At 36.9% G+C, this 288,358-nt stretch overlaps 2 protein-coding genes and 1 non-coding gene across 4 annotated transcripts; 2 read left to right on the top strand and 1 right to left on the bottom strand.

Annotated features, from left to right (window-relative positions):
• The first annotated feature begins 13,481 nt into the window (after positions 1 to 13,481).
• On the top strand, positions 13,482 to 13,554 carry TRNAW-CCA (transfer RNA tryptophan (anticodon CCA)). The gene has a single exon. It is a non-coding gene; the product is annotated as a tRNA-Trp (tRNA).
• A 78,158-nt stretch (positions 13,555 to 91,712) lies between these two features.
• MTERF1 (mitochondrial transcription termination factor 1) lies at positions 91,713 to 98,877 on the bottom strand. Its single transcript, XM_065884279.1, has 2 exons — positions 98,824 to 98,877; positions 91,713 to 94,277 (listed from the first exon to the last, which is right to left on the bottom strand). The coding sequence occupies exons 1-2, from the start codon at positions 98,853 to 98,855 to the stop codon at positions 93,089 to 93,091; spliced, it is 1,221 nt and encodes a 406-aa protein (XP_065740351.1). The 5' UTR covers positions 98,856 to 98,877; the 3' UTR covers positions 91,713 to 93,088.
• A 38,360-nt stretch (positions 98,878 to 137,237) lies between these two features.
• On the top strand, positions 137,238 to 286,245 carry AKAP9 (A-kinase anchoring protein 9). 2 transcript variants are annotated; one of them, XM_065884369.1, is made up of 50 exons: positions 137,238 to 137,515; positions 159,391 to 159,645; positions 167,433 to 167,477; positions 173,347 to 173,400; positions 173,768 to 173,938; positions 174,729 to 174,884; positions 175,526 to 175,723; positions 180,571 to 182,949; positions 185,943 to 186,156; positions 188,584 to 188,663; positions 191,790 to 191,934; positions 192,664 to 192,749; positions 198,112 to 198,226; positions 198,689 to 198,887; positions 203,781 to 203,877; positions 205,118 to 205,210; positions 215,272 to 215,625; positions 217,329 to 217,553; positions 218,643 to 218,783; positions 219,281 to 219,384; positions 222,210 to 222,421; positions 230,851 to 231,077; positions 246,246 to 246,408; positions 247,206 to 247,418; positions 250,033 to 250,265; positions 251,207 to 251,326; positions 252,899 to 253,075; positions 253,947 to 254,051; positions 258,442 to 258,594; positions 258,968 to 259,147; positions 260,160 to 261,209; positions 262,999 to 263,139; positions 263,627 to 264,115; positions 264,535 to 264,598; positions 264,688 to 264,809; positions 265,394 to 265,585; positions 265,847 to 266,035; positions 269,272 to 269,416; positions 272,351 to 272,570; positions 273,719 to 273,869; positions 275,373 to 276,041; positions 276,277 to 276,482; positions 276,807 to 276,912; positions 278,359 to 278,541; positions 279,616 to 279,816; positions 280,685 to 280,917; positions 282,982 to 283,067; positions 284,245 to 284,374; positions 284,942 to 285,081; positions 286,211 to 286,245. In XM_065884369.1, exons 1-50 carry the CDS (start codon positions 137,468 to 137,470, stop codon positions 286,243 to 286,245), a joined length of 11,694 nt encoding a protein of 3,897 aa, XP_065740441.1. In that variant the 5' UTR covers positions 137,238 to 137,467. The 2 variants fall into 2 exon arrangements, with proteins under 2 accessions (XP_065740441.1, XP_065740442.1); XM_065884370.1 differs by lacking the exons at positions 137,238 to 137,515; positions 159,391 to 159,645; positions 167,433 to 167,477; ... (17 more) ...; positions 222,210 to 222,421; positions 230,851 to 231,077 and adding an exon at positions 243,242 to 243,487.
• Positions 286,246 to 288,358: the final 2,113 nt, after the last annotated feature.

Here is a 288,358-nt window from a genome sequence, read left to right as displayed (position 1 = left end):
TTCATTATTAATTAAGGATTAAGATTACTTATGACACATCATTTTGTGTTCTCCAAATGTTCTGGTGAAATCATCATAGATTTTATGAAAGATATAAAATAGATGACTGGTCCCTGGAAAACTTTCTAAGTTTAGTTTGTAAGTAGCATGTGGTTCTTTGGAGATTTGCTGTCTAAAAATCTGAAAATCATGTGCATGCAAGCATTTGCTTTTTTATGGGCATTAATTAAATGTTTATCAATGCTAACAGTTAATCCTTTTCGTTCTTTCTTTCTTAATATTGCTATTGGCGGCTTCCGGGAAGATGGCAGAAGAGTAAGACGCAGAGATCACCTTCCTCCCCACAGATACACCAGAAATACATCTACACGTGGAACAACTCCTACACAACACCTACTGAATGCTGGCAGAAGACCTCAGACCTCCCAAAAGGCAAGAAACCTCCCACGTACCTGGGTAGGGCAAAAGAAAAAAGAATAAACAGACAAAAGAATAGGGACGGGACCTGCACCAGTGGGAGGGAGCTGTGAAGGAGGAAACGTTTCCACACACTAGGAAGCCCCTTCGCGGGCGGAGACTGCGGGTGGCGGAGGGGGAAACCTTCGGGTCAACGGAGGAGAGCAGAGCAACAGGGGTGCGGAGGGCAAAGTGGAGAGATTCCCGCACGAGGATTGGTGCTGAGGCACTCACCAGGCCGAGGCTTGTCTGCTCACCCGCCGGGGTGGGCGGGGCTGGGAGTTGAGGCTAGGGCTTCGGTCGGAGCGCCGGGAGAGGACTGGGGTTGGCGGCGTGAACACAGCCTGCACGGGGTTAGTGCGCCACGGCTACCCGGGAGGGAGTCCGGGGGAAAGTCTGGACCTGCCGAAAAGGCAAGAGACTTTTTCTTCCCTCTTTGTTTCCTGGTGCGCGAGGGGAGGGGATTAAGAACGCTGCTTAAAGGAGCTCCAGAGACGGGCGCGAGCCGCGGCTAAAAGCGCGGACCCCAGAGACAGGTCATGAGACGCTAAGGCTGCTGCTGCCGCCACCAAGAAGCCTGTGTGTGAGCACAGGTCGCTATCCACACCCCCCTTCCGGGGAGCCTGTGCAGCCCGCCAGTGCCAGGGTCCCAGGATCCAGGAACAACTCTCCTGGAAGAACACATGGCGCGCCTCAGACTGGTGCAACGTCACGTCGGCCTCTGCCGCCGCAGGCTCGCCAGGCACTGCGTGCCCCTCCCTCCTCCCGGCCTGAGTGAGCCAGAGCCCCCGAATCAGCAGCTCCTTTAACCCCGTCCTGTCTGAGCGAAGAAAAAATGCCCTCCAGCGACCTACACACAGAGGCAGGGCCATATCCAAAGCTGAGCCCCTGGGAGCTGTGAGAACAAAGAAGAGAAAGGGAAATCTCTCCCAGCAGCCTCAGAAACAGCGGATTAAAGCTCCACAATCAACTTGATGTACCCTGCATCTGTGGAATACATGAATAGACAACGAATCATCTCAAATTAAGGAGGTGGACTTTGAGAGGAAGCTTTATGATTTTTTCCCCTTTTCCTCTTTTTGTGAGTGTGTATGTATATGCTTCTGTGTGAGATATTGCCTGTATAGCTTTGCTTCCAACATTTGTCCTAGGGTTCTATCCGTCCTTTTTTTTTTTCTCTTAATAATTATTTTTTATTTTAATAACTTTATTATATTTTATATTAGTTTATTTTACTTTATCTTCTTTATTTCTTTTTTTTCTTCCTTCCCTCCTTCCTTCCTCACTCTCTCCCTCCCTGCCTTCTTTCTTTCTTTCTACTTCTACTAATTCTTTCCTTCTACTTTTTCTCCCTTTTATTCTGAGCCGTGTGGATGAAAGGCTCTTGGTGCTGCAGCCAGGAGTCACTGCGGTGCCTTGGAGGTGGGAGAGCCAACTTCAGGACACTGGTCCACAAGAGACCACCCAGTTCCACATAATATCAAACAGCGAAAATCTCCCAGAGATCTCCATCTCAACACCAGCACCCAGCTTCACTCAACGACCAGCAAAATACAGTGCTGGAAATCCTATGCCAAACAACTAGCAAGACAGGAACACAACCCCAACCATTAGCAGAGAGGCTGCCTAAAATCATAATAAGGCCACAGACACCCCAAAACACACCACCAGACGTGCACCTGCCCACCAGAAAGACAAGATCCAGACTCATCCACTAGAACACAGGCACTAGTCCCCTCCACCAGGAAGCCTACACAACCAACTGAACCAACCGTAGCCACTTGGGACAGACACCAAACACAATGGGAACTACGAACCTGCAGCCTGCAAAAAGGAGACCTCAAACACAGTAAGATAAGCAAAATGAGAAGACAGAAAACACACAGCAAATGAAGGAGCAAGATAAAAACCCACCAGACGAAGCAAATGAAGAGGAAATAGGCAGTCCTCCTGAAAAAGAATTCAGAATAATGATAGTAAAGATGATCCAAAATCTTGGAAATAGAATAGACAAAATGCAAGAAACATTTAACAAGGACCTAGAAGAAATAAAGATGAAACAAACAAAAATGAACAACACAATAAATGAAGTTAAAAATACTCTACATGGAAAAAAAAAAAATACTCTACATGGGATCAATAGCAGAATGACTGAGGCAGAAGAACACATAAGTGACCTGGAAGATAAAATAGTGGAAATAACTACTGCAGAGCAGAATAAAGAAAAAAGAATGAAAAGAACTGAGGACAGTCTCAGAGACCTCTGGGACAACATTAAACGCACCAACATTCGAATTATAGGGGTTCCAGAAGAAGAAGAGAAAAGAAAGAGACTGAGAAAATATTTGAAGAGATTATAGTTGAAAACTTCCCTAATATGGGAAAGGAAATAGTTAATCAAGTCCAGGAAGCACAGAGAGTCCCATACAGGATAAATCCAAGGAGAAATATGCCAAGACACATATTAATCAAACTGTCAAAAATTAAATACAAAGAAAACATATTAAAAGCAGCAAGGGAAAATCAACAAATGACACACAAGGGAATCCCCATAAGATTAAGAGCTGATCTTTCAGCACAAACTCTGCAAGCCAGAAGGGACTGGCAGGACATATTTAAAGTGATGAAGGAGAAAACCTGCAACCAAGATTACTCTACCCAGCAAGGATCTCATTCAGATTTGATGGAGAAATTAAAACCTTTACAGACAAGCAAAAGCTGAGAGAGTTCAGCACCACCAAACCAGCTTTACAACAAATGCTAAAGGCACTTCTCTAGGCAAGAAACACAAGGAAAAGACCTACAATAATGAACCCAAAACAATTAAGAAAATGGGAATAGGAACATACATATCAATAATTACCTTAAATGTAAATGGATTAAATGCTCCCACCAAAACACACAGATTGGCTGAATGGATACAAAAACAAGACCCATATATTTGCTGTCTACAAGAGACCCACTTCAGACCTAGAGACACATACAGACTGAAAGTAAGGGAATGGAAAAAGATATTTCATGCAAATGGAAACCAAATGAAAGCTGGAGTAGCGATTTTCATATCAGACAAAATAGACTTTAAAATAAAGACTATTAGAAGAGACAAAGAAGAACACTACATAATGATCAAGGGATTGACCCAAGAAGATATAACAATTGTAAATACTTATGCACCCAACAGAGGAGCACCTCAATACATAAGGCAAATACTAACAGCCATAAAAGGGGAAATCGACAGTAATACATTCATAGTAGGAGACTTTAACACCACACTTTCACCAATGGACAGATCATCCAAAATGAAAATAAATAAGGAAACACAAGCTTTAAATGATACATTAAACAAGATGGACTTAATTGATATTTATAGGACATTCCATCCAAAAACAACAGAATACACCTTCTTCTCAAGGGCTCATGGAACATTCTCCAGGATAGATCATATCTTGGGTCACAAATCAAGCCTTGGTAAATTTAAGAAAATTGAAGTTGTATCAAGTATCTTTTCCAGCCACAATGCTATGAGACGAGATATCAATTACAGGAAAAGATCTGTAAAAAATATAAACACATGGAGGCTAAACAATACCCTATTTAATAACGAAGTGATCACTGAAGAATCAAAGAGGAAATAAAAAAATACCTAGAAACAAATGACAACAGAGACACAACGACCCAAAATCTATGGGATGCAGCAAAAGCAGTTCTACGAGGGAACTGTATAGCAATACAATCCCACCTTAAGAAACAGGAAACATCTGGAATAAACAACCTAACCTTGCACCTAAAGCAATTAGAGAAAGAAGGACAAAAAACCCCCAAAGTTAGCAGAAGGAAAGAAATCATAAAAATCAGATCAGAAATAAGTGAAAAAGAAATGAAGGAAATGATAGCAAAGATCAATAAAACCAAAAGTTGGTTCTTTGAGACGATAAACAAAATTGATAAACCATTAGTCAGACTCATCAAGAAAAAAAGGGAGAAGACTTAAATCAATAGAATTAGAAATGAAATAGGAGAAGTAACAACTGACACTGCAGAAATGTAAAAGATCATGAGAGATTACTACAAGCAACGCTATGCCAATAAAATGGACAACCTGGAAGAAATGGACAAATTCTTAGAAATGCACAACCTGCCAAGACTGAATCAGGAAGAAATAGAAAATATGAACAGACCAATCACAAGCACTGAAATTCAAACTGTGATTAAAACTCTTCCAACAAACAAAAGCCCAGGACCAGATGGCTTCACAGGTGAATTCTATCAAACATTTAGGAAGAGCAAACACCTATCCTTCTCAAACTCTTCCAAAATATAGCAGAGGGAGGAACACTCCCAAACTCATTCTATGAGGCCACCATCACCCTGATACCAAAACCAGACAACATGTCACAAAGAAAGAAAACTACAGGCCAATATCACTGATGAACATAGATGCAAAAATCCTCAACAAAGTACTAGCAAACAGAATCCAACAGCACATTAAACGGATCATACATCATGATCAAGTGGGGTTTATTCCAGGAATGCAAGGATTCTTCAATATACGCAAATCAATCAACGTGATACACCATATAAGAAATTGAAGGAGAAAAACCATATGATCATCTCAATAGATGCAGAGAAAACTTTCGACAAAATTTAACACCCATTTATTATAAAAACCCTGCAGAAAGTAGGCATAGAGGGAAGTTTCCTCAACATAATAAAGGCCATATATGACAAACCCACAGCCAACATCGTCCTCAATGGTGAAAAACTGAAAGCATTTCCACTAAGATCAGGAACAAGACAAGACTGCCCACTCTCACCACTCTTATTCAACATAGTTTTGGAAGTTTTAGCCACAGCAATCAGAGAAGAAAAGGAAATAAAATGAATCCAAATCGGAAAAGAAAAAGTAAAGCTGTCAGTTTGCAGATGACAAGATACTATACATAGAGAATCCTAAAGATGCTACCAGAAAATTACTAGAGCTAATCAATGAATTTGGTAAAGTAGCAGGATACAAAATTAATGCTCAGAAATCTCTGGCATTCCTATACACTAATGATGAAAAATCTGAAAGTGAAATCAAAACACTCTCATTTACCATTGCAACAGAAAGAATAAAATATCTAGGAATAAACCTACCTTAGGATACAAAAGACCTGTATGCAGAAAATTATAAGACACTGATGAAAGAAATTAAAGATGATACAAATAGATGGAGAGATATACCATGTTCTTGGATTGGAAGAATCAACATTGTGAAAATGACTCTACTACCCAAAGCAATTTACAGATTCAATGCAATCCCTATCAAGCTACCACTGGCATTTTTTACAGAACTAGAACAAAAAATTTCACAATTTGCATGGAAACACAAAAGACCCCGAAGAGCCAAAGCAATCTAGAGAACGAAAAACGGAGCTGGAGGAATCAGGCTCCCTGACTTCAGACAATACTACAAAGCTACAGTAATCAAGACAGTATGGTACTGGCACAAAAACAGAAAGATAGATCAATGGAACAGAATAGAAAGCCCAGAGATAAGCCCACACACATATGGTCACCTTATCTTTGATAAAGGTGGCAGGAATGTACAGTGGAGAAAGGACAGCCTCTTCAATAAGTGGTGCTGGGAAAACTGGACAGGTACATGTAAAAGTATGAAATTAGAACACCCCCTAACACCATACACAAAAATAAGCTCAAAATGGATTAATGACCTAAATATAAGGCCAGAAACTATCAAACTCTTTGAGGAAAACATAGGCAGAACACTCTATGACATAAATCACAGCAAGATCCTTTCTGACCCACCTCCTAGAGTAATGGAAATAAAAACGAAAACAAACAAATGGGACCTAATGAAACTTCAAAGCTTTTGCACAGCAAAGGAAACCATAAACAAGACCAAAAGACAACCCTCAGAATGGGAGAAAATATTTGCAAATGAAGCAGCTGACAAAGGATTAATCTCCAAAATTTACAAGCAGCTCAGCAGCTCAATAACAAAAAAACAAAGAACCCAATCCAAAAATGGGCAGAAGACCTAAACAGACATTTCTCCAAAGAAGATATACAGATTGCCAACAAACACATGAAAGAATGCTCAACATCATTAATCATTAGAGAAATGCAAATCAAAACTACAATCAGATATCATCTCACACCAGTCAGAATGGCCATCATCAAAAAATCTAGAAACAATAAATGCTGGAGAGGGTGTGGAGAAAAGGGAACACTCTTGCACTGCTGGTGGGAATGTGAATTGTTTCAGCCACTATGGAGAACAGTATGCAGGTTCCTTAAAAAACTACAAGTAGAACTACCATATGACCCAGCAATCCCACTACTGGGCATATACCCTGAGAAAACTAAAATTCAAAAAGAGTCATGTACCAAAATATTCATTGCAGCTCTATGTACAATAACCCAGAGATGGAAACAACCTAAGTGCCCATCATCGGATGAATGGATAAAGAAGATGTGGCACATATATACAATGGAATATTACTCAGCCATAAAAAGAAACGAAATTGAGCTATTTGTAATGAGGTGGATAGACCTAGAGTCTGTCATACAGAGTGAAGTAAGTCAGAAAGAAAAAGACAAATACCGTATGCTAACACATATATATGGAATTTAAGGGGAAAAAAATGTCATGAAGAACCTAGGGGTCAGACAGGAATAAAGACACAGACCTACTGGAGAACGGACTTGAGGATATGGGGAGGGGGAAGGGTGAGCTGTGACAGGGCGAGAGAGAGTCATGGACGTATACATACTAACAAACGTAAGGTAGATAGGTAGTGGGAAGCAGCCGCATGGCACAGGGATACTGGCTCGGTGCTTTGTGACCGCCTGGAGGGGTGGGATAGGGAGGGTGGGAGGGAGGGAGACGCAAGAGGGAAGAGATATGGGAACATATGTATATGTATAACTGATTCACTTTGTTATAAAGCAGAAACTAACACACCATTGTAAAGCAATTATACTCCAATAAAGATGTTAAAAATAAAAATAATTTTTATAAATTTAAAAAAACAAATTGACAAGAATTAAAGACAAAGAAAACTTGTTAAAAGCAACAATGGAAGAAAAAATATATATATTGCTAGTGATTGCAGACTGGGAATGTCATGGGTTCTATAATGACTTACAGAGTATATATTGAGACATCAAATTAAAGCAGTTATAATTTCAATTACTTAGGTAACCATCTGGGAAATGTCAGAAATCTTCAGCTGTTATAAATGTGGTTTGGTTCCCACTTGTATTTTATAGCAAGCATCTAGATCCTTCACATTTTTTATATTACCAAGTCAGAGTATAGAGAGGTACTCTTCAAAGTGTCTCCACAGATCATTTTCATTCTTACGGTGTTCAAAGCGCCAGTTCTGAGGCTTTCTCTCCAAACTGCTGAGAGACTGGCTTATTTTCAATCCAAGAATGCACGATGATAGGAGTTACATGGAACTGCCTTATCTAACATTCCTAATACATACCACAAACTATTTAGCTAAGATTTGTTGACTTGTCCCCCTGACAAGTCAACACGATTCAAAGCCCAAGTCACCAATACTGTACCAGGCCTTTGATTCAGAGCAGGACTCAACACTCCCAGGTGTAAGGTATGACCAGACCACTCTACCATATTTGATACATTCATAATTAACCTCATTTGTGGCTGCCAATCTGGAAGAGGCCAGCAGGAGCCTGGGAAGGATCTTAAGTGAACTCTTGGCCACACTCCCCATAAGTCTGCTCTTATTTAGATAGCTGTGCAGATGGACATATCACAAAATGTTCTCACGATATGAAAATATGCCAAAAGGAATAAGCAAATCCTAACTCCAGTTTAGAGTCAAAGGTAGGAATGTGGATATGATCCAGGGCAATGCAACGCTGAGCAGGCTGAGTGGAGAGACATTTAATGATTCATCTAACCAGCTGGCTTTCAGGAGGGCTCCAAATGCACTGGCCCCTGGAATATTTATTTTTGCCCCCAGCATTGCAGGCACTAAGACAAAAAGCATGGAGCAGGTAGTGGGCTAGTAAGACAGGAGGACAGTTGTAGTGTTGTTTAGGCACAACCTTATTCTGTTCCCCGGAGGTTAGAGAAATTATTTCCTTTAACTACATAAACTCATTTATTTAAATTATATCAGAGATAAGATATTGCATTCTTTTGGAGTCAAGTGCAGTTCCTTTCAACAAATCTTCATGTCAGAACTTTCTAAAGTTCTATACCAGGCCTTCAATGCTAAAATTGGGTAAAGGTCCTTTGTATGAAAATGCTTCTTAATAAATTACCTACTAATAAAAGTATTTGCCCTTTTTTCTTTTTGAGCAATTTATCACCAGTGGAAATACCAAGGAACGACTTGAGAGCTACCCCACCATAATATTCAATAGCCCATTCCAAGCCACCCCAAATAAACACACAATCCTAAGTAAACCACTGGGTTGGTTATTCAAATACTACGGGAAATTTCCCTGTTCCTCTTTCCTAACAGCCACCACAAGCATGTCCTATATGGAAATTCTAGAACCATAACATCCTCTTTCTTTTTCTTTTTCTCCTTTTTCCAGCTCCATGTTTCTTAAACTAGTTTCCTTCAAAGTCTCTGCTGTAAAGAAGTAGGCATTAGTAGAGAAAGAAAAATTTGTTTAATGGCCATATCCCAAGCCTCAGTTAACATCTTCTTTCCTTTCTCGTTTTTTCTTAGGATGTGATACAACATAACATAACATAACATATGATACAATATTTCTGTTACTATTATAATATAATGCCACATAGTGACTCTGAGGTTGTAATTAGTAGATAGGAAACAAAAATATACTTTCCAGGATGGGTCACCATGATAGGGCTAACCCTCAATCTTTCAAAGTTGAGGCTATAGTTACTGTAGTAACATACCATAGTCTGGATATGCTTCATCTGTTGTCTCCCATGGGTAGCCTTGCCAGGTACCAGTCACCCAACAGAAAGACAAGTCCCAGGCAAGAAAGGACAAAGCTCCTCTGAGTCCCTATAGCACTTTACTTGTGCTATTAATATGTCATTTTATATATTATAACAGAGTTAATTATTAATATGCCATGTCTCTCCCTAGATTATGAGCTATCTGAGGGCAAAATTCATATCATATTTATCATTATCTGATTACCTCTTCACACAAAGCTTAGCACACAGTTGTTACCAAAAAATGTGTGTTCAATGAATGAATGTCATAAATTAAGACAACCTCTTGTAGAAGGAACCTCTACACCAAATTTGATAATCATGGCAACTGGTTGTCTTTAGAAAGGAGGGTAGGTGGAATGGAGATCTGATTTAGCTGAAAAGAAAGATGAGATAACAGGAAGTCAAAAAAGAAGAAAATGGAGAAAACAAATCTAGTTTTCTTCCAAAATATCAGCTTTATGAACTATTGAAACTCATATGTGTAGGTACACACTATATGTTTAGAAGTACCCATCATGACTGTGATAAGTCTGAAAGTCCTAGCCTTCCAAGCCTTGAGCCTAGAGAAGTGGACAAAGCTACTAATTTGAGCCAACATGTGATGAACTGGAGGAATCCATAATAGTTTATCTGTCATCTTGGTTTCATATGTCAGTGGGTCCATTGAGCACAGTGAGGATCCACTGAGAGGAAATGAGAACTTAGTAGATTCCTCAAGATAAGTAGGTCTCCTGAGTGTGACGTACCTGCTCCTACTATGGCCTGTTTCTCCAGCCTCCAGCATTTGAATCCAATGAATGTCCACAAGACCAACAGTGATTTCATGACAAGAAAGAAACAAGGTGCCACCTATCACGGGAGCCACAAATTGTTAGAATCACCTCATTTAGGTGAGTGTAAAAAAAAGACCTGGACAAAGAGGTATTCCAAGAAGTGACCTTAGTCCAAGAAACAGCACCAACTAAAACAACCAGGTGTGAATTTTAAAACAGGTAGTACCCAAATAACTCATAATCTTCTTTTTATACATAAGCTCTGATTGGTGTTTTTGTTATTTGAACGTTGAATTCACCTGAAATTAGTGTGTCTTTGTTCAGACTGCTATAACAAAATACCATAGACCAGGTGGCTTAAACAATACATACTTATTTGTCACAGTTCTGGAGACTGGGAAGTCCAAGATCAAGGTGTCTGGTGAGATCCCTCTTCCTGGTTTGCAGATGGCTGCCTTCTTGCTGAATCCTCACATGGTAGAGACAGATCATCTCTCTTCTGTCTCTTCTTATAAAGGCACTAATCCCATTCATGAGAGCTCCACCCTCATGACCTAATTACTTACCAAAGCTCCATCTCTAAATGCCACCACATTGAAGAGTAGGGCTTCAACATTTGAAATGGAGTTTGAGAGGGGATGGAAAATAGACATAAACATCCAGTCCATAGCAGTGTGTGACTAAATTAAAGGATTTCCCATACTTAGTCATCAAGAGGAGAGGGCTTTAGAAAGGTCTCTTTTGAAGCCAAGGACATTAAGAACATTAAGCCTTCCTTTGGTTCCTTCCTAAGAGATCCCATTACAATTAAGAATAATTAGAAAACAATGAGAAATAATTAGAAAATGAGCTAACAGTCTGACTTTAGCCTCCTTTCTCCAGCCTCCAACATTTGGATCCCAGTGACCATTCACAAAACCAACAGAATAATAGGCAATATACCCTCTCTGAACACAATGTCTTATCATACACAGTCTCTCCTCTCCAGAATAAAACAGGAAACATATGGATCTCAATGTTTTCAATCTTTTGCTTGCCCATGTTCAATGAATTCTTAAGGGGAATTAATCTAATGAGTAGAGTTTCAAGCCATGAGCCAAATATAATCATGGTCAAGAATAACACCTATATCCCTGGCAGAGTAAAAACTTTAAATTACTAAGACAATGGTTAACAAATAAATAATTTTCTAGGAAACTCTAGAAAAGAAATGCAAAGTATATGCAAGCTTGAGCATATTTTCCTTTAACCCTTTCCCAGAAATAAATTTATGGAAAAAATAAATTTCGAGTGTTATCTAAAGTCAGAGACAACTAAACTCCAACCATGAGAATTACCATTAGTGGCAAAATCAGCCAGACAAGTTTATTTTGCATCACTTAATGCCAGCAAACAAAACATGAACACTAAAGTGTGAAAGAAAATTCTTAAGCTGATTTCAAATCACAGGCATATGTTTGGCTGGAAAAACACATTGAGGAACCAACACTTCAAAGGAAAATCCTTTAGAAATGGAATCACTGGCACTAGACCCACAGTCTGTTAAATTGTTTGACCAAAAAGACTGTTTCAAGAATCCTCAGCTCTTTACTCCTATAACCAAAGCAGGAATATTTGGAAGCAGTCCTGAAACCATAACTTCACTTGTGACACAATCCCTTTTCCATAACTCTGGCCAAACAGTCTAACTCTCTAAGGAACAAAGAATCAAGCAACCTCTTGTTCTTGATGTATCCAAGTAAAAAGGACTTCCCAAAGGTGATTAACTGTGATACAAATAGAATGCAAAACTACTTCACAGATGCACCACTACTTTTGATAGTCATAATATTATCAACTTTGAGTTGTTATTTTCTTGTAGGCTCATTTACGCCTTATCTTTCAGATTACTGTGTATTTGTGTGCGTGCGTGTGTGTGTGTGTGTGTGTGAGTACATATACCCACATATAAATAACAAAAGAACTTCAATTCAGGACTTAAAATCAATGACAATTTTTAAACCACTTGAGGGAAAGTTTGAGAAAACTTTTGTCTTTCATTTATTTTGTTCCACAAATCAAGTACACATTTAATTCTCTATGTTTATTGAATAAGCTTAGATGGAAGAAGGCATATAGTAGAGGATGAGAATAAATTCCCCATCCAGACAGTCTTAGTTGGAACATAAATTATAGTTGTGAACATAAATTATACATAGAAAAGCCATTATATACATATATGCATATTTCTGAGTGTTTACATTCCTCATAAAATGAGTATAAGAGGGGACAATTCCCATATCTCTAGGTGCCAGCAGCATTGAAAGCATTTAGTAAGAGATAAATAATTTTCAGAAGTTTTTCAAAACCAATCCTTTTCCAAGTACTTTATGTGCATTAAGTTCACCTTTCATTCAGCTACAAATTAGGAAATGTACACTACCCATATACCAAGAAAGTTCTCTGTGATGCTAAGTAGTGTGAGAGTTGGTTCTACTTCTGCCAAAAGAGTTGAAGAGCAAAGGAGAACAAGGGATTATATAAGACATTCCCAACAAAGGCTTGCTCTGATTCTCCATCTCAAGGCTGGACAATGCAAAGTGATATAAACTTCAGCTATTCTCATTACACTCCTAGGTTATCACCTTTAGGTCACCATCAGTTGCATGTCTCAGCAATTAGTTGTAAAAATGTAAACCGCTCAACTTCTGGTTTTCAGGATTCTTGAAACTAAAAAGAAACTTACTCTAGAAAGAATGAAGATAAAGACTAAGTGGCAAATGAATGAGTTATCTAGCAGATACTTTCTTCAGTTGAACAGTCATAACTTTGTCTTGTTTAGTAAACCTCAAAAGAAGATCTCACATGTCCCCTCTTCCTTGCCCTATCTCTCTCCATCACCCTACACCACCCCCGAGTTGGAATGAATCTCATCCTTCTTTATGTTCCCATAACATTTTGTTCAAATACTTAATCACATCCTGCTATAGCTATACCATAATTGCATGTATGTCTGATCTCCCCCACTGGATAGCAAATTGGTTGAGATTAGAGAATAGGTTTCATTTTACATTTTTTTTCTCTCCAGTGTGCTTTAAAATAAATGTTTGTTGGATTAAATCAAATTGAAAATAATTAAAAGTACTGCTCTTTTAATTGAATCCCTACTGCCTGTATAGGATATTTACCATGAAGTTGAAAAATGTCCACATGTGAAGTCTGTAGCAAAAATTGTGGGAGTAGCAAATGAACCGGGAGTATGACAGATTAGGAATTGCTTTTTTTTTTCTTAAGAAGGACATAATGGGACTTCCCTGGTGGTCCAGTGGTTAAGACGCCATGCTCCCAATGCAGGGGGCCTAGGTTCGATCCCTGGTCAGGGAACTAAGATCCCACATACTGCAACTAAGCCCCTGTGCCACAACTACAGAGCCCGCCCGCTCTAGAGCCTGAGTAAACTGCAACCACAGAATCCCTCGCACCGCAACAAAGACCCAGTGCAGCCAAAATTAATTAATTTAAAAAAATTTTTAAAAGGACATAGTATTATATTCAGAAGCCAAGATAAGCATCCTGTTATCCAGGCGAATGAGAATCTATTAAAACAGGATTGCATAGGGCCTTTCTGAAGTAAATGGGTACAAATACAGAGAAAGAGTTTAGAGCAGGAGTTAAGAATAAGGACTCTAAACTTAAAGGGTCTCCCAATGGCCAATTCGGGGAATATTTGAGCAACAAAATAAATAATTATAGTAACAGATATAACCCATAGAATAAAATAAGAACTGATGTCGTCTCTACTGGTATAAATAATGACAGCCCTTCCTTGCAGTAGAATTCCACTAATAACTGTAGAAGAAATGGTGGAAACAGAAAATCACCATACAGAAAACACCACCGTTAGAACTGTTTCAGGCAAGTATCGTTAATAGATGCTAAAATTCAGGGCAAGAGTATGATGAGAAGCAGGAAATTTACATTGTCTCAAAATATCATTTGACAGCAAATGAATGAGACTTCTTTAACAAATAAAACTCTACATCCAGTGAGTGGTCCTGTAATATTGTCTTGAAAGACTGTATATACTTACTCCTGTTTGGTATATTTTTTAAACTACAATTTCAAATGTAAAAGGCAAAAATGGTATATTTTCAGTGGAGAAATCTGGCAGACACCACATTAACCAAATGATCAAATTTAACATCACCAGTGATGGACAAATCAAAATTATATGCCTCTGATATGATTCACAACATCATTTCTACAGCATTTTGGCAAAAAAGGCAAAACCTGAATTTAATCATGAGGAAATATCAGACAAACCCAAATTGAAGGCCATTCAATGAAATAATCGGCCAATACTCTTAAATGGTGTCATGAGCATAAGAGACCAAAAAAAAGAAAAAATTATCAGGAACTACCTAGATTGGAAGAGACACTACAACTAAATGCTTGTGTGAGTTTGACTATGTTAGATTCCTCGTATAAGTGGTATCCTGTAGTATTTATCTTTCTGTGTCTGGCTTAATTCACTTAGCCTAATATCCTCCAGTTTCATCCATGTTTTTGCAAATGGCAGGATTTCCTTCTTTCTCATGGCTGAATAATAATTCATACATATGTACACACACACACACACACACACACACACACACACACACACCACATTCTCTTTATCTATTCATTAGTCAATAGAGTTAAGTTGCTTCCATGTCTTGGCTATTGTGAATTATGCTGCAGTGAACATGGGAACATAGATATCTCTTTGAGATATTGATTTCATTTCCTTCAGGATATATACACACAAGTGGGATTGCTGGATCAAATGGTAGTTCTATTTTTTATTTATTTATTTTTTTCGTACATGGGCCTCTCACTGTTGTGGCCTCTCCCGTTGTGGAGCACAGGCTCCGGACGCGCAGGCTCAGCAGCCGTGGCTCACGGGCCCAGCCGCTCCGTGGCATGTGGGATCTTCCCGGACCGGGCCACGAACCCGTGTCTCCTGCATCGGCAGGTGGACTCTCAACCACTGCGCCACCAGGGAAGCCCTATTTTTAATTTTTTGAGGACTCTCCATACTGTATTCCAGAGTGACTGCACCAATTTATATTCCCACCAACAGTGCACAAGGATTCCTTTTTCTCCACATCCTTGCCAACATTTGCTATCTCTTGTCTTTTTGATAAAGCCATTCTAACTAGTGCGAGGTGATATTTCATTGTGGTTTTGATTTGCATTTCCCTGATTAGTGATATCGAGCACATTTTCACCCGTAGGCCATTTGGACATCTTTGGAAAACTGTCTATTCAGTTCCTATGTCCAGTTTTTAATTGGTTTATTTGGTTTTTCGCTTAGTTGCATGAATTCCTCATAGTTTTTGGATATTAACCCCATATCAGATAGATAGTTTGCAAATACTTTTTCCCATTCAAAAGGGTACCTTTTTGTTTTGTTGACTGTTTCCTTTGCTGTGCAGAAGCATTTTAGTTTGATGTAGTCCCAACTGTCTACTTTTGTTTTTGTTGCCAATGCTTTTGGTGTCATATTCAAGAAATCATTGCCAAAACCAATGTCAAGAAACACTTTTCCCCTATGTTTTCTTTTAGGAGTTTTATGATTTCAGGTCTTATGTTTAAGTCTTTAATCCATCTTGAGTTAATGTTTGTGTATTATGTAAAATAAGGATTCAATTTCATTCTTTTGCATGTGGATATCCAGTTTTTCTAATACCATTTATTGAAGAGACTATCCTTTTTCCATTGTGTATTCTTGGCATCCTCATCTAAGATCAGTTGACATATATGCATGGGTTTATTTCTGGGCTCTCAATTCTTAATGACTTCATACTTTTCCAAAAATTCAGCCTCCCCTCAAAAGTTATTCAAAGAGATATGCTACAGATTTTAAAAAAACAATTTCCATGGCATTCCAAAAATACTTTAATAGGTGAATTGTTGAAATAAGTAGATGGTTTGCCAGGAAAAGCACTTTGAAGCAACCATATTTTAGATATATAGATTCTGAATTAAGTGTTTTAAAAATCAGATTTTAGACATATTTTATCTCTGTTATAAGCAGCAAACTATAAACCAGATGAAGAGCAGTTTCTGTCTTTTTGTACTGGCAACATACAATTGCTGTTCTTTATTTGATTTGAAGATACATACATAAAATCTACTCCTAAACATTTTCAAAGCAAGTATTTCTTTTTATGTTTCAGTACATTTAAATTAGTATTTTGTTTTTGTTTTTTGGGTTTTTTGTTTGTTTGTTTGTTTGTTTGGAGCTTTTGTTATTATTGTTTTGTCTTGTTTTGTTTTGCCTCTAAAAAGTGTGCAGTACTTCTTGGGCTCACTAGCAGGACTCCGGAATTTCACAAAACCTGAGGTGGAAATTACAATCCTGAACTAAGGACTGTAACACACAAGATTATGAAAAGTCTGGTATTATTTCAAGTCAGGATTTTCTTCCATATCCAATTTCACCCAAAGTCAAGCATTAGTCAGTCTTCACCTTTCATACAGCAGAAAGGAGATTTGATTAATATGATTTCTTTATAGAAAAATCTAAGACGATTAAGGCACAATGATATAGGGAAAGCATGCCCTTTCTCAACATGACATTCTTCAGCACTATATAGAGGTCTGAACATCTTTCTAGTCGTTAGATCGTTCACACTAGCTGCATGTGAAAGAGAAAAAAATCTATCATGGGGGAAAACTTCCATTTTTTTCACATTTTAGTTTCCACCTCACGAACGGCTCAACAAATCTGGAGGTTGGTATTGATTTCATTCTATAACTAAGCAGGAAAGTGCATCTTTCAAGCAAACATTTGCAGATCATTTCCCCTCATCCATCCCACCCCTGTTTTGGGGGTTATGTTTTGTGATGGTCTCCAAGGAAAAAATTAGAACCTTCTAGATGACTTCTGTACTCAGTGAAGCACAATGCAAAATAAATCTAATTGGGGTGATTTCCATTAATTATTTTCCATCTGTACATTCTGAAAATCCAATACTAACCAGGAGGCATGATTTTCTGCTTTTCTGATATGAGGAAATGAATTCAAGCCTGGTTAAAATATATATTTATATATATAAATTTTATATATAAACATGTATATGAATATAAAATGTCATCTCCCACTTTTACTTTATATATGTTTATGTGAATATATATATATATATATATATATATATATATGTTGAGAGAAAAAGAATAAAATTAAAATACCTTTCCCTAGACCTTCTCAACTTTCAGAATATGGGTATTATACTCCCACTGCTTTGCTCAAATGCAGACCATTTGAGAACATGATAGATGAGGGAGTAAATTACTTTCAATAGACCATTTCCAAGGTTGTTTTCTCCTTAGACTATCACATGTCAATTTGATGGATATGAATCTGAAGATTCAGTTACAATAGAAAGGGCTACAGGGTCAGAATTCACTGTGCAGCCTTCTTTGTACATCTCAGCAGCCCAGCTAAGACACTTCAGTGCTCACAACTTAAAGAACCCCTACTGTACCAGTCAGGGGCCTCTTGATCCCATGCTTCTCTTCAGAAATCTGACAAACCATGCAAGGCTACCTAAACAGACACGAAATTTACCTTAGTTCTGGGGGCGGGGTGGGGAGGAGGAAGCAGATAAACTTGGTATTTAACATCCATATGCTCAAAGGCAATTTATACTTTATATGATGACACAAACACATAACTCCTGACTTTGAAAACAAGTTTTAAAGTAGGCTTTTTACCTGTTTTAATAGTCTTTACAGCAAAGTAGAATATAATACTGTTATGTTAATTAGTCAGTTACTCCTACTACTGCTAGTTTTGACACATGAATCCTAGTATAGGTCAAATAGAAAAAAAAAACTATAATATAACTCATCCTAGAAAAAGTAATGTGCTTACTTGAATAGAAGGGACTCACTAAAACTCAGTATCTGTTCTTAAGTAAAACCTTAAGTTTTTGTTATTAATATCACAAAGAAAAGATATATAAAACCAAGAGTTAGCATATTTAATAGAGAAACAATGAGTCAAGGATACCCAATGCCCTCACAATGCTTTCCTAGTAGGTTGAACCACGTGAAACTGAAGGCCAAAAACAGTCAAATATCAACAATTTCATATGTTTCCATATAATACTTAATACTTTACTATAATACAAGTTAGATCTAGAATCTATCCACTTCTCCCTATTTCCACCACCACCCTAGTTGAAGACATCATCTTTCATCTGGAAAACTTCAACAGCCTCCTAACTGGGCTCCCTGCCTCCACCCTCTTCTAGAATTTATTTTCTCTTCTATAACTAGAGTGGTCCTTTTTTAACTTTTTATTTACTTAACACACATACATAAAAGTGCACAAATCATGAACGTACAACTTGATGGATTTTCACAAACTGAACACATTCATGCAACTAGTGCCCAGATCAATAAATAGAATATTCACATGAATGGACTCATACAATGTGTTCTTCACTGCATTTGGCTTTTTTCACTCAACACTGTACTTGGGTTGGCTTGTTGTCTCATGCTATTGTGTGTAGCAGCAAATCGTTCATTCTCCTTGCTGTAGAACATTCCATTGTATCAGTATATCACAACTTATTTATCTATTCCACTGTCGATGAACCAGAGTGACCTTTTAAAAATGTAGATAAGATCAGGTAATTTCCCTAATTAAAACTCTTTGCTTGCTTCCTATTGCATTTAAAAGATCCGTAGCCTTTACCATGGTGCTAGCCCACCTCTGCAATTCACCTTACCACACTCCCAGCTTCTCTCTCTAACCCCATGGCTCTAGCCACACAGTCCTTATTTCTATTTATTTTCTCTGTTACATACTAAGCTCTTTCCCAGCACAGAGCCTTCACACAGGCTAGTAACTTTCTGGAATGTTTTCCCTGACCACAACCATCACATCCTCTACCCACCCAAATCAAGGCCAAATTTATAGGGCTGGCTCTGACTCAGCTTATAAAGAAGTCATCTTTTCAAACATGCCTTCCTTAAACTCTTCCTTGGAATACCACCTTACTCTATTCTATACCACCCTGTTTGTTTCACTTTGACCTTTCACTTTATTTCACCTTGACTTTTCACTTTAGCTCTGAGAGGAAAATATTAAGGGTAAAATGCCTACATTATTGAGAGCAGAGAGAAATACAATTTGGTTATTTTTAAATCACAGCTCCAGTGAGGCGGTGGGGGGGGAAGGAGATTTAATATCTAGGTTACAACCAAATCTCAATTCATGAAATCAATTCAATCAATTTAATAGAAACATCATTCTAGCTGGTTATATAATCTACAGCTGTTGTTTTTTTTAATGGTTAACAATTTTTCACTTTTCAATATGTTGCTTTGGCATCATAGCCAGTTAATATCAGAATTACAGGCTCTGATGGTCCGCAACTAGAGAAATGTTGGGACCAAGGTCTTGTTATTGCAATCTCCAAATTCCTAACTAAACTTTTAAGGTGCCCTGCAACACACCTCATGGGAGTGTTCCCTGTAGGCCAAGTGGCACCAACTTCCCACAAAACCATAAACAAAGAGTTCCAAGAACAAAATCACTCCATCTGAAGAAAGGGAGGTTTTATATGGAAAGCGTTTACAATGTTTTCTACAAAGGTACAAAATGTTTCTATGAAGGAAAATGAAGCAAAATTTTGACTTAGCTTTCCAAAACTAAACTAGAATTTTCAATGAACCAACTAGAGAAAGTAAACCAGTGCATTTATGCAATTTGCAAGTCCTGGACACTTCTAATTAAGCAACGAAAAGTGGTATGTTTTTTAAAATGTAATGTATTTTTAAAGGGTAGTAGGGAAATTAAATGTGTTCAGTTGGGTTTAACTTCTTCATGAAATAAGCTTCTTATTCTGGTAAGAAATGGGTCATAGCAATAAAAGTGTGCTGTAAATTCAACTTGACAAATGAGAAAATGAATTCCTCAGGGTAAGGCCTATTAAAGGAATATTTTAATTTAATCATGCAATGAATATTTTTGAGAAGCTTCTATATATGCAAGAAACCTGCCTTATATATTTTAATGAGGTAAAACATAGTATTAGTTAATATAGTAATAGTTTATTCTATTACTAACTTCTCAGCCATAATAGAAAAAGATCAAATATAACGAAAAAAATGTTAAACCCATATATGAAGATGCCAGCTTCCAATATTTGCTTGTAAACTTCAAAATTCAACATGTTACACCCACAACTTAAAGGCATGTACAGAGCATTAGTCATTTCAGTGAACAGAAAAACAGCCTGCTTCTTTGGCATAAAATGTGATATGATGCCACCTTATGGTTGAAAATTAAAAATGATGATAAACAATCATTTTTCAGATATACCTTCTTAGATCCCTGGGGGGGGAAATGGTGTGTACTACTAAATCCTTAAAATTCACAAATCTAAATACACACAACCAATTTAATCCTGGAAAGAAAATATAAAAGGGTTACAATGGAAGTGTGCAATATCTGACACACAGGAAGACTGCATTTTGTCAAGGGGGTCTGCTCATCTGTCTGCCTATTCTAGGTATTTTCATAGCAAATGTCAGTTGGGTTCTCCTAGTTCAAATAGCTGTTCTTTACTCCCAAGTTCGAAAAACAACAAAAATATACAGTGAAACCAAGTGAAAAATTTTGGAATTAACCACTTTTAATTTACTAGATATTAGGTTAAATGATATGAAAGTCCCAGTTCTGTGGATCAAAAATGGTCAAATATTAGAAATTTCATATCATTCTTTGCATGGTAAGCTTAAGCATAAATGCAAATTTAAGGAAGTTAATAAATAAACAAATATAACTGTAATATTAGTCCAATACTAAGTGTCAGTTGCTCCCCACTGGAGAAACGGGGCTTGGTCCTTCCCATGTGCTCTTCATCAATGGCACTTCTCTGTGGCTACTGATCTTCTTGGGCCCTATGTACTTTCATATCCTCCACTGATCTATGATTCACTTCCTTGTAAGCATTGCAGACATTTCTCACTCAGTCTGCAAAAGCTCAAAGTTCCAACTTTAAAGTTGAGCATCACTATCAACCAAATTTTTCTAGTCCTAATTAATTCTGTTTTTATTTACTGTTGAACAAATCCAAGAATTTGGGGAAATGCATATCTCCTTCAATGCTTATTTAATAAAATGCTGTTTCCAAAATCCTTTGTCATTGCAACATTGCTGTAAAGCCTCAATAGTTCCTAAGAAGAAGAAGTACCTTCTGGCCTGAAAGCTACCAGAAAAGGCTCTCCTTTTATTTGAAAGTTATTTCTCCTGTTATGCTATCAAATATTCTTCTTCCTTCCCCTTTCTCCAGCAATGGTAGCTGTGGTTAAAACTCTCCAGTGGCTTTATAATAGAAATTTTCAGTGCTCAATTGTTGACTCCTTATCAGATACGTAGGTTATTCTATCTTAGCAGTAAATTTTTAGGAAATGTTATAGGAAAGTGATAGAAACAAACCCACTTGCAGACAAGGCTCTATTTAAGGGATACTCATGCATATAGAACTACTGTAAAATTCAAGAAATCAAATATAAAGTGCTAATATCAGGGGAAACTGGATAAAGATTACATGGGAACTATCTGTATTATCTCTGCAGATTTTCCATACATTTAAAATTATTCCAAAACAAAAAGTTTATTTAAAAAAAAGTGCAGGGAATCAGAATCAAAGTCACAGGTAATTTATCTTCTCTCTAACCGCTTTACCAGATTGTGGTCTCTTTTCCTCCTTTGCACATTTACTTATGTATCTCACATACACAGGATCCTTTACATCTGCTAAGAGATTGGAGCTGTCACCTTACTCCTGAGAAGAAAGGCCAGCTTGGTGGCTGCTGGTTTGAAGTTCCCTGTTCAAATGCCAATGTAGATAGAGACATGATTGCTCTGAGAGCTTAGCCAGGTCACTTCTCTCTCTGTGATTTCCTTTTGTCTTATGCCTAAAGGGACAGATAATTCTTACCTCCCACCTCTACCAGAAAAGGAAAGAAAGTTAAAATGTTTATCTGAACATATTTTTTTAAAAGTAAAAACACTTTTAAGTGCCAGTTTCATACACAATACAGAATATTAATATCTACTGGTTTTGTCAGCCTTAGATAGTAAGCACCTCAGGACAGATCCTGCTTGTTGAATCACAAGAGATACCCGAGTCCTTTCACAAATAATGATTCCAATACTTAACTCTAAGGTTTTGTTTTGTTCTATTTTTTTGCTGTACGCGGGCCTCTCACTGTTGTGGCCTCTCCCGTTGCGGAGCACAGGCTCCGGACGCGCAGGCTCAGCGGCCATGACTCACGGGCCCAGCCGCTCCGCGGCATGTGGGATCTTCCCGGACTGGGGCACGAACCCGTGTCCCCTGCATCGGCAGTTAGACTCTCAACCACTGCACCACCAGGGAAGCCCAACTCTAAGATTTTAATCCTGAAATTTAGGATTCCTATATAGTAGCTTCTGTAGTATATCAGTATTAACAATGCACCCATTCTCATGTCCTAAATATTTGTTTTACTTCTAATAGAGCACAAAGATCTCAAGACTCTGGTTTTGTAACACTGCTTACATCCTGAGAAAGGACTTGTGCCCAGAATCATATCATGCCCAGATCAAACCAGCAGCCACCAAGCTGTGCCCAGATCATTGCTACAATCATCACATAGATACCTACTCAAGAACCCACTTGGACTCTCCCATTTGGCTGCCATTTCACTCCTGCCTCTCTCTGCGTTTAACCTTTTGTCTCCTTCAGAGCAGTTAGCAGAAGCCACAGTATGAGGAATGGGGGTTCTTAGAAGCCGCTGAGGTCAAAAGGGTCCACCCTGCATGAAGAGCATTTCTCTCTTCCTGGGCAGTTTCTGCTACTGCTGGGGAAGGGCGACGGGGGAGATTTTTCTATTAATTCCAAGCTGAAATCTTCAGAGTAGGAATTTAAGTTTCACAACTAGAAGAAATGCATAACTTAATGGTTACAGGTGATGTACACAGCCTTCTGTGTTAAGAAGAGAGGCAAAGCCTAAAGATTCTTACCCCAAGTAGAGTACCACGTAAACTGTGTATGAGGAAATCTGTTGAACAAATGTAGCTGCCTACCCTCCTCTACCTTCTGACTGCAGATTTGCTTTTCTTTGGAAATGATACCTTTTCTTTCCTACAAATCCAGACAAAATATCATTGAGCCTCAAGAACTGAGAAATCCCCACTGTCACCTCCTAGAGTCCATACCAACACTTTGCATCTCCAAGGGACAAGTCACTCACCCCAGGGCAGGGGGCGCAAAGAGCAGAGAGGGCCTCCACCTTAGATGCAAGAGAAAGTCTCCGCCCACCCCTTAGTCACCTTGCTGGCTCTGCAACCTTTCCAAAAACATAGTGAGAATTATCAGTATATGGAGGGACCTGAATACAATCAGATTTTAGAGATCTGACAAAGTTCAAACATATGAAAATTTAGAGCTACACTGCCTAATACGGTAACCAGCAGCCACATATGGCTATTTAAATTTAAATTACTTTAAATTAAATAAAATTGAAAATTCTGTTCCCGAGTCACACTAGCCACTAGTGGCTATTGCGTCGGACAGCCCAAATATGAAGCATTTCCATCACTGCAGAAAGTTATATTGGACAGCACTGATATAGATGGTACAGAGAAGTACATTTGGACTCTTAAAACCCTGGTATCTCATCTTTAATTCCTTTGAGTAAACATGCACTGAGTATTTATTTCATGCAAGACATAGGAAAAAAGTGCAATGAAGCATACAAAGATGAATATGATGGTAACTGGGCACTGGGAGCTTACATTTGAGATTTAGAAATATACATATAAATAACTACCTATATTATAAGACAGAAATATGTACTATAACAGAAGAACAAGCAAATTACTGTGCTTAGACAAGCAGAGAAGGATAAAACCATTTCACACTCATCTTCAGTAGTCCCAGGATTCGAAGATAACAAGCACTGCCCTGATTTAGAAATTGCACATTTCCATGCTGTCAGCTCCATGTAAACAACATTTGAATGCATTCCATCAAAACTGACTTGAAAACTTGTCCAAAATAAAATATTCTTTGGTGAGAAGATGTAAGAAACATAAGAGGTACCACATGCTAATGGAAAGAACATAGGATTCAAAGTGAGAAGAGCTGTTTGAGAGCTAGCCCTATTTTTACAAGCTGTGTGACCTTGGGTAAGCCACTAACTTCTCTGAGCCTCAAGACCTTCATTTTCAAAGTGGGGGAAACAATTCCTACCTCATCTGTCCCATAAGCTACTACTGTAAGAATAACCATGATAATAGAAACACCTCAGAAACAGTAGAATGTTGTATTATCATTGAAAAGTGACATGAAACTTTGGAGGACATATAAATCCATTGCTGGCAAGTAACTTTGGACTGCATGTGGAGGGTTCAAATTCTGCACAAGGAATAATACCAAATTCTGAATCTGTAAATCTTTATCTAGATTTAAAAGCAAAAATACATACTCCCCGTCATCACACCTGTCTCTTCTAATGGGGTCATGGCCATGGAAAATTCACTGCATCTTAATCCCAGAGGACAATTTGCCTCATGCCAGCATGAAGGAGGCCATGGCACTGATGGTGAACTTACCTTGAATGATGAATCAAAATTTTCCTGAGTAGGACAAATCAACAAATGAATGGGAGAGGTTTGTTTGTTATGGAGAATAGAATGGTGATCAGTGGGATCATTGCTACAATGTACATATGGAAGAAAATGAGGTCTTGGAACAATTGCTAGATATGTGCTCTGTTGATTTCATGAGGAATTTTAATAAGAATTTCACACTTTGTAACCACAAGCCTTTGAGTCTGTTGATGAAAATGCTAAATGCTTCTGTAAACGTAAAATGACACCAATTTTACTTTCCTGCAACTCCTGGCAATAGCATGGGATGATTTCTTTTTCAGCAGAGTGTGTGACTACATTGGGTTTTTTACCAGATGTGTAGGGAATGGTTTCAATTACCTGGTGCCATGCCTTAATTTTTGAGCACCCCCTCGAACCTATTGGGTTTGGCAACTCCAGTAAAAGGGTGGAACCATGGAGGGGGGCTTCCAGCCATCCAAGCTATGGTTTCACCATGCTCACCATGTAGCTGGCACAGACTCACATACAATAGAATAGAAGTGCTTATACTGGGATGCAAGGCCCTGAATAGCATAAATTTTCAACAAGGAGGCCTAAGGTTAAAATAATAAACTTCAAATGATGTATGCCACATGTGACATTTTGGCTCCAGACGTAACAACCCAAACCAAGGTCTTTTGCTTGACAATTCCAAAACAATATTACTCTCCTAGGTTTCTGATTTTGATTTTGCCTCAATTGCTCACAGATTACACTTTGGCAAACTTGGAGACAACATAGTACTGTTTAAAATGCATATGCCGGGAAGCCTGCAAGATGATCTGCACTAAATCATCCCTGAATTCTTCGTTCCTGTGGTCACTTAACCATTTCCACAAATATGGCATGGACTTTTTCTTCTGGAGGAAAATTTGAAATAATCGCTCTAAGTAAGTAGTACAGTGAACTCTCCCCCTCCCCAAATAAAACTATAGACATTTGTTCTAATATAATTGGCCATTTATCCCGGATCTCAGCAATTTATAGCTCAACTGTCTGAAACTGAAATCACAACATTTTAATAGCAAATTATAGACTTATCAGTCACAGAAAAGTCCGGAAGTGGGCTCCAAAAAGGCCAAACTTTGGTATGCATTTCACAACCTAGTTGAAAGGTCCAATAGTCTTTGCATTTCTTCATTCTGAAGTTATATTTTTAAATTTTGAAGATTTTTTTTTTTAATTTTGAAGATTTTGAAGCACATATTTTATCTTGAAATGCTTCAGCCTTAATGTCCTCAAGTTCAGGAGTATAAAACAATCATGGAAATAACCATTATTTAGTTTTCTCTTCTATCACCTTATCTTTCTGAGGAAGGTAAGCTATTGATAACCTTCCCTTGTTACATTATAATGAGGCTAGTATGAGACCCAAGACCACAAAAGCGATTAGTAATGAAAACAATGGTGAGTATTTAGGGACTTGAAGGTGACCTTGTCTGAAAATACAGTGATGGATTTTTCCATACTTTAGTTGAACTACATAAGCATAGGTAAATTCGTAATAAAAGTACTATATAATACAATAGTAAAATATTAAAAGAGCAATGAGAAATTCAACCACACTGTTTCTAAATCACAGAGTAAATGCATGCTAGGTGGCTAAATGTGTTTTTTTTTTTTTTCTTTAAAGCTCTTCAGAAAAACTACTTAAAGGCAAACTAATATATCAGTGGGGCACAGACAGAAGTGGAAAAATGCAAATCAAACGTAATCCAAGTATATACAGATAAAAGCTAAAGGAAGCAATGCACTCTGGGAGAAAAGCCAAAGGGAGTCAAATGACCATAAAATTTCAGAGCTGGAGAAACCTGGGAGCTTACCTATTCTACCCCAGTATTTTACAAATGAGGAAAATAAGGCTCAGAAAAGGAATTAGCCTAAACTGAGGACAGGGATAGCATCACAGTTAAGTCCTCTCCTCCTATTCAGCCAGTGCTCATTTTACTAGACACTAGGCTTTAGTCCCATTTCTGGCCAGGACACTTAATTGTCCGTGGGTGACAATGGACAAATCACAAAATCCTTCCATACTTCTGATTTCTCCTCTGTAAAAGCAGGATAATATCAACTACTCCATCGTCTTTATTAGATGATTGTACAATATTATTATATAGACAATTAGCATAATAAAGTTACATGCTCAAAAGAATGAAAAGACAAACATCAAAGTAGTTTGTTTTTTAAAGATTATTTGAAGTTACAAATGGACAGGAAATTCTCAAAGTTCAAGGCCCTAAAGAAGGCTAGAGTCAGTATATCCACCGACCAGTCATAAAACAAAGATGTTTTATCTTCTTTCAAATGCTTTTCCAAAGTTATCCAAGTCAAAATGATCATGGAGGAGAAAAGAAAATCATGATATCTGAATTAATAGGCATTAGACACTTGAAATATGGAACTGCAATAAATGAGCAAATTTAAATTTAGGAATTTTCCTTTTGTGTTCTCCTCATAGTTATTCATGATACAGGTAAAACTATTTGCAAGCAAAGATAAACATTCTACACTGATGCCAGCAAATATTCTTTGTAGCAAAAACTTACTAATGAACATCTTCTCTCCAGTGGGTCCCTACTACCTACCAAGAAGAAAAACAAACTAATTACTTTTCTTGGATTTTTTTCAATTTTTATATTATCTCGTATATTAAGCAAAAAGATGACTGAGGGGCTTCCCTGGTGGCGCAGTGGTTGAGAGTCCGCCTGCCGATGCAGGGGACATGGGTTCCTGCCCCGGTCCAGGAAGATCCCACATGCCGCGGAGCAGCTGGGCCCGTGAGCCATGGCCGCTGAGCCTGCGCGTCCGGAGCCTGTGCTCCGCAACGGGAGAGGCCACAACAGTGAGAGGCCCACATACCACAAAAAAAAAAAAAAAAAAAAAAAAAGATGACTGAAAGCCTCTGGGCCCTTTAAATCATATTTTATTGCATTTCCCTTCACCTAGTCATATTATGGGAAGAAAGAGCCCGTTCTTGTTGATACTTCTTTATGAAAGATACCAACATGTGATTACTTCTCACCCAAATTATATGAAGAAATTGGCATAGAAATATATTATTAGCTTATTTCATTATAATTAATGTGCTTATGATGACTAAAGAAAATAAGGGTTCTTGTATGCCTGTGTCTTGAAGGTTCTTGCTCATAGGAAAACCCTGTCCTTTTCTAATACATTCAAGTCTTTCTAGCTTAAGAGCATGGAAATAAGCACAGATTCCAATTACAACAAATATAACTAATATAAACAACCAGTAAGTTGTTTTATTTTTTTTTTTAATTTATTTATTTATTTTTGGCTGCGTTGGGTCTTCGTTGCTGTGCACGGGCTTTCTCTAGTTGCAGCCAGCGGGGGCTACTTTTCATGGCAGTACGCGAGCTTCTCGTTGCGGTGGCTTCTCTTGTTGTGGAGCACAGGCTCTAGGCGCCCGGGCTTCAGTAGCTGTGGCACATGGGCTCAGTAGGTGTGGCTCACAAGCTCTAGAGCACAGGCTCAGTAGTTGTGGTGCACGGGTTTAATTGCTCCGCAGCATGTGGGATCTTCCTGGACCAGGGCTCAAACCCGTGTACCCTACATTTGGCAGATGGATTCTTAACCACTGTGCCATCAGGGAAGTCCCAATAAGTTGTTTTAAATAAAGGTTTATTAGAAAAAGTTCAGAGACTTTCCTGGTGGTCCAGTGGTTAAGACTCCATGCTCCCAATGCAGGGGGCCCCAGTTCAATCCCTGGTCAGGGAACTAGATCCCTCATGTCACAACTAAAAGATCCCACACGCTGCAACAAAGATGCCACATGCTGCAACTAAGACCTGGAGCAGCCAAATAAATAAAGATTTTTTTAAAAAATGAAAAGAGTTCAGAAATGAACCCATCACATAGGCCACCATGTTATCACCTGTATGATCTGGAATCTTAAATATATTAAGCACACAGCTACATGTACTCCTTCAGTTACTGATGAGTTAATTTTGTTCTGTTCTCTGATGACAGACCGATTCTCTGATCCATACTACCAGCTGTCCTGCTCAGACACTTAGTCATAAGAGAAACCTGGCAAGAGCGTATGGTGTAAAAGCAAATCCCTCACCACTACAGTACTGAGGTGGGATTCTTCAAGGCAGAGACCCTATGGTAAAGTAATGAGGACTAAAAATGGAAAAGGACTTCCACTTCTGGCCACAACAGAGAAACTTTTCCTCTTAAAATTATTAAACTTGACAAGACATATGAAACAATTGTTTTCAGATGTTGGACAACAAGCAAAATCTGATCCCTGAAAGAAGGGAAATGAACAAGGTGAGCCTGGAAGTACTTTACAGATCTCAGTGTGGGGTGGGAGGAAACAGATCAGAATTCAGGGCCACTGAGGCAGCTGGAATTCATGGGGCATGGTACTAGAGAGAAAGGGGCTGTGTAATTTGTTTGTACAAATACACAATTCCAAGTTGAGAAAAGTGCTATAAAAGGATAATAGGAGTTCCAGAATTCTGCACAGGGGCCCCCTTGAGACTTTGGCTGAATACTAGGCAACAGATGCACAGAACAAGACTCCACAAATCCAGGGAAAGAACAACTGTACGGAGCTATGGGCCAAACAACTACCACAGTTTCCCCAAGATCTGGAAATGTTCAAGTTTCAATCTGCCAAAGTAGAGAGACCTCACTGAACACTCTGAGCATTTGACAGAACCTAGAAACACCATGCCTTAGTAAGACTACTCTAGTGCTGGTAAAGGCACTCTATATCTGCCCTAGCAAAGCTGAAAATCAAAGCTGAAAAATCTCAAAAGATCAAACTAATGGCTGTTTTGCCAACCATACCATGTAAACCCCTTAGTAATACAAGGTGTTAACTATGCTGCTTGTCATTAAATCATGGCCAGTGTGTGTTTATGCTGCATTAGATCAGACAATCTTACTCCAGATCTACAGACAAAATCCTAAGTGATTAGGAAGTGAACTAGATGGAAACTATATGTGGACTCTGTTCTTTCTTACCTGGTATTTTTCAGTACCAAGGCAGAAGCCATGGTTTACAAATTCAGCAGTCTTACAAGGAGATCCCTTGAAACTTATCTCAGTATTTTCAAAAATCCCACACTCATCAATGGCATCAAACTCCTTTATCCTAAAAATACTAACTCACACTCACATTTACAAGTGTTTGTTGGTGTCAGGCAATGTGCTGAGCTCATTACATGCATCATCTCATCTTCACAATCCTATGAGATGGGATTAATATTACTCTTATTTACAGATGAGAAAAGAGAGGCTTGGAGTGGTTTGGTATAATGTACTAAATGTGACAGGTGGTAAGGGATGGAGGAGGGTCTCTAACCCACAGCTGTAGGATTCCAAAGCCAGGCACTTAAACACTCAAGTGATTCCCTATGTTGAAAGTGAACATATGGATTCTACTCTCAGAATTCTCACACAAAAATTTCCACAAGAACATAGCAATCAGGTAAGTAAATAAAAGCCAGACTTTCCCTTATGCCTCATGTCTGATTTCTTCCTATCCCAGGCAGCTAGGGCAAACTAAATTGTATGGCTTTTGTTTTGATCTGGGCATGGGTTAAGGGGTGTGGTAGCATTTTTAAATTTTAAATTATGGGGTCTGAATAACTTTTTCTCTGTTGTGGTATTTTTATCAAAAACGGCAATTTCCAAAGGAGGCCAAATTTCTTGATATAGTCTACTCTAAACTCTCGTCTATAATTTTCACTCTGAACATAACTTTCCCTATTGGTTCAGCTAATCATTTAAAGATGCTATAGACATTCTTAAATATTTAGACTTTCATGAAAGACCTGGCTGCTACAAAAACTCACAGAATAAACCTAGACAAGTCAGTGAATCTTCCTGGGTCACAGTTTCCCTGTCTACAACATGAGGATCTTGAAATACATTGGCATTTGCCAAATTACATCTCACAGAATACCTGTCCTAAGAGATGCTCCCCCCTCAGACCAGGTCAAATAAATAGGAGAAAAACTACAAACAGTTGCTCCCATGTAGAGACTCATGACCCATTAGCAATGGATACTCTGCTTGCAAATTAAAGCCTCAGGAAAGTTCAGCAGTAAAGAAATCTGTTTAACTGTGTTTAATTTTGAATTTCCCACAGCTATTTGACTCTAAAACCATTTCCATGAAAAAATGTCTACAAACATCCCATGGAAGTAATATCCATTTATTTACTCAAAAAACTATTTACTAAGCATCTACTATATGCCAGACAGTACATTGGGTACTGGGAATACAAAAATAAACATCGTTCCTGTTTCCCTCAGAGACTAGAGTTTAGTTGAGAAGATAGACAATAAATAAGCAAGAAGTAAACAAACATATGATTTCATGTGAAGAAAAGTACTATGAAGGAAATAGTTTTTTAAATATAAAATAATGAAAATAAATAAATAAATAAATATAAAATAATGACAAGTTGGGAGTTTTTAGATGGGATAGTGAGAAAAAGTCACTTTGGCCTCTCTAATATCATTAAATATTATTAGTATCATTTAAGATGATATTTGAAGGATGAGAATGAGACTGCATGTGAAGAGCAGAGGAAGGCATTCCAGGCAACATATGAGCATCTGTGAAAACCCCAGGGTGTGAAAATGCTTAACGAGTTCAGAGAATTGAAAAGCCAGTAAGGCGGAAGAGGAGGAGTGACTTCAGGAGGGACTGGAGAAACTGGTAGGGCCCAGGTCATGCAGGGCTGCTGGGCCACAGAAAAGAGCTTGGGTTTCATTCTAAGCACAATGGAAAGGAGTTTAAACTAGGAAATCACCCGACAACATTTAGTTTTTTTCAAAGGTCACTCTAGGGTCTTCCCTGGTGGCACAGTGGTTGAGAGTCCGCCTGCCGATGCAGGGGCTACGGGTTTGTGGCCTGGTCCGGGAAGATCCCACACACGGTGGAGCGGCTGGGCCCGTGAGCTATGGCCGCTGAGCCTGCGCGTCTGGAGCCTGTGCTCCGCCATGGGAGAGGCCACAACAGTGAGAGGCCCGCGTACCGCAAAATTTAAAAAAAAGGAAAAGTTAAAAAAGGCAACCTTCATCTTCTCAATATTTTTAGGACAGCAGTCCTAAAAGTATCCCTCAGCCAGTAGATTGCTCCCAGGAGAGGTGATTAGGAAACTAGTTATGAGGTAGAAAAGGGCAACCCAAGAAGGATTGCAAGTCAGTTTGATAATAACTCCTAAACATTATGGCAGGGAAAAAAAGGATTAAGACAAGTTATTTTAAAATATTTTTAATTCAAAATTAATTTACTGAAAATCAAGACTCAGCAGAATTAGAACAAAAATATAAGAAGAAAAGAACAACATATTTTGTAAAACATACTAGTCAGTTCTCAGCAATAACAGTGAAAAATATAATAAGCAATTGCTAACAGGTATTCCTAAAAATAGAATGCTTCCAAATTTTGCATCTTGTATGTTATCCTCCACATTGATTCTTTTAAGTAGAAATAAGGGTAAGGACAACTTTCCTGGTCTTCTCAAGAAGCATCTGTGACTATGATCATAGTCTTCCTTTTTTCCTTTCTCTTTCCATTTCTTTAACTTTAGGCTTACTTGAGTGCTGCTTTATTACACTAAAAGCCTTTAGAATTTCAATTTTGAAAAATAAATATAAGTACACAAATCTAATAATAATATACCAATATTGGTTCATTAGTTACAACAAATGTATCATACTAATGTAAGATGCTAATAATCATGCAAACTGGGTGTGGGGTATATGGAAACTTTGTTTAGTATCTTCATAATTTTTCTGTAAATATAAAATTGTTTTTAAAATAATGTTTATATTAAAAAAACACAAATCCCAAAATACATTTTGGGATTGAAAAATGAAATGGAAATGAAAAAAAAGTAGACAAAACAGAATGACTCTCTGATTTTGTTTCCTTATATTGGCAAAGACTCTTCATTGCTTTGAAATAGGTACCCAGGCTGGGACTTGATAGCACAGAGAATTCTGCTCTGGGACTTCACCTGCAGCAGGACCCTCAGTGGACAGAGTACAGACTCAGCTTCAAATATTTGAAAACACACCCTCTGTTAAAAAAAAATCAATTTAATTCCTCATTCCCTAAGCCAGCAATCTGGAATAATACCCTAGGGAAAGCTTCCTAGAAAAATACCCAAGGGATAGTAAAAACTATATGCACAGAGCTGTTGCTCCCTGTGTTATTTACAGCATTGGAAAAATTAGAATCAACTAAGTGTTCAGCAATAGGAGCATGATTAATTGTCTTATGAACAACCTACATACTGAAATATTACATAGCCATTAAATGATGATTATGAGGATTATGTTACCTGAGGGAAAGAGTTTACAATATACTTATTACATAAGATAGATTTTTTTAAATCAAAACACAAAAATGTAGGTAGTATTGAGATAGGCTGGGCCCTGGGACCTGGGACCATTTGCTGCAGTTCTTGCACCTGGACACACATCTCCTCAAGCAACAGAATACAAAGAAATGACAAGGGACTAAAAATAACTGCATGCACAGTTGGGGCAAATTATGAACAATAAGATATAAAAAGGCCAAAAACGAACTGCCACTTTTGAGATGCTGGGAGCAAAAGCAGGTACCGTGATCCCTGCACACAGCACCACCAAAGGGGTGGGCAGACCACCTAAGCCACCCCTCCACCCCGACCCATGGATCTGCCCCTACCCTCACCCCATTTAAAGAACCAGCTTGCCCCTACCTCAGGGAGCAAGCAAGAGAATCTGCTTCTTGTTTTCATTCCCTCATGCTACAGCACAAGCCTTAATAGAGCCTTGCCTGAATTCTTCAGCTGGCCTCTTATCAATTTCTATTGATTAAAGAGTACAAGAATCTGGGTTGGTATTAGTATGTAAATGTAACTTTTGTTTATCACCACCCAAAGTGTCCCGATTATTAATCTTATAAATATATTCCCCTCCTTCAGGATGTCTCTCATTTACAAATATCTACTACACACCAGGCTGTGTTATTTTCTCCACGTACCATATTTTGAAAGCAGAATCCTGACACAGAATTATAGTAAATGCTTTGAATAACAGACAGCCAACCTGACCCACATCAGATATGTGAGTCATCTGGCAGGCAAACTGGTTGGTGAAGCAAGCAGGTCCTCCGCCCCCAGAGCAACATGTGCTTCTTTTCCCGAGTCATGCTGTGGGTCTAAGGGGACAGTCTTTATTCAATCATACATTCAGCAAACATTTACTGAATATCTACCAGGTGCCAGATACTCTGTAAAATGCTGGTGATCTAATGGTAAGCAAAATGGACATGACTTTTGCCTCTATGGAATTTACAGTCTAGTGTGAAACATAAATAATCCCACCAATATGTATAGTAGAAAATTGTGTACCTACTATGAAAGAAAATACAGAGGACTATGCAAGAATATTATTAGAGGACTTAATTTATAGGGAGACCTATTTTTGCTCAAGGATATAGCACATATTAAGCACTATCTTTGTAGGCTTTTTGTTAACATGAAAATACTGGGGACAATGTGAGCCTTAAATGTCCATTCATCTCATTCACAATGATTTACAATAAAATCTTGCTCTAAATTTTCCAAGTATAGAACCATGCACTTTCCTAACGTCTCAGCTTTCCTATAAGTCCACTAAATGCTCCAAATTCTCATCAGAAACATTCTCATCTCACTTTTTCAAGAGCTGGCCTCACATTTAATCTTGGAAAAGATTTCACTGCCCACTACAGCCCTAAAATTTTTTCTTTTTTTTTACTCTAAACAAACACACACACACAAAAAAGAAAAATACAAATTAAGAAAAGGAGAAAGGTATAACAGCTGCAAAAAATGCTAGGTATGCAGAACACTTATAGCTGGTCGACCTAGCATCTATACTCTCCCTTTATGTGGAATGACCCTAAAATTCATCTGGGGATCTACCCCTTCCCCACTCTCAGCCTGGTGTGCTGAATGGGACAGTCTTCCCAGCTCCATGGGTGAAATATACAACTCGACCCAAAGTCAACCTGGCCATTGTTCAGGGCCAAGTATGTGACATAAGCCAGTCTAGTAGAAGCACATCTTAGGCCTTGTACTAAGAGTGGGATAAAGACCCTTGCTCTATTGCACTGGTTTTGAAGCTAGAAGGGGATTTACCCAGGAACTTCTGACATCCATCTTGTAATTACAAAGAGAGAGCCGATCTGAGAATACACTGAACACACAAAAAACTACCCTGAGAAATGGAGAAAGGAGAAATAGTCCCTAGTAACACTTTAAGCCCCAGACTCTAGGCCAGTTTTCCCTTGCACACCCCATATCTGGTCCATAGCAAATATTCTCAGTATTCTTTGCCCAACGTACAATGGAAAGAGAGGTCAACCAACACAGCCACCTCTCCTTTATTCCGTACCTAAAGGCTAGTCTCTGCCTTTTAGATTTTCCATGTAATCACCCTACACTAGTCCACTATGTTCCCTTAACCACAGGGGACACATATCAAGTTCTTCATGCCATCTGTTAAATCTCCTCTCTCCTGATCTGAGATGAGGAAGAAAGCACACTCCCAACCTGCCTCCTTGGAGATGGGACTCACCACAATGCTCTCCAAAGAAAGCCTGAAACAATTTCTACTCTCTCAACTTTTTCATGATCTTTATGTGGGCGAGAGATTTAAGAATCATGTAACCAGTTCTCATTTTACTCCTTTGGAAATCCTGCATAGGAATCACCTCCTCCTTTAGAGCACAGCATTAATTATATCTTTGGATCTTGGCTGAAACATCCATTTTAATATTGTTACACGTGAACATTACCCATCCATCACATATTTTGCAAGGGAAAAAAGTTGAAAACTGCTTCAATGTTTTCACATTTCCTGCAGAGCCAAAAATGAGAAGACTGGCCCAGAGATAATCATCAACAAGAACCAAGTTCATAAAAACTGAAATGAAATGAAATAAAATAAAATAAACCAAGCTCATATTTTCAGTATTCAGGTAACATCGAAGGGTTTAGAGGAAAGCAATCAAGATGATTAAAGAGTATAAAAATTAAAGATAAAGGAATTATGATCTCCTGAAACTAAATACGTAACTGTAATAATAACATACAAGAATGTCTACACTCCAGAGGAGTGTGTCAGGCTAGTTGATCTAAACTCATAACAACTTTAACTTGGCTATAACAGCACAAATGAACATAAATCCTGGCAGAAAGAATTATTAAAAAATTTAATGGGTTATGAATGGAGGTCATGGGTACTTCTTTGAAGTTTTGTTTTTTTTTTTTTCTTTGCAGTATGCGGGCCTCTCACTGTTGTGGCCTCTCCCGTTGCGGAGCACAGGCTCTGGACACACAGGCTCAGCGGCCATGGCTCACAGGCCCAGCTGCTCCGCGGCATGTGGGATCCTCCCGGACAGGGGCACGAACCCGCGTCCCCTGCATCGGCAGGTGGACCCCCAACCACTGCGCCACCAGGGAAGCCCCTGAAGTTATTTTTTAAAATAGAAAACCCTCTCTTTAAAATACCTTAGCAGGAGGGAAGACAGCAGAAGCAAGAAGAACTACAATCCTGCAGCCTGTGGAACAAAAAACACATTCACAGAAAGATAGATAAGATGAAAAAGAGGGCTATGTACCAGATGAAGGAACAGGTTAACAGCCTAGGAAAACAACTAAATGAAGTGGAGATAGGAAACCTACCAGAAAAAGAATTCAGAATAATGATAGTGAAGATGATTCAGGACCTCGGAAAAACAATGCAGAAAAAGATCAAGGAGATGCAAGAAATGTTTAACAAAGACCTAGAAGAATTAAAGAACAAACAAACAGAGATGAACAATACAATAACTGAAACGAAAAATACACTAGAAGGAATCAATAGCAGAATAACTGACGCAGAAGAATGGATAAATGACCCGGAAGACAGAATGGTGGAATTCACTGCTGCAGAACAGAATAAAGAAAAAAGAATGAAAAGAAATGAAGACAGGGGCTTCCCTGGTGGTGCATTGGTTGAGAGTCTGCCTGCCAATGCTGGGGACACGGGTTCGTGCTCTGGTCCGGGAAGATCCCACATTCTGTGGAGCGGCTGTGCCTGTGAGCCATGGCCGCTGAGCCTGCGCGTCCGGAGCCTGTTGCTCCGCAATGGGAGAGGCCACAACAGTGAGAGGCCCGCGTATAGCACAAAAAAAAAAAAAAAGAAAAGAAAAGAAATGAAGACAGCCTGAGAGATCTCTGGGAAAACATTAAATGCAACAACATTCACATTATAGGGGTCCCAGAAGGAGAAGAGAGAGAGAAAGGACCCAAGAAAATATCTGAAGAGATTATAGTCGAAAATTTCCCTAACATGGGAAAGGAAATAGCCACCCAAGTTCAGGAAGCGCAGAGAGTCCCATACAGGATAAACACAAGGAGAAACATGCCAAGACACATAGTAATCAAGTTGGCAAAAATTAAAGACAAAGAAAAATTATTGAAAGCAGCAAAGGAAAAACAACAAGTAACATACAAGGGAACTCCCATAAGGTTAAGAGCTGATTTCACAGCAGAAACTCTACAAGCCAGAGGGAGTGGCATGATATACTTAAAGTGATGAAAGGGAAGAACCTACAAACAAGATTACTCTACCCGGCAAGGATTTCATTCAGATTCGATGGAGAACTCAAAAGCTTTATAGACAAGCAAAAGCTAAGAGAATTCAGCACCACCAAACCAGCTCTACAACAAATGTTAAAGGAACTTCTCTACGCAGGAAACACAAGAGAAGGAAAAGACCTACAATAACAAAACCAAAACAATTAAGAAAATGGTCATAGGAACATACATATCAATAATTACTTAAGGGCTTCTCTGGTGGCGCAGTGGTTAAGAACCTGCCTGCCAACACAGGGGACACGGGTTCGAGCCCTGGTCTGGGAAGATCCCACATGCCATGGAGCAACTAAGCCCATGCGCCACAACTACTGAGCCTGCGCTCTAGAGCCTGCGAGCCACGACTACTGAGCCCACGTGCCATAACTACTGAAGCCCATGCACCTAGAGCCCATGCTCTGCAACAACAGAAGCCACCGCAATGAGAAGCCCACACGCTGCAACCAAGAGTAGACCCCACTCGCCGCAACTAGAGAAAGCCCGTGCAGCAACAAAGACCCAATGCAGCCAAAAATAAAATAAATTTATAAAAAAAAAAATAAATAAATAATTACTTAAACGTGAGTTAATTAAATGCTCCAACCAAAAGACACAGGCTAGCTGTATGGATACAAAAACAAGACCCATATATATGCTATCTACAAGAGACCCACTTCAGACCTAGGGACACATACAGTATGAAAGTGAGGGGATGGAAAAAGATATTCCATGGAAATCTAAAGAAGGATGGAATAGCAATACTCATATCAGATAAAATAGACTTTGAAATAAAGAATGTTACAAGAGACAAGGAACGACACTACACAGTGATCAAGGGATCAATCCAAGAAGAGGATATAAGAATTATAAATATATATGCACCCAACATAGGAGCAACTCAATACATAAGGCAACTGCTAACAGCTATAAAAGAGGAAATCGACAGTAACACAATAATAGTGGGGGACTTTAACACCTCACTTACCCAATGGACAGATCATCCAAAATGAAAATAAATAAGGAAACAGAAGCTTTAAATGGCACAATAGACCAGATAGATTTAATTGATACGTATAGGATATTCCATCCAAAAACAGTAGATTACACTTTCTTCTCAAGTGTGTTCTCTATCCTGGAACATTCTCCAGGATAGATCACATCTTGGGTCACAAATCAAGCCTCAGTAAATTTAGGAAAATTGAAATAGTATCAAGTATCTTTTCCAACCAAAATGCTATGAGATTAGATATCAATTACAGGAAAAAATCTGTAAAAAATACAAACACATGGAGCCTAAACAACACACTACTTAATAACCGAGAGATCACTGAAGAAATCAAAGGGCAAATCAAAAAATACCTAGAGACAAATGACAATGAAAACACAACGATCCAAAACCTATGGTATGCAGCACAAGCAGTTCTAAGAGGAAAGTTTATAGCTATACAAGCCTACCTCAAGAAACAAGAAAAATCTCATATAAATAATCTAACCTTAAACCTAAAGGAACTAGAGAAAGAAGAACAAACAAAACCCAAAGTTAGCAGAAGGAAAGAAATCATAAAGATCAAAGCAGAAATAAATGAAATAGAAACAAAGAAAACAAAAGCACAGATCAATAAAACTAAAACCTGGTTCTTTGAGAAGATAAACAAGATTGATAAAGCATTACCCAGACTCATCAAGAAAAAGAGGGAGAGGACTCAAATCAATAAAATTAGAAATGAAAAAGGAGAAGTTACAACAGACACCACAGAAATTCAAAGCATCCTAGGAGACGACTCCAAGCAACACTATGCCAATAAAATGGACAACCTGGAAGAAATGGAAAAATTCTTAGAAAGGTATAACCTTCCAAGACTGAACTAGGAAGAAATAGAAAATATGAACAGATCAATCACAAGTAATGAAATTGAAACTGTGATAAAAAGTCTTCCAACAAACAAAAGTCCATGACCAGATGGCTTCACTGGTGAATTCTATAAAACATTTAGAGAAGAGCTGTCACCCATCCTTCTCAAACTCTTCCAAAAAATTGCAGAGGGAGGAACACTCCCAACCTCACTCTATGAGGCCACCATCACCCTGACACCAAAACAAGAAAAAGATAATACAGAAGAAAAAAATTACAGACCAATATCACTGATGAATATAGATGCAAAAATCCTCACCAGAATACTAGCAAACAGAATCCAAAACACATTAAAAAGATCACACACAGAGCTTCCCTGGTGGCGCAGTGGTTGAGAGTCTGCCTGCCAATGCAGGGAACATGGGTTCGTGCCCTGGTATGGGAGGATCCCACATGCCATGGAGCGGCTAGGCCCGTGACACACGGCTGCTGAGCCTGCGTGTCCGGAGCCTGTGCTCCGCAACGGGAGAGGCGACAACACTGAGAGGCCCGCGTACTGCAAAAAAATAAAAAAATAAAGATCATACACAAAGGATCAAGTGAGATTTATCCCAGAGATGCAAGGATAATTCAACATATGCAAATCAATCAATGTGATACACCATTGAAACAAATTAAAGAATAAAAACAACATGATCATCTCAACAGACGCAGAAAAAGCTTTTGACAAAATTCAACATCCATTTATGATAAAAACTCTCCAGAAAGTGGGCATAGAGGGAACCTACCTCAACATAATAAAGGTTATATATGACAAACCCACAGCAAACATCATTCTCAATGGTGAAAAACTGAAAGCATTTTCTCTAAGATCAGGAACAAGACAAGGATGTCCACTCGTGCCACTATTATTCAACATAGTTTTGCCATGGCAATCAGAGAAGAAAAAGAAATAAAAGGAACACAAACTGGAAAAGAAGAAGTAAAACTGTCACTGTTTGTAGGTGACATGATACTATACATAGAGAATCCTAAAGATGCCACCAGAAAACTACTATAGCGAATCAATGAATTCGGTAAAGTTGCAGGATACAAAATTAATGCTCAGAAATCTCTTGCATTCCTATACACTAATGATGAAATATCTGAAAGAGAAATTAAGGAAACACTACCATTTACCATTGCAACAAAAAGAATAAAATACCTAGGAATAAACCTACCTAGGGAGACAAAAGACCTGTATGCAGAAAACTATAAGACACTTTTGAAAGAAAGTAAAAATGATACAATCAGATGGAGAGATATACCATGTTCTTGGACTGGAAGAATCAATATTGTGAAAATGACTATACTACCCAAAGCAATCTACAGATTCAAAGCAATCCCTACCAAATTACCAATGGCATTTTTTTACAGAACTAGAACAAATCATCTTAAAATTTGTATGGAGACACAGAGGACCCCTAATAGCCAAAGCAGTCTTCAGGGGAAAATATGGAGCTGGAGGAATCAGACTCCCTGACTTCAGACTATACTAAAAAGCTACGGTAATCAAGACAGTATGGTACTGGCACAAAAACAGAGATATAGATCAATGGAACAGGATAGAAAGTATAGAGGTAAACCCACACAGCTATGGTCAACTCATCTATGAAAAAGGAGGCAAGGATATACAATGGAGAAAAGACAGTCTCTTCAGTAAGTGGTGCTGGGAAATTTGGACAGCTACATGTAAAAGAATGAAATTAGAACACCCCCTAACACCATACACAAAAATGAACTCAAATGGATTAGAGACCTAAATGTAAGACTGGACACCATAAAACTCTTAGAGGAAAACATAGGCAGAACTCTCTTTAACATAAATCACAGCAAGATCTTTTTTGATCCACCTCCTAGAGTAATGGAAATAAAAACAAAAATAAACAAATGGGACCTAATGAAACTTAAAAGCTTTTGCACAGCAAAGGAAACTACAAACAAGACAAAAAGACAACCCTCAGAATGGGAGAAAATATTTGCAAACGAATCAACAGACAAAGGATTAATTTCCAAAATATATAAACAGTCCATGCAGCTCAATATTAAAAAAAACAAACAACCCAATCCGAAAATGTGCAGAAGATCTAAATAGACATTTCTCCAAAGAAAACATACAGGTGGCCGAGAAGTATATGAAAAGCTGCTCAAAATCACTAATTATTAGAGAAATGCAATTCAAAACTACAATGAGGGGCTTTCCTGGTGGCGCAGTGGTTGAGAGTCTGCCTGCCGATGCAGGGGATACAGGTTCGTGCCCAGGTCCAGGAAGATGCCACATGCCATGGAGCGGCTGGGCCCATGAGCCATGGCTGCTGAGCCTGTGTGTCTGGAGCCTGTGCTCTGCAACGGGAGAGGCCACAACAGTGAGAGGCCCACGTACCGCAAAAAAAAAAAACTACAGGGCTTCCCTGGTGGCGCAGTGGTTGAGAGTCCGCCTGCCAATGCAGGGGACACGGGTTCGTGCCCCGGTCTGGGAGGATCCCACGTGCCGCGGAGCGGCTGGGCCCGTGAGCCATGGCCGCTGAGCCTGCGCGTCCGGAGCCTGTCCTCCGCAACGGGAGAGGCCACGACAGTGAGAGGCCCGCGTAACGCATAAAAAAAAAAAAAAAAAAAAAAAAAAAAAAAAAAACTACAATGAGGTATCACCTCACAGCAGTTAGAATGGGCATCATCAGACAATCTACAAACAACAAATGCTGGAGAGGGTGTGGAGAAAAGGGAACCCTCTTGCACTGTTGGTGGGAATGTAAATTGATACAGCCACTATGGAGAACAGTATGGAGGTTCCTTACAAAACTAAAAATAGAATTACCATATGATCCAGCAATCCAACTACTGGGCATATACCCAGAGAAAACCATACTTCAAAAAGACACATGCACCCCAATGTTCATTGCAGTAGTATTTACAATAGCCAGGTCATGAAAGCAACCTAAATGCCCATCGACACATGAATGGATAAAGAAGATGTGGTACATATATATATCGGAATATTACTCAGCCATAAAAAGGAACGAAATTGGGTCATTTGTAGAGACTGTTATACAGAGTGAAGTAAATCAGAAATAAAAAAACAAATATTGCATATTAACGCATATATGTGGAACCTAGAAAAATGGTACAGATGAACCGGTTTGCAGGTCAGTAATTGAGAAACACATATGGACACCAAGGTGGGAAAGTTGGGGGAAGGGGGGCGGGGGCGGGGTGGTGTGATGAATTGGGAGATTGGGATTGACATGTATACACTGATGTGTATAAAATAGATGACTAATAAGAACCTGCTATATAAAAAAATAAATAAAATAAAATTCAGAAAATAAAAATGAAATAAAATAGCTTAGCAGAAGTCTTGCTCTAAAACAGGGTGTGATCTCTTTAATGTACTGTGAAGCTTTTGCATGTATGGCCATTGCTGATTCTCCTACTCTAGTTTCTTCAGGTCTCTTATTGGTGCCCTTTGCTCTAATTCCTTTTCTTTTATCTTAGGTATCTCCTGTTTCTCAACATCCTGCTCAAGGCAGTTTCTGGTTAGCTTCTGACATTGTCTCAATTTATAACAAGAAGTGAAAACAAATTCTCCATCCATAAGTGAAACATAGCACTATGCCTGATACGTGGTTTTGAAAGGCTTTGACATGTTTGCTCATCTATGTCACCACAGAATCTCCCTCTACAGTCTGAACTTGGTTTTAATATCTTGTAGAATTCTGTAGTTGGAGAGAAGACATAAAAGGTTTTGAGATTTTGCTAGTTTCTGGAAGGTTTTTATTGGCTGCAAGTTATGACTGAAATTATTTACTCGCTCTTGAGTTTAATATGTAAAAGAGACTTCTAGTCCCCTCCACCAGGAAGCCTACAGAACCCACTGAACCAACCTTACGCACTGGGGGAAGACACCAAAAACAACGGGAACTGTGAACATGCAGCTGTGAAAAGGAGACCCCAAACACAGTAAGTTAAGCAAAATGAGAAGACAGAGAAACACACAGCAGATGAAGGAGCAAGGAAAAAACCAACCAGACCAAACAAATGAAGAGGAAATAGGCAGTCTACCTGAAAAAAACGTCAGAGTAATGATAGTACAGATGATCCCAAATCTTAGAAATACATTGGAGAAAATACAAGAAACGTTTAACAAGGACCTAGAAGAAATAAAGAGCAAACAAACAGTGATGAACAACGCAATAAATGAAATTTAAAATTCTCCAGAAGCAATCAATAACAGAATAACTGAGGCAGAAGAATGGATAAGTGGTCTGGAAAATAAAAAGTGGAAATAACTACTGCAGAGCAGAAAAAAGAAAAAAGAATGAGAAGAATTGAGGAAAGTCTCAGAGATCTCTGGGACAACATTAAACATACAAACATTCGAATTATAGGGGTCCCAGAAGAAAAAGAGAAAAAGAAAGGGACTGAGAAAATATTTGAAGAGATTACAGTTGAAAATTTCCCTAACATGGGAAAGGAAATAGTCAATCAAGTCCAGGAAGTGCAAAGAGTCCCATACAGGACAAATCCAAGGAGAAACACACCAAGACACATATTAATCAAAGTATCAAAAATTAAATACAAAGAAAAAATATTAAAAGCAGCAAGGGAAAAACAACAAATAACATACAAGGGAATCCCCATAAGGTTAACAGCTGATTTTCCAGCAGAAACCTTGCAAGCCAGAAGGGAGTGGCAAGACACATTTAAAGTGATGAAAGGGAAAAACCTACAACCAACATTACTCTACCCAGCGAGGATCTCATTCACATTTGACAGAGAAATTAAAACTTTTACAGAAAAGCAAAATCTAAGAGAATTCAACACCACCAAACCATTACAACAAATGCTACAGGAACTTCTCTAGGCAGGAAACACAAGAGAAAGAAAAGACCTACAATAACAAAACCAAAACAATTAAGAAAATGGTAATAGGAACATACATATCAATAATTACCTTAAATGTAAATGGGTTAAATGCTCCAACCAAAAGACACAGACTGGCTGAATGGATACAAAAACAAGACCCATATAATATGCTGTCTATAAGAGACCCACTTCAGACCTAGGGACACATACAGACTGAAAGAGAGGGGATGGAAAAAGATATTCCATGCAAACAGAAATCAAAAGGAAGCTGGTGTAGCAATTCTCAGATCAGACAAAATAGACTTAAAATAAAGACTGCTACAAGAGACAAAGAAGGACACTATATAATGATCAAGGGATCAATCCCAGAAGAAGATATAACAATTGTAAATATATATGCACCCAACATAGGAGCACCTCAATACATAAGGCAAATGTTAACAGTTATAAAAGAGGAAATCGACAATAACACAATAATAGTGGGGTACTTTAACACCCCACTTCCACCAACGGACAGATCATCCAAAATGAAAATAAATAAGGAAACACAAGCTTTAAATGATACATTAAACAAGATGGACGTCATTGATATTTATAGGACATTCCATCCAAAAACAACAGAATACACATTCTTCTCAAGGGCTCATGGAACATTCTCCAGGATAGATCATATCTTGGGTCACAAATCAAGCCTTGGTAAATTTAAGAAAACTGAAATAGTATCAAGTATCTTTTCCGACCACAATGCTATGAGACTAGATATCAATTACAGGAAAAAATCTGTAAAAAATACAAACACATGGAGCCTAAACAACACACTACTTAATAACCGAGAGATCACTGAAGAAATCAAAGAGGAAATCAAAAAATACCTAGAGACAAATGACAATGAAAACACAATGACCCAAAACCTATGGGATCCAGCAAAAGCAGTTCTAAGAGAGAAATTTATAGCAATACAATCCTAACTCAAGAAATAAGAAACATCTCAAATAAACAACCTAACCTTACACCTAAAGCAATTAGAGAAAGAAGAACAAAGAAACACCAAAGTTAGCAGAAGGAAAGAAATCATAAATATCAGATCAGAAATAAATGAAAAAATAGCAAAGATCAATAAAACCAAAAGCTGGTTCTTTGAGAAGATAAACAAGATTGATAAACCATTAGCCAGACTCATCAAGGAAAAAAAGGAGAGCTTTACCCAGCAATCCCACTACTGGGCATATACCCTGAGAAAACCATAATTCAAAAAGAGTCATGTACCACAATGTTCATTGCAGCTCTATTTACAATAGCCAGGACATGGAGCAACCTAAGTGCCCATCGACAGATGAATGGATAAAGAAGATGTGGCACATATATACAATGGAATATTACTCAGCCATAAAAAGAAACGAAATTGAGTTATTTGTAGTGAGGTGGATGGACCTAGAGACTGTCATACAGAGTGAAGTAAGTCAGAAAGAGAAAAATAAATACTGTATGCTAACACATATATATGGAATCTAAAAAAAAAAAAAAAAAAGGTTCTCAGGAACCTAGGGGCAAGACAGGAATAAAGACGCAGATGTAGAGAATGGACTTGAGGACATGGGGAGGAGGAAGGGTAAGCTGGGGCGAAGTGAGAGAGTGGCATGGACTTATATACACTACCAAATGTAAAATAGATAGCTAGTGGGAAGCAGCCACATAGCACAGGGAGATAAGCTCGGTGTTTTGTGACCACCTAGAGGGGTGGGATAGGGAGGGTGGGAGGGAGACGCAAGAGGGAGGAGATATGGGGATATATGTATATGTATAGCTAACTCACTTTGTTATAAAGCAGAAACTAACACACTATTGTAAAGCAATTATACTCCAATAAAGACGTTAAAAAAAAAAAAGAGACTTCTAAATAGGCTGCCTTAGGCTTTTCAGTGCTATCTAGAACTATGATGTAAAAACTGTATAACAGTGTGGGAGAGAAAAGATAAGTTTAGAGGAAAATACCTCAAGTAACCCAAAGAATTTTTTAATAAATGCTTTTCTATCATACATATTCTCCCCCTGACCTTCAACCTTAATATCTATTATCCCTGCATATGGTGTTTCCAAGAGTGGGTAAAGAATTCTGGCATCCATGTGTATGTATGTGTGTATATGTGTACATATGCGTGTAACATTTGCATATATACATAACATACATAAGAGTTGGTGGCACATAAGATATATCTCATCTCCTCCGAGCCCCAATGAAGATGAAAAATATATTTTCGAGAAGAAAACTGATATTTGCATATAGACAGATAGGGATACATCCAACTCTCGGCTTACTGGTTTTTTCATCATCTTGAATCCCTACAGCAAAGGTATGCCCAGCACCACAGACTATTTTTTCTCCGTAGCAGGAATTCTGAATTTGCACATGTGAAAGCAAAGGGTATCAGGGGTTCACATGTAAAAACCTTCATGAGTAGAAAAATGCAGTATTCATCATCTTCGACAGAACCAAAAAGGTCAAATAACAGAGGATATTTAAGAAAACTAAGGTATTGACTGATTGAATGATCCAATCTGATATTTCTGCAAGATCTAATTCATAGCACCAAGACATCATTCCAGTAAATCAAGTTGAAAAGAAAAGAGGCTTATTTTTATAATCCATCTTTCCTCAGCAAGGTTGGTTTCCATAGCCACAGGCTTGTCAGCCAGGTGGTTTGGTTAATGATGACCCTAGGGAGGCAACAATATGGGTCTCCATTTCTCCATATCTATTTGCAAAGCACAGCCAAATTGGTTCTAGAAGTTGTCTGAGAAGTAGACTGTGTCCCCAAAGAGACTAATAATCTCTGATCGGCAACATCTTCAATAAAAAGGGCAGACAGCAATTCTTGGTTTGTCTACAATCCAATACTCTCTTAGGGAGCAGTAATGCTGCCATGGAATTCCCCTCAGCCTGAGGAGAAAGGCAAACAAATCCGTCGCCCTATCAAACAGCCTGGATGTTTTTTCTTTAATACTCAGAAATCCCAGGGTTTCTTTCTGAACCTCAGCTGCTTCATCTATAAACAGAGAGGTTTGCTCGGTCTCTTCTGTTCCAACATGCTGATTCTGCTCCCTGACCTAACAATTCCTGTTCCACCATAAAAAACTTCTCATGATCTTTCTGCCCCACTTCTCTTTTCCAATGCTGGCCACACAACAAAGCACTGGTACCCAGTAGGACACTCTTCTGGTTTGTTAAGCCAAAAGCCACATGATTCCTCCACCTTTGTAACTCAGTCTTTTAGCTCTAGCCTGATTTGGGGACCAAACACTCAAGATATAGAACACTAAATTTGTCAAAAGTGCATCACATTTCAAAAGCACAGCAATAAGTCTTTGTTGATCCTGCTGACCTTCCAAGCTATTATTCAGTTTCTCTCCTTTTCTTGCCAAATTTAATTATATGGTCTACAGAACACCACCTCTCCTACTGTCACCAAATTGTCACCAAATTCCTTTTTAAATAGCTGAGATAAGATTTAACTGCCAACATTCCACTGAAATATTTCTCTTGAAGGTCACAAATGACTAAATTAAGGCTAAAGCTGATGAGTTTTTCTTAGTCCTTATTATTCTTGATCTTTTCTCAGCATTTGACACAGTTAATGACCTCCTGTTTTTCAAATTATGTCCCCCCATGGATTCTGTGACACCGTCCAATCGCAGTGTCCCATTTTGTGGCTGCTCCTTCTCCATCTCCTTCTGGCTTATGTTTCACCTCCTAGTACCCAAATGTGTGTTTTCCCAAGGTCCTGACCTCTATTCTTCAATCTTTTAGTCTATGCCCAATCCCTCTGAAACTTCATCTACTTCCATGTCTTCAATTATCATTGATAACCTCCAAATAGACATCTGTGACTTTCAAGTCCACAGCTCTGAGCATTCATGGCTCTATAGATTTATTTACCAGAAATTTCCCCCTTAAACATTCTGTTCTAATTTTTAAATCAACACACTCAAAGCTGAAGGCTTTGTCTTCCCAGCTCTCAAACCAGTTAACTGTCCAAAACTTCTCTATTTGGTCAGTAGAAACACCAACCTAGAGATCTGAAAACATTCACTTTATGCTTCATGTGGTAAATATGAATTGATGGTCTCTTTTATGCCAAGCAGAATTCTAAGTACTAAGTACTAGAAACACAATGATAAGGCCCAATCCTTGTCCTCAAAGGGTTCGTCCTCTACTTCCTCTACCACATGTTTATTCCATAATCCCTTTTAATTGGGATTATAATATTTTCCCCCAAACCATCTCCTCTTTGAACTTCACTTTTTCTGCCCACGTATACCTCACTTGGCCTCCTACTTATACTCAAAGTTCTAAAGTAATCCTTCATTTCTTCTTCCTTTATACCCTATTGCTTTCTAGGTTCTATCAAATTTCCTTTGTAATATTACTCATACTCAACAGTAAACATTTACTGGGTGACTTCCAACTGCTAAGCACTGTGCTAAGCAAGGAGAACACAGTGATAAAGATGACACAAAGTCTCTGCCTTCAACAACTTCAGAGTTAGTGTAAGAAAGAGACAGGTAAATAAATAATTACAGTGCAGCAGCACAAATATTATAAATGGGCCTAAAAGAGAAGCCCCTAACCTAACTTGGATTCAAGGAAGACTTCCCAAAGAACATGACTCTTGAGTTGAGCTATAACATATTACATGGTGTTAACCTATCAGACTGGCGCATTCCAGACAGGACAACAGCAAGTGGTTCAGTAGAACTGAAGTATGTACACAGGGAGTGACAAGCAAGAGGTGAGACTGGGAACGTATAAATAGGTCACATTAAACATAAGAGTCATGGCGTTTTATAGGCTGAATTATGTCCTCCAAAAGGATGTGTTGAAATCCTCCTAGCCCCCCATACTTGTAAATGTGATGTTATTTGGAAATAGGGTTTTGGCACATGTAATCAAGTTAAGATGAGGTCATTAGGATGAGCCCTAATCCAAGATGACTGGTGTCCTTTTAAGAAGAGGAAAATTCACATGGACATAGAGAACAGGCTGGTGGTTGCCAAGGGGGAGGGGGTGGGGGGAGGGATGGACAGGGAGGTTGGGGTTAGCACATGTATAAACAACAAGGCCCTACTGTATAGCACAGAAAACTATACTCAATATCTTATGATAAACCATAATGGAAAAGAATATTTTAAAAAGAATACATATATATGCATAACCGAATCACTGTTGTACAGAAGTAATTAACACAACATTGTAAATCAACTATACTTCAATTAAAAAAAAAGAATGAAAAATAAAGAAGAGAAAATATTCCATGAGAAGACAGACACACTCAGGGAGAACACCCTGTGATGATGGAATCAGAAACAGAAGCACTGCAGCTGCAAGGCAAGGAATGCCTGAGGTTACTAGAAGAAAAGGCCAGGAAGTATCCTCGCTTAGAGGATAGCCCTACTAACAACTTGATTTCAAGCTTTTGGCCCCCAGTACTGTGAGAGAATAAATTTCTGCACAGTTGATTTTTTTTTAACCAAAGTAATAAAATTTACATTTAACACCACTAAGATTTCCCTACTTCTGTCCACCTCATTCCTACTTATCCTTCAAGCCCTAGCTCAACTCTTATTTCCATGAAGACTTCTGTCTTCAATAGAATGTTTGATTCTATTTCACCAACATTTACTAAGCACCTACCATATCCAATACATTATACTAGCTGGTACAGATAAAACAAAATTTTTTTTAAATCCAAAACTATGCTTCCTTTCACAAAATAGTTACAAACCAGCAACAGAAAACACACCACAGTATCATTCTTTCAACCAACAGACATGTATTGAGTGTATGTGTCCAGCATAGTTCTAGGTTTTGATGAAACAGTGACCAGAACTAACGAAAATGCTTGCTCTAATGGTACTTACATTAGATGGGAGGCAGGCAGGAGCAGGGAACAGACTATAAAACAGAAAAAATAGTTTAAAACGTACAGTACAACTGAACGTGATAAGTACAATAAATAAAGCAGGAAAGAGAAATAGGAAGTGTTAGAATGGGTTCTCTAATGATCCCTACTTCTCTGTATCCAAAATTTGATGGGTTGAACTTAATGGTGAAAGACTGAATAGTTTACTACTATGATAGGAATGAGACAGAATGTCCATTCTCACTACTTCTATTCAACATTGTACTGAAGGTTTTAGCCATGACAATTAGGGAAGAAAATGAAATAAAAGGCATCCATATTGGAAAGCGAGAAATAAAATTATATCTATTTGCAGATGACATGATCTTGTATATAGAAAATCCTAAGAGATCCACGAAAAAACTATTAGAACTAATAAACATGTTCAGTAAGGTTGCATAATATAAGATCAATATACAAAACTCGATTGTATTTCTATACAATAGTGATGAGAAAACCAAAAGTGAAATTAAGGAAATAATTCCATTTACAATATTAGCAAAAAATAAAATACTTCAGAATAAATTTAACAAAAGGAATGTAAAACTTCTACTCTGGAAACTATAAAATATAGCTGAAAGAAATTAAAGGAGGCCTAAATAAATGGAAATACATCAATGTTCATGGACTGGTGGACAATATTGTTAAGATGGCTTTAGTACCCACAGTGATCTACAGATTCATCAAAATCTCTATATAAATCCCAGATGGCTTCCTTGCAGAAATTGAGAAGCTGATGCTAAAATTCATATGGAAATTCAAGAAACTCAGAAGAGCCAAAAAAAATCTTGAAAAAGAAGAAGACATTGAAGGGCTCACAATTCCCGATTTCAGAGTTTACTTCAAAACTACAGCAATTAATACGGTGGGTTCTAGCATAAGAATAGACATGTAGATCAATAGAATAGAATTGAGAGTCTAGAAATAAATCCTCACATTTACAGCCAATTGATTTTCGGCAAGGGTGCCAAGACAATTTAATGTGGGAAGAAAAATCTTTTCAAAAAAATGATGCTGGGTGAAACAATTTGATAACCACATGCAAAAGAATGAACTTGGATCCCTAACTCACATCGTATACAAAAATAACTCAAATGTTCATCAACTGATCAGTAGATAAAATGTGGTGTATCCATACAATGGAGTATTATTCAACAATATAATGAAGTTCTGGTGCATGCTTCAACATGGATGAAACTTGAAAATATTATGCTAAGTGAAAGAAGGCAATTACAAAAACCACTATTATATAATTCCATTTATATGAAATGTCCAGAATAGGCAAATCTACAGAGACTAAGAGTAGAACAGAGTTGCCTAGGGCTGAGGAGGACAGAGGAATGGAAAATGGCTGCTAATGGATATGGTGTTTCTTTTTGAGGTGATGAAAATGTTTTAAAATCAGTTGTGGATTGTTATGCAACTCTGTGAATATACTAAGAACAACCTAATTATACACTTTGTGAGTGAACTGAATGATTTGTGAGTTATACCTCAATAAAGCTGTCATATTTTTTAATTGATTGGTTGAGCCTAGGTCATATGCCTACACCCTAGCTGCAAAGAAGCATGGGAAAGTGACTACTATCTGGCTTTTTCAGTCTTCCTCTTACCAAAACTCATATGATAAGAATTCTCCAAATCTAGAAGGATAACTCAGATCCTATGTAGCCCAAAAAAATTGATAAATATTTTCTAAGTCAGCTAAGAATGTAATAAGTACTATATGAGTAATACCAAGTGCAAAAAGCATTAAGTCTCCCAGGAGGAAAAAAATGTTTTGAAAGGAAAAGCATTGGTAGTGGCCCTTCCGTAAGCTCATTCATCACATGTTCTATTCTGCTGTCTTGGGTATATATTATTCTTACCTCCTCTAAGAAATTATAAGCTCCTTGAGATCACTTGAGATTATAAACTCCTTTTCTTGAAGGTCTCAACCAAATCTAGCAAGTGTCAAATGGTCAGTAATTGATTTAATTAGTTGTGGTATCATACAGCTTCACCACAACTGTCAGTTTTATTTATATTTTTTAATAACTTTTTTTAAAAATAAATTTCTTTTTGGCTGCATTGGGTCTTTGCTGATGCGTACGGGCTTTCTCTAGTTGCAGTGAGCAGGGGGACCACCCTCCGTTGCAGTGAGCGGGCCTCTCATTGCAGTGGCCTCTCTTGTTGCAGAGCATGGGCTCTAGGTACGCAGGCTTCAAGAGTTGTGGCATGCAGGCCCAGCAGCCGTGGCTCACAGGCTCAGTAATTGTGGCGCACAGGCCCAATTGCTCCATGGCATGTGGGATCTTCCCAGACCAGGGCTGGAACCCGCATCCCCTGCCCTGGCAGGCAGATTCCTAACCACTGCACCACCAGGGAAGCCCAGTTTTAGTATTTTAAGTTTAGGATTATTTTTATCCAGCTTTTAAAATTATGTATTAATTTAAAATTTTTGGAGCTTTTAAATATTAAGGGAGTTTTCATGTAACTGGTTGATTGGGTTACTGTACCCCTTTCAAAATATAGCTAAAATTGGCTTTTTAGTAACAAACCTCCTTCTTTGTGACTTTTGCTTAGAGAAATATTTTCAATTAATGGATTGGTTACTTTACTTTGTACTGAACTACTTCAGCTCTTTACAAAGCATCTCGCACTCTTAACTTGATAAAGCTCTAGACCCAAAGGTTCATATGTAGATTTAAAATGAAAATCATGTAAACCCCTCCAGTGTTAAAGTAAGGGGTCGGAGAGGGGGACCCAGAACACCATGGTTTGTAATTTTGACAAAATCCAAAAAAAATGTGGTTTTATATTACAATTTAACTTAAAAATAATATACTTTACTAATGGTAATACTTGACACTGCACTGTGACAAAGCAACAGGGCATAAAGATTCCTGATATGTCATTTTTTAATTTCTCAATTAAGCCACAGGAAATAGAAAAATCTATATTCTGTGTTAAAACATACAGACTTACAGTAGTTGTTTAAGCAAGTTTAATTTTTTCATATATTCAGTTTTATATATATATATATATATATATATATATATATATATACACACATATATATATGTTCCTATCTACATTTCATCATATAACAAAAAAAAATTTTTTTAAGTGTTTGAATTTGGGAAACTATAAAACAACAAAATCTATATTTGTTGTGGGCTTACCCTTTTTTTACAGTTTGTATTTATGTCAACTTTCAATTTATTTCTTCAAAATAATTGCATAGCTAATTATCCTGGATATTTAATCATCCTCAGAGCTTGAAGTTTCAATTTTTTTTACATTATCTATACCTAGAAAGGCTTATGGAAAGTAACAACAACAACACAAAAAGCAGATATTTTCAAATCCTCAGTCCAATTTAACTTAAGGGATCCTTACACATCCTGATACAATTTCAACTCAAGCAGCCTAACTACCACTTGTATGTTATGAAATTCCATATGATGGCATTTTAATCTGTACTTAAGAAAAAGCACTAAATAATTTATATTTACACTTCTTTCAAGTTTTATGTGCTTAGAATCTAATAGTCTCTCTTCAAAAGCCAAAGAGAAAGAGCATGATTTTGTAAATAAGATGTGTGTTCCAATGGCAAATATTTATTGGGTTTGAGTTTTTGTTTTACTGTAACCATTACTGTGCTACACCATTCACAAGTATTCTCCTAGTCTACAGCTAGTGCTTGGGACAATGGAAAATATAAATATGATTTTCATTTGTTTGTTGAATATTTCCAACTGAGCAGGGAATATTTTGTCTCCTTGATCTCGGTGCTGTTTATTTTTTGTTTGTTTTAGTTTTTTTAGCTAAGATAAAGCAAATAATCTTGGGAAGATTGATTCTGCTAGATTGTAATTTTTTTTTCTTAGTGAAATCTACAAACTGAGTATATAATTTTCTAAGTCAGCCATTATGGATATCTTCTGCTAGTGTTCTAAAAACTCAAATATTGGGGGAAAAATCTAGAAAGAATGGCATGGTTCAAACGGATCCAATTATAATGAATATTTGTCTTTGGCATTTTCATACTTCATTTGAGAAAGATAACTTTCTTACCACACCCTAAATGAAATCAGTTTTGGCCCATGAGCTAAAATTCAAGCATATCATTCTCTGATCAGCTCACTCTGTCCCATACCCAATATGATACCTTCGGTCCGCTGAAGTTACCACCTTTTCACTGTCCTTGCTCCTTGTGTACTCACTTCTCTACTTAGTCAGCCTAAACTCCAAAGTCAATCACTAAATCATTCCCTTGAGTGACATTCAACTCCCTTTCCCCACCCTTCGTGTTTTAAGTCACTTGGCAAAACCTCAACCCTCATTAAATCCTACTCTGCCTGCTCCACATGGCTGACTGATGTCACTTTAAATTCATGACCTCTAACCCTAAGTGGGCCCTCCATGCTACCTGGTATTCACACTGTATTTCCCTAATCAAATCATTGTTCCACTCTCCTAGGCTACTGTATCATAATCTCTACCACCACCCTCTCCCTTATCCTCACTCTCAGCTGATGACCTTGCTTCCTATTTCAATGAAGGAGCCATAGGGATTCTTTTAAAACAAATCAAATAGTGTTCTCTCTCTGCTCAAAACCCTCTAGTGGCTTCCCCTTATCCCTCATAGTAAACACCAAAGTCCTTACAATGACTTACAAAGCCCTACATGAACTGGCCCTATTACCTCTCTGACTTTATCCGCTATGTTCTCCCCTCCATTACTATTCCTACTTTACCAGCCTCCTTGTTGTTCAGTTAACACAATCAAGCACTCTCCTACCCCAGGGCCATGGAACTTGCCGTTTCTTCTGCCCAGAACAGTCTTCCCTCAGATATATTTACACGGCTCACTTCTTTCCTTCCATTTTCTTTGTTCTCAGTGAGGTCTTCTCTGACCATTTGATTTAAATTGGAATACTATCCTTCATCCTAGACCTCCCTCTACCCCATTCTTGCTTCATTTTTCTCCATAGCACTTATTACCATCTGCATACTATATGTTTTAATTATTTGTTTCATTTTTTGTCTATATCCACCCACTAGAATGTAAGCTTGAGCCTATGGGCCAGGATGGTGGCCTATTTTGTCCACTGTTGAAACCCCAGCATCTAGAATAGTACCTGATACATAGTGGGTACTTAATAAATATTTGTTGGAGAAATGAATGAGTGAATGAATGAATGAATATAGCATCTTTACTAAAGGAGGTATGTCTAAACCTTACCTATTGGCTTGCTAGTTTATGTCAGCTTGTTGCCTCTGTAATCATTAACAAATAACACTTAAATCCAAATTTATATTTGACTGGCAAAAAGGAAAAGTCAGAGAATCATGAAAATAATGTTACACTGCCAGGGTAGAGCAGCTATGACCAATGCTGTGTCTAGCAGGAGCATCTGTGAGCAGTTCCTTTGCCCATAAAAAAAGGAGCAGCTGTAGTCGTTTCTCAGCAGATATCTCAAATAATGACTTGTAACTCAAAGCTGCTTTTTCTCTAATCATAAGATTCACAAAAAGTATATTAAGCCCAGGAAATTTACTTAAGTCCCACTCACATTAACCAATAATACTCACTTCACTATAAAAATGCTTTTTAGGGCTTCTCTGGTGGCGCAGTGGTTGAGAGTCCGCCTGCCAATGCAGGCGATACGGGTTCGTGCCTCGGTCTGGGAAGATCCCACATGCCGCAGAGCGGCTAGGCCCGTGAGCCATGGCCGCTGAGCCTGCGCGTCCGGAGCCTGTGCTCCGCAACGGGAGAGGCCACAACAGTGAGAGGCCCGCCTACCGCAAAAAAATAAAAATAAATAAATAAATAAATTTTAAATGCTTTTTAAGTAACTAAAGATTGCCTTCATGTTAGTCAAAGTTAATGGCATGTTTAAGCAATGCAAGAAAAATAATATTTTATCAATATATAAATATAACCAAATTTTATTGTACCATAAATCACTCAAAGTGTTTTCTTATATCTATTTTTAAAGACAGCATTAGGGGCTTCCCTGGTGGCACAGTGGTTAAGAATCTGCCTGCCAATGCAGGGGACACGGGTTCGAGCCCTGGTCCAGGAAGATCCCACATGCCACGGAGCAACTAAGCCCGTGTGCCACAGCTACTGAGCCTGCATTCTAGAGCCCGCGAGCCACAACTACTGAGCCTGCGTGCCACTACTGAGGCCGTGCACCTAGAGCTCGTGCTCCACAACAAGAGAAGCCCCCACAATGAGAAGCCCGCATACCAGAACAAAGAGTAGCCCCCGCTTGACGCAGCTAGAGAAAGCCCGCGCGCAGCAACAAAAACCCAACACAGCCAAAAATAAAATAAATTAAATAAATAATTTTTTTTTAGAAGACAGCATTAAATCATGTAGATCTATATTATTAACACATTGCAATCTGGGGTGCTAGGTTTGAAATTTTGAGTAGTGGTTTGGAAATTTTTTTGAAGAAAAAAAAAGCAAGATCAATTTTCCTCTTGCAGACTTTAGTAGGTAATATGAAAGTCACATATATTACCTGCTTTAGAAATCATTTAAGTTCCCTCTTCCATCTCAGCATTCAGAACAACAACCCAGCAAAGCATTGAAAAACTCCTCAAATTTAAACCATTAAAATGAAATCTGTCTCCGAATGTTTGAAAGGATTTACTGTAAAAATATCAGTTGACATTAAGTTAATAAAGTTAATCACTCATGACCCTAAAGGAGGAAAATGGTGGAGGAGGGAGCTGGAAAACTACAGAATTTAATGTTGCTAAAGGGAAGGGACTTGGGGGATTACTATTAATTCACCATAGCTAAATTCAAATACAAGCTTTTCGTTGTGTTATTTTCTTGTGGTGTCATTTTTTTCATCAAAATTAACCAAGAAATAGCCACTAGAAATTTTTCATTTGAACTTATTACTTACATAAGCTAGTTAAAATCTATATAAAAGTTTTAAGACAAATTATTTGACTTGGATCCAACTACAGTGACAAGGTCAGCTTATTTGTTTGTTTGTTTTTCTAAAGCTGCTATTTTGCGCTTGATAACCACAGATGTGAAAAACAGCGAATCTGTCATTCCTTCTATATTAACCATTGTTTATTGATTCCAAAATGTGGAGAGCTATGTAGGGAAGTCAGGGAGTGATGAGCTGAGAGAGGCAGCTTTCTGCCCCCTTGTAGCACTTGGGATAGAGCCACCCAGTTCAGCTACCATCTGATATTATTCCCTGTTTTGTGAATGCATGTCTTATCTCCCTCAAGACTGAATCTAGAGCAGTGCTGGAAGTTTCCTATGTCCTCTATTGACCATACGTTATTCAAGGTTAGAACCATGTCTGATTCACCGTTCTAATTCTCACAAAACTAGCTTCATTAAAGTTATGGATTTATATATTCCCTATTAAACAACAAGCCCTTAAAAGAATAAAACACCCAGTCTGATTAATCTTTTATTCCCTAAAACAGTGCCTTAAACCTAGGTGGCAATACATATATATATACTATATACACACATATACATATATATACTTGATACTGAATGAATGAATAATGAATAAATAAATATCAAATACTCTACAACCCCTTGATAAGTGACCAACTTTGTGGTCCAAGCCCTCCTATACCAGCTGCCTGCTTCAGAGATAGGGAAATCAGAACTATTTATGCTGCAGTAACTTCACCATATCTTGGACCATTACCAGCAGAATTTACAATAACGTGCAACATTCATGTCCCAGAGCTAGTCCTTCAAACTGGTAAGATGAAAAATCAATTTCTCTAGGATTTTAACTAGTTTTTAACAAAAACTAGTTAAAACTAGTTTGGCCACTAGATGGCACTTGAATTAGCCACGGCTCCAGTTTGGGAAGGGGCTCTGTTCCAAAAGTCCTTTGGTAAGTATATAACCTGAAACCCTGAAAACATTCACTTTAAAAATAGATAGGCTTCCCTGGTGGCGCAGTGGTTTAGAGTCCGCCTGCCGATGCAGGGGACACGGGTTCGTGCCCCAGTCCGGGAAGATCCCACATGCCGCGGAGCGGCTGGGCCTGTGAGCCATGGCCGCTGAGCCTGCGCGTCTGGAGCCTGTGCTCCGCAACGGGAGAGGCCACAACAGTGACAGGCCCGCGTGCCAAAAAAAATAAATAATAAAAATAGATAAAACTAAAAGACCCCCAGAAAACTTATAATTCTAACTAAAAATTTATAGCATGCTTTACAGTACCAGTTACAGACCACTACAATAAAGTGAGTCACACGGTATTTCTTGGTTTCCCAGTATATGAAAGTTATGTAATACACAGTATCGTAGTCTGTTAAGTGTGCAATAGCATTATGTCTAAAAAAGTAATATACATACCTTAATTTAAAGCTCATTGATTGCCATTGTAAAGCAATTATTCTCCAATAAAGATGTTGAAATAAATAAATAAATAAAAGTAATTGATTGCTGAAAAATGCTAACCATCATCTGAGGCTTCAGTGAGTCATAATCTTCTTGCTGGTGGAGGGTCCTGCCTGGATGCTGATGGCTACTGACTGATCAGGGTGGTGGTTGCTGAAGGTTGGGGTGGCCGTGGACATTTTTTAAAATAAGACAACAGTGAAGTGTAGCACATGAATTGACTCTTCCTTTCATGAATGATTTCTCTGTAGCATGTAATGATGTTTGACAACACTTTACCCACAATAGGACTTCTTTCAAAATTGGAGTCAATCCTCCCCAACCCTGCTACTGCTTTATCAACTAAGTTTATATAATATTCCAAAGCTTTTCTTGTCATTTCAACAGTCTTCACAGCATTGTCACCAGGCGTAGATTCCATGTCAAGAAGCTACTTTCTTTACACATCCATAAAAAGCAACTTCTCATCCATTAAAATTTTATCATGAGATTGCAGCAATTCAGTCACATCTTCAGTCTCCACTTCTAATTCTAGTTCTCTCCCTATTTCCACCACATCTGCAGCTCCTTCTTCCACTGAAGTCTTGAAACCCCTAAAGTCATCCCTGAGGGTTGGATTCAACTTCTTCCAAACTCCTGTTAATGTTGAAATTTGACCTCTTCCCATGAATCACGAAGGTCCTTAATGGCACCTAGAATGGTGGATCTTTTCCAGAGGTTTTTGATTTACTTTGCCCAGACCCATCAGAAGAATCACTATCTATGGCAGCTATAGCCTTATGAAATGTATTTCTTAGTAAGAAGACTTAAAAGTTGAAATTATTCCTTGATCCATGGGCTGCAGAAGAATGTTATATTAGCAGGCATGGAAACAACATTAATCTCCTGTACATCTCCATCAGAGCTCTTGGGTGACCAGACGCGTTGTCAATGAGCAGTAATATTTTGAAAGGAATCTTTTTTCCTGAGCAGTAGGAAGGCTTAAAATATTCAGTAGGTCATGTTGTAAACAGATGCACTGTCACCTAAGCTTTGTTGTTCCATTTATTAGAGCACAGGCAGAGTAGATTGAGCATAATTCTGAAGAGCCTAAGATTTCTGGAATGATAAATGAGCATTGGCTTCAACTTCAAGTCATCATCTGCATGATCCCCCAACAAAAGAATCAGCCTGTCTCTCTTGAAGCTTTGAAGCCAGGCAAGGCATTGACTTCTCCTCTCTAGCTATGAAAATCCTAGAATGAATCTTCTTCCAACAGAAGGCTATTCCATCTACATTGAAAATCTGTTGTTTAGTGCAGTCACCTTCATTAATCATCTTAACTAGATCTTCTACATAACTTGCTGCAGCTTCTATTCAATACAACAGCTCTTGCTGCTTCACCTTGCACTTTTATGTTATGGAGATGGCTTTTTTCCTCAAACCTCGTGAACCAACCCCTGCTAACTTCCAACTTTTCTTCTGCAGCTTCCTCACCTCTCTCTCAGCCTTCATGGAATTGAAGAGAGAGTTAGGGCCCTGCTCTGGATTAGGCTTTGGCTTAAGGGAATGTTGTGGCTGGTTTGATCTTCTATCCAGACCACTAAAACTTTCTCCATATCAACAATAAGGCTGTTTCACTTTCTTTTGTGTGTTCACTGGAGTAGCACATTTAATTGCCTTCAAGAACATTTCCTTTGCATTCACTGCTTGGCTGTTTGGGGCAAGAGGCCTAACTTTCAGCCTATCTCTGTTTTTGACGAGCCTTCTCACTAGGCTTAATCATTTCTAGCCTTTGATTTAAACTGAGAGAAGTGTGACTCTTCACTTGAATACTTAGAGGCCTTTGTCGGGTTATTTATTAACTGGCCTAATTTCAATACTGTGTGTCTCAGGGAATAGGGAGGTCGGAGGAGAGGGTAAGAGAAGGGGAATCAGCTGGTCGGTGGAGCAGTCAGAACACACACAACATTTATCAATTAAGTTCACCATCTAGTAAGGGCATGGTTCATGGTGCCCCAGAACAATTACAATAGTAACATCAAAGATCACTGATGTCACATCACCATAACAAATAAAATAATAATGAAAAATTCTGAAACATTGCAAGAATTACCAAAATGAGACACAGAGTCATAAAGTGAACAAATGCTGTTGGAAAAATAACTCTGGTCGACTTGCTCAATGCACGGTTGCCACAAACTTTCAGTTTATAAAAAACCACAATAACTTCCAAGTACAATAAAGTGAAGGGCAACAGAACAATGTATGCCTGTATTTGTAAAATCTGACAACCCTCACTATAAGAGAGGAGGAAAGCACGCAAGTGATAACGGCAAGTCTTTGGGTACCCAAAGAACTGCAGTGAGAATAACCTACCTGTCAGGAAACCCAGACTCAAACTCCCCTGGACATCTCCCCTCAGTAGCAGAGATTGCTAGAGATGGAATGGAGCCTCCCAAGACTACGGATGAGCCTATTGTTGAGGCAGGCAAGACTATAGAACAGAGTAGAAAACAGTATAGAAAACACCAGAGTGCACCATATATAGTAAGGGTAATTATTGTTTCCTTAACAACAGGCATGAAATTTTTACATTTGTATATATGTACTGGTATCGAGTCATCATGTAAAGTACATTTCTTGCTGAAGTGCAGTCAAAAGCAAAGGCAGTTGTCCTCAGTGAATGACTGACTATAAAAGACATATGTAAGTTGGGAAATATCTATAGTATGTTAGCCTATTTATCTGAGCATTTCCTACTCCTTACTACGTATCTTTGATATGAGTGATCCAGAAGAATAGTCTATTGTGGCAGAGACTGGCTGTGTTCTTTTCTTTCTTGATGAAGTATCAGCTCACAGCTCTCAGATGCTTTGCAGCTCTGTGGGATCATGTGACTAGTTCTCACTAGTGGAATGTGGGGAAGATGACGTGTGTCACCTCCAATAAGGTGATTAAAAGTATGGGTAAGTTGTCCACACTCTCTCCCCACCTGGTCTGAAGGCTGAAAGGCCTTAGAAGATGTCAGAACAATTCACCGAAAAAGGCCTGGATTCCTACAGGAAGCAAAGCTCCAATCTATCCCTGACAACCTGCATTGGCTGTGACATGCATGAGAAACCATCCTTTTTTGTGTTGAGCCACATTTTGGGTTGTTTGACTAATCTGACTATCACAATTCTATTTTTATTTATACAGAAGGCAGATAATTCATAATTGCAAATATACTCAAGCCAGTATAAACGGCTACACAAATGGACTCTATAAAAGTGTACCAGCTTTGAACCAGCTGCTTCAAGAATGTTTTCCATTTTATTAGCATAATGATGGCATTTATATTTAACAATGATTTTGTAATTCTGAATGTATATTAGCAATATTACCAGTTTTATCCTAGAGATTCTTTTTCTATATGCTAATTTTTATATGAATCATAATAGGAAAATAGTGGTTGTTTGTATATATTATCATTTATAAGCAAAAAGTTTGGAACCATTAATGCCAGGATAGTGAGAAATAAATTACATACATCCGATACCCTTCCAAATAATCTTATATAAGAATACAATGCTATGTGCATTTAGCCTCACCTATCTTTCTTGATAGTGGGATTAACTCTCTAAATAAATAACTTATAAAAGTAACTCAAAAGAATCCAGTTAACTCGTGTTGCTGCCCTAGTCTTCAGTCTCCATCACCTCCAGGATAAGGGCCAAACTCCATAGCATTTCGTGCCTTTCGTGCCCCTGCTCATCTCCCTTGACACAGTCCTCATGGCCCTGTCCTCCCACACTGAAACAATACTGAATTACTTGCAGTTTGTACAAATCAGCTAAAAAGCATATTTAAAACGCAGATTTCTGGAGCCCAGTGTTAAGAGTCACATTCGTTAGATTTGGGGGAAGACCCTGGGCTCTGAATTTTAATAAATATCCCAGGTGACTTTGATGCAGGTGAATTATAAATCACCTGTTAAGAAATACTATTTCAAACAAATTATAAAAGTATTTAATATTTTAAGATGTTTTACAAAATTTTAATAAGAAATAATGCTACAAAGTGCATTTTTAATATTTTTAAAGATATAAAAGTTCCTTTTATATGAAGTTATAAAAATAACTAGGTAGTACATTTCTAAAATATCTACTGAATTTATTTCTAAAATAACTAAACAACTAAACCATTTTTCACTTAAAGAAAAGTATTAACTATTCTAACTTCAACTGCAATTTTTTAAATTTTTGAATCTATATATTAAAAAACAAAAAATTAGATCAATTTCTACACTGATTAGTCTGATTTGAAAAAACAGACAGCAGTAATATAAATAGGTAACATTACCATCTGAATCATCAGGAATAAACAACCACAGGTTAAATTCAATAGGAAAAAAAACAGCCTCCAACTGCCAGTAGAGGCTATAATCTCACAGTGAGAGTCAAAACAAAAATTCATTTTTCAAAATTACATTGTAGTCAGAAGAATAGTTCCACATATATGAACTAATCATGCCCCACTATAACCTCTTAACTGTTAGTTTAGTTCCCAGAACTAGACTACTTTTAGTGAAATTTGGAAACATAGGCCTAAATTGTCATTCCCTACTTCACCTCAATCCTACTCACTTCAGTAAGTATTTTTTCAAATCACTGCCATATTCTTTTTACATTCCTCATCTATACTATAGGACTAACATTTGCCAATAACCTTAAGAGCAAAAACAAACAGATAAACAAAAAACCTGTAATCATATCTCTGCCAAAATTTGAGATTCTAGGAAATAAATCACTGGATATAAATGCAAAATGTAATTATCCTGAAGGTTTTCCCTGTTGCAGTATTGGTAGAGCACATATTTCAAAGGCAAGAAAAAGATCATTCTCTTAACATTAATAAATATTTATTGAGGTTCTTATTGGGTATTTGGCAATGTACCAGTCAGTGATCTAGCAATGTGATCAGACGTTAAGTTTGAAATAGATTCACATTGCAAAGAAATATATAACCTAAATTAGAGTTCCAGGAATTGGAGACTGACCAGGTTCTCCTCTGGGAAAAAATTCAAACATATGAAGAGCTCACTGGGTACATAAGAACTGGACACAAATCTCAATAGCTGAGCTAAACTACTTTCTCAGATGCCAATCTGACAAACATCATTTTCAGATTTCTTCTATAAAGAGGTACAACCATAATCCCCGGAAGACCTGAAGGAGCACCTACTCTGAAGTCTAGGACTTCCTATTCTGAAATCTATGAACCACATCAGCTCTTCACAGCCCTCTAAGCAGGGTGGCCCAAAGGAATCTCAGTTTTAATAAAACCTAAAGCCTTCCCACAGAGTATCCTCTATTCAGATTTCCAGACTTGGCTTTCTAGATTAGGGGTTCTTTTTAACCAATTTGTAGAGCTTTAGTAAAGACAGGAAACAACATGCTGTACAGTAATTAAGCCAAGAACTCTGTGTCAAAGGCTCAAAAGCCCATTCTACTTTTGACTCACCCTGGGACCTATGAAGGTGACTACACTTCTCTGGAACTCTTTTTTCTCATCTAGAAAATGGAAAGATGAATACTAACCTGCTTTGATCAGAGGATTGTTACATGGGGGAAAAATGCATTTGTAAGAGTTTTTGGAAAATACAAAGAGCTATAGAAAGGTTAGATAATAAAAGTTTTGTCTAAGCAAGACTGGAATGGCTACTTCTCTTCATTTTTACCTTCTGTTGAACTCACCTTGCTTCTCAGGCTACAAAAGAAGGAACCCTATATTTCCTCCCTAAGAAAGTTTTTAAAAATAGTTTTTAAATGCCTTTTATATTCATGCTTCAACTTCTCCTGGAATTGGCTTTTTTCCTCCAGCATTATATATCCAAGATAATGAGGAATTCAGAAGAATCACTTGCTGATGAAAACACCCATAGGCTGGCCTGATGCCCAACAAAGATGAATACAATCCATGAGCAACTAGAGAAATCTGCCTCTTCTACACAAACAGTTGGGCCCTTCATCTTGTATCACAGACTTAAGGCCCAACAGCCCTTTATCAAATTCTCATGGAATAGGAATACCTCTCCCAAGGAATTTGAATTTTGAATAGGTTGAATTTCTTACCAACTTAGGAGCTTTTCCATTTCTAGTTTATTTTCTAAAATTTTCATTTCCTTCTATTATACAGTTTACAAAGCACTTCTTCATATTTTAGCACATGTACAACCATAGTATATGGTGGAGGAGTACTACTTTAATAAATTCACACATATGTATGAAATTATCTGTCTACCCACGTAATGAATGGATGTCCTCAGGACAAGGTAATGAAAAAGACAAATGTTCTACTCTACCCCAAAATTTTACAGCCATCGTATTTTGTGTTTCTGATGGCAAAAAAAAAGAGAAATAATCAAGACAAGATATTTTTAATGTCTTATTTCACCCATCCTGAAACAAACTAAAAACATAAAATATAAAAATAAGATATAACTTTGAGTTCTAGAAAAAGATATCCCCTTTAGTATTTATGGATGGCTCATCCATAAATACTAAATAAGTGATTGACAGTAATTATTTTTCACATGGGAGCACTTACTTAAAAAAGTAAAAAAAACACTACATGTATGGCTGCACATTACAGTTAGATAGAAACTTAGAATTCTTAGTTTTCACATACATTATTTAATTTAACTTCACAACAACCCTGTGATGTAGGCAGAGAAGCTGTTAGTATCCCCATTTTCCAGATGAGTAAACTGAAATTCAGAGGAGCCTAAGAACATGAACTTCTATGCTTAGTAATAAATGATAGAGCTAAAAGTCAAACCCCGGACTAGACTTTTTATACTACACAGTGCTGCTTGCCTTAGTTATTTTAGGAAGAGTAGAAAATAAGACTAAAAAGGCAAGCAGAGGCCAGATCACAGAGAATGCCAGACAATGCCAAATCATTCAAGGATCATTGCTGGTTTTTTTGGGGGGGGAGGTTTATTTTTTTGGTTTGTGTTTTAAATCAGAGTTGAGCTGTAGCAAGATTAATCTGGCAGATATATACATAATAGATTAAAGGAAAGAGAGTGTATCAGTCTGGCTACACTCAGGAGACAGAAACCACACGGTAATTTGAATAGGAGAAGCTTAGCTTTAAAAAATTATTTAACTATGATAGAGGAGTAACTATAAAGATGTAAGAGAACTCTAAAGAGAATATTATGGCTGATGAAGAGTACACAGGGAAGAAGAAATTTGGATGGACAGCCTCCTCCCCAAGGCATGGGTAAAGACCTCACTGGAGAAGGTACAGTTGCAGCCCACTAGATAGTGGAGATGTTTGCTGGGTTGGCCAGGCCAGAGTTGGTCCACAGTCACCACATAGCAAGAGATAACCCTCCAGGGAGTAGGCGAGCAGAGGCTTGTGAGTGAGCACACAGAAGGAATCAGGGCACTACTACTGGTACGAGGCCTGGTGCACATGGTATCCACGGCAGGACCATTAGAGGGAATGTTCTGGAGTGCAAGCAAGCAAGGCTGGTGGGCACATACACAGAAAAAATCAGAGTGCCACCGCCAGCAGGCAACCTGGGGCATACCAGTGTCTACCTTGGGAAGGTTGAAGCAAGGTTCAGGACAGATCTGTGACATCACCAATGGACTGCCCATTCTGGGGCACATTTCAGGTAGAGCACCAGTAGATGGCCCTCCCACACACACCACCGACAGACCCCAAAGCAGGAGCAAGGAAAAGCAAAATGTAGCACATGGACCAGGGAGAGAAGCCCTCATCTTCGGGCAATGTTCCTCCAGCAACCTCTGCTGACAACACTTAACATTGTGCTCACTGTGACAGAGAAATGCTTAAAGAGTCAATCCATTACCCCAAGCAGGCATGTGGAGCTGAAGGACAGTAAACTGATGACTGGGACAAATAGCTTGGAAGCTCTCCTCCCCTCCCACCTAAACCATAGTAACAACAAGAGAAATTGCCACTGATTGGAACTATGATTTAGTAAGGGTCATACAACTATTTTCCAGGCTGTTCTTTCTGAGTTCTTGTAAATGTAATCTTCAATTGGTTCCTTAAAAATATTCTCCTATTGCATCTTTAATGATCATTCTAAAGTAAAATTCTAGCTCTTCAAAAGCTTTCTTCATCTTCCCTTTTTGGGAAAAGGCAATTAGAAAAAAGGAAAGGGAAAGATGGCATCTAGGAGAGTGTAGACATTCATTCCCACATCCTGCCACAGAAAACTAAAGCTAACCATGGCAGTAAGATCAATTTGAAAGCAACTGGAACTTCAGTTAAAAACAACTTCTCTATACATCAGTGACTGATCCTCTTGCCCGCCTTACAAACACTTCTTGCTTAAGGTAGGGGGATCAAAAACCTTTTCCCATTGATCTCTTCAAGCTAGTCACACCCATTCAGGAATGAAAGAGACCAAAAGGAAAGGGGGAATTAAGGTGGATAGTATTTATTAAGCAAACATTGCAAAAAGTATGTTCTTGCTCATAGGTTTGTAAATAAGGGAATATTTAGTGCAAACTTCTCCACCCCATAATGTATATAAGTGGATTTCTGGAAGCTCTTTAATATTTAGTGTTTTTAAAGTCTCTAATGAAGGAGGAAAGTCCAAGCTGGGAAGAACAAAACAAAATGATAGAAAACTCTGAGTTCTTCCATCTATATAGAAAATGTGCTGCCTTTTTTACAAGATATCAGTTAACTTTCTTTTTCTTTTTAATAGTTGTATAACAATGATTCATCTTTTACTGTAAGAGCCCCTCTCAAGTATTCCACAACACATATTAATCAAGAACTTTAAAAAATCATATTCTTCAATGATGCAATTCCATTTGATATTGTTGATCATTCACCGCTTCTAGTGGCTTCCATAATACAATGCTTTCCTAATTTTCCTCCTACCTCTCCCTAGAGCACTGGAATTTCTCAGGGTTCTGCTGTAGGCCTCTTCTTTCCTCACCCTACTCATCTATCTCCTCAGTGATCAGTTGCATGGTTTCAATTACCACCTACATGGAAATGACATAAATATGTTTCTGCAGCCTAGACCTGTCTTCTAAGCAACAGACCTATACATCCAACTGCCTCTAAACACAATATGAATGCCTCCCAGGCACCTCAAAACCAGCATGTATAAAACTAAAGTCATCACCTTGCCCATAAACTTTTTCTTGCTCCTTTATTCTTTATCTCTATGAATGGCACCACCATACACCCAGTTACCCAAAGAAGCCATTCTTGATTCTTCCTTCCCCATCAATTCCCACAGGAAATTCTACTTCCCAAATATTTCTGAAATCTACCCACCTCTCTCTATTTCCTCCAGCAACTTCCCTAACTCACAGCACTATCGTCTGATGCCCTCTTAGTGAAGGTCTTTCCATCCAACCCATTCTCCACACAGCAGCCGGAGACATTCTTATACATCAGAAATCACATCACATGATAAGAAGGGCTTAAAACCCATCAGTCACTCTTAGTATAAAGTCCAAACTTAACATGACTTAAAAAGTCCTTATCTTGGGACTTCCCTGGCGATCCAGTGGTTAAGAATCTGCCTTCCAATGCAGGAGACGCAGGTTCGATCCCTAGTTGGGAAACTAAGATACCACATACCACATGCCGGGGGGCAACTAAGCCCACATGCTCTGGAGCCCGCGCACCACAAGTAGAGAAGCTCACGCACCACAACCAAAGATCCCACATGCCACCACTAAGATCCTGCGTGCTGCAACGAAGATCCGAAGCAGCCAAATAAATAAATAAATAAATTTTTTAAAGTCCTTATTTTGCCCAGCCTACCTCTCCATACTCATCTTTTCTCCCTCTTCCTTCACCAACACTTCCAAAGTCTCTTGTTTTCTCTTGCCTGTGAGCCCTTGTATATGCCCTTGACTCTGTAGACCCCTGTTCCCTTCCACCTGGCCCTGTGCTCTTGGCCTACTCCTACTCATGCTGAGATTAAATGGCTCATCCCCTGAAGCGCCTCCTCAAAATCCCCTGGATTGTGAAGCGACCCTATCTTGTACTCCCAGAGCACCCTATACTTCACTCCAATCTAAGCATTACCATGCTTCATTTTTCTTCACTTTTTTTAATATCAGCTTTGTTGAAGTATAATTGACATACAGTTCAATTAGCCAATTTAAATGTATAATTTAATACATTTTTACAAATGTATCAGTTTTGTAACAGCCGCCACAATCAAGATATAGAACTGTCCAATCAGCCCAAAAAGTTCCATTGTGCTTTTTTCCAGTCAATTAACTCCCTGCACCTCTGGCTTCAGATTAACTGCTGATCTGCTGTGTCACTATAGGTTTGCCTTTTCCAGAATATCATATAAATGGAATCATACATACATAGGCAGTTGTAAGTGGCTGGCTTCTTTCACTTAAAGCAATGCTTCTGAAATTCATCCTTCTTGTTGCATATAAGAGTAGTTCATTCCAGGACTTCCCTGGTGGCATAGTGGTTAAGAATCCACCTACCGGGCTCCCCTGGTGGCACAGTGGTTGAGAGTCCGCCTGCTGATGCAGGGGACACAGGTTCATGCCCCGGTCCGGGAAGATCCCACATGCCGCGGAGCGGCTGGGCCCGTGAGCCATGGCCACTGAGCCTGCCTGTCCGGAGCCTGTGCCCCAAAACGGGAGAGGCCACAACAGTGAGAGGCCCGCGTACCGCAACAACAACAAAAAAGAATCCGCCTGCCAATGCAGGGGACACGGGTTTCATCCCTGGTCAAGGAAGATCCCACATGCCACAGAGCAACTAAACCCGTGTACCACAACTACTGAGCCTGTGCTCTAGAGCCAATGAGCCACAACTACTGAACCCATGTGCCACAACTACTGAAGCCCATGTGCCTAGAGCCCATGCTCCACAACAAGAGAAGCCACCACAATGAGAAGCCCACACACTGCAATGAAGAGTAGCCCCCGCTTGGCACAGCTAGAGAAAGCCTGCGCGCAGCAACGAAGACCCAACGCAGCCAAAAATAAATTTTTTAAAAAAGAGAGTTCCTTTTTTTTTTCATTGCTGTGTAACATTCCATTACATAAATGTACCAGTTTGTTTTCCCATTCACTTGTTTCTAAAATGCTTGTTTCCAGTTTGGAATTATTAGGAATAAAGCTGCTATTAATATTTGCAAGTCTTTGGACATATATTTTTATTTTACCTAGGCAAAGCCCTCCAAGTAGGATTGCTGGATCATATGGTGAGTATATGTTTAACTTTATAAGAAACTGCCAAATTGCTTTCCAAAGTGCTTGTTTCATTTTGCATTTTCACCAATATACAAGAGTTCTAGTTGCTCTGTTTTCTTGACAACACTTGGTATCATCAGTCATTTTAACTTCAGCCACTCAAGTGGGTGTATAGTGGTTTCATACTGTGGTTTTGATTTGCATTACTCTAATGACTAATGATGTCAAGTGTCTTTTCATATACTTACTTGCCATTTATAAATCTTCTTTAGTAAAGTACCTGTTCATTTCTTTTGCCCACTGTTGTGTTGGGTTCTTTGACTTTTTATTATTGGGTTATAAGTTTCTCTGTATATTCTGATACAAGTCCTTTATTAAATATGTGTCTTGAAAATATTTTTTCCCAGTCCAAGTCTTTCCTTTTCATTTTCTTAATAGTGTCTTTTGAAAAGCAAAAGATTTCAATTTTAATGTCATACAATTTATCCATTTTTCTTGTATATCACACTTTATTTTAATGGCTTTGTTAACCGTCTATCTTCCTCCTACAGAATAAGCTCAATGAAGGATGACAACATGTTTCTCTTGCTTATTATTTTATTTCTTGTGCCTGATGTGTAAGATACTCAACACCAGGCACATAAAGCACACAAAAATATTTAATCAATTGATTATAATTAATAAAAATGTGGAGGTACAACTAAGTTTTCTGTACTAGACAAACCAATTACTATTACATGCTGCACTCCCAGCCCGTTAGGCTGCCATGTTTTGTGCTATGTGGTTCTCTACCTCCCTCATTCTTGGCCACATATTATGACGCTAGAGAAAAACAAGGGCCTCCTATTCTCAAGCTGACCATCTCCCTATACAGGGCTCTAATGTGGGTAAATCTGTTCAAACAGAGACAAGCTAGACCAATAAGAGTCTTGCTAATAGAAACTTGAATTGAAAAATACAGAGAGGGGCTTCCCTGGTGGCGCAGTGGTTGGGAGTCCGCCTGCCGATGCAGGGGACACGGGTTCGTGCCCCGGTCCAGGAAGATCCCACATGCCGCGGAGCTGCTGAGCCCGTGAGCCATGGCCACTGAGCCTGTGCGTTCGGAGTCTGTGCTCCGCAACGGAAGAGGCCACAACAGTAAGAGGGCCACATACTGCAAAAAAAAAAAAAGAAAAAGAAAAATACAGAGAAATAAGCAGTTAATAGAGAGATAAGAAGCTGAAATGATGTAGGAAAAAAGGCCATGAAATAGAGCAGAAGCCATGAACAAGATGACATTCTGAAGATGAATCTGTGAGGTAGATAAAAGAAACCAAGTGTACTACAGTAGTTATCAACCTGACCACACATCTAAAATAACTTGAGAAACTTATAAGTTTAGTCATCTTGGTCCCATCCCAATTTGTTATTTACTCAACAAAGTACTTACTCAACAATTTTTTTAACATCTACTAGGTACCAGACACTGCTCTAGGCACAGGATACAGTTGTGAAGAAAACAAATAAAAACTCTTAACTTTATTGAGATTTATTGAGTCAGAATATACAGTGATGTAACTAGACATGTATATATTTGCTATAGATTAAGGGTCTGTGTCTCTCCAACAATCATGTGAAATGTTAGCCCTCAAGGTAATGGTACTAGGAGGTGGGGCCATGGGGAAGTGATTTAAGTCATGAGAGTAGAGCCCTCATGAATGGGACTAGTGCCTTTATATATAAAAGAGGCCAGAAGAGAGGTCTTCACCAGAACTCAACCATGCTGGCATCCTCATCTTAGGCTTCTAGCCTCCAGAAGTATGAAAATTAATTTCTGTTGTTTACGAGCCACCCAGGTTTGTGGTGCTTTGTTACAGCAGCCCAAACTGAATAAGACAATATTTTCAAGCTCCATGGATGAGTCTAACCCAGACTCAAGAACTACTGAAGAAGAGAAGGGAGTTGGAAGTGGGAAAAGGGAGATGACACAGAAAAACAAGAGACAGAGAATTGCTGAGTTATATTAAAGGTAAAGATCTATTCTAAAGATCTGTGAACTCCTGGTACTGAGGTCCAAGGAGCCACCTGGGATTTTGTTCAGCTTCAGTAAGACTCAGTTATAGTGTGGTTTCTACTGTCCCATGAAGGTTAGCTTGTCCCAGACTCTTGTGAGGCCTGGCCACAAAGCTGAGATGCCTGTTTTATTTACCTTCCTCCTCATTATTTGAAGTAACTTGAGAGGTTCTGTTCCTTAGAACAAAAATAACTGAACTAAACCCATGTCCTAAACTCAGGTCCCTTCTTGCCCTAGATGAGAGGCAGATAACTGACAACAACATGCCTAGCTTTTTCCAGGCCTTCTAGTCTATTCCTCTAGACACTGACTGAGGACCAGTGAGAACTTAAGGCAGTTCCAAGTGGGACACTTAGGACACTACCATCTGCATATGAGTATCCCATATGAGTATGAGTAAGAGTATTATCCCACTGCCTCACAGACTTTTACTGCCTTTTCTTTATTCACCAGAGCAAACCCCTTAGACAACAGTCCAGACCGGACCTGAGTCAATCACTCTCTTTTGGATACCATATTTTGACTGTTGGCCACTAGTCTTGGGTTTTTCAAGTCTGACTTTCAGCTCTGGCCATGCCCAGACCCAGCTAAGTCCCCTCCCCCAACATGTCTCCCTCCAAGTTATTGATTAATCCAATAGATATTTGAGTCTCTAATATGTGTCAGACGCTATGTTAGTCATTAGGATCATGAATCTGGGCAGGGGAAGATCTTGAGTTTGATGTTGGAGTTTGTTTTTGATGGAAATGGTAGCAATGCTCGACAGCAGCTGGAAATGTAGACCTGGAGCTTGGTAAATAGTTGGGAGTAGATGAGCTTGTCAAGAGAGTACAAGAGGAAAAGAAAGCTGAGCCTTGGTTAAAGAAGGCTAAAGAATATAGAATATAGAACTAAAGAATATAGAAAAGATAGGTCAGTTTTAGAAAAGAAGAAGGAGGAGGAGAAGGAGGAGGGGGAGGAGGGGGATGAGGAGAAGAAGAGGAAGAAGAAGCGGAAGGAGAAGAAAAAGGGACACAAAGTAAACAAAAGAAGATCCAGAACAATGCAGTGTCATAAAAGACATTAGAGCAGAGAATTTCAAGAGGGGGGAATTCAACAATGTCAAAAGCTGGGCATGGGGGGCATTAAACAATGTCAAAAGTTGCAAATCAAAACTTGCAGCAAAATATGAAAGAAAATAAGAAATGAAAAATCCTATCTGGAGATGAGTGAATGAGAATGAATAAATATTTTAAGAATGATTCAAAATGAAAAGTATAGTAAAATAATGGCTTTAATTTACAACTTTGAAACATTTAACAAAGTTTGCAAAAGGTCACACAGACCCAGTGCCAACAGAGTGAAGTAGATGGGAAAGAAAGTGAACAGGAAGTTAACCAGCCAGCTCAAGGACCTCAAGAAGAAAGGCATGCAGCAAGAAAAAATAACCACTATTTTTCTGACATTCCCACTATTGCTTATAAAAACCACAACGTTCCTTAAAGTTTGAAAATATTTTAAATATGCTTCACTTTGCAGATTTGGAAACAGTACCCTAGAGAGAATTCAGTTTGAAGGAAAAGGAGCCAAAAAAGAAAAAAAAAAAAATTGGATTGCTTAAGTAGCCATGTGTGATCTTTCTTTGATGGCACTCACTGGGCGTTCTCTGAATTTACGATCAGGGGCTTCTAATTGATAAAGCTTTGATAGCACAAAAGGTCACCATGGATTACTCAGCCCTGCTTTGCAACATACTGTGCTCTTCACACACATTAGCAATTAACTGCAATAAATAATGGCATGAGTCACCCCTTTCAAACACAGGACAGCATCCTGAAGCTCCTTACCTGCAGTAAACAGCAGTAGGAACTGGCCTTTGTAGTAAACACTTTCCATTCCACAGTAAAATTCATCTCTGAAGCTTGTCTGATATTTTTTCCCATTTAACACACATATTTTATATGGGATATAAGTCTATTCCCCCAGATGATTAGAAACCATATTTTTAAATAAAATCTCTGTAACACAAATGATATAAGTATGAACCTACCATTTAAAAAAATCTCTTTAATTAAATTATTCCTTCTTATAACCAAGAACACTTTATTATCCTAATGATTTATTATCTTAATTCAGTCCAACTGGCAAGAAGGAACTAGGTACCATTCTGTTGTAACATGTCTCATTCCCATTCCAATTTTGTTCGCAATAAATGTGTTACAGTTCTTCCATTGGCAGTCAAGGAAACTTCATACAAAAGCAGCATTTACTTGCAGTTACAACAGAGCCAAGCAATACATATGCTATTTGACAGTCTGGAATATCTGTTTTCCAGCATTCATCTGGAGCTGTTATTGGAACCATTAAAATTATTTTTTTACAGTTTTTAAAGGCCCAAGACATATTAATTTGTCCTGATGGATGGTATAATGTGTTCATGTAAAAGAAAAATAAGTATTACATAAAACATGACTAAACTGGTCAGCCACCCCTCTTTACCTTTCTTTCGACTCCATGTGTTTAATTCATTCTCCACTGAAAATGGCAACCAGTAAAAAATAAAACCCCCAGTTTGATTCACTTTTTACTGGGTGATATTCACACTCCTTATCACACTCCTTATCACAATGAGCAATGTCACTTTTGATCCAAAATAAGATTGAAACTTTTACTTTCACACAAAACTAAACACAGATAGTCTGATAATGGTAGAGAACTTCGTACAAACTGCCTCATTTAAAAGGCCCATTTAATGCCACATTTGGCCTGACTTAAATCAGACAGGCTCTCTTACAAGGAGCCAATCTTTATCTTTATTTAAAATTGGAGTGTGTGGCTTATCTGTCACTATAAAGACCTTGCCTTCTTTGTACAGGGGTAGAAGTTAAAGCTGAGGAGCAGGGTGAGCCTCTTTGACACAGTCAGGACAATCCAATTTACAAACAGATTGTATCCAAAGGTTCTTTTGTCAGTCTATTATAGGATTTTAAAAGCATTTTATCATAGAAACAATGTTATACTTATTGGTCAGGTTCTTAGAAAAGCCTGTTTAACCCACCATATAGTTGTGCTAACAGTTTAATAGTACCAAAATGCACCTGTGCTAAATAATACCATAGAACTGTGTACAATGTTGCTATGAGAAAATTCATTGAGAGTGCCAATTTTTTATGCCTGTGACATAGCTTACCAGTAACACCCTCTTCACTTCCTCTTGCAGATTTCCCTCCCTGTTGAGCAACAGGAGTTGGACTTCCTTGCCCTGAATAAAAGCCACCAATGTTGGCCACTATTATTTGGAGCCAGCATAGTAGAAGAATCACAAATGGTAGGTGAAGACAGAGACTAAGGGCAAGGGATGAGGGTGTGGGATAGAGTCTAATAGGTTAAGGATGGATGGAAGTCTCTCGCCAGCATACACCTTGGACCACATTCCTTGGTCTAACCTGGGCATCATCATGCCTTTCTTTCTGCCTGAGGATTACTCTGTCTGATTCACCTTCAATTGCTATTACGTGTTGCTTCTGCCAAGGTTTCTCTCTTTCACCTAAGTCGACTGCACCACAAAATAGCATTCCTGGCTTTTCTCCTTTGCTCCTGTGTGTCCTTTTGAAATTTCTTAAAGATTGTTATAGCTGCTAACAAAGGAAGTCAGGGAATAAAAAAGCTCTCCGAAATTTACTTTCCACATCTTTTTTGTTAATTTAGACTAAGTTAAGAAAGACAAAGGTACACCTGGATGATAACAATAGGTTTGAGGGGGACAAAACAAGGTATGAATTTGTTCTACAACATTCAAGAGCAAGATAGATCACATTAAATGGATATATTCTATGTAGAAAAAAAATCTGGCTCAGCCTCCCACAAGCCAGAGTTGGTATCAAGATATTCCAATTCACATTTGAGAGACTGCCTTCTCCCCTTCAACTCCCCCAGTGGGACCCTGAAAACAGGGTAAATCTCTTCTTCTGACCCTCAGATCATCATGGTCACACATGATGTTCACTGCTTAAGCCCACCAGTCCATTCAAAGACAGACCACACCATTCTTCTGTGCCAGGGATCTATTAAGTCAACTTCCAAGACAGTCATAAATGCTCCCTGCCCACAGCAACAACAAGCCCCACCTCAACTCCCCATCAGAAGATCTCACTTCGAGGGTAAAGTGTACAGGTTCCATCTACTCATAAATCTGTCACCTAGATTGGCACCTCACCCCAATCTCTGAAAGCTAATCCCACTCTTGCCAGTTCTGTATCCCCTGCTCTCCTCAACAAACCCCCCTCCCCAAGCTTGATGTTCCCACTGCTACTCTCCTCCTACATCTGTATTCCCAAAACAAAAACTTGGGTGGTAGGGTTTTATTCCAGGTACCAAGAAACTCTCAGTTTTGCTCTTTTTTCAGGCCTTCTATATAAGAGCTATTTACAACACCCTGAAGCTAGGAAGCCCAGAATCAGAACATAACAACTTCTGGGGATTGTGGAAAAAAGTTTTAAATTATGTCAATAAATTATCCTGCCAAATATATTTCAGAGGAACTCCCAGACTCACATTTTCCTGTTTTTTTTTTTTTTCTTTCATGACAGGTTGGCTGTAAACCAAGCCAGAGATGTAAGTGATACAGTGAGAAGGTCTAACATCCATATAATTGGAGTTCCAGAGGGAGAGGAGAGAGTGAATAGGGCAGAACAGAAAGAAAATCTGAAGAGATAATGTGTGATTATTTTCCAAGACTGAAAAAATACAGCAAGATATAGAATTAAGAATGCCTATAAATCCTGAGAAGGATAAGAAAAAATGACTACACTTAGGCACAGCAACCTGAAATCACTAATTTTTTAGGTGTGATGGTTTTGTGATGATTCAATAGATAAATTTAATAATAAAAGTGTTAGCAATCCTTATCTTTTGGACATACATACTCAGATTTATGGATGAAATTATATTATGTCAAAATAATCAAGGAATGAAGAAGTAGGTAGAGATATAAAGAGGAATAAATTGCTAATCTTATGATGAGTTGTTAATTGTTGAAGTTGAGTGATGGATAAATCAATACAGAAACTGAAGTGGAAGAGAAGGTCACTTGGTTTTGTTTTAGTTTTAATTGCAGTAAAATAAAACATTATTTACCATCTTAACCACTTTTCAAATTTTTTTATTTTTTATTATTTTTTTGGCCACACTGCATGGCTTGTGGGATCTTAGTTCCCCAACCAGGGATTGAACCCATGCCCTCAGCAGTGAAAGCGCAGAGTCCTAACTGCTGGACTGCCAGGGAATTCCCCCATTTTAACCATTTTTAAGTGTATAGTTCAGTAGCATTGGTATAGTCACATTGTTGTGCAACAGATCTCTAGAACTTTTTCATCTTACAAACTGAACTCTATACCCATTAAACAACACTTTCCCTCCCGCAAGTCCCTGAAAACTACAATTCTTCTTTGTGTTTCTATAAATTTGACTACCTTAGATACCTCATATAAGTGGAATCATAAAATATTTGTTATTTTGTGACTGGCTTATTTCACTTATAATGTTCTCAAGGTTCATCCATGTTGTAGCATGACAGGATTTCCTTTCTTTTTAAAGTTGAATAATATTCTATTGTATATGTATGCCACATTTTGTTTATCCATTCCTTTGTCAATGGATATTTAGCTTGCTTCCCACCTCTTGGCTACTATGAATAATGCTGCTATAATTATGGGTGTGCAAGTATCTCTTCATGGTCCTGCTTTCAATTCTTTTGGATGTATATTCAGAAGTAGAATTTCTGGATCATATGGTAATTTTATTTTTAATTTTTCAAGGAATTGCCGTACTGTTTTCCATAGCAGATGCACCATTTTACATTCCCACCAATGGTGCACAAGGGTTCTAATTTCTCCACATCCTCATTATACTTATTATTTTCTGTTTTTTTGATAGTAGTCATCCTAATGGGTGATATTTCTTTGTGGTTTTGATTTGCATTTCTCTAATGATTAGTAAAGCCATCTTGTTTTCCAAGATGGACCTGAAGGACTTATGGGAGTTGCTCAGCTAATTGAATCCAGAAGCATGAGGAGCATGGTTGAGGTCAATACTGCAATTTGCCTCATCTACTGTCTACAGTCCACCTGATACATATGTGTTTATATGAAACAAAGTGAATGGATTTGGTTCTAATCTTGGTTGTTCAGGTTAATCAGAGTGGCTGAGAGTGGCATATTCTTGGGGAAAATTACTAGCAGCTAAGATGGCATAGAAACAAGGGGTGGATATTGTTGGGAAACAATTCTCCATGGGTCTCTTACGTTTCTGCACATCTTGCAAGGTAAGACACTAAGTTCCTTTGTTCTGGACTATCTTTCCAAGGATGTTTGTATACTGAATAGCCTTGGAAAGATCTTGGGACAGATCTTGGAAGATAGTATGTCCCTTTGAAGCTTCAAAAGACAATCAAGCTTACTGACCATTATAAAAGTTTCAGGTTTCCTAAGCTCAGGGTCTCTTTCCTGTAATGCAACTCACTGTGTGTGCAGAAGTCACCTGGCCCTCTTCACATTGCCCTGGGGAAAGTGGGGCTCAGGGAACTGGCACAAATGCTAATTCTTAGGCTGTTGTTATTGCTGTGAGTAATAAACAATCCTTTGTCTCTGATCCAGGAGCCAGAGCAGACACAAAACTGTGTCAGGCTACCTTATACCTTGTAAATAGGATAAAATCTCAGCTCTTTTACCATTCTTGACAAATATGTACAAAATAAAAGTAATACAAATAATACAGAACCTAAAAGATCTAGATAAAGCAATGCTCAGAAGAATATACATAGTCTTAGAAACTTCTTTTAATGGTCAAAAAGAATGAAAATTAATGAATTAAGCATTCAGCTCAAGATCTTAGAAAAGGACAATAAAATAAACCTAAGGAAAGCAAAAGAAAGATAACAGCAAGAAAAAATTAAACAGAAAATGAAAAAGAATGTATTTTTAAATATCAGTTCTTAAAATAAATAAATACATTAGATAAACATTCATGATTCTAACTAAGAAAAAATAAAGGAAAAAAATATATTTTTAAAGTAAAATTTAGAAATAACCATAGAATTAGAGGATATTAAAAGAACAATAAACTCCTTTGCTCAAATTCATGAAAATAAATCATTTGCTAATATGGTGTCATTTTGTTTTAATGAAGCCAGCAAAACACCGATACCAAAACTCAATATATATTGCACAAAAGAAAACTATATGGATCAATTTAATTATATATACTCATAAATTAATTAAATCATTATCAAATGGGATTTAGCAGCACATTTAAAAAGTAATACATTCTGGCCAGCTACGTTCATAGCAGGGATGGTAGGATACTCATTATTAGCAAATGTATTAACATAATCCATCACATTAATAAGCTGAAAAGAAAAATCATAATATCCATAGATTAAATAGTAGCATTTGATCAAATTCACATCTATTCTTCATTTTAACTAAGTAATTCTTAATAAAAAAGGGATAAATAGAGTCTTGTTTCACACAATTTTATTACATCATATACATCCTGCATAACTGAGAAATACCAAACACATTTCTATGGTAGTTTAGAAAAAGAATGCCTATTATTAGCATGATTAGTTAACACTGTTGTGGAAGTATCAGCTGACACAATAATTAGAAAAAGAAATGGGTAATAAAATTTAAGATAAAATGAGTGAATAAATAAATAGCCTTTCTGTATACAAACAACAGTCACTTACAAAATATAATAAATAAAAGATCCCATTTACAGTAGCAATAATAAGATTAAATGCCTAGTAATAAATTTAGCAAGAACTATGTCAATGTTATATAAAGAAAAACCTTAAAATGCTACAAGTCACACACATGCAAAAAGAAGACTTGAATAAATGGAAACAATGTGATATGACAGATAATAGTAAAGAAATGAAACATATTTCTCAGTGGAGAAAGAATTATTCAATAAATGGTGTTAAAATGGTTCAAATTTTAATTTTTTTTTTTTTTTTCAGTACGCGGGCCTCTCACTGTTGTGGCCTCTCCCGTTGCGGAGCACAGGCCCCGGACACACAGGCTCAGCGGCCATGGCTCACGGGCCCAGCCGCTCCGCGGCATGTGGGATCTCCCCGGACCGGGGCACGAACCCGTGTCCCCTGCATCGGCGGGCGGACTCTCAACCACTTCGCCACCAGGGAAGCCCAAATTTTAATTTTTTAATAATAAAACTACTAGAAGAAAACATGAGAAATGATCTTATAATATTTGAAAGGGAAAGCCTTTCTAAACCATGAAAGAAAAACTAAATAAACCCAAGTTCATGTAAATTAAAATATTCTACATGAAAAAAACAAAAGATTAAAATTAAAAGTTAGGGGAAAAATATAGCATTATTAAAGCCTAAAGCCTCCTTTATAAAGAGGTTCTGCAAAAAGACAAACAGTTCAATTGTGGGGGATAAATGGTCAACAGGAATAAAAAGACAATTTAAAGAAAAAAGAAATAAATGAGGCTTTAAATATTATGAAAAATTGATCAACCTCACTCATAATAAAATGTAAATTGAAGTTAGGAGATACCAATTTTACCTAACAGATTGGCAATGATCAAAAAAATTGAAAACCTACTGTTGGTGAAGGAGAATAGGCATCCTCACACTTTGTTGGTAGAAGTGTAATAGGTACCATATCAATGGAAGGCAGTTTGGCAACATCTATCAAAATTTTAAATGCACTTATCTTTTGATCCAACAATTCTATTTCTCAGAATATGTCCTACAGATATTTTGTACATGTGAAAAATGATATGGAAAGAAAGATCCCTGCAGAAATGTTTTTAATGGCAATAGATTAAATGCCCATTAAGATTAGTTAAATAAATAATGGTAGTACATCCACCCAAATGACTGCTATACAGCCATTAATAAAGGAAGAAGCAGCTCCTTTTGTATTGATAAAGAATGATCCCTAAACTATAAAAAAGCAAATTAAAACTATGTTAATACATGCTCATGGAATACAATTCTGAGGTTACAAATGGATTTAGAATACAAAATGAGTTTAGGCAATAATGTGTAAATTGATGTTCAAGATCAATTAACAATCAAGTAACGGGAATTCTGGCATTGTACTTAAGCCTAGAAAAGAGGGGTAAGACACAAAAGAAGAAGTAAAATCAGAGTCTAGAGAAAGATGAGCCATACGACAGAAAGCAAGAGCCTATGGAGGGGCACAGATTGTGAAAAATTCCCTGTAGTAGGGAAATAACTGGTAAGTTTCTAGAAAAAGAACTTTAAATAAAGGCAACAGCTCACTGGATGATTGTAAAGATCTGATCAACCAGGTTTTAGAACCATTGTTCCAGGTGGTTCCTATGCAGACTTTCAGATGGAAAAGACATATATGAAACTGAACACAAAAATTTCAAGGGCCACCTCACTAATAGAATGTAAAAATCTCACGGCTACAAAGGACCTTAAACAAAAAAATAGGCTTGCTTATGTTGTCTGCAGATGGTTACCAGGCATTGCATGAGAATAGCATGCCCAAATTCAAGCAATAGAGAGGCTTTATTAGCAGAACATATGGTCCAAAGTTGCATTCTCCAATATGGTAGCCACTAGCCATATGCGCTAATTAAATTTACATTTTAATTAATTAAAACGTTTGTAAAAATAAAATTCAGTTCCTCATTCTCTCTAGCCACATTTCAAATACTCAATAGCCACATGAGGCAGTGCCTATTGGATAGAACAGATAGAGAAATTTCCATCATTGCAGAAAGTTCTATTGGGTAGCACTGGTCTAAAAAATAGCATTGGCACTAAGTTGCTACTAATTTTGTCAACCCTTTTTATTATTAATTTACTATTATTTTTATTATTAATAAATACCTTATGAGTTGAGATTAACATTTGACGTCCAGAAGTGAATAGAAGCATTACAGTTAACACTAAGTGTATATTCGAATAGATATGTCTTAAATTCAAAGTTCTTACCCTTGGACATCAAAGATATAATCAACGTAGGTATCCAAATAAGTATAACAGATGTGTACCATATAGCAAACCACATGAAACAACTGAGGTAAGAACTGAAGGTTAAAAAACACAAAAAGCACTGGATACTGGAACTACAGGTGGGGAAAACACAAAAACAGACTTAGGGAAACAAAATCAAAAAAGCGTAGGGGAAGCAGAGGATAAGCAGCAGCTGGTGGAGGGCTTTGAAGGTCAGAGGCTTGCATATATCAGAGAGCAACAGTGAAACCTCTAAAGAACTCCTGTTGGCCTTTCACCACAGCATCACCACAGTTGACAACTGCCACCTTCTTGAAATATTCTCTTCTAGATTCCATGACTCCATGCAGCCCTAGTTTTTTTCCACCCAACCTCAAAATGCTGGAGAACCTTAGGCTGGGTTTCACACTCCCTTCTCTGCTGCTCCTTTAAACCATTATCAAGGATTTAAATATTATTTGTATGTAATTGATCCCAATAAAGTTGCAAAAAAGGAAAAATATTAATTCTCCTCCAAGCTCCACTCATATATTCAAATAGCTTATCTGGCATGCTTACTTGGATTTTCCCTCCAGCATCTTGTCTAGTAGAGGGCTTCTGATAAACACCAGTGAGCATCACTTGGAGTACAATGGAACTAATTCACAGGCAGAAAGTCTGCAAGTTGCATGATTCCCTTGTCCTCTAGCCATTCTGTGGGGAGGGCTGCTTGGGCCAGTGAGCAACCGAACATACCATGGATATATCCTCCAACAGAGCAAGCCTGCCCCCTTCCACTATTGCACTAGGTTCTGTGGGTGCAAGCCCTATATTTGGGGCACCCGGTTCTCAAGAAAGGTGTCTGCCAGTACTGGGGAAAATCCTGATGATATCTGGTGTTCTTCGGGGTAGGGGTAGTAAAGTGCTGCCTCTCCCACCAGGGGAAAAAGGAGCCAGTAGTGCCAGCTCATTTCCAACCAATCCACAAGGGTGACAAGGTTGTCTCTACATCTCCAGTTTAACATGTCTAAAACTGAATTCTTTATTCCTTCTATCTTAAACCCTTTCTTCCCCCCAACTTAGTTCCATCTCGAAAGATACTACCACATATCCATCATTCAAACTAGAAATCATGGGGTTATCCTAGAATACCCCCTTCTCCCTAATTCCTTACATCCAATCCACCACCAAATTCTATACAGCTGTATTATCTAATATTGGCTGTCAGCCACATATGGCCACTGAACACTTGAAATGGGGCTGGTCCAATTGAGGTGTGCTTTAAGTATAAAATACACATCAGATTTTGAAGACTTGTACAAAAAAAGAATGGCAAATATCTCACTAATAATTTTTATATTGATTATGTGTTAAAGTAGTAATATTTTGGATATATTGGGTTAGATAAAATACATTATTAAAATTAATTTCCTTTTACATTTTTAATATGGTTATGAGAAATTTTTAAATATATATTTGTGGTTCACATTATATTTCTATTGGACAGTGTTGCTATAGAGTATATCCATCAAAATCTTCCAGATCTACTGTCACCACCTTCACCCAAGTCACCATCATTTCTTGCCTGAACTACTACAATGGCCTTCTTATTAATCTTCATGCTTCTTCAATTGTCCCATTCTAACTGATTCTCTTTAAATTTAGAAATCCTTTTAAAATATAAGTCTTATTATATTTCTTACTTGCTTAATATCTCTCAATGGTTTCTCATTGTCCTTAAAATCCAAGTTTCCTATCATGGACTTTGAGGCCTTGCATATGATATGATTGTAGCTTCCCATGTGTCTGCCCATCACTATCATGCCTTGTAAAGCCACACAGGAGGCACTCACTATTCTCCAGCAGCACCTGGCATCCTTCAGTTCCTAAGACATACTAACTTTATACCCACCAGGGCCGTCACATCAACCATTCCCTATGCCTGGAATGTTCTGTGTGGCTTTTTGGCTGTCTCCATCTCATTCAAGTCTCACCTTATACATTAGTTCCCTAGGTGGCCCTCCCTGATCAGTCAGTCTAAGGGGTTCTGCCCTTTACTCTCCATCCAAGAACTCTGTTTCCTTCACTTTTCTCAATTTACAGTTAGCTATTTGTATGCTTAATGATTTGCCTCTCTTCCTCTGCTAGACTGTAAACCCCATGACAGATGGGGCCAGGTCTGTTCAACCTACCAGTGCAGACCCAGTGTTGGTCAAGGAATTTATTTTAGGGGCAGTGTATAGAAAATCTAAGAGTAGGGATTGGTTAGAGGTGAAAAGGTTAGAGGTTTAAAAAAAAAATGGATCCAAGAATTGCCTAGAGAAGAATATGTCAAAATTAAAGTTAATTGATACTAGAAGCTTCAATTCTGAATCATTTTTGGGAAAATTAGACTCGAATATATGATCCAGAAGTATTCTAGTATCCTTTGTTTCTAAATAGTTCAATATTGGCCAAGAGATCTAATCATTATTTTATCAGAATATTAATTTAACATATGATTTGAAGATGAGTCTCAAATCATACCTCCCCAAGTACTCCTCTTGTTTTCCTACCAGTCCTTGATAACCTTTCCAGGAACTTCTGTCATATTGAGTGGACATATTGAGTGGAAACAATATGGGATTCCCTCACGAAGCTCTGAGCATAATATCATATGGTGACCTTACAAACTCAGACCAGGCCTCCTTGGAGGCCAGTTCTCCTCCCTATAGCTCTCAAATGGCATAGTCCCTTAACCACAGTGGAACAGGATTGTCAAGTCTCAAATATATCTAAAAACAGGTCATAAATGGCATGTGATATGGGACACTGCTCACAGTATATTTATAAAAATAGGTTTAAAACAGTGATAATAATCCAGTGTCAAACACCACATAATTACATATGTGGTATTCAGCAAATACGTGTTGAAAAAGTTATTAATTTTAGCTAGAAAAGAGATATTTATCTTTCACACATAATGCATATGCATAAGAAAGACAAGACTAGAAAGTTTAACAAGTGCTATTTCTGGGGTATGAAGAGTATAGGTACTTTTTGTGTGTCTGCTTTTCTACATTTTCCAACATTGTGTAATTATATGATTAATATGCAATCAGGGGAAAATGTTATTTTTATAAACAAACCAATAAACTGTCAAAGCTACTACTGCACTCTTCTAGGCTCCCAAGGGCCTCAATTTTGGCAGAGACTCAGACTGCGGTAACTAAATATCAGTCCGATTGGGAAATGAAAGGAGAAAGGGGTAACATGGGTTTCTGAAGGACCTAGTTGGTCAAGCCATTACCCAAGGGACTCCTTTGCTCACTGACACTAGGGAAGAAGGTAGAGAAGTGCAAAGCAAAACTTATCTAAGTAAGTATTAACTTCAGCTGCAGAGGCAGGAGGAGGAAAAGCGACCTTCCCTACATGATGACAATTCTGTTCTAGAGTTTGTTGTCAAGGTTTCAAATGTCAGGTAGAGTATGGACCAGAATTCAACTTGATGAAGGCATGATTGCAGACAATAATACATGAAAGATAGCATTTAACTGCAGAGGTTTCAACATCTTTTGTGGCTACTATAACATGTAGGGCATGCACTGTACACATGGTGCTTTATACTAAAGGCATTTTAAATTTATTTCTAATTCTATCATTCTCCCTTACACACTGATCCTCAAAACTAGAACTGTTCACCCAGTGATAGTTAAGTGGGTAAGGTCACCAAAACAGCTACATTAAATGCCATGGGAGACCCAAGAGCATACACATTTGTATGTGCAATGTCTTCTAAACAAAAAAGAAACCACGGTGGTTTATAATGTGTCTGTTATATAACATTTAGTCTTACAACAAAATTTGATTCCCTCACTTCAGATGTCACCATTAAAATCTTTATTAAAAACAAACAAGCAGGGCTTCCCTGGTGGCGCAGTCGTTGGGAGTCCGCCTGCCGATGCAGGGGACATGGGTTCGTGCCCCGGTCTGGGAGGATCCCACGTGCCGCGGAGCGTGGGCCCGTGAGACACGGCCGCTGGGCCTGCGCGTCCAGAGCCTGTGCTCCGCAGCGGGAGAGGCCACAGCGGTGAGAAGCCCGCGTACCGCAAAAAAAAAAAAACAAACAAGCAAACAAACAAAAAAATCCTCAAGTCCGAAAAGAATGAAAGTTAACAAACTATATCAACTGCAATCACATGGAGACCGTACCACCTTATGCTGGGTTTTTCGTACAGACACATAGCAAACACCACAGAAGTTTAAAAATGAAAATTAAACAAGAACAGAGGATCTGGTAGTATAACTGAAAAAGTTCAAAGACATGGCTGCATAATATTTTTAAGCATTAAGATTGTGTAACAAACAAGAAGAGAACTACAAACCTAGGTTAAAATGCAAAAAGTGCCCTAATCATATCATTTTGGAACTGTCTGAGACAATTGAACAGTAATATTTGCTTACAAGGAATGAATAACCATTCAAGGAGTACAGCTTGTAAACAGACATTAAACTATCAGGGAAAAAACTGTATACAAGAGTATCAGTTTATTTCTTCCAGCTTGAGGCTGACAGACCTACAGATAAAATGATCCCCTGCTAACTCCCTTGGTATTTAAAGGATTCTTTACTTAGTTTGAATTATCAGCCAGACTTACAGCTGACATTAGAAAACTGTATAAATCAAACTGCTGTCTACAGTTCTCCCTGCAGTACGTGAACTTCTGTATACAAGTAAACACAGGGTGACTAGGACTTAGTTTTAATTCTTTTATCAGTTATTAATTACCTTTACTTGTCAATTAAATACATAATTTATATAATTTTTAATTATTTTATCATACACACAGATAAACTTTAATACTGTTAATAATTATCACATTTAGCTAAATTAACAAGCTTCAGCTATGCGTATCATGCTTACATGAAATGCAGTCATATAGCTTTGGTCAGGAGAAAAAGGTACTCTGAAGAAGCTGAGCAAGTCTGAAGAGATACAATCCCATATGCAGGGAGAAATAATGCTGACCCAAGTGCATTAATTTTGCTATAGACCCTTTGGTTAATGCTCAGAGTGTAACACGACAATCAGTACTCCCTTGCTGCAGGAAAGCAAAAAGGAAGGAATGCCTCTAACTTGGGTCCACATATCCTACTTTCCTTAGAAAAGGAGGCTGTGTGTGGTTGCCTAGAGACTAAATCCAGTTTACTAATCAAAGAAATATACCAGTTCTCCACAGGGCATGGAACTTCATCAGAGGCCTTGTTCTCCTGTGGAAAAAGGCCAAAGTCTAAATTTATCTGTACTCGTGGGGTAGCAAGACCAAAGCAGGGAGCAACTGCCCTCTTGGTGTTATTTTTCCAACGGCATTTGCTCACTCCGTGTCTCTGTGTCTCATTTTGGTAATTCTTGAAATAGTTCAAATTTTTTCATTATTATTTTATTTGTTATGGTGATCTGTGATCAGTGATCTTTGATGTTACTATTGTAATTGTTTTGCGGTGTCATGAACTATGCCCATATTAGATGGTGAATTTAATTGATAAATGTTGTGTGTGTTCTGACTGCTCCACCAACCAGCTGACACCCCTTCTCTTGCCCTCTCCTCAGGCCTCCCCATTCCCTGAGACACAACAATATTGAAATTAGGCCAGTTAATAACCCAACAAAGGCCTCTAAGTATTCAAGTCTCTCACTTTAAATCAGAAGCTTAGTGACTTGGAAAACCAAGACAGACGGAAAGCTTAGCCTCTTGCACCAAACAGCCAAGCTATGAATGCAAAGGAAATGTTCTTGAAGGCAATTAAATGTGCTACTCCAGTGAACACACAAAGGATAAGAAAGTGAAACAGCCTTATTGTTGATATGGAGAAAGTTTTAGTGGTCTGGATAGAAGATCAAACCAGCCACAACATTCCCTTAAGCCAAAGCCTAATCCAGAGCAAGACCCTGACTCTCTTCAATTCTATGAAGGCTGAGAGAGGTGAGGAAGCTACAGAAGAAAAGTTGGAAGTTAGCAGGGGTTGGTTCACGAGGTTTGAGGAAAAAAGCCATCTCCATAACATAAAAGTGCAAGGTGAAGCAGCAAGAGCTGATGTATTGAATAGAAGCTGCAGCAAGTTATGCAGAAGATCTAGTTAAGATGATTAATGAAGGTGACTGCACTAAACAACAGATTTTCAATGTGGATGGAACAGCCTTCTATTGGAAGAAGATGCATTCTAGGATTTTCATAGCTAGAGAGGAAAAGTCTATCCCAGGCTTCAAAGCTTCAAGAGAGACAGGCTGATTCTTTTGTTGGGGGATCATGCAGATGATGACTTGAAGTCAAAGCCAATGCTCATTTATCATTCCAGAAATCTTAGGCTCTTCAGAATTATGCTCAATCTACTCTGCCTGTGCTCTAATAAATGGAACAACAAAGCTTAGGTGACAGTGCATCTGTTTACAACATGATCTACTGAATATTTTAAGCCCACCTACTGCTCAGGAAAAAAGATTCCTTTCAAAATATTACTGCTCATTGACAACGCGTCTGGTCACCCAAGAGCTCTGATGGAGATGCACAGATTAATGTTGTTTTCATGCCTGCTAACACAACATCTGTTCTGCAGCCCATGGATCAAGGAGTAATTTCAAGTCTTATTATTTATGAAAGAAATTTTATAATGCTACAGCTGCCATAGATTGTGATTCCTCTGATGGATCTGGGCAAAGTAAATCGAAAACCTTCTGGAAAAATTCACCATTCCTTTTTTTTTTTAATTGTAGTACAGTTGAATATATATATATATATATATATTCTTTTTCATATTCTTTTCCATACAGTTTATTACAGAATATTAAGGATTCACCATTCTAGATGTCATTAAGAACCTTTGTAAAAAAATTTTTTTTAATTAAAAAAACAACTTCATGATTCATGGGAAGAAGTCAAAATATCAACAGTAATGGGAGTTTGGGAAAAGTTGAATCCAGCCCTCATGGATGACTTCGGGGGCGTTCAAGACATCAGTGGAGGAAGGAACTGTAAATGTGGTAGAAAGAGGGAGGAAACTACAATTAAAGTGAAGCCTGAAGATGTGACTGAATTGCTGTAATTTCATGATAAAACTTTAAAGGATGAGAAGTTGCTTCTTATGGATGAGCGAAGAACAGGGCTTCTTGAGATGGAAACTATTCCTGGTGAAGACTGTTGAAATAACATCAAATGATTTAGACTATTACATAAACTTAGTTGATAACACAGTAGCAGGGCTGGAGAGGATTGACCCCAATTTTTAAAGAAGTTCTACTGTGGGTAAAATACTGTCAAACAGCACTACATGCTACAGAGAAATCATTCATGAAAGGAAGAGTCAATTCATGCACTAAGCTTCACTGTTGTCTTGTTTTAAGAAATGTCCACAGCCACCCCAACCTTCAGCAACCACCATCCTGATCAGTCAGCAGTCATCAACATCCTGGCAGGACGCTCCACCAGCAAGACGATTATGACTCACTGAAGCCTCAGATGATAGTTAGCATTTTTTAGCAATTAAGTATTTTTAATTAAGGCATGTATTTTTTTTAGACAGTATGCTATTGCACACTTAATGGACTACAGTATAAATCATTTTCATATGCACTGGGAAACCAAGACATTCCATGTGACTCACTTTATTGCAACATTCACTTTATTGCAGTGATCTGTAACTGAACCCACAATAATCTCTACGATAGTCTCCGAGATATGTCTATAACTCAATTTTTTTAAAAAGAACTGACTCTACTTCAATCAGACTCAAACCTAAAATATGACATGTAAGCTACTATATAAAAAATAAACAAGGTCCTACTGTATAGCACAGGGAACTATATTCAATTATCTTGTAATAAACTCTAATGGAAAAGAATCTGAAAAAAGTATATATTCTGAATCACTTTGCTGTACACCAGAAACTAACAAAAGATCATAAATTAACTATACTTCAAAAACAATTATATATGTGTGTGTATATATATATAATGTTAATCTTGCCTGACAGGCATTAGCCATTTGTTTCTACAAAGAATACAAAGGAAGTTGTCCCTCCCCAACACCCCCAAATAAGTACTGTATTTTACTTCTGTGCATCCCACATCCTCCTTGGCCACTGGCAACTGTTGCTGTATCATCTCATCAGCCCAAGTACAATCCTCATGACCAGCTGATGCCAATTAACTTTTATTTCCTCTGCCCATCTCCTTCACATTCCTTATAAACTTGTTAGATTTCAAAGCAATACCTCAGAAAGTATTACTATACAACTCAGAAGACTTAAGGAATTAAGGGGTTCATGTCCCCTTCCTCCTTCAAAGCCAGTAAAAGTGTATCAAGCCCTTACATCGTATCACTCTGACCTCCTCTTTTACCTCCCTCTTTGACTTTTAAGGACCCCTTTGATTACACTCAGCCCAGCCAGATAATCTGAGATAACCTTCCCATCTCAGAACCTTAAGCCATAACAATAAAATTTACTCCCAATACTACTACTGTACCCATACAACAGAATATTATTTGGCAACATAAATGAATGAAATACTGATACATGGTACAAAATGAACCTTAGAAACATTATGCTAAGTGAAAGAAGCCAGTCACAAAAGACCACAAGTTGTATGATTCCATTTATATGAAACATTCAGAATAGGCAATCTTATAGACAGCAAGTAGATCAATGGTTGCTTAGGGCTAGGAAAGTAGGAGGGGGTAATGGAGATGGACTGCTAATGGGTAAAGGGTTTCTTTTAAAGGGCACAAACACATTTTAAAGTTAGATTGTGGTGATTATTACACAGCACTATGAGTTTTTTTGTTTTTGTTTTTGTTTTGCGGTACGCGGGCCTCTCACTGTTGTGGCCTCTCCCGTTGCGGAGCACAGGCTCCGGACGCGCAGGCTCAGCACGCGCAGGCTCAGCAGCCATGGCTCACGGGCCCAGCCGCTCCGCGGCACGTGGGATCTTCCCGAACCGGGGCACGAACCCGTGTTCCCTGCATCGGCAGGTGGACTCTCAACCACTGCGCCACCAGGGAAGCCCCAATATGAGTATTTTAAAAAATTGAATTGCATACTTTAAATTGAATTGTATGGTATATGAATTATACATTGATAAAGCTGTTGTTAAAAATACTACTGTATTTATTATGGCTACCATTGAAAAGTTACTATGTGCAAGAAACCTTAGAGACCCTATATCATCTGATTCTTAACAACTCTGTGAGTTCAATTTTTCATCTTACAGATGAGAAAACAAGTTCAGTAAAATTATTTACACAAAGTTACAGAGCTGGTCAGGAACAGTACCCAGATATACTACTCTAAAGAAATGTCTCTATACAGTCCGTGCTTTCTAAATTATGCCATGCTTGTCATCAAATACTTTATTGGAAATATAAGAGATCACTGACATACAAATGGCCTTGAAAAAACAGGCATTTGGTTTCTATCACTGGTGGGAGTAAGTTTTTGTGAGGCATCAATGATAAGAAATAAGGCTTAACACAGGGAATTATACCCATTATCTTGGGGGGCGCGGGGGGTGTGTACCTATCTTATATATACCTATAATGGAGTATAATCTGCAAAAACAATACTGAATCACTATGCCGTACACCTGAAACATAATACTGTAAATCAACTATATGTACTTCAATAAAAGGAAAAAAAAGGCTTAAAAGGTTAGCGTCATTGTTACTTAATTCAAAATCCACATCTAGAAAACAAATGTCTCTGGAAAGCAATTAAAAGTAATTAAGCTCATATAATTTGTTCCTTCTCTTTCAGTTTATGTCAGAGCTAGACTGTGAATGTCTTCAAGATACAGATGTCATCTGTTTGTCATTTTTTAAGTCAGCGCCTCTAAAAATTCTTGGTTCTTTGTATTAACAGAAACACCAACAAAATATAAATATACAGAAACCATCATTATTTCTTTAAACTACACTCATTAGGCAAAAGTATTCCTTTATTTAGATTTTATTCTTACATTTAGTTTTTTATACATACATTTAGAGGAAACTACAAACACTAACTTATTAGCCATTCCAGAAAGATAGGTGGATAAAGAAAGTATAAGAGGAAGAAATACAGATACTATACTAAACTAAACGTACACTTCTTCACCTAAAATGCAACTAATCATCTATTTAGTTGTTATATTAGTCTGTTTGCTGCTGTAACAAATTATCACAAACTCAGTGGCTTAAAACAACACCAGTTTATTATCTTTTGGTTCTGTAGGTCTGAAGTCTGACATGGGTCTCACTGGGCTAAATTCAAGGTCTCAGCACGGCTGCGTTCCTTTCTGAGGTGCTAGTGAGGAATGCTTCTTTGCCTTTTCCATTGGTTCATGTCCCCTTCCTGCATTCCTTGGTTCATGTCCCCTTCCTCCTTCAAAGCCAGTAAAAGTGGGTCAAGTCCTTCTTACATTGCATCACTCTGACCTCTTCTTTTACCTCCCTCTTCCACTTTTAAGGACCCTTATGATTATACTGGGCCCACCCAGATAATCTGGGATAACCTCCCCAACTCAGGACCTCAAATTAAGGTCCTTAACTTAATCACATCTGCAAAGTCCTTTTATAATGTAACGAAACATATCCACAGGTTCTGGGAATTAAGACATTGATATCTTTGGGTAACCATTATTCTGCCTATCACAGTTGCCCTTATGTTCAAAGAAATCAGGATATACCCATAGTAAATTGAGCCTAAACTGGAGGAGTGGTGGGGCATACTAATGGTTTAAATAGAGTACGTAGAATTTGGGATGAAAAATTCCTCCTTTTTGTTGTCATATTCTTACTGACATTCTATTTTGAAGATGAACCATAATTAGATACATGGAATAATAGGAGAAATAGGTTGCCATTCAAAACCATGATAGGAAATAGAACTATCTAAATGAATGTCAATTTTCAAATCTGAACAGAAACCAAAAAGCTTATTTTGTACTTTCTTTTTACACCTTGTTCTGCCATAGCACTCAGCAACTACCATTCATACAAAAGCCACAGCCTATATCATAAAATTGGGTGTTGTACTAATTCAAACTACAGAAAAGGTAGCTGGGAAGAGTATACCAGGGCATAATGACCATGAGTTTTTATGAACCTTTAAACTAAAGTATCCAAAGAAACATTATATATGTGGTTAAGAAAACAAACCTCCTTTTTGAAAGGTCCAAATTCAAAACGAAATTATGTCACTACATTGTAAGACTGACTTCTGCTTAATTCCCCAGAACAACATTCTGTCCAGTGTTTAACTTTTTCAATTTAGCGTTATATCTTTTTTGACTCCAAGACAGAAGACTGATGTTTGATGTACTCAAGTTATAGCCAGCATTTACCAATTCTTTGATTCGACTTTTTAAAGTGCTTATGCTTGAGTCCAAAATCCGAGGATTTTCAATTATTTGTGAAATGCTAATTTTTTCTTCTATGAGGCAGTCTATTTTATCACTAAACTTTTTCTCTCCCAAGAAGATCACATCTGGACAGCTTAAAACAAACTTCCGAATCTCTTCTGTAGTACACCCAAGAGAAAACAGTCTTTCTTTGATATTTGTGTAGTTTCTTCTCATACAATCATTGGAAAGGTCTAGGATTTTAGCTCCTGGACCATGTATCAAAACAAGCAGCTGTTCATTGTTCAAGTTGAAAGCTGACTGTAAAAATTCAATATTAGTTTTTACCCGTTTGGTGCTCTGAATTAAGATGAAAGGGTTTTTAAAAATTATCTTCCTGACAAAACCTGTGGGATCATTGTGACCCAAAGACAAACAGACTTCTCGCAAAAATTCAACCATCTGTTTATTCAGCTCGAGACTATTGGAGAAGGTACGCGGGGCACTGGTCAACAATCGACAAAGGCATTTATGGGTCAATCCAACTGAGTAGAGGAACTCTATATTTTTCTCTAAGTTTAGGTTGTTACTGGACCGAAAAAAGGATTCAGGAGAACGTTCCAAAATAGCTACAATTTCAAGGTCTGATGTCACAATTCTTCTCCACAGATCCCACCGATATGAAAGACTTTCAGGTGTGCGTGTCATGGCTCGTGGATATCTTGATATGATGCTAGCAATCACTTCTTTGCTAGCTCCTTTAGACAGAAGGAATGTCTTCAGGTTCTGCTCATTAGTACCTCTCCTATTAAAAACTCCAGGCTGTCGTTTCTTTGCCATGTCAACATCTACTCCCATAGTAAGTAAGTTATTCAGCAGTTCTTCACTTTCCAAAGGTTCACTGTCTGCATTATCACATTTCATACTGAAAAGCCTAAATGAAACTGATTTAAAGAGGACTTCTGCTGAAAATCGGATCATCCAACATCTTGAACCAAAAAGAAAGTTACTTCTCATATACAAGAGGTTTCTTGGTGCCATAATGGTCAGGTAGCCCAAACCTTTTGGAATGCTGTATAAAACAACATATAATAATATTATACAAACACACATGTTAAAGAGATAAAAGACCATATTATGACCCTGTAAGTATCATGGTCATTTCTGTAAGAAAACACCTAGGGATCCAGCTCTCCTGGTGCTGTGGTAACAATCCCACCACCACACTCCCACTCCCTAGCTCACTGCTTCTGATTATCTGTGGGTCAGGGGCCAGTTCTATTCTTAACATAAAGAAAAGCAGTACAGCATCATCACTGCTCCAGAATTATTCCTGCCTTTACCTTCCTCTTTTTATTTGGCCTTGCCTGCCTTGGCTACCCAAAACCAGTTGCCCCTCTCCATCTCTGCTTTATCTTCCTGGTTACCAAACCTTTGGCTTATTCCTACTAACTGATGCTTTCAATTCTGCCTTGTCTTCTAACTTACTAGATCTTTGGCCTTGCCTCTGCCCATAGATACCAGACTTCTTTGCCTCTGTTCTCACTTCCTGGTTATCAAACTCTAAATCTAGGGGACTTCCCTGGTGGCACAGTGTTTAAGAATCCGCCTGCCAACGCAGGGAACACGGGTTCTACCCCTGGTCCGGGAAGATCCCACATGCCGCAGAGCAACTAAGCGCATGCACCACAACTACTGAGCCTGGGCTCTACAGCCCGTGCTCCACAACAAGAGAAGCCACCACAATGAGAAGCCTGCACAACGAAACGAAGAGTAGCCCCCACCCGCCACAACTAGAGAAAGCCCGCGCACAACAAGGAAGACCCAACACAGCCAAAAAAAAAAAATTTTTTTTTAAACCTCTAAATCTAGCCCTGAAAACCAACACTTCATACTACCTAATTTCCACCTTAAACACCTTTTTCTAGATTCATGGTACTCATTAAACCCATGCTATCATTAGAACCTTAATTCTTATCTTACATAGCTCCTGATTCCAGTCTCCATGTCACTCAATTTACCTTAACGTCCCCTTGGTTCTTGGGTTAACCCAACAACTCCAAACCAATTTTCATCTTCATAATGATCTAGCTGGCATATTTCATACACACAGTCCACCGCATGTGGAACTATATAGAGAGATGGGATGTAAACATTTTAAAAGTTACTTTTGCCATTCTCCTCACCACCATTTTATAAAAGACTAACTCAGGGCTCTCTGCATCTGTGTCACAGCACATGTAACTTTGATCAAGTGACTAAAACCTTGATAACTCATTTTCCTGATCATTTAGAAATAGGGCATAAAATGGATGAACTTATACATGATAATAATCATAGGTCCCTACTAAAACAAGCACTCTATTTATAGGAAATATTTTACGAGAAAATTAACAGAAAAGTTTTCTTCTGTTATCCAGCTTGTCAGATGGTTTATGTTCCTAAGTTGTTTGTGGTCTCAGTCATACAACAACACATAATACTTTTTTAACTGTACTTTCTCCTTTTCAGACTATACAGCTGTGACAAACTTAGTTCTTGATTCCTAATTACTTACAACAGGCTCTTATCACTTAAAAGAGGCATTTCCTTTCTCCTCTCTGCTAATTAAGCATAAAATAGAAAATAGAGATAAATGGTTCCAACTCACCACTAATATCTCTGGGCTTGAGATACTGCTTTCAAGATCCATATAAGAAAAGCTCCTCTGTGTCTGTCCTTTTAATTACTACAATCTAACAAGAACTTGGATTAAGCCTACAGGCTGGGAACATTCCTGTAACTCAGATAATCCACCAATCATCAAAGAATTAACAAAAGATTCCAAAACTATAGATTCAAATAACATTCAAACAAAACGCAGAACACTCACAAAGTAAACATCAAACAGCAAAAGCACATTTTAGATTGCCCTATACTCTTGAGTTCATTATTCTTCATGTCTCCATAATACCACATACTACTCTATAACTACATACTCTTCCAAAAATGCATGAAGATAGGAACTTAAAAATAAGATCCTCCTAACTAAAGAATGAAGGCTTTACCTTGCCCTGCTCAACAACCTGCTCTCTTCCAGATGCTCAGGGTGACCTCTACTGGATAATGGGACAGAACACTGACAGCTGTAGATAAAACCAGTGCTTTCCAGAGAGGGGTGAGGGATTATCCAACGGGACGCAGGTAGAAAACAGTAAAACTCCAATTTATGTTTGTCTTGGCCTTTTAAAATTTCTACTTTTTACATGTTTCATAATGTAAAAATGTATACAATAGTACTATAAAACATGTATATAACTAATTAGTAAATAAATATACCTATATTGGAGGTACATTTATAAACCTTTTTATTAAGATTGTACATGTTCAAAAATGTCTATGACTACTACTCTAGACTACACTCTACTCTTGAGAAACAGGGCTGAACGAGTCACAGAAAATTCAAAAGAAATTCTACTGATGAAAAACTAAAAGTAAAAATATATGCCAAATATCTTAACAAAAGAGGAATAAATTAAGGTTTCTCCTGAATCTGTCATAGGGGGATTTTGTCTTTGTGTATAGTTAATTCTCCATGGAAATATCTTTCACACAACTTAATGTCCAAAACCAAACTGAGCATCCTTCCCAGCCCCAAAACCAGCCCTCCTCTAATTAATGAAATCACTATTACTCGGTAATCACTCATGATAAAAAAAAAAAATCTGAAAGTAAGCTTTGGGTTTTTTTCTCTTCCTCAACCCCAGTCATTAAATCATGTAGATTCAGCTTCTTCAGTACCTCTGAAATCCAATCTCTCTACTCTTTGCTATTCTCTCAGACTATAACAGCCACTTAACTTGCTTCTCTAACATCAGTCACTCAAAACTGCCACCACAGTACACCTGTAAAACAAAGATGTGATCACGTCCCTCATTCCCTGATTCCCTGACCTCTGTAGCTGTCCCCTAGAAGGTAAAATCTTCAGATTGACCTTTCTAGCTATCTATTCTATTCTACAACCTCACAACAAAGCACCATTGCTCTCAAATCTCGGGTCCTAAACATCCTTGACCATTCTTGTCTCCCTGCCTTTTTTTAAGCTGTTCTGTCTTTCAGAAAGGCCTATCCTCCTAATGTCTATCCACAGTACAAGATCCCATTCAAACAGTATCTTACCACAAATCTTTAACTTAAGAAATACTTGAAGTTGAAGTGAATCATTTGTTTTATAGTAATTTGTTACTAAGAGTCTAAAACTAAGTGTTCTATTTACATAGGGGAAAAAAGAGCTGAACTGGACTTAGAACTAGCAACAAAAATTTGGTTTTGATTACAATACTATAAATGCAATAAATTGACCCCCCCAAAATGGTATGAACAGTCTTAGCTAAGCCTAAAAACAATGGTAACTAGTATCAACAGCTGGTAAACATATGAAGAAATGGGGGGAATTCTCAAATATTACTGTTGTTGAGGAATTTGGTACCATCCATCATATCTTTCAACCCAGCATTTCTCCTTCTTGGAGATTATCCAAAGGAAATACAGGACAAGAATACACATTTGTTATTTTAAAAAAAAAAAAAAAGGATGACCATTATAATATTACTTGCTACAGCAAAAAAGAAGGAACCCAACTGGCCACCAATAGTAGAATGATTAATAAATAGTGGTACATGTATACAATATAATACTACACAGCCTCCTTTTAAAAATGAGGCAGGGGCTTCCCTGATGGCACAGTGGTTGAGAATCTGCCTGCCAATGCAGGGGACAAGGGTTCGAGCCCTGGTCTGGGAAGATCGCACATGCCGCGGAGCAACTAGGTCCGTGAGCCACAACTACTGAGCCTGCGCGTCTGGAGCCTGTGCTCTGCAACGAGAGGCCGCGACAGTGAGAGGTCGGCACACCGCGATGAAGAGTGGCCCCCGCTCGCCGCAACTAGAGAAAGCCCTCGCACAGAAACGAAGACCCAACACAGCCAAAAATAAATAAATTAAAAAAAAATTTTTTTTTGATGAGGCAGATCTAACACAATAGAAAGATGTCCAAGACATTCTAAGTGGCAACCTGCTTAACAGTACAATGGCTAGGATAATACCACTTAAATAAAAAGGGGGGAGGGGACATTAATATATACAGAGAGAGGAAAAAACAGAATGTTATTTTCCAGTTTTCAACACAAAAAAAGTTAAGCCTGATGAATATCAATTTATTTTACTCCTTTAGCATCCAATCTCCATTCAAAATACTATTACATCTAGCGTGGTGAATAAATATTTAAGCAGCCTAATGCAAGAAGTACCAACTGCCTCAATCTACGAATTTCAAAACTAATTAATATTCCATAACTTATTTCCATCTGTCTCTCAAATTGCCGTTTTTAATTACCAAAGCCACTATTCCAAGAGCTAAAGGTCAAAATTAGCAAATACACTGAAAATCTCTGTACCTGTAACTTGTGAGGTCTAAGGAATAAAGGAAGATTTATGAGCCCCTCTGCTCCACAATTCCCCGGACAAAGAGGCTTTTAATGGAAATGGGTAATCACTGGTTCCAGGCTTCTACATTCCAGTTAGTCTTCTTTTGACAAAACGAGCTAAGTTTGGAGATATTTACAGCAATGAACTTCTCACCTCATTTGTCTTAAGGAAAGAGAACTTTGCATTCCTCCAGAAAAGCTGAAAAATAGCTGTTTCCTAGAAATGGAAAAATAAAAGGGGCGGGGATAAAATAACGTCAGGACTTGTAATACAGAATAAGGAGCTCAATTTCAGCTAACGCTGCATAATGTTCTCGTGAGATGCATAACCTCTTATATACTAGGCATCTCTCAGAGATACTGAGAAGAAAATGGCAAGTACAAGCCCGAGTATAAGAGGTAAAGGCGGCAGAATCAGAGTATTATTTGTAAAACCAGAACTAAGTGCTTCACACACATTATCTTACTTAACATCCACAACTTAAAAGGTCGGCATCATTCCTAAAATTACAAAATCAGAAAAAGCGCCGAGCTCCCTCACTAGCTTGACTCAGCTCGTTGAAGCAAGGTTCGAACCCAGTTGAGTCTTTAACTCAAAAATTCCACGGGTATTTCCACGGGTTCTTCCATCCCTCTTCCTCCCACAAAGAAACTCTACAAGGGGCTGCACGGGAACGGGACTCCGTTACACATCACAGTCACCCAGACCCGCTTCTAAAAAGACAACGCCCGCCGGCAGCGAGTCACCGACCTTAACTTGGACTATAACTGGGCGCTAGAGATACCTTTACTTTCCCTTCTGGGGTCTGGAGAAGAACAGAAGAACGGAAGTGGACAGGAATAACTTCCGGCGAGGGGCCGCGCACAGAGGTGACGTCACCCTCCTGGCGCCCCCCGGCGGCCACGCGGCCGCCTTCCATAGCCTGACGCTAGGGCCCCGGCAGAGGGCAGCAGGAGACCGCGGTGAGCGCGGGGAACCGGTCTTCAGGTCTGATTTTGGAGGGCGGGGCGGGACTCGGAGCTTTCCCAAGACCCGGCCAAAGGCCCAGAGTCGCTGCGGGGATCCGTTTCCTGCAGGCGACACGCGGTGGGAAAGTCACTGTTATATACGTGAAGTTTGCAGCCTGATAGGATGATTACGCTTATTAATGTGATTAACATGGCGTGGATGAACACCTCCGCGTTTGGTGCAGGAAAACGCGTGTGAACAGCTCCAGGTTTTCGTTTTTGAACTACCTGGTAAATCCTGAAGTGTGGCTGCTAGTCCGAATTCAGTCAGCCTTCAGGACGGGAAGCAATTCTAGTGTTCTTCGATTTAAGTGCTTACAATACAAATTACTTCTGGTTCTTTTGAAATTGTGACGAATTTGTGCTATTTAAATCAAAGTTTTGGGACTTCCCTGGCAGTCCTGTGGTTAAGACTCTGCGCTCCCAATGCAGGGGGCATGGCTTCCATCCCTGGTGGGGGAACTAGGATCCGGCGTGCCCCAGGGCGCGGCCAAAAAATTAAAAAATAATAATAAGTAAATAAAAGTTTCAGTACAAACAATCTCCTCATCCAGTGCGTTTTTGTCACCTCTGGGGGTGTCACCTTAAACCTTCGTGGTCCCCTCAGTCCCCAAAAGAAGGCTTATACAGAGATTAATGAAATAATCATCAGGTTGCCGCTTATCTTCTGGAGGAAGTGGTAGTTTAGTCCTTGGAAAAACAGAGAGATGGGGAGACGGTTGATCCTGAATTCTAGTACAAGGAAGAATTTCTTGCATTGCCCTCTTCTATGTAGGAGCATAGTGGTAGAATTTTCTTCATCCCATTTCTGCACCAATGAACCAATTAACGTTTTATCCTCACTCTGTCCCTTAGCTGACTCCTAGCTGGTTTGTTGTCGTCACTTTGTTTTGAATTAACGTTCTATTTTGTTGGTTTATAAGGATAAAGATTTACCTTTGAGACTTTACTAATAATCTATCTTTTAAGTGAAATGATTTACTCCAGTTCCTCCAGGTTAAAAAAAATTGTCTGGAAAAATTAGGAATGGTCTCTTTATGTGAGTTTCTAAAATCTATTTCTGCGTGGAAGGAGCTCATATATCCCAGTTAATATTTACTATTATATATAAATATATAAATTTATGTATATAAGCATATAAATATTATATCTACAAACTGCCTTACAATCAGAATGTAAAACAATAAAATCTTTTTTAGGAATCAGTAAACTTCAGACTTTAAGAGTACATTTGGGATTATGGAGCCTCAGTCCTCCTTTTACAGATGAGACATTGAAATCCTTAGAGTAGAAGCCAGCAAGAGAATACACGTCTTATGACTCCTTGACCAGTAAGTTTTCTGTGATTTATACCACATGCTTTGTTGTATTGACATAGATTATCAAAGGTTCTTTCAGACTTACTTAAGCAACCTCACTGTTTGTTATTTGTGATGTCATGTAGGCAAAGGAGATTGGTTCTTTTGAAAATAAGTTCCATATTTCCTATCCCAAATTTTCTGATTACAAATATATTTTAAATACATATTATAAAACAGTGAATAAGAAAAGTATAATAATGGTTGGATTAGAACGGTGTATTTTTTTTTTTTTTTTTTTTTTTTTTTTTTTTGCGGTATGCGGGCCTCTCACTGCTGTGGCCTCTCGCGTTGCGGAGCACAGGCTCCGGACGCGCAGGCTCAGCGGCCATGGCTTACAGGCCCAGCCGCTCCATGGCATATGGGATCTTCCCGGACCAGGGCACGAACCCGTGTCCCCTGCATCGTCAGGCGGACTCTCAACCACTGCGCCACCAGAGAAGCCCTAGAATGGTGTATTATTGATTCATTTTTCCTTCTCATATTTCTGCAGAGGTTTAATCATTAATGATTTGTGAAATGTTGTCATTACCTTCAATAAGACCAAGGACTATTACTTGGTTGTCGTTGGTGGTGTGTTAGAATGGAACCTGTATATACCTTGCCTGTATTTTATTCATTATTCGCTATATCCTGCCTGCCACCACTATTTTCAGGATGGGGGGGATATAGTGGAAAACAAGACAAGGCCCTGCCCTCCTGGGATAATATTATCCCTCCTGGGATGTTATTTCCAGGATAGGTCTCACTCAGCCTGAGTATCTGCTCATCTACATGCTTTCCCAAGACCATAGCTGACCCAAGGCCCTACTAAAATGATGTAATTAAGAAAAAGAAAGTGTGGTTAGAAACACTGCGGGGCTGTGTGTGGGAGAAGATCAGTGGCAGGGAGTAAGCGATGATGAAGGAACAAAGAGGAAAAGGAATGAGATGAAGTAGTAGCAGCATGGTAGAGAATTTTTCCTAGAAGCTGTTCTAAAGTTTTCATCTTTCTGGATTTTTAATAAAGGCTAAAGTAACTCAGTTTTTAAGTCGAATTTATATTGTCATATATCTCTTTTACAATTCTCTTTCTTTTCTGAAACCATGGTGATATTGGATGGTATATGTATTTTTAAATGACCTTACTTGGGGAAAGACAAAGTTGCTAAATTGAATTGGACCTCTCCTTCCCCAACCCCCTTTTTATTTGAAAGTCTATTGCAGGGAAAGGATAGACTCTGGATAGACTCTGGAGCCCTCCTTCCTCAAATTGGACTTAGACACTCAGGGGATGGGCTGAAAGTCAAGAACAAATATAGTATCTGTGCTATACTCACCTCTGCCTTTTTATAACTAAGGTTGTTTCTTTGTTCTTGTTTTTGTTTTTTTACTGTGCCAAAGGTACTTGCCTGACCAGCTCTGCCCAGGAAATGTCCTTAGTTTTTCATGTAAATAGACTTCCAGCAAACCACAAGCCTTTGGTTGACCACTCATGTTTGAATCTCAGAAGACCCAATTAAGGTCAGAAAGGAAGTGGTCCTCCATTCCCCCACCCCCTATTCAATAAAACAACACCTACAGAGTCCTGGACTCAGTGGACAAATGGATCACCCACACCCCGTCAACTTCCTAGACAGAGTGCCAGCTTCCTACAAGTCTCACTTTAGGGCCTTCAGAGGAGCATCAGGTCTCTACCCAGAACTCTCTTCCTCCATTCTCTTGCCTGGCCGTTTGGTTTGCATGAAAACAAATGGAAAAGCTACGAATTGGTTAAGGCTGAGTAAAGCTACTCAGATAGTCACAAGTGGTTAATATTCTTTCTGTTTGCAAACAAATAAAAGAGCTAGCTTAATTTCCCCCTTTTGAGAACAATTGTTTTTAATAACCTTAGATTTATGAAGAGTTTCCTGCTGGCAACTTTCTTTCTCTGAAATGTGCCTAACTGGGGTCTAGAAAGACGTCCTGAGTCAGCTTTCCTACTTCCAGGCTTATTACCACAAGGGTCTGTAGCAAGGAACTGGATACTTAGCCTGGCAAATTTGCCGATTCCAGACCTGATATGATCCTGGATTCTCATGGTAGTTAGACTGCCACCATCAGCAGGATAGAGTTGGCTAAGAGAAACGCCATTATACTTGAGACTCCATTCAGTCTGGTGAGTTTAAGTACCTTTTGGGTTGTTTGATCCTATGTTACCCTGCCTTCCGTTACTATGAAGCAGTTCTTAATTACTGGTAGAAAATGTTATCTTACCACAGAGCAGGGGAGCAAATATTCACAAGATGGAATACAATCTGCCTTTTCCAAAATTATCTCCCTTCCTGTTTACAGTGTATCTTGAAATTCCACCTTTAGAGATTTATTCCTTGGTATTTATAGCATGGTGATTTTAAATCAGAAACATATTTGAAAGGGAAAACAAATTAAGCCAACAGTCAGCAAACTTTTTCTATAAAGGGCCAGATGGTAAATATTTTAGGCTTTGTGGGCCACATACTATCTCTGTTACACAGTCTTTTTTTTGTCTTTCTTTTTTTACAACTCTTTAAAAATGTAAAAACTGTTCTTAGCTCAAGGGCAGCCTGGCCACTGGCCATAGTCTGCCCACACCTGCATTAAACTATAATGAGCTACTCACATATATCTGTAACATAGTTTGTTGACTTAAAGACATCCAAAGAATAGGAATTTTGAGAGAAAGGACTCAAAAGAGAAAAATATTAATAGTATTTGAAAATATTCATGTAACAGGTATCTACCAGGTACTAGTCTAATCACTTCACCTATATTAATTGATTTAATTCTATGGTAGAAATAATATTATCTCCATTTTACAGAAGAGGAAACTGAGGTAGAGGCTAAGTAACTTGCCCAAGCTCACACAGCTAGTAAGTGATTGGAAACTAAATAGTCCAGCACCAGAGTCTATGATCATAATTGCTATGCTGACACTCAGAGAGAAATATTTTAATTCACCATAGAAAATACAAAAATAGAAATATTTTTCTATAGAAATTTAAAAGGGGGGGCAAAAATTCACCCATAATTCCATCACCTAGAAATAATCACTATTCACATTTTATTTATGTCCTTTTGGTTTATATTCTTCCAGAATATTCTTATAGATAACATTATTTTTCTTATTCAGTTCTATGAGGTAGGTATTATAGTTTTGCAGATGAGGAAGTTGAGACTTAGATAGATTAAGTGACTTTTTCAAGATCATAAAGATAATATGTGTATGGAACCAGGATTTCAACCTGGGTGGTAGCTTCCAGAACCTGTCCTCCTAACTCCAGGCCTATACTATATTCAAGTTTATACTTAACTTGTCACACTTAAAATGTCCTTTTCCATCTCTTTTTTATAAAGAATAGTCACCCATGTTTTCTTTCAGAAAGTTACTGTTTTTCTTGTTTTTCGTTTAAATCCTTGAATTATCTGGATCTTATTTGGGAATAGAAAACATGGTAGAGATTCAGTTGTTTCTTTTTCAAATTGCTAGCCAATTATTCCAGCGTCATTTAATGAATAATACTTTCTTTGCCCACTGCTTTGAAATGCCACCATTATCATATACTAAACAACAGAGTAATCTTACCATTTTTGAATGACTGCATTCCATTTTGGGAAGACATTTCTTAAGGTTCTGCTGTGATCTAACTTAAGGGGTGATATGAAGAAAGGAAAGTAGGTTTCAGCCTGGTATGGGAATTTTCCTTTATGGATGATTTTTTCCCTTGAAAAATAAAGGCCAAGGATTCAGGTGAGCATGTTTTAGCTCAAACTATTCAGTTTTTATAGAAGTGTGAAAAATGGAAGCTGAGCTTGAAGGAATATCAGTGATTATCTTGTCCAGCCCCCTTACTTATAGATAAGGAAACTGAGGCCTAAAATGGTAAAAATGACTTATTTAACAAGTAATGTTGCTAGTTAGTGACTGTATTACACAGAATTCTTTCACTTGTGACAGAAATACAACTCAAACTAATTCAAGCAAAAAAAGAGGGGATTCTCTTATAACATGGGAATAAGAGGGGCAGAGATTTCCTCAGGCATGACTATATCCAGAAATTAAATTAGGTCCACAGCTCTCTCTCTGCATCTTATCTTCTCTCTGTATGTAGGTATGGTTCTCTCAGGCTCTTCTATGGGGCAAGACACATGGCTGCAAGTATCTCCAAGGTTACATCCTTTTAACTGGTAACTCAAGGGAAAAGAGAGAAATCCTCTTAGTCTTGAATGTAAAATCCAAAATAAGGACTCTGACTGGCTTTCTTTGAGTCGTTTGACCACCCAATCATTTCAGGGCAAGAGTAAGCATGGCAGGATGTAATGTGATTGGCAGTCCCAACAGAACCATTTGGAGTAGGGGAGATGCAATTTCTCAAAGGAAAAGAAGGGTTACTATTGCTAGAATGAAGAAAGGGAAATTGGACAGACAAAAACATCTCTGTCCAGCTGAGAATCACACCACACCTGGAAGTGATGCTCAGGCAGGTAACTTCATGCTAAAGTCAAGTGTTTTGGTGTGCTGGGTAAAAGGGTTTGGAGAAACAGAGACAGAAGTCAAGAACTAGAAGAGACTCCCACAATGATATCTGGAAGAGAGGCCATGAGGACATCCATATCAAGTAGCAGCCTACCAGAGTTATTTTTAGATGATTTTTGTTATTGTTTTTGTTCATCTTGCTAACCCTTGTTCCCCTTATTATTACTATAATAACCTCTTTTTAAGTAAACAAAACAAAACATCTCTGCCCACTACTATAGTTGTAAAGCCAGAACTGGAATTGAGATCTTTGATCCTCCATTCCAATCCTCTTCTCGTTCATCTATTCATTCATTTAACACAGATATGTAGAGTACTCTATCAGGATTGTATTTAGCTGCAAGTAAAGAATCACTAGTCAATGGTGTCTTACATAGCAAAAAGTCCAGAGACAGGAGTTAGTTGTTGGCACTGTTTTCTTTTTTTTTCTTTTCCATACAGTTTCTTATAGGATATTGAATATAGTTCCCTGTGCTATATAATAGGACCTTGTTGTTGGCATTGTTTTCTAATACCACCTAGTCTCAGTTTCCCAAACATGACATTGCACGTCCTTGCCTCTGATCCTTTGCTTGCTCCTCTGCTCTCTATCTCCACTTGTTAGTCACTGTTTTAGTCCAGTAGGGCTGCTATAGCAAATACCATAGACTGGGTGGTTTAAAACAACAAACATAAAAAAACAACAACAACAACAAACATTTCTCACAGTCCTGGAGGCTGGGGGTCCAAGATCAAGGTGCCAGCAGATTCAGTATCTGGTGAGGACCCTTCCTGGTAGACGGCTGTCTTTTCCTATGTCTTTACATGGTGGAAAGGAACAAGAGAGCTCTCTGGGGTCTCTTTTATAAGGGCACTAATCCCATTTGTGAGGGCTTTACCGTTATAATGTAATCATCTCCCAAGTTCTACTTTCTTAGCAAATTTCAAGTATACAATACAGTATTATTAACTATAGTCTCTGCACTGTACATTCATTCTCATAGATATCTAAAGCTTTCTGCCTGGTATTAAGTGAATAAATCAATGAATAAATGATTGAACTAATTTACTGACTGTGCAACTCAGCTTCCTCATCTGAACCTTATTTCTTTCAGTTGGTCATTTAATATTTATGCATCACCCGGTGGACACCAGAGAAACAATGAAACTTAAGAAGCACTCCCTGCCTTTAACAAGTCTAATGGAGATATTCACAGTCCAAAAGAAAAATGTTGAACCAGACGATATTGAAGATCCCTTCCTCCCCTAAACTTCTGTGATTCTATTGAGTGGGAGGTTTGCACTCCGTGTACTGAGGTGGTAGATTTATGATCACACAAAGATGCCTCATTCTTCCTCCTATCTTAAGCACTCAAATCAGTGCAAAAAGAATAGATTCTGATAATTTTAAATGACTGCTAACCTTGGATAGACATTGGGAAGGGGAAATGGGTGCTGCTTGTCAAATAATCACTGAGGAGATAATTTAGGGCTGCCTCTAAGCGAAATAACAAAGAATGGGAAGGCTTACCTTTCTGCCATCCAGCCTTCTCACTGCACTCCTAATTCCTGTATCTGCTAAATAGTTAGTACCCTCATGCTTCCCTCTGAGTCCCTCAAATCTCACTTTGACACTAGGCAAGCCAGCTGTGCATAAAGTGTCCCCTACACCAAAGCTGCCTGTAGAACTTGTCTCTTCACCCTTACCCGTGAGCTGGACACTTGACTTTTTCACCTGTGTATCCCTAATAATCTGCTGTTCTCAATCCTAGCTGCACATTAGCATCACTTAGGGAGCTTTTTAAACATACTGAAGCCCAGCTCTCCACCCCCAGGGATTCTGATTTAATTGGTTTGACGTGACATCCAGACATTGGTCTCATTTTTTGTTTGGTTTAGTTTTGGTTTTGGTTTTTTTAATCCTCAGCAGTGATTCTAATGTATAGCCAGAATTGAGAACTGCTGTACCTTTGAAACTGGAGTTGCTTAATTTTCACCTACTGATAAAGCCCCACTCTGGATTCTGGGACCAATTCTGTTCCTAGCCAAGGAAAATTGAAAGAGCCTTAGGCTAGCAGCTCAGCAACTCAGAGCTTAATCCCACTGTGGCCTGGACTCCCAGTTCCAGTAATTACAGGCTGTTGTTTGTTCCTTGTGATTAAGCCTGTGCCCCAGAGGAACATGGGGAGTAAAAGAAGGGGAAACAGTTGCTGGGCAGGCAAAACAGTAGGTGTTTAATACCTTCCCACTGCATTCTGTCCCCCATCCCCTGCTCAAACCATTGTAACAAAGTTGACCTGAATAGACAGTGTGTCTTGGTGACAGGCGTGGATAGGAAATTGTCTGACCTAACATCACTCAGCCATGCCTATGTCAAGCTGCCAGATTTTTCTCTTTATTTCACTACATACACCTCTGTTAGTGATACTTTTTAATAATCTCTTCCCCAGAGACATCTCATCTTTAATCTCCTTTCCTTTCTTCTCCCCCTTCCTTAACTTGAAACTGGTTATTTCTAGAATCTTCTCCTCTCCCTTGATCCATTTTTACCTCCCCCACCATGAGTGTAATCACGCCTAAGCATAAAACTAGTATCAGTGGTATATGTAAACCAGAAAAAAAGAGAAGCGACATATTTTAAAGTAGAATTTTGGTGTAATGGAAGAATAACCTCTAGAGTTCATAAAAGAGCTAATAAAAACTCTTCACAGTTCTCACAAGAGTCTATATTCTTTTTATTCGCCTCTAAAGAAATCTTTTCTTCAGAAACCAGCATTCAACATAAGTTATTTTTAATCAGTTTGTTGTTTTCTGCTTTAATACTTGTTTTACAACAGTTTGGGGTTTTACTATTTTTATAACACTTCATTTTATAGATTCTTCTCAGAGCATTAACACCATCTGTAACATTGTCTTAGTTGAAAATTCTACTCTGGTACCAAAGTTTTGGAACCCAACTTATCTGTAAATTGAGGACTGCATGAATATACCTAGCACCATGCTGGACAGTCCCTTAACTAAGTAGTCTGATTTTCCATTGTCACAGGAGACAGTCCTTAAGGTTTGACAAAGGAGAGGAATGAATATGAGGGCAGATTTTAATGACATCTGTTTCTGTTGGTAAGATTGATGACTTCCCAGCCATCGGTGACATAGAGGAACTTAGTCTCTTCTTCAGCGCAGGAGAATTTACTATATATCATTTTCCCAGTACCAAGGAGAGTATCATAACACAGCACTCCTTATACCCAGTTAATTACTATGACAATCTGAAGAAGCAATTCCTATTGTGATGTCTAGAACTATTCTCAGAAAAAATACTTTTAAAATTCAAATATTTATCTAGTTAAAGATAAGTGCTCTAAAATAGGTTCATTTTTCCTGACATTAAATATAAACCTTAGCCTTAATCTGTTCTCTATTTTGATCAGACACTGTGATTCTCTCTGAACATTAGCAAAAGACAAAAAAAGAGAGAGAATTCTCAAATATTTTAAAGCACATAAAGCAATTAAATTTTTTCTATTATGTAGTGAATTATATGTTGTGTATTGCCCTTGAGAATATCACAATCATGATTTATGATCTGTATGTATTTTTAGTACATATTCAAATTAGTCATTGTGAATCAGGTATCCTAAGATCACTTAATTAATTACCTGCATTATCTAACCCCTACTTAAATTTCTTCTCTAGACATATTACTCCTACAGACTAAATTATTCATCTCACCAAACTTTCTAAGCTGACAAAGCCACTTGCTTTCTAGCTAAAGTACTATTGTGAAAGCAAGTCTCAGCTCAACAAATACTTTCTCTTTTATTAAAAGATAATGGTAAAGAACCATCATGTCTAAAAATACTTACTTGGAGCTTAGAATCTGTCAGACCATATGCTGTACGACTCCAAGATCCAGGAAACAAAGGCATCCTTCTCCAGGGGGTATGTATTACTACATTCTAGAGGCTCGAGTGCCAGTCCAGTTGTATGACTGCACAGTCATTTAAGCAGTTTTTAAATTTTATTTTATTTATTTATTTATTTTGGGCTGCGTTGGATCTTCATTGCTGCACGCGGGCTTTCTCTAGTTGCGGTGAGTGGGGGCTACTCTTTGTTGTGATGTGCAGGCTTCTCATTGTGGTGGCTTCTCTTGTTGTAGAGCATGGGCTCTAGGTGCATGGGCTTCAGCAGTTGTGGCATGTGGGCTCTAGAGTGCAGGCTCAGTAGTGGTGGCACACGGGCTTAGTTGCTCCGCGGCACGTGGAATCTTCCCAGACCAGGGCTCAAACCCATGTCCCCTGCATTGGCAGGTGGGTTCTTAACCACTGCGTAACCAGGGAAGTCCCTGAGATTTCTTTTAAGGAAATTACTTTTCTTGTTTCTCACTGACGGTCAATGAAATAACCACAAAATATAGGATATGAGGCCGTCTTCATCTCTGAGCAAGATAGCATTTTATAAAACTTTATAAGATCTTTGTAATTCTTTTTCTAATTGAAATTTTACCATATTTTTCTGGTAGATGTTATTTAATTGTTTTAAAGTTTAAAACTTCTTTTAAAACTTGAAATAAGTTTTCAAATCTATTGCCATGAATTTCTAAGTATGTTTTACATATATGGTGCACATTTTATCTCAGTAACATTTTACAGATTTTATATGGTACCAACTCAACCATCTTCAGAGACTTAATTACAGTCTTATGCTAGAATATCATTCTGATACTGTATATACATAGTACATTGAAGCAACTTGGCAGTTACTCAGTTTAGACCACAAACAATTCCAGCCTCCAAAGGGGATTCTTTTCTACCTTTATAACTATCTAATCTCCACTTCTCTTTAGATTCCAGAGGCCCAGCTACATTGGTATATTTACAAAACCAAACATTTTTAAAATGTTAAGGTTAAGAGGTCCAAGTCTTCTCTAATTACTTAGCAATGATTGTGCAGGTAGTTGTAAAGATAGAAATGTCTGTTCTTTGTTAGCAAAAGAACTTAAGGCCTCTTCAAGTGCTGGAAAAGGAAAGAAGAAATAAAAGTAATATCAGGCAGTGTGTTTCTTCTAGGACATAAGGCTATATTCCTTTTAGTTTTTAAAATTATGTATGTGTGTGTACATATATGTATGTGTATATATAAAGAAAGTTTTACATACACATGATACAAAGATACAGAAGCATATACAGTAAAAACCTATCTCCTTTTATTCAGTTACCCAGTTCCCCTCTCTGAAGGTGAACACTGAACCCAGTTTCATGGCAATTCTTCCAACAATAATTCATGCATTTGCCAACATACATGTGTAAATTCCCTCTCACTCTCTCTTCCTCTCCTTGCACACAAAATGTAGTATACCATATACTCTGCTCTGTTCCTTGAGTTTTCACTCTTGAAAATTGTTCCAAATCCATCATATAAAAGTCATCACTCCAGCTACTGTCTGCATAGAATTCCACAGTACAAGTATACCATAATTCATCTAAACAGTCTGTTAATAACGAACATTTATTAATGTTTCCCATATTTCATTATTACAAATAGGCTGCAATAAATCTTTCATTTGTATATATTTCGTGTTGCATGTATGAAAGATTATCTATAGAATAAAAACCTAGGAGTTGAAATGATTGGGTCAAAGAGTATAAGCATTTTTAACTTTGACAAATAGAACCAAATTACCCTCCATGAAAATTATACCAATTTTCACTCCCAACAGTAATGTATGAAAAGGAAACAATGTTTTTGACTAGGACCCACTTCATATTTGTACTCCAAAAGAAATAAAAGGACAAATATATTCTTTTTACATGTTATAAATGTTAGGAAACCCTAACATTTGAAAGATAGAAAATATAAAGTAAAATAGCAAGCTGACAGTATATAGTAACCATTTCATAGTTTGTTGACAAGAAAGAAAACTATCATCATGTTACGAGAATTTTGAATTCTATTTTTCAAAACCATGAAAACTGTTAAATCTTTCTATTTCTATTGATAATACTATTACTAAAAATAATAAAGAGTTATTTCTAATAATAACAATAGAGGAAATATTATATGAGATTTCTAAAACTTTCATGATACATAAAACAAGTAAATATATTATTGGACTGTGACATTTAAAAAATATTTATTATATAATTATTTATTATTACAATAATAGGTATCATAATGTTACAAGGCTCTAATTAGCCCTCAAATTTATGAATAGCTATTCTGGAAGTATACCTTAAAATTATTTTAGGGAAAAATGCCCTTGAAGAAATATTTAATAGTGCTAAAATAATTCTTGACTGGAAGAGTAGGTGCTATGTTATTCGTAAAATGAAAAAAACTTTAAAAATTTATAAAAATAATAGAAATGGTACAGAAAAATCTAAGCACATAATTTTGGAGGTAAGAACCTTAAGGAATATGAATGTAAAACCAAATAGTTCTTCCCTCAGTAAGGTTTCTATGGCTACCAGGTGACTATTCCATAAAAAGGAGAATAAGGTATGCGTTGGCACCAGCTCAGATTGTCACTTCTAGATATTTGTGATGTAAATAGATAAAAATGTATTTTTATGAAGAATTGATGAATTAAGCTCAGAGTGATCTGTTCTATAAAATTTCATAACAGTGATATGAGTTATAATTTTAAAAGTTGGAAATAGTAATCAAATCCTCTTTATTAGGAAACAAATTCTCAAGAATTCTCAACCATCCTTTTGTCATCCAAAATTCATTTTGTTGTTCAAAATTTATGCTCAACTGCAAGTAAATGCCACTGTATGGATTTTTCTGATCATATTGTGGGAATTGGGCTAAATAGTTCAGTGGTAAACCTTATTACTGAAACTCTGATTAGAAGTGGCTGAACAAGTAGTTTTTTGTTTGTTTGTTTTTTAATAAATTTATTTATTTATTTATTTATTTTTGGCTGTGTTGGGTCTTCGTTGCTGCGTGCAGACTTTCTCTAGTTGTGGCAAGTGGGGGCTATTCTTCATTGCAGTGTGTGGGCTTCTCATTGCGGTGGCTTCTCTCCTTGCAGAGCATGGGCTCTAGGCACGCGACCTTCAGTACTTGTGGCATGTGGGCTCAGTAGTTGTGGCTTGCGGGCTCTAGAGTGCAGGCTCAGTAGTTGTGGTGCACAGGCTTAGTTGCTCCGTGGTATGTGGGATCTTCCTGGACCAGGGATTGAACCCGTGTCCCCTGCATTGGCAGGCAAATTCTCAACTACTGCGCCACCAGGGAAGTCCCTGAACGAGTAGTTTTAAAGACAAAGTCCCACACAGCTAGTTATCACATTTAAATTGTGTCTGCAAAATACAAAAGAAAACAATTTGATCGAACAACTACTGGTCAAATAGGTGAAACATAAAATCAGTCAAACCAGTCTTTCAGTATCATGTAAGGGATAAACTGTCACTTGACTGGATTTCACCCAAATATTTATCATGCTATAATCTTGGATCTGTTCTCAGATGACAGTGGAAAAGGTAGCAAAACACTGCTTTACAGTAGTCCTTTAAAATTAACCTAATTGTGTAACTGTCACATATTTCATCACAATTCATGAGTCAAAAAGCAGGACTAGAACATAGGATGCACATCACATGAAAATAAAGTAGCTCTGCTCTTTAAGAAGAATGGGCAAGAAATGTACAAAAATGATTGAGTGTGCTTAACACTAATATTAAGTTTTCTGTCCTGATTCACTCACATTTGCGTGTTCATCATCATCATCACCATTTCTAGCATCAGCATCATATATGATACAAATACATTAAGTAGGTTTAAAAATAAAGGGCCAATTTTTCATCCTACTGTCATTTCAACACATTTCATTTCTGTAGTTATTTATGTTGACCATCTTTAAGATATTGTGGGATTTTCCACAGCAGTATCTTCTCTCTCAGGAAGGTAACATTTCATATAATTCAGGAGTATAAAAAGAATTGATCTGATACCTCTTCAGATAAACAAGTTTCTCCTTATACAAAGGTAGAAGTCAACCTCTGGCTTTTTAGAATCCTGTATCTTAACGTGTTCCCCAGATGCTGCTACCATGGTGACAGACTAACTGGTAACATTCCGGGCTGCTATATTGTAACAGCTGGTTCCATTATTTCTTAAAGCAGAAAAATGATTTAAAAAAATGAATGACTAAAATTCAATGTTCGTGAAGTCATTGTCCCTCTTTCTATGTATGTATGATGCTGTGTCAGCTAAACACAAGATCAGAGACTAGATCAATATCCTAATGACATTTCTCATGTGCAGTCTCTATTGTTTTCTTCATCCTTTTGTTAATTTTTAAATTAATGAATTCATTAATAAAAGGACATTTAGCCACCCTGACAACTAATATCTGTACAATCAACCAAAAAATCACCCACAGAAGTTGATTGGATTCAGTTATTAAAATATCCAGAAACAGACAAGTGAAATATTTCTTTTTAGATTATGTTTAAGTATGTTTGAAGCAATCATTATCAAATGAATTAATCAGATATCTAATTGTCTTTCCTTCATACTTTGCAAAAAGATTCTAAGATCACAATGATTTGCTTTCTATAAAAATAGCTATAGGTAATGAGTGCTTTATATGTGTTAGCTGGTTTAAGTCTTATAATAACCCTGGAAATGATAAATTATTATCTTTGCTTTACAGATGAGGAAATTGCAATTCAGAAGAGTTCAATAACTTGTCTAAAGTTACACAGTTAGCAAGGTTGTGGCAGAGCTGGACTTGCAACCAGATGTCAATTCCAAATATATACTCACTCATTTATGAATGAAAGCAAAAATGTTTCATAGATATTATTCTTCAGAGAATAGAACCAGATGAGATTAATTTGAATCATAACAGGAAGTAGTGAAGTTTGCTATAGAGAATGTTATTTTTCAGTGAGGATGGAATGTGGAAAGGAACACCCAGGGATTTGCTACTATAGTATTGGTAATGTTCCAATTCTTAAATTGAGTGGTGGGTTGACTGGTGCTCATTATATTGCCATACTTTATCCTTACACATGTGTTACATTTTCCAGTATGTATTAAAATATTATATAATAAAACTATTTTAAAATAAATTTTAAAACAAATTAATTATTGAGAGATGTTGTGAAATATCTTTAAAAAAATCAGATATTTTCCCCTGGGTAACCTCAATGTATTGCAATTAATGAGTGGCTTCCATGCAACCCACCATGGCACACACAAAAGTCCTGACCGAGTATTTACCTATTGTAACTGTTACTTTGCTATTTCTGTGTCAGAACTCAAATGACTCTACTGGGTATTAGGGACAATCTACTCCTAAAATAAGATTAGAACAAAATCCCAAGAGGATTAATTTTCTTACTGGAAGTCATTTCGATTCAAGCGGACAGTCTTGAATTTGGATTTCAGTATTCCTATTAAATCAGCAGGTACCTTTCCTTGATATTAAGATATTGAGTTTTTAAAATGGCAAATCATTGTAACATCATCGCGTTGAAGCCCAAACATGTTCAATTCCTTAAAAGAATGGTTTCTTTCTGTAAGTGTACGTGTTCTGACAAAATGCCCTTAATGAAAGCTGGCTAATTCACGATTTTTCAGGACTACCCCATTCTCACAGAGATCTGATTGGCCAACCTTTATTGTGGTCTGGTCTTATTCATTTATTTTTGTTTTAAAGCAATCATGCCTGTGGTCATAAAAAAGTCAGCCCACAGCCCCACGTTTCAGTACTAACCATTGTCTTTTACCATTTGTGTTCAGTTCCTTTTATTCTGTAAACTCTAAAGGACATTTCTACAATACTATTTCTTCACTTTACATGAACTTATTAAATTTTAATTTTTACTTTTATCAAAATTGAATTAACATAGCCTAAAAAGTCAAATAGTACTACAAACCTGATAGTGAAGAATAGGAGACTCTCAGAGTCCTCTCTCTCTCAATTTCTCATGCCCAGTCTCCAGAGGTGGCTTCTTTCAGCTCTTTTCTCTTTCTTAACTACTTATATTCATAATTCTAAATAATATGCTTATACTGCTGTTTTTCTTATTCCATTTTAGGTGTTTATATATCAACTTTTTACTCTGAAAAATTTGAATTGGGCTTCTGTACTTAATGTCCCCACATTCTTTTCTACCCACCTTACAATTTTTAGTCAAATTATTTGACCATTATTTTATTATTACTATGCAAATATTGTTCATAACTAAGCCACATAGTGTTGTTTAGTTTTCTATTTACTTGTTTCTAATTGTTTCATGAACTCTTTAACAGGACTGTAGAAGTCCTTTCCTAATGAGTAAATATATCACGTGAGCTATTAGTTCTGGTTTTTAATTCTGAGGGATGCTTCCTGGAGGCCAGGTCCTCCTGTTTCTGTATGGATCGATCACTCTCAAGACCTTCTGCGTGATGACAGTCTAGAATTTTACTAATTATTATCCTAGGTTTTCCCTTCGCCTTTCCCCTTGTGTTGAATCAGTTGGTTCCTGGAACCTATATCTTCCTATTTCATGTTTTTTTTCCCCCTCATTTTAGTGGAGTCTGTCATCTGATAGCTTCCTAAGAAAGAGTTCATGAGAATAATATTTTTGAAATCTTGCAAGTCTGAAAGCATCTTTAATTTACCCTCCTTAACAGTTTGCCTTTAAATCCAGGGAGGCTGGAAAACATTTTCTTCTACATTTTTTATGGCCTCTTTTATGACCATTTTTTATGGTCTCTTGTCTTCCAGTTTCCAATGTTGCTGCTGAGAAGCACAGTGCCACTCTGATTCCTGAATCTGTTTTTTTCCTCTGTGGGAGGTTTTTTTAAACATATGTTCACTCATTCAAAAATATTTGTTGGGCAGCCATTACTGTGCTAGGTTCTGTTTTAGAGGCTAAGGATTATGGCATTGAAAAGAGAAGGACATATATCCCTGCTTTTGTGGAACGTATATTCTAGTGGTGGGTGGGCAACAAATAATAAGCAAAATAAATGTAAAATATATAATATATTAGATAGTGATAAGTACTCAAGCAGAGAAGGAGAATATGCAGTGTGAGGGGTGGAAATTTGGATGAGAAGGGCCTTACTTAGAAGGGAACTTTGAGTGAAGACTTGAAGGAAGTGAGGGAGCAAGCCATGCTGATATCCAAGGGATGACCATTGTGGGCAGAGAGAACACTAAGTGCACAGGCCCTGAGACAAGTGTCTGTCTTGTTTATGGAACATTAGGAAGCCAGTGTGGCTGGAGCAGATATACGAGGTACCAGGTAAAAGGCAACGAGCTCTGAGCAGTAAGATAGAGCCAGATCTTGTAAGAACTTGGCCCTTTATTCTAAAAGAGATGAGTTGCTATTGGAAAGTTTTAAGCAGAAATGTGACTGCTCTCACTTTTGGTAGCTGGGTAAAGAGGTAGAGGGTAGAGGTAGGGCAAGCACTTAGAATGCTATTATGATAATCCAGGTGAGAAGTAATGGTAGTTTGGACCAGAGTGGTGCTAGTGGCGATGTGAGAAATGGTCAAATTCTGGGCGTATTTTAAAGGTAAAGCTAACAGTATTTGCTGACTTACTTGATGTGGGGTGTGAAAGAAAGCAGTCAAGCATGACTCCAAGGTTTTTGATTCCAAGGTTTTTGACCTGCAAAAATGGAAGAAAGGAGTTGCCCTTAAGTGAGGTGGGGAGCCTATGGGAGGAACAAGTTGGAGAGTATATATCAATAGGTCAGTTTTGTCCATGTTAAATCTGAGATACCAAGTAGAGATATGAAACAGAGAGACTAGGGAGAAGTCCAAGGTAAGATAGAAATTTAAGAGTCATCAGTATACTGATGGTCATATGCCATTCAAATGCCTGGATGAGATCTCCCCTTTGTGAGTATATACAACTCCAAGAACTGAGCCCTGAGGCACTTCAACAGTTAGAGGTTGAAGAGATGAAAAGGAATCAGTAGAAAAGACAGAAAAGTAGCAGCCAGAAGGTGAAGAGGAAAACTAGGTAAATATCATGTGTCCCTGCAAGTCAGGTAAAGAAGTGTCTCAAGGAGGAGAGAGTCATCATCTGTATCAAATCCCACTGATAGGTAGGTCAAGGAAGATGAGGTTTGAGAGATGACCATTGGATTTGGCATCATAGAGATCATCAGGGGCTTTGTGTGGAACAATTTTGATAGCATGATGGAGATGAAAATAATTATTAGAATGGGTTTAGGAGAGAATGAGCAGAGAGAAATGGGAGATAGATGGAGTGTTGCTGACAAGGAAAGGAGAAAAATAGAGCAGTAGCTGGGAAAGGAAAGAGAAGGTTGGTTTTACACACAAAAAAACACACACACAAGTCAGAGTGAGAGAGCTAGAGAGCAAGAGGGAGAGAGAGAAGATATTTGTATTCTAATGAAAAGTTATCCTGGAGACAGAAAATTTGGTGACTTGGGAGAAAAAGGGGAGAATTACTGGAGCAATCTCCTTGAGTAGGCAAAAGGGAATGAAATCTAATGCACAGGTGGAGAAATTTGCCTTCGCTCGGAGAAGACATCAAAAGTAAAGGGAGAATGTAGAATGGGGGCCTCGTCATGCGGATCTTGTGGTGATAGGAGTTTATGGAAGATCTCTTTTATTTAATTCTAAACTCTTCCCAGCAAAATAAAGCAAAATTGTTAGCTGAAAGTTAGGATGCCTGCAGAGGGTTGGAATTTAATGAGAGAGGAGAAAGTATGAAGCAGTCACTATGAGAGAGAATGAATCATGGAAATATGACATGAGTAATGTAGCATTAAGAGCCCACTTGGGGGCTTCCCTGGTGGCGCAGTGGTTAAGAATCTGCCTGCCAATGCAGGGGATGCAGGTTCAAGCCCTGATTCCAGGAAGATCCCACATGCTGCAGAGCAACTAAGCCCATGGGCCACAATTACTGAGCCTGTGCTCTAGAGCCCATGAGCCACACTACTGAGCCCATATGCCACAACTACAGAAGCTGCGAGCCTAGAGTCCATGCTCCACAACAAGAGAAGCCACCACAATGAGAAGCCCACACACTGCAACGAAAGGGTAGCCCCTGCTCACCGCAACTAGAGAAAGCCCTCACACAGCAGGGAAAAATCCAGTGCAGCCAAAAATAAATAAATAACTAAAAGAGCCCAATTAGGGTTAGTGTCATTAATTTAAAGTGAAACCAGTCAGCATGGTTTTCCTGTAGTCTTGGTGGGACTTGGGTACAAAGAGTGAGTTTAGTGTTGGATTTAACCAGAGTTGTGGTTTTCTTAAGCAAGGACAAAGAAGGAAGAGGGGCAAGACAGATGAGCATACAAGATATCTTTATGCCCAGAGTTCTATAATTTTTTTCAGTGATTGCCTTGCTGGAGTACTTTCATTCGCTATAATAGACAATTTGTGGGCTTTCAAAGTGGAATGTCCTGCTCTTTAGTTCTAGGAAATTCTGTTGTATTATTTCTTTCATATTTATCCCTGCCACTTTCTCTTTATCACTTTCTGAAACTCCTACTAGTAGGATTTTAGACCTCTAATTTTCTTATCTTTTCTCATGCATTTCCTTCTCTGCCTTGTTTTATTCTACTTTGCAGGAAATTTCCTGAAGGTTAGCTTCCAACTCTTTGAATGAATTTTTCATTTTCACTATTCCTTTTATTTTCCAAGAGCTTATTCTTGGTCACTGAATATTGCTTTTTATATAGCCTCCTGTTTTTGCCTCATGTACACAATCAACACCCTCTCTTTATCTCTGGGGATAAATATTATATGTGCTTAAAATTCTTTTTTCCCTCACTCTCCACACTGTCTCTGTTTTCTCTAAGTTGCTTATTTTGGCTTTTTTTAAATAATGTATTTGTTTATTTATTTATTTTTTGGTCGCACCACACGGCTTGTGGGATCTTAGTTCCCCAGCCAGGAACCGCGAACCCAGGCCCTGGGCAGTGAAAGCACCAAGTTTTAACCACTGGACCACCAGGGAATTCCCTTGGCTTCCATTTTAAATGTTAACAGTTTCCTTCAAGTGTCTTGTAATTTTTGATTATCTGATTGTATGTGTGTATACTGGCAAGGCATGCTGATGAATGAGCTCCTTTAAGGGTGATTTGCAGGGCTGTTGAGTTAGAGAGCATCCAGTGTATTGATCCATTTCCTAAGAGAGGATTCTCACAATATTCTGTCTGGCAATATATGTCTAGCCTCCCATGTTCTGGACGCCAAGAAGGGAAATGGGGGAAGAGAAGCTTATTAAGTTCTCCTACGTCAGTTTGGCATCTCACCCTTGACCTCAGCTGTTGTTGGTGTCTAAAGGAACAATTTTGACACCAGCTGTTCCTGGTGTCACAATTTCTAGGTAGGACTTCTGGTTTCCAGTTCCGCATGTAAGGAGCTTGGAAGTCTATCCTACCAAGTGAAAAAACTGAACAGACTGAAAAATCATGCTTCTTTGATCTATAAGAGAGGGGGAGGACACAGGGCCAACAGCTGCCCCCCAAGATTGGAGAGATAGGTGAATACAGGGAGTCACAGCTTACCAGAGCAGAGATTCCTGGGTGGAAACAACTGGGGAAACCAGTGCCGAGGTAGGAAAACCTGAACTGTAATTGATGAATTGCTGGAGACTCAGTATGGACAAGTATGAGAGTTAAAATCTTGGATGGTTATGTGAGCTAGACAATTGAGCCTTGACCACTAAATATATATCTATGTAAGACATATAAGAAATTAAAAATCATTCAATAGAGCAGCAATTCTTTATTCCTGTCTCTTCCCATTCCCTAACCCTGCAGAAAAGTAATAGCAAATTGTAGATGCTGTTTCTGTTTTCTGAGAAAGAAGGAACATCACATAATAGCAAAGCTTCATAATTTGACCAAGGACTATATGGAGTTAAAATATTTTTATGGGAATTTTCTAGACACTTTTGGCAACTGAGTTGGGGAGGGGAAGGTGCTAGTCTTTATTTCTATGATTTTACTAAATGTTTTCTCAAAAAGCCTCTGATTTTTTCCTTGTTTGGAAAAAAGTTTATTTAATCTTTTCTTTTGAAACCACTTTGTCACTGACTAGTTTTAATTTAATGTTTTTGCAGTTGTGCTTCTACTGTCTTTTAAAGATTACAAAGGTGAAATTGCAAAACTGAACATATTCCAGTTACTTTAGAAAGTTTCAGTGTAGATATTGTATATCATTGTCTTCTGAATTCTTTGAGACTCTGAATATTTTCTTAACAGATTATAACTGATCATTATTCTAATATCTTATGCAAAGTTTTACCATCATTTAAATATTAAAATGAGGACAGATTATAGAATGTGTCAAGCTACAGAATTGCAGTGTGGTCTACAAGAACTATGATTAATAGCTACAATATCTTTCTTTAATTCAAAGTAAGATCATTTTTTAGGGACTTCCCTGGTGGTCCAGTGGTTAAGACTCTGTGCTTCCAATGCAAGGGATGAGGGTTTGATCCCTGGTCTGGAAACTAAGATCCCAGATGCTGCGTGGCGTGGCCAAAAAAAAAGCGAAGTAAGATCGTTTTTTAATTTTTATAAGGAAATACAGTTTTTTAAATTTACAGTTATAAAAACACCCTAATGAGGGTCAGAAATTGTAAAGGTCCTTTTCATATATTTGTTATGTAAAAAAAAACCCCAAACAACCCTGCTTTAAACCTAATAAAATTGTGATGCATTGTACTGTGATAGCAAGGAGAAAGTAAACAGAGCCATGGTTAAGGGCACTAAACTTTACATCTGAAAGACCCAAGATCAAGGTCTGCCTCTACCTTTTATCAGCCCCTTGACCTTGGGAAAGTTGCTTAACCTCTCTACAGCTCAGTCTCCTCATACCAACATGGAGATAATACATTCTTCATAGAGTTGGTAGAATTATGTTGAGATAGTGTGCATAAAGCATTTAGTACTTAACTAATAGATACTTGGGAGTCACTCAGCAAATATTAGCTGTCACAATTAGTTTTACAGTGGGTAATTTGAACTTTTTCAGCCTGTATAATTTCTTCTTATTTTAGCAACTGTAGTTTTGTTCCCTTTTAGGGACCCAAATTCCAAAACAAAAGAATGTTATATAACATCTTGTTCTTTATTCTTATTTGTCCTCTTGTTTATTTTAAAAAACAATTCTTGGGCTTCCCTGGTGGCGCAGTGGTTGAGAGTCCTCCTGCCGATGCAGGGGTCATGGGTTCATGCCCTGGTCCGGGAAGATCCCAAATGCCGCAGAGCGGCTGGGCCCGTGAGCCATGGCCGCTGAGCCTGCACGTCCAGAGCCTGTGCTCCGCAATGGAAAAGGCCACAACAGTGAGAGGCCCGCGTACTGAAAAAAAAAAAAAAAAAAAAAAAACCACAATTCTTTAGTTTTATAAGTGTACATTCTAGTTTGTCATTACTAATATTTAATCAATAATGAGGTAAATTTCTTTGACATGCATATTTTCCCATGTCAATACTTCTGTGATGATAAACCATTTGGGGCCATTGTAGGATCCCACTGGGTAAGATATGAAATGGAAACAAATCACTTAATATGAAATCGTTACATCACTAGGCTCATTCAAAAGTCCAAGTAAAAAATTTTTTAAATAAATTTATTTATTTATAATTTATTTTTGGCTGTGTTGGGTCTTCGTTGCTGCATGCAGACTTTCTCTAGTTGCAGCGAGCGGGGGCTACTCTTTGTTGCAGTGTGTGAGCTTCCCATTGCAGTGGCTTCTCTTGTTGTGGAGCATGGGCTCTAGGTGCTCGGGCTTCAGTAGTTGTGGCATGTGGGCTCAGTATTTGTGGCACTCAGGCTCAGTAGTTGTGGCTTGCAAGCTCTAGAGCGCAGGCTCAGTAGTACTGGCGCACGGGCTTAGTTGCTCTGTGGCATGTGGGATCTTTCCGGACCAGGGCTTGAACCCATGTCCCCTGCATTGGCAGGCGGATTCTTAACCACTGCGCCACCAGGGAAGTCCTAAAATGTATATATATTTTTTCATTTCCTCAATTAACCCAACTATGATAGCTGAAACAAATAAGAGTTTATTTTTCTGACATAAGAAGTGAGCAATTATTGTAGTGGTTCAATGGCTTAGCAACATTAGGGCAAGTATCTCTGCAATTCTCTTGGTCTTTGTGCATAGAGAAAATGACTGTGGTAGGAATCATGTCCGGGAAGAAAGGGTGATAGCTAAAGGGCATATGCATCACCTCTGGTTCTTTCTTCCTTCCTTCTTTCCTTTCTTCCCTTCCTTCCTTCCTTCCTTCCTTCCTTCCTTCCTTCCTTCTTTCTTTCTTCTTCCTTCCTTCCCTCCTTCCTTCCTTCCTCCCTTCCTTTCTTCCTTCCTTCCTTCTTTCTTTCTTCTTCCTTCCTTCCCTCCCTCCTTCCTTCCTCCCTTCCTTCCTTCCTTCCTTCCTTTCTTTTATAGTTGTACAATTTACATGTAGGAAAATAAATATACCTTAAACATACCAATCAGTGAGTGTTGACGAATGTATACACAAATGTGATCAGCACATAAATCAACACATAATATTTCCATCACCCCTGAAAACTCTCTTGTGTTCCTTTTCAGCCAGTCACCTCATCCACCCCAGAGGCAACAGTAGTTCTGATTCCTATCAGTAAACCTTAGTTTTGCCATCTTGAATTCCATAAAGATGAAACCACTCAATATGTACACTTGTCAGGATATTTCACTCAACAGGTTTTTGTGATTCTCCCATAATATATATCAAGGGATTGAACCTTTTTATTGCTGAGTAGTATACCATTGTCTATTCCTTTTTTGTTGGGATACCGAAAGGTTTCCCAGAAACTTTCCTAATAAATGTCTACTTGCATCTCATGGGTCATATCTAATCATATGGCCACACCTTGCTATAAGGGAGGTAATGAAATTATTTGTCTTTCTAGAGACTATCATGGGAGGTTACAAAAGAGAATCAGTTAGAAATGGCTTTTGAGTAGCTAAACAGCAACATACGCTAAAATCAATATCACAGTTTTAAATTTTATGATGAAGCTTAAGTTTCATTCTTTTTATTATAAGTTGCTGATTGGGCTTCCCTGGTGGCGCAGTGGTTGAGAGTCCGCCTGCCGATGCAGGGGACACGGGTTTGTGCCCCGGTCAGGGAAGACCCCACATGCCATGGAGCGGCTAGGCCCGTGAGCCATGGCCGCTGAGCCTGCGTGTCCGGAGACTGTGCTCCGAAACGGGAGAGGCCACAACAGTGAGAGGCCCGCGTACCGCAAAAAAAAAAAAAAAAAAGTTGCTGATTATCTTATTTACATATTAGTATTTGAATGCACACATGCACATTCCAAGGTAAATATAAATCTACATTGGAAAGGAACCAGTGAAAATCCTTAAATGGGAACTGTGAAGATACCTGCTTCACAATTAAGAAAATAATCTTAAATTACAATAATGTTTTAAAGAATGAAAAATAGACATGTAAAATTGTAAAATGTTTAATTGGAATTGTTTAATATAATACTAAAAATTTATATTGTCCAAAGCTGCACTATCCAAAATAATAACCACTAGCTACATGTGGCTGTTTAAGTTAAAATGTTAAAAAATTTAAAATTCAGTCCCTCAGTTACACTAGCCACATTTGAAGTGTGCAATAACTACATGAGGCTAATGGCTACCACACTAGTACAGATATAGAATATTTCTTCAGTCATTGTTGAAAGTTCTATAGGACAGCACTGCTCAAGAAAGGGGGGAAAAGAACAAATAAAAATCCTTTTCCATCATCAGAACAAAACTTAATTTGCAAACTTAATTGATTTGGGGAACTATCAAAGAGCAGTGGGTAGTTCTACTACAGAAATATTTAGTTAATATTTAAATGAATATTAAAGCAAGGGAGGAGGAAGGGAAGGAATGAGAGAGAGGGAGGGAAGGACGGGGAGAGAGAAAAAGAGGAGTGTACAATACTCATTCTTTCAATAAATATTTATTGAGCACCTGCCATGTGCCAGACTTTCGGGGTATAATAGTGAACAAAATAAACAAAGTCACTGTTTTGAGGACACTTGTGGCATGAGATGGGAGAGAGACAAAATAAACAAATGATGTTAGGTAATGACAAGTACCATGAAAAAAAATAAAGCCAGGCAAGGACAGGACATTTTTATGGGATGTTCAGAAAAGACCTTCTCTGATAAGATGATAATTGTGCAGAGATGAGAGAGAGGATTGGAAAGTGAGCTGTCTGGCTGTCTGGAGAAAGAACATTCCAGGCAGTGGGAATAGCAAGTGCAAAGACCCTGAGTCAGGTACATGCTTGGCTTTTTGGAGAAAGACCAAGGAGGCCAATATGGTGGGATCAGAGTAAGTAAGGCAGAGAGGGTTGATGAGATCAAAGACCTGATCTAGTAGCTTCATGAAGATTTTGGGTTTTACTCTGAATGATATGTAATGCCTTTAAAGGGTTTCGAGCAGAGGAATGAAATGATGTGACTTACCTTTTATAGGATCAGTCTGGCTACAGTGTGTAGAATATACCAAGAGGAGGCAAGGGTAAAACAGAGAGACCAGCTATGACCTTAGCAAAAATCAAGGTAAGGGATGATGATCGCTTGGACTAGGGTGATACTTGTGGAAGGGGAACAAGTGGCAGGATTATGGATATATGTGAGCACAATTTACTATTAGACTGAATATGAGTTATGAGAGAAAGAGAAAAGACCAGGATAACTCCAAGATTATTGGTCCGAGGAACTCCTAAATTAGGATTACCATTTACTGGGATAGGGAAAACTATTGAAAGAGCAGATTTTACATGTATTTTTAAAGTTTGGCTTTGAATATATTTGTGTATTGTACATTCAAGTAGAGCTATCAAATGAGTAATTAGATATATGAAGTTGGAGTTCAAGGGAGAGTCCAAGCTGGAATTATAAGTAGGCAGCAGATAGGTGGTATTTTAAGCAATGGCACTAGGTGAGATGACCAAAGTAGTGAGTGGAGATAGAGAAAAGTTCCGAGAACTGATTTTGAGCACTGCAACATTTAGAGGTCAGGAAAGCAAGAAGGAACCAGATCTGAGCATTGGATTTGGCAATAAGCTGGCCTTAGGTGACCCTGACAAGAGCAGTTTGGGTAGAGTTGTATGGATGAAAGCCTGTTCTCTACCTCTAGCCCCCATAGCACAAAGGGTTTTGGGGAGTAACAGCTACCACTTAAGAGGACTACAGGGAAAGCAGTGTGTTAGGGGAGAACAAGTTTCAGCAGATCAAGAAGTAAAGGAAAAGATCAGAGAAGAGGTTTTAGATATTTGGGATTTTGCTGACTACAATTGTGAGTTCTGAATGACACATTGGAAAGGTTCAATTTTAGAGATGAAAGAGAAATAGGGGAAGGAAGCAAAAGGTAAGGGTGTATTACAGAACATCTGAAAGTTTCTCTTGAGTTTTAGTTTTAAAAAAAAGTAAGAAAGGGGACTTCTTTGGTGGCGCAGTGATTAAGAATCCACCTGCCAATGCAGGGGATACGGGTTTGATTCCTGATCTGGGAAGATCCCACATGCCATGGAGCACCTAAGCCCGTGTGCCACAACTACTGAGCCTGTGCTCTAGAGCCCGTGAGCCACAACTACTGAGCCCACGTGCCACAACTACTGAAGCCCACGAGCCCTAGAGCCTGCATGCTGCAACTACTGAAGCCTGCGTGCTCTTGGAGCCTGCCTGCCGCAACTACTGAGCCCATGTGCTGCAAGTACTGAAGCCCACGCACCTAGAGCCGGTGCTCCACAACAAGAGAAGCCACCGCAATGAGAAGCCCATGCACCACAACGAAGAATAGCTCCCACTCGCTGCAACTAGAGAAAGCCTGCGTGCAGCAACGAAGACCCAACGCAGCCAAAAATAAATAAAACTTTTTTAAAAAGTAAGAAAGAATGTGGAGAATTGAACTCATTAATTCAATTGTTTGTTCTGCTCAAGTCTTCTAGATTATTGCATTAATTCTCCTGTTTAGGTTGTACTGTGCAGATATAACTTTCATAAACTATCAAAGATAAACATATGAGATTAAAGAGAAGAAATCAAAACTGTATACAGTGATTGTTTACTTTCTCTAGTTCTTAGGGACTGCTACATGACTGCTATAATAATTTTTTTAATATAAATTTATTTATTTATTTATTTTTGGCTGCATTGGGTCTTCGTTGCTGCGTGCGGGCTTTCTCTAGTTGCCGTGAGTGGCGGGGAGCAGGGGGTGGTGGCTACACTTCGTTGCACTGTGTGGGCTTCTCACTGCAGTGGCTTCTCATGTTGCGGAGCACAGGCTGTAGGCGTGCAGGCTTAAGTAGTTTAGGCACGCGGGCTCAGTAGTTGTGGCTCACGGGCTCTAGAGTGCAGGCTCAGTAGTTGTGGCCACAGACTTCGTTGCTCCATGGCATGCGGGATCGTCTCAGACCAGGGCTCGAACCCATGTCCCCTGTGTTGGCAGGTGGATTCTTAACCACTGCGCCACCAGGGAAGTCCCTGCTATAATAATTTGGATTAAAATATATGGAACAGAAATTGTCACAGGAAAATTTATTGAAAACTAACTCATGTTTTTCATTAAACAGGTAATTGGAAGAAAAATAATCATGAAAATTACAGCAATACTGATACAAGAGTGTGTGATCCATTTCCATATATCTTCACATGTAATCCATTTTTTTAAAGATGGATTGGTCAGTCTATGCGGGATTGAATTTCATTGACATGTAAATCCACATTTCCTATTGTATAAGAATGCAAAGCTAATCAGATGTACATACCAAAAGTAAGGACAAACTTTGTGAAATCATTACTTATACCAATATATAGAGCATATCATGCTACATTTATACAAATGAATTGTATACCTTACATTACTAGTTTTTTAGGGCTATTCAGGTAATGGGTACCCTTATAATTAAAATGAAAATCAAATATTTATTGGCAACATGCTCAACCAAAGACTTTACAGCCAATGAATAGCATGCATCAAAAATGCTGTTTTTGTATATAAGGGCTGGGTAATGAAAATGTTTGATGGTGATCTCCTCTAACAGCCAATACAAATACCTTTTGAGTTATAAAATGCATTCTATGAACCCCTTTATTAGTTTTTCACTTATAAGGACATGTGCTTTGCCAACCTGGTATGTTTGAAATGGTGTCTGAGTATAGTTTTAATTTGCATTTGTCTCATTATGAGCTAGGTCCAGGATTTTTTCATCCATTAAAGTACTTTTTTTAATGTATTAACAGTTCTTTTTCTGTGACCTGTTAATATCTTTTGTCGATTTTTCAAACCTAGATTATTTAAAGATGAGCTTCCCCTATTAGAATTGTATCATATATACATTTCTCCAAATTTAAATCCTACAGCAAAAACTATAATTTAAGTGGTATAAAAGAAGTGGTATAATTTAAGTGGTATAATTTTATATCTGTGTTGGTATGTATTTGGAAAATCATTACTTATAGAACAGGAGCTGTCTTAGTCTGTTTGGCCTGCTATAACAGAATACCATAAACTGGGTGGTTTCTAATAAACAGGAATTTATTTCTCACAGTACTGGAGGCTCGAAGTCTGAGATCAGTTCTGGGTTGCAGATTGCCAACTTCTCATTGTATCCTTACATGCCAGAAAGAGTGAAGGAGCTCTCTGGGATCTCTTTTATAAGGGCACTAATCCCTTTCATGAGGGCTCTGCCCTCAAGATGTAATCACCTACAAAAGGCTCTACCTTCTAACACCATCACAACAGAGGTTCAGATTTCCACATAGGCACAGGGAGATCAGCTCAGTGCTTTGTGACTACCTAGAGGGGTGGGATAGGGAGGGTGGGAGGGAGATGCAAGAGGGAGGAGATATGGGGATATATGTATATGTATAGCTGATTCACTTTGTTATAAAGCAGAAACTAACACACCATTGTAAAGCAATTATACTCCAATAAAGATGCTAAAAAACAAAAAAAGATTTCCACATATGGGGACTTCCCTGGTGGTCCTGTGGGTAAGACTCAGCTCTCCCAATGCAGGGGGCCCGGGTTTGATCCCTGGTCGGGGAGCTAGATCCCACGTGCATGCCACAACTGAAGATCCTGCATGCTGCAACTAGGACCCGGTACAGCCAAAATAAATAAATATTTTTAAAAAAGAAAGATTTCCACATGTGAATGTTGGGGTTCACAAACATTCAGTTTATAGCACTAGCCTCGTCCTCAGACCACCTGCATTACCGTCACATGGGCTGCTTATTAAATGTACAGATTCCTGGGTCCTTTCAGTTCTTCTCAGACCTTCTGGCCTAGGAAATTTATATTTCTAATAAACACTCCATATAATTCATATGCACTTTAAAGTTTGAGAACCACTGTTGGAGACAGTATGAAATCAAGAAATTAACAAATGTAATCTGGACATTAACAAAATATGAAGTTTTTTTAAAGCTACTATAGAAATGTTTAAAGATAAAAGTAAGTCACTCCTGTAAAGGAAAATCAGCAAACTTTACAACTCATCATATCTGTAGACTTTGAGATTCTATATTTTAAATTAGTAATTTAGGATATTTTCTTTCAAAAAGTGGTACTATGTCATATCTCAGTTTATTTGTCAATATAGATGTCACATTCGAATCCTTCTAACACATTAGCTCTTTCAAACCTTTAGATAGCCTTTATTATATCATTGCTGCAGAGTTCCAAATGATATTCCAGTCACTAGTAGAAACAGAAGTTTGTGATTACTGGTTGACAGCTTATTCCAAGAGACTCTCTAGTAAAGTTTTATAGACTGCTACACACACACACATACCTACACACATACACACATAAACACACACAAGGGGTATATAAACATATTCAGAATTACCTTACATACCTTCACAATGGTAAGTTCTAGTCCTGGTTTCTTGGGTGAATAGAAATTTATGTGAAGATCTATATATTAATTCTGGGTATATAGAAAGCATTCAGATATTTCATATTATTTTGCCCTTTTTTTAAAGTGGCATGCAGTTTACGTAAGATCTATTTGTTAGGCTTTATAAGATGTAAAGAAAAGTTATACTCCGTTTATCTTTGGCAATGGAGGTTTTGTGCAAGGACATACTTGGATGTAGGTAGCCCAGGACGGTATCTTCTGAGTCATAGAGTTACTCCAGAACTTCCAAGACTGAGAAGTATATCAAGTATCATGGAAAATTGGAATCATGCCTAAATTCTCTTAGTTCACAAGGCATCTGACTTTCCAAGAGGGAGACAGTGTGATTAGGTCCATATACCACCATTCAAAATGAGTGCTGAAATTGGTTAGAATTTTATGCCATACTAACTCACAGGAGGTCAGCCTCCTTTGTCTGCAGTCTTTCTAGAGGTCCAAACATTTATAGCCCAGGATAAACAAAGCTGGTTTCACTCAAATCCAGCACAAGCCATAGCAAATCAGGGCAGTTTCCCTAGGAAGGGCACTGTAAGTGTAGAGGGTATTTTACATTTCACAGACTCTTGGCTGAAACAGGAGAGACACTGAAAGATTATCTGAAATTTCCTTTCATATTTAAACTAAGTGTACCTTAACTCTAAAAACTACATGGACCCTTGATACAACTCCTTTAGAAATTCATTTAGATTATATTCTATGACTACTTGGTGGCATGAAAATCCTTGAAGATCTAAAGTTAGTATATATTCTCTTCAGTAATCAATGGCAATATCTTGGATTACAGGTATGTAATTCCATCTTGATAGAAGTAACACCTCAGATTTCTCTAATACTTTGTTAGTTTCATTAGGCCACTTTAAACAAGTTCTAATTTCATGTCATAAATAATCTTTTGAAACCTTAAAATTTAACCCAAAAAATCATAAGTTTTATTTAATACATTCTTTATTTTTTTTTTCTTTGGCTGCGTTGGGTCTCTTCGTAGCTGCACACAGGCTTTCTCTAGTTGCGGTGAGTGGGGCTACTCTTTGTTGCAGTGCGCGGGCTTCTCATTGCAGTGGTTTCTCTTGTCGCTGAGCACAGGCTCTAGGCACGCGGGCTTCATAAGCTGTGGCATGTGGGCTCGGTAGTTGTGGCTCACGGGCTCTAGAGCACAGGCTCATTAGTTGTGGTGCACAGGCTTAGTTGCTCTGCAGCATGTGGGATCTTCCCGGACCAGGGATCAAACCCATGTCTCCTGCTTTGGCAGGCAGATTCTTAACCACTGTGCCACCAGGGAAGTCCTATTTAATACATTCTGTAAGCATGTATTTCTTCCTTTCAAACTCAAGTACTGATTTCATTTGGAGAAGCAGCTTAACACAATGGAGTAAGGCTTAAATTAAGGCGTCTGGGACTAGTTCTGGGTAAGACTTTTGCTACCTAACCATGGAAAGTTGGGCAAGTCATTTAATTTCTTAATCTGTCAGTTTCTCATTCTATAAAATGTAAAAGATACACCACTATGCTCCCTCCTATTTTCTTTTTATATACTTTCACCTCTATAAGTAAAAATAATCATTTTGGGTTTTAGGATTTAATGTCTCCTTTTTCTTCATCTTAACCCTAATTACAAAAGGTACTAGTTAAAAAAAAAAGTACTAGTTACATTTGAAAAATAAAAAAGAAGCTCAATTGTATGTCCCATAAATATTTGTCTTGTGATGACTCTGGCATTGTATGTGGATTTCTGGCATTGTGTAAATGTGATTTAGCAATTGCTTCATGGGGAGCCCAGTGAGCACCTGACTAGAGTGGGGAGTTGAGAAGCAGGGGGAGTTGGAGTTAGGATTACATAGTAAAACTAGGGCAGATTATGGAGGGCTTTGAATGACAGATTTAGGAATTTGAAGTTCATTTTATTGGGCCATAGGAAGTCATTTTATAATGGAATGACAGTGAAAGTTGTGTTTTAGAAAGCTAATGTGACAGACTTATAAGGACTAGAAGGTAGTGGAGAGGAATGAAACTGACATACCAGCTTGGAGTTCTTCTGAAGTTTTCAAAATATAAGTTAATGGGGGTATAATCTACCATGTTGGCACTGGAAAAAGAAAAACCGGGAAGGAATCAAGACACCCTGGGAAAGAAAGCACAACAGGACATGTGCCTGATAGATATGATGGATGAGGTAGAGAGGAACTCAAGATGTTTCCAAGACTTCAAGTTGAAGAGACTGGAAGAAGGTCATTAACTGAAATAGAGAATTTTGCAAGTGTTGCTACTGGACGGAAGATTTGAGCATAGTTTTAGGCAGTTTGCATGTCAAGTGATGGTAGAGAATGCTCAGTGGAAATGGTAGGTGGCAATGTCTTCTAATTAGGGAAACAAAGTCATGAAGACAGACAAAGTGGTGAAACACTGAGTGGATGATTATCTGATTTACCAAAAAAGTCATAGATGAAAGTTTCTCTGAATAATTTTGAGATAACATTTTTATTACCATAGGATCATGTATCTGGATATTCAATGTTTTGTTCTAGGCTTGGAAAAATTGAAGGGAACAATCAGTAAAATCCTTGGTATTTCTATTTCACAATAACTGCTTTTGAAAAATGAGAAAGATGTATACCTGTTTGTAAAGAACTACTGATGAGACATTTGAGGGACTCTGACTCATTTTTAGATGGTTTGTATAACAAAATACAGAATTCATCAGTGGGTGAGGTGCCTGTTCTTTAGAACAGGATTAAAATTCAAAAGCCTATGTACATTTTAAATATTTGTGGAGGAGGACATGATTGAATTGTATATTGATAATTTACTCAGGTAAAAACTCTAGAAAGCCACATGTTAAAGACAAAATAAAACCAGAATTGTAAGGAGAAAATGTGTCTGCATTTAAAGGAAAATGAGGTTAATATGTCAATCATGTGGTATTGTCACTAAAATATGTGTGACACATAAATAGGAATTAAGCACATAGGAAAACCCAAGATAATTGTGGTATGGTGAGACACATAGTTCAAATATTTAATGAAAATCACTTGGTTAACTTAAATGAATTATATAGAATTTGGCAAAGATCCAGAGAATGGCAACTGAAATGACCAAATGTATTTTAGATAGACCATATAAGAAAGGGCTAAAGAAAAATTATTTAATCCATAAGAGAAAAGGCTAGTGAAAAACTGTAATTTCCCTCCCCCTGAATTTAGGAGGTATATTTTGTTCCAGACAATATAAGAGAGAACCACCTTTTTCTTTATTTTTTTCTTTTTAATATAGAATCTAAGGAATTGCCTCAATTGCTGCTGCAGGTTTTGTGAAGTCAAGGTCTATTGATACGTATTGGCTACTAAATGAAATGGCGGACAGGTTGTATCTGAACAATTTGTGAAAGATCAAATAACATGAAATGGAAATTACAATATACTGGGGGGAGGGACGGAGAAAGCGTCTCAAAATATGATTTGACTACAGTTAGAGCAATCTCTTGTTTGCTGATCATGATAGGTATTCTTCACAGGCCTGTTTGCTATCTTGCCAATAAGGGGCTAACACTATTTAAACAGAAAATATAAAAAGTACTTTTAGAAATCTTTAATTCCTCTGGGGAAATAAGTATAGTGTAGTATTCTCACTATTAAGAAGGCAAGTCAACACTAAAAGAAGTGTAGCTCTATTATGAGTTTTACAGATGTTATAAACAGAATCACTAGAATGTAACTTGAATCAGGGAATGACAAATCGATATCATTTCCCTTTTCAATTCTGGTCCATTGGAAGTGACTTCCAAGGGCTCTTTGTTGAGAACGATACTGTGGCAGTACTTGCATTCAGTAGGAAACAGTTAATGATTGACTTACAATGACATCCCAGGAAGCCTCCAGTGACCTTTACCTTGCTAAACCCAGTGGTCATTTCTCAGTCCTCAACTTAACCTATTAGCAGCAGTTGCCACAGTTCATCACTCTCTCCACTTTCTTCACTTGGCTGCTGGTTCCTCTTACCAAGCTAGCCACTGTTCTCAGTCTCACTTGCTGATTCCTTTCACCTTCCCTCCCTCTTAGAGTGCTCCAAGACTCAGTCATTCTATCACTTCTCTATCTAAACTTGCCCCCAAGAGCAGCACAGTCTAATAGAAAAATAATGTGAGCCGTGAATGCAAACTGCATATGTAATTTGAAATTTTCTAATAGCTACATTAAAAAAAGCAAAAATAAACTGATGAAATTCATATATATATTATTTAACCCAATACACTCCAAATATTAGCATTTCAAAATATAATCAATATAAATATATTACTTTAAAAATTGATATATTAATGAGCTATTAAATTATTTTTCTTTTTCTTTCAGGAAGCATTTTATTGTTGCTCCAAGTTTAAGAATTTTCACTGACAGAAAATCAACACTTTTAGAAAATTTCCCGTATAAATCTGCTCAGCTTTTGAATCTTGGATTTGTAGCCATATTTCTCTCCAATATAGGCAACCATTCTGTCCATGATTGATAGCACAGTCTTAACCTTCAATTTCAATACTGGGCCTTGACTAAGGAAGCTCTTCAGGACCAGTTTTAATTTAGAAAGAGTGGCTTTGTCTAAAGGAGATGCAGTAGTAACCATGTAAGGTAATTCTCTATGGTGGACACTCATCATTAACATTAATGAGATATTTTAAATTATTTTGTTTTAAATACTGTCTTCAAAATCCAATGTGTTATACTTACAGCATATTTTAGTTCAGACTAGCCATATTTCATATGCTCAATAGCTACCTATGGCTAATGCCTGCTGTATTGGACAGCATGGTCCTGGATGATCTCATCCAAGGCCTTAACTTAAAATGCTATCTATATGCTGATTATTCTCAAATTTATATTTGGACCTCTCTTCTGAACTCCAGACTCAGATATCCAGGAGTATATTTGACATCATTCCTTGGATACCTCATATGTATCTCTAATTTATCATGTTCTCCTCGAAACTTACTCTTCCCCATCTCAGTTACTGGCATCTCCATCATTTCAGTTGCTCAGGCCAAAAACACTGGAGTCAACCTTGACTCCTCTTTTTACCTCAAACTTCATATTCGATCCACAACTCCTGTGGCACTATTAGTTCCATATTCAAGATATATCCAGAATCTAATTCACTACCACTACCATGGTCCAAACTCCCTGTATCTCTTGTCTAGATTATTGCAGTAGCATCCCAAATGATGCCCCATAGTCCAGTCTCCTCCTAGCAGCCAGATGTCCTTTAATAACATAATCCAGATCATGTCACCCATCTGCTCAAAATTCTTCAGTGGCTCCTGATCTCACTCAGTGTAAAAGCCAGTCCTTATGACCTTCAGAACTCTACAGGATCTGGCCTCCTGTTACTTCTCTGACCGCATCTCCTACTATCCTCCTCCTTGCTCACTCTACTCTAGCCATCCTTGCCTCCTGCTTTTCCTTTAACATGACCGTCAAGTCATGAGCTAGCTTCAGAACCTTTAGACTTGCAATATCCTCACTTATCCCCATGGCTCACTCTCTCATCTCTTCCAATTCTCTGCTCAGATATCTTCTCAGGGAATGACTTGAATGAATCATGACATGACATGACATGAATAGCTGTCATAAGGAGGTGGCAGAGCACTAGTGCCACATACTTGCCCATCTAACAGTACTTAACGCACAATTAACTTTCCACATTTATTGAGCACCCATTATATATAAAATAGACATGTATGATTGGCTGCTCTTAGTAGAGGGAAACATTGAAATAATCTTATTGCTTTAGAAGGTTCTCGAACATTTTCAGCACCTACTGGAACAAATGTTTCTTGAACATTTTCAGCACACACTGGAACAAACAGGTGAATTCCTTAGTCACTGAGAAAGCAGCATCTATTAACAAATAGGAATATCTTGTCAGATTATTGTAGGGCTTCCTCCTCTTAGGCAATCAGAATCTACAAACACAGTCCCTCAGTCCAGGCAGTATTTAAATCACTGCAGTATTAGAACACTTGGTTCCAGTCCGAGTTTTTTTTTTTTTTTTGCGGTACACGGGCCTCTCACTGCTGTGGCCCCTCCCGTTGCAGAGCACAGGCAACAGACGCGCAAGCTCAGCGGCCATGGCTCACGGGCCCAGCAGCTCTGCGGCATGTGGGATCCTCCCGGACCGGGGCACGAACCCGTGTCCCCTGCATCGGCAGGTGGACTCTCAACCACTGCGCCACCAGGGAAACCGCCAGTCCTAGTTTTATTCTTAGCTTGGTAGATGACAAGCTTCTTTTATTGTCTCAATTCTTTTATTCCCATGATAAAATGTTTAATCTCATCCACTTCTCAATTCAGGTTAGGAAAATAGGACTATATACTTGGGTGTTACAAGCTGCCACAATTAGGTATGCATTACGAAGTTTGAGAACAAAAAAATCTTTTAAATCTAGGAATTTCTAAATCCGGACTATTTAAAACTAGTCTTCAGTTTGTGGTAGACTTAAGATCTTTAGGTTTTTTCCTTTTTCTTTTTTTAAGCCCAATTTTCACTTAACACCACTTCTGTGATTTAACTGATAGCTTATTTCAGTTCACACCTGCTAGTGTTTCAGTCTAACTTAACCCAAAACAAAGGAGAAACATGATCAACCTGAGAAATCAAAAAGCGTAGTTAGTTCATACCAGGAATGAATTTGAGAGTATGATGATGGGGAAGAAAAAGGAAGTAATGAGGGAACAGATGAAAATAAAGAAAAGAAAGTCATGCTAAATTTATTAAAATGCCTCAGTTCAATCCAACAAGTGTTTATTGTGTGCAAAGCATTACGCTGGTCTTTTTAGTAATGCCAAGATGAGCGAGACAGTGTTTGCCATTAAGGAGGCAGGAGTATGAGGTGAATTAAGAATGGCCACAAGTTATTAAAATATCATGCAGAGTACATAAGGGAAATAAAAGGAGAAAGAAAACTGACATTAAGGATGTTTTAATATGCCAGGGGCAGTCACATGTTAACTCACATATATTAACAAGCCTTCTAAAACTTCCAGGTAAGCTACAGGAGGATAGGTAACTTGTTCAAGATCATTTAAGCTAGACTGTCTATATTGGCTTCGTCTTCAACCCAGGTTCCAAAGCCTAGGCTCCTTTCAGAACACCATAGTTAAGGGGAAGCTCTGAGGAGGGGTGGGAGAGGATTGTTAGGCTGGAGGTAACAAAGAAATCAGAAAAGGTGTCCCGGACGGCGCGTGAGGTGGGCCTTGAAGATGAACCGGAGACTGGGCAGCCCCGTGGGAGGAAAAGGGAGGGGCTTTCTGCTAAGGAAGGAGTGAGGGCTACTGGCTGCTCTCCCAATCCTACGGGTTGAGCAGTCGTCCGGTAGGTCCCTCCCCGCCCCCCATCTTTTCCTTTGGGGTTTTTCATTGTTCACCAATTTCACCTTCAGGGACCTGTGTTTTCTTTTTTCCCTTGAAATTTTAAACATCTCCATGTTTTAAAAGCGACCAGAGTCCCTTGTACGGTGGTGGGGGTCCGACCGGCGCCCCTGGCGCACCCCCTCTCTCCCACCTCCTCAGCCAGGCCGCCACCTGGGGAGTGGCGTTAGTCCCCGGGGAAGGGGGCTCTCTCCCACCGGATTCTCGCCTGTGGGCGCATACTTCTGAGGCCGGGTTGGGGCAGCCCCCGCGGCGGCGCGCGTGGTTGGCAAGGGCGGGGCGGGGTGGGGCGGGACCGCTGGCGCACCTGCCCTGAGCGGCCGGGCTCGCGGCGGCTGCGCGGACAACGTCCCCCTCCCTCCCGTCCCGCCGTGTGTTTACGTGGAGACGAAGATGGCGGCGGCGGTGACGACGCTACCCGTGCGGCCAAAGACGGTCAGCCAGTGAGCGCCGAGACTGGTTCCACTCGAGCGCGGGGGAGCGCCTGGCCCAGCCCTGCTCCTCGGGCCGCGGAGCTTGCGGTCGCACTCCCGTGTGAACCGACCTTTCCTTTCTGTCCCGACCCCCTGCCTGTCTTTCCCCAGCCTTCCCCGCAGAAGCTATGGAGGATGAAGAGAGACAGAAGAAGCTGGAGGCTGGCAAAGCCAAGGTAAGAGAGCTGGAGGCCGTCCGGCCTGCGCTGGGAGGCGGTGGCTGGGAAGGGTTGGGAGGGGGCCTGGGAAGCGGAGATCTTAGCAGCCCTGGTGCGCCGCCTCGGGAGGGAGGTGCTGCAGGGTCTGCGTTTTCCCCTCGCCTTCTCTCTCTTTTCTAACTGAAAAAGCCTGGTGATAAACTACCTAACGGATACTTCCGTGATGATTTGGTGCTGTGGCTCCTTTCTCGTGAATGCCCAAATATTAAAAATCTCTCTTTTACTGTATTGCCATAAGCTGATATTTATTGCTTTTAAATCTCCAGCGTTTCGCTTTTTTAGGGAGTTTTCTGGGTTGTGCAGGCATTGTGCTTTTCAGGGTGGGGATTTGGGGCCTTTCTTTATTCGGTAGGGGATTTGTACGCTCATCATCAGCTTGGCTTTCTTAGGTGGCACGCTGGCACTCTTGGGTGTGTGATTGGCCTGTGACAGCTGCCTCAGCGTGGCTTGAGAGTGCCACAAGTGCCAGCTGTGAACTTCGCTTTAGGGCCGTTTTTAGAAGCATGGCTTTTTATGTTTGTGTTTGGAGGTCTTTGTCATGGCATTCGCTTTGTATTGTGTGGAATGTTAATGCAGTATGTGAATGGAACTCCTGGGGACGCAAGGTTCCATATTCTAAGCAACACCTATAGAATTCCTGCTTTAAACAATTGAATTGTTTTATATATCTTGTTGAGTCCCAATGTGTGTATGAAAAAACCTGTAAAGCAAACAACGCAAAGGTATTATTCACTGGGTTTCATGAAAAATTTAACATAGACAAAATATAAATTAAATAGAATATTTCTTTAAAAAATTACGTGTTTGAACATATTTTTTGTCTGGCCTCAAAGGCTCCCTTCCTCCCGATAACGAAATTACCGTTTTTAGACTATATTTTGTCTTATTAGAGATCACTGTTAGTAACCATACTTGCACCTCAATTAAATTATAATATAGTTAACTGTTTCTTCTCTCTTCCTCACCTTCTCCTTCCTCCAAATAAAAAGTAAACGAGACTGGGTCTGTGATTTCAGTAATCACTGAAGGGCCATACTGCAGAGATACAATGGTAGATGCTTAGCACGAGTTTCTTAAATTAATATAAACATATGAACTAGCTTCATATTATCTAAGGTCAAAGCGTAAGTACTTGTATATTATCGGGTAGATTATTACTTTAGGATCTATACATGGAAGGAAAAGGGTATCGAGGCATCTTTAGAAGCCCAAAGTTGCTTACATTTCTGCAGTCTGAGGGTCTGAGTGTGATCTGTGAATCCAAGACAGTGGAGGTAAAGTGTGTACCCCCTTCCAAAAGCATCGAAGTTCTGTTCTAATTAGACATTTTGTTTGTCTGTTTGTTACCTGAGAATTTTTACTGTCTGCCTCCAGAAGTATCTTTCCTAAGTATATGTGAAGCAGTCCAAAAAACATAGTTTACTTTGGACAACACATTTCATAATAGAGGATTTATTTAAATTGCTTTGATTTGGCAAAAAAGAATTCTAGTTTCTTTGTGTGTATGTGTGTTTTTTGTCTTTCAAAATTCTGCCAATGGGATAAAAATCTTCTCCTTTTAACATTCACTTTTATTGTAGAAGATTATCTTCTAGAATAGATCCCAATTTTTCCAGTCAGAAATAAATCTGTGAGACATGTAAGGCAAGATACATTTGCTGGAGCATTGGCGACACAATATAAAAACACAGGAACAAACTTCAAAGACAATATTAGGAGAACCGTTTTCTAAACTATATTAGTGTGATGGAATATTATTCAGCTGTTAAGGTCATGAAGACTGATAGGAACATGGAAAATAGAGTGAAAACAGCATCATCAAAAATAGTGTAGACATTACTTCATTTGTATAAATGTGTGCTTTTAGATTAGGACTTAAAAACTTTGGATTGTAAGTGTAAGATCATTCAGCAAACCTGTATCGAACTGCTGTTTTATACCAAGAGCCAGAGATAACAGAGGTGGTGACAGTCTCTGTTTTCATGTTGCTCAAAGTTTAGTGGGACGGACAGACACTGGGTAATAAGTAGAATGAGAGAGATGGTATAGTAGGATATTGGGCGAATTTTTTCATTTGGTAAAATGTGTTAAATGTTGCTACCTCATTTTTTTTTTTTTTTTTTTTGCGGTATGCAGGCCTCTCACAGTTGTGGCCTCTCCCGTTGCGGAGCACAGGCTCCAGATGCGCAGGGTCAGCGGCCATGGCTCACGGGCCTAGCCGTTCCGCGGCATGTGGGATCTTCCCGGACTGGGGCACGAACCCGTGTCCCCTGCATCGGCAGGTGGATTCTCAACTACTGCGCCACCAGGGAAGCCCGCTACCTCATTTTTAAGACTGTTTTACAAAGAAAGCTCTTGATACTGATGTTAATGCAGTCTAGCATAATATCTATCAGATAGTGAGTACTCAGTAAATATTTGCTTAGTGAATTAATGAGCAGAATGACTATGAATTGTTAATGGGTGCTACTTTACTAGCCTGTTGTAATTTAATAACAGTATTCCAGAATTCTCTTAATTGGAAGTATCTTATTGCTGGCATTAGAAATCTCTTAAAATCATCATTTCTAAAACTTATTCAGATACTTGGTTCTCTAAATGTCTTGTTTGTTCATTGGACTTAAATATTGTATTTGATAGTCTAGTTTTACAAACCACAACTTGTAAATTTTTTACTTGGTTTTTGGTAAGCTGTTCATTGGAAAACTTCCTTCCTTGCTCCATCTCCTCTGCCTCCTCCCCTAACTTGCTCTTTTAGATTTGCTGTGACTAGAGAACCCAGTAACTGAGCTTGATACAGTGGTTTGTAATAACCAAGCATTGATGGAGCCTGGTGAATGGGCTTTATGACAGTTTAGTTCTTCTGCTACCGGTTGGTTTTTTCGTTTGCTCTTGGGTCCTCAGCTACTTCCTCAGTGTTGATGGTAGTAAGAATCCTGACCCGTGGAGATGTGAGACATTACTGCATTAAGTAAATATTTCCAGAGCTGGGCTTCCCTGGTGACGTAGTGGTTGAGAGTCCGCCTGCTGATGCAGGGGTTACGGGTTCGTGCCCTGGTCCGGGAAGATCCCACATGCCGCGCAGAGCGGCTAGGCCCGTGAGCCATGGCCGCTGAGCCTGCACGTCCGGAGCCTGTGCTCCTCAACAGGAGAGGCCACAACAGTGAGAGGCCCGCGTACGGCAAAAAAAAATTTCAGAGCTGGGCTAACCACCCTGCAAGGTGCTGACAGGGACGGTACTACATAGGCTGTCCTTGTGTTGATCCAAACTATTCTAACTTCACTTTAAATGACTTCATTTTTTCCCAAGTAAAATTATTTACAGTATTATGTAAAGAAAGTATTGTAATATTAGCTAACAAAATTAGAGGACAGTTATGTATTTAGTATAAAATTACTTCTGCAAATTCACCTTAGGTATACTTTTTAACATTCTACTAATGTAGTAGAATTCAGTAAAACCAAAGTTTTTAATCAACTATTCAGCATTTTATATAATTGGCATTATTTGTTGAATAATTATTAAAAATTTTTGCCTATTGCATTCAGTAAATACTAATCATATGATTTTTATTTGTTTAATGAGCATTTTCAGTTTGGAAAGTAGTGCCAATTGTATGCAAAAAAGGACGGTGCTCTGTGCAACCTTTATATTAGGTTATTGATAACAGGACTTTTCAATTACTTTTTCCACTCAGATAGACAAAGTTAGTTATGGTGTACAATTGTTCTTTGCATATTTCAGACACAGCGCTCCACCACTAAGAAAGTTGCTCTCCATCCTTGTTTCTTTTAAACTTTCTAGATTTTAATTCTTATATGTGACATAGCTTTCAAAGTGGATACAGGAGTTTGATGCCTTCAACATTTATTGCAACAGTGGTGCATTGTCTGTGACTTAAAAACTAATTAATGAACTTTAGGCTTTGTTGGAAAAAAAACAAAGCAAAATATGATTTCTAGATTATGAGCTTTAAGAGAGAATATGGAGGAAAGAATGGGCAGAACAGGTTTCTTGAAGTATATATTGAAGAAAGGTTTTTAAGGCATTCCAAGAAGTGGCAGGAACAGGGATAGAGAAGTGGTTGGGTAAAAAAGATCCTTAAGATCCAATGCAAATGAAGCAACTGACAAAGGATTAATCTCCAAAATTTATAAGCAGCTCATGCAGCTCAATAACAAAAATGGGCAGAAGACCTGAATAGACATTTCTCCAAAGAAGATATACAGACTGTCAACAAACACATGAAAGAGTGCTCAACATCATTAATCATTAGAGAAATGCAAATCAAAACTACAATGAGATATCATCTCACACCAGTCAGAATGGCCATCATCAAAAAATCTAGAAACAATAAATGCTGGAGAGGGTGTGGAGAAAAGGGAACACTCTTGCACTGCTAGTAGGAATGTGAATTGGTACAGCCACTGTGGAGAACAGTATGGAGTTTCCTTAAAAAACTACAAATAGAAGTACCATATGACCCAGCAATCCCACTACTGGGCATATACCCTGATAAAACCATAATTCAAAAAGAGTCATGTACCAAAATGTTCATTGCAGCTCTATTTACAATAACCCGGAGACAGAAACAACCTAAGTGTCCATCATCGGATGAATGGATAAAGAAGATGTGGCACATATATACAATGGAATATTACTCAGCCATAAAAAGAAACGAAATTGAGTTATTTGTAGTGAGGTGGATAGACCTAGAGTCTGTCATACAGAGTGAAGTAAGTCAGAAAGAGAAGGACAAATACCATATGCTAACACATATATATGGAATTTAAGAAAAAATAAATGTCATGAAGAACCTAGGGGTAAGACAGGAATAAAGCCACAGACCTACTAGAGAATGGACTTGAGGATATGGGGAGGGGGAGGGTAAGCTGTGACAAAGCGAGAGAGTGGCATGGACATATACACACTACCAAGCATAAAATAGATAGCTAGTGGGAAGCAGCCGCATAGCACAGGGAGTTCAGCTCGGTGCTTTGTGACCACCTAGAGGGGTGGGTTAGGGAGGGTGGGAGGGAGGGAGACGCAAGAGGGAAGAGATATGGGAACATATGTATATGCATAACTGATTCACTTTGTTCTAAAGCAGAAACTAACACACCATTGTAAAGCAATTATACTCCAATAAAGATGTTAAAAAAAAAAAAAGATTCAGTGAAGAGAGATTTGGCAAGGAGGTCTGTGGTGTCCTGTCAGTGAAACTGAAAGTCGAATGAGCACATGGAAAAGAGGAAGTGAAAAAGATAGGACATATCCAAGTGACTGGAATATGACAAGATTGGGGCAAAAATTATTTTCAAACAAAACACCTCTTATTTTTATATATAAAAAAGTCTGTCGTAAGAACTAAACTGTGACCGTAAAATGTTTATCTGTTATAGGCTACTGATTATTGAAATGTAAGTGAATTTCTTCTAATATGGAAGCTAAAAAAGTTTCTCATGGTAAATTGTTAAACATTAAATGGTAAGGAACATTATTTATATTTATTTCTCAATTCATTTCCATTGAAATTGGACATCTTATTGCATTAGTTAGCATCTCTTTAAAAAGTTTAATTTGGAAAGCTTCAGAATTTTTTAAAGTTTCTTTATAAACTTATAAAGGTTGTTTTGTATCTGGGGCATGGCATCTATTCTATGTGTATTTATATGCTATTTGTCATACAAGAACGGGCACTAGGTCTTTGGAGACATTTACTGGCTTATTTGTTCAACTAACAGTTTTGAACGCCTACAACTGCAGCTATGGACTTTTACTTGGCAAGCACTTATTTAAATTATCATGAAGTCTGTGCCTTATTGTCTGTGGGAATAATCCTGTCACAGTCCATGACTCTTAGCAGGTGTTTTGAAGAATAAATGCGGTAATGGTTGAGAGCTTTTTGAGTTCTTCTGGTGCTAGATATAAAGAATCTATGATTTTTTTATTTTTACTTGAGGTGGAAGTCATATAAAAATTAACCATCTTAAAACAATTCAGAGGCATAACAGTTCAGCCTTGTACAACCACTTCTATCTAGTTCTGAAACATTTTTATCATCCCAGAGTAAAGCCCTGTATCCATTAAGAAGATACTCTTCATTCCCTACTTCCCCCAGCCTCTAGCAACCACCAATCTGCTTTCTGTTTCTATTGGTTTACCTATTCTACATATTTCATATAAATGTAATCATATACTGTTTGACCCTTAATGTCTGTTTGTTTTTTTCACTTAGTATAATGTTTTTAAGGTTCATCAGTGTTATAGTATGCATCAGTTCTTCATTTCCTTTTATGGCTGAATAATATTTTGTTGTATGTATATACCACATTTTGTTTATTTATTCATTGATGGGCATTTGAGTTGTTTCTACCTTACGGCTTTTGTGAATAGTGCTGCTTTGAAGATTCGTATGTAGTATTTGAGTACCAGTTTTCATTTCCCTTGGGTCTATATCTAGGAGTAGAATTTCTGGATCATATGGTAATTCTATGTCTTTTGAGGAACCACCAAACTTTTTCCATAGTGCCTGTATCCATTCCCACCAGCAGTGTATGAGGGTTCTAATTTCTCCATATCCTCACCAACACTTATTGTTTTCCATTTATTTTTATTTTTGGCTGTGTTGTGTCTTCGTTGCTGCGCGCGGGCTTTCTCTAGTTGGAGCAAGCAGGGGCTACTCTTCATTGCGGTGCACGGGCATCTCATTGCGGTGGCTTCTTGTTGCAGAGCACAGGCTCTAGTTGCATGGGCTTCAGTAGTTGTGGCATGTGGGCTCAGTAGTTGTGGCTTGCGAGCTCTAGAGTGCAGGCTCAGTAGTGGTGGCACACAGGCTTAGTTGCTCCGTGACATGTGGGATCTTCCCGGACCCAGGCTCCAACCCGTGTCCTCTGCATTGGCAGGCAGATTCTTAACCACTGTGCCAGCAGGGAAGCTCCTCTATTTTTTAAAAATTATAGCTATTCTAGTGGGTGGGAAGTGGTATCTCATTTTGCTTTTGCTCTTTAATTTCCTAATGACTAAGGATGTTGAACATCTTTACATGTGCTTATTGGCCATTTGTCTGTCTTTGGAGAAATGTCTATTCAAGTCCTTTGCCCATTTTTTAATTCTGTTGTTACCAACTTCTTTTACATAATATTACTGATTATTACTTATTATATTTATCTTACATATATATTTATATACTGAGAGGGAGAGAGAGGGAGAAACATGCAGTCAGGCAGGTGATGGAGAGAGGTAGAGAGAGATACACGTCTCCATAGGATCATCTTCCATCTTTTTTTTAGGCCTTCTGGGCTATGCCAAAATTTAAACTGTTCCTTCCTTTGCATAAGTTCCTGGTAGTTTGATTAGAGCATAATGCTAAATTTTGAATTCTGTGTGAGCCAGTGAGTCATTTCATTCCATAGCCAGTTGTTTTACAAGTGCATGCAGCTGGTTCCAGAGGCACCTATTGGGTTTTTTGCTTGACCATTACCAATCCATTTTCACTGTGGGAAAAAAACCCTAATCTTCTTTAGTAACAAAAAGACCTGCCATTTTCATATGTGAACACAATAGATCTGTACAGATATTTTACTGGTGTAACATACTTTTCTTGTCATGTTGACTCCCCTTTTACTTCTAGAGTTTTTGTGGTCATGGTCACCAAAATATAACTTAGGATACTTAATGCTCATCTAGGTACACTGCATAAAGCTGTGGTCGATTTGCACGTGGATTTAATGCTGTTAAAAACAGAATTGTTCCAGAAGTGGTTTTGCCCAAGTTATTTATTTAAATCTATACATTCTTTTGTACCATGAAAAATTCCTTCATTCTCTTTGTTTCATGAACAGTGTGGTGTTTGTTTTCAGTTGCCATCAGGGTTATGATTCTTACTGTGGTTTGCTATTCACTGAGATTCTTATGTGGTCTAAAAGTTTCTCTGTAAGTCTAACTTTTTTTTCCTTTTAAGAAATCATTTCTTAAAGCCCCCAAATTTACTTCTTTTCTTGTAAGAGGTCATTTCTCAAAGCCCCCCAAGTTATCAATTTTCACTAGTAAGAACCATACTAAACGATTCAAAATCCTAATCTATAAAGATTTGCATTTATAAATTGTATTAATTGAATAGGTTCTCTGGTTACAGAGCTATGAAAAACTAACAGGGTATAAAGTCTAGAATCTCTTTCCTTCTTTTTCTTGATACTGAACACACAAAATTAGTAAACAAAATTCCTTGTTTGCTAGGGCTCATTCATTGTGGACTCTGATTAGACTGTATTTATTCCTCAAGGGTCTCACTTTTTCAAGTTGATACTGCCTTATTGTTTCCCCAGGGAAGATAGGGACAGGGACCAATTATAACTAAAAATATTCTTCAGATTTATGAAAAAGCAAGTTTAATGTATGAAAGTGTGTAAGAGGATGCAGGGGAAAGAGATGCAGGGATTTGCGATGGGCATGGGGCAGTGATCTGAGTTAATTACTACACCACTTATGGTCTGTTGCCTGTGTATGTATAAGTTGATTTCTAAAGTCAAATAAATAAGTAGATGCTGTAAAGGGCAAAGTATTAGAAAATGTGTAAAACCTGCATTAGCAAATATTTGCTGGGAGTTTATATATGAAATAATAGGTTTTGGCTGAAAGTTATAGAAACTTTTCAAAGATAAGTTAAAATATTGGGACTGTTTTAATGTACAACCATCCACATTTGCCAAATTGATATTTAATTTTTAATTTGTGTAAATTCCTCTTCTAATGAAAATATATGTCTGAGCATTTCTATTCCCTTTAACAAGAGAACTCTCACTTTTCCATTTTAACCAATAGCAATTTTTAGTAAAGTTTGAGAAAAAGAGAAGATAATAATTTGGGATTTTTTTTTAGGTGAGAAGAATATATATATATATTTTTTAATTAAAAGGGTGAAATGCAGTATAAGTAATTTTAATAGGCATTGGTGTTTTAGTCTTAGGACAGAAGAGTCTATATAGTCTTTTTTTCCTCTGTGATTTGGATTTAAAATTTTTAATGTTTGGGACTTCCCCAGTGGCGCAGTGGTTAAGAATCTGCCTGCCAATGCAGGGGACACGGGTTCGATCCCTGGTCCGGGAAGATCCCACGTGCCACAGAGCAACTAAGCCTGTGTGCCACAACTACTGAGCCTGCGCTCTAGAGCCCGTGAGCCACAACTACTGAGCCCGTGTGCCATAACTACTGAAGCCTGTGTGCCCTAGAGCCCACGCACCACAACTACTGAGCCCACATGCTACAACTGCTGAAACTCGCATGCTCCAGGGCCCACGTGCCGCAACTACTGAGCCAGCGTGCTGCAGCTACTGAAGCCTGCACGCCTAGAGCCCATGCTTCGCAACAAGAGAAGCCACTGCAGTGAGAAGCCCGGGCACCGCAAGGAAGAGTAGCTCCGGCTCACCACAACTAGAGAAAGCCCACGTGCAGCAAAGAAGACCCAATGCAGCCAAAAATAAATAAATAAATAAAATTTTAATGTTCTTGTTTTCTATCTTATGTGCCATCATATTTTTGAGGCTCAGTAGTTTATACCTATTGAGAAAGCATCTCAGTTGAAAACTAAAACCCTTTGAATTATTCTGCAATTATCTTCCTGTATCCTGTGTACTCATAACCCAATCCCATTAATTGTTTTTTATTCAAAATTTGTCTTCTACTTAGCCTTTTTCTTCCCATTCTAACACCACAACCCAATAGGCCCACATTATCTTACCTTCTATTTGGTTTCTGGGAGTCACTCTCCTTTACCTTTCAGAGCCAACCAGTCACCACATTCTGCTGATTTTACCTTCTAAATATTTCTTGATTTATCCCCACTTCTGTTTCTACCTCATTGTCTTTCACTTGGACAGTGGGAAAGTTGACAGTGGAAGATAGAAGAGTATGGATTTGTGATGATAGTAGCTACTGATTTTTGAGCACTTTCTAATGCTAGGCATTATGCTAAGCGTTTTACATTCATTTTCTTATTTAATCCTTATAACTATTCTAAGAGCTGTGGATACTGTTTCTATCCCTATTTCATAGGTGGGAAAACTAGAGAGGTTAAGTAATTTGCACAAAGTCATGGTGGCAGAACAAGGATTCAAACCCACTCTGACCCAAGAGATTGTATTCTTAACTTCAGCCCTACACTGGCTAAACAGTGATCCTTGATCACTGTTTAGGAGGTAGGATTGAGAGGCCTTGATAATTGTTGTAAAGGGTAGGAGAGATGCTATGATCTGAATGTTCATTTCCCCCTAGAAATCATACGTAGCGATCGTACCACCCAAGGTGATTGTATTAGGAGGTGGCACCTTTGGGAAATGACTAAGTCATGAGGGCAGAGCCTTCATAAATGGGATTACTGCCCTTACAAAAGAGAGATTCCTTGCCCCCTTCCACCATGTGAGGCTATAGCAAAATGATGGCCATCTGTGAACTAGAAAGTGGGCTCTCACCAGACACCAGATCTGCTGGTTCCCTGTTCTCGGACTTACAGCCTCCAGAACTGTGAGAAATAGATTTCTGATGTTTATATGCCACCCAGTCTATGATATTTTGTTATAGCAGCCCAAACAGACTAAGATAAGAGAAGACTCTAGTTTTCTGACTTGAGCAACTTAAGGTATGTAGGTGCTGGTCTCTGAGATAGGGGAACATGGACAAATCTGGGGGAAAAGTGGATTTGAGTGAAATGGGTCTCTGAGATAGGAAATGTGGGCATTTTTGGAGGGTAACAAATATTTTAGTAAGATGAAGATGACTTTTGTTTTGGATACATTGAGTCAGAGGATATCCTAGAAGAGTGGCCCAGTGTAAAACTGAATATGAGTCTGTTCCTTTAGAAGGCCATGCTAGAGATAAATATTTGGTTTAAAGATACTGGCTGACACTCTGGGAGTGGGGAGTTCACCCAAGATGACGACTAAGTGGGATACTGAGAGTTGAATTCTGTGGAAACACCCATGTTTAAAAAACAGATGGAGAAATATCTGCAAAGAATACTGGATACAAACTATTTACAAAGCTAGGAGATGATGATGTCTGTGAGACTAAGGGAAGAGTTTCAAGTACGGAGTGGCCACTTGTCAAAAATGAGAAATCAAGTGTGATGGAGACTTGAAAAGTGACCTTGAGCTTTAGCAACAGTTGGTGAGAAAGGGAAGCGAAGAATTCAGATTACTGTGGGATGGAGAATGAATGTGAACCAGGAAAGGGTGGTGAATGCTACCTACTTTTTCAAAGATTTTTTTTGTGAAAAGCAGTATAATAGTAGTGGTTATGAGACAAGACAGTCTGGGATCAAATTCTGGCTCTGCAGTTTATTAGCTTTGTGACTTTAGGCAAGTTGCTTAAACTTCTCAGTACTTCTGTTTGCCATCTGGAAAATGAGAAAAATAATAGTACCTGCCTTGGGGTTGTTGTGAGGATTCAGCTAATACATATAAAGCTCTTAGAAGATTGTCAGATTATAAAAACTTTTCAAGAAGTATTAGCCATCATCATCATTATTCTCATGCTGGAAAACTAGATTGGGGAAATAGGCTGGGATCAGATAATGAGAAGCCATATGTGTTAGTTGAGACAGTATGGATTTTATCCTAAAAGTAGCCAAAAACTGTCAAAGAATGTATATTTGACATGTTTAACCTTTGAAAAGGGTTACTGTTTTCCAAAAAAGATATCCCATATTCAGGTAGGTATGCTGCCACCAGGTGGCAGGTATATGTTATTGCTATACAGATGAAGCAGTGAAACCATGAGTTGTTGGGGTTTTTTTTAATATAAAATATTGACTGATTCAAATAGCTAAATGTAAGCACCCTACTTCTAGCAGGGCACTTTGTTCCCAAAAAACTGATTAGTTAAGTGAAGGAGAGAAAAAGAGCGTTATAGTAAAGATAGATTTCAAAGGAAGCTAAGAGAAGTATAGTTGGGCCTCATGGGAAACAGAACAGCCATTTGGAACCAATGCCATTCTCTCTATCATCCCTTATTTCACTTTCACAATATCTGATGCTCCTCTCTTTGCAGATCAGCTTCTTTTGCTTGTACATCAGTTTGCACATGACCAAAAATTAAGGATGAATCCCCAAATTTGTTCTATTCAATGGAATTGTTTCCCACTGTAGACACTTAAAAAAAAAAAGAAGGGGGAGAGAAAAATTATTTAAATAGTGCAAGAAAATCAATTCATAGAGTAAGCATCTAGCTTAGTGGTTCCCAAATTTTGCTGCACATTAGAAGCCTCTGGAAAGCTTTAAACAATTTCAAAGCCTAAGTCACACTCCAACCCCAAATCAGAAAGTCTGAGGTGTGATCCAGGACTCACTTTTTTTTTTTTTTTGCGGTACGCGGGCCTCTAACTATTGTGGCCTCTACCGTTGCGGAGCACAGGCTCCGGATGCTCAGGCTCGGTGGCCATGGCTCACGGGCCCAGCCACTCCGCGGCATGTGGGACCTTCCTGGACCGGGGCACGAACCCGTGTCCCCTGCATCAGCGGGCGGACTCTCAACCACTGCGCCACCAGGGAAGCCCATGACTCACTATATTTTAAAGATCCTCAATGTGCAGTAAAGTTTGGGACCTACTGACATAGCTAATTTGTGTGATTCTGCAAAACTAGGTGATTATACATCATGAACTCTTATATGCCAGCTACTTTACTTGGTGTGCAACTAAAGAAGTAAGGATGATTTCGTCAGAAGGAAAACTGGCTGTGCTGAATACACAAAAAGTATTTTAGTCTGCAACATGACTAGTAGGTTGATAACATAAATGTACTTTATGGGTGAGTTTAGGGATATTTATATGATTATTGCATCATGCACTGATTTTCAAATCCTTCAATAAGATTCATCTCCCCTCTGTTACTTTCTGGATATCTTTTCTAACTCTTTGTTCCCTAATTCCAAGAGAAGAATCTAATCAACTGCCTCTTTTCTCATCAGACTAGACTGGGAGGAGCAGCTGGCGTGTCCTGTATGGTAGGAGCTATGAGCACTGGCCAGTTTCCTCAGCAGGAAGTTCTAAGTACATACTTTAAAAATACTTAAATATGTTTCACCTGCAAAAGAATACATATAAAATATATAGATAAGAAAAATGATTTTTAAAAATTGACCTCTATGCCTGTCACCCAGTTTAAGAAATATACACATTCAAATACATTTGAAACCTTTCCCAATCTAATCCCACCTCCTCTCTACCAAAAGTAACTACAATTCTGAATTTTCTTTATCAGTGCCTTGCTTTTCTGTACCACATATGTTTACATAATATATTAGTTTTGCTGTTTTTGAACTTAATGGTATCATATTATAAGCAGTATTTAATGGTTTTCTTTTTGTTCAGTATTATGTAAAGATGTTCACACCTGCATACAATTCCATTATAGGAATTTACCTCATTTAGCATTCTCATATCAATGAGCATTTGGGTTGTTTCCAGTTTTTCTGTTACAAACCCTGGTGCTGTGTTAACTTTTGCCCATTCTCCGATGCATATGCTCAAGGCCTAGAGGTGTGCAGAGATCATAATCCCATGGTCTCTCAGTCCTCGGGGAGTAATGAGTGTGTTGTGTTGTGGAATGAGATAGGAAGAGGAAGCAAAACCAAAGCCAACTGATATTTATGTCATTATACACCCAGTTTCATCACAAATGATCTCTGACAGATCATTGGAGCTGTTGATGGGCTCTGGATATCTGACAGGATGGGCCATTGAAGTGACCAGATATAGCAGTTCTTTTATTTTTTAAGTCGATATTTCCTGCAAAAAAAAATATGCGTATAAGAGAGAATAATATTCTATTATCTGTGGCTTATAAGTGAACAAACCTCAGATGATAAGCTGGCATGTATTTTTTGCTGCTGAGGGTGATAGCATCTGTTACAGATATACCTTGTTTTAGGATTCTCCTTTACATGAACTGCTATTTATTTGTTTATTTTTTATGAGATTAAGCTTTATACTATGCAGAAACTAGATAAGGTTGGGGCAAAGTGCCATTGTTCTCACCGTTCAGTGTTAGCAGTAAATGAGGTGACAGTGAAATGAAACAGAAGTTGGTGGCATCTGAACAGTGAGGTGTAATAATCTGTCGCTGTTAGCAGTTATGCTTATGGGATGTCTGGAGAGGGTGTCTGGAGAGGCTGATGAAAGAGGCCTGGCTCCAAGACAGCATAATTCCTGGGACTTCTGCCTTATTTCTGTCTTTTGGGATGAGAATTTTGGTAGATGTGTAGTTGTATTATATCCTTTTAAAAATAGTGATATTAACATATGGGCCCATAGTTTTATTAGTGAATATTCTTTACAGATCTTTGGGGGAGGGAGGGAGGCAGTGAAAATCTTTCAGAAGAGAAAACAATTACCCATAGTCTCATAACCTACAAGTAATCACTATTAACAGTTTGTACATTCTTTGTTTCTATGTATATTTTTAAACTTAGCTTGAATCACACTCTGCATGCAGTTTTGGTCTCTTTTCTCCCCCAGCTTTATGTTGAGAGCATTTTCCCACATTAAAATTTTTTTGAAAACATTATCTTTGACAGGTACATAATATTACATAGTATGGTTATATAGTAATGTAACCATGGACCTGATTTATCATTTTAGGTTTTTTTTTAGAAACTATACAGGTATTCTGAAGTTCTGAGGAATAAGCCTAAAATTATTGCTTATGGTTCCTCTTTTCTGTAAAAAAAAAAAAATTATCTTTTTTTTCACTCAGCAAATTTTTCTTGAGAACCTATATGCAGGCACTATTCGAGACTTAAGAGTATTAAATAGGCTTTGATTTTGATTAAAAATCCCTGCCCTCCTGGAGCATATCTTCTAGTTATTTGTTCTGCAATAATAATTTGACTTCATATACTTCTTATAGTAACATGAGCCTAAAACAGTATTTTGATAATTTTATATACTTAGAACTGATTTGTTCTAAACACTATACTGTAATCATTCCACTTTTTATTCTGTATCTTTTTTCATTTGGTATCATTTCATAATAGATACTGTTTATTGAACTGTTTTTTCAAGCAACAGTTAAAAAGAAACTTTTATAATGTAGAATTCTAGTTTTTCTTCTACATAATTGAGAGTACGGGGAAGAAAAAGGGAAAGAAACAGTTGAAAAAAACTTTTCCAATTTAAGCATTAAAAGCTGGAAGAAATTTTATTTATTGATTGACATATAGTTGATCTACAATATTATATTATTTTCAAGTGTACAACATAGAGATTTAATATTTTTATAGGTTATACTCCATTTAAAGTTATTATAAAATATAGGCTATATTCCCTGTGCTGTACAGTATATTCTTGTACCTTACTTATAATATTTTATACATAGTAGTTTGTACCTCTTAATCCCCTACCACTGTATCTTGCCTCTTGTCCCACTGGTAACCACTAGTGTGTTCTCTCTATCTGAGTCTGTTTCTGTTTTGTTATATTCATTTGTTTGTTCTGTTTTTTAGATTCCACATATAAGTGAAAACATACAGTATTTGTCTTTCTCTGTCTGACTTATTTCAGTAAGCATAAAACCTTCTGGTCCATCCTTGTTGATACAAATGGCAGAAGTTCGTTCTTTTTATGGCTGAGTAATATTCCATTGTATGTATACCACATTTTCTTTATTTATTCATCTGTTGATGGACGCTTAGGTTGCTTCCATATGTTGGCTATTGTAAATAATGCTACAGTGAACATTGGGGTGCATGTATCTTTTTGAATTAGTGTTTTTGTTTTCTTCAGATATATCACCTAGGAGTGGACTTGCTGGATCATATGGTAAAACTGAAAGAAGTTTTAAGAGATCCTTCTAATCCTCCTCTTCATTGTACAGTTGAAAAAACTGAGTTCTCTTGAGGTTAAGTGGCTTGTCCAGTGTCACATAGCTAGTTTATTAGAGTCTCTGTAAACACAACAGTCCAGTACTCTAATATATGTAATCCATATTCTTTTTGAAACATTATTTTCACTCAAAAAATATTTGGGCTTACTGTGTGCCAGACAATGAAATGTGTTAAAATTTGCAAAATTAAGGTAACTTTTTCAGTTCCAGAATCCGTTTTCTTCTTAGACGTGAAAGTGTTCCAAAACTTTAAGAAAAATTCTGCGTTGAATGAGGTTGTAGGATATAAATAAGACTGCTGTCTCCATAAGGTAAAGTCCTGTGGTCTTTTCCATATCTGATTTCATTGGGTCTATTTGGCACTGTTATCTTCCAACAGTTTGTATTTTGTCATATCGTTGGAAAATATTCTTCAGAGCATCTTTAAAGTGTTGCTTTTGTCTTCTTTGTTTTCAGTTGCCCTACTTCAGCTCTACATACAAATTGTGTTTGGGTCAACTGTGTTATTCTTCTGTGTTTTCATAGTTAGGTCCCTGAAGTTTTGTTGTAATAGCTTGTACAGCATTCTTGTTCAACATTCATTAGGGAATATCACAAAGGTAAAGGCTGCAGGGACAGGTACAAATAGTTACATAATTAGAATTAATTAGGATTTCTTAAATTTTCTACAGTAAAAACATAGCTACTTACAGCTGCTTTTGAAGACTAGAGAAAGTAGATAACATTTTTAAAATGTTTTATAATTTCTTGGTGTATGTTTGTGTTGTGTGTGTGTTTTTTCCCTAGTGTTGTCAAAAAAGTATTTGTTTTGGTGATTTCATTTGTTCATGCCTTTAAACTTCATGTTCTAGATTTAATGTTAGTGGTTTTAAGTTTAATGACAAATGAAGGAAAAGAGCTCAGAATGCATGGAATGCAAATTGGTATAATGGAAAGAATACTGGATTTGGAGTCAGATGTTCCTGTTCTATTTTGCTACGTTTGGGCAAGTAACTCATATTTGTCTTCAAATCTCAGCTTCTACATTCTTTTCTCAATATTTCATGACTTCTCCCTTACATTCCCATTCAAATTAAGCCTTTCTGTTTTAGACTTTCTTTAGTACCTATACTTTTTCTTCAAAGCACTTTTTGTCTCTTGAAATGATATATTTCTGTATTTGTCCATATTTGTTTAATTTTTTTCTTCCTACCTGGATTACAATTCAGAGGAGTAGGGTTTGTATCTGTTTCATTACTACCTACCCTGCACAGGGCAAACACATGATAATTTATTCCATAAATATTTTTTAAATAAATGAACTACTCACTACTGTCTGTCATATGCCAAGTTATTTCCTTCACAGCTGTAAAACTCTGCAACCACACCTCTTACAGAAAGCCTTTTTTGAGAAAATCGGGACAAGAGAAGTTCCCATACTACCTCCTTAAAGATACATAGGACTGTTGAGTTTACAAAATTGTACACTAACTTTTACCTTGTTTCTCACAACTGAATAAAATAATCGGCTGGCCTAGACTAAAAGATCCTACTGTTAAGACAGTGTATTTCGACTCATGTCTAGCTTTGTGCCTGGCACATAAACACCTGATGAACTCTCAAGAAACAAAACAGATTCCAGTTAGTACTTTTATTGAAGTGACATTATAAAAACTTGGCATTTTTTTTACAGCATTAAAAAAATTCCTTGTTTTATTGAGAATGATCATTTATAAATAAATATTGAGTTTATGAAATAAATTATTAGTCATTTTTATTTAATTATTCATGTTCTGGTCCGGGTAAGACATTTGCTTGAGATCTGAATTAGTTTTGAAAGACAAGTGTATATGGACATGATATCTTTCCAGTAAATCTTGCAGCTATTTCCGTGCCTGCATATGTTAACATTTTTATAATTGGCTTCCAAATGACAAACACAGATGTCTGTAGTCTGAATTTCCAGCATGTTTTAGAATAAATGTTTTTCCGGTAATTTAAAGTGTACCATTGCAGTATCAAATGATTAGCTAATTGAATAGAGTTTCTGGTTTTTGCTTATCTGCCAACTTGCCATTTTTCAGATTTAAAATAAAAATAGATAGCTATTTATGATGTGATTTATGATGTGCTCTTGTTCCTTTTCTCATGTTTTTACAAAACAGAATTCTTCCTAAAAAGCTATAATTTTTGTTTTTCTGAGAATTTAATTTTGTCATTTGTTTAGTTTTTCTGTTTATTTGTTTTGCCTAGTAGGGTAGAGAGATGGTGAGAGGGAATATTTTATGTTTTAATTCATTTAATTGCCACTTTGAATTCTGAGACCATGGAACTTTTTTAGATAGTGGAATTAAATATGCCAGTTTATCATCTTAGTTCTTAGGTTCTGTGGAACAGTGCTTAAAATTATTGCTTAATGTTAACTTTTCTATAAAAGGTATGTTATCTTTTTTTTCACTCATCATGTATTTATTGAGTACTGTTCTAGATTTTGAATATATAGCAGTGAACAAAAGTTCTTACATTCATGGAGTTTACCTTCTGGTTAATTTTCTGAAAAAAATAATATGACTTCATGTAATCAATAACATAGGCCTGAAACAATGTCTTGGTAATTTTATGTCCTTAGAAGTGATTAGTTCTACATACTGTAATAGAACTATTCTCCTTTTTTTTTTTTTTTTTATAGCTGCGTTGGGTCTTTGCTGCGCGCGGGCTTTCTCTAGTTGCAGCGAGCAGGGGCTACTCTTCACTGTGGTGTGGGCTTCTCATTGCAGTGCCTTCTCTTGTTGCACAGCACAGGCTCTAGGCCTGCGGGCTTCAGTAGTTGTGGCACACAGGCTTCATAGTTGTGGCTCGTGGGCTCTAGAGCGCAGGCTTAGTAGTTGTGGCTCATGGGCTTAGTTGCTTTGCGGCATGTGGGATCTTCCTGGACCGGGGCTCGAACCCTTGTCCCCTGCATTGTCAGGTGATTTCTTAACCACTGCGCCACCAAGGAAGCCCCTATTCTCCTTTTTTTTTTTTGTGGTATGCGGGCCTCTCACTGTTGGGGCCTCTCCCATTGCGGAGCACAAGCTCCAGACACGCAGGCTCAGCGGCCACGGCTCACGGGCCCAGCCGCTCCGCGGCATGTAGGATCCTCCCAAACCGGGGCACGAACCCGTGTAACCTGCATTGGCAGGCGGACTCTCAACCACTGCGCCACCAGGGAAGCCCCCCTATTCTACTTTTTATTCCATATCTATTATTAACCTTTTCATTGGGTTCATTTAATAATGGATACTGTTGTCTCAGGCAGCGGGTTTTTTGTTTGTTTTTTTTTAATCAGTCTTTTTATAGTACAGGATTTTAGTTTTCTCTTTTGTTATGTATTTGTACATATAAATAAATATTAAATATAACTTATATATCCTAACAGAGTTGGAATTTTAAACAAAATCTTCATCATTGCCCTGATATCCTCTGCTGTCTGAATATATTTTTAAATCTTAAGAATGTCATTAGCATTTTTTTGCTTTTGCATTCTTTCTGAGGGATCGTTTTAAAATGATGTCCCTAGACTTTTGATTCTATTTACAGATAATATATAATAGTGTTTCAGTTGGTTTATTTTTAAGAATGAATTTGCTCTCCAAAGTAGTTTAAATGCATTCCAGCAGCTTAATAATGTACAAATAGAGGCAACTGGTCTTGCATCTGTTCCTTAAGCAGATAGTAGAATAACTGACTAGTTGCTGATGAACTGGGGAAGAAATTTAAATGTGATATATTTTTATATTGCAAGGTCAGTGATTAGATATTTCTGACTTATTAATTAGACACATTTGTTAAGTAAGCAATACATATCTATAAACTTTTCTTCATTTACAGCAGACAAAAGTATAACATATGCTGTATGTTATTCTATAGATTCTAGTATTTGTCACATATTTTGATAGTTAATGATATCAACATCATCAAGATTGCTTTAATCCTTTATATCATAAGACATTTACTGGCCATCTTTGTAATTGGTCTAATTTATATATTAATATGTTTGTATATTTCCTCTGTTTCCTCTTTTTAAGGCACAAAGGGCTTACACCTGTTCTTATGCTTTTGTTTCTCTCAGAATGACTGAGTTCAAATTAAATTTAGGAATTGGTAGTTAATAGTTGCTTCATATAAAATTTGGAAAATTTATGCACCAAAAAGGAAATTTCAAGTGAGCATAAGGAAAAACAACTGTAACCCCAAATCCAGAGACAGACCAAAGTTGTTATGGTTATATTCTTCCAGAATTTAATCCATGCCTCTATGTATAATGTTATTAAAATTTAAAATAGGTATAATTGTTGAAGGCTATGAGCCTGAGGCCTGCCTTATCTTTGTTAAAAGAGATGCACTTAATTTTCCTTTTACTAAAAAAGGTTATATTGCAGGGGGCTTCCCTGGTGGTGCAGTGGTTGAGAGTCCACCTGCCGATGCAGGGGACACGGGTTCGTGCCCCGGTCCGGGAAGATCTCACATGCCGCAGAGCGGCTGAGCCCGTGAGCCATGGCCGCTGAGCCTGCGCGTCCGGAGCCTGTGCTCCGCAGCGGGAGAGGCCACAACAGTGAGAGGCCCGCGTACCGCAAAAAAAAAAAAAAGGTTATATTGCAATATTATACCTAATGTTGTGTATAAACATTTACTATTAATAATGGTTTACATTAATATTTTTAATATTTTTAATATTAATAATGGTTTGCATTAGTATTATTTTAATTGAATTAATCTAGTGTTGCCCAAAATATGTTATCCATAACTTTTGATACAGGTAGTGATGAGATATTTTAGGTGATATCCTGATCCAATATTAAATAACAGTGGATAGTATTGTAAAAAAAAAAAAGTTACTACTTTTCCAGGTTTCTTTAACTAGGTTCCTTATAAGCCAAAAGTCTGATACTTACAGATCCTTAGCACCCCTCTAACACTTGCCTGTTTCTCTTAGGACCATCAGCAATATATCTAGCTAAAATTTTAATAATACAGTTTTATTTTTCATTGTATTCATTTTTGTTTTTATTTTTAAAAATATGACAAGTGATACTTTTAATTTATGTCAAGGATAGAAAGTATCCTTTTTTTTTTTTTTTTTTTTTTTTTTTTGCTGTATGCGGGCCTCTCACTGTTGTGGCCTCTCCCGTTGTGGAGCACAGGCTCCGGACGTGCAGGCTCAGCAGCCATGGCTCACGGGCCCAGCCGCTCCACGGCATGTGGGATCTTCCCAGACCGGGGCACGAGCCCGCGTCCCCTGCATCGGCCAGCGGACTCTCAACCACTGCGCCACCAGGGAAGCCGGACAGTATCCTTTAAAATAAATTTAAATAAGAAAAGTACACTAGTTAAAACATATTAAGTAACTGGTAAGTTTAGGTGACACTAGGATATGGCAAAAATCCTGATGATGGTATGCAAATGATTAAGGGCTAGGAGGCTCTACTGTTTGATACTGAAAATATTTATAATTTTTCCCATTATAAACAAATCTGCAATGATCATTTGTATAGCTAAAGCTTTTTGCATGAAATAACTACATTTACTAATATACGTAAGTGGAAGTTATAGAAATTCCACAAAGCAAATGCATTTAGAGCTCCTATGTTTTCATATAATCTCATATCCAGAGATTATACTCTCACTGAACAGTGAATGAGAATGCCTGTTTTTTATTCTACCCAACTCTGGGGTAGAATAGACATGATATTTTCTTTAGACATGATATTTTTGGTTCTTCTCAACATTTGAACAGCATTCATTCAGAAATACCTAGTTTCTTTGCAATTTAGTAGTCATTTTTGTGTTAAACACAGAAACCATGGTCCGTTATTTTGTCATCATTTTAGTGATGGGTTGATCTTTTAAAGAAAGTGACTCCAAATCTACTTTTTTCTTAGTGCTGATAAAGAAAAATTATCTTTGACAATAACGATGATTTTTTTTTTCTGTAGCTTGCCCAGTTTCGACAAAGGAAAGCTCAGTCTGATGGGCAGAATCCTAAGAAGCAGAAAAAAAAGAAGAAAACTTCAAGTAGTAAACATGACATGTCAGCATACCATGCTGTGAATATTGAGCAATCACAGAGTGATGAGATGTGCACAAATAGTTCTCAGAAATTAGGATCAGCTGTGACTCCTGAATCCACAATAATGAGAACTCTACACAGTGGAGAAATAGTTAAACATGACCAGGTCTTCTCTGTTGAAGTAAGTATTCATCCAGAATTTTAAATACTAGCATTCTAAGTGTAAAGTTGTTGTAATGACAATACTCATTAGCACCCTATGCGATTTTTGTGAGCTTGATTTAACAAACACTTACTGAGCAGCTGTATTACACCAAAGATTGAGCACCAAGGATACAAAGATAAATATGACAGTCTCTATCCTTGAAAGTCACTCTAGTGGGGAAGGTGGGTGTAAGATAGGCTGTGTACCTTGATTAGAGCCATGCTAGCAACAATGCACATGGTGCCCTAAAGTACCATGATTTGGGGGAATGCCCAAATCAGTCTTGTGTGTGTTATTTGGGAAAGTTTCCAGGAAGAGAACCAAGTCTTGAGGTGTAAGTTAGAGTTAGCTAGAGGCAAAGAAGTAGGGCAGACAACCTCCATGCTAAAGAATCAGCATTCTCAAAGACATGAAACAGTGTGATGTGATTTGGAAACCTTAAGTAGTTTAGTTTTAAATGGATCTCAAAGTGATCAGGATAGGATAGTGGTAATGGTGAACAGAGGGAGGCTGTACCTGGCCCATAGAAAGTTTTCTGCAATAATGGCTAATTTTCTTCCTCCCGTTAATGATGGAAATTTCAAGAATAAGGAGATGAGGGAGAAGTTAAGAGTGGATTTGGTGGTGGGTGGGATGGTGGAGCTACCAAGACCAGGAGTAGAGAACAATGGGATGCTTAGGGGGAAGAGTGTTGTACAAGGCAAAAAATTATCATTTGGATTGTGCCCTGGCATATTTAGGTGGAAATAGGATTTAGATATATAGGGATTTGAGCTTTAGTCAAGAGTCAGAAATGTCATAGAGATTTGCTATTCATCATAAAAGTGGATCTGAGTTTTTCCTTCTTAGAGTTTTTTGAACATTTTGGATACATAGATTAATGTTTTTCATCAACTTTGGGAAGTTTTCAGCCATCATATCCTTGAATATTCTTTCTGACCCTTTCCTCTCCTTCTGAGTCTCCCTTATTCATATGTTAAATTAGTATGTTTGTTGCACAGGTCTTTGATGATCTGTTCATTTTTTTAAAATTCTTTTTTCTTTTTCTCAGACTGGATAATTTCAGTTGAACTATATTGAAGTTTGCTCTGATTCTTCTTCCTCCTCAGATCTCCTGTTAAGCCCCTCTAGTGAATTTTACATTTGTTACTTTACTTTTAACTCCAGAATTTCTCTTTGGTTCTTTTATAAATTCTTTCTTTTTTTATATTCCCTATTTGGCGAGGCATTGTTCTTATAATTTTCTTTAGTTTTTTAGACATTATTTCCTTCATTTATTTGACTTTTTAAAAAATAGCTAATTTAAAATCTTTGTCTGTTAAGTCCAATATCTGTGTTTCCTCAGGGACAGTTTCTACTGACTACTGTTCTTCTTGTGTATGGGCTATACTTTCCTTTTTCTTTGTGTATTTGTAATTTTTTTAAAATTTATTTATTTTTGGCTGCATTGGTCTTCTTTGCTGCAAGTGGGCTTTCTCTAGTTGCAAAGAACAGGAGCTACTCTTCATTGCGGTGTGTGGGCTTCTCATTGCGGTGGCTTCTTTTGTTGCATAGCACATGCTCTAGGCACGCGGGCTTCAGTAGTTGTGGCACATGGGCTCTAGAGTGCAGGCTCAGTAGTTGTGGCACACGGGCTTAGTTGGTCCACGGCATTTGGGATCTTCCTGGACCAGGGCTTGAACCCGTGTCCCCTGCATTGGCAGGTGGATTCTTAACCACTGTGCCACCAGGGAAGCCCTGTATTTGTAATTTTTTGTTGAAATCTAGATCTTTTGTATAATACAATATAGTAACCATGGTGCTTGATTTGATTTGAAGATGTTTTTATTTTCATTTTCTGCCTAACAAATCAATACTTGGTCTTTCACTGGAATTTTAGCATTTCAAGTGCAGAGTGTCTTGTTCACCATTTTATCCTCAGTAGCACAGTTCTTAGTACACAATATGCATTTAATCAATAGCCATTTAAAAGAATAAATAAGTGAGCGAACCATAAGGACTTGCATCACGAAAGTGGGTTTTTTTGGCTTTTTTTTTTTGGCCGCGCTGGGTCTTCATTGCTGCGCACAGGCTTCCTCTAGTTGTGGCGAGTGGGGGCTACTCTTTGTTGCAGTGCACGGACTTCTCATTGCGGTGGCTTCTCTTGTTGCTGAGCACAGGCTGTAGGCACACGGGCTTCAGTAGTTGCAGCATGCAGGCTCAGTAGTTGCAGCATGCAGGCTCAGTAGTTGTGGCACGTGCGCCCCAGAGTGTGCAGACTTCAGTAGTTGCAGCGTGTGGGCTCAGTAGGTGCGGCACACAGGCTCTAGAGCACACTGGCTTCAGTAGTTGCGGTGCGCAAGCTCAGTAATTGTGGTACATTGGCTCAGTTGCCCGTGGCATGTGGTATCTTCCCAGACCAGAGATCGAACCGATGTCCCCTGCATTGGCAGGTGGATTCTTAACCACTGGACCACCTGGGAAGTCCCATGAAAGTGTTAGATTTAAAAGAGGGCCACATAAGTTAGGAACCACTGCTACAGGATTTCAGAATAGGAGTAAGCTTATTTCTGTTCCTGGCATCATAACTACATCAGAGAGGAGGTTGACTTGGAACTTGATCTTGAGTGCTGAATAAAATTCCCGTAAGTATAGATGAGAAAGGAGACAGTGATGCTTCCTGTTTGGTTTTTTTTTGGTTTTTGCTTTTTTTGTTTGTTTGGTTGGGTTTTTTTTGTTTTTTGTTTCTGTTAATTTTTGGGAGCTCATTGGACAGGTACTTTATTATCTTTCTCCATTTTGGAGGAATACTTCTCAGACTTCCATGTGTATACAGATCACATGTGGGATCTTTTTTAAAATGTAGATTCTGATTCAGCAGGTCTGGGTGGGGCCCATGAATCAGCTTTTTAAAAAATTTTTAATGTTTTTAAATTGAAATATAGTTGATTTACAATGTTGTGTTAGTTTCTGGTGTACAGCAAAGTGATTCAGTTATAAGTATATATACATATACTTATATATATATATGCATCCATATATATGTATATGTACTTATTTAGATTCTTTTCCATTATACAAGGGTTTATTACAAGGTATAGAATATAGTTCCATGTGCTATACAGTAGGATCTTGTTGTTTATCTATTTTATATATAGTAGATTGTATCTGCTAATCCCAAAGTTCTAATTTATCACTCCCTGCCTTTCCTCTTTGGTAACCATAAGTTTGTTTTCTACGTCTTCAGTGAGTTTGTTTCTGTTTTGTAAATAGGTTCATTTGTGTCATTTTTTTTATATCATATGATGTTTGTCTTTCTCTGTTTGACTTATTTCACTTACTATGATAATCTCTAAGTCCATGCATGTTGCTGCAAATGGCATTATTTCTTTTTTTTAATGGCTGAGTAATATTCCATTATTTATATATATATATATATATATATATATATATATCTCACATCTTCTTTATCTATTCATCTGTCGATGGACACTTAGGTTGTTTCTGTGTCTTAGCTATTGTAAATAGTACTGCTGTGAACATTGGGGTGCACGTATCTTTTCCAATTAGAGTTTTCTCCAGATACATGCCCAGGAGTGGAATTGCTGGATCATATGGTAATCATGAGTATTATGTTGGCTGTGAGTTTGTGATAAATAACTTTTATTATGTTGAGATATGTTCCCTCTATACCAACTTTAGTAAGAGTTTTTATCATTAATGGATATTTCACAAAAATAAACTCAAAATGGATTAAAGACCTAAACATAAGACCGGATACTATAAAATTCTTAGAGGAAAACATAGGCAGAACACTCTTTGACATAAATTGCAGCAATATCTTTTTTGATCCGTCTCCTAGAGTAATGGAAATAAAAAGAAAAAAAACACCTAATTAAACCCAAAAGCTTTTGCACAGCAAAGGAAACCGTCAACAAAACGAAAAGACAACGCACGGAATAGGAGAAAATATTTGCCAGTGATGTGACCGACAATGGATTAATCTCCAAAACTTACAAACAGCTCATATGGCTTAATATCAGAAAAACAAACAACCCAATCAAAAAATGGGCGGGAGACCTATATAGGCATTTCACCAAAGAAGATATACAGATGGCCAAGAGGCACGTGAAAAGATGCTCAACATCGCTAACTATTAGAGAAATGCAAATCAAAACTACAATGAGATACTACCTCACACCAGTCAGAATGGCCATCATTACAAAGTCTACAAACAGTAAATGCGGAGAGAGTGTGGAGAAAAGGGAACCCTCCTATACTGGTGGGAATATAAATTGGTATAGCCACTATGAAGAACAGTATGGAGGTTCCTTAAAAAACTAAAAATAGAGCTAACATATGATCCAGTAATCCCACTCCTGAGCATATATCTGGAGAAAACCATGGTTCAAAAGGATACATGCACCCCAGTGTTCATTGCAGTGCTGTTTACAATAGCTAAGACATGGAAACAGTCTAAATATCCATTGACAGCTGAATGGGTAAAGAAGATGTGGTTACATATATATACAATGGAATATTACTCAGCCATTAAGAATGATGGATGGACCTAGAGTCTTTCATACAGAGTGAAGTAAGTCAGACAGAGAAAGACAAATATCATATGATATTGTTTATATGTGGAATCTAAAAAAATGATACAAATGAACTTATTTACAAAATAGAAACAGACTCACAGACTTAGAGAATGAATTTATGGTTACCAGGGGGAAGGGTGGGGGGAGGGATAGATTGGGAGTTTGAGATTAACATGTACACACTGCTGTATTTAAAATATATAACCCTATTAGAATTTTTTAATGTTTCTTTATGTGTATACACAGGATAATTTTATAGATGTAAACATTATGTTTAATTGTATTCAATAACATGAACACAAACGTGGAATGATAATAAAATAAGATAACCAACAAGGACCTACTGTATAGCACAGCAAATTCTGCTTAGTAGTCTGTAATAACCTAAATGGGAAAAGAGCTTGAAAAAGAATAGATACATGTGTATGTATAACTGAATCACTTTGCTGTACACCTGAAACTAACACAACATTGTTAATCAACTATACTCCAATATAAAATAAAAATTTTTTAAATTCTTAAAAAAGAATGGATGTTGAATTTTATCAAATGCTTTTTCTGCAGCTATTGAGATGATCACATGGTTTTTGTCTTTTCTTCTGTTGATGTCGTGTATCACATTGATTGATTTGCATATGTTGAACCATCCTTGTGACCCTCAGGTGAATCCAGCTTAATCATGGTGTATGATCCTTTTGTTTGTTTGTTTGTTTTGCGGTACGCGGGCCTCTCACTGTTGTGACCTCTCCTGTTGCGGAGCACATGCTCCGGACGCACAGGTTCAGCGACCATTGCTCACGGGCCCAGCCGCTCCACAGCATGTGGGATCTTCCCGGACCGGGGCATGAACCCGTGTCCCCTGCATCAGCAGGCCGACTCTCAACCACTGCGCCACCAGGGAAGCCCGTATGATCCTTTTTAATGTGTTGGTGGATTTGGTTTGCTAATATTTTGTGGAGGATTTTCACATCTATATTCATCAAAGATATTGTATGGTAATTTTCTTTTTTTGTGGTATCTTTGTCTGGTTTGGGTATCAAGGTGATAGTGGCTTCATACAATGACTTTGGGAGTTTTCCCTCCCCTTTGATCTTTTGGAATAATTTGAGCAGGATTGATATAAGTTCTTCTTTGTATGTTTAGTAATCTCTCAGTGAAGCCATCCAGCTCTGGACTTTTGTTTGAAGGAAGTTTTTTAAAATTACAGATTCTGTTTCACTTCTAGTGATCAGTCTGTTCAAATTCTCTATTTCTTCTTGATTCAGTTTTGGTGGGCTGTATGTTTCTAGAAACTGGTCCATTTCTTCTAGGTTGTCCAACTTGTTGGCACATAATTGTTCGTAGTATTCTCTTATGGATTTTTGTATTTCTGTGGTATTGGTTGTTATTTCTCCTCTTTCATTTCTTATTTTATTTTGGTCCTCTTTTCTTCTTGGTGATCCCTGCCAGAGGTTTGTCGATTTTTTTCCTTTCAAAACACCAGCTCTTGGTTTTTATTTGATTTGGTGATTTTTATTTGGTGATTATTTCTATGTTTTATTTTGTTTTATTTTATTTTATTTGGGGGAGTGTATGCAGGCCTCTCACTGTTGTAGCCTCTCCCATTGCGGAGCACAGGCTCCACACGTGCAGGCTCAGCGGCCATGGCCCACGGGCCCAGCTGCTCCGCAGCGTGTGGGATCTTCCTGGACCAGGGCACGAACCCGTATCCCCTGCATCAGCAGGCGGACTCTCAACCACTGCACCACCAGGGAAGTCCTCTATTGTTTTTTAAATTTCTGTTTTATTTATTTCCTCTCTGATCTTTATTATTTCCTTCCTTCTGCTGACTTTAGGTTTTGCTTTTTCTTCTTCTAATTCTTTTAGGTGGTAGGTTAGGTTGTTGATTTGAGAAATTTCTTGTTTTTTGAGCAAGTCCTGTGTCACTATGAACTTCCCTCTTAGGACTGCTTTTGCTGCATTTCATAGCTTTTGTATGGTTGTGTTTTCATTGTCATTTGTCTCAAGGTTTTTTTAAAATTTCATTGTTGAGCCATTAGTTTTTTAGTAGCATATTGTTTAGTTTCCCTGTAATCATTTTTTCTCATTTTTCTCTCTGCAGTTGATTTCTACTTTCATGCTGTTGTGATCAAAAAAGATGCTTGAAATAATTTCTATTCTTTTAAATTTGTTTAGGCTTGTCATGTGTCCTAGTATGTGGTCTATCCCAGAGAATATTCCATGTGTGCTTGAAAAGAATGTAGTCTGTTTTGGGGGGATGTCATGTCCTGAAAATATCAATTAAGTCTAACTGTTCTATTGTGTCATTTACGATCTCTGTTGCTTTATTGATTTTCTGTCTGGAAGATCTGTCCATTGATGTCAGAGGGGTGTTAAAGTCTCCTATTATTATTATATTTCCATCAGTTTCTCCCTTTATGTCCATTAGTATTTGTTTTATGTAGTTGCTTCTATATTGGGTTCATATATGGTTCATATTTGTTGAGTGAAAAAATGAAATATCTGGGTCTCTTTTCTCACTTGTAAAATTAGATTCTTAGATTTGATGAGAGCATGTGAACAGTGAAAGCAGTGAAAATTTAGGTTTCCTCTTTGACTCTTCCTAGTACTTCTAAGCTGAGGGAAGCTTAGAAAAGCCACTCACTTCATACCCAAATCCCAGGGATGTAAGGATGAAGCAAGAATGTCTTTGAAAGTTTTTTGTAAGCTGCCACAGTGTTAATAACAAGAGAGGTTGGTAATTTTCTTCAAGTTGTTGCTACTTTTCTAGCACCAAAATTTGATGATTCTTCATTTTAAAGAAATTGAACTTTTTGGAGTAACAGTTTAAGATTTTATTTTATTTAAAAGAGGTGTAAGAATTAGAGGGATGATATCTTTTTTGGTGCTTTTGTCTTACAAATGATTTGTAGTGTATAAAAGACCCTGTGTGAAAGTACTTCTTGATACTTTTATATTTAGAAAACTGCCTAGTGATAAATTTTAGATGTGTTATTTAGCCATTGTGATTTATAATCAGAGTGGAATTTTAAAAGAATTTTAATAATTTTTTGCCTGTTTTTTAGTAATATTTTTTGAGTTTTCTATCATAAGTTACCAATAATAATGGGCTAATAAAGTACAATATTTGGAGAGGGGACGCAGTAGAAGGGCTTTAGTATAATCAGTTTTTACTTTCTGTTTCAGCCGGAAAGTGAAATTTCAACCACAGCAGATGATTATAGTTCAGAGGTAAGGATAAGTAACACTGTGATTGACATTTCATATATTTTTGAAATTACTGTTGATTATTAGTACTTTATTACTTGCAACTCACATGCTTTATGTTTTTATAAAAATAATAAGAATATAGCACAGTACGATGTAATGTAAATGACCTAGAAAACCTGAAGTTTATATTTTTCTGACATATCTTTTTTTCAGATTATTAACTGAAGTCTTAAATCTGTTTGAATAAGTTGGTCCTTAATTAGATTGAGGCCTTGTTTTAGTTTCCAGGAAAGTGTTTGAAATTGGGTTTCTAGGATACATGATATAAGGTATCCATATTTAACACAGTAAACATTTCATATTATAGGGTATTTTATTTTGTGTAATGCTTTTTACAACTGCTTGAATTCTAGTTAATTACATAAATTCATTTATTGAAATTAATGTTGCAGTAGTGATTTTTAATTTAGGTGATAAAAGCTAATGTGGGCATTGGACACTTTAGGGAATACCTTCTTTTTGTGTTAATAAGTGTATGTCATTTTATCTTTTTCTTATTCTTTTAGATATGATTGTCATTTTTTTTGGTCCAGTATTTGAGGACATGGAAAACTTTACTTTGAATGGTTCAACAATTCAGTGTATTCTATAAGTTTTGATTTATTGTAGGTGTCTATTAGGAAAGAAAAAAAGCTTCATGTACTTAAATGAACTTATTACTGTTTTGGATTGCTAATGGGAGTGAAAACTTTTACACTTCAAAAGTTTAATGTGTTTAAAAGCTGGGAATATACTTATTAGTGATCTGGTCAGGGAAATAATTAACCAACGTTAAATAAATAAATTAGTTCCCAGTTTAGGCTACATAAATTTGCCTTTATGGGAAGTATCTCAGTTTAAAATTACAGCTTGCAATTCAGAGAATCTGCACTTGTGACTTTAAATTTGGGGCTTAGGTATGAAAACATTGCTTTTCTCTTCCATAATACCTTAATTCTTAGAGCTTGTCTTTTTTAATTGAAGTTTAAGATGGTTTGGCACTTGAACTACTGGTGACTTTTGGGCAGCCCAGGATTCCACAAATGCATTTTTTTTCTTTATACCAAAGTGAATTTTTTAAATAATCCAAGTGGCTACAGATCAGACCATCTAATACATGCCTGTGAAATTTGGTTAAAATTTATATTTTAAATTTTTATTGTGATACCTAGTAAATATGATGTGTTTCAAAATGAGGTACAAATAATTTTAAATATAAGTCCTACAGATAAAAGTTAAAGCATGTGGTCCAGGTCTTCCCTGGTGGTTCAGTGGTTAAGAAGCTGTCCTGACAATGCACACGGGTTCAAGCCCATGTCTGGGAAGATCCCACGTGTAATGGAGCAACTAACCCCATGCGCCACAACTACTGAGCCTGTGCTCTAGAGCCCGCGAGCCACAACTACTGAGCCCGCGTGCCACAACTACTGAAGCCCACGTGCCTAGAGACCATACTGTGCCACAAAGAGAAGCCACCGCAATGAGAAGCCCACGTGCTGCAACTAGAGGAAGCCTGTGCACAGCAGTGAAGACCCAATGCAGCCAAAAATAAATAAACAAATAAATTTATTTTTTTAAAAAGTAATACGAATTAAAAAACAAAGCATGTTGTCCATGATTTAACAATAAGAAATATATTTTACATATATATGTGTATGTAATTTTATATATTTACATATGTATTACATATATGTGTATAGTTGTATACATGAATAATTGTGCACATGAGTAATATATACATATTCATACATACATATTTTTTTAAACCAAACTTTCAGGAAAAGATACTTTACTATGTGACCAGTCCTCTGATACTTTCTAACACTGGTCACAAAAATTCAATTGATTAGCTGATTTATAAGTTGAAAAAATTAGTGATTTTGAAGGTTACGTTGAAAGATAGTTATGAAATAATCTTTGACAGATTTGACCAGATTTGAATCATAATCCTTCTAATATTATCCATTTGGGGCCTAGATTCATAATGGATTATACTTTGAGAAATTTACATATTTTACTATGTGTATAGAAAATAGTATAAAATTGATAGTCTGTGAAATATTTGATGTCTCATGAAGATTGCTAAAATGGGTACTGCTTCAATCCATGATACTCTGGACTAGTTTTGGGTCTTTAGCTACTTGATTTAATGACATTGGACTGGTTTGACTGAGCTAGAATTTCAGAGGACTTCTAAGCCATATTCACATTCTTAGGAGGCAGAAAAATCTTCAGTAGGTCAAATTTATAAACCAAAGAATACACAACATGCTAAGTCAACTATATTTCAATAAAAATAAAAAAATAAACAAGAAGTAAATCTCACACTGTAATACTCTTCATATTAGAACTCTTCAGGGACCCCTAAAATGAAATTCCTTTCTAGGCAACACATATAACTTCACTACAAATAACAGATTTATGAAGTATAACAGTCTTGGCTGCTCTGGTTTGCAATTGAATATTCTTAAAATTTCAAAATTACATGGTTTTAATCATAAGACACATAATTATCTTGTATTTTGTCTAAATATCACTGTCATTTTTCTGGTACATAGGGAAATAAGGTGATGTAAAAGAGAAGGGGCTTTGGAGCCAGAAAGTCCTATTTTCAAATTTCAGCTTATTCACCTCTGAGCAGGATGAATTTGGACACATCACTTAAACTCTGAAATACAGTTTCCTTACCTGTAAAATAGGGGAAATAATATCTATATCACAGGGTAGTTTTGAGGGTTATTTGGTAATTTTAGTATGATGTTTGATATATAAAAAACAATCAGCAAAGCTTGTGGGTTTTTTTTTTACTGTGCTTCACTAGATGTATGCTTTTCTTCACACTAAGTTTATATGAAACAAATGAGTGATGAGAATTCTTTCAACAGTTTATTCTCAGAAGGATTTCAGATTCTGATTCTATGTTTAATTAGCAATTAGTTTAGAAATTTTATTTTGATAGATAACGGTATGTGCTTAATGTTCTTGACTTCTGTGGCTAGTATACCCCTTGGATTAAAAAATGGATTCAGGTCTAGAAAGGATTAGTCAGATAATTTTATCCTGTGATCTCCCGAAAATCTGTTCTGTATAAAAATATATCCAATTATGTATACTAGAGAAATCAGACTAAATAAAAAATACCCTTCTTACGAGTTAATTTAAATTATACATAATCTTTTCAGTTCTTGGTGAAGGGACATTTCATATCTAAAATACCATATTTACATAAAATATTTTTATCAATACCATTAGAGCAGGGTTATTTGGGGAAAGTTGGAAATGCTACAGGCAACATACAGAGATAAGACAAGTAAATAAATATGCTTTGCTATGTATAGAAAGATGAAATGATAATAGGGCATACAGTCTTTTTATGGACTTCAACTGATTATTCAGAACTTCTTAACCAAGTCACTTACAGGACTCAACGACATTTATGAAGTGACTGGCTGGAGTTGGAGACATAGCCTATAGCCATCCATTAAGTAACGTAAACTTAGCTTTTCAACTTCGACTTGGGTTTCTTTCTTTCTTCTTTTTAACTTCACCTTATTTTCATTTTCTCCCTCCCTGTCTCAGCTTATATATTGAAGGTGTACAACATGGTGCTTGATACTTAACTTTGACTTTGAATGAATGATCTTAACTTCATTAGTTTCTTGGCTCTAATTCCAGGAGTCAGCTAGGCACACTGAACTCCTATAATTTTTATGAACTATTAGATTCTTCTTATTTTTTATTAAAACATCCATTATTAATATTTTTGTACATACTGCCAAATTAAGTATAATAAGGATATGGTGTTAATCATAAATAGTGAGTTGTTCTTCTGTGATTTTGAACTGATGTCCACTGAAAGGAAAAGTTTTTGTGTGAAGAACATTTTATGATTTTTAAAATAAGAGTCATCTTTCCTCTGATTCTTTCTGAATAGCAGTATTTTTAGGAGATGATACTTACTCTACAGAACATTTTAAAATTTAGAATGTACCTTATTTGTACTTTCCCAAATCTTCAAGTTGTCTACACAGATTGAGAAAATTATGAATTCAAAAAGACTATATTAGTATAGCCTAAAGGCTAAATGACTTTGAAAAATGCCACAGTAAAGAACGATATTAAGTAAAGTTAAGGTTTCTTCAGTTGGAGGAGTCTGTTCATCTAATCTTCATGTTTCAAGCTATTAATGTGCCTTCATATTATGATTTATCAAGTATTGTGTTAAAACGCTAGTGTAAGAAGATGAGATAAATGCTCTACCTGTTAGGTATCAGTGAAGTAATTATCTAGATTAAAAAATATAATCATTTATTGCTAACTATTAATGATCCTAATCTGTTGAGTGTTTCTTTTCTAACTTTGAAATATAGTTTAGTTCTGGTGTATAATCTCTTACTACCTATTTACATGATATTAAATTTTAAAGAACTGTTAATATTAACAAGATTTTAGTATTTATTATAATAACAATTAAGTTTTGAAAACAGTCATGTAGTATTTTAAGAAGCCAATACATATGACTTGCTCAAGTGTGAAATGTGCTCAACTTAGAGAAAAGTTAAGCTGAATGTTGGCTATTTAATGTGTTAGATTCAATTATTATAAATAGATAACTAATTTATGTAAGTGATATCATCACTACTTAAAGGAATATCCTTTGCTTAATATGATATTTGAAAATATTCATAAAATCCATTTCATTATACTGTTACCCTAAAGGAGAAGTTTAGTAGATGTTTATCAAAGTGCTTCATTTCAAAATCAAGAAAAGCTAATTGGAAAAAAAAAAAAAAAGCTAATTGAAATTTAGAATTTAATTTGAAAGTTATTGCAAGTGACTTTATTAATAATCTTAATAGAGTTAGTATTGCTGTGTTTTAATAGTTTTCACAAATTCTAATAATGTGTTGCCATAAAGGTGAAATTTTTTTTTAACTTTAAGCTTTGGTTTTTGAAATTATCCTTGGGGAAAAAAAAGGAATCAGACTCTGGAAAGAACTCTTAATTAGGATCTTCACTTTTTAAAGTGGTGCGATCCATATCAACCTAATCCTAATTCTAAGTTATTCTATTCTGTGTATTTCAACAGTAAAAACTTCATTATCTTGGATTCTGTTAACAGAATTGTGAGAAATTAAACATAAACAGGAATGAAATTCACTTGTTTGCTGTTAGGGGGAAGGAAGGTATTATTGAGTAGATTAATTGATCTGAAATTAATCTCCCACCAGGTCAACCCCAGAGACATATTCTGCCAACCTCCTGCGTCCTACCACAAAATGTCTGTGATAGAGACATCTGTATTCTGGAAAATCTCCACATCTGTCAGAGTTGGCATGGCTATCATAGTACACTCAGGGGAAAGTTCTTGGAGGAGTTTTCCTCAGCTCTTGACATCTCCTCCTACTTCTTCACCTGCTTGCCAACCTTCAATAGATTTACATCAGTAAACAGTTTTACTTTAAAATGAATAGGGCTTAATCAAAAAACAATTATTTAAATGATTTTAAGGAAGTGTTTTGTAGAGGAGGATCTTGTAACTAGAGGTTTATAGTTATTCTTCTGAAGACAAAAGAGAAACTGTACTTAGAACCTTAATTCACTTAAATGAAAATGTATATAGCACAGTGTCTTTTGCATTGTAAGCACTCAAATGTATGAGGAATTCTTTGGCATTTGAAATGGTCATAATGTCTCTAAGATGTTTAAATTTAATCACTATATCTGTTTTTGCCAATGAGGCATTTTCCTTAGGCATAAGAAAAGCATGAGTACAGTTAGCACAAATATAATTGTTAGCTTTAAATAAAATTCTAAAACCATAATATTTCAGGAAATTGTTTTTATACAGGTAAATGGTTGCAGTTTTGTGACGAGAACAGGAAAGCCTACAAATTTATTAAGGGTACAGTATTTAAAACTACTCATTATACTAATGTTTTATTCTATTTAAAACCATTTGGTTACTAACAAAGCTTTTCCCTGTATGTACTTCTTTCATTGTGTGATTTCTAAATGCTTTTAATGTGTAACAAAACAAAATTATCCACCTTTTGGTATAAAACTCAATTGTAACTGAATTTGCAGATATCTTGTTTTTGCTCTTGAGGTATATATATCACATTAGCAACAAAGTAGGTTGTCATGCCAGTAAACTCCCACGTGATGAGTGATGTTTAAAATTAGACTTTGCTGTAGGATTCAGATTTTGAGTCCCTTTTCCTGAGGGAATGTTGCTAGTACTGAATTATTAAAAATCTGGATTGGTTTAGGAAGAAGAATTTGTTGTTGACGATTCTTATTCTGAACATGGAGCACAGTACAATCAGACCCACCTAGAGATGATGGAAAATGAATTGGCTGGGAAACAACATGAGATTGAAGAGCTAAACAGAGAACTAGAAGAAATGAGGGCCACCTGTGGGACTGAAGGACTGAAGCAGGTGTGTTTACCTTATGTGGCTTTTGGTTTGTTACAAAACAAAAATAGGAAATTTGAATGATAGTATAGGTACATTCTTTAAAGATGGGTTTTTTAAAATGGTAACTTCAAGTCACCTCATAATATTTGTCCTTATACACATCATAAACAACATCGCTTAAAACTAGTCCATTAACAAGGCTAATATAATGAGATCTTTTTTTTAACTTTATGAGATAGCTAGACTGACATCACTTCAGTAGGGATAGATGTTTTTGTAAGCAGCCTGAGAGAAAATTATGTTGCATACCACATCAGTCAATATATTGACTTAAACTCATTAAAAATGTCAGCCAGTCTTTGTAAGTAACTTCTTGTGGTTAAAATAACATCTGTTGTTTGTGGCAGTCGGTTATGAAAACAAGGTGAAATAAGACATTGATAAGGATGACAGAATATATTTCAGTTTCATCTTCTTTAGAAACAAATAAGGCTTAAACATGCCTATGATGGTAATGCCTACAAACATTGGAGCATCCCTAAATATAAAGACACTTGTCCTTCTGGAAGTAGATATATGGATAAGTCAAATCTAATGTATTTTGTTCCCTAGTTCAGATGGTTTTTTAAAAGTTGATTTGGAAGTAAAACTAATTCCCGCAAGATAATAGCTTTCAAATATGCTTACAGATTGTGATAATTCTGCCAATGCATTTTGAATATCATATTTTTGAAGAAGTTAGCTGTACTAATATTTAATTTTGTTAAAAAAATTAAATATAGCACATTTAATTTTCACTGATGTTTTTTAGTTGCAAGAATTTGAAGCTGCCATTAAACAGAGAGATGGCATCATAACCCAACTCACTGCTAATTTACAACAAGCGAGAAGAGAAAAGGATGAGACAATGAGAGAATTTTTAGAGTTGACAGAACAGAGTCAAAAATTACAGATTCAATTCCAGCATGTAAGTATTACTAATAGAACAAAATTTATTAAATTTTTAGGAATGAATTAAAAAAACTTTTCTTATATTTTCCAGAACAAATAAATATTTAAAAGCCATTTGCTTATTATGTATTATTTTGAAAAAACTAGTAAATACTTGTTATGTTAACCAGGAATTTAATTCATACTTCTTGAGTGGTTTTGTGCTATTATTTTCTTTGTACTTCTTCCTCATCTGTATTTTAAAATCTCCTAAGTCTGATAAGGTGGATTTTTGCAGAAATTAACCTGTAGTTAACATCCAACCTTTGTCAACCCTGGTATGATTTCATTTTAGTTAGGTTCTGAAACGGTCACTAGACTGAATATATTCCACTTACCTTTAATTAGAGCCATAGGAATCTGATTGTATTAATTAAGGTTTCTGTTGGCAAGTAACAGAAAATAATTTTAGATAAGGGAGGAATTTGTCAGCTTAGGTAATGTAATCATACTCATCTGATCAGCTATGGCAGCATGTTTGCTGGGGTCTCAAGCCTGTGAATCCAGTACAGTTCCCAGAGAGCAATTATGAGCTGAGTAACACCCCCCAAAGAATGTCTCTTCCGTAGTGTACTCACTTAAGAATTTAATACTTTGGGGTTTCTTTCTATTTTCAAGTTACAGGCTAGTGAAACTCTGAGAAACAGCACTCATAGTAGCACAGCTGCAGATTTACTACAAGCCAAACAACAGATCCTCACTCATCAGCAACAGCTGGAAGAACAAGACCATCTGTTAGAAGATTATCACAAAAAGAAAGAAGACTTCAAAATGCAAATTAGTTTCTTGCAAGAGAAAATTAGAGCATATGAAATGGTATGTTTAAGGAAGTCAGCCAATGTGCATCAGCTTTACAATTAATTTTAAAGTTTTTTATCCTAGTGTTTATCTTTTTGTTACACACATGAATCAGAAAGTTTCATAATTAAGAAAAGTTCTTTAAGCATGTAAGATAATTTATTTCAAAAGCAGTTGGGAGTCTTCCAGTAATAGGTTTTAAGATTATACTCATTGGGACTTCCCTGGTGGTCCAGTGGGTAAGAATCCACGCTCCCAATGCAGGCGGCCCATGTTTGATCTAGGTCCCACGTGCATGCCGCAACTGAGAGCCCACATGCCGCAGCTAAACATGCCGCAGCTAAACATGCCGCAACGAAGATCTCAAGTGCCGCAACTAAGACTTGGCGCAGCCTAAATAAATAAATAAATATTGGGGGGGGGAAGGATAATACTCATTACTGAGTTCTTTGAAAGTGATCGGCGTATGTTAAATTGAGTTCTCCAGAGAATCTACATTTATAACCAGAACTTCTATCGTTTTTTTCTTTTACATCTAGAGATGTTTCTACTCATTTTAGCCATGGTTATGAAATTCTGAAAATATTTTCGTGGCAAAATGAAGTTTCATGGATTTTAATTAGAAAAAAATACAGATTCTCTTTATTCATGATAGTTATGTGTTATAAAGTTGCCTGGAACACTTATTCAGTGCTCCCAGGGGATATATATACACATACATACATGCACACACACATACATATCATACAGATTTTATTTTGCTCTTTCCACTATATTTTATTTTTTAATTTTATTGAAGTATATTTGATTTACAGTGTTGTGCATATCATATAGATTATAATATTAAATCCTAAGAAAACATCCTGGTAGATTTTGTTTAATTTTCAAAAGAGAAATGAGGGTTAGAAGTGTTAACTGACTTGCCTAAGGGTGCCTTCCCCCCAAGTAGTTGCCAGAATCAGGATTCCAACCCTATTGGACTGACCCAGAGCCAGAATTTCTTGCAGTATGCTCTGCTACCCGCTACCATCTCCATTCTCTTGGTCTCCATCCTTGTCCTCTCCATATGAGAGCTTAAACAAAAAAGCAGTGTGCTCACCTTGCTTGATGCCAGTTGGAATCATGCGTGCCATGAAACTCAATTTTTTAAATTATTTATTTTTGGCTGCTTTGGGTCTTCGTTGCTGCGCATGGGCTTTCTCTAGTTGTGGCGAGCAGGGGCTACTCTTTGTTGTGGTGTGTGGGCTTCTCATTGCGGTGGCTTCTCTTGATGTGGAGCATGGGCTCTAGGCACATGGGCTCAGTTGTTGTGGCTCGCAGGCTCTAGAGCGCAGGCTCAGTAGTTACGGCGCACGGGCTTAGTTGTTCTGCAGCACGTGGGATCTTCCAGACCAGGGCTTGAAGCTGTGTCCCCTGCGTTGGCAGACGGATTCTTAACCACTGCACCACCAGGAAAGTCCCAGCAACTCAAATTTTTTACCACTCTGTGCACTTTTGCAAATGACTGTGAGTATTGATCTCAGGGTTATATATAAATTTAAGCAAGTAAGCAAATTCACAGATATGAAATCTTTGAATAATGAGTGCAGACTATACATACAATACAGTATTTTCTATAAACTTAGGAGGTTCTTCTGCAAGATGTTGAGAAATTGTCAAAACAAGACTATTGTTTGGATAATAATGAAAGTATTAGGTAGCATTTATTTTTGTTTACTTGCTACCAGGCAATATTCAAAGCATCATACACATACTAACTCATTGAATCATTACACCAACCTTATGAGGTAGAGATACCATTGTCACCCCCATTTTACAGATGAGGACATCAGAGCAAAGCAAGATGAAGTAAATTGCCCAGATATACAGGTAATAAATTGGTAGAGCCAGATTTCAAATCTAGGTAATATGATTCCAGAGACTGTCTCTAAGGAAAATAGGAAATGTACAATATTAAGATATTGAAATTATGAAATGGACATGCTTTACAACCAAGGTAATTTAAAAATCATTTTGTAGATGTTTACAGAACACTTGTTTTGCATCATGCTCTTGGAAGAGATAATGATGTTTAAATGTGCTTTTTTTCTTCACTGGAACTCATGGTTTAGTAAGCATGTATGCAAGACACCACAAAACAAGGCTAAGTATGGTTAAAAAGTGTTTTGAAAATTCTTAGTAAGTCTGGCTTCATAAGGGAAGTGATTCAGGGTAGGCTTTAGCTGGAAGGTGGTATTTGAGGTAAGTCTGTAATATTGGAACAATCCCCTTTTAATTGTACTTTGTTTTCTCCCTAATTGGTATAATATATGGCACATAGCAGCTACTCAATACTAATTTGGTAAATAAGTGAATAAATTATGAATCTGAACTGATGAGATGGGGAGGACATTTTAGGGAGGGTGGAGTATGCATAAAGACCCAGGCTGAAACATGTTAGAAGTATATATAGACATCAAAAAGTAGTTTAATAAGAAAACAATAGTCTTTGGAAATGAGTCTTTCCAGGAGGTAAGAGTAGAAAGTCAGTCTAGGCCTAGGTTAGAAGAGCCTGGGCAGTCGGGTTTTATCATATTTATTATATTGTATTCAGTAGGCAGTATAATTTGAGATTATTTAAAATTCAAGTAATTCATTTTCGTAGGGGGAATAACCTTTGTTTATTTGAATGTTAGCAAGAATACTTTTGTTATCGGTCCCTTTTTCATTACATACATATTTTTTCCTTTTTTTCTCTTTGAATGAATCCCTGGGTAGTAGTTCCATTAAAGCAACTGAAGGACTAGGGCATTAGGATGATAGTTGGAACTGTCTTGGTTTCTGAGGCAACTGCATTAACTGTTCAGGTTCATTCTTACTGTCCTAATCCTCTGAACTTCCCATGGTACAGTCATCACAGGCAGGAACTATATTATTCCTTACTCTCTCAGGTCTGTTTCCAAAAAATAGAGGGATTGTATCCTTAACCACAGAGCTATCTTTTTTTTGCAACACCATATAAGTGGTTTAAAACCATGTACTGTGGAATAAATGGTAGTAAGAAAAGTGAACCATGAATTTGTACTATTTAATAATTGAATGAAGAATTGTTGTTTGCGGTAATATCAAGTGTTGGACAGTTTTGAATTGATACTTTTTATTTTATGAGGGTTCCCCCCATGAAAAACAAGGATATATAAATAAATATTAAAGATTTTATAACAACATTAACATTTTCAAGACTAATTACTTAACAGTTTAACTGAAGTTGACTGCCGTGAACTGATTTTACTTTCTTAGAGACTCCAAATGCCTTACAGATTTTTTTCTAGTATATAAATATATTATGTGTGTATGTCGCACAGTGAGAATTAATACCTTAATATATTTATTTTAGATTCAAACATATTCTGTGAGATAGAGAAAATAATATCATCTTTATTTTACAGGTGAAAACACCAAGATTTAAAGAGATTAAACTGATTTAAATGTCATATTTTAGTCCAGAAATTAAAGTCTGAAGGCTTAGTACTTGCTAGTAACATATGGTGACATTGATGGGATATGTGATACCAAGACGAAAACTGATAGGATTTTGCTCAAGTGAGCATGAGATCAAGGGATGTTAGAGAATCAAATGTTCAGTGGCATTAGGCTGTGATAACCTCATATATCCGTCTCACAGTAGGAATGGTCATGCCTTTGGACTGAAATTCTTAATTCTGTTTACAATAGACCCCTACCTTGCTTTCTACATTTGGTATGGTTTTCCCAGAGGGATTAGAATTCTCAAAGTCTCATGGTACCTTGATTCTCTTTTCTGAACTGTACTTAAATGGGGACTGCCAATATTTCTCTCTGAGGCTTTCTTTTTTCCTAGGCCCTGTCATTCTTTTTTTTAGGTATGTTAATACATTCATTTGAGGTGCCTTTAAGTCCTCTTGGCCTTGGACTTTTGTCTCCTGAAGGTGATTTTAATTACTTTACATATATTCTGTTCTGTTCTGTGGATTTTACTTTTTTTTTGGTCCTTGGGACTACAGCCCTTAACTACTCAGGCAACTAAGTAACAGAGACAAAACTTTGTCTCCAGGGCTTCTACTCGACTCTCTTATGCTCTAACACTTCTGCGAATGATTAGGGACATACCTCGGCATATGTTCTGGGTTTTGATTTATCCACAGTTCCAAAATAGAGTCCCAAATCAGAAGTGGGGGGAAAAATCTGTTCTGCTTTCAAATTTCTATTCACACCAAAAATCTAGAATCAAATTGATATGCCATAAATGGTATAATTGTCTTGCATATCACTTGCGATTCAACCACTTAAGCATGGCATATCCCTGAACTTTTAATTCATTTAGCCCCAGGAGTGAAGTTAAGGCTGACTTACAGGAACCTGTGTTTGTTGTTTTACTCTTTTCATAACACTTGCCCACCAAACCTTCAGGTCACTAAAACACTATATGGGAGGAACTCTGATATATTTTTAGGACTATCTTCTGGAAATGTAAAGAGTATGTAGTGCTCTAGCTATTGCAAATACTAAATACATAGAATGTTAATCAGTTAATAAGAAAGAAGAATGTATAATGGTTTAGACACATTTTAATCCCACTGAATTTTTAAACTAAAAAATTTAGTCATAGCAATGTAAGAAAAATTTCTTCCCACCAAGAAGGCCAACACTGCTCATAGATAGTATTGACTACACAAGTCCTGTGTCTCACTGACGTAAGAAAAATTAAGGGGCAGGCTCAGCAGCTACTTTTTGTAGGATAATGTAAAAAGCAGTCTTCTGTCAGTCTTTTGGTAATGGGGTTAAGGGGTATAAGTAACCAGGAACTAAAAATGCCATTTTTATATTTTCATTTTTTCTTTATAAAGGAACAGGATAAAAAAGTAGAAAGCTCAAATAAAGAAATACAGGAAAAGGAAGCAGTCATTGAAGAATTAAATACAAAAATAATAGAAGAAGAAAAAAAAACTCTTGAGCTAAAGGATAAAGTCACAACTGCTGATAAATTACTGGAAGAATTACAAGAAAAGGTTGTACAAAAGAACCAAGAGATAAAAAATATGAAATTAGAGCTGACTAATTCCAAGCAAAAGGAAAGACAGTGTTCTGAGGAAATAAAACAATTAATGGGGACAGTTGAAGAACTTCAGAAGAAAAATCATAAAGATAGTCAATTTGAAACTGATATTCTACAAAGAATGGAACAAGAAACACAAAGAAAGTTAGAACAACTCCGGGCAGAGCTGGATGAGATGTATGGGCAGCAGATAGTACAGATGAAACAAGAATTAATAAAACAACACATGTCACAGATAGATGAACTTAAAACACAACATAAGGGAGAAATGGAGAATGCTTTAAGATCGTGTCCAAATATTACAGTTAATGAAGATCAAATAAAGTTAATGAATATGGCAATAAATGAACTGAATATAAAATTGCAAGATACTAACTCTCAAAAGGAAAAACTCAAGGAAGAACTAGGAGTAATTTCAGGAGAAAAGTCTGTTCTACAGAGACAGCTTGAAGACCTTTTTGAAGAATTGAGCTTTTCAAGGGACCAAATACAGAGGGCTAGACAGACTATAGCTGAACAAGAAAGTAAACTCAATGAAGCACACAAGTCCCTTAGTACAGTGAAAGATTTGAAAGCGGAGATTATTTCTGCATCTGAATCTAGGAAGGAACTAGAATTAAAACATGAAGCAGAAGTTACACATTATAAGATAAAGCTTGAAATGTTAGAAAGAGAAAAAAATGCTGTATTAGACAGAATGGCTGAATCACAAGAAGCTGAGCTAGAGAGGCTGAGGACACAGCTCCTGTTTAGTCATGAAGAAGAACTTTCCAAACTGAAGGAAGATTTGGAAATTGAACATCAAATAAATATTGAAAAGCTTAAAGATAACTTAGGCATTCACTATAAACAGCAGATAGATGGCTTACAGAATGAAATGAGTCAAAAGATAGAAACCATGCAGTTTGAGAAAGACAATTTGATAACTAAGCAGAACCAGTTAATTTTGGAAATTTCAAAGCTGAAAGATTTACAGCAATCCCTTGTGAATTCAAAATCAGAAGAAATGACCCTTCATATCAATGAACTTCAAAAAGAAATTGAAATACTCAGACAAGAAGAAAAAGAAAAGGGTACACTTGAACAAGAAGTTCAAGAATTACAACTTAAAACTGAATTATTGGAGAAACAAATGAAGGAAAAAGAGGATGACCTTCAAGAACAACTTGCACAACTTGAAGCAGAGAATAGCATTCTTAAAGATGAAAAGAAGGCCCTTGAAGACATGTGGCAAATATATACTCCTGTTAACCAAGAAGAAAGATTAATTTTCATAGACTCCATTAAGTACAGATCCAAAGACTGTAGCTGGCAAAAAGAAATAGAAATACTTACAGAGGAAAATGAGAACCTCAAAAAACAATGTATTCAGCTAACTGAAGAGATTGAAAAGCAAAGGAACACTTTTTCATTTGCTGAAAAAAATTTTGAAGTTAATTATCAAGAGTTACAGGAGGATTATGCTTGCCTTCTCAAGGTAAAAACCGATTTAGAAGACAGTAAAAATAAACAAGAAGTTGAATATAAAAGTAAGCTTAAAGCACTTAGTGAAGAGCTTCATCATTTGCAAAGAATAAACCCAACTATAGTGAAAATAAAAAGTTCAGTCTTTGATGATGACAAAACTTTTACAGCAGAACCATTGGAAATTGGTGAGGTTGTTGAGAAAGATACAACAGAACTTATGGAAAAGCTTGAGGTAACCAAGCGAGAAAAATTAGAACTGTCAGAGAGACTGTCTGATCTTTCTGAACAATTAAAACAGAAACATAGCGAGATTAGTTTTCTAAGGGAAGAAGTTAAATCTTTAAAGCAAGAAAAAGAGCAAGTTTTATTGAGATGTAGAGAGCTAGAAATCATAATTAACCATAATAGGACAGAAGATGTAAATGTGTGTGCTGTCCATTTAAGCCCTTTAAAAGATGGAGTTTTGACAAGCAGGGATTCTGGAGGGTATGTTCCTAAAATAAGTAAAGATTTTGGTGAAGAATCAAAAATAATGGAGTTAAATGAAATTCCTATTGAAAATATGACTCTTGGAAAAGAAAACAAGCAAGAATGGTTTTTTGATCACTTGCCGTCAGTGACAAATGAATCATCACTTGGGACAACTGAACCAGGTGAAAATGATAAACTTCAGCAGGAGCTCAGTGTACTTAAATCAGAACAGGTATGTTTACTTACATGTATATGCTACAGCGTACATTTCATACTAAAAATTTTCATCGTCATAAAACATAAATTAACCTTACAAGAGAATGAAAGTAACCCTGCAATGTAATTCTCACTTAAGCCTATCATTTATCATTTCTTTTATCTTTTTAATTCTTAAACATTGTTGCCTTAAACGTTGTTGCTGCTCTTTTACTTAATCTTTTAGTTAATCTGCTCAGGAAATAGAACATAGAACACATTTTCTTTGAAAAGGCAAGAGTTTAAATCACAAGAGTCTGAGCTTTAGAAAAGTTATTTTGTAATATTTTGTTGCAATCCCAAAGATTGGTTTCAGTCTCATTTTGTATTGGTGTTTTCAAGGTTCCACAACTGAAAATTAACTCTCAGACTTTTTAGTGCTCTATATAGTTGTTCAGTAGTTATGAAACTATATTTCCCTGAGAAAAAAATCTTGGTTTAAATCCTAGCGTTTTCTCAGAGTCTTGTTTTGCCTGAAGTGGGGGGGAAATGTATTAATTCTAAATACAGTTAAACAGTGCATATAATGAGTAATACTAGGTCACTCCTGATGATTTATATTTGCTGGATACTGAAAATAGAAATGACATGAAAATTCCACTGGACATCTTGTATAATGGTGCTAACTAGAGCTTTATGTGTTTCTTCATTTCTATAACAAGTATTTATTGAGTCTCTTGCCAGGTAGGAATAGTGGTGAACAAGAGAAAGAAGGTTCCTGCTCTCAAAGAGCATATATTCTAGTGAGGGAGGCAGGCAATAAATGAGGAAACAAGTAGAATAGTTAAGAAAAGTGATGTTTTATAAGGAAAATAAAACAGATAATGTGATAGAGAATGGTGGGTAGTGGTGGTGGCAGCATTAAATAGGGTGGTCAGGAAAGGTGTCTAGGAGGAATTAACATCTGAGCTGCCATCTGAATGGCAGCGAGGAGTCTACCACATGGAAATTAGAGCAATTGTGATGACAGAGATGAGTTTGAGGAACAGAATAAAGACGTATTTAGTTGAGTTTGAGGGAAGGAGAGTAGAAGAAAAAGAGTTTGAAGAAGCAAAAGACCAGATCTTGTAGAGCCTTACAGACTGCATAAGAAGTTGAGATTTTATTCTGTATACAGTAGGAAGCCACTGGAAAGTTTTTTCTTTTTACTTCTAATAAATGTACTCACATTTGTGATCTTATATCAGATATTAGGATATTTTACATTTTAATAAGCTAAATAGAGTTAAGATGTTCTAACTGCATAACTATTAATGCTTTGTTAAGTATCTGAAATAGTTTTCAAAATCATAATTGGTTTTAATGTAATCACTTCTAAAAATGCCACAGATCATTTAAATTTTTTTAAAAAACATTACTGGGGGAGGACCTAAATTTGAAGCCATCAAAATGGTCATATCTTCTCAGTAAGAATTTTATTTTTTCTAACTAAAGACATTTTCAGTGACATTCAGGTACCATCTCCTTGACATTAACTTCCATAAAGTAAACAGAGGCAAACCCATAAGCTGTCCCTGCCCCACTCATCACTACCAAGACAAACCCCCTTAGTGATGGGGAGAGGAGTGAGGTGTGTGTCTGTGGAAGGAAGCTCATGGAAGAAATTGAGCAACAACTTACATAATAACACCTAAGAGCAATCTAAATATGCTTAGAAATAATGCTGAAGCCACAAAAATACTTCTACTCTTGGGACTAAACTAATTGGCTCATAAACATGAAAAGATACTTCAACATTATAAATTGATATAACAATAAAATAGCATTTTATACCTGTCAGTGGCAAAATAAGTTTCACAATAAAAAGTGTGATGAGAATGTGGGGAGATGAGTATTCACCTACACTGTTAAATATCAGTGTAAATTGGTGTAATTATAAAAATGTGTTAAAATCTAATGCAGTTAATATACATAATCTGTGATGCAGCATTTACATTTCTAGGTGGCACTCAGTGTAGTCCCTGACCAGCAGCATCAGCATCACTTGAAAACAGGTTAAAATTCAAATTCTGGGGCCCACACCAGACCTTCTGAGCTAGATGCTCTGGGAGAGGGGCCCAGCAATCTGTTTTCATAAGCACTCCAGGTGATTTTGATGTGTGCTAAAGTTTGAGAACCACTATGCTAGAGAAACACTAGCATATTTATACAGGGCATATGTATATGAATTTATTGCAGCATTTTTTGAAATATCAAAACATTTAGAAATAATCCAGTTGATCTCCAAAAAGGAAATGGACAAATTGTGCTATATTCATATATATAAAATACCACAGTTAAATTCATCTGTATCTCCATGGATAGATCTTAGAAGTATATTGAATGAGAAGAGTAATTTGCAAAATAAATACCATTTTGCACCATTTGTGTAAATTCTTAAAAACAAAGTATAATGCATTGGTTATAGATGGATTGAGAAGTGAGAGTATAAGAAATGAACTGTACTTGCAGCAAATTTATGATCAAATTTATGATAATGATGGCCTCTGGAGAAGGAGGAATGAGAACATAGTAGATTAAATTTTATCTATGTTTTCTTTCTAAACCAAAAAAATATGTAGGGAGGAGAGAAATGAAAAAAAAAAGATAAAACAATTGTATTTGTTAATTTGGGATGTGTGTACATAGTGTTTATTACATTATTATTTGCATTTCTCTATACTTGTTTTAAAATGTTATTTTTGAACAAAAATGAAAGATCAGGCCATCCTAGCTATACCAAATATCAAAATTTACTATGAAGTTGAAGTAATGAAAATATTGTGCTATTTTCCTTGAAAAAAGATAGGTAGGTCAGTGCAACAGAATAAGTGAGAAAAAATTTAAATTAGACGTCACTTCTCTTACATGAAATTTTAAACTATAATTTCATGTATTTCCTCCCTTGTAATCAGTATATGCAAAAAAAAAGTTAAATTACCTGATTTGTCATTTAAAAATATTCTAACCTACACATTAATTTACTTTAAGAATGATTTAAGGCTACAGATGGAAGCTCAACGTATTTGCCTCTCTCTGGTTTATTCAACTCATGTGGATCAGGTTCGTGAATATATGAAAAACGAAAAAGATAAAGCTCTTTGCAGTCTTAAGCAGGAGCTTATTTCTGCTCAAGAGGATAAGATCAAGGAACTTCAGAAAATACACCAGCTAGAGCTACAGAATGTAAAAACACAAGAAACAGGTAAATGATTTCTAACAAAATTATAAGTATTATGAAACAAATAAGTATCACTTAGAGCCCACCACTCCATGATTCTGTTCTTGACTTAGACCCCATAGAGGAACATGACTGGGTATTCCAGTCCTGGACTCATTTGTTCATATAATCTATAGGATACTCGTTTACGTGCTTGAGAAATCTAAAAATCACTGAGTTATTTTCCCCAAGAAGTCAGCAGTCCTGTGGGAAAGCAATATAAAATAAACTCTTAGAAAACAATAGGAAAATTTCTATACTAGAAGAATGAACAGAAAGAATGGAAAGAGAGAGGAGAAAAGTCTAGTACTTCCTGGAAGAGTGAGGCAGTAGGCAGGAGTAGGGAGGTTGGAATTTTAGCGAAAGCTCTTGAGTTTTAAATGTAGAGATATGAGAGACTGCATCCATTTTGGAGAGTTGAGAATTCAAGGTGTGTGAAAAAGTACTGAGGGATAAAGATGGAAAGATTGGCAGGAGCTTGGTAAGAAAAGACTTCATATACCCTAAGTGAAGCATTTTTAATCTTTATGCCAATTGTGATAAGACCTAATGCAGGATTTTCAATAGTGAGAGTAACATCGTAAGATTTTTAAGATGACAGCATTGAGGCAAATTGGGAGAGGTTATAAGTGATGGGAAGACCAGTTAAGCAACTTTGGCAGTAATTCTGTTAACATTAAGATGTTGAACTAAAATGTCATTGGGGATTGGAGAAGGAAGGAAAGTTTAAGAGTTAAAGAGGTAGGCTGGATATCAGCTCGGTGCTTTGTGACCGCCTGGAGGGGTGGGATAGGGAGGATGGGAGGGAGGGAGACGCAAGAGGGAAGAGATATGGGAACATATGTATATGTATAACTGATTCACTTTGTTCTAAAGCAGAAACTAATACACCATTGTAAAGCAATTATACCCCAGTAAAGATGTTTAAAAAAAAAACAAAACAGGTAGGCTGTAGTCTGCAGTTAATATTAACAGTAAAAGGGGAAGGAGTTGAGAATGATCCCTAAGTTTCTAGCTTGAGTAGTTGGAATGAGGGCAACTCCACTCCAGTCATGAGGAGGATAAGGGTCAGATTTGTGGAAAAAATAGTAAATTAAGCTTGGAACATTGAGTTAAAAATACCTATTGACTTTGAAAAAGAGATATCTAAGGGGCAGGACAAGAATAATGACGCAGATGTAGAGAATGGACTTGAGGACATGGGGAGGGGTAAGGGTAAGCTGGGATGAAGTGAGAGAGTGGCATGGACACATATACACTACCAAATGTAAAATAGATAGCTAGTGGGAAGCAGCAGCATGGTACAGGGCGATCATCTCGGTGCTTTGTGACCACCTAGAGGGGTGGGAGGGAGACGCAAGAGGGAGGAGATATGGGGATATATGTATACGTACAGCTGATTCACTTTGTTGTACAGCAGAAACTAACACAACGTTGTAAAGCAATTATACTCCAATAAAGATGTTTTTTTAAAAAAAACCCACAAATAAATTAATTAATTAAAAAAGGAGAGATATCTGTTAGGCAGTTGAAAATAGAAAGCTGAAACCTAAGAGGGAGGATTAGGCACAAGATAAAGATTTGTAAATCAAAAGATCATTTGAGGCCAAGGACAAGAATGAGATGCCCTGGGAGACTGTAGAGTGAGCCAAAGACTAAGATGGTACTGTGTAAGGAGCAATATTTAAGGAACCATAAGTGGAAGACTAGTTGCAGTTAACTTTTACCTTTAATACTTATTTAATTAATTAAATTAAACTTCCTCTGTTCAAGGTATCTTTAGGCCCCCACTCTGGACAGATCTGCCTTTGGGAGTGAGGTGGCTCATACGTTTGGAATTGTTTTGTTGAACAGAGTAGAATTTAAAGTGTGACTTAAATAAGAATACTGTACTTTTTCACTTCAGCAGTTCTTTGTCAGTTGAATAAGATTTTAAGCATATATTGTTTGTATTGGTATCCTCTTCAGATAGAATCTGTAGTGTTTCAGGCTACAAGTTAATTAATGAGTCCATTAATGGGCGATGAAGTCAGTCCAGTGATAAAGTAGAACAGAACACATTGGCATGCATAGCATGTAGAAAGAGTAAATGTTGATTTGTGAAATTTTTGTTTCAGTTTTATATGGATGTATATATGTAATAGGTTATGCTGTATGATGTATTTCTAGTATTGGGTTGTAGTAAAAAAAAATTGTAAGTCACTTCTTTGTATCATTTTGTGGGATATAAATTGAAAATCCTACAGATTATCTTAGCTGGTTAACACTGAGCAGCACAAAATAACATTGAAAGAAATAAAGAATTTAAAACTAATCTTATTGCCAGGAAGCTTCCAGTTGACATAGATTTAATATGAAAATAGTTTCTAAGTATGTAAACTGAACATTTTAATGCAATATCTATTCTATTAGGTGATGAAGTGAAGCCTTTACAAATGCTCATTGGAAAACTTCACAGGGCAGTGTCTGAAGAATGTTCTCATTTTACACAGGTAAGGTATTAGTTAAAAAGTACTTTTACCATAATTCAAAAAGATACATGAACCACAGTGTTCACTGCAGCACTATTTACAATATCCAGGACATGGAAGCAACCTAAATGTCCATCAACAGATGAATGGATAAAGAAGATATGGCACATATATACAGTGGAATATTGCCCAGCCATAAAAAGAAACAAAATTGAGTTATTTGTAATGAGGTGGATGGACTTAGAGTGTCATACAGAGTGAATTAAGTCAGAAAGAGAAAAACAAATACCCTATGCTAATGCACATATATGGAATCTAAAAAAACATTACTGATGAACTTAGTGGCAGGGCAGGAATAAAGACGCAGACGTAGAGAACAGACTTGAGGACACAGGGAAGGGGAAGCTGGGACTCAGTGAGAGAGTAGCACTGACATATATACACTACAAATGTAAAATGGATGGGCTAGTGGGAAGCTGCTGCGTAGTACAGGGAGATCAGCTCGGTGCTTTGTGATGACCTAGAGGGGTGGGATAGGGAGGGTGGGAGGGAGGCTCAAGAGGGAGGGTATATGGGGATACATGTATATGTTATAGTTGATTCGCTTTGTTGTACAACAGAAACTAACACAACAGTGTGAAGCAATTATACTCCAATAAAGATATATATATTTTTAAAGTACTTTCAGACAAGAAATGCTAAATTTTAAGTTACTATAAATTTGATAGGCAGAATCATCTTAGTTTTCCCTACTATCTTACCTCGGAACTGTATTTAGAAAATATTGCTGAGTTTTTAAGTTTAAAATGAGCATTTAAATGTTTTCCTGGGGCTTCCCTGGTGGCGCAATGGTTGAGCGTCCGCCTGCCGATGCAGGGGACACAGGTTTGACCCCCGGTCCGGGAAGATCCCGCATGCAGCGGAGCGGCTAGGCCTGTGAGCAATGGCCGCTGAGCCTGCACGTCCGGAGCCTGTGCTCCGCAACAGGAGAGGCCACAACAGTGAGAGGCCCACGTACCGCAAAAAAAAAAAAAAGAAAAGAAAATGTTTTCCTGATAATCAGTTCGAAACAAAAGAAATCTAGGTAAATTATCTCAGCAGTAGAATACACAAAAGTTATGCCTAATTTAAAAAAACAGACCGATAGAGCCTTAAGCAGGTCTGTCTCCTACCCCTGCCCGCTTTGGTGGTTGAGTGATTTGATGACTTACCTGGGGATCTTGCACAAGACTAGTGAGATAAGATTTCACACTGTAGATTGCCAAATCTAAAAACTAATTATGCCAAGTATAAATATATTTGTGAAGATCAGGTGAAATAGGAGCGCTTCTACACTGCTGGTGGGGGTGTACTACCTTGAGAAGCAGATTGGCAAGGTATATTGTTGAAGATATGTACATCACACAGCCCAGGCATTTACTTCTACTTAGGCTCACATTTGTGCACAACCAGATATGTTCATTGCAAGAATGTCTATGTTAAGTCAAAAATTAGAAACAACTCAGGTTTTTATCTACAGACAAATGAATAAACAAATTGTGTTATATCTGTACAATGGAACACCACATTGCAGTGTTTGCTAGGTGTACTAATATCAGCAAATCTCAAAAGAAAAAGTATAAAAACATGCATGTTAGAGTAATCACCTCTGGGCAGAGAGACAGGTGAATGAAATAGGTAAGCAGTACTTAATTCAGAAATCTTCAAATCTGTATGTAATGTTCTATTTCTTTTTAAAAATATGGATATAATATGACAAAATATTAGTATTTGTTACAGCTAGGTAATAGATGAACTACTTTTTCTGCATATTTGAAATAGTTCAAAATTTAAAATACATGCCTAGGCTTTGTCACAGATCTCCATCCTAGCCTGTGTATTTGTGAATCGAAGAGGGAGGAGGATGGTATTAGTTGGGAAGGTAAAGCTCCCTTACTGATTCTGATTACCTACAGAATAGTTCGAAAACAGTATTCAAAAAAGCAAAAGAAAGTCAGAAATAACCACATTCATTCAGCCTCCACCTCTGCCGAAGGGTTCAGGCATTGATTGTCCTTTCATATCCATTGTTGATAGTCTGTAAATATGGAAAGAGGGCCCAAGTCACAGTAGTTTATTTATAAGCTGACTTTATATTTTCTTTTCTTCTATTAATGGTTTTACTTGACCCCCTAATCTGAAGTTGAAATATGAATCAGCTTGTAATGGAGAGGTCCCCTGGGGTTCATCGTGAAACCTGGTTTTGTCACTAATCATTGATGTTACTATGGACTAGTTACTTCATCTTTCTGGGTCTGTTGCCTCACCTGTAAGTTGGATGATCGGGTTTCTACCAACCTGAATCAATTTATCAATTTATGATAAAATTCTACCTTAGGGACTGTGTTGAAAATTTAATCAAGTCAATTATTAATAGTATAGTTTCAAGAAATAGCAACAATAAGCAAATTGGTTAAGTCTAGGAGTTGTTGATTGTTATTTCCAGTTGCATGAGGGGCACAGGTGAAACTTATTTAGAGGGCTTATCAGATGATTAGGTGGCATATGTTATTTGTAAGTGATGATAAAATTATCTGTTGCTCAGGAGAAAAACCAGAATGATGTGTCAAATATTTTTTTTTCCATGTGTAAACCACAGAATAGTATTCTCTTATGTTAAAGTCTATGAATGTGATCTCCTACTTCATATATTGTAGAATTTATAGACTATAGAATTTATAGACTACTTTTTGAACTTCTGTCCTCATCTTATGGTGTTTTTCACAAGGGTAGTCGACCTTACAGAGATAACATCAGAATAGGATCCAAGCCAGAAAGTGGTAGATTAAAGTACAAGATATATTCATTATGAGGAAGAAGCAAAAAGTTATAATTTGATAGATATATTTGATATATATTATAGATAATGAAGACTATCAATATTTTCCTGGTGTAAGAAGAATTTCACATTCTATATGTGGAGAGAGAAAGATTTAGACTTGGTTATTTCTTTTGCAGATTGATTTGGTATACAGAAGAGTGTTTTCTTACTGATTTTTCTGTGTCATTTTGACTGTCTTTTGCATATAGAAAAATAGTGTTTAATGATCTTTAGTGGCAGAAATCAAAATTTTAATTTCATAAAATACCTAATTTTGTTGTCAACAGACTTTTTGCAGTGTCCTTGGTGAACATTATACTTCTGCTTTAAAATGTGAAGTAAATGTAGAAGAGAAAGAGAAAGAGACTTCTGGTGTTCACACTTCTGAAAATCAAGAACTAGAATTGCAAGATTATAAATATGAAGTTCAAGGTAATAAAGGCTTTACCACATTATTAAACAGAGTAATTTTCTTAAATGAATTGATGAACTTTCTCTGTTAATTAATGATTTTATCACTTAGCCAATTTGAGTTATCTTAACATCTTGTTTTTTCAGGTTCATGAAATCTTAAATCTTTAATGTACATTTCTAGTTTTACAATGCAGTAATTGTGATATAAAGAGAACCAAAGCTGTCTACAAGTTTCCTTGTCTCTTTATCCTCTGTTCCTCTACTTCCATCTTTTCTCACTATAATTCTTAATTTTATACCATAGATCCAAACCTTTAAAAGTTGTGGTATTTTATTGAATAAGTCTGTCGGGGTTTTATTTTTTTTTTAAAGAATAAGACATTCAGTTATCTTTCTTAATAGGAATCCTATATTAGTTCATTTTTACAAATTATAACCTCAATTAATTTTTTTGATATTCCTTCACAGATAAAATGTTTCCTACCCCTGTCCATTTGTATGAAGAATGAACAAATATGTACAAATTAATGAATGCCAAAAGAAATTAATGTATTTTAATGTGAAATTGTCAAGTTAATCTTTGTAGCAGGTGTTCCACATTATTGAGGTTTTAATTGTTGGTTACTAAATCTATGAATTTTACTTCTAGCAGGCAATTTTCTGAAGTTATGAATTGATGAATAATACTTATTGAAAGAAGCAGACTTTTATTGTAGAGTGAAATTATTATAATTGTTTATTATTTAGATTTTCAGGAAAATGTGCAAACTCTTCTCAACAAAGTAACAGAAGAATACAACAAACTCTTGGTACTTCAGTCACGATTAAGTAAGGTCTGTAAAATGGAAAATGTATTATGATGTTTGCATTTATTGTATTACCTGCTATTTTGTAAGCTATTTCATCAACCAAGAATTTCTAAAATAAGTGAACATGAAAAGAAAATTAGGGAAAAGTGACATATATATATAGTATCAGTGAGCTGAAGGAATTTCTGCAATTTGAATACTCTTTACCCCTTTAGAGAGTTTTTGAAGTCATGATAAAGTTAAAATGTATATAAAATGTCAAATTGTAAACTTTGTGAAACAGTTGCATTTAATTTTACATATAACATTTTTTAAAGCAGTGAGTCTGTTTTAGAGAAAAATGTGATTAGTTGTTTAGAATATAGCTGGTTTCACATGGTGTGTTATATAAAATTTCTTTCAAGCAGTTGTTTTAGAAATGTGCACATAGAAAACTAAGAGAGTATAGATGGCATCATATAATTAATTAACTACATCAGAAAAATGATGTATATTAGTTCTTCCTCTTTCTCTTCCCCTCCTTCTTTTTCCCATTCTATTTTACCCCCTTTCTCCTTTCCCTCTCTCTTCCTCTTTCTGTACAATTAAAGCACAACCTTATCCAGCCTTTCCTAAAATCTATAAACCTATCCCAGTATCTTACAGATAACTATGTAGGAGGACAGGTGGATGGTGGATAGATTCAAAGCCCTTCTTTAATTCCACATTTCTCTACAATTACTAGTTTTCTTTCTCCTTCCATTCATAGCTAGATATTGAACCCTATTCAGAATCATCATACCGTTTTCTTACCAAGTACCCTTAGTAGTCTAGATTTCTTGTTTTTCTGCTGCCCTTATCCTGCCTCTGAGAACCCTTCTTCTTCACTCATACTTGGGTTTCTGAGGGCTGCTAAGAAAATTAGATGGTGATGTGGTTTGGTGACACTGCATGATCATGGTCTCTGACTGCAGCTGGACGCTCAGGATCACTTGACAATTCTTTTATGTTGTCATTTATTCTCTCATAGTCCCCTCAGTGGATGCTACCTAATGTTATAACTTCCCTCGAGTCATACATTCCATTTCTACTCCCCTTTTTTCTTTGCAGATGGCCTTATTTCTCATTTTTCTGTGAGTATGGGAGCTATCAGTTATAAATTATCTCATCTTGCTACCTCTAGACCATATGTATTTCTTTAAATCTGGAAATACTCTGTTTTCCTTCTGTCTCAGAAGAAGTTATCCCTTTTTATAACCAAGGTTATTTTATTTCCTGTCCTTTTGTTAACATCACCTTCTGTCTCCTCTAAGATTGATAACCTGTTTCTTCCCTCCCTTCTGTGCTTTCAGCCTCTTTGTCTGTGTTTCTTATTTCTGTCTTTCTTGCCCCTTGCATATTCCTCTTGTCTCCACTATTTAGAACATAACCAGTCTTCCTTGAATCTAATATCTCCCTTTGTGGTTTTCTTTCAACTTCATTGTCATATTCTTTGAAGGAATGAATAGACTGTAGTCATAGTTTCCCATCTCTTCCTGTCTTGCTCTCTCTTCTACCCACTGTAAACAACCTCCAAACTTATACTTCACTAAACTTTCTTTGGTGAAAGTTACCAGTGAATTCTTAATTATCAAATTTTCTTTCTGCTTTCTTACCTTCCATCCTTGTATTCTTTCAAAAATATGTTGGTTTTCCTTATGGCAGTACATAGTTGAAACTATTAAATAGTGTAGGAGGGGTTACAGTAAGCAAGTCACTACAGTGATGTTTGTCATTTTGCCTCTTTCCTTTCAGGACAGTGAGTGGGGAACAGTTTCCTTTGGTGAGACACAAACCTCCCTTCCCCAGTGCCAGAATGTGGGAGGCTACTCTGGAACACAAACACCCACACTTGCCTCCTTAGTTCTCCCCAGACACTTCTTTCAGTTTGTTTTGAGAAAAACTTTTACCTGCCACCAGGCTTCTTCCTGGCTGAAATCAGCAGAAAGGGCTATACTGTGATTAGTTAAAGGTCAATATATTTGTTTTCTGATCTCTACCTGTCATCGATCTCTCTCTGAGCCTGGGGCCTTTCTAGGGTTCTACTAGGTAAGCTAACTGTCTGCTATAACTGTGGCTCCCTTCACGTGTGCTTTAGGCTGCTCCTTCCTCCACCCTGCTTAATCAGTATTCTGCCACACCTTTTCTGTTGAAATCTTTCTTAGTCTCTTTTATTTTTTGGTTTATTATGGATTTATACCTTTTAAAGATTCATTATGATTTTAATTGAGTCATGGGGAGGGAGGAGAGATATATGTCAGAGATCATGAACATAAATGCCTACGTGAGCTCAGCTCATAAAGTAAGTGAAGAAGGCCAAGTGAAAGCTGGAAAAGTGAAACCTGGAGAAAACATACCTCATCTAAAGGGGGCAGAGACTGCTCAGCTTCACATGTTGTTGTCACGTAGGAGCAGGGCCCAGTGTTGTTTATTCCTTCAGTTTATCAATTTTATGTGAGGTCTTTTGCTTTTTTAAGTGTTGGGAAGTATTAAAAATAAAAAGGATTTTTTTTTCCCCTAATTGGGAAACAATTAGGAAGGAAAAAAAAACCGAAAAACTGTTTGGTACCCAAAAGAATACTTCTATAGCCTAGAATTAAAGTCAAACTTATACTTTGCAACTGTACGTGTAAACACATGCTCAGTATTATCTTGAACAAGGAGCAAGACCAAGACAACTCATTATTTTTTTCATTCCCTGTATCAGTGAAACTTACACCTTACATGTCTGTATAATAAGGCAGAGTATGGGTGTGCTCAGGGTCCCTAAGACCACTCCTCAGTTCAGTGGTTCACCAGAAGAACTTATAGAATTCAACATATTAGTGGTACTCAAGGCTAAGATTTATTACAGCAAAAGGATACAAAGCAAAATCAGCCCCATAAAGGTTTGAAAAGGAGCATGGGGCAAAGTCTGGAGGAAATAGGCACAAACTTCTAAAATTCTCTCCTAGTGGAGTCACAGGAAGACACACTTCATTCCTCTTGCAGTTGTGACGATACATGCTAAGTTTTGACTACTAAGGAAGCTCACCTAAGCCTAGAAAACCATAGTTCTTTTTTATCAGGTGTCAGCCAAATGGGCATCCTCTGCCAGAACATACCAAATTCAGACTTCCAGAAAGAAAACATGTGTTCAGCATAAACCATATTGCTTGTACATGAGACTCCCTTACAATTTAGGGAAACTTTTATATTAGTGTAGAGAACCGTTTACCAGCTAAGTTTCCAGATGCCAGCTAAGGGGCAGACTTGTAAGCAGGCCTTTTTAAAGAGATAGAAATCTCACAACTTCTGTGTTAACTCTTTTCTGCACAATAGATTAAAAAGTGAATTTCACATTTTATCCCAGCAAGTTGGCTACAACTGTAGAGGCATCCCAGACGTTGGTTGGGATGAGTCAGTCGGCAGTACATCACTGCTTAACCTGTTAGCCTCATCTACTAATCCTCTTCCTCATTTTAGCCATATTGAAATACTTAGAGTTTCCAAAATACACCCATATCTTTCAGACCCCTGGGGTTTTTTTGCATGCTGTTTTTTCTGTCTAACACTGTCCTTCCCCCTCCAATTTGCTTAGTGTATTCCTACTTATAATTCCAGTTGGTTCAAATGTTATGTCTTTTGTGTCACCTTTTTTATTTTTAAACATCTTTATTGGAGTATAATTGCTTTACAATGGTGTGTTAATTTCTGCTTTATAACAAAGTGAATCAGCTATACATATACATATATCCCCATATCTCCTTCCTCTTGCATCTCCCTCCCACCCTTCCTATCCCACCCCTCTAGGTTGTCACAAATCACCCAGCTGATCTCCCTGTGCTATGCGGCTGCTTCCCACTAGCTAGTACATTTGGTAGTATATATATGTCCATGCCATTCTCTCACTTCGTCCCAGATTACCCTTTGTGTCATCTTCTTTACCTATCCTCCTAGACTAGAAATTTCTCCCTCCATTCTCTTAATATCTGTACTTTTTATTTTTTTGCACCTACCTTTCTCCATTATTTTAAATACTTGATTACCTTCCTTTCTTTCCTGTTCCATTCTTCAGTCAGGAAGTCTTCTCTTTATTTCCATTTCCTCTTCTTAGCACAGTGCTTTGTTTAGCACATGGTAAAGGCTTACTATATGTTTACTGAATGAATTAAGTGACAGTATAGAAAGGTTGAGCTGTAAACTGAAGTATTTACCTGATGGGCTTTATTTTCTCTAGGAAGTAGGAGGCAAGATCCTTGGTTGAAATGTACACAGCGGGTAGGAGTGAGGTAGAGGACGTGATAAGAGTAGTACCAACTGAAATAGCTTTCATGGGAAATAGCTTTTATCCTGTTGCTCACCTCCTTCTACAGTATCCTTTGTTCATCTAGTATAGCAAGTCCAAGCTCATCCCTTGCTTTTACGGTGCTCTTTATACCTACCTGTCTTATTTATCTGGCGCAATTTCCCCCGTCCCTCAAGATCATTGTCTTCACTACTTGTAGCAGGTCATTCTTTCACAAATGTTCTTATTCTTTCTTCCATGTAAACTTTCCTAATCATTGCCCAAAATGTTGGAGGCCCAAATAAAATTTGACTTCCTCCATAATTACTCAGACCCACATCAGTCTTTCTTCTGTTATTGCCCTTTAGTCAAACATTATAGTTTAATGCTTCTCTAATTGTTTAATTTTACTTCCCCAATTAGTTGATGAATTCTGTGAGGGCAGGTACACCTTTTTTTTTTTTTTTTTTTACTCTTTTTATATTCTTACTCTCCCTTGTCACAATACTGGCCACATAGTAGACCGATTATTAAATATTTGAGGAATGACTAAATTAATACACATCTGACATATTGCTGCCTAGTTTTAATAATTAAGGAAATAAGCTGAGGTTTATCTGTTTTTGCTGTTTTCCTTCCTTTTATATAAAGAACAGCATACATTTGTCAGTTACCTTGTTGTATGTGAGGTATATCCAGAGATTAATAGCAGAAATAGGTATGTTATTAAGTATTGATAATATAAAATTTACTGTGTATGAGTTGAAATTTCAGAGATCAAGTCATACTTTAAATATTATTATGAACTTTATACCAAATTCTGTGCAGCTCCTATTTTTATAGTAAAATGAAATTCCTTCTGGTTATGAAAAAACATTATGTTTACTAATATAATATCAATGCTGTGAAGGGAATGGGATGTGAGTCACTGTGTCAAAAGAGAGCATGGAATAACTTGGAAGGGAAAATATTTGTATTACAGTGTCACAATTTTAGGTGATTTTGGAAAAAACATTTTAAAGGTAAAGTTGCTTTTATATAGTTTTCACAGTCCTAGGTCATATATTTATGTCACTGCTTTTCTTCTGTTATTTTCAATAGATTCAAAGACAGCAGACAGGTGATGTGAAACTTGAATTTGCAGAAAAAAACCTACCAAAAGAGGAAACAGACTTTTTGTCAACCCATCCTCAGATGACAAATTTTCAAGACACTGGTAAATTTTGATTATATACCGTAATGTGGTGTTTTTATACCAAATGTTCAGTAATTTGATTTTTTACTTTAAAATTTGAGACAACGTAGTGCATTGGGCATTTCACTGTAACCCTCTTTGGTCTCAGTTTTCTCATCCTTAAAATGAAAGATTTAGACTACTCATGTCTTCCCACTTCTTACATTCTCTGGTTATACATTATTTTCAATTTAAAGACATAAAATTCGTAGTTTTAGGGGTACTGCAGCCATGAATATAGAAGAAATGATCTTGAATTACACTATTCATGTTTTCTTGTTATCATAAGTCTAAATGAGTTTAAATTGATACCTGAGTTATTACTACTAAAAAACATTTTTCAAAGAAGAATTAATATTTTCTGCACATTCAAAACAGTGATTGTGGTATTTCACTAAGAAATTTATATTGAAATGTGCATTTTCTTCCATTCATGTAACTCAGATGTTTGTCATAAAAGAAAGTTATCTGCTCTGCAAGATACTGAAAAAATTAAACAACTTGAAGGACAAGTTCAGGAATTAGAAAACTTCGTATCCTCTTTGCAGCAGCAACTGAAAGAAACTGAAGAAAACTATGGGGCAGAGATTCATTCTTTGCAGGAAAGGCTACAAGCTGTTAATGAGTTTACAGTTCAGCCAAGGTATCCATCTACTTATAATTTCATTCAATAGTATTTGTAGCTTAGTAACAATCATAGTATGGTTGTTTTAAGAAAAAAGTGTAACTTTAGCAAATTTGCTTGAAAGAGATGGGCTATAGCATTGCCAAGAAATAAGAACAGAAGATAATTCATCTCTGAAATGTGTGACGTAAATGTTAATGTAAACCAAATACATTTTATAATAGGAATTTTACTTACACCTTTATTTTATAAAGATGCTTGTTGTTATGAATATGCTAAGTTAAATCAGGCGGTGTGCATGTTACTTGTTTATTGTATGCCCAGTCTTTGCTACTTTGATATGGGCAGTCATACTGGACTTTCTTCACTTGGTTATCTAATGCTCAGATTCACCATGTCCAAAATACAACTCCATCTTCCCCTCAAAATTTGCTCCTCTGCAGCCATCTAATTCCATCTCTGGTGACTCCTCTTTCAAACCTCACTTCCAGTCTATCAAGAAATGCTGTTATCTCTACTTCCAAAATAAATCTAAACTGTACCACTTCTCATCCCCTGGTCCCTGCCATCATCATGTCTCACTTGGATTACTGCAACAATAGATCTCCTTGCTTCTACTCTAACTCTTCCCTAAAGTTCGTTCTCAACACAGTTCGAAAACTTTGCTTTTAAAATTTAAGACAAATCATGCTGTTCTAGTGCTCCTCTGTCCTTACTGTGCCTTACTTGGACCTATATAATGGGTCCCTGTTTATCTCTCTGAATTTATCTCCTGCGGACTTGCTTGTCACTTACTATTGTAAAGCCACAGAATCTTCTCGAGATACTCAAACCATCAGTATGCTCCTGCCTTATGAATTTCTCTCTCATTGCTGTTCCTCTACCTGGAATGATATTTCTCTAGGTATTTCCATGCCCAACACACTTACCTCCTTTGGGTCTTTACTCAAATGTCATGTTCTCATGAGGCCTATCCTGATCACCCTATTGAAATTAAAATCATCCCTTATAACTCTGTGTATGAATTTCCTGCTTCATTTTTCTATATTAACTGTTTTATATATATAAAACTATATATTTATATAAAATAAAAACAAGTCTATATTATATTTGGAGGGGAGGTTTATTTATTTGTTTTTGTTATCTGTCCCCTGTGAAGGAGTTCAAGCTTTGTAAGGGGATTTTTGTTTATTTATTCACTGTATCCCAAACCCTATAATAATTCCCTATGCATAGTAGGTGCTCAATAAATATTTGTTAAATGAATGAACAGTTTATAATTTAGTAGGGAAGTGTGCTGTAGTATGTAACTAGCTCTATAAAGTCCTCAGAGATTTAACCTAACTTTGACTGGCTCTACTGCTCTGAGAGTGATGTCTCTATAGGCACTTGTTATTGGAACCTAAAGACAAGGGGGTTTTTTGTTTTGTTTTGGGTTTTTTTGGAGACAAAATACTGAATTTCCACACTTCTTCGGAAGCATTCTGTTTCTCCATCTTTTATTCAGGGTCTGTATGTAGGCTTTGGAATTGTTTATCCAGCATTGGCACAGCCTTATAAAGCTTCCATTTTATTTGAGGTCAGTGGTTCCCAAACTTTACCATGCATTAAAAACATTGGAGGTTTTTGAAATTATTAGTGTTTGAAATTATTATTTTTTCATTGTTATTATTGAAATTACAGGTTACTGGATTTTACATTTGAAGAGTTAGATTCAGTAGCTTAGAGATGGATTCTGGTCATTTGTATTTGTAACAAGATAATTCTGAAGCAGGCAGTCCATAGATTGATATTTGGAAACTATTACTTTAGGTTTTTTGATAAGAAAGAAAATAGGTATATAGCAAGAACTCTTTCATAACCACTTACAGTATTTCAAGTTTCCTTCCTTTAATTAGTGATGTTTTCTCTCCAAAGCATGAAGAAAAGGAAGTTTTTTGGAAGTGTAGACCTACTTTGCTGTTCTTGCACTTGGGCTTTTTGCCAGCTCATCATGCTTTTTTAGAGTTTCTCTAATAATCACTGGAAATGTATTAATACCTTTCAACTAAAACCATTAGTTTTCTCCCACCCTGCAAAAATGAGGCTTATTGACTGCCATGTTCACTCCTACGAACATGTATTTAAAGTTATTTCTTGTTAAATGTCATCACATATTTGGACACAACTGTAGCACTTTTTGAATAAAGAATATACTGTTCTCCTAAGATAGACTTGAACTAGTTTAAGAAAAATAATTGTCATTCATTTAACAAGTATTTGGTGATGTCATACTAGAAACCTCTTGGCGATATAGTATGGAATTGGAACAACCATGAGCTTTAGAGTCATACAGACTACATTTGACTCCTGATTTGACCTTTGACTGGCTATGTGGTCTTGGGCTGATATATAAACATGTCTAAGTAATATTAGGGAATAAAAACTACCGTGAGATCGTGAGGATTAAAAGAAGCCATGACTGGGAAGAGACTTGGCTAGATGTCATGGAGGAAACTTTAGATGTATATAAAATGGTCCTTTACCTCAGGGGACTTCAATCCAATCATTGAAATAATACTTATTCACAAAACAGTAATTTTTTTAAAGTAATGATTGAGGAATATAACATGACAATACAGCCAAAGTGCTGGAACATAAACCCATGTCTTTGTGGCATTTTTCAGTGCCCATCACTTGACATTTCTGCAATGATATTTTTTGGAGTGGCTCCAGGGGGAATGGAAATGAAGGGTTGACTATGAGACATTGAGATAGAAGAAATCTTAGGAGCAAAGCAGAGGAAAGATGACCTCTGTTGTTTGAGCTAGAGAATATGGAGGTTTATGATGTATTAATATAAATAGAGAAATCAGACAGGTGGAGGGTAGGACCTTAATTTGTAAGATGGGAACAGTGAATTTGGTTTTAGCCAGACTATTTTTTTTGAATTTGGGATAAACACTTTCAAATGCTATAAAATTACAGAATTGAAGTCCTTGTGGACTAAGCAGCATTTTTTTTTTTTTTTTGAAGTTTGGGTCTTTATAGCTGGATAAATAATCAGGAGGATTTTCCATGGGCTATGAAAATAAGAAGACATGAAACAAAGGATCATAATAGTGTATGCAAGAAACTCTGAGGAAACAGACAAAATGATAAGAAAGAAGAACCAGGAAAGGGCAGAGAATAAAGACAAGAAAAATGAGTTTGTATGGTCATGTAACATGAATATAGAAGATGTATAGGCCAGTCACAACAGAAGAAACTTTCACGACCAGTAGCATTTGAAAGAATGTGTAATCTCAAAAATAAAGACATACATGTTCTAAGAAAGTTTTAAGACTGTTATGACTCTGTGTTGTTGAAGTTTTGAGAAAATACTTAAATGGTACTGTTATGGAGTTAAATTAATGTAAGTTTTTCAAATATGGCATTATATTAAAATTTTAAATGTTAGAAATTATAGGATTTTTTTTATGTAGAAACATCTACAGATGTGTGCAAAGATATATTTATGAAGATTTGCACTGTAGCTTTATTTGTAAGAGTGAACATTTGGAAATGACCAAATACAATACAATCCAGAATAAGGACATGAATACCAAAAGACAGATTAAATAGATTAAATAGATTAAAAACAAAAAATTCCAGAAGTGGTTATGTATAAATTAAGAATCTTTCTCATTGTCACTGCCCACCTATTCCACTAGAGGTAATCAGTGTTACTTTTTTTTTTAATGAAGGTCTTTTATTTATTTATTTATTGGCTGCATTGGGTCTTTGTTGCTGTGCGCGGGCTTTCTCTAGTTGCAGTGAGTGGGGGCTACTCTGTTGCGGTGTGTGGGCTTCTCATTGCAGTGGCTTCTCTTGTTGCAGAGCATGGGCTCTAGGAACGCGGGCTTCAGTAGTTGTGACACGTGGGCTCAGTAGTTGTGGCTCGCTGGCTGTAGAGAGCAGGCTCAGTAGTTGTGGCACACGGGCATAGCTGCTCCACGGCATGTGGGATCCTCCTGGACCAGGGATTGAGCTTGTGTCCCCTGCGTTGGCAGGTGGATTCTTAACCACTGCGCCACCAGGGAAGCCCATCAGTGTTGCTTTTGATGTGTATTCTTCCAGACTTTTTTTCTGTGTGTGTGTGTGTGTGTGTGTAAATTTTTAATAAAACTGAGATTTTACAAACTGTTTTTACTCAATAATAGCATAGGTAACTTTAAAAAAATGTTAGGGCTTCCCTGGTGGCGCAGTGGTCGAGAGTCCATCTGCTGATGCAGGGGACACAGGTTCGTGCCCCAGTCTGGGAAGATTCCACATGCCGCGGAGCGGCTGGGCCCGTGAGCCATGGCCGCTGAGCCTGCGCGTCCGGAGCCTGTGCTCCGCAATGGAAGAGGCCACAACAGTGAGAGGCCTGCGTACCAAAAAAAAAAAAAAAAAAGTTAATACTTATAAACAGCTCCATGTCATGCTTTTGTAGTAGACTTTATACAATGGCATAAAATTCAGGGATAATCTGTTAAAATATTCTATCATTTAATTCTGCTGCTTTATTTTTAATCAGTCAAAAATATGACTTAAGGGCTTCCCTGGTGGCGCAGTGGTTGAGAGTCCGCCTGCCGATGCAGGGGACACAGGTTCGTACCCTGGTCCGGGAAGATCTCACATGCCGTGGAGCGGCTGGGCCTGTGGGCCATGGCCGCTGAGCCTGTGTGTCCGGAGCCTGTGCTCCGCAGCGGGAGAGGCCACGGCAGTGAGAGGCCCGCATATGGAAAAAAAAAAAAAAAAATATGACTTAAGTTACAATACCTGTAACTCTTGACCTGTCATTCTTGTTTTCATTGCCCCAATGCACATTTTATGCATGCTGTAAATTTGGACTAACAGTAAAATTTACACACAACACTAATTCTTTCATCCTCTTTTATTTATTTTTAGCTTTTCCATTGGTTCAATGGTATTTACTGAATCTGATGTACAGAAAACAGTATACCCTGGAAGTTGTCTAAAACAGAACATCGATGGTGCAACAGAGGTATTATATCTTTAAACTGTTAAATACACTGATTTCATTTTTATGTCTGTGGTTTAATAATTATCCAATAAATAGTTGCTAAGAATTAAGTATAGTAAATATGAGGATAATACATTATGTAAAAGACCCAGAAGAATATATAAGTGAAGAAATTTGATGTACTTTCATAGCATAGGAAAAACACAAGAAAGTTAAAATTGAGAGGTGCTTTTTCCCCCTAAATACATTCTAATTTAAAATTTGTCTTGTTTTATATAACATGGGGTGTATTACAAATTAGTTTCAGTGCCCTGAACTTTATAACAAATTAGTTTCAGAAAAGAGAAACAGCTTTCCTTCCTACCATGGGGAGTTGAACTAGGCTGTCTCTGGAATAGTATTTAGGAATTCCCAAAATTCAGTATGCTAGGGCTGGGACATTGGATGAGGCTTTCTTCAGCACAGGCCATATGCTATAGAAAAGCCCCTCATCTTTTACAGTATATCTCATCTAGCTAAACCACCTTTTGCCTCTCCTCAGCACTGTATATATTCCCAGTTTGTGGCCACTTTTCTCAAACATAACTGTAAAACCCTGATCTTCACTCAGTAAATTTTTAGTTCTTAAGTCCTACAGAAAAAGATCAGTGCTGTCTCTCATTCTGGATATAGAAGAGAGACATTGGCCACATTCTCAATTCTTCCACATTCATCCCACATGGAATATCTGTTTGGATGACATTCAGATAATTGGTAAATAAAGAAGTACTTTCTTGCCAAGAACATGTTTACACTTAAATAACCATTCTTCTTTTTTCTGTTTATAAAAGTAATTTGTATTTGTAGAAAACTGGATACTATTAATAAGTACCAAGAAGAAAAGAAATTTGTTTATAATGTCATGAGCAAAGATAGCCACTGTTAACATTATTTAAAATTAAATACATGCACATCTTATTAATTATATTTAAGAAGTATCTTTTCTCCACTCTAGAACTGTGTATTAGTAATTATAAATATATTTCTCACTTTGCATCTTTGTTAAGTTCACTGTAGTAAGTACAATTATTTAGTAGAATTGTACACTAGAATTATTCACTAGAATTATTGTTTTTAATAAAGGGAGCAGAAATTTATTAAAATTTTTCAGAAGCTTTCTAAAAAATAGTAATCTTTTGAAGATATTTGAGAGTAGAAGTTTAAAAATAAGTGGTGTATAATTAGTGTAAATAAACATGTCATATTTTGCTTTTTAATTTAGTTTTCTGGTGAATTTGGAGTGAAACAGGAAACAAATATGGTTAAGTTGCTGGAAAAACAGTACCAAGAACGATTAGAAGAAGAAGTAGCTAAGGTAAGTTTATAGTTTATTTGGAAGGTTATTGTGGTCTGTATTCCCTTTTAGCCTTCAAAAAATATACGTTTTATTGGTGGTAATGCACTTTATTTTTTGTTGTAAATTTTATACATAGCTCATTTAAGTTGTCAAATACTGGTATTAACCACAATTGCCTTTGAATGGAATGTTCTGTGAATTTTTCTTTTGAGTAACGCATTCTTCTCTTGATGTAGAATAGCAATTAGAAACTTTTCAGAGTTATAAATTTGTTAACCTTGTGAGTAGTACCATAGGAAAGAGTTTGGCCTTCCTTAAAGGTGGGGGATATGGTAGGAAGTGAGAAAAGTGCTTGGTCTTCTATGTATTACCTTTGCCTATGTCCTCCCAGAGAAGTTACTGTGATGTTAATGACTGTAGATGCTGTTGGCTGCTTTGCCCAGAGCTATTCTTGTAATCTCCTGAGCACCGAGCATATCACCTAGTATACCGTTATGATTCCATTTCTTTTGTCTCTGTATTCTCTTTTAAAATACTTATACCTAATTGGGTTCTTATTTTGGAACAGTTGAATTCTGAGTTTGTCTGCTTGTTTTTTATAATATTTAAACTGTTACAATGTAACAATCATAGTGGAGTATATGCATTTTAAAGTGGAAGGAGTGACAGAATTTACAGGAAATACATAAGGAATTAGTTTAAACATAAATTAGATGAGGAGGTCAAGACTCAAGGAAATATGTGGGCCATAAAGACCTACTCACTTCTATATCTGAATTGAATATTTAGTTCACAGTAAAAAGTGAGGCACCATCACTTTTATATAGCTCTCACTATCTAGTTCTTTTAGAGACTTGCAGGTTTTCTTTTGTACTTAACCTTTTACATAAATTTCTCAAGTGAAATGTTTATAGCAGAGCATCATAGTATAGTAGTTAAGAACATGAGGTTTGGTATAGGATTTACCATGCTTTAAATTCTTGTTCTGCTTTACTAGATTTGTGATCTTAGGAAAGTTACTTAAGTTTTCAATCTCGGCTCCCTCTATGTTAAAAGAGGAGAATAATAGAAATAATAGTATTTCTTGTGAAGATTCAATGAACTAATACATATAAAGCACCTAGAAGATAGTAAAGACTCATAAGTGACATTTTTAAAGTAGTCTTACTACTATGATAATGGTGATGATATAAATCTGTTTTGTGAAGCATCATTTATCCAAGCTGATAGCAGATTACCAAAGTACAGGTCAGTGAAAACTGTTCCAGAGGCAGCCAAGGTACTGTGATCCAAGAGACAACATTTGATGGCCCAGCTTGATCCTAGAATAGTATAGATGGTTTATATTAGTCACCAGTACAGATAGGATTATGCTCTACCCTATAACCCTCACATACGATATTAGAAAAAGACTGAGAAACATTGTTTTAAAAGCACAGGATATATAGAAGAAGCCAGTAGAGGTAGTGATTCCCAACATAGATAACATTAGATTCAGCCTGTGATTTGTGTAGGTACTACTGAAAAAATAGACATTCATTAACATTTCACTGCCAGGCAGTATTTTGAATATTAGGGTATAACAGAGGAAAAAGAGATGAAATCATTGCTCCTATAGACCTTACATTCTAGTTGGTGCAAATAGACAATATACAGACGGTAGTAAATACTATGAAGAAAAAAATGAACCAGGGTAATAGGACAAGGAAATTCCATGGGGAGTGAGATGATGTTATTTTATATAGGGTAATCACAGAAGACCTCACTTTTGAAGTGACATTAGGGGAGATTCCAGATGGAAGTGAGAGAGTGAATCGTGAAGATAACAGATTGAGCACCTTTTAAGAAAGTGGGATGCAAAAGAAAAAGTCAACAATTCTCCAGTGGATGTCTTCAAGAGGTGTCCAAGGAGAACTGGCAAGAGTGTGAAGGTCACCTGCCCAACTGCCAGCTTTGCCAAGTTGGAGGATGGTTTGATTCAGTCTTGCCACCTCTGTATTCATGGGTTCCATTTGGAGAAATATTGTGAAGTCCTGGTACAGATTTATCTCCTCAGCAGATGTTAACTAGATACAAGAAGAAGAAATACAGGGAAAGAGGGGCAAGGACTTGCCCTTCAAGGGAAGATAATATTGCAGATAATTTGACCTAAGCAAATGGAAGAATGGAGTTACTGTTTACTTAGGTGTTGGACTTAGGATGAAAAAGAACGCAAAGGAGTAGTTTCTGGAGAGGAGTGGGTGACTTAAGGATTCAGCTTTCCCGTTATATGCAAAACACTTATTAAATGTGTAAATATAAGTGTTAAGGAAGTGATTGGATATATAAATCTAGAGTTCAGGAACTAAGATAAAACTAGACATGTAAATACAGTAGTTAGTATCTAGTGTTTTTCAAGCTATGAGATATAACTTCTTTTTAAGTCATGAAATCAATTTATTGGTTTGGGACCAGGATTTTAATATTAATGGAAAAGTTCAATTATATAAAACATATACACACAAGTACCTATGTATGCTTTGGGTCACAATATAAAATGTCTTTTTATTGTTGTTGTATGTGTATGTTTACCATGGTTGCAGTGAAAAATATTGAAAAAAACATAATATAGTGAGTGTAAATAGAGCAGGGACCTGGGAACTGAGCCTAGAGAATGCTGATGTTTAATGCTTTTCTTTTTTTTTTTTTTAATTTATTTATTTATTTTTAGCTGCATTGGGTCTTCGTTGCTGCACACAGGCTTCCTCTAGTTGCAGTGAGTGGGGGCTACTCATCGTTGTGGTGCACGGGCTTCTCGTTGCGGTGGCTTCTCTTGTTGCGGAGCATGGGCTCTAGATCTCAGGCTCAGTAGTTATGGCGCATGGGCTTAGTTGCTCCACAGCACGTGGAATCTTCCTGGACCAGGGCTCAAACCTGTGTCCCCTGCATTGGCAGGAGGATTCTTAACCACTGTGCCACCAGGGAAGCCCAATGCCGATGTTTAGAGGTCAGAGAAACGAGGAAGAACAAAGGAGGTGAAGGAGTGATAAATTAAATATGGAAAGGACAAACAACTGCATCACAGAAGCCAATAATAAGAGTATCAAGAAGAGAATGTATTAAACTGTCAGATGTTTCTGATAAATCAAGAAAGATTAGAAGTGCAAATAAATCATTGGACTTTACAATGTGAAATCATTGGTGACTTTCACAAGAACACATTTGATGGAATGGTAAAGACAAACTGATTACATTGGATTTGAGAGAGAGTGAAGGAGAAGAATGAAGAAGGAGAAGAATTACTTGAAAGAGGAGAAGTACAGTGGTAGCTAAAGGGTGATGTAGGGAGTCAAGTAGTGGATTTTGGTTGTTGCTGGTTTGTTTAAGATCAAGGATATCACATTGTATTTCTATGCTAATAGAAGTGATTGAGGAGAAAGGGAAAAAAATAGCTGATTAAAGAGAGAGGAACAGTTGCTGGAGCAATGTCCTTGAGTAGATGAGAAGAGATGCAGTCCCCTGAAAAGTTGCCATTAGATAGGAGCATGGTAGTTTAATCCATTAAAACAGGAAGGAAGGTAAGAATATTTGACTCATGATTCAGGTATGTTTTCAGATGCAGTATTTGGAGACTGTGGAAGTTCTTCTCTGATTTCTTCTGTTTTCTCAGTAAAATAAAAAGCAAAGTTGGCACCTGAGAATGAGAAAGGAAGAGAAGATGTTGGAGCTTTAAGGAGAAAACAAGAAAACAAAGGGCTAAGAGGAGGAATAAGAAATGGAAAAGACCAGGGAAATTGAGTAGAATCACCCAGTATCACTAATGGCTCATTTCAAGGGTAGTGGTTTTGAATTTAAAAGGAGACCAGTCAGCTTGGTTTATTATTTTTCTCCTCAATTAAGTTCAGCTACACCCGCACAGAGTAGGCAGAGTTAATTGTAAACACAGGTGAAATTTGGTTAGATGGTATGGTGGTGAATAGAAAGGAGAGAATTACAAGGTAGTTGAGTCTGGGTTTTTGTTTGTTTCAAACCACACAGTTCTTTTCATTATTTGTTATCCATTGCTAATCTAAATGAATATACAAAAGAAAGTGATCTTTGTGATACCAGTTTTTCAGAATTTCAGAAGTTTGTTTTTTGACTTAACATACAGTCAGGTTTTTGTTGTTTGCTTGTAATCATCCTTACTGAGGTGTAATTTACATGAAATTTACATTCCCTAATTATAAGTGCAAAATTTAGTGAATTTTAACAAATGTTTGCATGTATGAAACCAACACCACAATCAAGATTTAAAACATTTCCATTACCTCCAAAGTGTTTTCATGTCCCTTTGGAGCCAGTCTCCTCCATTTTATATTGTTGGGTTCTACAATATTTAATAATACTTTGCCAAGACTGTTTGGGGAATTCCCAGGTTCAGTCCCTGGTAGGGAACTAGTATCCCACAAACTACATGGTGTGGCTGAGAAAAAAAGAATATTTGTCTGTATTTTGTTTTCATGAGGAACGTTATCCCTAGCTTTATTTTCTTATAATGTCTTTGGTTTTGATATTAGGATAATGCTGGTCTTATAAAATGCTGAAATATATTCCCTTTTCTATTTTCAGGAAGAATTTATGTCATACTGGTATTATTTCAGACTTAAATATTTTGTAGAATTAGATAATGAATCTTACTGGGCCTAGAGTTTACCTTGTTGGAAGTTTTTTTTTTTTTTTTTAACTGAATTCAGTTTCTTTAATAGATTTTGTTATTTTCAGGTGCTGTATTTATTTTAGAGTGAGCTTTGGTAGTTTGTGTCACTCAAGGAATTGGTCCATTTCATCTAAGCTGTTGAATTTATTGTTGGTAGAGCTGTTTATAGTATCCCTTTATCATTTAATGGCTGTGGGATCTGAATGTCATCTGTACTTTCTCACCTTTTTCCTTGTCAGTGTAGCTAGAAGTTTATTGATTAGATTGGTATTTCAAAGGATCCAGCTTTGGGGTTTTTTAAAACTGTTTTTGTTTTATTTTCATTGGTTGTTGTTCTTTATTTTTTGCTTGTTTCTGTTTGTTTGGGGTTTAATTTGCTCTTTTTCTAGTTTCCTAAAAGACCTTTCTTCTTTTCCAATATATGCATTTAATGGTATAAGTTTCCCTTTAAGTTTTTCTTTAAGCTGCATTCCACAAATTTTCATTCAATCCAAATCTTTTATTTCTCTTTTGACCTCCTTTTTGATTCATAGGTTATTTAGAAATAGGTTGTTTGATATCCATATCTTTGGGATTTTCAGATATCTTCCTATTGATTGATTTGATTAATATAATAATTTTTAATTTCTTCATGGTTGGGCATACCTTGTATGATTTCAGTTCATTTAAATTTGTTGCCCCAAATATGTTCTGTCTGCTTGGATACTCCATGCATACTTGAAAAGAATGTGTATTCTGCTGTTTTTCACACTTTGTTTCCCTTTGGTGTTATTTCCCTTCAGCCTGAAAAACGTCCTTTAGCGTTTGTTTGGGTTTTTTTAGAGTGGATCTCCTGGCAACAATTTCGATGTACGACAAAGTATATGTTATCTAATTCTGAATTGTATGTTGAACATTTTGAATATTTGGTTCTGTAGAGTCTAGGTCTTAAAATCCTGTGGAGATTGTGAATTTTTTTTTTAAACTAAGACAACCCAGTTAGGTTCAGACCACAAGTTCTGTTTCACCCTCTCTATACAGATTTCTTCTTCAAGATTTTTTCTTATTCTTCTTTTTCTCCAAGTTTTGACTCCCTCTGCTATTTCCCTGCTTTTGTTTACTTTTCAGAATTCTCAGGTAGTTTGCTTTTGTATTTTGTTCAGAGTTTTCAGTTGCAGTCGGTGGGAGAGAGGCCATAGCAAGCTTACTTTATGCTGACTGGAATTACAAATCTCTATGTAGTGTTTTTTTATTCCACAATTTAGATGCAGTTATTATTGCTTTATACCTATCAGTGTTTAGATTTATCCACATATTTACAAAAAAATTTTTAATGTTCTAATCCTTTCTTAGGCCTTAACTTCTAGGATCACTTTTCTGCTTTTTAAGGGACATCCTTTAGAAGTTCTTTTATTGATGGTCTATTCAGAGTAAACTCTGTTTTTGTCTTCATTTTATATCTTTATTTTGTTTTTATTTATGAAAGATAGTTTTGTTCAACATTTGAATCTGGGTTGACAGTTATTTATTTATTTTTTTTTTTGCGGTACACGGGCCTCTCACTGTTGTGGCCTCTCCCACTGTGGAGCACAAGCTCCAGACGCGTAGGCTCAGCGGCCATAGCTCATGGGCCCAGCCGCTCTGCGGCACGTGGGATCTTCCCAGACTGGGGCACGAACCCATGTCCCCTGCAACGGCAGGCGGACTCTCAACCACTGCGCCACCAGGGAAGCCCTGACAATTATTTTTATGTCAAAACTGTAAAGATAACATTCCATTGTTTTCTGACTTTTCTTGTTTATGCTGAGAAAGTGTTTGTCGTTTTAACTGTTGTTACCTCATAGGGAAGACATTTTTTTTCTGGAAACCTTAAGGTCTTCTTTTTGTTTTTGGTGTTCTCTTTATTTGTTTTTCTATGATTCATTGGCCTTCTTGAATCTTAGGAGTGGTGTATTCTGTATTCTCAGTCATTATCTCATGAAATATTTTCTTTCCATTGTTCTATAGTGTGTCCTCCTGGAACTCTTGATTAGATGTTGGTTGAATATTCTCACTCTGTTCTTCATATCTTTGCTTCTCTTTCATATTTTTAATCGTTTTGTCTTTCCATGTTGCATTCTTAGTATTGAGAGACAGGCAGATCAGGTTCAAGGCAAGAGATTAAAATAGAGGCCAGTTTTAAGGCCTTGACCACTAGTGATTGAAGGTATGTTTTGCTAAGCTGTATTGCCTAGTTCACTAATTCTTTCATCTCTGTCTTTGACATTTTGCTGTAATGGGCATATTTTCCAGATGACAGTGTCCAGAACATTACCACCAAACCCTGGTTCTGGGTAAGCTGGCACAGGCATCCAGGAAGTCCAGTTTAGTAGGTGAGATGTAGTAGTGGTTTGTCTGGGCAGAAACAGTGTAATATGTAGTGTTTAAGGTGCTTGAGCTCTGTAATTAGACACAGTTTGATTCAAATCTCTAACATTTGTTACATATGTTACCATTGATATAGCTCCTAATCTTGCTGTGCTTCAGTTTTCTCAGCACTGACTACTGTTATTATAATTATTCTTCCTAATTCAATTGTAACAGATCTTCCAGACAGATTTGTTCTGATGTGGAAGTAGTAGTGTAATGTTACATTTTAGAAGGTGGGCCTAGGTAAGACTGCAAAATCTCAACCCCCCTTTCACCATTTATTTGCTCTTTGTTTTCAGGGTCAAAGAGACAAGCAGATCACTCAGTCTCTTAATCTACTTAATCTTTCTCCTTAGTTTCCTCATCTGATTAAATTGGGGTAATAATTGTACCTACCTTGTAGGATTTTTATTTTCATTTTTACTTTAAAAAAAATTTTAAACATTTTTATTGGAGTATAATTGCTTTTACAGTGTTGTGTTAGTTTCTGTTGTATAACAAAGTGAATCTGCTATATGTATACATACATCCCCATATCCCCTCCCTCTTGCATCTCCCTCCCACCTTCCCTATCGCACCCCTGTAGGTGGTCACAAAACATGGAGCTGATCTCCCTGTGCTATGTAGCTGCTTACTGTAGGATTTAAATGAAATAATACAAGGGATGAATAAATGATTGTTGCTGCCTTTATTCTTGTTGTACCTGTCCTTCATCATCAGCATTATTCTATTGAAGTAGGACTCCATTCACCTGCTAGAAGACATAGCAACTGGGAGGAAGGAAGGAAGCAAAGCTAGCAGGAACCAGGTGGGAATCAGGACCCCAGATATGCAAATCAGGTTCAAGACAGGACATTAACATATATGTGGAAACTAAAAAAATGGTACAGATGAACCTATTTGCAAAGCAGAAATAGAGGCACAGACGTAGAGAACAAACATATGGACACCAAGTCGGGTAAGGCCGGGTGGGATGGATTGGGAGATTGGGATTGACGTATATACACTACTACATATAAAATAGATAACTAGTGAGACCCTGCTTTATAGCACAGGGAACTCTATTCAGTGCTCTGTGGTGACCTAAATGGGAAGGAAATCCAACAAAGAGGGGATATATGTATACATATAGCTGATTCACTTCGCTGTACAGCAGAAACTAACACAACATTGTAAAGCAGTTATACCCCAATTAAAAAAAAAAAAAAAAGGACATTAAAGTGATAGTTCAGTTATATGGCCAGGACCTACAGGCAAAACAGAAAAGGTTGAAGGTCAGTAGGCACGAAAGTTTCAAATCCTAGGCATGCTGTATCTTATATCTTAGACTATGGCAATCAGGCTTCCCCCACTGCAAATTATATGTGGAGATGGAACTCAAAGTTATCCATACAGTTGATTCTCAGAGGCTTAGACTTGTCAGAGCCAAGGCTGCTAGTCAGAATTTCTAAGTACCTGTGGTAGATGGAACTAAAATAAGCAGGAATTCAGGATCACAGTTGAAGTGGAAAGTAAAATAGATTAGATTGAATTGTATCATCATCCTTACCAATGATGCCGAAAGCGCAGCTTCTCTGTACACTGGTGCTGAATCAAATCTCGGAGACAGAGTTTGGGATGAAGTATTGATAGAAAAGGATAGCTTTATTGCTTTGCCAGGCACAGGGGGACACAGCAGGCTCCTGCCCTCGAAAACTGTGTCCCACCCCGGGAGGATTTGATGAGGAGTTTTAAAGCAGTAGTTTAAGGGTGGGGTCTCTGACAAGATCAGGGTGTACCCAGGGCTTCCCCTCCGGTCTGAGGTGGTTGGTCTCCTAATCTTGATGACCTTCTCTGGTCCCTTTAATCTGGCCTCAGGTGGTTTCTTGGCTGCTCCTCCCTTGATGAGCAACTGTTGGAATCTACCCTTTGGAACTCAGGGAAGGTCATGGAGGCTGGAGTCTTGCCTACAAGAAACAGGGGAGAAAAAAAGGTCTCCGTGCCTGGGAGCCACGCAGGGCCTCGCTAGGTTTCACTAATCACAGAAACCTAGTGTTACTGAGTCCAAGCTCGCTCTGCTCACTGCACAACAGGCCAGTAAATCGGGAGACAAGGTGTTGAGGCAAGAAATACAACTTTATTTGGAAAGCCGGCAGACCGAGAAGATGGCAGACTATTGTCTCCAAAAAACCATCTTATTGGGGTTTGGATGCCAGTTTCTTTTAAGAACAGAGAGTGGGAAGAGGTGGGGAAGTAAAGTAAAAAGTCTTACAGATATCTCCTGGAATGGCCAGCCTCAGGGAAGGGATGTGTTAATTTCTTCTTTTCTGCAGCCATTCACAGGTGGGCAGGGTCAGATTGTCTCCCTGTGAGCTGAACAAAGGCACTTTAGTTTCACATTCAGGCAGAGGGCAGGGTTCCCTGAGGCAGGCCCTTATGTATGATTATAATGACAAAAGCAACAAAAAGCAAAGGTTAAAGTACAAGAAACAGATTGAAAGGTGGAGTCAAAATCGGCTCTTCCCTGTTACACTTGTGCTGTACTTCTGGGGATTTACTGCAAGGAAATCAGAAAGAATATGCCCAATGATATGGTTTAAAAGATTTATTAACAGTGGTGTTTAGTGTTAAGAATGGATTCAGTCTGAATGTCAACATAGAGAATTGATCAAATAAATTTATAGTATATATGTATAATTTGAAACTTTAAAGCCATTTAAAATTATATAGAAATGTATTTCTTGACTTAAAGATATTTAAATTTCTATATCAAACATTTATTGCTGTTACGGTAAGAAAAAAATTTTTACAATTATTGATTTTTAAAAGGCAGGCAGTAAACTACTTTGACAGTAGATTCATTGGAAAATAGAGACTCTTTATCTCCTTATCACTTTATCCTAGGATTTCTTTCAGTTTAAAAGCATGAGGCCATCTTTTTACTAATTCGAGTAATTTTGAGAGGTAACTTGCTTTTTAAATTCCTGGTAGTATTTATAGATCTAATCGTTTTTTGTTTGCTTAATTTCTTTAGGTCATTGTGTCAATGAGTATAGCATTTGCTCAGCAAAGTGAACTATCTAGAATATCTGGGGAAAAAGAAGATGCTCCATCATCAAAACAAGCATCTGCTCTCTGTCAGGAAGAACATTATTTAAATGAAATGAAGTTATCACAAGGTCACTTTGGTTTTCAGATTTTCGAGGCAACAGACAAGAAATTTAAAGAAGAATTTAAACCACTTAGTAAAGAGTTAGGAGAAGATGGAAAGGAAGTTCTGTTATCAAACAAGGGTAATCTTGATGATATACTAGAATCAAAGGACCGTGAACTGACTATTTCAGAAGAAATGTTCTCCAAAGATAAAACATTTATGGTCAGAGAATCTGTAAGTATGCTTCCTTCAGTATAAAAACTTATAAAAAAAAGTGTGGGGGCTTCCCTGGTGGCGCAGCGGTTGAGAGTCCGCCCGCCGATGCAGGGGACACGGGTTCGTGCCCCGGTCCGGGAAGATCCCACATGCCGCGCAGAGCGGCTGGGCCCGTGAGCCATGGCCGCTGAGCCTGCGTGTCCAGAGCCTGTGCTCCGCAATGGGAGAGGCCACAACAGTGAGAGGCCCGTGTACCGCAAAAAAAAAAAAAAAAAAAGTGTGACTTTCCTCACTATAAAAATATTAACAGTAATACTGCTTAATGGAGAAGATAAGTATTCAGTTCAGTCTCAAATTGGGATTTTTAAAGTGTAAGAATAAATGACTTAGTATTATTATTAAATAAAACTAGTCAGATTCATAGTATTCCTATCTGTCCTGTTCACATTGTGCATGGTAAAACCTCATTGTAAGTTATACCTACATTAATTTTGTTTCAGTCAATTCAAGATCAGTTATACTACAATTTGGCAATATGTGTGATTAAAAGATTTGCTTAATTTAATAGGATAATATCACAAGGAAAGAGCTACCCATTTGAGAAGATAATTTAAAGCATTCTACTCTATTTATACTAATACTCTTCTTCTTTACTTATTCATTAATGGAGGATCTATCCTGTGTCTATACCTCAACTGTTTGGGCCTTTGACAGAATGTAGTAAATTCTGCTTCTTTTAAAATTATCTTAATACAATTTTTTTTTTTTTTTTTTTTTTGTGATACACGGGCCTCTCACTGTTGTGGCCTCTCCCATTGCGGAGCACAGGCTCCGGTCGCTCAGACTCAGCGGCCATGGCTCACAGGCCCAGCCGCTCCACGGCATGTGGGATCTTCCCGGGCCGGGGCACGAACCCGTGTCCCCCGCATCGGCAGGCGGACTCTCAACCACTGCGCCACCAGGGAAGCCTCAGATTTTTTATTCATGTTCATGATAGGTTACACCTTTTTAGAGGCATATTCAATTAAAATTGTCAACTCTTTATGAAGTGCAAAGTTGTGAGGTAATCATGTAAACCTCTTTAATTTGCAAGCAACTGTTTAAGGCAGAATGATTTGTTTAAGTAGTAGCTCTTCAGGAATTGAGGTACTTGTTGAAACCCATCAAGGGGTGGACTTCTTATGAGAATGAGAAAGTGGAATATAAGGCTTTTATTTCCAAATAGAAATTATTGAAGTTTGTTTCCGATCAAGCATCTCTCTCTAGTACTCTGATGACCACTGCATAATATAAATTAAAGAGATAAAATTTCTCTTTTTATAAATTTAATTTTAAAATATAAGTATTCCATTTATATTATTTCCTTATAAAATGTCAAGAGAAATAATGGAGTTATTCATTAAGAGTATAAGAAATCTTGAATGTCTTTCTTAATTCTCCTCCCTTAGATTACATCTGAAATAACTGATAGTTACTTTGCTTTTGGAGAACAACATGTATAATGATAATAAACTAACTTCACAGTGATTTGAAATTATAATTAAGACAAATTTTTTAAATTATTTATGTTTTAGTTTTAATAATGGGAATTTTAAAATGAGGTGCTTTGTGGGATTAGTATTAGAATTACTTTTGTTTGTATTTAAAATATCAGTGCTGACAGATTTCCACAAAATGTTTTATGGTTGAAATTTTAATTAATTAATTTTTTACTGTTACAGCTCCATGATGAGATTTTGGTATCAAGTATAGATGCTTCTAGACAACTAATGTTAAATGAAGAACAGTTAGAAGATATGAGGCAGGAACTTGTACGACAATACCAAGAACATCAACAGGCAACGGAACTTTTAAGGCAGGCACACATGCGGCAGATGGAGAGACAGCGAGAAGACCAGGAACAGCTGCAAGAAGAGATCAAGAGACTGAATAAACAATTAGCCCAGGTATGGGACCCAGAGTCCCTTTCCTCCCCAATTAAAATAGCATTGTTCTTTATATAGCTTTTTTATTTTTTTAAGTCAGAATTATTTCCGTGATATGAATAAATACAAATATTTAACATCAGGAACAGACTCCACCAGCACAACAGCCTAAGATCTTGTTAGGGACACCTAACTCAACCTTGGAGTGCACTATCTCTCTACTGTTTGACATATCTGCCTTTTTAGGCATTGAAAAAGTGGTTACAAGGCTGTTTGTTTTTAAACATTCCATTGACCATACATGGCAAAAGTACTTTGACAGTTTTGGAAATTCTTTGTGCTGAGGTGCAGTTGATATTCAGTTTTCCCACGTTTATTTATAGTTTTGTGAGCACACCAATTAGCACCTCCAAGGTTTACCTTTATCTATCTTTATTCTATCTTTTTAATCATGAATGGAAATCTGAAGTATGTTTCTGGAACTTTCTCCAGGGAAACATCTCTTCTTGATTTGAGAAATGCAGATTTACATAATGTTCTTACCACTTTCTTGACTAAATTTACATATTCCTTGGTATTTGGGAGCTGGATTCTTTTCAATTGCTGTATATAATATACTCACAAAATCATCGTAGAAAAGCAAATATTTATGTAAAAGTTCTTATAAAAACAAATTTATTCAATTTATTTTGAAAAGTTAAGGTACAACAAGAGATAACAAATAGAGAACTCTTGAAATATAGTTTCAGATATAGAATAATAGGAAAATTGGGAGTTGAACGTAAGATATATCATTTGGAAAAATTAATTATGCTTTTCTTCATTGCATTTTGTGAATTTAAACTTCTGAATTTTCAATGCAAAACTTGCATATAAAAATAATATTAACTGAGCTGCAAAAATTGCTTAATATTTAGGCCTAATTAACTTTTTTTTGTTTCAAATTTTGCATTGAACTTTATATATGCTTTTAACCCCTAATCATGGAAGATGAAGCAGCGTAGAACCAGGGCCTGTTGGTTCCAGGGGGTTAAAAGAAGTCTGCTTAATATTCCTGCTTTTTCCTTCTATCGCAAACAATATTCTCTCATGACCTTTTTTCTTATTTAGAGATCCTCAATAGATAATGAAAACCTGGTTTCAGAGAGAGAGAGGGTGCTTTTAGAGGAGCTGGAAGCACTAAAGCAGCTGTCTCTAGCTGGAAGAGAGAAGCTGTGTTGTGAGCTGCGCAACAGCAGTACGCAAACACAGGTAGTATGGACTTTGACCCACCTAGGAGCAGTGGATCCACAATGCAGTAGGATCTGTGTGTCTTTGTTGTTTGTGTGAAATGTATTTTTTATAGGTATGATCTTAACATATTTGTGATTGTTTACGTTTAAGGTAGGTGGGGTCAAGATGCCTTACATTCCATTTAAGGTAATTTGAATCTGACAGTGGTTTAGCAACAGCTGTTGTTTCACCAAGGAGCAGAGTAACCTAACAAACTTTATTGTTGCATTATAGCATGCCTTAGCTTGAACCCATTAAACTTTTTTTCATCTGTGCACCAGACTGTTTTTATCTTTTTTGATAATGCTAATCTCTTGATAAAATATAGTTAAATACTCTCTCAAACAGTATCTGTTTTGCACGCAGAGGTTTCTTCTGTTTCATGTCATAACAGTATAGAAGAATGACATGCTATTTCCAAGATGACAGGTTTTCTTTCTATTTTGTCCTCTCTATCTTTTTACAAACTTAAACAGAATGTAAATGAAAACCAAGGAGAAATTGAGGAGCAGACCTTTAAAGAAAAGGAATTGGACAGAAAACCTGAAGAGGTGCCTCCTGAAATTCTGTCCACTGAAAGGTATACAGAATGCATATTTTTTCAATGTAAAGTGAGTTAAAATAGTTGTCTCAATATTATAAACTTTATTTGTCTTTATTTTTATTTTGTACATTTATTTGTACATTATACTCTATGTAAAAAATCAGTATTTGATGATTAAATAGACAAATCAAAAAAATCTTTTGTATATAAAGTAATTTTATTGGATATTGATCATATACTTCACTCAGTGAATGATAAAGCATTCTTTGGGTATTGAACCTTTCTTGATAAATTTTATTCTGCTCATATGCCATTTTTTATCCTAAAAAACAAAGTTGTGCTTGTGAGTTTATTCCTTCACTGTTTGGACATGCATTCAGTATAAGCCACCCCCTGGTTTGTTCATGACGAGAAAAAAAATGATTTTAGTGATAGTCTGCATTTAACTTCTTTCATGCATTTACTTTATAACAGATGAGACCTTTTAATCCACATCCCACATTTTTAGAGGAATAAATTAATGATCCGATGTTAACAAAACTTTCCCTTACTTTGATTTTATAGAGATTAATATGAAAATGAGAGTAGTTACCCTACATTAATATTAGGAGTTTAAGCACGGTATTTTTTTTTTTAACATCTTTATTGGGGTATAATTGCTTTACAATGGTGTGTTAGTTTCTGCTTTATAGCAAAGTGAATCAGTTATACATATACATATGTTCCCATAACTCTTCCCTCTTGCCTCTCCCTCCCTCCCACCTTCCCTATCCCACCCCTCCAGGCGGTCACAAAGCACCAAGCCGATATCCCTGTGCCATGCGGCTGCTTCCCACTAGCTATCTACCTTACGTTTTTTAGTGTGTATATATCCATGACTCTCTCTCGCCCTGTCACAGCTCACCCTTCCCCCTCCCCATATCCTCAAGTCCGTTCTCCAGTAGGCCTGTAAGCACAGTATTTTAAAATTTGTTTCGGTCAAATGAAAATAATTTCTCTAATTTTAAATTAAAACTAATATCTACTAACTTAATTTCCTCCTTTTCCAATCTGTGACTTCAACCCTCTGTGTCCTCCTAACCTCCTTCCTCAGCTTGCATGGAGGAATTTGGCCCCTAAGATTTTGGCTTCCCCATTGGATCATCAGTATGGAACACAGTCAGTATGGAACTCAAACAAGAAAGACAGTGTATGAAAATTAGAGTTACCATGGCAATATAAAATAAACAAAATGTTTATTTTATATTATTTATCTCTAATTAGTATATTTTTAAAATTATACAGTGTTTAATTTTTAGGAATTTATGTAGTGAGTGTTGATAAATGAGTATTCCTATTTATTTCTTTTTACCATCATATTAATTTTAATCACTTCTCTTATGTAGAAATATTTTCAAATTATCCTAGTCCGGGGGTGTTTGGGGCTTGAACAAAACCTCAGAAAAAGTTATAGAAATAAAACCCTTTACTTACTTCCTACTAATAACTAAATTATTTAGAGTTTTATTTTTAATCTCCTTGCTTATGTAACCAGAGAACTTGATCTAGGTGTAAAAATAGAACTTTTTCACTTGACAAATACTGAAGGAAGACCGCTCCATTTATTACTTTGTCTTAAAATAGTTATGTCACGTGCCTGTGAAAACAGATATCCTTTAACCAGCTTGTCAGTGAATCTCCCATAGTGTGAAGTTGAGAAACTGTCTTAAGTCAGAGGACCTTTAACATGAAAGTTTCTTATTTTGTCTCCATGTATTAAATATATAGTTTGCCACTGTAGTACCTTTGTTGAATTAAGCTGTTAGGACAAGAGAGTTGTTTAGTTATTCAAAAGGTTAATCAGTTAACCTTCTGAGTCACCGTTTATGGAAGTATATTTCTTGACACATGAAGATGTTTGTGTTGAGGAAAAATGAAAGCTTATGAAAACACTTTGTCCAGGATAATCCCACTTTTGTTTTTAAAATGTCTGTATTTATGAGAGAGGAAGAGGAGGGAAAATGTCTAGAAGGCTAGACATTAAAATGTTAACCGTGATTATCTGTGAGTACTAAGATATTTTGGTGGGTGGTTAGGAGCATTTTTAAAAATTTTTAAAATAAGAATGTATTACCTGTAAAAAACGAGAGATGCACTATTAATTCCATTTGGTTGAAAATAGGTTCCTTCTCCTGGCTGAAATGAGTGTGGTATATGTAACTTGAGAAGTTTCTGTCTCTGGAGCAGATAAAATAACCAACTGCTTGGGGTATATTACCTCTGGTGTTAGCAGATAATGAAATTGTACTATAGACCTTTTTAAAAACAGGTCTCTGCCTGTTTTTGTAATTTAACCATGTAGATCATCACCATTAAGTTACAGAAATACAAGCATATTTTTTTCTGGTGGAATTTTTGAATTTATTTTAAAATATATTATTTAACATAAAAGAAGATTAAATGTAAAATATATAAGAGTAACCATCAATGGTATTACCAGCTCAATAACTTGCATGTGCTTAGGTACTGCCACACTTTTTAAAACTGAAATTTTGCATCTCCCTAAAATTTTCTTCTAATTTGCAAACTCTACTGGCTTAAAATTTTAGTTATTTGATTTCTTTCAGGTCAGTAAAATGCTGCACATTTTCAAAAAATATTATAGTTCACTGATGAAAATTTTTCAGAAGAAAACAAAATTTATAATTATAAAATAAATATAAAAAGCACTTCATTGTAAGTGCTATTGCATATTATTGTAATAGGATCATATGACATTTTATTTTTTAAGTCAAATATTTTGTAGTGTATTTTTTTGTGGAACATAAGTGTTTGCTTTAAAAAGATTAAATATTTTAATAAATGTTTCCTTATCTGTACAGGTATACACTCCAGAAAGCTAATAGCAGACTTCTGAAGATCCTCTTAGAAGTTGTAAAGACAACAGCAGCTGTTGAAGAAACAATTGGTCGCCATGTCCTTGGTATTCTAGATAGATCTAGTAAAGGCCAGTCATTGACCAGCCTGATTTGGAGGTCAGAAGCAGAGACACCAATAAAGTCGTGTGTCCATGAGGAACACACAGGAGGTAAAAGTTTTATATGCTGTTGAAACTCTTGTCACTATCTTCAGTAAATCTTGCTGAGTTCAGGGCACTTTACTAGTGTTGAAAATACAGAAGAGAGAATATTAAAGTATTTTCCAATAAAAAGACCTCCAAACACAAATACACTAGAGCCACTCTTCTTAAGACACCGTTATTGTTTAGCATTTGCAAATGGGTGTCTTAGAGTTGTCATTACATATACTCAGGGTTATTACTCTGCTACGTAAACCAAAGGCTGTTTAATTTCCCCACCAATAAAAGAAAAATTCCATATCACCACTCAGGTCTCTTATCAATATCTGTGAGGTATAACCAACATTCTGAAACCACTCTCTAAAGGGAAGAGTTTTTGTCAGGTGGAGAAAGATAGGATCTGGACGCTTGGACCAGAAGATCAAGGCCTTCCTTCACTACCATTCCATACCCAAGAACTTCTCCCCAGTTGGAAGCCAGTCATCTAAAAATAAAAATGCCAGTTTATGCAATTTTTGAGAACATTCTGTTTGTTAAGTTTCATGTGGAGCAAGGAGAAGAAATTATCCCACTTAGAGAAAGTTTACTTAATTACAGGTTGGCCAGTAATATGTTTCTAAGTGCAGAGAAAAGCTTGATTTGGAATTTTGAGTAAAATTGATTTTAAAAACTTAGTTGAATTCAAAGATAATTTTAAAAACTGCTTTTAGTAAAGTAAGAGCCGAAATAATACTGTAACTTTAAACTTTTAAACTCACTCTTTTGAAACGTCGTAGAAGTATTTTTTTTTAATTAACTTCACTCTTGGTAAAGTTCTCAGTCGAGGGCTATGTTTTTTCTGCATGTGAATCTTGATGTATAGAAAAGAATTAAGTAATATTTTCTTGATCTCATTGTAAAAGTATTTATCAAATTATGTTTTTTTAAAAACAATTATCTCATAAACTAGCTTCACTTAACCATTTGGGAAAGGGGGCATTTTGCTGTGCTGCAGGTAAGACCTACACCATATTCAAAAGACACTCTGAGGAATGTTCTGTACATTACAAGAATATTTTGTGCTTTTTTTGTTAGCAGTTCTAGACACTTCTCCAAGTGGTTGCTGAAGTATTCGGCAAACAGCATTTTTTTTTTTTAATAAATTTATTTACTTGTTTGTTTATGGCTGCATTGGGTCTTCGTTGCTGTGCGCAGGCTTTCTCTAGTTGTAGAGAGTGGGGGCTACTCTTCATTGCAGTGTACGGGCTTCTCATTGTGGTGGCTTCTCTTGTTGCAGAGCATGGGCTCTAGGCACATGGGCTTCAGTAGTTGTGGCACACGGCTCAGTAGTTGTGGCTCGTGGGCTCTAGAGTGCAGGCTCAGTAGTTGTGGCGCATGGGCTTAGTTGTTCCGCAGCATGTGGGATCTTCCTGAACCAGGGCTCGAACCCATGTCCCCTGCATTGGCAGGCGGATTCTTTTGTTTGTTTGTTTTTTGCGGTACACGGGCCTCTCACTGTTGTGGCCTCTCCCGCTGCGGAGCACAGGCTCCGGACGTGCAGGCTCAGCGGCCATGGCTCACGGGCCCAGCCGCTCCGCGGCATGTGGGATCTTCCTGGACCAAGGCACGAACCTGTGTCCCCTGCATCGGCAGGCAGATTCTCAACCACTGCGCCACCAGGGAAGCCCCAAACAATGTATCTTAAAAGACAGCAAACTCGCTTTCAGAGCAGTGTTCCCATAGTTATAAAAAGGAATAAATTGGTAATTTGTTGTTGTTGTTGTGTTACTTTTATTTTATTTATTTATTTTAAATTTTTATTGGAGTATAGTTGCTTTATAATGTGTTAGTTTCTACTATACAGCAAAGTGAATCAGCTATACCTGTATCCCCTCTTTTTGGGATTTCCTTCCCATTTAGGTCACCACAGAGCATTGAGTAGAGTTCCTGTGCTGTACAATAGTTCTCATTAGTTATCTGCTTTATACATAGTATCAGTAATGTATATATGTCAATCCCACTCTCCCAATTCATCCCCCCCCACCCCCCGCTCTTGGTATCCATGCATTTGTTCTCTACGTCTGTGTCTCTGTTTTTCTGCTTTGTAAATAAGATTGTCTATACCAAGTTTTTCAGATTCCACATATATGCATTAATATATGATAGTCTTTCTCACTTCACTCTGTATGACAGTCTCTAGGTCCATCCACGTCTCTACAAATGACCCAATTTCGTTCCTTTTTATGGCTGTGTAATATTCTGTTGTATATATGTACCACATCTTCTTTTTCCATTCCTCTGGTGATGGACATTTAGGTTGTTTCCATGTCCTGGCTATTGTAAATAGTGCTGCTGTGAACATTGGGGTGTATGTGTCTTTTTGAGTTATGGTTTTCTCTGGGTATATGCACAGTAGTGGGATTGGTGGGTCACATGGTAGTTCTATTTTTAGTTTTTTTAAGGATCTCCCATATTGTTTCTCCAAAATGGCTGTATCAATTTACATTTCCACCAACAGTGCAAGAGGTTTCCCTTTTCTTCACACCCTCTCTAGCTTTTATTGTTTGTAGATTTTGTGATGATGGCCATTCTGACCGGTATGAAGTGATAACCTCATTGTAATTTTGATTTGCATTTCTCTAATAATTAGTGATGCTGAGCATCTTTTCATGTGTTTGTTGGCCATCTGTATGTCTTCTTTGCAGAAATGTCTATTTAGGTCTTCTGCGCATATTTTGATAGGGTTGTTTGTTTTTTTGATACCAAGCTGCATGAGCTGCTTGTATATTTTGGAGATTAATCCTTTGTTAGTTGCTTCGTTTGCAAATATTTTCTCCCATTCTGAGGGTTGTCTTTTCATCTTGTTTATAGTTTCCTTTGCTGTGCAAAAGCTTTTGAGTTTCATATGGTCCCATTTGTTTATTTTTGTTTTTATTTTCATTATTCTAGGAGGTGGGTCAAAAAGGATCTTGCTGTGATTATGTGATTATGTTTAATTTACGTCAGAGTGTTTCGCCTGTTTTTCCTCTACGAGTCTTATAGTATCTGGCCTTACATTTAGGTCTTTAATGCATTTTGAGTTTATTTTTGTGTATGGTGTTAGGGAGTGTTCTAATTTCATTCTTTTACATGTAGCATAGAGGATTATGTTATATTCCTTTTCTGTGAGAAGGCAGACTTGGAAGGACATCTGATCTACTAGCCTACTTTCTTATGCATGGTTATGCATCTAAGTCTCCCAGTATAGATTAAATATGTCTATGTCCTATTTTAAGATATCCAGTAATAGTTTTTCAATTATAAGTAATTAAATCAGTTCAGTTATACAGTTGTATTGAACAATGTCTTTTTGCTCTTTGCTTTACACCAATTCTCAGTCCAGTGAAGGAGGCACTGAAATTCCGATTCAAGGCAAAATAAAACCATGGTACTTAATGTTTTACTTAATACCACTTTATGTATTTGAATCAATTAAGCCTTTTGAAATAAATATTTAATTATTTAACTGTTAATAGATACTGAAAGAATAATATTAAGATACAAAAGGAAAAATTAAATCCTCTGCTAAGAAATATAGTACGAAGACTAGTAAAGCAGAGTTAAGAAATTTGCTGGTGTTATGTGTAATTTCCATTTAATTAGTTTTTATATTCTTATGTTTGCCAGTGATGTGCTAGTCTTAGTAACAAAATTAGGAAGATCACTAGTATCATTTGGGGGCACTTAGATTCACTTTGCATCTTGAAGGAAATATTGAATTAATAGAATTTATAATTTAAAACTGAAGAAGATAATATCTTTAAAATACTGACACCATGTTCCATACATAAGAATTTTTCTGATGTTTCTTCAGATTTTTAATGAAAGTATTATTGTAAAAACTAAAATGAACTTTTGAAATATTTCTTTTATGTCTTATTTAATATAACAAAAAGCTCAGTTTTAATCTGATCATGAAGGAACTCTTGCTTTTCAGTTTTTATATATGACCTTTTGTTGTGAGCAGTAGCACTTGTAATCTGTTTGCAGCCCTCAAGTCTGAACTTGTTTAGAGTTTAAACATGTGTGGACTTGTTAACTCTCTAAAAAAATAAATAATTGACTTGCTAATGTTTGCTTCCTCGTAAGAGCAACCTAGTTTATGAATTTGAAGGGAAATTTTGAGCCAATGTGAAATCGCTTGAACTTGAGTGAATATTAGACTAGTTCATAAAAATGAGTTCCCCTAGGATGTGTTGAAAGAAGAGGTCCTTTAGGTCTACACTGTGATGGTTCAGTAGTAAAATACATATACCTCCCCCTTAGAAGACCAGGGACTAAATCTTACTTGCTGCAGATTTTTTTGAAGCAGTGTGTTGTTACAGCAAGAATACTGGATTAGTATGAGGAGATCCTTGTTTTAGCTCACTGTGACCTTGAGCAAGTCTCTTAGCCTCCTGGGGCCTCACTTCAGTTTACTCATCTGTTAAGTGTAACAGTCACACAAGAGTCAGTGGTTTCCGTTTGGAACCCCAGAGATCTTCAGGCCACTGGGGCAGGGGAATGCTCTATCCTATCACCCGCCCTGCTTAAACTGAGAAGCTTGTTGCTATCTGTATGGAATGAACATGGTAAAATCCATTAAAAAAGTGACTGAAGACCTTTTGAATAACCATCATCTACCACGTTTAAGACACAGATCTGAGTGGTTGGCCAATCTGAAATCATGATTCTGTTCACCAAACTGGTCATTCTGAGATTTCTATTGGCATTTTATGAAATTGCCCTGCCAATTTATCTTTTTCTTGCCAAAGACTAGTTATAATAAATACAGTACAAGTTTGATGTTGTTCTCATTCCTTTATTTCACTGGAGTAAACAAAGTTCTGTATCTTCATTGGAACATATTTGATTATTTTTATTCGTTTGTTTATATCTTCAAAATGTTATCAGTAAAATACATTAAGCTGGTTCACATCTTCATATTTTCTAGGTACTTTAATGTCTATTTTTTTATTAGCCATTTAAAAAATTAACATTCAGTGGCTTTTTTTTTTTTTTTTGCGGTACGCGGGCCTCTCACTGCTGTGGCCTCTCCCGTTGCGGAGCGCAGGCTCCGGACGCGCAGGCTCAGCGGCCATGGCTCACGGGCCCAGCCTCCCCGCAGCATGTGGGATCTTCCCGGACCGGGGCACGAACCCATGTCCCCTGTATCAGTAGGCGGACTCTCAACCACTGCGTCACCAGGGAAGCCCTTCAGTGGCTTTTTATAAGCCATTTTGTTTTATATATCCTTTGTATTTTGTGTTTGAGATTTGCTCCCATGCAATATATATAGTATCTTCAGGTTTTTTCCTCACCATGGATTCCTTCTCTGTACCCTAGAACATGCTGATACCTTCATAATTTTTTTAAAAAATTGTTTTTTCTCAGCTTTGCTCCCCCCTTAAGGTAAACTGCTAGAAACTCTATGTGAGATTAGACCATCTCTTGCTTCCACCAGCTTTGGTTTCTGTTTCTATAGTACCAAAGCTGTTCTAAGGACAGCAGTGACCTTCTGATTGTCACAGCCAGTAGCATCTTCTCAGTCCTTGTCCCGTTTGACTTTCTAGACAAATAACATTATTGAAGTCTCTCTCTTTCTGAAACATCCTCTTCTTGTCTCCTGGAACATCTCTTTCCTGTCTTTCTCTGACTTTTTTTTTTACACAGGTTCTTCTGTTGGCTTATGCTCCAACCGTGTTTGTCCTCTTCTCACTAAATATTGCTCCTAAGGCAAATGTGTCTACTTCCAGGGTTCAACTCTCACCTTTCTACAGTGACTCCTAAGTCTCTACAGACCCATATTTCCAGAAGTTGACTTCTCTCCTCCACATAGCCCATTAACACTTCAGACTAATCATTTTTCTTGCTTACTCTGTATACTTTCTCCTAATTTTTTAGTATTTCTCTTAATGACTCTTCTGTCCTCTAAGAATCATCTAAGCTGGAAACCCAGAGTCATCTTTTACTACTTTTCTTTCTCTCTTGTCTTATACATTCAGTTTTTTCCAACCTGTGACCAGCCCCCGTCCGTCTTTAACATTTCTTATCTGGGCAATTGAAATAGTATTCTAACCAGACTCTTCTCCTTCTCCAACCCTTCCTCTGCATTGCTGCAGTTTGCTTCCTGATTCACACATTTGATATTATCTTCCTGCTCAAAAAGCGATTTACTTCCCCATTATTTATAACAAAAAAACCCAGGTTCCTGAAAAATTTAAGACCATTCACAACTTGGATCCAGCCTACTTTCTAGCGACCTTTTTTCTGCTCTCTCCCCTACCTCATCCTTGCTTCGCCACATACTTGCACACCACAAAGCTGCCTTGATTGCCCATCATATCAGACTATCATCTTTCCTCAGATTTGTCAGATTCTCTGTATCCATTAAAAGGAAGTGTCCCTAGAATGCATTTAATTCCTTAGATAAAGGTGCTATATTACATAGGTAATTTTAGTTTTTTTAACACCAGTTGTAAACTAATATTTCTTGCTTCCATAACTTCATCAAAAATATCATTTATTTTCTAGACCACGTTAATTTTATTTACTGGCTTTGTAATATACATTGTACTGTATCTGAACTCATTTTGAATTCTGAGATCATTTTGAACTCATGAATATTTATAAACTGTTAATCTCTATTATCAAGACATTCAGTTTTGAATATGTAGAATAATGTAAGTAAATACCAGTCTAGTTGTTGTTTTTCAGTTTTGAAAATAAAAATGCAAAATGAAATTGTATTTGCTGCTACACTAAGAATTAGACAAACCTATGTATTAGCAAACATTTAAAGTCATTTTCTCTAGGGACTTCCTTGGTGGTCCAGTGGTTGACTTTGCCTTCCAATGCAGGGGATGTGGGTTCGATCCCTGTCGGGGAGCTAAGATCCCACATGCCTCACTGGCCAAAAAACCAAAACATAAAACAGAAGCAATATTGTAACAAATTCAATAAAGACCTTAAAAAAGAAAAAAGGTCCATACGATGTCATTTTCTAGAATGCAGTTTTGGATTCTTCAGCCAGTGACTTACACAGAGGAGGTGCTTAGTGAATGTTGAATTGTGCTGGGACTTCCCTGGTGGCACAATGGTTAAGAATCCACCTGCCAATGCAGGGTACACAGGTTCAAGCCATGGTCTGGGAAGATCCCACATGCTGCGGAGCAACTAAGCCCATGCGCCACAACTACTGAAGCCCAGGAGCCTAGAGCCCTTGCTCCACAACAAGAGAAACCACCACAGTGAGAAGCCCACGCATTGCAACAAAGAGTAGCCCCCGCTTGCCGCAGCTAGAGAAAGCCCCGCGCGCAGCAACAGAGGCCCAAGGCAGCCAAAAATAAATAAATAAAATGTTGAATTGTGCTGAGTTCAGATCTTGTATCTGAAACCGCATCTGATATCATTACTACATGAGATTGAGAGACTTCCATATGACACCAGCTACTTTAGCAAGACTTTTTAATAAATAGCTCTTATTCTCCTGGGTGATTGTATCAAACTGAATGTTTATTTCCATTTGGAAATTACAATTTCTTGTGACTTTAATTTGTTAACTTTGTACAGTTACTGATAAGAAATATGTACTACTTGTAGTAAAAGAATAGGTGATTCCTCTTCAGGAAATTTCATTGTTCACTTGTAACATGCTGCCCACAGATAAGTACTGTATTCCCTGGCAGTGATAAATAACATTTGCTTTTATTTCAGTTTAGAGAAAACACTTCTAAAGCTTTATCTTCTGCCCATGTAAACTCAGTTTTCTTTATATAAGAAAAAAAGACTAGTGTGGAAACACAAGTCCATAGTTAAAATTAGAACTGCTTATTAGTCTAACCTTTTCCCAGGATAGCTATTACAAAAGTAGCAAGTTGCAAAAAGATTTTAGTCCCTTTTACTGTCTAGCCGAGCAGGTGATGCTGCCCAGTATAGTTCTTAGAAATCAAAGGGTCTGCTCCATGCAAAATCAAGCACTTCTGTCGTTCCATACACCTGGAATATCTCATTGCACAACGTTTTCTTTTTATGTTGTTGTTTAGATATTTGTTTTTCATTACACTTGCGGATAGGAGCCAAATCTTGCCACCTATGTGTCTCCATTACTTAGTAAACCCTACGCGATGAGCATTTAGTAAATATCTGTTGAAAGGTGTTTTAAATTTTTTATTAAAGAAAAAATACTAATTATCCCAAATATTAATTTCTGCCAAGCGCTATTAGCTAGCATGGCATTATTCTTCCCCTTCTTATACCTGGTAGGTTATCAAATAATATTACATTCTGTATTTGCCTATTTTATTTGTTTTGTTGCAGTGTTAACTAAGATACCTTATAGTTCCAATGATTTCAAGTTTTAATTTGATTTTATTTTGTAACCTTTTTTTTTACTATAATTATTATAATTGATTTATACCTTTAAAATAGTGTTATTCTGGTTACAGATGAATCTAAACCCTCTTATTCTGGAAGTGATATACCAAGGAGTGACAGTAGCATGTGGTCCAAAGTAACTGAGGAAGGAACGGAGCTGTCACAGCAGCTCATGAGAAGTGGCTTTACTGGAAATGAAATAGACCCTGAAAATGAAGAACTTATGCTGAACATTAGCTCTCGACTACAAGCGGCAGTTGAAAAACTCCTAGAAGCCATAAGTGAAACTAGTAGTCAGGTAACCTCCTTACGTTGCTAATATATACTGAGTTGGAAATAAGTTTTCTTTTAAGCCAGGGAACGAGGACTAAATGTTTTCTCTTTACTGTCTCACAGAAATCTAGTTTGTTTCCTCTTTAATAATTGGTTGTCTTTGTGACAACCAATTGCTGATGGAGTCTTTAAATTCTAAAATTCAGTGTTTTAATTTTCAGATTTTTCTAGACTCTTACACATTACTTTTTTTTTTTTTTTTTTTTTTTTTTTTGCGGTACGCGGGCCTCTCACTGTTGTGGCCTCTCCCGTTGCGGAGCACAGGCTCCGGACGCGCAGGCTCAGCGGCCATGGCTCACGGGCCCAGCCGCTCCGCGGCATGTGGGATCTTCCCAGACCGGGGCACGAACCCGCGTCCCCTGCATCGGCAGGCGGACTCTCAACCACTGCGCCACCAGGGAAGCCCCACATTACTTTTTTTGATACCAAAAGAGATTTTAACTTTACCATTGTATGAAATATTCCATTATAATATATATTATTTATTTGAAGGAATGGTATAAGGAATCTCTAAAGCAAACCATGTGCTCAAGTATGTCATAGCAGTACTATTAAATATAACAGATCAAGCCTACCATTCCTTCCCGTGAGTTTTACATTCTTTTCACAAATATGATTAGAATACCTCACTTTACTACCTTGGTAGGAAACTAGAGTGAGGGATAGTTTCTACATTGAAGTATTGTTTTCATAGAACTTTTGAGAGTATATACCATTGTATTTATACCTTAACTTGCAATTTTCTCTGTCTATAAAATTTTTATACCCTGTATAGTAATTGCCTCTTAAGTACTCTATGCAGAATTTTAAAAATTGTTTGCTGTTTTAAAATGAAGTAATTTCACTTATTTTAAAAATATTTAATTTAACTGTAGAATCACAACTCTCTGGTTAATCAAATGAGTGCTTCATTGTCCTAAGCTACAGGGCCAGTATTATTAACATTTTTTCACTGATATCTTTATTCAGAGTATTCTAGATCCCATGTGCATTTTAAACAAAAGTTGAGAAGTTGAAAGAGTATCTTTGATCTCTTGCTATTTCTGATGTCTGGCCTCCATTGATGCTACTTTTTTTTCTTTAAGAAATTATTCTGTTTCTGCAGTAGCAATGACTATTGGATGCTACTCTCCTTAGTAAACTGAGCCAATTCTGGCATTTTCAACTGTTGCTTTTCAGCACTTTTAATGCTTGAATATGCATCATAATTATTCCTTTTATCCTGTGAAAGTCATACAGCTGATTCTATACTGAATTTCTACGTGATCTTGCTTTTTTTTTCTTTTTTGCTTATTTCAGCCACGTTGGTATTTAATTTCTGTTTTTATCTTTTATACCATGAAAACAGCTGTTAATACTTTTCCTTTTTTGACCACTATTAAATACTTTTGACCTGGATCTTGAGCTCTGTTAATACTGTTGCTACTACCTGATACTCATTGTAATTTATTGACAATCTAGTTAATGTAATATATTTGTCATTTGACACGCCCCACGGAAAAAGGGTATATAAATCAGAAGCGATCAGTGGTTGGACTTGTTCCTACAGGCTACTGAAGAGAAACTTTCCCCATAATCCATTAACACTGTCAACAGACAAGTGCGGGAGATCCACCTGAAACAGTCAGTCTTCCAGGCTAAGATTACAGCTTATCAAATCTGCTTATGTGTCCAGGTAGTGAGGTACAGTAGGAGCCTGACGGTTCTCCATTTGTTAGATACTAAAGCAGCAATATGTTATGTAGATTTTACTGTATTGTTTTAGTTCAAATATCACTGAATAGATCACAGAAATTTTGCCCAGAGCAGTAAGTAGTTCTCAAAGTGTGGTCTCTAAAGCAACAACAGAAGCACCACTAAAGACTTGTTCTGAATGTAAATTCTCAGTCCCCACCCCAGACCTACCGAATGATGGGGCCCCAAAACCTGTGTTTTAACAAGTCCTTGAGGTGATACTGATACAGACTAAAGTTTGAGAACCACTGACCTAGAAATTATTATTATAATATTCACATTATTCTAGCGGAATTTTGAAGTGTTCTACTAATATCTGTTATAATAAAAGGTTGAAGTAGTTGTTGACACTTGATATAAAAATCATTTTTCTTAGATGAATTATATTTTTGTTTGTTTGTTTTTTGTGGTACGCGGGCCTCTCACTGTTGTGGCCTCTCCCGTTGCGGAGCACGGGCTCCAGATGCGCAGGCTCAGTGGCCATGGCTCACGGGCCTAGTCGCTCTGCGGCATGTGGGATCTTCCCAGACCGGGGCACGAACCCATGTCCCCTGCATTGGCAGGCGGACTCTCAACCACTGCGCCACCAGGGAAGCCCTAGATGAATTATATTTTTAAGGCAGTGGGAATAGGAGCTCTGTAAGATTTTCTTTAAACTTAGTTCAGTTACTACTCTTCCATGGAGAGATGTTTAAAGACATTGACTTCTTCAGAATATTCTCATTAATAACTAAAATTATTTTGAACATGATGAATATTTTTAACAGATTGATGCAAAATAATGTGTGGTCCTCTTTGTGAAATGACTAGTATTCCATTTTCTTTTTAATGAGTCATTATTTGGTTCTTCTTCATAATGGAATATTTCCCTTTTATCTTGGTTCTTTTTCACTTGTCATAAAAAAAAAATCTAAAACATAACTGACACTGCTATATCTTTTTGCTTGCAGTGAAAGAGAAATTCAGGTAAATAACTCTGCATAGGATACCCTGAGAGTAGAAAAGAGAGCAGCATCTGACAGTTTAGGGTAAGGTAGGAACAAGTAAAGCTTATTGGAGGACTCGATGCTTTGAGATGAGTCACTCATTCATCAAATTTATTGAACACCTGGTATGTAACAATTGCTCTTCTAGATACTGGAGGTACAGCACTGAACAAAATGTACGAAGTCCCTACTCTCACCGAGGTTACAATATAATGGTGGGGACTGATAATAAATAAACATAGTATGCCGGATGGTTGATACCTACTGTGAAGGAAAATAAAATAGGGGGAGGTAGAGCATGATGGGGGAAGAGGACATTTTATGTAGGAAAATTAAGGAAGACCTCTCTCATAATGTGATAATCAAGCATCTACCTTAAGGAAGTATGGGAGACAGCCACATAGGTAAGTTGGGGAAGAATGTTTCAGGCAAAGGAATAGTGAGTACAAGGCCCTGAGGTGGTCATTGAGGTGGTCACGTGCTAGTTCTTTGTGTGGTTGACAAAGAGCCCAGTGTAGCTGGAGCAAGAAGAGTGGGCAAAGTGTGGGAGACAAGGTCATAGTGATACCTGGGAACCAGATCACATGGAACTTGGAATTTAATTCTTAAAGAGATGTAGTCATTGGGTACAATTTTTTAACTTGTCATTTTGAAGTAATTTCAGACTTACAGAAAAGTTGCAAAACTAGCACCGAGAGTTCCCATGTACTCTTCACTCAGCTTTCCCTAATGTTCACATCTTGTGTAACCACACTATAGTTATCAAAACTTAGAAATTAAAAGTGGTACAGTACTATAAACTACAGACTGGATTTTACCAGTTTTCCCACTAATGTCCTTTTTCTGTTCTAGGATCTATTCCAGGATCGCACATTGCATTTAGTTGTCATGTCTTCTTCATCTTCTCCAGACTCTGTTAGTTCCTGAGTCTTTCTTTGCCTTTCATGACCTTGACACTTGAAAAGGACTGGCCAGTTATTTTGTAAAATATCCCTCGGTGTGATTTTGTCTATTTTCTCATGATTACATGAAGCTTATTCATTTTTGACAAGAATGCCATTGAAGTTATGAGCCCTTCTCTGTGTGTCAAATCGAAAGGCACATGTCTTATTACAGGTGCTGTTAATCTCGATTACTTGTGTGTCAGCTGGGTTTCTCCACTGTTTGATACTATATGCACATTTCCTGTTTCTCTTTAAACTTCCATCCACTAATCTTAGCATCCATTGGTAGATCTTGCCTGCACAGTTACTACTGTGGTGTTCCAATGGTGATTTTCTATCATCATTCATTCATTATTCCTTCATTTATTGATTGGAATTATTCTGTAAGAGCTGTTTCTTTTTTCTATTATTTATTTATTTACTTATTTTTATTTTTTGCTGCGCGCGGGCTTTCTCTTTTTGTGGCAAGTGGGGGCTCCTCTTCGTTGCAGTGCGTGGGCTTCTCATTGCAGTGGCTTCTCTTGTTGCGGAGCACGGGCTCTAGGCACATGGGCTCTAGAGCGCAGGCTCAGTAGTTGTGGCACATGGGCTTAGTTGCTCCACGACATGCGGCATCTTCCCGGACCAGGGATTGAACCCGTGTCCCCTGCATTGGCAGGCGGAGTCTAAACCACTGCACCACCAGGGAAGTCCCAAGAGCTGTTTCTTCACTCACATTTATTTACTTAACTAATCAAGTTTCATATGAACTCACAGCTATTAATTTTTTTCAGTGGTTTATAATCCAATACTACAGTAGTTTGTTTTGTTCCAGCTTTGTCAGTAAGAACTCTTTCAGGTTGGCACTTGTGCACTTTCAAAGTGCTTAGTCTTTTGAGCATTTGCACTATCAGAGACTCCAGGCCCATCTTGTATTTTCCCTGCCCCAGCCCTAGAATCAACTACTTCTCCAAGGAATTCAAGTTCCCTTTATTGGAGGAAAGATACTTAGAAACCAAGACCTGGGTGCTATATGTGCTTATTGTTAACTAAGGTGTTATGGTCCTCTCAGCAGACAGTTTGAAAATATATGTAGTATATTAACCCTTGCATATATATTTATTTCTGTATCTGTCTGCATATATAATAGAAATATAATTTCATATCGATACCTCCAGTCCCCATCTAGTACCACAGCATTCTTTCTCCCCTTTCCCCTTTCCTTTGTAACTTTGTTCTCCAAAGGCGAGAAACCAGGCTCTCATAATCTACAGCAGTTTTATTCATTTGTTATCCATTTATACCCATAAAGTAATTTCATACCCATATATACCCATAAAGTAATTTTACAGTTGCTAACCTATATCCCTGTGAAAAACAAATTTACTAACTAGAGTACAGTATTTATGTACAGTAGTTTTTGGTCTTTAGCCGTACAGTATACAATCAAAATACTGTTTTTCAAAGTATCCTAGGTTAACTCTTTTCTCCCCACGCCTTTAGTGTGGTTTTGTTATTCACTTATAATACAATAAGAATTATTTATTATAGTTTTTATTCCATTTTGGGTTCCCTCACACTTTGGTTAATTTTTTTAAAATTTATGTACGGTAAATTTCATTTGTGCGTAGACAGTTCTTTTGGTTGTGACAGATGCACAGAGTTATGTGTCTACCACCACAAACATAATACAGAACATTTCTATCACCCCAAAATTCCCTGGTGCTGCTCTGTTCTTTTATAGTCAGCCCCTCCTCTACCTCCTGCCCTTGAAAATTACTAGCTGCTTTCTGTCCCTATAGTTTTGTCTTTTCCAGAGTGTCATTAATGAAATCATACATTATGCATTATTTTGGGTCTGGTTTCATTGTCTTAACAAAATACTTATAAGATTCATCTATGTGTGTTAAGTATTTGTTTCTTTTTAGAGCTGAGGAGTATTCCATTGAATGGATGCACCCGTTTGTATATCCAAAGGACATACAAATTGTTTCCAGCTCCGGGTCATTAGAGATTTTTCAGCAACTGATATAACTTACATTTACCAAAAGGATCACTTTGACCACCTTGTTAAATATAGTCTGGGGGGATGGAGGGGTGCAGGACAGAAGCAAAGAAACCAGTTGGAGAACTTGCCCAGGCTTATAAGTTAGGTGTAAGTTAGAATTTGAGTCCAGGCAGTCTGGCTTCAGGGTCCGTGCTCTTAACTGCCACTTTTTCTGCCCTTTGAAAATGAAAGGAGTGAATCATTCTGTCAGTTACTGCTGACAGGTAATGTTATAGCCTGAGGAGTAGATTTTGAAATCTGGGAGGTGTGGTGGGGGGTGGTTGTCATTGGTTACTTTACAAGAGCAGTTTCAGTGAAGTAATGGAGGTGAAAGCATAATTCAAGAGAAAATGAGAGGGAAAATGAGTCTTTTAAGTAAAGACTTACAAGACAAGTAGAAACTAAGCGGGTGGGTCAAGAAGAAAATTTGTGGCAAATGGCATAGCATGTTGGTATAAACCAGCATGATGTGTTTGAGGATACTGGGTAGTTTTGTGTTATAAACATCCAGGGTGGAATGTGGGGAACAGAGGGTAAAAGGGTAGCAGTGGTTAGCACATAGTCCCTTGAGGGCTTAGTTAAGGAGTTTTAACTTTATGCTGAAAAGTATGGGGAGTCATTGAAATATTTTTGGTAGAAAATAATAATATCAAATTTGTGTTTTAGAGAGAATTCCTCTGGCAGCAGTGGGGTGAATATATGGGCAGGAAAATAGAAGAGATGCTGAATGTGCAGAAACAGGAGACTCTTAAAATATTCCAGTGAAAAGGGATAGAAATCAAGTTAGGGCAAGAGTGAAGTGATTTTAAAACTTGTAGAAGTTGAATTTGATAGAAGTTGGTGTGACATTGAATGTAGGGGATAAGGAAGGGGAGAGGAAACCACACGTGAATCCTTGACCAACTAAGTTGTTGGTGTATTTCCCTTACTGAGTTGGGGGATGCAAAAGAAGTGAATAACAAGTTCAGTTTTAGGTAATCTGAGTTTGAAATGCGTAGAGGGAGAAGATATTCCCTAGAGTCTAGAGTTTGGGAAACTAGATTGGAAGTTGTCATCATTTTAAAGACGTTTGAAACCATGGTTTTCGAGAGTGTACAGAGCTAACTTTTTGTCCTGGTAGAGTGCTGAGATTTAAAAGAGAATAAAGGTAGATAAGTCTACAAAAGATATTGAGAGTGAGAGAGGAAAATCAAGAGAATCAATATCAAGTGTCATAAAAGCCAGATGAGGAGTGATTTTCCGTAAGTGTCAGATACCATGGAAAGGTAACAGATGCTGAGGATTTAGTGTCCCTTGGATATTTCAGTATAGGTGTCATCAGTGACCTTGATGAGAACAGTTTCATGGAGTTGATAGAGGAGAAATTCAAAATTCAGACACTTACAGAAATAGAGTTGAAGAAATAGAGATAGCAATTTCATGATACCTGGCCGTGAAGAAAACAGGAGACCATTAGCTTGAAAGGGGGAGAATGCTTTTTTTTAAGATTCAGGTGTTTATATTGAGTAGCAATGGAAAAGTTGAAGGTGCACATCAGAGGGGATGGGCTTTGTGGAGCCAGATCTTTGGGGTAGGTGAGGGTGGAATCTGGAACACAAGTGGAAGGTGTGGCCTTTGGATCAGAGAGACTCTGCCTCGTTTAAGATTGGTGAGAGAAATTATTGCCAGTGATTGTGGGCTTTTGTTTGGGGTTGGGGAGGAGTTTCATTGAAAAGACCCTGTAGTCTAAGTAAATACTGTCAAATAATCAAGGTTCTTTCCTTTTTTTTTTAACTGGTTTGGTTTTATATGTTATATAATTTTAGTGGGAAATCATGATTAAGTCTCGTACTTAGTTTTAAGTTTAGGGGCTGCTTTAGGTTGCATAGATGCATCTTGCTTTAATAAAAGAATTAGTAAGCGTTTTCTTTACTAAGTATCAGGGTATCTGCCTTTATAACCTGGTTTCATAATATCTTTTATGAGTATTTTACTTTATGTATTTGATTTCATAAGTGATTTGCCCAATGGCATGTCCAAATCCATATAATAATGTATTTACTGTGATGGATTTTACTTCTCTTTTGCTGAGACAGGCTGCTATAAATATTGAATATATTCAGGCTTGTATTCAACCTATTGCAGTTTCTTATTGGTTGGGATGGCTTTTGTTGGAATAGGAGTAAAATTGCTGAAAGTCTAGTCTCAAGCCATTAGAAAGTTAATCTCTTTAACATGATCTTTATTTAGTAGTGTCTTTGTGGTTCTGCAGAGAAGTTTTATCTCTGAGAGTGTGGTTTTAGATTCCTTTTCTTTCTTTTTCTTTCTTTCTTTTTTTTTTTTTTTTGGCTGCTTTACAGCCTGCGGGCTTTTCTCGAGTGGGGGGAGGCTACACTTTGTTGTGGTGCGCAGGCTCATTGCAGTGGCTCCTCTTGTTGCAGAGCACGAGCTCTAGGTGCGTGGGCTTCAGTAGTTGTGGCGCACAGGCTCAGTAGTTGTGGCTTGCGGGCTCTAGAGTGCAGGCTCAGTAGTTGTGGCGCATGGGCTTAGTTGCTCTGTGGCATGTGGGATCTTCCTGGACCAGGGCTTGAACCCACGTCCCCTGCGTTGGCAGGTAGATTCTTAACCACTGCGCCACCAGGGAAGTCCCTGTTTCAAATTCTTGATTCTTGGGTCAGGTAGAAATAGGAATCAGTCTGTTATGTGGAAGTAGTGTTTTAGCAATTAAAGTTTTCCAGAATCCTGAGTTACTGTTTACAGCCATAGGAGATTATTTACCAAGAGATTCTTTCAGGCGTTAGAAGAAAACAGTGAATGAGGAATTTACTCCCAAAGAAATGATTTTTATTATAGGCAACTCTCATGAATTTATTCATAATCATTTTTTAGAATAATGGAACTTAAGGTACTTTTCTATATTTTCTCCAAAAAGGAGCCTTTTTATGAGGATGAAACAGTAGTACTGTAAGTTAAGATTTTGTTTTATCATTGTTGTATTTTAAAACATAAACTGTGGGCTTCCATGGTGGCACAGTGGTTAAGAATCCGCCTGCCAACGCAGGGGACACAGGTTCGAGCCTTGGTCCAGGAAGATCCCACATGCCGCAGAGCAACTAAGCCCGTGGGCCACAACTACTGAGCCTGTGCTCTAGAGCCCACGAGTCACAACTGCTGAGCCCACGTGCCGCAGCTACTGAAGCCCATGTGCCTATAGCCTGTGCTCCACAACAAGAGAAGCCACTGCAAGGAGAAGCCCGCGCACCGCAACGAAGAGTAGCCCCCCACTCGCAGCAATGAAAACCCAGCACAGCCAAAAATAAATAAGTAAAAAGCAAATAAATTTATTTTAAAAAATAAAAATAAAACATAAACCTTAATAAAGTGTTGAAATACATTTGCCATTAGGTGTTGCTACCAGTGTGTATATTATAAGCATCAGGGCTCTGTCAGGGTATTGTAGCCAGGATTCAGTCTATTAAGTAACTTAAAAAAAAAAAAATCAAAATACAAAAGAGAGCAACAGAAGTGGTTTACAAGTTGGGGGAAATATTTCTGGGGAAAAGGTTAAATAGCTTGATATTGTACAATTACAGTAAAGCTAAAAATATAACTCTATACTGCAAATTAATAGTCTTCAAATATACATTAAAATCTTGATTATCTGAAACCAGGGGATAATGAGCTGGTCTGGATAAGTAAAAGTGTGTCCTCTTAAAAATTGAAATTATTTTAACTGTTTTTGATTGCAAAGGGTTTTATGTGCTTTCTAAAATTAAAAATATATATATAATTTGAATTATTCCAATTCAAAGTAATCTATCTGGACATCAATATATATAATATACCATCAGTTAATATGCTGTTTTGGGGAGAGCTATTTGCCCCTATCTTAAATCGTCTTTACTGCTGTTTTGAGTCTTTTCCTCCTTTAATTTTACTCTGTTTTCTTTGTGGTTAGTTTCTTAACCTTGACTTATATTCCTGGTTATAAGGGGGTACACCTTACTTATAAATTTTTGTTTTACATGGATAAACACAGGTTTTACATGCTTTCAAAAGTAGGGAAAAAATAGACTATAATTTGAATTATTTTAATTCAGGGTCACCTTTCTGAACATTTAATATAGTATGCCATCAGTTAATGTACTGTTAATGGGGCTATTTGCCCCATTCTAAGTCATCTTTTTTTTTTTTTTTAAACAGAGAACAGGAGTATTTATTTATTTATTTTTAAATTTATTTATTTATTTGGGGCTGTGTTGGGTCTTCGTTTCTGTGTGAGGGCTTTCTCTAGTTGTGGCAAGCGGGGGCCACTCTTCATCGCGACGCGCGGGCCTCTCACTGTCGCGGCCTCTCGTTGCGGAGCACAGGCTCCAGATGTGCAGGCTCAGTAGTTGTGGCTTACGGGCCTAGTTGCTCTGTGGCATGTGGGATCTTCCCAGACCAGGGCTCGAACCCGTGTCCCCTGCATTAGCAGGCAGATTCTCAACCACTGTGCCACCAGGGAAGCTCCCCCTAAGTCATCTTAATCTGCGGCTTTTTTGAGTCTTTTCCTCCCAGTTTTCTCTTTTCTTTGTAGTTAGTTCTTGGCTTGACCTAAATGTTTCTATTTATAAAGGGATATGTCTTACTTTCAGGGTTTTGTTTTTGCTTCAAATAAGAGAAATTGAACACCAGGTTATGAAAATAAACTTATTCTCAGAGGGAGCTGGGAAAGAGTATTTTGAGAGGTGTTTGATATGTTGAACATGGGTCCAGCCAGTTCATAAAGTGAACATCTAGGATGTTGATGATTTTGTATCTGCTGAAGCCCCAGTAAAGTCAGATTTAGCTGCACCAGTGGTGGGGTTAGATCTCCATCTTGTGTAGATGTTATGATGGCTTCACAGACTAACTGGAGGCGTCACATAAGAAACCATAATAAACAGAAATTTGTCATTGCCTAGTCCGGAATTCTAGGAAGCAGCTGCCCCTCCGCTACCCCAAGCCATATCCCTGTAGATTCTGAGCTTTCCGTAGAAAATCTTATTTTCTCTGCCCTAATTGTTAACTTACAGTGAAGGGTTTGAGTATTGACTCCTCTAAAGATATTTTGTATAGTGAAAGTGGCTATAAAATTGATTTTTGTTGATGTGCTTGCTTTAGTGTGGGTTTTTCCATAGTAAATAAAGGTTTTGTGAGTTAAGGATATTTAGTTACTGGGTAGAGAAAAGACACCACAATGAAAGATTTTTCATTTATTTAAAACAACTTTCACTATTGAGGATTTTTAATATTAAAAAGTATGTTGTTCATCTTTTAAATTCTGAGAAGCTGTTTTATTCACTATTGCCGAGGTTTCTGGAGCTACTAAAAGGCCATTATACACCACTTGTGCTTTTAATTTTTAGTCAGAGTTCATAGGATACCTTAAGTGGTATAATTACCAATTATTATACACAGCGCAGCTTTTAAAAAGAGGTTTTTTTTTTTCCTTAAGAATTACTCTGTAACCAATTCAGTGTGGAAATAGTTCATAACCGATGTTATAAACTATGTTTAGTTATGTAAACTATGTTTAGTTTTAATGACTACTCAAAAGAATGAGTATTATTTTAAGGAAGTATCAAAAGGAAATACTTAGTTTTCCAGAAATAGTTATGATTATTGGATATAGTTGAAGAACTAATTGGTAGTGTGGACTCAAACCTACTTGTTTTCAAATTTTTAAATTAAAACAATTTTTTAATGGAATGGAAAAACACTAGCTTATCTTAGAAGCATTATAAACTTATCTAGATATCCTTTTCAGAGCTCTGACGTGGAACTTGGATCCTGTTAGGCAGGATTTTTTGTGGGTGTATGAATTCAGATTCCACCTGTCAGTGTACCTATAGGTAAAGACATTAAATCACACCCTCTGTTCTGACCTTTCCCCACTGACTAGAATTCTTTGGCTCAGCATGAGAGGCTATTTGAATAGCTCTGTTCAGAAGAGCACTTTGTGAAGCAGCAAGAACAAGGGAAATAATGTTGCAACTACGTTTTTTAAGACTGCTACTATGGAGAATTAAAACTTGCCTTTCCCTACCAGGTTCTGCTTGGAAGGCTTTTATTTCCACAGACATATTTTGATACCGGAGGCAGTTTTATTGCTTAGCTAATTAGATATTTATATTTTTATTCTTCCATTCTTCAACGATTTAGTAATTATTCTAATTAAAAACGTGTTTGCTTGCTTTTAGTTTTGTTTGTTTTTGTTCTTTTTTTGATGAAGGCTGATGGAGATCTAGTTCTTTTTAGATTTCTGGGTTTTTTCTTTTGTTGTTTAGTTGTATGAATTAATTTTATAATGTTTGATAGTGCTAAGGAGAAATTTTCATACTGCTGTGGTATATCTGGATGAACTAAACAGAACTTTTTTAGTGTAGTGGAATACTGGTACAGCAAGTGAGGAAAATTAGCAGCTACAACTTCTAGAATGGATTCTTACAGGACCCATTTGGCAACTGTCAAACTTAGTGGCTCGTGGTTGGAAGAACAAGATGAAGACATTTATGAGGTTGAATCTCGGGTGCCTTTACCACATCCTTTTCCTCTATGTGAACATTTGGATGAAAATAACTCAGTAATTGTTAATACTTCTATTTTTCATTTTATTCATAAAAGAAATGGGCATATATTAAAGCTTATTTCCAAAATTTCCCTGCCTACCCCTCCTTATTCAGTAAGTATAAAAATTTGGTTTTTTATAGTTTTATTTTATGCTTTCAGTTTTTTATACATTTAGTTTAAAACTGTAATGAGAAATGAACTTTAAATGTCTTTGGTAAGGGTAAATGGAATAGAATCTTGTTTTCTTTTTGTTTGGTGTGTTACTACTCATTCATCCTGTAATGATTAATGTATTGAAGGGCTAAATTTTGTCCACAAGCCCCAACTTGGCTACATTTTTCATTCCAGAAAGCAGAATGAGATAATATTTCAGTTCTCCCATACCAGGCAAGCTGTTTAAAAAGATCCTGCTTGTCCTTAAGAAGCTTACTTCTATATGTTTATGATGCCAATGCTGAGTAAAAATGGAATGATTATATTTGAAGGAATAGGCATTGTCATACCTAAAACAGCTAAGTGAATTGTCATTGAGCCAATTAGGAAATGTTTACAATCATATGGCATATTGCCTGTAGTTCTGGAAAGGAAACCTGGATTCTTATTTCAGTTTTCTTGCTAACTCCCTAAGGAGCTTATTTTTAGTATGCCTACTAATCCTATGAGGAAATTCCTTTTTCTGCTTTTTATGTGAAATGTATGTTATAAGCAGTGTTAAGGGTATTTAGCATAGTTAGTATTTCAGGTTCATTTGACACTTAAATGTTGTGAATGATTCACTACAAGTTAGTATGTTATTTGCCACTTTTTGTGACTTTTATGGCTTTATTTATATGTACTAGCTAGTATTTAACAAGACAGATGCTTTCAGAATAGTTTTGTTACCTCCCCTAAAGCTTTTATATTAAAATGACAGATTATTTACTAATGATACATACTTTTAATGTAGTAAGTTTATTAAATTATGTGAAAATATTGAATATGATATTTTTATATATTTCACATTATTCAGTGTTAGGTTATAGGTATTATATAAATATTAGGAATAAACTGTACCTTAACTGGATGGAAGAGGTTTTTTATGTATAATGTATTTAAATAAATATTTGAAGGAATCTCTTATTCCAATAAATGTGGGTGCCATCTTCTATAATAAGTGAAATTTGTTTCCTAGATCTACTCTATTTGAGTCCCAGCTTTTTTGTTTTGCTTTGTAAAACTGAAGTTATTTCTTGTGGTTCCATAGTAATATTTAAATGCATCTTAAAGCAGGTTTAGATCTTGTCAGAAAATAGAATATAGAAGCCGACTTATTTTTCTTATCTAAAGCAAGTGTTTATTTTGTTGTAAGTGCATTGTTGTATTTGTACAGTAAATTTGAAAAAGGAAAAAAAAACTCATATCCTAATTAGTTAGAGCTATGAACTCTTTTAGAGATTTCATATATTTCAGGCAACCATTTTACAATGTACAGGAAAAAAATTACATATGTACATGTGAAAACAGTTGATTTATTTTTTAAATATAGGCTGTGACTAAGTTCAGGAGCAGGGCTTTTTATAAATTAGTTCATATTTTATGGTCATTTTTTAATTTTAAAAATTAATGTATACTGGTTATCCACATTTAAAGGAAAATAGTCTTTTGCCAGTCAAAAGTAAAAAAATATATAAAGTTTTATATTTGTTGAGGTAACAACATATTATTACAGATATTTTAGGAAATATTTTGTGATTAAAATACATGCTTAATTTTCAATTATGAATCTTAAATGTATATGCATATTATTTTCAAGTAATGGGTTGTGAATGATATTTAAAACATCATATTAAAACAAGAATAATTGCACAATAGATATGTGAGATACTGATTTATCCAACCACAAAATGGTACCACAAAAAGCTTTACTTAGTAACTCTAACTCTAAAATCTGTTTGCTATGGTAAATTTTAAAATGCTATGGTAATTTTTTAAAAAATGTAATGGTTTTAATATTAAATACCAGAAACATTTGTGCTCAGTTTTTCCCCATGTAGTTGTTTTAATAAAAATAGATAAAGCAGGTGCTAACAGTAAGAAGCCCAGAAAACTAAAGCAGAGATAGTGCTTTTCTGCAATTTCATGCAGCTGATAACAGTGATCACTGTTTTTGAGCGCTTTGGCCTTGAGCCTGTACCTGACTGTCATCTTAAAAATTGTTTAAGAATGTGGTCAGTATATGCCAATAACAGCATTTTAAGGAGGCTGTGTTTATAGATAATGCCTCTATGTTCTAAGGTTTTGAAAATAAACTGAATATTCAGAGTCTTGTAGATGTTTCACAAATGGACAGAAGTATAAAGCTTTTAGTTAAAATATGGGTTAAACTTCATTTTGTTGTGCCACTATGATTTTATTCATTGATGGCATTGCATTAATCACTTATTATTAGTTCCCTACAGTGTACAGCAGGAGTCGCAGTCAATAAGCGTTAAATACAGAAAACATAAAGCTTATCATAGAACACATAGTTACATAAAATTCTTTACCAAATACAAAAAGAGCCTGTGTATTATTAATTTTATATGTCTTTTCATATGATAGCATATAGATCTAGTGATGTAAAATGGTTTATTTTCAAAAGAAGCTTTTTTTTTTTCAATAAAGTTAGAATACGTATCTTATGGAAAGTTGTACACAGCTAATCTACTTATCTACTGATTTACCCTACCTACTAGTACTAGCATGCACTAGAAATATTAAATGACTACAATTTAACAGTATATCTTTATTTTCAGTTAAATTTCTTTTTTTTTTTTAAGCTTTAATAGGGAATGACACTGGTATTCTTAACACTTTGTCTTCCTTCACGTTTACTTTCCCTCTTTGTTTAGCTGGAACATGCGAAAGTTACACAGACAGAATTGATGCGTGAGTCATTTAGACAGAAACAAGAAGTGACAGAGTCCCTTAAGTGCCAAGAAGAACTGCGAGAGCGCCTTCATGAGGAGTGCAGGGCCAGAGAACAGCTGGCTGTGGAGCTCAGTAAGGCTGAGGGTGAGCACCCTGCCATTGGCAACTGAGGGTGGAGAAATTTCAAGTCTAAAAATAAATTGTGGTGCAAGTCAGGTTTGGAAGCCACCAGTCTACTTTTAATTTCAAATGCCCATTGAAAAGTAGGTATAGTTTGTCTTCAGAATTCCTCTAAGCAGTTTTTAAAACTATATATATATTTTTAATTTTAAAAAGTACTTAGTAGAATTATAGAAAGTATTTAAAATTTTAAAAAATGCAGAAATGAACGATAGTGAATTGTTACCATAATCCCACCATAAGACAGCTGTTTTAATTTAAAGATGAGGAAACTGGAGCAAAGAGATGCTAATAAATTGTTCAGTCACCACTAAATCGTGATTCCAGGCTTTAAGCCTGTAAAGCTCTATGCTGTTTATATCCTACCATGCTGTTGTGGGTGTTGGCCTTCTAGAATCACTTAAAATACCAGCTTTCTCAAGTATATTTAAAATGTGATTCAGTTCCCAAGCATCTGATTTATATTAAGCTTTCCAGGAATCTATCTATTTATATCCGTTTAATAAAGTGTGTTATACCTACATGATGTGATGCATTAGCGTAACAGAAAATTCAGAGGAATTTCTTATTTAGACACATATTTAATAAGAAAAGGCTGTATTGAGCATACCATAGTTACTGCTATCATCAGCAAATTCATTCAAGACTTAATAGGTTGGAATGATTTAAAATTTGCTAACAGAACACCTTTTATTTTTTATATAAATATAATGGTAAAATTTGAAATAATAATTACATTCCTTGTTAATTTTATTTTGTAGGTGTCATTGATGGCTATGCAGATGAAAAAATGCTTTTTGAAAGGCAAATTCAGGAAAAAATTGATATAATAGATCGTCTTGAGCAGGAGTTGTTATGTGCAGGTAATAGATTACAAGAATTAGAAGCAGAGCAACAGCAGATCCAAGAAGAAAGAGAATTACTGTCGAGGCAGAAGGAAGCTATGAAAGCTGAGGCAGGCCCAGTTGAACAGCGTATGTATTTTTAGACTTTATATGAAACATTCCTGAAAAGTTCAAGATGACTTTTTTCCCCCTTTCAGTGCCATTATTTATATATTTTATATAGGGATTGAAAAATAATGAGAAAATCTACCTTATTGGTAATTGTCTTATTAGCCAACCATGTGGAATCAAATTTGTTTTCTTTCTCCTTTGGCATATTTTGACAGAAAAAGATAATTCTTCATTTATCTTCAAACCTCTGCCTAAAGAGAAAGCTGCATATAATGAGACAGGATATTTTTTAAACAGTGTAAGATTTAGTTCTTTTTTTTGCGATACACGGGCCTCTCACTGTTGTGGCCTCTCCCGTTGCGGAGCACAGGCTCCGGACGCACAGGCTCAGCGGCCATGGCTCACGGGCCCAGCCGCTTCGCGGCATGTGGGATCTTCCCGGACCAAGGCATGAACCCGTGTCCCCTGCATCGGCAGGTGGACTCTCAACCACTGCACCACCAGAGAAGCCCAGATTTAGTTCTTTTAATTGCAGAAAGGCAGCAAAATGTATACTTGCATTAACTAAATAAGAGCACTGACCTGCACTAGTAGTGAGCAGGTGAGGTGGATTTCAGCCTGCAAGATAATAGATTGAACAGGTCACTGGCTGTTAGAAGCAGGCTGACATCTAGTTTAATATAAGCAGGACTTCAAAGAATAAATAAGTTTACAAATAACCTTTAATTTTTTCTTAAATGAGACATTAGGTAACATCTTAAAGTTTGTTCAGTGGTAAAAAAAAAATAAATGTCAGTCTTTGTAACAGTGGAACTTTAAATCCTTTTAATCATATCTTCTCACTTTTATATTACACATGCAGTCAGATTGTAAGTGTGTAGTTTTACTAATTGAATTTTATCAATTTAGAGATACAACATACATTTTTGTAATATGGTGAAGTTTTTCTGGTTGCTCAAATTTGTTTAGCACAGGTTTAGGGTTGGAATTTTTAATGTGGAAAGTATATGTATGATACATGAAAAATGTTTAAGAAATACTGATACATCTGAAAATGTTACCAATGGTAATCAGTGGTTTCAACTTTTACTTCTAATTCTTTTGTGTATGTGTATTATTCTATTTTAGGAAATAGAAGACATGTAAATTATCATATTTTTGTTCTGTGTGTGTGTTTTTTCTTTCCTAATAGGACTAGTAGATGCTGCAGTCGATGCAGCACCTGGAGCAGGTGTGTTTATACAATTGCATGGCCATTGGGTGACCCTTGGATTTTTCAACCAACTAACATATCTCTAATTTTGCTGTTTTGTTTCATACTTACAGTTTTTCTCTTTAACAACAGAAAAACTCTTCTTACAATAAAAATACATATTTATATTTGGAATTAACAACTGAGATTCATAGTGACCATCATCTTCTTATATCTATTATTCCACAGAGCTTAAGACCATTTCAGTTTTTTAAAGAAAATGTTGGTTTATTAAAAGTTTTTTTCTTTAACAAATATATTAAACTCTTACAGCGTATGAGTTTTCACAGTACTCCATTCTAAATCAGGAAGTATGTAAGATGATGGTATCAATAGGATCAGTGAAATTTAATAAAGAGACTTTCTGGTTGATTAACTTTTATTTTAACATGTAAATCAGTATTGTTTTAAAAGGAAAGCTGTTTTCTGTAGATTTCTAATCCTGAGTACAGTGTTGACAGACCAGTTAGTGTAAAGACTCTAGAGTTATATTCCTTCCATTTTCTTCATTAGAGAATTGTTCTACTTTGCTATATGTAATTTATTATTATATGATTAATATTAATAATAATGGCTAACACTTATATGTAGTGCTTACCATAGTCTAGGCACTGTTCTTCACATATATTAACTCATTTGATTCCACAATAACTCTTAGAGATCAGTACTGTTACTGTCCCCAGTTTACATATAAGGAAATTGAAGGACATCATGTTAAGTGTCACAGAGACAAGTGGCAGTTAGGATGTGAACCCACAGTCTTTGCTCTTAAGCACCACACCACACCTCTCGTACTTGTCAATTTTCCCGTGATACACATACATGTGAGCATGCAAGACTAAGTCAGGAATGTGGCTCTAATAAGGAGTAAGGCTAACAGGAAATTCTGATTCTAGTTCTATTTCTTTTCTGTAACTCTTACTTGCCTTGGTTAAAGGTTTAAAGTATTTGATCTCTGTGTGTACTGTGTGTACTGTGCATATAAAAATGACTTTATGGGTTTAAATGAATTGATTTTTGCCTGAGGTGAGTTCTTTCTGTGCTTGAATTTGATTAGACTTTGCTCTTTTCCTTATAGTGAAAGTGGATTTTGAGGGGGTCATTTACTATGCTCTTTTCACAAAAATACTGTTTTTAGTGACAGGACATATTCTTTCTGTTAATTCTGTACAATTTTATTGATACTAGCTTGCTTACTTATATAGGAATATGTTATTTTGACATTTTCATAAGAATATTTTCCTTTTTTACATGTGTTTGAAGTAAAACTCGTCTCCTTTATTTCATGAAGTTAAAATTTGAGTACAGTTATGGGTGGTTTCACTATCATAACATCATTAATTGTGATTTAATGTAGTATATTTTTTCACTTATAAACAGAATTACTACAGGAGACAGAAAAACTGATGAAGGAAAAACTAGAGGTACAGTGTCAAGCTGAAAAAGTACGCGATGACCTTCAAAAACAAGTGAAAGCTCTAGAAATAGATGTCGAGGAACAAGTCAGTAGATTTATAGAGCTGGAACAGGAAAAAAATGCTGAACTAATGGATTTAAGACAGCAAAACCAAGCACTGGAAAAGCAGTTAGAAAAAATGAGAAAATTTTTAGATGTAAGTATTCTCAACATTAATATTAATTTTCTCAGTGGAATGCTACTTGCTGCTCTTCTAGGTTGTGGATTTTAAATTATGGAGGGACTCTTAAATTCTAATATTTCCATCTATATGTGTCATCTACTAATTAATTGAAAAGTGCTATTTCGATTGAAAATTCTAGTAATTTTTATTGTGCAGCTTTCAGAATTAAAAGCAGTACAGGCAGATTATGAGTAAGCCTTACCAGTTAGCCTTTCCAAATTCATAGTTAAGAAGTTTGTCCTAGTCTTTTTCTTAACCAATAGCCAAAGCAAGTTAGGATCCTAAAAGCTAATTGGCCACCAATGTTTAACCCATAAAAGATACACAGGTAACAAGTGTACCCTGGAAGCAAAGGACTGGAACAGTTGTCATGCTGTCATTACTCTCTTCCAAAAAGATGTTAAGTCTCTAATTTCACATGGATTTTCTTCCTTGGAATTTCATTTAAGCAGTGTGTTATCTTCACAGATCATAGAATAAGATTCTTACACATTTTATAATTTTAGGTGTAAAACCTAGATTAAAATGAAAGAAATTGATTTACAACACAATTTGTTCTACTTTTTTTTTGTTTAATGACTAAATTAATAGTGGAATTCCTCCTTTCTTCCAAAAAAGTAAATTCATTTTAAGAAGAACATATGTATTTCATTCTGTGTTTAACATTACTTGGATTTTTAAAAGTGTTGTGCTTCAGATAACATTTAAATGCTTAAATTTTTGTTGAAGAGCCGTAATAGGTTATGTACCATACAACAAATGTTATCTTTTTAAACCTTTTTGGTTTGGGGTATTCCCGTGATCATCAGTTGTTCGTCTTCAAACAAAACTGTGCCTACAATTAAAGGGAAGTAAGGGAAATAATAGCTTCAATAAATGTTATTTCTTCAGTTACTATTATTATTAAACTTCAGGAGCAAGCCATTGATAGAGAACACGAGAGAGATGTATTCCAACAGGAAATACAGAAACTAGAACAGCAACTTAAGGTCATACCTCGATTCCAGCCTATCAGTGAACATCAAACTAGAGAGGTAAGAATTTTACTGATACTGTCTACCGTACAATAATTTGTATATTATGTGCAAAATAAGATGCATATAATAAAAAACTTAAAAGGACTTCTTTCTATTGTATATAAATCTTCAAAATCAGAAACTTAAATATTACTTCAATATGAGAAGGTTCTTGAAACCCTAAAAATTCCAAAGAAGTATAAAATACCGATAAACTCATTGTAGTAAAATGTTATTTACATTCTCATTTAATAGAAGGAAACTGATGTAGAACAGCCTTATCTATTGGAGCAGTAGAAAAGTTATCAGTCCCCACAGAGTTTATAGTTATTCATCTTGTTCCTGACCTTTTTAGATTTTGAAAAGTAGCTGTGTGTTCGTTGACACTCAAAAGAATATTTAAGCTCTAGAACTTCCTGTCATTTCCTACTATTTGTTTTCTTAAATTTAAAAAGAGTGAGCTGCCTCATTCATGAAACTTCAAGAAACTAATGAGGATGTGTGTATTTGATTTTCTTCCAAATCATTGATCCGTTTGTTTTCTCCTTACTTTGCCAGATCTGAGTCCCCAGCTTCTGATTTTTTCAGGATCAAAAAAAAAAAATCTAACTGTAACAGTATATTGTGCCATTTTGCTATACCGCCTTTACTGTCTTTTCCTTTGCCCTCACTTCAAACTTAGTCCACCTTTTATTGTTAAAGTTTCTCCTCAGGCTTTATTACTGTCATCCTTGAACCTGTAATTGTAGGTAAGCTTGCATTTCTTCTAATGTTTTGAGGAATAAGTGCCATTTTTAGATAATTTCCTGAAAGTATCTCACTGAAGTAAGGTAGAATTCCTTTTTTTCTTACCATCACGTTTCTTTTTTTTAAATAAGCTTTCTCTCTTCACTTGATTAGAACTAATTTCACAAGCTATCTTATTGATCCTTCCTGTATCCTTCCATCACAGAGCCATTCACTTGAATGGTGCTGCATATCAGAAATCACTTAGGGAAACTTTCAGGGTACACAAATCCCTCTCAGCACCTGGTATTCTCACCTCTGTTCTGGGCTGGTGGAATCTGTAGGCTGCAAAGCTTTCCAAGTGACTCTACTAAAGGTCCCCAATTTCCTCCCATCCCTGTGGTATTTAGAAGCATTGTATTATTATATGTATCGATATAACCATTTGTGGAAAGAAAAACATAATCCATGAAAGTTTTTTAGGTCATCTTATCTTACATATAAATGTTAAGTCAGTACTGTGTAAACTTGTTTTCTTTATTAGGTTTTGGTGTGGCTGTGCCATTAGAGCTTGTAATTCAACATTATTCAAAAATGTATTGTTGCTCCTCCTAGCTAGAGAAACTGTTAGTCTTAAGAGAACTTTTTTAAAAGGTTTGGTGAAAGCAATATTATTTCTCTTCTACTAGTACTGCTTAGATGTATCAACTCAGAAAACGTTGCTGTAGTGGGAGACAATAGCGCTATCCTTATCAAAAATAAAATTAGCATAGCGTCTAAAAATCCTTTTTGAAATGAGGATAGATATATTATTAACATGCTTACATTTTTTAACATTACAGTTTTTGCTTATTATATTTCCAGGTTGAACAGTTAACAAATCATCTGAAAGAAAAAACAGACAAGTGCAGTGAGCTTTTGCTCTCTAAAGAGCAGCTTCAGAGGGATATACAGGAGCGTAATGAAGAAATTGAGAAACTGGAGTTCAGAGTAAGGGAATTGGAGCAAGCCTTACTCATGAGTACGGACAGTTTTCAAAAGGTGTGACATTTTCTTTTGGTTAATTTTATCAAGTGTTTTAGTACGGATTACTCTTAGTTACATGAACATCAGTTTTTGTTTTTAATTTTTTGCGGTACGCGGGCCTCTCACTGTCGTGGCTTCTCCCGTTGCGGAGCACAGGTTCCGGACGTGCAGGCTCAGTAGTTGTGGCTCATGGGGCTAGCTACTCCGCAGCATGTGGGATCCTCCCGGACCAGGGCACAAACCCGTGTCCCCTGCATCGGCAGGCGGACTCTCAACCACGGTGCCACCAGGGAAGCCCCGAACATCAGTTTAATTAAAAAAATCACTGATGGTGCTTTGTTGATATTATTGCATAGTGTATATATCTTGATGTCTTCATTGACATCATAACCATTTCTGTTTATTCTTATCTCCAAATGTTCCTTGCATATGAGTCCTGATAAAGAAAGATTAATTAAACCAGAAGAATTAACTGCCCTTTTAACCAGCAGTAAGTTTGTGATTCTAAAATAATAGCAAAGTGAAAAAGCTGTAAGCACCAGTTTAGGCTGATGCTTTACCCCAAACTAAGAAGCAATGAGATCTGTTCCTGTTATGCTACAGAAAGCAAAGATGAATGAAAGAAGAGCAGGATAAGGAAATTGGGAGGGGAGCAGTTGAGGGGATAGCCTTCATTTTGTCTGAGAAATGAATTTTAAGATTGTCAAGCAATTCCTGTCTTAATTTGTATAAAATGCATTCAAGACTGAATGTTGTAACTTTTGATCATTCACTAATGTAGATTATCTACTTTTAATTAGAGAAATAGAATTGCTACTTCTCCAATTAAAATAGATAGTCAGGATTTAATGTCTAAAATTTTGAGAAAATTCTTATATATTTAAAGGTAGAGGACCGAAGACAGTTTGGATCTGTAGAAGCTAAAGCGGAATTGTCTCTAGAAATACAATTGCAGGCTGAGCGAGATGCCATAGACAGAAAGGAAAAAGAGGTAAGTTTATTTTTAATGACAAAGTGTGGCTTGAATTATTTTAGAAAATATCATTTGATTAGAATGAAGTTTATGGTCTAAAACTAAAGTTTAGAGTTTCTTAGCTTATTGCCTAAGTTGAACTTGGAAGACAGTAAACATTTGAACAAATAAACTGGAATGAAGAAGAGGGGACAAGTAAAAACGCTTGGACACGGGAGGAAGTTTTGAGGACAGAAAAGGTGGCTGGTTTGGTAGGTATGAATTCAGTGAAGAGGAGAGTCCAGAGAGATAGTAGGGCTTGGGCCCAAGGCAGTATCTTCCTCTTGACCTTACCATAGGCTTTGAATTACTGCTACTTTGCTGTGGGTTTTGGTTTTTTTTTAAGTTGTATTGCCCTGGGAGATAACAGTGCCTTTTTACAGTATGCTAAACATGTTCTTAAAAGATTAATAATAAAGTAATTCTATAAAGTTCTTTTATGTTTTTCTACTCCCTCCCTTTCCAAAAAAAAAAAAAAACCAGAAAATGCACTTTTAAAACAGCAGTAATTTCCAGTTCCTAATTATGTAAACCTTTGTCTACCATTAGTTTTTCTAAAGCATATTGTACTCTGTGTCGTATAGCTATATCATATTTTAAATGTTTCAGAATTTTTAATTACGTTTTTATCTCTTTGCATATAATTTTCTCAGGACATTTGATGTATTTTAAGAAATATTTATTGAATGTAAACAGTATATTAATGAGTGCTTTGAAAAATAGAAGAATGATTTAGATGTCAGCTAAAACTATAGCTTGGAGAGCTTGTAGTTTGGAGGAGAAAAAGTCATCTATATAAATGACTAATGGAAATGATCATTTCCATGAGAATGGTTATCTTCTCATTTTCACATAGTACTGACTAATGTTTATCTAAGAGATTCGTATTTATTTTGTTTTTTGGCTTTTATGTGAGAGACAGAGAACATTTTTGTTGATAACGTAACCACTTCTGTGTGTTTCGGAAAGAATTAACATTTAAAGATTTACCTTACACTAAATAATCAAATAAATTGTCTGCTTTCTAAAAAGATGGAACTCCAAAACTGGTCGCAAAGGCAATGATAATTGATTATGGATAACTGATTAAGTTTACTAATTTTATATTTTTATTGTCATTTGAATTTTATTTAACGCTACTTAACACCTTAATTTCTTGAAGTAAGTATCCAATAACTGCCTCCCATTTACTTAAACTCATAGTTGTTGGAACTACAAGAGGCCTTAGAGAGCTTCTGTCAACCAGCTCCCAGTTTTTACAGATGAAACAGAGGCAGCCATGTTGAATGAGTAAAGAATTAAACTGATGGCTAATGTTGGTCTACTAATACTTGTCACTGTTATTCACGTTTGAATAACAGTGACAAGTATTCTGTCAGAACCCACTCACTCAGTAACTGGAGACTGAAAGATAGGAATGTAAAATTGAAACATATATCTTTTAATGCAAATAACTTCTTAAGCATTCTCTCCTGTACTAGGCAAATGTTTTCAGATATCTGATAGTATAAACATAAGATGTCTATGTGTCATTATATCTGAGATACTTCCTACTACTCTCATAGCCTGTTTGTGTAAAACTTTGTTTTAAAGTTCATTACAGTATTTAGAAATTCAAAATGAATAGAAAGAGAAGAAAACCTTAGAAGATAGGAATTTCAGGATGTATGAGAGAAGGAGAATAATGTGGAGAGAAACAGAAGGAAGAATTTCTTTAAGAAAAAGATGCCTTCAGTTAGGTTTTAGCTCTGTGAAGGTGGTTTTAGCTCTTTATTGAGTTAAAGAGATCTAGCTTACAAATGGCAATAGTAAATAATAATAGTTAACTTTGTTGAAGTCTGTGCTAGAAAGTGCTAAGTATTTTAAACATCTTATGTCATTAACCCTTGCAGTCTCCCTGAGGATAGGTTCTATTGATATTTCCACTTTATACATGAGTAAACCAGATCTTAAGAGAGGTTAAGGAACTTGCTCATAGTCACACAGTAAGTGGTTAAACAAGAATTCCTCCTCGATTTCTCTGATTCTGGAGCCCTGTGATGCTATACTGCCAAAACATCCGGGCATGTTTTGCGCTGTTGGTGAGAAGTATTATAGACTGTCATTCAACATTTATTGAACTCCTGTGTGTAGAACACCACTGTCCAATTGTAAAACCAGTACCGATCTTCAAGGAATCTCCTATCTAACTAGGATATGTATACACTCATATACATACATACACACACATACACACACACACACACACACACACACACACACACACATTTGAAAGAGAAGAATACTTAAAACACAAATACGTGCAAATTAATGTAATCCAAACAGTCTAGATATCATTTGGTAGCTAAATAGAACAAGGTTAAACCAGAAAGCTACCATTCTATTTTTAGACCTTAATAATATTTTTCTGGTTTTTGGTTGTCATAGACTCAGTAATAAGACAGCCAGGGACTGCAACTGAAGTCTGGCTGAGTAAGAGAAGAGAATGCCTTACAGTGTCATTTTGGGAATTGAAGTCTCTGTTTTGATGCCTCAAGTTCAGCTACTTATGATGGGAATGTTAGTGCTTTAGACCAGTGCTTCTCAAACTTTAATGTGCATATGAATCCCGTGGGGATCTTGTTAAAATGAAGAATCTGATTCAGTAGGTCTGGGGTGGGGCTTGAGAATCTGTGCTTCTAACATGTTCCCAGGTGAGGCCACTTCTGCTCCAGGGACCACTCTTTGAATATTAAGGCTAAGAATTTGACCATAAACTGTTTTATCAAAAAAGAAAATAAGTATCAGGTGAGGCAGGGGAAGGGCAGTAATTTTGAACTTAAATATCTATGTATATGTTGAAATAATACCTTGTCATCAAAAGTAGTCATAGAAGATAGGGATAAGTGTAAATACCATTATATTAGGTAACTTTGAAGAAGATATAGTCATCACAATTTTCAGCAAACTAACCTGATAATTATATATGCACAACTACTAACTATATTTAAGGTGTGCCTACTGAGTTTAATATCAGTGTTAAAGAAAATTATTTAAATATGTCTTAGACATTAATTATTAGAAGCAGGATAAATGATAGTTAAGAATGTAAGCTTCCAGAGGTAAACTCCTGAGGTTCAAAAACTGGCTTCCACATACTAGCCTTGTGACTGCAGGTCAAGGTGCTCCTCTCTCAGTGACCCCCTTCCTCATCTCTGAAATGGAGATAATCCTAGTAAAGATCTCATAAAGTTGTTACAGGGTTTTTTAAAAAATAATACATATAAAGCATCTTATGCAGTGCCTAACAGTAAAATGTCTATAAATGATGGCTATTGACATGTCATCATATCAGTATGATTTCTATTAATGAAATATTAGGCTAAATGATTCTGAAGGTCTTTGTCTTGCTAATGCTAAGATATGATTCTGATTACATATTGGTATGTAATCAGAATATGCCCCCTTTCAAGTTCTAAGGTAATAAATGATTTATACGTACTTTCTGAGCCAGCTGCCACTAAATGCTGCTCTTATGTCTTAGGTTGCTTTTAATGCAGCAGTTTTGATCATAGGTAAATACACATTGAAAATCCATTCATTAAAAATGTATTAAGAAGCTACAAAGCATTGAGCTAAATGACTGTTCCTCTCCTCAACCAAACCCAAATATTAAACCAAACTCTTAATATTCATCATTAGTTTCAGTCTCTACATAGCCATCAAAGAGCAGTTGCTTTACCATTAGTGGTAATCTGTGCTCAGAAATGAGCTGAATTTCAGTTGTCCTACATATAGGAACACTCTAATTTTCTCCTAAAATGGTTTTACTAACTTACTCTTTAAGTTTCTGTTATTTCAGACCTAAAGGTCTCTTGCTCTTAGCATCTACCTCTGCTTCCTTCTGCTCAAATAAGGCATGTGGCTGCCAAACCTTTCATTGGGTTAAGTATTAATATGGACTAAATTGAGCTAATCTCACTTGGTGGCTAAAAAACTGACCTAATTCTACAGCTTTCTTGAGCATTTTTAATAGCAATTAATTTAACATAAAATAAGATCTAAAATGTGGACTGTTTTCCTTCCTCCCATGACTCTTTTATGCTTTATCAGAGGATAATTTTAGGTAGGAAATGGCTCCTTGTATCCTTCCTCTGAAGGTCTCGTCTTTGCTTTGGGCAGGATGGTTTAAAGGTGTTTAGTTTGAAAATGTCTAGAAACCACACAGTTACATCTGGCTTAGAGAAACCCCTTTCCTTTATTCTCATGGCTCACGTGTTTTAAGCATATATACTATAGAGCCAATACAGCACTTTTCATTCTCTCTTGACAAATAAACATTTGTATGAACAGTTTTTTCTCTTTCCTTTTGATAATTTTGGTATCAAAGATCACAAACTTAGAAGAACAGTTAGAACAGTTCAGAGAAGAACTGGAAAATAAGAATGAAGAAGTCCAGCAACTACATATGCAATTAGAAATACAGAAAAAGGAATCTACTACCCGCCTACAAGAACTTGAACAAGAAAACAAATTATTTAAGGTAATTACTTAACGAAAACTTTGCCTCTAAATAATTCATTGTTTTTGTCTTGTGTAGTAGTTGTAGTATTAAGCATTTGCTAAATCCAGCCGCTAAATAATACTTAAAAGAGGAACATTAGCTGCAGATGGATTTGCATGGAATTTATCTTCAAGCCAACATAAACATTTGAATTCATCAGAAATGAAAAATTTTGGAGACCTTTATCAAAACATTTTAAGAATTATTGATTTACAATAATTATATAATAGCTCTGATTTTTTTTTCATTTGTATGTTTTAGATGCTATAGCTTGGTAAGAGTTAATTGACAGAATGTTCTGAAAATCACGTGTAATGCCCTATCCAACTGGGATGGTTATTTTTGTTCCTAGGATGAAATGGAGAAACTGGGATTTGCCATAAAGCAAGCTGATCCTATCTCTACCCAGGACCAACATGTACTATTTGGGAAATTTGCTCAAATAATGCAGGAAAAAGAGGTAGAAATTGACCAATTGAATGAGCAAATTACAAAACTTCAGCATCAACTTAAAATTACAACAGATAACAAGGTACACTAATTTAAAATTATTACATGAAATTATTTAAACTAGAATTTTTTTATTTTTTATTGAAGTATAGTTGATTTACAGTATTGTGTTTCAGGTGTACAGCAAAGTGATCTAGGTTTTTTTTTTTTCCAGATTATTTTCCATTATAGGTTATTACAAAATATTAAACAGAGTCCCTGTGTTATAAAGTAAATCTTTGTTCTTTATCTATTTTATGTATAGTAATTTGTGCTGCTATGAACATTGGGGTGCATGTATCTTTTCAAATTAGAGTTTTTGTCTTTTGTGGATACATGCCCGGGAGTAGGATTGCTGGATCATATAGTAGCTCTGTTTTCAGTTTTTTGAGGAACCTCCATACTGTTTTCCATAGTGGCTAAGCTAGAATTTTAAAGGGCAAGATGGTTATTTTTCAGTTTCTTTGTGAATGTAAAAACCAAGTAAAACTTTAATTCTCTTTTACCCATTAATTTTAATTTAATAAGACATACTGGTTTAACAAGGTATGTATATGTTTATTCCTTCCTAACATTGTCAAAGATTTTTGATGTTTTATAGGGAGTCTCTGGTGACTCAGATTTCATCATATGACTCTAACCAAATCTATTAAAAATTCTTCTATTTTGTGTGAGTTAAATAAGATAATGACATTTGAGCACTGTTTTAGACTTTTATTTCAGTACTTTATCCTGTTATAGACTGTTATATTTCAATACTGCATCCTTTTCAATTAGATTGTATTGATATTGACTATTTTACTTATAGGAAATCATCTATTAAATGCCTAAATTACTTTATGTTTAATGACTTTCTGAATGATGTTCTAAATAAGGTCCTTGTTTGATGTGATGGAGGACTGTTGGTCTATATTAAAATTAATTTAGGATGTCTGAGAAGTAAATTATTTTTGAGTGTGTGATCAACACTTTAAGATCCTGCCCTAAAATAAAATAAAATTCCCTAAATATAAATACATATTTATTGTATATGTTACTTTTTTGTTAACTAATAGGTTATTGAAGAAAAAAATGAACTAATAAGCGATCTTGAAACCCAGATAGAATGTTTGATGAGTGATCAAGAACGTGTGAAGAAAAATAGAGAAGAAGAAATTGAGCAGCTCAATGAAGTGATTGAAAAGCTTCAGCAGGAATTGGCAAATATTGAACAGAAGACATCGGTGGTTACTAATTCTCTCCCAGAAGAAGCAGATAGTTTAAAACATCAGTTGGATATAGTAATAGCTGAAAAACTGGCTTTGGAACAGCAAGTAGAAACCACTAATGAAGAAATGGCCTTGACAAAAAGTGTACTTAAAGAAACCAATTTAAAAATGAACCAGCTAACACAAGAATTATGTAGCTTAAAGAGAGAACGTGAAAATATGGAAGAAATCCATAGTATACCAGAGAAAAGTGTTAACATGGCTGTAGATGATCTGAGCAGAAACAAACCTGGACTAGAAGTAGTCCTTACTGAGGGTGCTCGTAAACCCCTAGAAAATCCGACTTACCTCAAATCTTTTGAAGAAAACAGCAAAGTTTCCATAAGCAGTTTGCAAACACAGGTGCTACAACTTGAGAGCACTGTGAGTGCAAAGGACTTAGAACTTACCCAATGTCATAGACAAATAAAGGACCTGCAGGAGCAAGGCCAGTCTGAAAAAGAAGCACTGAAAAAGAAGATGGCAAACCTGCAAAATATACTTGAGGAAAAGGTGGCTGCTGCTCTTGTGAGTCAGGTCCAACTCGAAGCAGTTAAAGAATATGCAAAATTCTGTCAAGATATACAAGCAGTTTCACCAGAACCTGGAGGAACAAATACACAGAATTTAAACCAACTAATGGAAAATGAGGTGGAGTCAAATGTGTCAGCACTGACCTTGAGAATATCAGAATTAGAAAGCCAGGTGGTTGAAATGCAGGTAGAAACTGCAGAAAAAAATGCTTTGGAAAAAGAAAAGAAGCTACTAGAACTACAGAAGCTATTGGAGGACAATGAGAAAAAACAGGGAAGCAAAGAAAGGAAAAGAAGCCCTCTAGGAGATTTTGAAGTTCTCAAGGTTAGTTTGTATTTGATTTTTTTCCACTTAAATACCCCAAGAAACTAACTCTCTTTTCCCTGTTCCTTAAACTTACTGCTGTTTTATTAAATACAGTGTTCTTTACATCTAGTGATTCATATATAAAGGGTTTTTATAAAAAATATTACCATTCCATACAGTCATTATTATCACCAGAACAATGGATACAAGCTATATTTTGTGGTCTTAAAATCACAGTATTTATTTCACTACCATAGTCATTAAGTAGAGCAGTCAGAAGAAACTTGGAAATGTTAAGTATAGCAAATGTCCTCTGGAACTTGTGTGGGTTTTTTCCTTTTTCCTCTAACATGCATGTTAAGTGGTCATCATTCCTTTTAAGTAATGAAAATGTCAAAATATATTAGTGTTCTAGTGAATTAATGTATGAGTCTTAAGTCATTCCCTTTTGCAGATTTTATACCTCATAATAGATTTCATCCTTTCACCCCTTTAAGTCTACTTATGTAAAGATCTGAAATCACAGTTATTTCTTAGCATAGGATAGGACAGGTGTGAAAGGACTTTAATTTTCAAATTCTCACTTTATATATTTATAATTTTGAGAAGTTAATGTATAGTCCTATCTGAACACCAGAAATTAACTGATATATTAGGATTCTATAAATATTTATTTTGCAAAGGATAACAATTCTTTCCATTTACTAGGCTTTTTCCTCCTAGCTCACTGGAACTATATAAATTACTGTAAATGATATTTAAAATAGTAATGTGATGGGACTTCCCTGGTGGTCCAATGGTTAAGAATCCGCCTTCCAATTCAGGGGACACGGGTTCGAACCCTGGTCGGGGAACCAAGATCCCACATGCCACAGGGCAGCTAAGCCTGCACGTCGCAACTACTGAGCACATGAGCCACAACTACAGGGCCCATGTGCTCTGGAGCCTGCACACTGCAACTACTGAGCCCATGTACCACAATTAGAGAGAAGCCCATGTGCCTCAACAAAAGATCCCGCATGCTGCAACGAAGATCCTGCCTGCCCCAGCTAAGACCCGACGCAGCCAAAAATAAATAAATAAATAAATAAATAAATATTTAAAAATAAATAAATAAAATAAAATAGTAATGTGACTTTCCATATATATAAAACTTCTAAAGTAACACGTGGTATCTTTTGAGGAAAGTGATATAAATATGAAACTTTTTTGAATGGGTAAACAAACTATTTTCATTAATTATAAAATTTTAGGATATGTTCTAATGACATGATTTACCTTTCATTCCCAGAAATATCATTCTTTTCTTACTGTCTCAAGAATATAAAATGGGGACTTCCCCCGTGGTCCAGTGGTAAAGAATCCACCTTCCAATGCAGGGGATGTGGGTTCAATCCCTGGTTGGGGAACTAAAATCGTACATGCCGTGAGGCGACTAAACCTGTGCACCACAACTACAGAGCCCACGCACCCTGGAGCCTGCACACCACAGCTAGAGAAGAGAAAAAAAGAAAAAAACTCGCACGCCACAACTAGAGAGAAGTCCGCATGCCGCACCGAAAGGTCCCGCGTGCCTCAGCGAAGATCCCGTGTGCCTCAGTGAAGACCTGATGCAGCCAAAAAAATAAAGAATATAAAATGATGGTTGTGAAGAGTTTCCCTATTTGTTGAAAGAACATGGATCATTTTAACCCCTTTTATCTGATAAGCAGTCTTTCCTGAAAAAGTTTTATTGGAATGCACAAGTACCTTGAACTTGGCTTTGTTTTTTGAAAATAATGTGTTCATGTTTTCCACTGCCATTTAGACAACTACTGAGTTGATTCATACCAGTGAAGAAAATGAATTTTTTGGTCGATTTGAGACACTTACAGCTGAGTCAGCAGCTACCAAAGAAGAACTTGCCAGTTATAAAGAGAAGGCAGAAAAACTTCAAGAAGAGCTTTTGGTAAAATAAGTAACATAGCTCCAATTTCTACCTATCTTAATTTTATTTCAAAGTGTATGTTCTCTTATATGAAAACAAACCCAGATCTATAACTTAACAGCTAGGAAAAAACTTTTGTAAATTTGATGAAAAGGTATTATATAATTTCATTACTGTCATCTTTCTTCTTTGGTTTTCCTTGGAATCTTTTTTAGGGGGATGCTTTTAATCTCTAGTCTGTTAATGAAAGAGGAGAAAGACATGTTAAAGAGTACTGTATATCCCCTGAGAACCAAAAGTAGAGGCTGATCAAATGATTTCACTTCTGTGGTAATCTGTGACTATACATATATGTGAATATAGATGAAAACTGTGTTTCTGAAATGTTTTTCCTGTTATTCTGAGGAAAATGAACATATTAGCGTGAATTACACTCTCCTCTCTACCCTAAATTCTACATGTGATATTTTTAACTGAATGTTCTACTGTTCTATTCATTATGTTTTAGGTAAAAGAAACAAATATGGCATTCCTCCAGAAAGACTTAAGCCAAGTTAGGGATCAACTCAAAAAGGCAGAAGAGAAATTATCCTACTTCTTAGAAAAAGAAGATAATACCAAGGTACAAGAAAACAGAAAGTTCTGCACGTTAGAGCCACTTCCTATAGAAGTGGGTAAAAGCTCTGCATCACAGACAGATGGTACTCTCAAGGTCAACAGCAGCAATCAGACTCCACAAATTCTTGTTAGAAATGCAGGAATCCAAATTGATTTACGGAGCGAATGTTCATCAGAGGAAGTCACTGAAGTAATTAATCAGTTTACTGAAAAAATTGAGCAGATGCAAGAACTACATGCTGCTGAGATTCTGGATATGGAATCCAGACATATTTCAGAAACTGAAACCTTAAAGAGAGATCACTATGTTGCTATTCAGTTACTGACAGAGGAATGTGGTACCTTGAAGTCAGTGATACAGTGTCTGAGATCTAAAGAGGTATTTGGTTTTCATAATGTGTTTTTTCAACATTCTATGATATTTTTCCCCAGAATTTTATGTTTTTAAAGAGACAAAGAAATTTGGGGCAGTCTCTTCTTTATGATAAAATTACAATTTAAAATCTTTGCATTGTGTAGAGTCAAATAATAACGTTCCACAAAGCTCCTGTGCAAATTTAGAACCCAATGTTATCATTCCTTAATTTATTAATGTCTCTTATTATTATGGTAATATCCATGAAGAAAAAAATTAAAGACTGACTGTAAACCATGGATATTTCATTTATTGTGAAAGGTGTGACATATTTAATTGTTTTTTTCTTTTTTGACAGCATTACAAAAGAATAAAACTATTCATTGGATCCTGTTTTTATTAAAGCAAAAAAATGTTATCTTTTGTTTTTTTTCTCTGATTAGGGCTCCTCAGTTCCTGAATTAACACATTCCGATGCTTACCAAAGTAGAGAAATATGTTCCAGTGGTAAGTTATATAAATTTCTAGAAGTTGTATAGTACTTGTTTAAAAAGAGTTTGTTTCTCTTTAATAGTCAATGGTTTTCTTTATTTTAGATTCTGGATCAGACTGGGGTCAGGGAATTTATCTTACACAAAGTCAGGGATTTGACACAGCATCAGAAGGCCGAGGCGAAGAAGGTGAAAGTTCAACAGATTCATTTCCAAAGAAAATAAAGGTACTAAAAGGCAGACATCTTTTAGTAAAACTTTCCATATTGAACATAGCAGTTTATTAGAAGTTAGTACAGAAGATCTATACTATAGTAAGATGTCTCTGAAGAGAGAATTGCATAGCTAGAAAGAACCTTGGGGCTCTAGTTTTATTTCTGTATTCTGCAGATAATAAAGTACAGTATATTTAATAGTTATTTGTATAAAGATTTTTTTTAATTTTCTATTCCTAATATTTTTGTTTGCCAAAATTATTAAAGCAGTCTCACAAAGACGAGAACTTATCTCCTACATATTTCTTTTGGTCAAATTAGTGTCTAATAATTAAATCCAGGAAGAGCACATTAGGTAAATGTGGAACTTAGAGATGAGAGCTACACAAAGTCATAGGCTGTCTTCTGGGATTGGCTTACCCCTCCATAGGAAGAAGACATTCAGTAATGGAGGCTGGTGTTTCCTTTCCGCAGTGGCTTTTCTAAATCAGTCTAACTGGGATAAAACTATGTTAAAATTTGTTTCTCTTTTCGTGTCTGACTTTGCAGTCTTTGAAAAAATGTCCTAATTCTGGCTTTTGGGTTATGGTTTCTAGGGATTACTGAGAGCTGTCCATAATGAAGGCATGCAGGTGCTCTCTCTTACTGAGTCTCCCTGTAGTGACGGAGAAGACCATTCTGTTCAGCAAGCTTCAGAATCTTGGCTAGAAGAGAGAAGAGCTTACCTCAGTACAATCTCATCTCTTAAGGATTTGATTACCAAAATGCAAATGCAAAGGGAAGCCAAGGTACTCAAAGAATATTACGCATCTAAAAAGCTTTATATGATTTTTATCAATAATAAGTCACTTTACAAAATAAATTGTTGTCTTTTATGATGTATTTTCACATGAATTTCTATATACTGTTTAAATGCCCCAAGTTGCACACTTGAAAATAAATCTGTATCCTTTTAGGCTTCTAATACTGATTTTGGTTAGTAGGCAGGTATCATTTTTAGAACAGTTCTTAAACATGCTTATTTGAAAACTAACTTTTGTTTTTTATAGGTTTATGATAGTTCTCAATCTCATGAGAGCTCCTCTGACTGGCGAGGTGAACTTCTGCTTGCTCTTCAGCAGGTTTTCTTAAAGGAGCACGGTATTTTACTAGCTGCATTTCAGACTGAGCTGACAGCTCTAGGTACTAGAGATGCAGTTGAATTATTAAACTGTTTGGAACAGAGAATACAAGAACAGGTATCAAAATGAAACTTTAAATCAAACTTTAAAACAAAGAATGCTTTTTAATAGTAATGAGAAAATGAGCTATTGATTAGTTTTAGAGTAAGTCTGAAGGTTAAAATTTTAACAGGAACCACTAAGAATATTTAGGAGAAAAATTATTACCTTAAATGTTTTGTCTTATGTTAGAAAATAAGCAAGACTAAAAATTAATGAGCTAATCATCCAACTTGGGAAGTTAGAAAAAGAGTAACAAAATAAGTCCAAAGAAAATAGAAGGAATAAAATACCATCAGTTCTCATTATTTGCAGTAGTTAGATTCCGTAAAGCTGCTGTGAATGTTGAGCTATTGCCACCAGGGGAAATAAGATGGGGGGGTGGGGGTTGGCTTCTGTGAGCACCTGGTGATGACATTTTTGTCAACCAGTCAATACAGAATCTTGTTTTATGTGTGTTTCTGTTTAAAGACACCCTATTTACTATGTATTGTTGACTCATTAACATTGAACTCATGGCCAACAGCATTATAACTTAAACCTAAACAAAGATTTTCTAACACATGCATTTTCTCTGTAATGTATCTTTCAGCCTTCTTATGCTTAGGCATACCAGATAGTACTTCATATCTATGCTTGGGGACCATTTTAAACAGCAAAATCACCAATAAAAAGCACAAAAGTATCAAAAATACAGCACTAAATAGATGGCAAACAGGACACTTGTTTATAGTATAAGAGATGAAAGAAGGCAGCAGAGTGTCACTTTGTTCGACTTCAGCTAGGAACATGCACATGTGGCAATTTCAATTTTTTGCTGTTGTGTGCACATGTAGGAGAGTAAACTTAAGAGCACCGCAAGTATTGAATTAAGGGTTACAGATAAATTTTAATGAGTAGGCAAATTCTTAAATATGTAATTCACAAATAATGAGGCTCAACTGTAATAAGGAAAAAAGAAATTAGTGAAATGCATACACTTGTACAGTAGAGAGCATAAACACGTTTGAAAGTTGATTCTTTGAAAGGTTAATAAAATAGAAACTTTTCTGGAGAATAGGTTAAGGAAAATGATAAAGCACACTTTTTTAAAAATTTAAAAACGGGATTATAACTAAAGATACGGCTGAGATATAAAAGTAATAGAATACTATGGATAATTTTACATCAATTCAAAAACTTTGGTGAAATGGGCAGATATTTGCTTATGAAAGCTCATTCAGATCCAGCATTCCACTCCTGGGTATATATCCAAAAAAACCCACTAATTCAGAAAGATACATGCACTCCAAAGTTCATAGCAGCATTATTTACAGTTACCAAGGTATGGAAGCAGCCTAAATGTCCATCAACAAATGAATAGTTAAAGGGGTGTGTGTGTGTGTGTGTGTGTGTGTGTGTGTGTGTGTGTGTGTGTGTATGTGTATGTATTTATGTATCTGTGCTCCCATTGTAAGATGATTGGAGAAATGCCCTGTCTTTTTATTAGAAAGCTAGTATAACCCTGTTACCAAAATCAGACAAAGATAATACAGGAAAGAAACTTCATGGGCCTATTTTATTCATGAACCATAGATGCAGAAATCCTAAACAAAATATTAACAAGCCAAATCCACCAATGCATATATTTTAGAGACACAGTCACCGTATACTTATCCAGGGATGCAAAGGTAGCATACCATTAAGTAAAATTCATGTGACTCATCACTTTAACAAATTAAAGGGTAAAAAACCCCAGTGATTATCTCAAGAGATACAGTGAACAAATGAATGAATGCATTTCATATTTTAAAACACCTTAAATAACAAACTAAAAATAAAAAGGAATTTCATGAACTATATAACAGGTATATCTTGCAAAAACTACAACAAGCATATCTGATAGTTAAATGTTAAAAACATTCCTTAACAAAGGGTTAAGTAGTTTGCTCAACCTTGTCCTAAAGATCTAGCTAGAAAAGAAAAGCAAGAGAAATTAAATAAGGGTAGGAATAGGGAAGACCCCTCATCCACTTATATAGAAAATCTACACATGTAGATTTTTTAAATCGATAGGAAAGTTTGGTTATGTTGTTGGATGTAGATCAAGATGTAAAAATCTTATTTCTCAACAACAAACAAAATGTAATTTTATGTATTTATTTACTTTTGGCCATGCCACACGGCATTTGGGATCATAGTTCCCGGACCAGGGATCAAACCCACACCCCCTGCAATGGAAGCATGGAGTCTTAACTGTTGGACCACCAGATAAGTCCAAAATTTAATTTTAAAAATAATTATTTACAGTGGCATTAAATGGACAAATTCCTAAAAGTATGCAAACTACTAAAACTAAGTCATGAAAAAATAGAAAATCTGAATGTATAACAAAGAGTTAAATTAGTAATTTTAAAACTTCTCACAAAGTAAAGTTCAATATCAGACAGCTTCACTAGTGAATCCTACCAAATGTTGAAAGAAGAATTAATACCAGTTCTTCACAAACTCTTGCAAAATAAAGAAGGGAACACTTCCCAGCTCATTTTATGAGGACAATATTGTTCCGATTCTAAAGCCAGACAGAAATACCACAAGAAAATAAATCTACAGACCAAATATCTAATGATATTAGATACCAGTGGAAAGCTGGACAAGTGATATAGATATGTGCTCATGGAAGAAATAGAGAGTATCCAATAAATATATGAAAAGATGTTCAAATAAAATGTGCTATATAATTCATACTGTGGAATACTATATAACATTGAAAATGAGTGTGAATTAGAGCTGTGTGTGTCAGGCTGGATGGTTCACCAACATGTTCGGTGAAAAAGGCAAATTAAACAAAAATGAATGCAGTATGATGCCGTTTATATAAAGTTTTAAAACAGAACTGTATATTTTTTAGGATATGTGTGTGTATGTACAGAGTACATGAAAATAACACCAGACTTAGAATTTGGTTATTTCTTGAGCAGATGGTGCAGAGGAGGATGTATTCAGGGAGTTGTAAACAGGAGACTTCAGCTGTATAAGGGCTGTTTCTTAGGCTAAGTGCATGGGTGTTTATTATATTATTCATCATGTTTTATTGTGTGTTTAAAGAATTTTGAAATAAATGTGGAAACTATTATCTAAAAAGTAGATCCCAGTGAGCAGGAAGAGAACGTTAGTAACATCTTCCCAAAATTTTAGCATGTCGTTCTTCAGACTTCCTGGTTGTTAATTTTATTGTTTTTACATCTCTCTTGATTTTTTTTTTTTTTTTAAAGGGTATTGAATATCGAGCAGCCATGGAATGCCTCCAGAAAGCAGATAGAAGGAGTTTGTTAGCTGAAATTCAAGCACTGCATGCTCAGATGAATGGTAAGAAAATGACTCTGAAAAGAGAACAAGAGAATGATCAGCCAAGCCAAGGTATGCTATATGACAGGCTCACGTGGTGACACAAATAGGTGAAACGGTTTCACTTTATTATTATTCAGTTAAAACACATTTTTTCTTAGTCACATTTTCTTCTCATTCTCACATCAGGAAGTTAATCTACATTAATTAGGGATTAAAGGGGTGTCCAATTTGTCTTAAGAGATACGTGTGTGTGTGTGTGTCTATATATATATATATATATATATATATGTATACACACATATATATAATTTAAAAAAATTTTTTTTTAGAGTTGAAAAATATTTGTTTACATTAGGGTTCTCTGACCAGGCCAAAACTCATTCTCAGCTTTGGGAATGAAATAAAAAATGCTCAGTTATGCTGTGCCATCTAAGCTTATTGCTGCATCTTATAAGCAGCACTTCTTGAATTTGGGAGGAGGAGGTAGTAGTGGAGGTAAGGGGGTTATTGCTCAGTCGCAAGAGAAAAAATGCTGTCTGCACCAGACAGGCTGGTAAGGACATGCTTTAAAATATCAAAGGACTTTGCTTTTATCTCCTGTAGAGGTTGAAATTGGCTTTAGTTAGCTATGTGTGGAAAAAGAATGATGGTTAACTCTTACAGAATACTTTAATCCAACAGACAGCAATTTTCTGACATATAAACAGATACATTTAATTTAAAATGAATAAGCATTGCCTTGATCAGGTTGTTTCACCCGTTAAGTTCATTATCTTTCTTTGTTTTGAAGCTCTATGTTTGGATAACCTAAAAGAAAAAGAAATTCTCAATGGAAGTAACGATTTCTTTTTAATACCTTTTTTGTGTGTGCGAACTGTAACATACATACAAAAAATGCAAAAATATACAGTATAAAAACTATTAAATGAATACCTGTGGAAACCTCATCCATGTCAAGTATTCCAGAATTCCCCTCCTGCTACTCTGTAGTAATATAGAACACATCTTCCTCTGTGGTACCCTGGAGGTAACCATTGTCCTGATTTTTTAACTGCCTATTTATATATTCCTAAACCACGTAAGTTTAAGGTTTTCCTTGCTCTTGAACTTTATCACTCTGTATGTATTTGCGTCTTGTCTCTTTCACCTCTCTATAACATTCTTCTAAGTTACCGCATTTATCTCTAGTTTATTCGTTTTTGTTACTGTATAGAATTCCCTTGTGTGAATATTTCACAATTTATATATCCATTCTGCAGTTGAACATTTAAGTTGTTTCTACTTTTTAGCTATTAAATTCAGTCTCTTCTACACATTGTTATGCCATGTTTCTGATGCATACATGCGTGAGTCTTCTGGATACATACCCAGGAGTAGAATTGCTAGATCATAGAATACATATCATCAAATTTATTAGACAATGCCAGACTGTTTTCCAAAGTGGTCATACCAATTTGTGCACTTTCTAGCAGTACATGAAAGTTCTGTTGCTTCACATTTTTGCCAAAAGTTGATATTGTCAGCCTTTCGTTGCCAATCTGGTGGATATGTGGTGGATTGTTGTTGTGGTTTTAATTTACATTTCTCTAATAACTGAATTGGCTTATTTGTGGTATGATTATTGGCTAGCTGGATTTTTGCTTTTGTGGTATCCTTGTTCAAATCTTTTCACTTTTCAATAGAGGAATCTTAAATTGAGCTGCAGCTGGAAATCATTAGAGATTAAAGTGAAATTTTTCATCATATCTAGTGAAGACACATACATGTCTTTGTCTTCATTTCTGTTTAATATAAAGGTAGAAACACCTGTACTTTTGCCAATTTTGAAAGTTATACCAGTCTCACATTTGTCATTGAAAAGCTGAAGAATTTAAATATCTTTAAATTAGAGAAAACAGGTATAATGAGGTTACAAATTAAATATATCCCTTATATTTAGACATAGGATTAATTGCAGATTATTTTTGGAGAATTTATTAGTATTTTACTTAACTAAATAGGACCCTGTTGAAAGCTTAGTTAGTATCACATAGATACATATTTATAAATGTAAATCCTTAGACTCTACTCTCTAAGAAATAGTTTTAAAATTCTCACTTAGCATGAACACTCTAAAGCCAATGTAATTCCTGTCTCATGATATCAGTAATATGAATTGTAATAGGAAGTAATGAACTTTGATAAAATTTTTTAAGTTAAAAATACATTTAGGGTAGAATAGAGAAACAGAAGAACAGAGTTAAAATCACCCCTGGAATCTCCTAAATCCTAAACTAATGACTATTAAAACCCAGGAAATATGTCTCCAGACACATTTCATTGTGCATGTGTACATAAGTTTATATTTTTTATAAAAATGGATCCTGATGTATATATTTCATTACATTTTTTTCATTTATTATCCTTAGGGATTTAAATATTTCACTTTGTTTTCATTGTGACAAACATGTAGCAAGGGTTTGGTATGTTTTTAAAGAAAAAACCGTAATCCAAATTGGCGTTTGGACTTCCCACTTTTGTTATAATGAAATTCCTAGGGACTGTCTGCGAAGGAGGGCTGAACAAAACAAGCAAGCAGTGCTAATCATTGTAGTCAGAGTTATGGGGTGACTCCTGCAAGTACTTCGGCTATCAAAAACCATTGGAATTTTTTAGTGTGAGCTATCAAAATTCTGAATGAACAAATATAAGTTCCTATTTATAGTATTATGTGAGCACCTCAAGTTTTTTTTTTTTATTTCAAGTCTTGTATCCAGTAATGAACTGTTAAGTTTTTATCATCCTTATATACTTATACAAAGTTCTGAAATCTTGACAATATAGCACTATGAGGAAAATATGCATATGCATGTATTTATATAAATAGCTAACTTTGGGGGCTGTAATCTTTTCACATTTACTTTATAGTAATCTCTTAAATAACAAGTCAGTTATTATCAACAAAATATAAGCCAAATATGAGTTACTAGATCATATTTTAAATATTAATAATTTTTCATTTAGAACTCTTGGAATATAATATGCAGCAGAAGCAGTCTCAAATGCTGGAGATGCAAGTGGAGCTCAGCAGTGTGAAAGACAGAGCAACAGAGCTTCAGGAACAACTGAGTTCTGAGAAAATGATGGTTGCTGAACTGAAAAGTGAACTTGCACAAGCTAAACTGGAACTAGAAACAACACTCAAGGCACAGCATAAGCACCTAAAGGAATTAGAGGCATTCAGGTGTGCCAGTCTTCCTAATTATAAACCTGTATTAGTGAAGGACTTGGAGTAATTTTGTCACAGACATTGTGCATATCTTACAAAAATGTAACATTGTATATAATATTTAAATAACATAAAACTGTTACTTATAGGAAAAACTACAGTGGAAAGGAAGCACCCAAAATTTTTCCAAATGATAAACTCATGATTAGGTATTTTGGCGTATTCTCTACGTGGCTTCAGTTCTGTTTGAGACTTGTTGTTGTATAAGATTAAGATACATAAATTTGACCTTCATTTTACCACCAAGTAATTTGTAGTGATATTTATGATCCCAATGGAATTCATGGTTTAGTTAGCTAAAATATGCAAAATTTTTTGAAGATAATGCTTGTAAAAAGGATGAATTTGTTGGTGTAAATACTGAGATATTCTGCTTGCCAAGGACACATTACAAGTATAGTCATTATTTTGAACTTTTTCACACACAAACAGCGGTTCTTCTGTTCAGTAGAAGTTAAAGGAAATTTTTATTCATATTATTTTGTAACAATAAATTGTTTACAATGGTAAATAATAACTAATAGTTATATTACTAGAAACAGTTAATTTGACTGAACCCCAGTCAAAAAATCTTTAATCTTTACATGGTTTATATTTTCCTATTAGCAGGTTTATATTTTCCTGTTAGCGAGTTTATTTTTTATTATTATTATTATTTTTAATTAAGTTATTTATTTTTGGCTGCATTGGGTCTTTGTTGCTGCACACAGGCTTTCTCTAGTTGCGGCGAGTGGGGGCTACTCTTCCTTGTGGTGTGCGGGCTTCTCATTGCGGTGGCTTCTCTTGTTGTGGAGCACGGGCTCTAGGCACATGGGCTTCAGTAGTTGTGGCACGTGAGCTCAGTTGTGGCTCATGGGCTCTAGAGCACAGGCTCAGTAGTTGTGGCGCACGGGCTTATTTGCTTCGTGGCATGTGGGATCTTCCCGGACCAGGGATCGAACCCATGTGCCCTGCATTGGCAGGCTGATTCTTAACCACTGAGTCACCAGGGAAGCGCCACCTAGTTTATAACATGCCGCCACTTTTCAGTGGAAGCTGTTCTCTGTCAATAATATACTTGGTCAAAGTAGTTTTATGAAAGTTCATTTGTCTCTGTGGTTTAGGTTGGAAGTTAAAAATAAAACGGATGAAGTACATTTGCTTAATGACACATTAGCAAGTGAACAGAAAAAGTCCAGAGAGCTTCAGTGGGCTTTGGAGAAAGAGAAAGCCAAGCTGGGACGCAGTGAAGAGCGGGATAAAGAAGAACTTGAGGTATTGTTATCTTTGTCTTTAAATATCTGTGAAAAAATCCACAGTGATAGAAGAGAGACATTCCTCTTCCTATAATGTTGACCTTAGACTCATTATTAGGTATAATAAGTCGTTCACTATGTGTTGAATATTATAATGTTATCTAAAGTATTATCAGGAATTGCTAATGGTATGATCTTTTTTTGTTTTGCTGCATCCAAGGATGCATAGAGACTGTTCTGCTACAGCATGTGTTTTAGGAATTTGAATTAGTGCATATATAATTTGATAAATATGGCAATTGTGTCTTTTTAATGCAGAAGTAGTTTAGGTTCCTGTTTTCTCCTAGGGAAGGAGAGCAGCGATACTTTTCTGGCAGCAGGAGCCCTTGCTACTATATTTTAAGACGCTGGGCTCTCTCCCAGAGAGGCACACCCGAGCCTTGCACAGCTCACAGCTCAAAGCAGGTTGTACTGCAGGCAGTGCCACTTTAGCAGTTCCCCCTGGCTCGGAGCTCTTCTTCTATCCACATAATCCTGGTACTCGCTAGCTCTGTGCTAAAAAACTGTGTAGCCAGAATCCAGATTTTCTGCCGTTACTTTTTTGGGTTTTTTTTAATGTCCACCATGGATGGTAGCCTCCAGGCACAGTGAGCTTTCTACCTAGCAAGGACATGTTATTTCCTCAGGTATTGATTACTATTTTTTTAATCATTACAAATTTTTATAGGTTTTGAGTAGTTTGTCCCTAAACCTCCTCTCCTCATAAGCCCTATTATTTTTAGTTATGTGGTATGGTATTGGAAAATTCAAGGGTTTTCAGGAACTCCCATCACATTATATCAGAAATACTTTTCTTTTCTTTTTTTCTTTAACTTTATTTTATTTTGTTTTTATTTTTGGCTGCATTGGGTCTTCGTTGCTGTGCGTGGGTTTTCTCTAGTTGCGGGGAGCAGGGGCTACTCTTCATTGCGGTGCGTGGGCTTCTCATTGCAGTGGCCTCTCTTGTTGCGGAGCACGGGCTCTAGGTGCACAGGCTCAGTAGTTGTGGCTTGTGGGCTCTAGAGTGCGGGCTCAGTAGTTGTGGCGAACGGGCCTAGTTGCTCCGCAGCATGTGGGATCTTCTGGGACCAGGGCTCAAACTCGTGTCCCCTGCATTGGCAGACAGATTCTTAACCACTGCGCCACCACGGAAGCCCAGAAATACTTTCATTTTTAAAGGTTATTAATCCTAGAAGAAATGTACTCTGCTTCATATTTCTTAACCAGATATGATTAATGTTGGGAGAGAAAATATTACGTAGCTTAGCCCTATTTTGTTGATATTCTTTGATGAAAATCAACTGGCTGTCCAAATAATTACACTCTAACCACTGAAAATACAAGTTAGTAAATTGGATAATCAGTTCTTTTACCAGATACTATCAACTTAGTATTAATAAAGGCACAATTGTATACTTAATATTATTGAAAGTATTCTCCATAATATTAACATAAATTCTTAAATTCAACTTTCTCCTACAAGGATCTGAAATTTTCACTTGAGGGTCAGAAACAAAGGAATATTCAGCTAAATCAACTTTTGGAACAACAGAAACAACAACTAAATGAATCACAGCAGAAAATAGAATCACAGAGAGTGCTACATGATGCCCAGTTATCCGAAGAACGAGGTCGAAACTTGGAGCTTCAAGTACTTCTTGAATCTGAGAAAGTTCGAATTCGGGAAATGAGCAGTACCCTGGATAGGGAACGGGAATTACATGCACAACTACAGAGCAGTGATGATAGTGGGCAGTCTCGGCCATCCTTACCCTCTGAGGACCTCCTTAAAGAGCTTCAGAAACAGCTAGAGGAGAAACACAGTCGCATAGTAGAATTGTTAAATGAGACTGAGAAATATAAACTGGATTCTTTGCAAACAAGACAGCAAATGGAAAAGGATAGGCAGGTTCACAGGAAGACATTGCAGACAGAACAAGAGGCCAACACTGAGGGACAGAAAAAAATGTATGAGCTTCAGTCCAAAGTGGAAGATCTTCAGCGCCAACTGGAAGAGAAAAGGCAACAAGTTTACAAGTTAGACCTTGAAGGGAAACGACTGCAAGGAATTATGCAGGAATTCCAAAAGCAGGAACTAGAACGAGAAGAAAAACGAGAAAGTAGAAGAATTCTGTATCAGAATCTTAATGAGGTAAATTGACATTTTGTTTTAAAATATTTTTTAAAAGAATACTGTAGCCATGTGATCATATATAATTTTGATATTGGATTAAATTATTTAAATAGCTATGTACAAATCATTTAAAAATGAAATCTATAGAAGTTTATTTGGAATAAAAACAATAACTGTGTTCCCCTAAGAAAGAATGTGATGTGCTATTTATTTTATAATGATTGTTCTTCCCTTTTCTGTCCAAAATTGCCAGCCAACCACTTGGAGTTTAACCAATGATCGAACCAGAAATTGGGTTCTTCAACAGAAAATAGGAGAGACAAAGGAATCAAGCTATCCTAAAATGATTGAAATGAATGGAGGAGGAGCTGGCTATAATCATGAATTAGAAATGATCAGACAAAAACTTCAACATGTGGCTTCAAAACTACAGCATCTAGCCCAGAAAGCCTCCAATAGGTTAGAATTTTCTGCCTGACCTTTGGAAATGGCATTCTTAGACAAGCTGGACAGAATCTGTCACTCACTCTTAGCTAGCCAGGGGTGGGAAATTCAAATTTTAAAGTTAATTCATGTTTACATTAGGAGGTGATATTCTTTAACAAAACTCACATACCTGAAAAAAAATATCGTTAACATCCTGACTCAGGGAAAGAGAACACTTAATGTAAAGGAGAAGTAAGAGGTGAAGCAGTGTTGCCTGATGTGTAATGTTTGTGTTAGTCAACACTGCTCCTTGAGATGATATGTTTTGACTTTTTGCCCTTTTTTTTTTTTTTTAAGACTACAGTTTGAAACAGCAGATGATGAAGATTTTGTTTGGGTTCAGGAAAACATTGATGGAATTGTTTTACAACTACAGAAATTAACTGGCCAGCCAGGCGAAGAGGTAAGACTTTCTAAAAACACTTTGTATAGTATCGAGAGCAAAGATTTAATGGAAATTATATGAATCATTTGAAACTGGCACTGTATGTTCTAAAGAGTTTTAATTATATCTTTTCATTTATTTAAAATAATAATGTTTGCCTTTCCCCAATAGAAGGTAGTGAAAGTTTGAGGGGAAACAAAATTATCATTATTGAATAATTATAATTCTTATTATATTATGAAAAGTTTCTTGAAAGAATAGTCTGTCTTTTACCCTCACCACTCCATGAAACCACCCTCAGGATGCTACCAGTGTGTTGACAATTGACTAATCTGGTGAATCTTTTCAATCCCTGTAATTCTTGGCTTCTTTGTAGCATCTGATACTTTTGACCTCTTCCATTTTAAATACCCTCTCTTTCCTTTCCTTTGTGTTAATATTCTCTCATTTCTTCCATTTCTTTCATCAATCACCTTCATGAGTTCTTCTTATGCTCATCCATTTTTTTCCTCTAACTGAAAGCTCATTCATTCCCACAGCCTGAATTCTCAGTAGACTTAATTATTGAACAAATACTTACATTGGGCACCTGCTGTGTGCCAGGTACTATACTGGGTTCTGGGGCTATAGTGAACAAATCTGATAAAAATCTCACCTTTATGGAGCTTATCTTCTTGTGGACTATGGTTCTATTCTGAAACCTTCGTCCTGTGGTGCAGGTTTATCTTTTCACTTAGTTATGAGACATCTTTCCTTGGGGAAACATACCCCATAGTGACCCCTTTAGCAATCTCACAGGCACAATCCAAACTGAGCGTCGTCTTCCTTTTCTCCTTCCTATCCCAAACCCACATTTTTGGTCATGATATCACCCAGTTTAGAGAGTTGAAAGTCACCCTAGACCCTTTCCTTCATTCTTACTTGCACATCCAAGCAGTCACTAAGTCCTGTGCCCTCTACCTCCTAAGTGCCTTTAGTCATTGCCTGCATTCAGGCCTTCAGCATTTCTCACCTGGACTGTTGGCAGTAACTTCCTGATGTGTCTGCCTGACATCAGGATCTTTCTCCTCTAATTTACTCTACTTTGCGCAGTACTGTCAAAGGAATCTTTCTCACACGTAGATTTTGTTTATGGCATGCTACAGCCTAAAGCCTTTCATGGCTCTTCACTACCTACATTTAGGTCTATTATCCATAAAATGAAAGCAACCTTTAATCTTAACAGGTGTGTTTTAGCTCCTTAAAAGCAACACACTCACGCTCAAGCCTTTGTGCCTTTACATGTACTCTTCCTTCTGCTTAATATGCCCTTCTTTCCTGCCTAGTAGAATCCTACTTATTATTTAAGACGCAGCTCAAGCACTATTTCTTCATGAAATCTGTTGTTCTCAGTGACTTCACATTTTATATGCATTATTTGTAAAAGTTTGTGCTTATATGACCTTTTGCCATTTTGTCTTTTAGCCTACCTTAAGGTCCCCAAGTACTTCTTGTGGCTCATTAACTGAAAGACTACTAAGACAAAATACTGAGCTGACAGGACATATCAGCCAACTGACTGAAGAAAAGAATGATTTAAGAAACATGGTTATGAAGCTGGAGGAGCAGATCAGGTGTTATCGACAGACAGGAGCTGGCAGAGATTATGTACGTCTGATTTTATCATGGCAGCATACTAAGCATCTGATTCTTAGTAGGATCACTGGAAAATTTTATAGGAATGACAGTAATAATAATAGCTATTATTTATTTATGGGGAGCCTTCTCTGCCAGATTCTGGGTTATATATGTTCAGAATCTCTTATCCACACCCTGCCTTGCACTTCAGAAAACTGAAGTCAGTAGTCAAACCAAGATATACTTATCTCCAAAGCCAAGTACTTTGCTACCTATGGACCGATTGCAGATACATGTGAAGAAGTGTTCACATGTGCATTCTGCCTGTTCTTGTCAGTTATTTATCAGTAATTGTGTTCATAACTGAAGTGGAAAATGCCATTAAATTACATATTTCAGTCTAATAAACTACTCTGGGAATTTATTTAAATTTTTTCCATTTAAAAACTACAAAATACTAAATTGCTAGCTCTGTTACCATCCAATATAAAGATAGGAAGGACCTGTAAGACCAACTGTGTGGTCAGATGCATGATAACACATCCACACAGCCTCTATAGAGACCCACTTCCCTATGTACAAGTTGGGTTTTATTTCCCCACTTCTCCAGTGTACTTTTTCAGGCACAGGCTCAACATTTGAACCCAGCTGGTCCATTTTTAAAGTCTACCAAAAAAAACAAGCAAAAAAAGGGAAATTCCTTGGTGGTCAGTGGGTTAGGACTCTGCACTTTCACTGTTGTGGCCTAGATTCAGCCCCTAGTCGGGGAACTAACATCCTGATAACCTTTAGTGCAGCACGGCCAAAAAAAAAAGTCTCTAGACTTTTTTAGTTGAAAGCTCTACTAATCCAAACATCTTCTCTGGGGCCAGGCTTTCACACGGATTTTTAGTTGTAAAGTTAATCTACTCAGCAAGGTCATAAACTTAAAAGTTAGTGGATATTCTTTAATGTCAGTTGAGATTGGCTTTGAACTTCCCTGTCTGAGGTTGGAAAGCTGAGCATTCTATAACCCTCATAGGGATACCTTTGATATGTTTAATTCAGATTCTTCTTCAGAAACTTGTTCTTTAAAATCATGTAAGTAGGCTCTGGCCTCTGCAGTCTTCTAGGTTTTCATTCAGTGGTGGCCCCAACATTGAAGCCATCATTGCTTCAGAAAAAGAAGTCTGGAACAGAGAAAAGTTGACTCTCCAAAAATCCTTGAAACGGGCAGAAGCTGAAGTATACAAACTAAAAGGTGAACTAAGAAATGAAGCTTTACTTCAAAATCTGAGCCCTGACTCTGAGCATGCCACTGTAAAGGTAGGAGACATCTTCCATCTAAATGTATACTAGAATTGGTCCTCTGCTTTTGCCTTATTTCATCTATCACTAACCTTAATTGTCAGACTAAAGAATTTTAGGTGGCACTCAGGCTGTGTCTCTAGGTCTCTGTACTCAGTCTGTCATTGAATGCAGATCTCTAGCTGGTCACAAAAAAATTGTGGTGAAGCATGCCCGGGTTTGGGACAAGATTAAGTTCTATTAATGGTCACAGAGGCAGCACCTTGAGCTCATGGTCCCATTTCCCACAGTCTCATCCCTAGAAGACCAACAGAAAGTTAGCTTTTCAACTCCCAACAGAAGCTCTCTACTACTGTCAGTATTAGAGGATCATGCTCTGTAAGTGGTAAGCCCTCTGAATAGTCTCTCTAATGACTAATGATGAATATTGTAGTACAACTACCTTAACCAGTTAACGTAAAATCCAAAAAAAAACAAGGAAAGAAAGAAAATGTTTGGAATATTTATTCCAGCTATGGAGTGAACATAAATTTATGACTCTTAAAGGGACAGAAAACATTAACATTGAAAAAGTTAAATAGATCAGTGATGATACTAATAAAGTAGCTCTATACAATTAAAAAAACTCAGGTGATAATGCAAAGACAAAAATTTTTGCAATGAATATGATTAATAGGAGCTAAAATCCATTCACTAAAGGGAGGCAGAAGTATAAAGGTTTAACTTTACTTTTTACCTTTGTTGATAAAGTAGAAAACAGTGATAGGGTACCTGCCATTCTACTACTGCCACTTTTTAAAAATAAAGTCTAGGTTATCTTCCCCTAGAGAACAGTTTGAATAACTTCTTAATAATGTCTTTATGTTTTTCTTTTCTTTAAACATAGAGAATTTATGGCAAATACCTGAGGGCAGAAAGTTTTCGGAAAGCTCTCATTTATCAAAAGAAATACCTGCTTCTGTTACTGGGTGGGTTCCAGGAATGTGAGGATGCCACCCTGGCTCTGCTTGCCCGAATGGGGGGACATCCGGCCTTCACGGATCTAGAGGTGATCACCAGCCGTCCAAAGGGCTTCACCAGGTTTCGGTCAGCTGTCAGAGTGTCCATGGCAATTTCGAGGTAAAATACTTGAAAGAAAATGCATTTTAATAGACTTTCTAAAGAGATTAGTTATTTTCAGTTCTCTTTTCTCTACCCGTTGTGCTCCATATTCATATAGTATAAGACACTTGCCATCACTGAAACATGTCTACTTCTCTCTACGTTTTCATCCTTTAGTCAGGGATACTTTATGTTATACTATAGAGAGCCTATGAGAAGGGCCCTCCCAGAGGCAGGCAGCCAGTGATTCGGCTGGGACATCCAATCTGGGTTGTCTCTCTTTTCTTTTTTTAATTAATTTATTTATTTAGTCTCTTTTTTTTTAATCTGAATAAGTCCATGAACTAGTTCAGACATATAAATAAAAGAGATCATAAGAGAGAAAAGTGTTTTTTGAAAAGTTACTTAGGCTGACATACATTCATTTTCTTCATTACTAAAATAACCCACTCTCACAGCCCAGCTACAGAAAGCCCTGGCCTGACTCTGCATTGGACTGTGCTGTTGCTTTTGTCACTCCTTCTCTGGTAGTTCCAAGCTAGGAACTCTGGTTATACCCAGACACCTAGATACCTTCTCCATGCTTCTTCTCCCTTTTACTTCTGTAGGAGCCAGACAGTCTCGAAGGAAATTTTTTTTTTAAGTATTACCCAATTCCGTTATATTGAGGTTATTTACAAGTACCTCAAAAGACCACCAAGGCAGAATAAAAGGTGTGATTTATGTTTTTGTGTGCTGGGTAGCATCTGCTGGCTTTCAGCTCCTCACTGCCCTTCTAGGCCAGCCTCCATACTGCCAGGGGCTTACAGCCTGCGGATTGTGTCTCCCAGACTCCTTGCCAAATGGCGTCCTTTTTGGTTCTGTCTTTTCTTGGCAGTAGCACAAGAATTAGAAGGTTGGAGAAAGCAAAGAGCTTTCCTTCCTCATCTTTTCCTTTTCCTTTGTCATCTTTCATTCCCTTCATCACCTTATACAGCTTGTACAGGGTTAAGTGCTGGGAGATGCATGATAAAGAAAAAAGACATAATCCCTGCCTAAATCCCTGAAGGCAGCTCACTTTCTAGTGGGGCATACCAATATGCACATAACTTAGGAGACACTAAATGACAGATCACAGGAGTTAGCTATTAATTTCGATTTCAAGAATTCGAGAAGGCTGCATGAAAGCCAATTGCCATTGAAGGACTTCACTTTTTCACCCTCTTTTTCTTGACCTCTTATATGTTTATTGTATTTTGACCCTCCTAAAACTGAGCCTTGAAAATAGTTGGAATTAAGAAGTCAAACCTGGTGTTCCAGAAAGCTCTTTGGGCTAGGACGGGGCAGGCAGCTGCTTGCTACAGCTGGGCTGTGACACAGCCTCCCCTGTTCCTTTTGAAGCCATCACTGCTTTTCATCCCTGATTACATGGCCTCACTCCTTTTCCAGTTTTCCCTGCTCTCTCTTACTGCCAATTTAAGGGTCTTTCTGTTCTCTTTCCATCTCATCCCCCCTTTAGTCTCCATTCTTCTTCTTTTCATTTCTTCTCACCCTTTCTTTGCCCATCCAATTAACCTTTTCTGCTTTTGCTCTTCATCTGTTATTTTATTTTATTTTATTTTTTGGCGGTACGCGGGCCTCTCACTGCTGCGGCCTCTCCCGTTTTGGAGCACAGGCTCCGGATGCGCAGGCTCAGCGGCCATGGCTCACGGGCCCAGCCGCTCCGTGGCATATGGGATCTTCCCGGACCGGGGCACGAACCCACGTCCCCTGCATCGGCAGGTGGACCCTCAACCACTGCGCCACCAGGGAAGCCCTGCTCTTCATCTCTTTATGTCCCATGTACCTCTAAAGCCAGAACCTGGTACTGGCAAAAGAAGAGACCTCTGGTGCCTCATGGGAAGCCCTGTTCTTCTGTTCCAGTCAATTTTGCCACAAACCAGGGGACATTTGCATAATCTTAGATGAGGCAGTCATGTGATTATATAGAAATTTGTTCTGCATTCATATTTAAACGTATGACTTGATTTTTGTTGTAAGTGTATGTTTATACTCTTTACACTGTAGATGTTCTGTGAAATTCTTTCTTGGGATCTTTTTTAGAATGAAATTTTTGGTTCGACGGTGGCATCGAGTCACAAGTTCTGGTTCCATCAATATTAACAGGGATGGCTTTGGATTGAATCCAGGTGAAGTCAAAATAGAATTTTTTCTTATGTTGATGATGCTGTAAAATTACTGCACGTGTAATACCTTCCAAATAATGTGTTCTGGGACCCATGTTGTCCGAAGACAAAGCCCTTATAACTAACAAAGCTGGGGACCTTGCTGTTCTAAAGAGTAATAAAAGCTGATATTTATGGAGCACTTAGTTCACACTAGGCCCTGCTTTTTTCCATGTATTCTCATAATCCTATGATGTAAATACAGTTACTATTCTTTTTACTTTACAGACGAAAAACTGAGGCATGGAAAGCATTTGTCATTTGTCCCAAATTACCCAGTAGGAAGTGGTAGAGTCAGCAGCAAACCCTGACAGTCTGGCTCCAGAGCCTACTCTTTGCACAACTGCGTTTAAGGCTCTGGTTCAAGATAGGATTGCTGTTACTCTAGTATATGAAAGTTTTGATTTGAAATTTTCACAATTTAGCAATATTCAAACAGGTTTCTGTTTACCAGTAGGTGATATAACAGTTAAAATTCCTTCTCTCTACACTGAAACATTAGGGCTTCAACATTTCAGGCAAAAGGATGAGGTCAAAAGCTGGGGAGCACACAGAATTATAGACACACAGCATATCTATATGTATTGGTAGTAAACCACTGTTACATGTTTTACACAGAGAAAGAGGAAAATATATGTGGTACTCTAAGCAAAATGTTTTTGAAATACGCCTCCTTATACTGAAACAGCTGAAATTTGTACCATAATGAATTCTGTGTTGTAAGTTAGCATATCTTGGTTTCAAGTTTTTTCCAGTAAAAGCCAGTATACTAGAGTGATAAAAGGACTTGGCTGTATTCATCTAATATTTTTTATCCACATTGCCTTTTCTGTCAAACCACACACAGACACCCCTCACTTCACCTCTAGTTAAAACTAAGAAGCGGTCTTTAAAAAATAAAATAGTTTATTTTCTTAGAGGTGTAGTTCCAGATTATCAGAAATACTAATATCCAAAGATAAATGAAACAAGCTGTACTATTGTTTCTCTCCTGTAGCAAGAATAATTGAAAGTGACTATACATAGGAGATAGTAGTGTAGTACAGTATAGTAAGTCTTTTGAACCCTTATCCATTTTGTAGAAATTTTTCAAGGGCTTGGTATTTTTTTTCTTTACAAGGTACATTTTGGATTACTTTAGGTGCCGAAAAGACTGACCCATTTTATCATTCTTCTGGTGGGCTGGAGCTATATGGAGAACCAAGACAGAGTACGTATCGCTCAAGATCAGATCTGGACTATCCAAGGTCTCCTTTACCATTTCAAAATAGGTAAGAATTTGATGAAATCTATACTAATATACTAATACTTAACAGAGAATGAAGGACAGTGTTAGGGCTTTGACTTCTTTGCATTGAAATAGCTAAATGTGTCTTTAGTTATGTATTAGTTACATAATCTAAAGCTCAGAATCAAAAACAGTTTTTGAATTTGTAACTGGTTTCCAAGGGTATAGGAAACAGAGCTGATCAAGTGTTATTTAGTATGTATGCTGTGGCTAGACATTGAGAAAGGTATTAACTAAAATTGAGAGTCTGGAATTATGAAAACACCTCTAAAGTTTGCAGGGCAAGATGCATTTATATATATGCAGCCTTTATTGATGGCCTCTGCGACAGGCAGTGTACTGGATGTACATTCTTTTGATGACTTAGTAGCTGCTTTGAATTTATTGAAGAGTTTTTTCCTTTCCACATGATTCAGACTCAGTAGTATGGGCTATATAGATTGAGCAGTGTACAAGTGGTCTACCTTTTGAGGGCAGGGTGGTGGTAGGCTGAGTTACTTGTATTGTTTCTGGATAATTGGGATTCATGTTTGTATTTTTAATCTCATAGGTACCCAGGTCCTCCAGCTGATTTAAATCCTGGTTCCTTAGCATGTTCTCAGCTTCAGAATTATGATCCTGACAGAGCCCTGACAGATTATATCACTCGGCTAGAGGCACTGCAGAGACGACTTGGAACTGTACAGTCAGGTACCCTCAGGTTAACCAAGTATTGGCAGCACCATAGTGCTTGATAGACCCGGAACGCTTTCTCTTTCTGAAATTCCTTGACCTTCCTCATTAGGATAATCAAATCTTACAGTTCAGTGCCTGAGTTGCCAGGCTAGACTTTAGGAATTTAAGACAAAACATGATTTATCACCCTGGATCCCATTCTCAGCCCCCCAAAATTCCTGCTCATCTCATTGAAAAGACTGATTAGGGGAAATGCACGACGAGCACCAATGTGCAAAGTACTCTGAAGCTTACACAGTCTGCTAGAGAACTTGTTCCTAAGTAATACATCGTGAGGCATGCAAATAAGGGATAGCGAGATGAGAGGAGGACGCAAGTACTTTAAGCACTTACTGCAGCCATTATCTCTACTAGGACCTTGTACTCTTACGTATGATCCAAGGAACCCATCCCATTCAAAAGACTGTAAGAATGACGTTTTATTTTTCTCTGCTCAAAAACACACGCAGAAAAATTTCATTATTAGTAGAAGTGGATTCCCTTCCTTGTTTATAGTGAGAAAAACCTCTTTTCCCGTCTCTCTTCAGTTCACTCCGATTCAAAGATTTTGAATCATTTTAATTTAATGAGCTTTAAGTCTATATATATATATATATATATATGTTACTATTATTAGAGACCCTTTTCTCCTACTATTCCCACAAAATAGATAGGACTAATAACCAGTTATTTAAGTTAGTAGTTTATCTCTTCATACAAGAAATCACCTAACCCAAGAAACTTGTAGAAAACTTTTATTATCATAGCTGGGCTTTGTTGGTTTGAGCATCTAAATTTCACAAGACCCAGATTTTGAAGACCAAAAGGTATTTCAAGAGGTATAGAACATTGAACCTGCAGGGCACTTTACAGAGAATCTTAAAATTAATCTCACTTAGCATGCTATGGAGCCAGCCACAATGGCTTTTAAATATATATTAAAAATCCCTTTTAAAAAAATCAGTTCAGGTCTGAATAAGACTTTTTTAGAGGAAAACAAAGCATTTTTTAAAAAATGATGGGTAATAATCTTCTGCCCATGATGAACTAGTCTAAGTCACAATCTAATTTGAAATCATTGAATTATCCTGTTCCTGTCTTATAGGTTCAACTCAGTTTCATGCTGGCATGAGAAGATAATCCTTTGAAACATCATGAATCGAAGTGATTTTAAACAAATTCCCTTTTGTAAATCAGTGGTTCTTTTGTGCTTTTGTATTGTGGATATTCAATGGGACCAATCTGAACACAGCTTATGATTGTATACAAATCCCTTGCCAGCACATGAAAACAAACTGGAATTTGTACATATAAGCATTGTGTATGTATTCATGCACAATAATCATTAAATTACATGTATATTTGTGGAATGCTAATTTAAATGATTAAATTATAAACCTCGTGTATTTATCAAATGGGTGAAAAGATTAAACTTTTTGGCATTATGTTACTGTTGAATGTGTAGCTTGAGGTGTCCTGCACTTTTCTTAAGGCTACTGAAGTTATATGTTTCTGCCTAATATATTTGCTACTGGTGATGAAGACAGATAATATCACTTGTAGAGACTTATTTTTGTATAATGGTAGAAGTTTTGAATTTTATGGGATATTTTGTCAAGTACTGAAATAAAAATGACTTCACCATTTTAACTACACTGTATTTGAACCTTCTTCACTTTTAACGAGCCATAGTTCTTGGTGCATGTCTTAGTACGTTCGGGCTGCTATAACAAAATACCATAGCCTGGGTGGCTTATAAAAACAATAGAAATTTATTTCTATTCTATTTATTTCTAGTTCTGGAGGCTAGCAAGTCCAAGATCAAAGCGCCAGCAAATTTGGTGTCTGGTGAGAGCCCATTTCCTGATTTTGTAGACTGCCATCTCCTCACTGTGTCCTCACGTGGCAGAGGGGCAAGGGGGCTCTCCAAGGTCTCTTTTATAAGGGCACTAATCCCATTCGTGAGAGCTCTGCCGCCATGACCTAATCACCTCCCAAAGGCCCCACCAACAAATACCAACAAATTGGGGATTAGGTTTCAACATACGAATCTGGGGAGATACAGACATTCAGCCTACAGTAGTATGTATCACCTTATTATATATCTCAAGTATGTAGCATTTAGAGATTCAGAAAGTTGTCCTAATTTTAGAATTAGCTACTATTGGGATTTTTCTTTCCCTACACGGAGAAAGAGTTTTTCCATGTGCCTTTTTTTATCAACTTTAAGTCTACATATAGTCTTTTTTAGAAGCCAAATGAGTATTTTCATGATAAATCCATATTTGCCCTATTATGTTTAAGGTTACTTATATCCAAAGGTGTGTCCTCACAAAGCCATGCCCACTAAGATAATACAGAATCTTAAATTTTATTAACCACAATGCAGCAGAATTAAGCAGTATTCCTGCTGTCCAATCCAAATTCAGAGTGAGATGCTTTCACAGAGATAATATGGATCTCAATGTTATTTCTTAACTAGAGTCCTCCTGATAACATGGCCATCAGTATTTGATATTTATTTCCAGAGGATTTTATCTTACCATTAGATATTCTATGATTTACACCAACACAAACAGGCAATCTACACGCTTGGAAATTTCAAATTACCTAAATTTTCCATATTAGCAGCTGGGTTCCAATAAGGAGTTCTAGAAGTTACAAATGTATTCTAAAACAGTTGAAGAGGGGAGGTTGTGGGTAAAACCTTTTTTAGCTAAACATAGCTTTCCATTCAAGGCAATTCTACTCTTGAGAGAGAATGGAGAAAAGAGCAGATAAACAAGTGCTCTGATCAGTCTTATTATTTCACTCCCATCATTTGACCATCACCGTCCTTATGACATTAGGCCTCTGCAGTCAGACTTGTTAATGCTTCTCAATAATTGGTCTGTGGTTAAAAACTAAATCTTTTTAAGTCTTCTTAAAACTATTCACTAAACATGGACCAGCCTTACCAGAGTTTTAACTTTTTTGTGTGCCATGAACCTCTCTAGCAATCTTGTGAAACTATGGATCCCTTCTCAGAATAATGCTTTTAAAGACATAAAATATACAGGATTGCAAAGGAAACCAAGTATATAGAAATAGTCAAACTTTAAAAAAGTTTTTGTGATGAGTAAAGAAATAAGATCTAGCAGATCTAATAACTATAATACCGTAATGTCAAAGTAGTGATAAAAGTTAAAGATATTTCAAGAGATCTGCAACATCTATAATGGGATATGAAAAGTATCTGTGATTTCTGTTTGCA

This window comes from Phocoena phocoena, chromosome 9 (assembly GCF_963924675.1).
Source record: "Phocoena phocoena chromosome 9, mPhoPho1.1, whole genome shotgun sequence".
Classification (NCBI taxonomy): Eukaryota; Metazoa; Chordata; class Mammalia; order Artiodactyla; family Phocoenidae; genus Phocoena; species Phocoena phocoena.
Note: the sequence above shows the minus strand (reverse complement) of the source record. Positions and strands in the feature narration are given on the sequence as shown.

Coding starts and splice junctions, on each gene's coding strand:
- MTERF1 (XM_065884279.1), bottom strand. CDS start 98,855: ATGCAAAGTTCTCTTTCCTTAAGACAAATGAG. Junction 94,278..98,823: donor CTTTCCTTAAGACAAATGAG/GTGAGAAGTTCA, acceptor TGTTTTATACAG/CATTCCAAAAGGTTTGGGCT.
- AKAP9 (XM_065884369.1), top strand. CDS start 137,468: ATGGAGGATGAAGAGAGACAGAAGAAGCTGGAGGCTGGCAAAGCCAAG. Junction 182,950..185,942: donor GTGTACTTAAATCAGAACAG/GTATGTTTACTT, acceptor ATTTACTTTAAG/AATGATTTAAGGCTACAGAT. Junction 269,417..272,350: donor GAATGATCAGCCAAGCCAAG/GTATGCTATATG, acceptor TTTTTCATTTAG/AACTCTTGGAATATAATATG.